General features: G+C 36.0%; 11 protein-coding genes, 7 long non-coding RNA genes, 1 other non-coding gene and 2 pseudogenes across 26 annotated transcripts; 13 read left to right on the top strand and 8 right to left on the bottom strand.

The window, feature by feature from the left end:
• Window positions 1-16,702: 16,702 nt before the first annotated feature.
• Window positions 16,703-18,489, bottom strand: LOC147477195 (transcription factor MYB102-like). Its single transcript, XM_086583633.1, has 3 exons — window positions 18,126-18,489; window positions 17,879-18,008; window positions 16,703-17,653 (listed from the first exon to the last, which is right to left on the bottom strand). Exons 1-3 carry the CDS (start codon window positions 18,256-18,258, stop codon window positions 16,849-16,851), a joined length of 1,068 nt encoding a protein of 355 aa, XP_086439759.1. The 5' UTR covers window positions 18,259-18,489; the 3' UTR covers window positions 16,703-16,848.
• A 4,979-nt stretch (window positions 18,490-23,468) lies between these two features.
• LOC147477194 (putative E3 ubiquitin-protein ligase ARI8) lies at window positions 23,469-26,293 on the bottom strand. Its single transcript, XM_086582572.1, has 3 exons — window positions 26,006-26,293; window positions 25,838-25,890; window positions 23,469-25,666 (listed from the first exon to the last, which is right to left on the bottom strand). The coding sequence occupies exons 1-3, from the start codon at window positions 26,085-26,087 to the stop codon at window positions 23,732-23,734; spliced, it is 2,070 nt and encodes a 689-aa protein (XP_086438698.1). The 5' UTR covers window positions 26,088-26,293; the 3' UTR covers window positions 23,469-23,731.
• A 30,300-nt stretch (window positions 26,294-56,593) lies between these two features.
• Window positions 56,594-65,538, top strand: LOC147477193 (diacylglycerol kinase 1-like). 2 transcript variants are annotated; one of them, XM_086584222.1, is made up of 13 exons: window positions 56,594-56,811; window positions 57,513-57,726; window positions 57,826-57,948; window positions 58,058-58,186; window positions 58,814-58,899; window positions 59,266-59,389; window positions 59,786-59,834; window positions 60,449-60,531; window positions 60,912-60,979; window positions 62,348-62,422; window positions 63,902-63,989; window positions 64,232-64,348; window positions 65,004-65,538. In XM_086584222.1, the coding sequence occupies exons 2-13, from the start codon at window positions 57,526-57,528 to the stop codon at window positions 65,325-65,327; spliced, it is 1,467 nt and encodes a 488-aa protein (XP_086440348.1). In that variant the 5' UTR covers window positions 56,594-56,811; window positions 57,513-57,525; the 3' UTR covers window positions 65,328-65,538. The 2 variants fall into 2 exon arrangements, with proteins under 2 accessions (XP_086440348.1, XP_086440349.1); XM_086584223.1 differs by lacking the exon at window positions 56,594-56,811 and adding an exon at window positions 56,818-56,956.
• A 14,447-nt stretch (window positions 65,539-79,985) lies between these two features.
• Window positions 79,986-90,539, top strand: LOC147477192 (uncharacterized). 2 transcript variants are annotated; one of them, XR_015208871.1, is made up of 4 exons: window positions 79,986-80,129; window positions 87,277-87,529; window positions 87,603-87,670; window positions 88,508-90,539. It is a non-coding gene; the product is annotated as an uncharacterized LOC147477192 (long non-coding RNA). The 2 variants fall into 2 exon arrangements; XR_015208870.1 differs by having other exon boundaries at window positions 87,277-87,670.
• Window positions 90,540-91,081: 542 nt separating this feature from the next.
• On the bottom strand, window positions 91,082-95,121 carry PSB29 (photosystem II reaction center PSB29 protein). The gene is given in 6 exon segments (XM_086584221.1): window positions 91,082-91,381; window positions 92,369-92,484; window positions 93,724-93,940; window positions 94,508-94,775; window positions 94,851-94,980; window positions 94,982-95,121. Coding segments are annotated over 6 exon segments (882 nt in total). The 5' UTR covers window positions 95,036-95,121; the 3' UTR covers window positions 91,082-91,284.
• A 40,575-nt stretch (window positions 95,122-135,696) lies between these two features.
• On the bottom strand, window positions 135,697-136,164 carry LOC147477190 (uncharacterized). The gene has a single exon (XM_086582283.1). The coding sequence runs from the start codon at window positions 136,056-136,058 to the stop codon at window positions 135,786-135,788; it is 273 nt and encodes a 90-aa protein (XP_086438409.1). The 5' UTR covers window positions 136,059-136,164; the 3' UTR covers window positions 135,697-135,785.
• Window positions 136,165-137,275: 1,111 nt separating this feature from the next.
• On the top strand, window positions 137,276-141,121 carry LOC147477189 (vesicle-associated protein 4-1-like). Its single transcript, XM_086582282.1, has 7 exons — window positions 137,276-137,692; window positions 137,807-137,877; window positions 137,963-138,044; window positions 138,155-138,273; window positions 140,479-140,556; window positions 140,671-140,790; window positions 140,913-141,121. Exons 1-7 carry the CDS (start codon window positions 137,425-137,427, stop codon window positions 140,970-140,972), a joined length of 798 nt encoding a protein of 265 aa, XP_086438408.1. The 5' UTR covers window positions 137,276-137,424; the 3' UTR covers window positions 140,973-141,121.
• Window positions 141,122-152,854: 11,733 nt separating this feature from the next.
• Window positions 152,855-153,295, top strand: LOC147477188 (uncharacterized). The gene has a single exon (XM_086585933.1). It carries the CDS (start codon window positions 152,855-152,857, stop codon window positions 153,293-153,295), a length of 441 nt encoding a protein of 146 aa, XP_086442059.1.
• A 4,974-nt stretch (window positions 153,296-158,269) lies between these two features.
• On the bottom strand, window positions 158,270-160,650 carry LOC147477187 (uncharacterized). The gene is made up of 2 exons (XM_086584351.1): window positions 159,975-160,650; window positions 158,270-158,859 (listed from the first exon to the last, which is right to left on the bottom strand). Exons 1-2 carry the CDS (start codon window positions 160,437-160,439, stop codon window positions 158,482-158,484), a joined length of 843 nt encoding a protein of 280 aa, XP_086440477.1. The 5' UTR covers window positions 160,440-160,650; the 3' UTR covers window positions 158,270-158,481.
• A 1,644-nt stretch (window positions 160,651-162,294) lies between these two features.
• Window positions 162,295-163,807, bottom strand: LOC147477186 (uncharacterized). The gene is made up of 2 exons (XR_015208680.1): window positions 163,388-163,807; window positions 162,295-162,739 (listed from the first exon to the last, which is right to left on the bottom strand). It is a non-coding gene; the product is annotated as an uncharacterized LOC147477186 (long non-coding RNA).
• A 191-nt stretch (window positions 163,808-163,998) lies between these two features.
• Window positions 163,999-165,387, top strand: LOC147477185 (expansin-A1-like; annotated as a pseudogene).
• A 668-nt stretch (window positions 165,388-166,055) lies between these two features.
• On the bottom strand, window positions 166,056-168,567 carry LOC147477184 (reticulon-like protein B8 pseudogene; annotated as a pseudogene). The gene is made up of 5 exons (XR_015208026.1): window positions 167,279-168,567; window positions 167,137-167,189; window positions 166,621-166,833; window positions 166,362-166,542; window positions 166,056-166,269 (listed from the first exon to the last, which is right to left on the bottom strand). The product of XR_015208026.1 is annotated as a reticulon-like protein B8 pseudogene (transcript).
• A 2,098-nt stretch (window positions 168,568-170,665) lies between these two features.
• On the top strand, window positions 170,666-215,353 carry LOC147477180 (uncharacterized). Of its 4 annotated transcripts, XR_015207590.1 has the most exons (4): window positions 213,663-213,984; window positions 214,061-214,247; window positions 214,347-214,509; window positions 214,598-215,353. It is a non-coding gene; the product is annotated as an uncharacterized LOC147477180 (long non-coding RNA). The 4 variants fall into 4 exon arrangements; XR_015207589.1 differs by lacking the exons at window positions 213,663-213,984; window positions 214,061-214,247 and adding an exon at window positions 170,666-171,171 and having other exon boundaries at window positions 214,598-215,350; XR_015207591.1 differs by lacking the exon at window positions 213,663-213,984 and having other exon boundaries at window positions 214,012-214,247; window positions 214,342-214,509; window positions 214,598-215,351.
• On the bottom strand, window positions 181,811-213,590 carry LOC147477181 (putative clathrin assembly protein At2g01600). Of its 2 annotated transcripts, XM_086582354.1 has the most exons (17): window positions 213,529-213,590; window positions 213,180-213,365; window positions 213,022-213,100; window positions 212,807-212,922; window positions 212,653-212,691; window positions 210,931-211,003; window positions 205,509-205,574; window positions 204,785-204,840; window positions 204,453-204,518; window positions 196,729-196,797; window positions 196,166-196,237; window positions 194,691-196,075; window positions 194,276-194,374; window positions 185,716-185,771; window positions 185,562-185,627; window positions 185,206-185,451; window positions 184,048-184,341 (listed from the first exon to the last, which is right to left on the bottom strand). In XM_086582354.1, the coding sequence occupies exons 1-6, from the start codon at window positions 213,583-213,585 to the stop codon at window positions 210,968-210,970; spliced, it is 513 nt and encodes a 170-aa protein (XP_086438480.1). In that variant the 5' UTR covers window positions 213,586-213,590; the 3' UTR covers window positions 184,048-184,341; window positions 185,206-185,451; window positions 185,562-185,627; window positions 185,716-185,771; window positions 194,276-194,374; window positions 194,691-196,075; window positions 196,166-196,237; window positions 196,729-196,797; window positions 204,453-204,518; window positions 204,785-204,840; window positions 205,509-205,574; window positions 210,931-210,967. The 2 variants fall into 2 exon arrangements, with proteins under 2 accessions (XP_086438479.1, XP_086438480.1); XM_086582353.1 differs by lacking the exons at window positions 194,276-194,374; window positions 194,691-196,075; window positions 196,166-196,237; ... (8 more) ...; window positions 213,180-213,365; window positions 213,529-213,590 and adding exons at window positions 181,811-183,291; window positions 183,640-183,690 and having other exon boundaries at window positions 183,790-184,341.
• On the top strand, window positions 200,757-202,900 carry LOC147477183 (uncharacterized). The gene is made up of 4 exons (XM_086582355.1): window positions 200,757-200,911; window positions 200,990-201,114; window positions 201,195-201,273; window positions 201,360-202,900. The coding sequence occupies exons 1-4, from the start codon at window positions 200,757-200,759 to the stop codon at window positions 201,496-201,498; spliced, it is 498 nt and encodes a 165-aa protein (XP_086438481.1). The 3' UTR covers window positions 201,499-202,900.
• Window positions 201,586-202,900, top strand: LOC147477182 (uncharacterized). The gene is made up of 6 exons (XM_086582352.1): window positions 201,586-201,734; window positions 201,818-201,938; window positions 202,007-202,156; window positions 202,232-202,294; window positions 202,386-202,624; window positions 202,727-202,900. The coding sequence occupies exons 1-6, from the start codon at window positions 201,586-201,588 to the stop codon at window positions 202,788-202,790; spliced, it is 786 nt and encodes a 261-aa protein (XP_086438478.1). The 3' UTR covers window positions 202,791-202,900.
• A 1,267-nt stretch (window positions 215,354-216,620) lies between the features above and the next one.
• On the top strand, window positions 216,621-217,836 carry LOC147477179 (uncharacterized). Its single transcript, XR_015208097.1, has 2 exons — window positions 216,621-217,339; window positions 217,428-217,836. It is a non-coding gene; the product is annotated as an uncharacterized LOC147477179 (long non-coding RNA).
• A 2,442-nt stretch (window positions 217,837-220,278) lies between these two features.
• Window positions 220,279-221,061, top strand: LOC147477178 (uncharacterized). The gene is made up of 2 exons (XR_015208480.1): window positions 220,279-220,434; window positions 220,701-221,061. It is a non-coding gene; the product is annotated as an uncharacterized LOC147477178 (long non-coding RNA).
• A 21,474-nt stretch (window positions 221,062-242,535) lies between these two features.
• LOC147477176 (uncharacterized) lies at window positions 242,536-250,424 on the top strand. Its single transcript, XR_015208070.1, has 3 exons — window positions 242,536-242,554; window positions 249,648-249,767; window positions 250,045-250,424. It is a non-coding gene; the product is annotated as an uncharacterized LOC147477176 (long non-coding RNA).
• LOC147477177 (small nucleolar RNA Z103) lies at window positions 243,043-243,138 on the top strand. The gene has a single exon (XR_015209934.1). It is a non-coding gene; the product is annotated as a small nucleolar RNA Z103 (small nucleolar RNA).
• Window positions 250,425-278,461: 28,037 nt separating the features above from the next.
• Window positions 278,462-279,257, top strand: LOC147477175 (uncharacterized). Its single transcript, XR_015207948.1, has 2 exons — window positions 278,462-278,600; window positions 278,878-279,257. It is a non-coding gene; the product is annotated as an uncharacterized LOC147477175 (long non-coding RNA).
• Window positions 279,258-288,358: the final 9,101 nt, after the last annotated feature.

Here is a 288,358-nt window from a genome sequence, read left to right as displayed (position 1 = left end):
AATTAAGTGATAAATGGTCTGCTACCACGTTCTTAAACCTTTTTTATCTCTAATTTCTAGAGTAAACTCTTGCAAAAGGAGGATCCATCGGATCAACCTCTGTTTGGCATCTTTCTTTGCTAATAGATAACGAAGCGCCCGCATGGTCGATTGTAGACTATTGTAGAAGAACCAACTAGGTAAGGATCGAAACTTATCCGGGCATATACAACTGCTAGAAATTCTTTTTCGGTGGTGGTATAGTTACGTTGAGCGTCATTAAGAGTTTTACTAGCATAGTAAATGACAATTGGCTTGTTCTCTCTACGGCGTTGCCCTAAGACGGCTCAATAAGCGTAGTCACTTTCGCGTCACACATTAATTCAAAAGGTTTAGACCAATCAGGTGGTTGAATTATCGGGTCTGTAGTCGTATGTACTTTAAGGTCTCAAAAGCTTGTTTGCAATCGAAAGTGAAGTCAAATCGGCATCTTTAAGTAAGAGATTTGTTAAAGGTCGGGCAACCTTTGAAAATCTTGAATAAATCTCCTATAGAACCCTGCGTGTCCTAAAAATGCACGTATTTCCCGAACTGAAGTTGGTATAGGCAAGGAAGCAATTTTTTCAATCTTTGCTTTATCGACTTGATTCCGTCCTTCAAACAATGTGACCTAGTACTATTCCTTTTTGTAACCATAAAATGGCATTTTTCCCAATTAAGAGCGAGATTTTTCTCTTCACAACGTACTAAAACCTTTTCAAGATTTGATAAACAGTTATCAAAAGAATTACCATATAATGAGAAATCGTCCATGAAGACTTCCATAAAACGTTCAACCATATCATCAAGATATGAAGCATACAAATATTGAATGTACGGGTGCATTGCAAAGGCCAAATGGCATTCGTTTATATGCAAAAGTACCAAAAAAGCGGTGAGCGTTGTTTTTCTTGGTCGGCCAGGATCTATGACGATTTGAAAATATCCCTGAAAAAGCCATCAAGAAAACGATTAAAATGCATGACCCGCTAACCGTTCAAGCATCGATCAATGAATGGGAGTGGAAAATGATCCTTACGAGTGACTGCATTAAGTTTTCGATAGTCAATACATATTAGCCACTTCACTGGAATGCGAGCGGATATGCATTCATCTTTATCATTTCGCACAACTGTAATTCCAAACTTCTTGGGAACAACATGGACCGGACTTACCCAAACACTATCGAGATGGGGTAAATAATACCGCATCAAGTAACCTTAAAATTTCTTCCCGTACCACATCCTTCATGGTTGGATTTAGGCGACGTTATGGTTCACGTGATGTCTTGGCATTGTCTTCAAGATGTATCGCGATGAGTGCACACGGTAGAGGGTCAATGCCTTTAATGTCATCGAGACCATCCAATAGCGAGCGGGTGTTCTTGAATGACCTTAATTAACCGTGATTCCCGATCAGCGATCAATTGTGATGATATGATAATTGGGTGACTACCATCCGGATCTAATTATGCGTATTTTAAGTCCGAAGGAATAGGCTTTAAGTCGGGGTGGGAGGAGTGGGTATTAAAGATTCTTGAGGAAAGTCGTCTTCCACAGAAAAACAGATTTATGTTCGTCAAGTTAAACGATAGGATGGTAGTAGAGTCAATTGGTGGTATTGATTCTAAAAACTCATGTACCTCATTTGAATAATCATCAACATCAAATTCAGAACCGCCAAAAGAATAGAATTGGTGTACTTCATCTTCGGGAAAAGAGTTTGTTAAATATTCTTGTGCGAGGGTGTCAATCATGTTAATCTCACCATCAATATCATTCTCCTGAATTTGTTTCATCAACTTGAACACATTAACCTCGACGAAAAGATTTCCGAAGGACATGGTCATGGACCCATCCCTCCTACAGTTTATGGCGCGTTAGCGATTCGCGAGGAATGGGCGCCTAATATGATAGGAATGGAGTCACGGGCAACTTCATCCAAAATGACAAAATCTACGGGATAAAAAATCTTGGACTTTTACAAGGACATTTTCCACAATGCCTTTCGGATGCTTAATGGATCGATCGGCTAATTGTAAAGTCATCGTGGTAGGTTTAAGCTCATGTAGACATAGTTGTTTGAATAAGTAATAAGGAAGTAAGTTCACACTAGCTCCTAGGTCTAGTAATGCCGTAGCCGTATACTTATCACCTAATGTGCATGGAACTGTTGGTCTACCGGGGTCCTTGTATTTTACTATACCATTGTATTCAGTGATGGAAGGAAACTGTTCAGTAAGGAAAGCCTGTTGAGGCACATTTGTTCTTCTTTTTGTGGTGCACATGTCTTTCAAAAATTTTGCATGTTTTGGTAATTGCTTTAGGGCATCGAGAAAAGGTAAGTTTATTGTCAAATTTTTAAAGGTTTCCCTAATTTCATCAAAGTTTTCATCCGGTTTATTCTTTGCCAAACGGGCAGGAAATGGTGCCTTAGGGCGGAATTTGGCATAAGGGTCCACCTGTTCGTTTCCCAATTTTTTAGATTGTGACGTTGAACTTGGTGTGTCCATTTGAGGTTCATTATCTGAAACAGATTCCTTGGAACCTCCGGTATCGTTTGTTTTATCATCTGGCATACGGATTTGATTATCAACGGTTTTCCCAGATCGAAGAGTAGTGATTGCATTCACCTCACCTTGGGTTGGAGTACTTGTACCAGGTATATTAGTGAGTTCAAAGGCGTTTCTTTGGCTTAGGGTTGAACTATGGCGAAACACGCCTTCGGCTCTTGTCTTGCTAATTGTTGAATTGATTGTTGGATAGGCGTTAGGATTTGTGATTGTTGGTTCATGTAAGCGAAGAACATCTCACTTGTCCCTATCGATGCGGAGGAGGCATAGGTTGTGCAACGATTACTAGTTCACGATTATTCTTTGAGAAGTTGTTGATTATAGCGAAATTTGGATTAAAATTTGGAACAAGGCTGCGGTTGTTTTGATAGTTAGCATTTGAATTACTTTGAAATTGATTTTGACTTTGTTGGTATTGCTGATTATTTCCTTGGCGGTATGGAATAAAATTGTTGATTGGTCGAACAATGGATTTGCGAAACACGGAGGAGCCATTTGTTGGTTATTCGGTTGGCGAAATTAGGATGTTGTCTCCATGGTGCATTAGGAATGTTGAATGCACATGCCTCCTCCGGTGTTTGGTTAGGGGTAGCATGTAACAAGGGACAATAAGCATCAAGATGGTCTGGACTAAGACATAGAACACATGGGGAAGTGTTAACGTTCATGGCTTATTGTGGAAGTTGATCGTTTACTTGAACTACAAGAGCATCTACTTTTTTAGTGAGGGTTTCTATCAGTTTTTTCAACTCGGGATTGGGTTTTACCTCAAAAATAGACGTAGCTTTTGTAACATTATCCTTAGATGACCTAGAAGAATCAGTGTTACCCCAATGTGTACCTTTTTTTCGCTTGTTTGTCAAGAAAAGTATATGCTTCATTAGCTCCTTTGTCCATGAAGCAACCATAGTTCATTATATCAAGAGTTTCTTTTTGATGATCGAAAGTCCATTAAAGAATGAACGAACAAGGACAGCTTTGTCTAGTTGGTGATGAGGACATTCTAAAAGAAGATCGATAAAAGCGACTCCATGCTTCCGTAAAGGATTCATGAAGATTTTGACGAAAAGAATTGAATTTTCTGAAGCATTTGGTGGTTTTTCTTCGAGTGTAAAATTGAAGCATGAAAGCTTGAACAAGTTTATTCCATGTGTCTATGGATTGTGGCTGTTGTCCCCGCTAGCCAAATTGACGCTTTATCCGCTAAAAGTGAATGGAAACAGTAGAAGCAAGAGTTGTTCCTTAGAGGCGGTTTGGATGGTGAAATGTTGTGGCTACTTGTTGTAGCCCTCTGAAGATGATTATGCGGTTTTTCATGATCCAAACCATGATACATAGGTAACAAACTAAAAATGTTTGGCGGAATTCGAAAATCACCGACAATGTCCTCAAGTTTGATCACGGGAAGAAGGTCCTTCCTGTAAAGGTCAGATAGAAGTCCGAAAGGGGCTTCTTCTCAATTTCTTGGATTTTAAATCGACCATAATGAATGGCGGAAAATGTGACAAGGAATCTTGTTGATTAATAGATGAAGAACTTTGTGGAGGTGAGAACTTACGCTTGGCGCTTATCGTATTTTCTCCTACGATAAGTATGTTCAAATTCTTTAGTAGAACCGGACCTTAATCTCATGCAAGCATAAACTTAGATCTAATTGACGAAGGAACTTATTATTACTTGAATTTTATAATTATGTTCAATCATTAGAGTTGAACAACGTAGGCCTAAGTTCTTGCTAACGTGGCGGTGAAACTAGGAATACGTGTACATAAAACCAACAGACAGTCACAAGAGAGATATGAGGGAGGCTTTCCGCAAGCACGGTTCTAATTAAGTAACCTCAATCTGTCAAGTTTCCTAGACACCGTTGGAATATGATTAAGAGTTATGGAATTAAAATTTATGCAAGGTCGTTTTTTTTTTTTTTTTTTTTTTTTTTATTTTTTTTTTTTTTTTATTTTTTATTTTTTTTTTTTTTTTTTTTTTTTTTTTTTTTTTTTTTTACGATTTATGCAAGGGTGAAAATACAAACATACAAATACGATCTACTCATACTATACTAGATGCAGTAGCATGTGAAGATACTCTACTCATACGTATAGCTATACGAATAGGCAAGGTTGTATCATCGATAAATATTTCCATACGTCTGGGGCAAATATACATCAAGAATAATGATATGCGGCTAATTTGTAAATCGATATTGCGAAGTCATTATATCTACAATTCTGAGAGCAAATTTGAATTACTCATAATGTATTTAGATATGGTAGCATGTGAAAATATTATAAATGTCGCATATATATACTAAAATGTGAAAACGTAAACTAAATGCGGGCAACGTATTTTACCTAGACTAAAATACAACTTTTGTATTGCATAATAATTCGATTTAAGTCAATACTCATTGAGATTGCAAATGTCATATAGAGAGCAGCTTCACCCCTTAGGGTTTAGAAACAACTTACCCAACTCAGATTTTAACCCTCGTTGGAATGTTCTCCTCTTTCATGACAAAATCGACTTATTAAACAACACCATTTTCTAAAATGATGATTGGTGGAGACAGCGTGCGCGCCGTCGAGATCTTTCCGAATTGAGCTCACACGCGTTATTCAGAGAACTGTAGCCAAAGTTATGACCAAAATACCAAAACACATCCTAATTACTATGTATAACTCCTAAGTTATAGATGCTAACATGCAAATAATCACTCACTCAGTAATATATATGCTAAACATGTGACTTAGATATATATATATATATAGATAACCATGCAGAACAGTTCTATTTTTATGTATATATATACATTAATATGTAATTCATGACCGGTTAACCGCATATATATACTCACAAAGATTCACATGATTCATGCATATTACTAACCTAATCACGCAAAATATAGTCCATTAACTATAACACAATAACTACATACATGTGAAGCATGCAAAAATATTTAAAATTTGGAACCCGCAAGCTTCCCATGAAGTCCACCAAATAAAAGAAACGTGCAATGATGACCAAATGTTTCCGCAAGTAAGCTTAGTGATTCTTGTAGCCTAGTTTCCGTGTCCTAGCATTTGGAACTGTCAGTTCAACCAAAACCGAATGTTTATCGGAGCAAAAATGCGGAAATTTAAAAAAAAACGAAGAAAACATAAGAAAAGAAATATATGAAAGGATGAGCGTGGGGGGTTCCCCGCGGAGCAATTCCATTTTGCAAGCACAGTCCTTGGGTCTTTAGAATGGTAGCGATTTTTGATCTTTGCACTTTTCAGTGTTTTTAGAAGTTGACTTACTACGCTAAAACTTCAATAATTCCTTACTCACTGTTTTTTCTTTGAGAATGTCACTAGTTCGAGTAGGGATTTAGTTCCAACTTCTAAGACAAGAATTTAAATGATCACAACTGGAATCTACACTTTGGAGAACTAAGTGAGAAAGGATTTTATAGATAGATTTTTTTTTACACAAGTTATCTAAAATTTGTAAGTTTGTTTATAGTTAAATGAAAGAGAGAGAGATAGGGAATGATTAATCCTACTCATGCAAGGCCTAGCTACAAGTCTTTTAGAAACAGGTCACTACCATCTCAAATCCCTAACATAATATACATATCTCTAAACATATCATGCTAGCATGTAGAATTGAAATGATATTTCATCTCTGAAATATCATTCCAACTCCTAGTTCTACTTTACAACAATTGATCAGATAATTGTCAATCTCTGTCATTTTGGGACAGGATGAAAAATAGAACCTAAGTCTTTTAAGTAGTGATTTTGGAATCCTAAATTTGTAGCATGATCCTCACATGAGCATCATTAACCCTCCCCTTGGGAGAGTTTTAGCTCATGATCCTAGGATTGAATTAAACTACAAGAAGATATGTGAAATGAAAAAGAAAGAGAATGAAACAAGAAAACTACAACCTGTTTACCTAAATGAAGAAAAGTTTATTAAAAACTAGATAGAGTTCCCCCATTAACAAGTTACAAGCTTTTCTCTAAAAACTAAGAACTAAAAAACAAAATTAAAGACATGGATGTAAATGAAAAGTAAAAAGTCAAAGGAAGTAAAAGCTTCCAACTCCCAAAATCAGCCCCCCTTTACATAAGAGAGCCTTTTTCTCTTCTCCCACGTGAAACACTCTCCTCTCATTTATTTTTTCTTATCCACAACTAACTCCCATTTGACACCTTTCATTTTTTAGATAATCATCACCTAAATCCAACTAACTCATTAACTTCATGCAAGGTGTCAAAATTGCACCAATTATTTGCACCTTTGTCTTGACTTGCATGATGACTCATCAAATCTTATGGGCCCGCCTAGTGGGTCCACGTCACAGTCGATTGGCAGTCCGGTCTTTTGGCATTTTACAACTTCCCGCCTATTTGTAGAGTTCATCGACCGATCGTCGGAGCAGCTCACTCGTCGCGTTCGAGTCCCGGTTCAAGAGATATGAGCTTCGAAGTTTGATGCTTCGTGCATGTAATCCCGCTTTTGATTGGATTCTCGTACTATTTGAGTCTTTGGGCTTTAGTCCGAATTTGTTGGGCTTCACATGGGCTTGATCGGGAAGGCATGTGTATACTCCCTATTCCGTGCTTAAATGCTTTTATCATAATTTTTACATTAGTTGCTCCAACCCGCAAAAAGCACGAAGATGCGATTATTTCATGATTATTAAGCACAAAATTGACCGAAATGTTATGTCTCTACAGGTTTTTATAATACAGTTTTGGGTGCTTATCATATAGCTCCAAAGGCCATGCACGAAATTGTAAGCATAACTCTCTCCTATATAAAGAGGACTAAGACAAAACTCAAAACACACTCCTATCTCTTAGCTTTTACTTTTTCTCTTTAGTCTAAACCTGGTTTATGTTTTATTAGCCTAGCCACCATTAATATAATTCAAGTTATTTTTAATCAAGTAGTATTTCAATTATGTCTTATTCTTCTTATTATTTATTCAATGATAGTCTAATGATCTATAGTTAAACCTCCATTAGAGGGGTTTGATTGAAGCTTTGATGAAGACTTGATATGTTAGTATAAAATAGTTGTATTTAAGAGCTTCAAATCTAAAGGGTGGTTCATCCACCATGAGAATGGGTTTCAACTTCCTCTCATGCTAATTATTAGTTGGTTAGAGATGCCATGAATAATTAGGGATAAAAATACCTAACTTTTATGTTGAATCTTGTGTGAAAACATAAAGATTAGGGTTACAACAAACTCTATACTAGCATGTTAGGGATTAATCAAGGTGGATTTCAAATCTCCCTAATTCCTTCTTCATATTCACATCTTATTATTTAATTGTCATAGTTTAATTTTGAATACATTAAATCATAGTTTTTACCATATTATGTATATTTAAAATCATTACTCTCATATTGTTTAATTGTTAATCATTAAGTGAATTAGTTATTTTCTAAGCAACTAGGAGTGGAACGGATTCTTACTTTAGTTTTATTGCATAATTATTGAGAGTAGAAATTTGATATAAAAAAGTATAAATTATCGTTTACTTCTTCCTAGCATAATTAGTTAAGTAGGAGTAAAAATGTTATTTTTCAATTATCAACATAGAGAAGTATATTGGGAACTAGGAGGGAAGCAAATTTTTTTATCAAATATACAATTGCAAACGGAGAGGATACCCTTTTATGGCATGATATATGCTGTTCTCGCTCCCCGTTGATTGAAGACATAGAAGCTAACGCAGAATGGACATTTCCACTGAATACTAAGGTGAGCGCACTTATCTCTCAAGGAAACTGGAACTATGTAGTAACTGATATGAGGTCTCAACCTTGAAGGAGGTAGTTATGGTTGTAGAAATAAATAGGCATCTTACCTTGGACAACATTGTATGGACCCCTCACCAAAGTGGTCAATTCACATCAAAAAGTGCATATACATCCCTTTCTCAGATAAGAGAGAAAAAAAAAATGGCACAATATGGTTTGGGGGAGATAGATGTTACCACGTCATTCATTCACAACCTGGCAACTCTTCTCTAACAATATACCCACATAGGATAGGCTGGTCTAGAAGAAAATCATTACCCAATCTTCTTGTTATTTATGCAATAACAGTAGAGAGTTTTACTCCCATCTGTTTTTTGAATGTTCTTATTCGAGGGTTATTATCACTAGAGTCAAACAATTGCTTGGAATAGTAACAGACAATAGAAATGCCAACAGAGAATGGAATTCACTCATGAAGGTATGTAAAGCAACAGATGTTGGGGATATATAGAAAGTGTTCATTTGTGCGGTAGTGAATTGTATCTGGCAGGAGAGGAATGCACATAGATTTCAACAAACGAATAAACCAGTTGATGTCGTGTTTAACAAAATGGCAAGAGACCTGAGGAACTACTTGTAGGTGTTGAATCCTGATGTTAAAGACACTCATACATCGAGAAATCTAATGCACAGACTAACCATTGAGTTTCAGTTCAAGCATCAGAGTAACTTAGAGTGTTCATGGATGCCTCCTCAAGGAGGAAGAATTAAAGCAAACACAGATGGGTCTTTGAACAGTAAAGGCCTAGGACATGGTGGGGTGATGAGAAACTTTGAGGGCAGAGTGTTGGCTTGTTTCAGTGGGAGTGATGGGCTCAAATCGGTGATATTTCAGGAATTAAAAGCGATAGAGATTTGCCTAGGCAGATGCATTTTAGAAGGATTCAAAGAAGTTGAGCTAGAACTAGACTCTTTGAGAGCTATAAACGCAATTAACAAGTTAGAGAAACCCCCTGGTACTACACTGATATTCTTGCTTTCATTGAATTAAAGAAGTCTGAATTTCGATTCATTTCTTTTACCCATGTATTTCGCGAGGTCAATAGAGTTGCAGATTTTTAGCTAGTCTAGTGCAGGAAAATAGTCGTTGTACTGTACAATTTGGCCCTCCTCTAGATAAAGAATTACAAGCCTATGTAAATGAGGATGCTAGTGGGCAAGTGTATGTAAAGAGACATTGGCATATTAATACAGGTAAGGGTCTGCCTAACCCTAGCTTATTTGTGGAATAAAAAACAACTTGTCATTTAATCTTTTAAGATCTCCAGAGTTCATAAATGCAATGGAAGCAGTTGCAAGGCATGGTCCTGGCTATGTACCCCCAAGCAGTGAAACTATTCGAACCAAGTTGTTATCTACACTGAAACAAGAAGCAGGAGATTTTGTTACTGAAGTAATAGAGTCATGAGCAAAGTCAGTCTGTACAATAATGTATGATTGTTGGATGGATAACAGGCATAGAAACCACATCAATTTGCTAGCTGCTTCCTCAATGGGCACTGTGTTTTTATGTTCTAAGTCTACAGAAGGTAAAGTGAAGGATGCATAATTTATTCATGATTTTATATAAAAAAAAAAAGGTATTTATGAGCATGTGGGTAGAGAAAATGTTGTTCAAATTGTTGCTGATAATGGTTTGAACTATTCTGCTGTTGGAGTTCTTTTAGAGATAAAGATGCCCCATGTATTTAAGACAAATTATGCCGCTCATTGCATAGATCTCATTTTAGAAGACATGGATAAATTGCCAAGTTGGAAGATTATCATTAGTGATGCAAGGTCTCTTGTTAGGTTTTTATATGGGAAACAACATGTGTTAGTACTCATGAGGAGGCATACGAGTACTAGAGAACTAAAAAGGCCTGCTGCGACACGATTCACAACAAATTTTTTAATGATCCAGTCTTTGATAAATGAGGAGCAAGCTTTACAATTTATGGTCGCATCACAATAATGGAGAAACTTAGTTAGACCTGTAGAAGGGGATACTGTTGTAAAGCTTATTAATAGTGATATATTCTGGAGTGACACAAAAGAAATGGTTAACATTGTGGAACCACTTATAAAAGTTTTGAGGATGGCCGATGGAGAAGAAGCAACAGTGGGATATTTATATGAAGCTATGTGAGAAAGACAAATTTATGTAAACTAACTATTTATGCGTAAACACAAATAATCAATCAACTAAACAAGTGCTTAGATCAATATTTCTACTCTCAAATAATAATGAAATAATATAAAAAGTATGGATTCGTTCCACTCCTAAACTACCAAGAGAAAAAAAAAAAAAATCAACTAATTAAAATCACAAATAAACAATGGTGAGAGTAATATTATGTTGAGAGATTTTTATTCTACGAATATACTACGGATTCAAATAAATCTAAATTAACTAAACTAATAGAAATATGGTTTTGATGGAAGAGAAAGTTATAGAGAAAAGTAATAATCAATCCACCTAATGATTAGTTTCAAGCAAGAATGGAATTATTCATTGAAAAGAGATCATCTTTAGGTTTTCACACAATGATCCAACCTAAAACCTCAAACTTTATCATCCATAGCAACAACCTACATCTCTATAGTCATTATTACTAGCATGTAGGATTACTACAACCAAATCTCTCGACTTAATTACAACAATCCCTAGTTTAATTTACTATATGTTTATTTTGGAAAGTCATACAATAAACTAAACTCATTGAAATACATACACAATTAAATAATTATACTAAGCAATATATTCCTCATTATGCTTCATAATCACTCCCTCTAATGGGGGATTAGCCTAATATTATTGGATTAATTAAACTAGAATAATAAAATAAAGACATAATGTAAAGAAGATGTAATTAAATTGAGTAAACTAAATCTTTTATTAAAATGTTCTAATAGAGGCTACAAATTAAATTCATAAACTAATGGAAGGCAGAGAGAGAGTTTAGGGTTTTTATTCACTTATATAATGATATAAAATCGTGCATGGGTTTTTAGGTTAGGTTATGAACCCATAAATCAAGTCCATAATCCAATTGGTTGAATCCAAGACTTCCAATTTTGCGATTATTACTGTAGCATGCGTTTTCACCAACTTATACTACTTTGATCAGGTCAAGGCCTAAACCATTGGAAAAAGCTTTCTGAGCCGATCATTTTGATATAAAATGGGCCCAAATCCGAGGCTTGAGTCCAAAGATATGGCCTTTTGAAGTTTTGTTGACTTTTCTTCAACTCTCTAATCCGGTTTGACTTTCACTTAACAGTGTTGACTTGGGCTTTTTAAGGGCTTTTTCTCCATTAAACTTAGGATTTATTCATGGAACTTCTCTAGCAATCACTTTAGCTCCTTTTAGCGCCTAATTAGTAATGAATTGACATTTATTCAACTCCGAAGCCTGAAATACTCAAAAGCACATAATTAGTGATAAACCTATATTATTAATAACATAATTAGCTAAATAAAAATACTATTAAAGGGTTTAAACTACAGTTTTTGGCTCTTATCACTATGCAAAGGTCAAAATACTCGATTGCTACGTTTTATAAAAATGAGGAGAGTAGGTACAAAGTATATTAGGATATAATTGATGCTAGGCTGAAAAAACAACTTCACAACCCTCTCATGGTAGCAGAAGGTTTGTTGAATCCTCACTTGTATTTCGATAAATTGGTCAAGCAAGATGACAAAACAAATAAAGGTGTGATGGAAGCTCTTAAGAAGATGGTCCCTCCTGAAGATCATGAAGCATTCAATGACCAACTTGCAGATTACATAACCTTGCAACCCAACATATTTATGCCCCTACTTCACAAAAAACATCCCTGTAAGTGGTTGAATTATGTTGATTTTATTATTTTTATCCCTATGGTGGCAGTCTAATATATGTACTTTAATTTGCTTTGTTCATGTAGTATTAAATATATATGAATACTCTTTATTTAGGTGATTGGTGGAAGGTGGTGAACCCAGTGTTTGCTCAACTTAAAAAGGTAGCAGTGAAACTATTGAGTCAGCCTTGTAGTTCATCCGCTTGCGAAAGAAATTGGAGTGCTTTTGAGGATGCACATACCAAAAAACGCAATAAGTTGGATCCAAAGACACTAAATGATTTAGTGTTTGCAAGAGTCAATTTGCACCTGAAGAAGATGACAGAAAAACTAGGAGGAAAGTCATAACTACTTACTTAGAGAAATTTGTTGCATTTCCCAAGCTACTTTCGACGCCAAATGTTCCTGTAGTCCCAAATGCTCCTAATACAACTACAGCTACAGCTACAGTCCCGCCCAATACCTCTTAGCCAAGGAGTTGTCAATATTGAGGATGATGACATCAACTACGCATAAAATGATGGAGATGACGTTGATTTGGACTATGATGGCATCCAATATGATTATGCAGCTCCGCATTTTCTATTTGATTAATGTCTTAAGTAAGAAATAGATTATTAAAAATAAATTTCCTACATGATATTATTGTGGAGACAGTAAGGATTATCATATGATATAATAAAAATTGTGGAAAAGGTTTTAATATTATTTGATCAATTAATAAATTATGGCTTACGAACTTTTCCCAAATTTTTCCTGAATTTTCTCAAATTAGCGATTTAACCTCTCGCCGAATTTGTGTTGAATCCCTAATTTGTGACTATGGTTTGCATATTTGTTGGACACATGCATACTGATGTGTGCATATGTGGTAGTAGTATTTGTATGTTTGTTGCACACATACATAATGGTGTGTGCATGTATGGTATACACATGTAGTGCATATCATACATGCCTAGTAGTCTAGTAGTGTTTGCATGTATATTAGACTGCTACTCCCAAGCCCCAATTTAAAAATATCATCGACGACAACAATATCGAAATCAAGATAAATCACACGATTGATTAACACAAGATTTGAGAATTTGAAAAGAAAATTAAATTGTTGTTCAATTGTTACTTGCTTGTTGAATTGGTGCCGAAATTGACCCAATTATTCTTCAACTAACAATAACCTATAATTGGAAAGTGAAAAAGTATATTACAAAATGAGAAAAATATTTGTCATGAGAGAATAAAATGTTTTCTCATATCTCAAATCACTAATCTCAACACACAAATTATCTAACTCAAAGATGAAAATAACTAGATCTCAAATTTTACTAGTTGAAGTTTTTGTTTTTTTAGACGGAGAATAAAGTCATAATTGGTATTAATAAAAAATAATTTGTTGACGTCGGCCCGCAAATATCTTTATAGCGAAATTATGATTGATGATGATGTCAGCGCGTCTGACGTCAGCCCAAAAATATCCTTATAGCGAAATTAATAATGATTGATGCTGATATTATTCCGTTTTTGTCCTAAAACTATAATTATTATTCGGGAGCCGTAATTACTAGTCAATTTCTATGTTTGGGCCTAATTTTGTGATTTGGTGTTCGGCTTAAGCCGCAAATTTGGCACCAAAAATTTTGCCTCATTTTAACTAGAGTGGCTAAAGTTGCACACTTGCACCCCCTGATTATCGAAAAAAAAAAAAGTTGCACCCCGATTCAAATGTTTCATTTTTCACATTGCTGCCTTGTCTCTCTAATCCAGCTCCCTTAAAAAGTTGAAATGTACAGGCCTACAACCTAACAGTATGGGCCACGAATCATGGGCCTGTTTCCTTTTGTCACCACCTGATTTTTGTAACTCAATTTTAACTCGTTTGAAGAATCAATTCAAGGTAGAATAATCATTAATCAGTACGAACAAACTTAAGCCACTACCAGCCTCTTAGAGTCCAAGCTCCTGTCTTCTTTCAAGTTTAAAGACGGAAACAGAAGAGGAGCTGAAGGGTCAGCTTAAAATATATATATACAAAAGTGGTCATTATTCAAAGGTTTGAAGAAGGCCTTTTTGTTTGGGCGGTAGGGAGTGAAAGAGAGAGATGGTGCTTTGGACTCTTTTGCTGTGGTCGGTTAGTTGTCAAAGCCGAACCATACTCATGTAGCGAATACTTGTCTTTATATATACACTCTATACATCAACATCTAATGTTTGGACTTTGGATAAGAGGAATACAGGCTCTTGTTCATTATTTTCGCAATTGTCATTTTGTATATAGTACGTGCAAATAATAGACACTCTCTTTGACGTATGCATGACAATTAGCTGACATCTATGAACTTTTAGGAGTGATTTTTTGCTCCCAGCCATATTGCTCTAAGGTCTCCCAGAGAACTCTAGAGCCAACCACCTGTCTAGCATAACTAGAAAGCCAGCCTAGCAATAACCGACTTTATTTCCAACTTCCAAATTTGTCTCTTATCTTATATCAAAATAAAAATGAAATTTCTCTTCATCTTCTCCACCTGAGTACGTAATTCCGCCATCGAAATTAGTCTGGCTCTACCTTGTATTCATCAAGTTCTCTAATCTCTTTTGTTAGTCTCTTCGTTTGATGAACATTAAAATCTCATTACTTTGAACAATTTGAAGACTACCTCATAAACATTTCCATGTGAGATTCATATGGATTAGTTTCTTTGTATTTGTCTATATCATCGATTAAATCATAAATTCAAGAGGAAAATGCAAACTGACCAATATTTTATTTGATTTTTTTTGTTGGTTATATATTAAAGGCTCATTCACAACTAAAGTCAAACCCTTATTCAATTTGGTAATTGATATTGATATCATATATATTTTTTACTAAATTAAAATTTGTAGTGTTTACTCAAAACAGTGAATAATGTTGTTTTTTCTGGATGAAAAATAAGAGGGGAGGAGAAGCCCAGTGCCGCACTTTCTCACTTTTTTATTTTATATTTTATAGGGATAAAATAGAAAGTAAAGATTTTGGATGGTTTTTTGGCTATCTGCTTTCTTATTTTAGTGACAGGTGGTTAGCTCTAGAGTCCACTTGAGGCCTTGGAGCAATATGGAGCTAAAAATCACTTAACTTTAAGCACCTTGAACATGTGCACCATAAAGACTTGGTCAAGTTCACAGGTTGGCCAGTTTTGCATAATTGCATCATTCGTCTCCAAAAATGTTTAATTACTGTCTATTTAGCTTAGGCAGTGTTTGAAATTTTTTGAAAACAATTTTTTAGTTGAAAATTCTTAGAATATTTTTTAATCAATCGTATTTTGTGGCCCGTAATTATTTGGCTCATCATTTGTTCACAGCCATCACACGGTCAAAAACTCCATCGACATGGATTTTGTGGCCTCAAAAATATATTCCGTACTAATAGATTTTGTTCATCAATTATACATTAACTTTGGTCCCACATTCGTCTAAAGTCTACATATGTTGATATCTCGCTTCCTTTATGTTAAGTTCGACCAAAAAAAAAACGGCTAAATCTTCCTTAATGTTATTTTTTCAAAGAGTTTAAAAACTACTTCCGACCAAATTTGACAGAATACATAATTACGTACATATGACATTTAGACACTGATCGATAATCTAATTAAAATGGGCTATGCCGCGAAATAATGGAATTGAACCTCATGGCATTTAATTACAGTTACGAACACAAGTCGTTCTAACGTTCAGCTGCTTGGTAGGAATAAGTACCAGTGCCAGTGAGCAGGTGACAGCTTCTAGCCATTTATGTAACTGTTTGAGTGTTTGACCTTGTAGGCTTGTAGCATTCATGGAGGAGAAGGAGACACAAGACAACATCACAAGATCCACGCATACATTTTCCATAAAGAGCGCGCACCAGTATCACAAAGACACGTACCCGTATATGCAATTATTCATCAAGGCACTTTCTTAATAAACACGTGAAAAGAAAGTAACATCACACGTGTCAGTTGTTTATACTTTCTCATTTGTGTGCTTGACTGCTGAGGTACTACTCTGACTGTCGGGATCCAAGGGACTATTACCTTTATGAAGATGTTGCATGATTAGAGTCTTATAATGCCCACGCAACTTTAATTAATCAAAATGGTTTGTCTCAGGATCATAATCTTATGTTGTTAATTTAAGCAAATAGTTTAACCAAGAGCACAATCATGCCTAGATAGAGCACTAATAAATGTCCATTTTGGACAAACTTAATTAATAATCATGGGATTGTTAATGATTTCTCTTGTGTATAGTAGACTAAATTCTTTCAAGATGAAGGTGATTGTTAACTTCTAACTGATAGTGCATTCACTTATTCTCCAGCTATTTATTCATGTCTATCCAGTTTTTTTTCTCAATGGACAAATTTGAATTAATCAATACTCTATTATCTGGGAACATATATAGATAAGATCACGAACAAAATAAAGTACCTTCCATGCAAATATTGAGGGATTTTGCTTGCTGATGCATTAAGTTTCGGAAATGATCGATGTAACAAGTTTACAGAGCACCAAAACCAACATAGGAAATAAAAGAGTGATTTAGAACTCTGAACAGCCCTTTTTTTGCACTTTCACCCTGCATGGCAAATTACATGTAACCATTGACATTAAACGTGCGTGGAATTTCATAAAACTTCAACATGTTACTGCAATAACTATCTCTTTCATCTTCAGTGCTGCTATTGAAGTATGTTGATGAAGAATTCAAAGGAGTAATTGGGCTTGATGAAGGTGTTGATAGAACTGAAGGCACACTGAAATTTTGGTTGTCATTGCTGTCAATATTCTGATTTTCATTCAAAAGATCGACGATAGACTGATTGAAGTATCCATAATCAAGTTGAGGAGCATAATCTTCTATTCCCTCTGCGTTTTGTTCCCACACAATTGGTTCTGTATTTTGGTAGCTAAAGCTGGTAGGACTAGTTTGAAATTGCTCGACATTGGCTTGCATGAGTTGAGCGTCATCCAGAAATGGAGTACAATGAATACTTGGCGTGGTGCATGTCACATTTTCCTGACTTGGGGGTTGCAACTGGACGGGTTGAACTCCAAATTGGTCGTGCACTTGAGAATTGTAAAGTTGGTTTTCTTGATGATTTTGACGAATACATTCTTGGTTTGCCCGTTGAGACGATAGAAGTGAGGTAGCTAGCCTAAGAATTTCGGGATTGACAACATGTTGAATTCCAAGCAATCGTGAAAAGTTGGACTGCGATGAGTTACATAGAGTTGAGTTGAGAACTGAAGAGAGGTCTAGAAGATCAAGACGAGGACTATGAGTAACTGGATCAATGCCCATTCGAAGAAGCCTCTTTCTTATGTGTGTATTCCAGTAGTTCTTAATTTCATTATCAGTTCTTCCAGGCAAGCGAGCAGCAATGGCAGACCACCTAGAATTGAAACAAAACAAAAATTTATATCAATACTTTAGAGTTAATAATAGAATTGAATAACATTGACTTTACTAGGCATATTATACTATATACTTGTGATCTAAATTATGGACACGTTTAAGTCCAAGCAGTAGGTATATAATTCAATCAATTATACTCCAATACAATTCTAAAAGTTCAAATTTAAACAAGATAAACAAACATTTAATCATTTGCTCTTACTTGTTTCCTAATATGCTGTGTAATTGAATTATTGTTTCTTCTTCCTCAAATGAAAATCTTCCTCTCTTAATATCAGGTCTCAAATAGTTTGTCCATCGAAGACGACAACTCTTTCCACATCTTTGAAGATCTTAACAAAAAACACAAAGGAAGAAATAAGTACTCATGATGCTCTCCAATGGAAAAATATTGCACACTTAAGCTCAAAGTATATACAATCAAAGCGTATGTCAAAAAGATCATATACCTGCATTTTTCGGAAGTGTTCGCCAACTTCCATGCCCATGTTTTTTAATATAATCAAGCAACTTTTGATCTTCTTCTGGTGTCCATGGCCCCTTCTTCAGTCCATTTTTCTCACAACAAGGTGCTCTTCCCATGTCTCTTTAATACGTTCAAATTGTGTACTAGCTTTTGGTACAAGTGTGAATTCTGAGCAATGGTGGCTGTGAGTTATTACTGCAAGTACTTACTTGATAGTGTTTGAAACAAAATCACATATGGCTATGTAGAAGGAAAAAGTTTATATATAGTTGAAAAAATTGAAGGGAGGAATAGAGAAGTCAATGGGATTCGGTGCCGGCCTTACTAATCACATATGCGACGTGGCTATTGTTTGGGAAATCAATCTCTCATTTATAGGGGCGTACTTACATCAGACTTGCAAATCGTTTTCCTTATCAAGCCTTTGTTGGCTTTCTGGATTCAGCAAAGCTGTCACCAACTAGTTATGGACACGTACTCCTATTCAAGTGACGCTTTCCAGTGCCAGATTTCAGATGACTTCACGAGTAGTCGAGAACCCTTTCTGCATGGCTCAAATCTCTGAATTTAATATGGTTCATTTTGGCCAGCTCAACTTAGATTTTGTGCGTCAGTTTCTTTTCAGTACTGCCAAGCACATAGTTTTATAGTTAGATACGAAATTGATCATGACTCATTTTTCCATCGTAAACTTCCAAACTTCCAATCAATCTCTCTCATACTATAGACTATAGACTCATAGTCTCATATTGGCCAAACCTTTTTGGAAAAATTCTTTGGAAAAATAGGAAGAGCTTCTAGAGCTTAATTGCTTGACCCAAAACCAAGGAAATGATTTATAAATTGCACTTGAGAAAACCACAACGTTTCACACTGCCACAAGTTATTTGTTTTCGCTTCAATCTGCTGATTCTCTCAATTTGAGATTTTGAGGCTTGACCAACACAAAAATATTTTTAAAACACTTTTCGCAAGTTTTGTAATCTTCCTGGTGAAGATATGATGTAGACTATTAAGGGCAATCAACATCTATATCCCTATATGCCTTCGATCTTCATGAGAAGTAAGGAATAAGGATCTAGCCTAGCCCCTATAACAGGATTCCGCTGGCACAAAAGCTTGATATGGAATAAGTGAATAACATATATTGGTTTTACCCCCAAATAACATATATTGTACCCGGCCTGAAATTCCAATTTATATTGCTTGTAGAAAAAGTGAACCTGTGTATATGGCCAAAGCCAAAATGACGACTGACTAACGATATATGTATATATATATCAGTAATATTTTTAATATATAGAAAAATGTGGGGGTTGAGTAACAGTGTTTTGGTGTACGTCGCAGAAGTAATTTGGTAATTTCCAGTTTTTTTTAAGAGATGTAAAATATAATTTGGTAATTTTCAGTTTTTTTTAAGAGGTATAAAATAGTAATTTCACATTTATAAATTTTTTTTAAAACTCAATAGAGTCCACGTGGATACTACGTGCACAGTGGCTAGTTGATATTAGACCCCCTAAGTTTCTGACACATATCACCAATACGACAATACATCACAATTCTTTCTGCAACTATCGCAGACTCGCAGTTGGTGTGTACCTAACCCCATGAGTTCTCGAGTTCGAGTCTTGTGAAGTGGAGAATTTCCGGAATTGTTCCCCACAGTACAGGATTTGTTCCTGACGGGCCTAGGTGGTGGCCTCCAGGCTAAGGACTGGTTCCAACCACCCATTGGCTGCGGCTGTGAAAAATATTGCCTTCTACCAAAAAAAAACTATCGCAGACTTTCAGTCACCTGGTTTTAAAGAATTATATTTTAGAGTACCTTAATCAACTTGGTGCATTGACTACTTATCTCCTTATTAAGTTACAAGGAGAATACTCCTTTTTATAAATGATGTTAGAAAAGGTTATCTTATCTGAATATCTGATGTCAAGTTACTCAGATATTCAGGTTTCCTGTCTGACCATCAAATCTAGCTCACGGTGTGAATAGTATGTATGAAGTATGAACTGAAGACTCGTTATTTTATTTTTTTATTTTTTTAATATTATTGTTGTTATTATGACTAATTATTACTGTATAAGTTATATTTACTATGGTTGCTATGATCGAATATTTTATCTTCTGTACATGTCTCACGTATTCTTCTGCTTACATACCAAAGTATGCAATGAATAACTCTGTATTTCCTGCTTCCTAATTATGCGCGTGTTCCTGGAGTAAAGATACATGTGAAACCCCACATAAAACAATTTGAAAAGGAGATCAGTGTCTTACCCACCTCATGTCCTTAACAATATAAAAGGTTAATTAATTAAATATATTTTCAATTCATAAATATACTGAGATTTACAGGGTTTTCGTGATCGATCAATAACAAACTCTACTTTCATTAGACGTGCAATTCTAAAATTTTCACCCACCCTTTAAATTTTCAGTCTACAAGTAAAATGATTCTATTAACATTTAACAATGTCTTCGTGGACTAAATTAGTTTGGTAGTCGTAATAAAATCACACACATATATGTTCTGAAGTTCATAGCACTGTCTTCATGTTTGGTATCATGTATACACTCGTTTCAAACAAACTAATTAACTACTCTAAGAATGTTCACACAATCAAACAAGCTCCCTAATTCTCAGAGTGTTAATTTATAGTAAATTAGTAACATCATTTCAACACCTATGCTAGGGTTAACACGTGCAAGAGATCTAACGAAGCCAAATATATTCAGAAAAATTGAATCTATTTGGTAGATTAACTAATCTGAACAAGTTTAGCCTGTTCTGACTCGTGTGGTAAGCATTGAATTTCAAGAAATATATTACTGATGACTTCTGTTTATTGGAAGAGGAAATAATTCAGTAAGTTTTACATGATAACGCACTTCTCATCTTGGATACATATGAAATGCAGTTCTTATCTTGCATTTATTTGAGGTCAGCTCGCGTGTAGATGGTGTTAAGTAAACTATTCAACGCTATCCATCTATACTAATTGCAAATAGGCATACACATCATTAATTTCAAACAAATATATATACACATATCGAGTCTACGACAAATATTTCCAGCAGGGAAGACTGGTTCAGTAATATATTGTGGAGAAGAAAGAAATACACGGTTCATATCAGCCATCTAGAACATTCTATAGAGCATCATTCGAATCAATAATCAGAAAATATTATGAACTGAACGTGATATAGAGAAGCAGCTACGAGCTACCAGTAATATAAGTGACATCAGATTAGAAATTATACTTATAAGTCAATTCTGTATCTGATACAGTTGTTCAGCTACGTAAATCCTGTCTCAAGGGGTACATATGAGGGCAAGTTAGCTCAATATCTAAAATGCCACGTCAGTACAGAGCTTTCTGGTTAGGGCATCTCCAATGGGGGTGTAAACCGTATAGAGTGGAAATTTTACACCCCAAATATAAGGGCATCTCCAATGGGGGTGTAAACCGTATAGAGTGGAAATTTTACACCCCAAATATAAGGGCATCTCCAATGGGGTGTAAACCGTATAGAGTGGAAATTTTACACTCCAAATATAAAAAAAACTCTCTCCAATGGGGGTGTTATACCGTAGGTAATAGTGTATTAGCTAATAGAGAGGGTGGATAATTCCCCCTATAGCTATTAGTTAATAAAAAACCCGGGCGACACTCGAACTGACGTCTGAGTGAAATAATTTTCGGACGTCACTTGGAGTAACGTCCATTTCTAATTCTAAAGTAATTTTTTTAACTCGGACGTCACTCCAAGTGACGTAAGTTTAAAATCTATTTTTTTTGACACTATTCCATTGGAGAGTATAGAGTGTGGATATTTATAAGTTATACAATAATATACAATTAGAGGTGTAAAATCCTAATGGCACCTACGTAGAGCCTAGGTGGAGGTGTAATTTTACACCCCCCATTGGAAATGCCCTTACTAGTTAGGAGTTTAGAACACTAAAATTGTATGATGTGTGCTGAGATTAACATATTGTTTTGTTTTTCTTTTCTTTCAGCAAAACTGGGCAAAGTAATGAAGCTTGATCTTTAAAAAGAAATTAAGTGATCACAAACATCACCTTAGAAATTGAAAGCAAGCTTAGTTACATATCCCATTGTTTATTACTAACTAGTTTCAACAGTTACTATGAATTTTCTACTACATATGTATGTCTATGTAATAGCCCACACAAATTACTCAAAACTAAATCAGAGTTCATGGATCATATGGAATTACCTACATTCAAATTTCTAGGGAATGGCTACTCAATTATGTGTCATCTTCTCCACTTCAGTAATTTTACAAGTCCTATGGGTTGTCCTAATGCGACCAGTCAGAGTAAGTTCTATTCCGTTGCAGGGAGGAAGAGTCTTCTATTCGCCTACTCTTTGCCCTCGCACCTCTGACCATCCTACAATGCTACTCTCAGCAGGGCCTTTTTCTTTTTCCTTGGTTTCTTGCTCCAACAGTTTTTTCTACTCGCATTTTATCTTTCCCCTATTCAACATCCTCCATTCCTTCCTAATTCCTTTAACTACCTTTCTTTGTCATCTTCTTCCGTTGCTACTTTTGAGTTTTGGTCTGCATTCTGAGTTCCCTGGACTAGAATGGGTTTCCTATTCGTTCAAGGTATTTGTCGTTGAAACAATAGTATGATGTACACATATATGTATGTACTGAAACATATGGCTTTTGGGTTTGTTCTGACTGCACAACCAGTTGCATCATTCCATAAAAAATTAATATTTTCAAGTCCATAACATTAAAATAAGCAGAAAACATTGAACTTCGCCAAAAAAATAAAATAATAACAATAAAAAAAATGTTGAAATATGTCCAAGTAAAAACAAACAGTATAATAAAGTGATTGGGGTGAACCGGAACAACTATGTTAAGCATTGCCTAAAGATATTTCTCCAAAAAAACCGAAGGAAAAACATTTCATACTGGCCAAAAGATTTCACAACTATGATAACAAAGTTTCAATCAAACTGTGATTGTCGATTACAATTCTGACAGTACAGGCAATTGTAAACTTTTAAGTCCACAATCTGTAATGCTAAAAATGAGATAAATGTTGTGATCCATCATCCATACAAGTATATAACAGTATAAACGCATTGGGATACTCCGTAACAACTATGCAGCGATCGAACTTCTGACTTAGGAGAGAATATCCTAGTATTTTTCGAACTTCTGACTTAGGAGAGAATATCCTATTATTTTTAATTCTAGTATACGGCTTTGTTGAAGCATTGCCTAAATATTTTAGGTTCATTCCATACCAACGAAAAGAATTCATAAATATGAAAATGGAGTTTAAATACTGTCACATTCTAGATTAAAAGTTGATTTCAAATCCCATATACACACATAACACTAAACAAATTAAAACAAAAGACACTTGATAACAATTTACATGTATAAATAAAACGGCTGGTCTGATTCAAAAGTTGAAACCTAATCGAAAACCCAAAATAATACTACCAGTAAAACCAAGTCCATCCATGGACCTCGATAGCCCTGTTATTGTCCCCAGACTAACCACCTTTGTCTGAAGTAGGAGAATAAAGCACTTACCGGATTTGGCTGCACATCTGGCAACTGGTGGCAACCTCAGTATTGAAATAGGTGCAGAATCCACAAGACCACGCGCCGTGGTGTCGGTTGCACATCAGGCAAATTGTGGCAGGTTGGTCATTGAGATAGGTGCAGTGCTCACAAGTCCATGACCCTTGGTTCTCCTGGCTATGGTTGTCCTGATTATGGTTTTCCTGGCTCTGCCCATCACCATTAGATTTGGAGGTCTTTCCTTTGCTCTTCCCACCTTTCCCCTTCTTACCGCCACCTGGGCCCTTTGAGCTACCCGTCTTGCTGCAGGCACTGTGCGAGTCAACATCAGCCAGTCCATTCTCCAGGGCTCGGACCAGGTTCTCAAAGTAATTACGAGTCACGGTAGTCAAACCAGTCAGCTTTGTACGGAACTCATTGAAATCATTGGATGGTCCCTCTTGATCAAGGTACACTGCTAAATCCTTCTCTGCACATTTATGAAGACGTTCTAACCCAGACTCAGCCTGGCCTTGAAGGTACTCAAAGAAATTCCTCTTCACATCTTCCTGCTCAGGTAGGTAATATCCATAGGCATAGGTCCACTTGAGCACGCGTCTGCATTCAATTATCTGTAGCCAGGCGTCTGTTATGAACTTAAGCTGGGATTTCAGCTGACATTGTTCGTCAATTAGTTTCTCAATATGCACAGTTTGCATCTCCTGTAAATTCCCGACCGCCTTTAGCCTTGACGAATGGTTGGTTGCCCATCTCTCGTAGTAGTGAGTGTATCTCTCCAACGACTTTTTAGCCATCTCTCTTCTTTTCTCAGATTCTTCATATTCCCCATCTTTCTTTGCTGCCGCATAACGGTTGCATGAATAATAACCACCTGTCCGGTTACCATGATCTGTCCACGAACCAAGACACAACCAGCAAAACTGGAATTTACAAGGAGGTGTGCAGGTCATATGCATGCAACCATGATTTTTCTCAATAGGTCGCTTGCATTTTGGACAAGGCTTGGAATTAGCTAAGATCCAGTTCACATTTTCAGACTCTGCACTGTTCTTCAAGATCCACTTGGACACAGTGTCGCAGTCCACTGGACGGTGACCTTCCTCGAGACAGTTCCAGCAAAAGGTATATGTGCAATTGCATAAAACATCGTAAGTCCCACTACCAACTATAAAGTCAACAGCATACTCACAGCCTGGTGCAGGGCACCATTTGGTCTTTCTATTGGCTTCAACATATGATCTAAGCAGGTAACGTGAATACTTATCCTTATGTTCATCAGAATCCAAAATGCTAATCATGTTTTGACCCACAGCCACACCACACGAGGGGTCAGGACAACGCAGTATCAAACATCCGGGGCCATCGTTAATCGAAGTGCTAATGTATCCTTTCCAGCATGTGGTACAAAATAGATGACCACAAGCAGCAGAACTCATCTCTTGGTGTCGATAGTTGTCAAAACAAATTCCACAAGTAACTTTCTTAGACTTTGGATACTGAACGACCGGTTTCTCCACCAAGCCAACAGTCTTTCGAACGTTTTCTTCATCAGCAAACCAAGCATCATGCACATTGCTTACACTCCAATTATAATTGCACAACAATATAGCAGCTGATACTCTTGATATAGAAAGCACAGCGCAAATCCTTGTAATATCTTCCTCCTGAAGATGTCGTATATCTTCCTCACTCAAAACAGTGTAATTCTTCTGTTTACGAGATATGGTATCATCGAAATCCACATCATTGTTTTCTATATAAAGGCCACCTCCATCATCATCATTATCATTATCATCACCATCCTCGTCATTCCCATCATCATCATCACCATCCTCCTCATTCCCATCATCCTCATCCATGGCCATATAATCACTATCAACATCATCGTCACCCGAATGCACATTGCTCTCTTCTTTCTTATTATCATCCTCAGAATCCAACTTTACAAAATCAAACAACAAAAAACATCAACCTTCATTTCTAATCAACTAAAGCCTTCAATTTCACAAAACCCCAAACCTTAAAAATACTAAATTACGATAAAGCTTGAAAATTTACTTAAAACATGCAAACACACTAACAACAAAATTAGCCTAAACAAAAAAACTTACAATATCAATTACATCTTCAACAATCACTTTAGGTACCTTCACTGATCGTTTTCCTGGAAGGCACAAATTCACAAAAAGTAAAACATTTTTTTTTTTTTTTTTGGCTGTTTGGAAGCTAAAAAGTAACTTATTGTGATTATGATTAATTGATTATTATTATTATTATACCTTTGGGGCATGGAGACATTGGAGGAAGTGACTTATTGTTGTTGATCAACTTTTGCTTTCCTTTAGATTTCTTCGACGTCATCTGTTAATAATAATAATTTAATAATAATATTACAGTCTCACTCTACTGGAGTTGGAATAATTTAGGGCTTTGTTTTTTCAGTTAAGAGGGAGCAGCTGAATTGAAGAGAGGGTGGTGTGTTATTTGCATCCACGTTGCTATTTTTGTGGACCCGGGAGAGGAATATAGCAAGACTGTTTCTATTGCACGCTTCCATGATCATCACTAATTTTCACTTATTCGCTAAGTATATATACTTAAGTGGACGGGCAGTAGAATAAGGGCTTTATTGATTATTGGGCTGGATGCAATGTTTTTTTTTTATTGGGCTGAAACCCAAATTTGGAGTAGCAAGAATAGTAGTTTAATTCTTGGACAAATAAGTTAGAGCATTTTTAGGAGAGCTACCAAAAAAACACCAAAATTTTGAACAAAAAAAATACCACGCAACTTTAGGAGCAACATCAAATTTTCGACATCAAACTACGCGGTTTTAGATAAACCGCACCATATAACCCACGCGGTTTTCCCAAAACTGCACCATAGAAGCCCATCTGACAGGCCCAAGTCCACGTGGTTTTGCCAAAACCGCACGGTTTTCCAGAAACCGCATGCTATAACCATTTAACCCTCTTGGTCATGCGAGGTTCTCTTCATTTTTCATGTTCCCTCTCATCTAAACTCATCTCCTTGAGCACAAAAAAAAAAAAAAAAAAAAACTACCAAAATTCTTGACGATTTTTCAATGGATCATTCATCTTCTTCTGATTCTTCATCGAGCTCGAGCTCTTCAAATTATAACACTGCAGTTAAAACTCGTAAATTAGTGGCTATTGCTATACTTTTGGTTCAACATCGTCTGAGTTTATTGCGTCAGCAAGAAGCGAAGTCTTCTTATAGACCACATGGTGGTTCGAAGAAAGGAATAAAATGTAAGAATCGTCAGTACGAGGCAACACTGGCTCGTGTAAATGCTAACTACTTCGGCGCAAATCCTATATTTCGTGACCACGACTTTCGTCGCCGATTTCGTATGGGTCAATCATTATTTACTCATATTTTCAATCATCTTAATCATAATGTACCATATTTTCAACAAAAAGTTAATAGTGCGGGTAAATTTGGGATTAACCCAAAAATAAAAGTAATTGATGCTATACGAATGCTTGCTTATGGGACTGCAGCTGATCTAGTAGATGATATGTTACATGTTGATGAGCCAACTGTTCATGAATGCATGCGCTATTTTTGTGATGGAATTATTAGATTTTTTGGAGGTGAATACTTGCGTAAACCAAATGCTGGAAATATTCAACGTTTGCTTAAAGAGTTTGAGGAACGCGGATGGCCTGGAATGCTAGGAAGCATTGATTGCATGCACTAGCAATGGAAGAATTGCCCATCCGCGTGGCAAAGATCTCACACTGGCCATAAGCATAAACCAATAATGATTTTGGAGGCAGTTGCCGATCGTGACGCGTGGATTTGGCATGCTTTTTTTGGAATAGCGGGTTCTCACAATGATCTTAATGTGCTTGACCGCTCACCAATATTTGATGATATAGTCAATGATGAAGCTATTCCTTGTAACTACACTGTGAATGACCATCATTATGATATGGGTTATTACTTGGCTGACGGTATTTATCCTAATTATGCCACCTTGATTCAAACGATTGCTAAACCGACTATTGTACAAGACAAATATTTTGCAAAGAAGCAAGAAGCTGCTAGAAAAGACATAGAGCGGGCGTTTGGTATATTACAGTCGCGTTGGGCTATTTTAGCGAATCCATGCAGGTTATGGTATTTGGAGAACATGGCTACTGTTATAAGGGCTTGCATCATTTTATACAATATGATTGTGGAAGATGAACGTGAAACGGATATCCCGCAATATATTTATGATTTGGAAATACCAAGTAGAGAAGGTGCATCTGAAGATCAACGCCACTTTGTTCTATCTCGTTGGTCATCTGGCGTCGAGAGAGTTCGTTCAAAAGTTGTTCATGATAGATTGAAGAATGACTTGGTCGAGCATTTGTGAAGTAGGCGTGGGTGGCGTGGTCAGACTTGATTTCTATTTCTATTTGCACTTCATTTGGACTTTGTGTTTATTTATCGTTTCAATTTCTATATATTTGTGTTCCAAGTTTATTTCTATATATGTATTTGTGGTTTTATGAAAGGATTTGTGTATATGAGAATTTTGAAAATACAAAGTAGACTCTGCCGAATTTTTTTTAGAATGATAAAAAGTATCAACTTTAAATTAAGGTAACTTAACTCAAATTAAAAGAAAATATTCAATTAAAGTACATTCTAATTAAAATCAAAATACAAATTCAAATTAAAGTACATCATTAATTAAAAGACATACAAACTCAAATTTAGACTATGCACTACTTTGACTACTACCAGTGATATTGCCAAGTTGATTATTCATTTTTTGTAAAATTTCTGCCCTTTTGAGTTGCCAAATTTCGTGCTCGTCTTCGGGTAATCCTTTTAATTTCATTCCTAGTATTTTCACATTATTTTCATCTTCTTTAACTCGGAGTGCATCTTTCTTCAATTGAAGTTTTTCTTTTTGGATTTGGAACTTTCAATCCATCGAACTTTTCTTCAATTGAAGTTTTTCGAATTCCATCTCATCTTTCTTCAATTGTCTTTGAGCTTCCAATTCATAGCCTTTTTTGGTGGTTTTAGAAAGTTCCACAAGAAAATCATCAAGTTTTTTAGCGGATTCCTCCACTTTAGAATCACCTTCTTCTTTCTCTTTTTGCCTTCTTCTCTTGTCTTCTTTCTTTCCAATATGCCTATCCTCAAGCCCATCAACTTTGTATAGATCATAATCCATTGGTTGAGTTGTCGCAGTTAATATTGGAACTGATGAACCTCCTTCCCCACTGTTTGACTTAGACTTTTTGGTGGGATGCAAATCATTTTTCAATTGTAGCCTCTTCCATTTGGGTGAGTCTTTCACCATATTATAGCATTGCATCCAATTCCAAACCCCATTATGCATCACATATGCACTTATTGCTTCCTCAACCCACCAATTAAGCAAAAACTAAATTAGAATTGAAAAATATATTTGTGAATCAAAATAACAAATAAAAAGTAAATACTTACCATCATATTGTCATTATAGCCACTTTGAGGAGATGCTTGAATCTTAGAAAGAATAGCATGAAACTTGTTGAAATTAGCTTGAATGAGAGTCCAACGGTGTTTCATGTCCGTCAAGTTGCGTTCGGTCATTCTTCCTAGATTTGCATGAAATGCATTTTCTAGCCCAAAAATCGTTCGACTTTTGCTCATTTCCTACTACACCATCTTAACTAACTTGTAGCAAACTATTGGTAAGAGCAACATCTTCTTCTTGTATCCATGAAGCCCCTCTAGATTTTGATTTTGGTTCTTGACTAGTCATTGTTGTTTTAGGAGTAGAGAGTAGAGAAAAGAAGTGAGTGTAAAACTATGGTGTGAATGTTTCAATTTATAGGGTTAGAATTTTAGAAAGATATAGCCGTTTTTTGCCCGTTGTTCTCATTGAGAGCACACAGTTTTAGAAAAACCGCACGATTTTGCCAAAACCGCGCCATATAAGCCCATTTAGCAGCTCAAGCCCACGCAGTGTTGGAAAAACTGCACGGTTTTTCTAAAACCGCGTAAGTGATTTGATACAGCACCAAACTTGGAACCAAATATTGGCCAATTTGGTGTTTGGTTTGGTGTTTTCATCAACATGTAACTCTCCCAAAGTTGAAAAAACACCAAATTGAAAATTTGGTGTTTGATGCTAGGTTGATATCACTCCTAAAGATGCTCTTACTATCTATGGCCGGTAGAAGAGCTGTAGAAGTACTTTAATCAAAAGTGTTGTCTTTGTTATCCCTATCTACTTTATGCAGACTAACCTGTTTTCCAAAACTTTCTGTCATCATCTGGATATGTTGAATGCTAACTTTTGGTGGGGAAGTAGTGATATGGGTCATCACAAAATGCACCTGTTGAATTGGTCCTCTTGTTGTAAAAAAAAAAAGTTGAGAAAGTGAAGGTGGGTTAAGCACTCCTATTCTCATAATAAAGCTCTTCTCGCAAAGCTTTGTTGAAAGCTTATTGTTGAACCATATCTTTTCTGGGTTCAACTTTTAAAAGAAAAATATTTTAAAAAAGTGCATTTTCTTAAAGCTAAGTCTACAAAGTCTTCTTCTACTTGGTGGAAGAATATCATTCATATTAAGAATGACATCTCTCTTATACCCTACTGGATGATCACTCACGACCAATGTATAGACATTTGGGAGGACAATTGGCTACCGTCCACTCCTTTTAAAAAGCCTTTTGGCCCAAAGCCAAATTTCTTACCTCAACTCAGGTGATATATGCTTGTTTAACACTACTTAGAGGTTTGAACTCTCTAAATTGATGCAAAAGCACTCAAGGTTCCTTACTCACGATCTTCGTTTCGTAGAGTTTGAATAAGGATTCGAACTAACCTAAAGTTTAGAACAACTACAAATTGGATGTTACAATTAAGGGAACTAAGGAGTAAGGTTATAATATTAAAGCTAGGATTTCCTTCCTACACAAACATTAAGAAAGACATTAAAGTTTGAAAACATGCACTTAATACCAAAATAGAGATTTGAAAGAAAAGGTGGAGAGTTAATCCTCCTCATGTGAAACTATCATTAGATGTTGATTTGAAAAAGGTTATTTGATCCTTCCTAGACTCATAGACAAGCCCCTAATGGAAGAAAAGATTTGATCCCTAGCATGTATGGCTCACTTAAGAGCTCACACATGCTAGCAAGTGGAACTAAGCAAATGACTTATCTCTAAGCTCATTGCTTTGATTCCTAACTAGACACTACACCAACTATCATTTTGGGATAGGGTGTATAGCTAGTTGTTCTTCCTAACAACCTACCAAACCAACAAAAATTGATTTACCCTCACATGAGTTGGATTAACTCCCCAAAAGGGAAGTTAGCTCATGATCCTTGGGACAAGGATTTATAAACTAAAAAAAACTCAAAAGAGAGAGAGAGAAAGGAAGAAGATAAACAATCAAACTCACTGATATATTTATTTTCTAGAAGAAAACAAGTGTTTCCTCCATTAAAACTATTACAAGCTTCTTACAAAAACTAAAAACTAACTTCTGATTTTTTTTCACTAAGGAACTAAAATAATGCCATGTGAGGAAAATAAGTCAAGGGAGTAAATGGAGTGTCCCCCACCCTTGTCTAATTTCTTCTCCATTTGAGAGAAATCTCATTTCCTCCCACGTGAATCATCAAACCACATTAATTCATTTTTATCCACCACATTAAAACAAAGTGACACCTTGCCTTTTTTTTCACTATTAACACCTAATCTAATTTATTACATGCAAGGTGTCAACTTTGCACCAATAATTTGTTATTTTTGTCTTGACATGCTCCATGATTGATGACTCATCCAATCTTGTGGCCCCGCATAGTGGGTCCATATGCAGTCCAGTGGCGGTCCGGTATTTTAGGAAGTTTTACAACTTCCCGCCTATGCGTAGAATTCATCGCCCTGATTGTCTGAGCAGCTCTCTTGTCGTATTCGGAGTCCTGGTTCGAGAGGTAGGAGCTTTGGAAGTTTGATGCTTCTGTGCGGATTTGGAAGAATTAATATATACGCCGTTCCTCGTGCTTTATCGCAGGTTTAACCAATATTTCCATGTTTACTGCAAATACCGCAATAAAGATGAAAACATATTTATTTCATGATTATTAAACACATAATTAACCAAATTTATATGTCTCAATGGGGTTTCATAATACACTTTTGGGTGCTTATCACACTACCCCCAAATAGTACTTTGCTTGTCCTCAAGCAAAGAAGAGACACTAAAATAGATAAGTGGCAAAAAATGTGTAGTCCTAAACTAATTCTCGTTTCGCAGAGTGCGGTTGCATTGACCATATGCAACAAGGCCTTAAACCACTAGGAATTCCCTAGTGGACGAGTTATAGCCTCGTGAGAGTTTTCTAGAAAAGATACTCACAAACTTCATTTATACTACAATGACTCAGTGACAGAAACTTGTTTCCTAAATTAATCTTAGATATCCATACATCTCCTTAGCAGGGAACGAGGATTGATTTCTTTGAAACTCAAGTTAATATGTATTCAATAATTAAAACATCTACATATGATTATTCATGCAGTGAACTTTTCATTGAAATATACTAGCAGGGTTGTTTCTGGATCCCTTGGAGAGCGTACCTAAATGGGTTCTTGCAGGTATGTGTTGAAACATAAATTCAATCAAAATTTTTCCACTCAGGTTTTGTTAACTCCAGTGTGCAGTGGGCACACGTTTCCTCACATCTCAATGACAGTCAGAGGAGCCGATGTCGATCAATCATGTCTACTACTTATTATCACACCACCCTACTCCTAATTGAGCTAGAGGTCTTTATTAGGTATTGTGGGGCTTAGGTGGATAGTGTACAAGAAAATGGAAATGGATAATCAAAATTTACGAGTATGAGAGAATAGGGACTTCATATATTTACACTAGAGAAATCCTTGTTTTCTTTCCTTCTTCTAACTGAGCTTTATAACCTTGTTCTTAAGCCTCTAATGGATATATATATATATATATATATTTTAAGATGGCTTAAAAACATGATTCTATTTTTCTTTCCTGAAGCAAGTAACTGACTTTTATTTAGGACAAGTCTTTCTCTTTATTCTTTCCACATTTCATCCTATTTCTCATACTCATCACTTAGGTAGGTTCTTTTATTTGGTTTAATAAATGGGTAAGGAATTTTTGGTGAAAGTGAAAGGTTTGATGAACGGTTCAGTGGAGTGACTAGCGGTAAAATTTGTAACAGGTAAGAATTTTTAGCTATGTCGATCCAAAGAAGGCCTAAATTCTCGCCTAGGGTTCGGGTGGTGATCAAGTAAGTAGACGCGTGATTTCTCTAATCGGAAAAACTACTCCTCTGTGTCATCACACACAAATCACTCATGTCAAGGTTTTTGGTTAGATTCTCACAGGATTTATAGTTTAAGTAACTAACCGTTGGTTCCAGAAACTTACTGCCATGTATAATCGATGATACTCAGTACACATGAATATTCATGAAAAGATGTATAAACTATTGCATGCGTATTATTTAAAGTTTCTTAAAACAAATCCTAATTCGGATACTAATGTGAGATTTCTAGACAATTTTCATCATTGAAAAGGAAACAAGACTTTGTCACTAAGTACAATTATTAATACGAAAATAAAAACTATATATAGGCTACAAGATGCCTAATTTTTGCTACAGGTTTAAAGCACCCCCAAATAGAATGATGCTTAGTCCTCGAAGGATCAATAATTAAAGAGAGAAAGTACCTGAGAACCATGAGCAAAATTAGGGCTAGATTGTTGGAGCAGAGAGGTTGGAGATCATAATATATTATTCAGAAAGAACAAGAAAATGTTCAATAGCACACTAAAAATAGCACACGATACATAGCACACAAAATAATGAACCATAGCATACGAAACATGAAAAACAATAGCACACCAAACATAAGGTTTAGCTAGATATATGTACAATGGCAAACTCAAGTTTACCATCCAAAGAGACGTGAAGGTCCAAGGCCCTCTTTAAGGAAATGCATTTCCTTAGCATCACGCCAATAGATAATAGTCCGCCAAATTTCTGCCCATTCTTTGTCTCCGATTCCCTCAAATTGGTCTTCATCTTTTCGTCCTTTGGGTAACATCGAACATGCCTCGTGTATCGAAATGACGCTTCCATTGACAAAACCTCAATGAGCCGAATGATTCTGTTTTGTCGGGCACATGGAATCTACCTTGACCCATCATGAAAAGTGGTCGCAAACCGGAAATGTGTCTTCATGATTCGCAAGCGGTGGATCGGTAAAAGTATATACTGATCCCGAAAAGTGCGCGAGCTCGTTTCAGCCGAGATAACACAACCTAAAATGTTAAATAATGCATGACCCCGAAGCTAGTGCAATCAATACAACGCTAAGCGACCTCATTGGCGGTAGAAAAATGCCAATCTCCCATAATGTTTAGGAGTACAAATAACATTGCAGTCCCCATGTTCATGGTCATGCTTGCTAATGGAATGGTGATGTTGCGCCATGGCACATGGCCATCTCCTTCTCGTTTGATCTCAAGACCATCACCATAAGAGTCGCAAACGCTTGCCAATCGAAAAGGAAATCGGTAAGAATTATGATAGATGTACCGCCAAGATGCGGCGAGGTTCGTGGTATGGAAGGTCCAAAGATAGGCAAGTTGTCGTTCGAGAAAAGATATGAGGTGTGTCACCAACTTCGGATTGTGAACCCGTCTAAGTAGAAACCATGCGCATGGTTGAATGCTAGTGTGTCTTCCATATTAGCATAAAAGTATGCAGCCAAACTCGGAGAATAAGTTTGGTCAGGTTGAAGAATTAGGGAAGACCACCCAATGTTTGTGATGTAATCATGGAAGAGATGGCCATAGGCATTGGAATCCATCATAGGGATCGAAAGGATTGCTTTCGGAATGAGTTTGGGAGGTACCATGGATGATGAAGATGCAATGTTTGATGAAGATGCCATAGTGGATGAAGTAAATAAATGGGTAACGATACCGGCAACTGGATGGAAAAATGAATATGTAAGAAAATAGACCCTCCTATAGCACATGTTAAAATTATATTAGTCACAATGGAAATGATGACAATCCTATTAAGCATTGCATACAAAAGAAGACAAAAAGATAAGACAAAATACATAGTAAGACGGAAAAACGTAATAACATAGATGATTATATACTTATTAACTTAGTAATATCATGGATTCTTATATTGATCTTGGAGATGCATATTTTGCACCAAACTGTTTAGGTCTACTATTTGTTGGCCGAGCTGCATCTGAATGTCCCCTTGGCTGGCAGAGAGTATAGTTTGATTTTCCATTAGGAGAGCGTGATTTTGCAAGGATTGAGAATGATTTTCCAAGATCTCCTCCTGTTCAACATCATGCATTGCTTGACGATCTTGGAAATCCTGAAGAGTTGTGATGATGATATTCTAACGAGCGTGTAGTTCCCTCAAACCCTGATGAAGAAGTTTAATGCCTTCTATGGGATTAATAATATTCAAAGATGACATTTTCATCAAATAAATGGTCGAAATTTGAGCTTGGGGTGTTCTCGCTTCATCTATCGTGAGTATCGGGGTCCAAAACCAACGGAGTAGTCCGTTTGAAGTACCTTTATATATGCTCTTTGAAGGGTGTGTCTCGAGAAATTATTGATAACCCCAACGCATCATAATCTGCGTTACCAAAGTGGGTAGAGGTGCCGACCTTCTTGTTTTCTTGGTGATTACGCTCCGAGGTGTTGGATCGCACAAAAGTCATCTCTTTGAGTTTGCAAAATCCAAAGTAGGTGAAGTTGAGGCTTTGTGACTTCCGATTGGTGTGATGTACCTACCACATTATGTCCCAACCAATTGGAGCACAACACGCTGATTCTGTTTCAAAGAGCGAAGAAGAACCATGTGATGTGTATTTTCGACGTCGCCATGAGATACGAGAGAGCTCGCAAAAAAGTTTTTGCGGAATCAAATGATGACTCTTGAACAAGGGACTCCCCGTGGTTTTATTGGGATTTGAAGTATGTCGGAGATCATTTCCTTATTCAATTCCAATCGTTGTCCATAGGCATTGAAGTATAATTTTCCATCTTCATATCCGCTAAATTGGTAGAACATCAAAACCAATTCTGAATAACCAAAATGAATGATATGATATAGAAGGGCGCCCATCCACGACGATGATTTCGTGTCAAAATAAGGAGAAAACCGCCCCTCTTCGAAAAGTTTTCGTAGTCTTTCTCTGCCGTTATTTTTCTTGGTTGAGCCATTACCGAGGGAAGGATAGTGAAAATTGTATGAATAAGAATGGCTGAAAAAAGAAGAGATTTATAGCCAATCTATGAGGCTAGACCAATCTGGAGTCCAAGTATAGTTAATGACCAATGTGATTATGAACAAAGATCATAAAGGGATCCACATTAAGTCTTTGTCATGTGTCGATATCCAAATACAATTAATGAGATGGTTTAATGTTAGAAAATACGGGAGGAAAGTTTCACAGGGTAGTTAGACTTACACGTAATTTCAGAAATGATGATCATAACTCAAGAATAGAATATGGATAGAATAATCGAAATGCATGTGTGACAAGTGTTATGTGTACCTTGTAAGCGTCTTGGCGATTTTCTCTGAACACCATGTGTATCCATTACTTATTTTGGTGAGTTTTGGATGACCTATCTTTGTTATGGTTTGTTTATTTATTTACTTATTATTATTATTATTATTATTATTTATTATTTTATTATTATTATTATTATTATTATTATTATTATTTTGTATTATTATTATTATTTATTTATTTATTATTTTTTTTAATTTTATTATTATTTTTTTTTAGAGGAAAAGACAACTAATATACACAAATATTTAATACGAAACTTCTCCATTTAATACGTAACCCGTACAAATGTGTGAGAATTATTTAACACACCGTACTAATATACAAAATGAAAATCAGAAAAAAGAAAAACGGTTACATAGATCTAGATGTTCTGGATCATGTTATGCATGAGTGACAAGAGAATAATGATAAACACTGTTATCACGATTAATGTGATAGCCCATTCGCGTTGTTCCTTTTCCCATCGGTCTATTTGATTCATTATGTTCAAGGAATTGAAAATTTGTGAAAAAGAATTTGTGAAGAGTGAGAGAAGGGAATGAGTGAAAGTGGAAAGGAGAGTTGTATTTATAAGTAGATTTCTGACCGTTGGGCATCCGACGATTGTTGGATCGGGCCGCTTTTTGTACCCGGATTTTTGATTTTTGGGTCGGGTCAAAATTTTGGCCCAAGCATAAATGAATTACAGAAACTCCCCTTATGTTCCGAAATGTTCTGAAATTTCAAACGTGGAAATTCGATTCGTTTCAACTCCAAATTGAACGGATGAGATATCAAAACGATCAGCATTAAAAATGCCATCCACTAGAATATGAAAAAAAAATCACATTCAAACATTTTTTTTTTTTTTTTTTTATTTATTTACACTTTTATATACAAATGTACAAGTCGAGAAGAATGTGTCAACAACACCGGAAATCCAAATAAAACAACACATCACAACAAAATTTTAACTCGGGCAACTTTCATGTCGGCTCGGGCGAACCCAATCCAAACGATCGTGGGCTTATCCTTTATGTTTTGGGGGCCTAGGGTTCGGGATTCGTACCATCCTTGACCAATGTGCAATAGTCTAATAATAATATTACCCTTAGTACATATGGTATAGCCAAAACCGCCAAACAAAGGATATAGAAAACTGATCGGGTTGGCCTCGGTGGAATCCATTGCCCGTCTGAACTAGGAAATTCGATGGTGCATATCACGACTCTCTTTGGGCACCATTCGGTGCTAAAAAATGAGTATATACATGTTGAGTCTTTTTACGCCGATCCTCAAGACGAATGTGAGTCTTTTAACGCCGATCCTCAAGACGAATGTGAGTCTTTTAACGCCGAGATCCTCAAGACGATTGTGAGTCTTTAACGCCGATCCTCAAGACGATTTTCAACCCTGTGGGAATAACGGGATGACGACGAAAGTTTATCCCGGCCGAGCTGGGTGTCGACAATAATATACCTTATACCGCTCATCTCGGATAGAAGATCAAGACCGACGAAAGGAGTTTGACAGTTCATACACCACCCCATCCTTTTCCCGCCGCTTTCGAAAGCAAAAGTACTACTGACCATTTCCAATTCGAGATGGGTGAGATTTACACCAAATGATGAGTTGGAGTTCAGCGAGGAAAAGAATAGAAAAGGGAAGAAAAAGAAGGATTTGAAATTTTGGTACCCATTGTTTTCCGTATGCACGCTTGCTTTCGATTATCGAGGAAGACATTTATACTTAGTTCTGGAAGTAGAGTTTTTGTGGACTAAGGTTCCGGTTCCAACCCACACACTCTCTGGGATTTTTAGAAAAGAAAATAGAAGAGGGCCCGGCTACCCTAATGGCATACTTTTCCCCGTTTAAATACATGGAAAGAAGTACACCAAATAATCTATTAGTCCGGTAGACTGGATCATTGAGTAGAGTCTCTTCGACATCTGGAGAGCGCAACTCATGATAATGTTTAAGACACTGGCCATTTACTTGAAATTCGCTACCATCATTTACGTTTTTCACAGAGATAGCCCCATAAGGGGTGACAGCAGAGACAGTGAAAGGACCAGACCATCGAGTTTTTAATTTTTCTGGAAAAATGTGTAATCTTGAGTTGTACATCAAAACTTTTTGACCGACTTTGAACTCTTTTCTCAATATGTGCTTGTCATGCACTCTTTTCATGTTGGCTTTATAGAATTTCGAGAGATCATAGGCATCACTCCGAATTTCCTCAAGCTCATTTAACTGCAATTTTCTCTTTTCGCCTGCCATGTTAGTGTTATAATTGAGGCTTTTGATGGCCCATAGAGCACGGTGCTCAAGTTCAACCGGCAGATGACAAGGTTTTCCAAAAACGAGGCGATATGGAAACATCCCTATAGGTGTCTTAAAAGCTGTTCTGTATGCCCACAAGGCATCAGATAATCGTAGAGACCAGTCTTTCCTAGATGGATTAACAATTTTTTCCAAAATGGATTTGATTTCTCAATTAGAGACTTCTACTTGACCACTGGTTTGAGGATGATACGGAGTTGCCACCTTGTGCGTGACTCCATATTTCTTTACTAATGATTCAAAAATTTTATTGCAGAAATGTTTTCCCCCATCACTAATTATAGCTTTTGGAACACCAAATCTAGAGAAAATATTTTCTTTTACGAACAAAACGACCATTTTATGATCGTTAGCACGACATGCCATTGCCTCAATCCATTTTGACACATAGTCAACTGCTACAAGTATGTATAGGAAGCCATGAGAATTTGGAAATGGACCCATGAAGTCGATGCCCCATACATCAAAGATTTCCACAATTAGAATGGGATTTAAGGGCATCATATTGCGTTGAGTAATGTGACCTAACTGCTGGCAGCGATTGCATGCTTTGCAATGCTCATGTGCATCTCTAAACAGTGTTGGCCAATAAAAACCACATTGTAGAACCTTGGCCGCAGTTTTCTTACCACTAAAATGACCACCACAAGATTGTTCATGGCAGAAGGATAACACATCGTTGTGTTCCCAGTCGGGAATGCAACGGTGGATTAGTTGGTCTGAACAATACTTGAAGAGGTAGGGATCATCCCAAAAATAGAATTTCACAGTGGATAAGAACTTTTTCCGGTCATTACGAGACCAAGATAAAGGGACTTCCTCGGTAACTAAGTAATTTACTATGTCGGCGTACCAAGGGGACGAAAAAATAGAGTACAAGTGTTCATCCGAAAGGAATCACAGATAGGTTCAGTATCAGTATCAACATCGCTGACAAGTCTTGATAAATGGTTTACAACCACATTTTCGCTATCTTTTTTATCTCTAATTTCGAGAGTAAACTCTTGCAAAAGGAGAATCCATCGGATCAACCTTTGTTTTGCATCTTTTTTCGCTAATAGATAACGAAGTGCCGCATGGTCAGTGTAGACAATAATTGGAGAACCCACTAGGTAAGGAAGAAACTTATCTAACACATATACAACGGCGAGAAACTCTTTCTCAGTGGTGGTATAGTTACGTTGAGCTTCATTAAGGGTTTTACTCGCATAGTAAATGACAACTGGCTTATCTTCTCGGTGTTGCCCTAGTACAGCTCCTATAGCATAGTCGCTCGCGTCACACATTAATTCAAAAGGTTTAGACCAATCAGGTGGTTGAATTATGGGAGCGGTAGTTAATGCGGTTTTTAATATCTCAAAGTCTTGTTTGCAACTGAAACTGAAATAAAAAACGGCATCTTTAAAGCGGAGATTGGTTAAAGGTCTAGCAACCTTCGAGAAATCTTGAACAAATCTCCTATAGAAACCAAGCGTGTCCTAAGAATGCGCCGATGTCTCGAACTGTTTTGGTATAGGAAGTGAAGCAATTTTTTCTATCTTAGCTTTGTCGACTTCGATTCCGTCCTTTGAAACGATGTGTCCTAAAACTATTCCTTTAGTAACCATGAAATGACATTTTTCCCAATTAAGAACAAGGTTTTTCTCTTCAAACGTGTAAAGACCTTTTCAAGATTTGATAGACAGACTATCGAAAGAATCTCCTTAAATTGAGAAGTCGCCCATGAATACTTCCATAAACCGCTTCACCCATATCACGAAAATATGAATCATGCAAATTGGAAAGTACCGGTGCATTGCAAAGGCCGAAAGGCATTCGCCTATATGCAAATGTACCAAATGGACAGTGAACGCGTTGTCTTTTTCTTGATCGCTATGGTCTATGACTATCTGAAAATAACTTGAATAACCATCAAGAAAGCAATAATAGGCATGACCGGCTAAACGCTCGAGCATCTGATCGATGAATGGAAGTGGAAAGTGATCCTTACGAGTGACGGCATTAAGTTTGCGATAGTCAATGCATATTCGCCATTTTACCTTGGGATACGAGCGAAATGCATTCATCTTTATCGGTTAATAAACCGTAATGCCGATTTCTTTGGAACCACGTGTGCAGGACTCACCCAAACACTATCGAGATAGGGTAAATAATACCCGCATCTAGTAATTTTAACACTTCCTCTCGGACCACATCTTTCATTGTAGGGTTCACGACGACTGTGGTTCACGCGACGCCTTAGCATTTTTTTCCGTGTATATCGATGGATGCACACATTAGGTTCAATGCCTTTAATGTCATCGAGGGACCATCCAATAGCGTAACGATGTTGTTGAATGACATTAATTAAACGTGCTTCCCCGATCGTCGATCCAATGTGAAGAAATAATAATCGGGTGACAACCATCGGCATCAAGTCAGACGTATTTTAATTCGAATGAAGAGGTTTTAAATCGGGGGGCGGAGGGGTATTAAAGATTATTGAGAGAGGTCATCATCCATGCAAGAAAAAGCAGTAATGATCATCCAAGTTACTTGACATTACCGTTGTAGGGTCAAATAATGTTACTGACTCTAATAACTCATTTACTTCTTGTGTATAATCATCGCCCTCAAACTCGATTCGCTAAAGGAAAGAAATTGGTACACCTCATCTTCGGAAAAGAGTTTTGAAAATACTCTTGCGGAATGCTGTCAACCCCCCGCTGACTTCACCATCAATGTCGCCTCGAAGTTGTTTCATCAACTTGAACACATTCACCTCGACCGAAAGATTTCCGAAGGACATGGTCATGGAACCATCTCTACAAGTTAATAAGAGCATTAGCAAGTGGTGAGGAACGGACGCCCTAAAATGATAGGAATGGAATCACATGCCACTTCAGATCCAAAATAACAAAGTCTACGGGATAGAAGAAATCTTGGACTTTTACCGGACGCTTTTCCACAATTCCTTTTGGATACTTTATGGAACGATCCGCTAACCGTAGAGTCATGGTGGTAGGTTTGAGCTCATGAAGACCTAGTTGTTTAAATAAATAATATGGAAGTAAGTTCACACTAGCTCCTAGGTCTAATAAGCGCGTGGCCGTGTATTTGTCACCTAAGGTGCATGGAACCGCTTGGTCTACCGTGGGGCCTTGTGTATTTTACTATACCATTGTGTTCGGGATGATGGAGGGAAACCGCTCAATGAGGAACGCTTTGTTGAGGAACATTAGTTCTCCTTTTTTGTGGTGCACATATCTTTCGAAATTTTGCATGTTTTGGTAATAATTTTAAGGCATCGAGAAAAGGTAAGTTGATTGTTAAATTTTGAAAAGTCTCTCGAATTTCAGCAAAATTCTCATCAGGTTTATTCTTTGCCAAGCATGCAGGAAACGGTGCCTTAGGGCGGAATTTGGCAAAGGGGTCTACTTGCTTGTTTCCTACATTCGGAGGTGTTGACTTTGTTGAATATGGGGAATCTTCCGTAGGTTCATTATTAGAAATAGATTCCTTGGAACCCTCTTTTTCCTTTGGTTGATCATCTGGCATACGTATCTGATTGTCTACAGTTTTTCCAGATCGTAGAGTAGTGATTGCATGCACCTCACCTTGGTTGGGGGTGCTTGTACCAGGGGCATTGGTGAGTTCAAAGGCTGTGTTTGCTGGTTTAGGGTTTGAACCGCCAGTGCAGGAAACACGCCTTTTCTCGACTATTTTCTTTGCCAATTGCTTGAAGTGATTGTTGGATAGACGCGTTAAAATTTGAGACCGTTGGTTCATGTAAGCCAAGAAAGCCTCATTTGTCCTATCCGTAATGGTTGGCGCAGTTGTCAAATAGGTAGTAGTTCTCGATTATTGCTTAGAAGTTGTTGATTATAGTTGGGATTTGGATTAAATTTGGAACAAGGCTGCGGTTGGTTTGATAATTAGCATTGGAATTATTTGGAAATTGACCTTGTTGGTATTGTTGATTATTTCCTTGGCGGTATGGAATAAAATTGTTGGTAGGGCTTAACAGTAGATTAGCTTAAACCCGGAGGAGCCCCCATTTGTTGGTTATTTTGGCCAAGCAAAATTCGGATGTTGTCTCCACGGTGCATTAGGAATGTTGAATGCACATGCCTCCTCCGATTGTTGAGTAGGGGAAGCATATAACAAGGGACAATATGCATCGATGGTCGACTAAGACAAAGGACACAAGGGGCGGTGTCAACGCTCATGACCGGTTTTGGTAGTTGATCGCTTACTTGAACCGCAAGGGCATCTACTTTTTAGTTAGGGATTCTATCAAATTTTTATTTCGGGATCGGGTTTTACCTCAAAAATAGATGTGGCCTTTGTAACATTATCCTTTGATGACCGAGACGACTCAGTGTTACCCCAGTGTGTACCTTTTTTCGCTTGTTTTTCAAGAAAAGTATAAGCTTCTGTAGCTCCTTTGTCCATGAAGCAACCGCCGTTCATTATATCAAGAGTTTCTTTTTGATGATCGAAAGACCATTAAAGAATGAACGAACAAAGACAAAGCTTTGTCCAAATGGTGATGAGGACATTCTAACGTAAGATCGAGAAAACGACTCCATGCTTCAGAAAGGATTCATGAGAATTTTGACGAAAGAATTGAATTTTCTGAAGCATTTCAGTTGTTTTCTTGTGAGTGTAAAATTGAAGCATAAAAGCTTGAACTAGTTTATTCCATGTGTCTATGGACTGTGGTTGTTGTCCTGCTAGCCAGATTGACGTTTTTTTTCCGCTAAAGTGAATGGAAATAGTCGAAGCAAGAGTTGTTCCTTAGAGACTGCTGGATGGTGAAATGTTGTTGCCACTTGTTGAAGCCGATGAAGATGATTGTAAGGTTTTTCGTGCTCCAAACCATGATATATAGGTAACAAACTGAAAACGTTTGGTGGGATAATGAAAAAATCACCGACAATGTCCTCAAGTTTGATCGCGGAAGAAGGTCCTTCTTTGTAATGCAAAGATAGAAGTCCGAGAGGGGTATCTCTGCTGGTGGAAGATCGTCGGCCATAATGACAGAAGTTGATGACGACGAAGGATTGTGATGAAGGTAATTAGCAGTAGAAGAACAATTTTTAGGTGAGAACTTACGCAATTGCTTATCGTATATTTTTCGACGATAGGTATGTTCAATATCTTTAGTGGAACCAGACCTTAATCTCATGCAAGCATAAAATTAGATCTAACTCACAGAAGGAATTTAGTAGGACTCGAATTTTATTATTATCTTAAGCATTATAGTTTAACAACATATGCCTAAGCCGCCGCTAACATAGCGAAGAAGCTAGGAATACGTGTGCATAAACCAACAAATCGTGTCACAAGAGAGATATGATGGAGGCTTTCCGTGCAAGCACGGTTCTAATTAAGTAACCTCAATCTTTCAAGTTTCCTAGACACCATTGGAATATGATTAAGATGTATGGAATTAAATTTTATGCAAAGGCGGTATTAATTTTAATTTAATTTATTAATTTTAATTTATTTATTTATTTTTTTAAAGATTTATGCAAGGGTTAAACTACAAACATGCAAATACGATCTACTCGCACAATACTAGGTGCGAGCATGTGAAGATACTCTACTCATAATATAGCTATACCTAATAGGCAAGCTTGTGTCATCAATAAATACTTCCATACGTCTGACAGCAAATATACATCAAGAATAATGATATGTACACTAATTTGTAAATCGATATTACGTAAACGATATATCAACAAGAATGTGAGCAAATTTGAATCACTCATAATGATCGAAATACATTAGCATGCATAGATAGTATACATACGCAGATAAATACGACAAAACTAAACATGCAAGGTATTATACATAAACTAAAATACGACTCTTGTATTGCATAATAATTTGATTTCGACAATACTTATTGAGATTGCGAATGTCATATAGAGAGCAGCTTTACCCCATAGGGTTTAGAAACAACTTACCCAACTCAGATTTTAACCCTCGTTGAATGTTCTCCTCTTTCTTGACAAAATCGACTTATTAAACAACACCATTTTCTAAAATGATGATTTTAGAGGGGAAAACAGTTGATTTTGACCTCGAAAATGACTTCCACCGAAATAGTGGTGGGTGGAGACAATCTTGCGCCCGTCAAGATCTTTCCGAATTGAGCTCACACGCGTGATTCAGAGAACCGTAGCCAAAGTTATGGCCAAAATACCAAAACACATCCTAATTACTATGTATAACTCCTAAGTTATAGATGCTAACATGCAAATAATCACTCATTCGGTAATATATATATGCTAAACATGTGACTTAGATATAGATATATAGATAACCATGCAAAACAGTTCCATTTGTATGTATATATACATTAATATGTAATTCATGACCGCTAACCACATATATATATTCACAGGCATATTCACATGATTCATGCATAATTCTAGGCTAATACGTAAATAATAATCCATAAATTTTTCCTAATACTATATACATGGCATACATGCAGAAAAAAAAAAAAAAATTTACAATAATATCTGAAAATTTGGAACCTCAGAAGCTTTCCGCTTTTTTTAAGCCCTTGAACCTGAAAACAAACGTTTCAATTGGCCGACGCCGATTAATCCCAAAGGATTATCGAATTTTTCAGGTATAGGGCCGATATTTAGGCTCGCATGCGACTGCGACTTCGATCTGAGCGCCGACGCGTGTCAGTTAATTCAGAATGATTTCAATTTTGTACAACACTCTTATAATCGCCTGAATTGTTGTTTCCCAGTCCTAACTTTTGGTACCTGGAAGTGGAACGAAAAATTTGTGAGATTACAGGTCTATTTCGAGGGAAAAATACGAATTTTAATAAAAAAAAAAAACGTAAACGAACGAAAAGGAAATGAAGGAAGAGAATGCGGGTTCCCCCTTGATGCAACTTCCGATCTGTAGCACAAGTTCTATGGCTTTAGAATAGCAGCAACGCCATTTGATATATGCTTGTTTAACACTACTTAGAGGTTTGAACTCTCTAAATTGATGCAAAAGCACTCAAGGTTCCTTACTCACGATCTTTGTTTCGTAGAGTTTGAATAAGGATTCGAACTAACCTAAAATTTAGAACAACTACAAATTGGATGTTACAATTAAGGGAACTAAGGAGTAAGGTTATAATATTAAAGCTAGGATTTCCTTCCTACACAAACATTAAGAAAGACATTAAAGTTTGAAAACATGCACTTAATACCAAAATAGAGATTTGAAAGAAAAGGTGGAGAGTTAATCTTCCTCATGTGAAACTATCATTAGATGTTGATTTGAAAAAGGTTATTTGATCCTTCCTAGACTCATAGACAAGCCCCTAATGGAAGAAAAGATTTGATCCCTAGCATGTATGGCTCACTTAAGAGCTCACACATGCTAGCAAAGTGAACTAAGCAATGACTTATCTCTAAGCTCATTGCTTTGATTCCTAACTAGACACTACACCAACTATCATTTTGGGATAGGGTGTAGAGCTAGTTGTTCTTCCTAATAACCTACCAAACCAACAAAAATTGATTTACCCTCACATGAGTTGGATTAACTCCCCAAAAGGGAAGTTAGCTCATGATCCTTGGGACAAGGATTTATAAACTAAAAAAAACTCAAAAGAGAGAGAGAGAAAGGAAGAAGATAAACAATCAAACTCACTGATATATTTATTTTCTAGAAGAAAACAAGTGTTTCTTCCATTAAAACTATTACAAGCTTCTTACAAAAACTAAAAACTAACTTCTGATTTTTTTCACTAAGGAACTAAAATAATGCTATGTGAGGAAAATAAGTCAAGGGAGTAAATGGAGTGTCCCCCACCCTTGTCTAATTTCTTCTCCATTTGAGAGAAATCTCATTTCCTCCCACGTGAATCATCAAACCACATTAATTCATTTTTATCCACCACATTAAAACAAAGTGACACCTTGCCTTTTTTTTCACTATTAACACCTAATCTAATTTATTACATGCAAGGTGTCAACTTTGCACCAATAATTTGTTATTTTTGTCTTGACATGCTCCATGATTGATGACTCATCCAATCTTGTGGCCCGCAAGATAAGGTCCATATGCAGTCCGATGTGATGGTCCCAGTATTTTAGGAAGTTTTACAACTTCCCCGCCTATCGCATTATAATTCATCATACTCGATTGTCCGAAAGCAGCTCTCTTGTCGATTCGAGTCCCGGTTCGAGGGTAGGAGCTTTGGAAGTTTGATGCTTCGTGCGGATTTGGAAGAATTCATATATACTGTTCCTCGTGGCTTTTATCGCAGTTTAACCAATATTTCCATGTTTACTTGCAAATACCTGCAACAGTATGAAAACATATTTATTTCATGATTATTAAACACATAATTAACCAAATTTATATGTCTCAATGGGGTTTCATAATACACTTTTGGTTCTTATCATCAGGTATGTGTCTGACCTGATAGACCCAATTTCTCATTCCTGGAACATCGATATTTTGAAAAAATTGTTTACTGATGATCTTATTAGTGAAAATTTTAAAACTCTCATTCATCCCTCTAAACATTTAGCAAAGAATGATTTGGTCCTTGGAAAAAAATGGAGGGTTAATTAAGTTCACTGTCAAATCGGCTTATAATTGGTTTACATCCCAGCTTCCAAAACTGCATACATCTCCTACCTTAAGTTTTGTTAACAAAGCATGGACTACTATTTGGGAAATCATAACCCCTCACCGAATAAAATTGTTTATCTGGAAAGCTATGAACGACATCCTTCCAACCCAGAAGCTTCTATATGCTAGACATTGTTATGATTCTGACATTTGTCCTCGAAGTCTAACTGAGTGTGAAGCTGTTGAACATGCACTATTTGGGTACCCTTCTCTGAGTATGATCTGATTTGCTCCTCCTCTTGCTCTGTGGGTTAGTGATTGGAATAGTGATTTTAAGATCAATGATGTACTTAATCGATTCTTAACACATTACACTACTAAGGAGAGTATACTTGAAAATCTTTTCTTACTAGCTACTATTGCTTACTGCATCCAGACTGAAAGAAACAACATCATTTTTTATAAGAGCTACAAGAAACTTAACTTTACTCAAATTTTACATCATGCTAATCGATCCATAATACATGTCAAACCCCTATTGTCATTAAGTATCTTATTCCAAAGAGTCTATAACACCCCGTATATTTTTATCATAATTTACTAGTACAATCAAAAAATAAAAATAAAAAGGATAAAGATTAGAAAGAGATAGGGTAAAGGGGATAAACCCAATTCTCTATTTTCGGGGGTTTTCAAAAAAGGGGAAATAAATATACAAGTTTGAACGGAAAGAGTTTTTACAGAAAGACGAAAATAAAAATAAGAAAAAAAATGAGTTTTACTGAGAGAGTAAAAGGAAGGCTTTTTGTTGGAGATACCGATAGAGCATGTAACCTATGAGTAGTCTAACTTTTATTTGTTTTAAATCTTACTGGATTACCAACTGATTTTATTAGTTAGTTAATGGTTTAAGTTAGTTTGTTTGGATCAAAGAGATGAAAATCTACTCATAGCCATGCATAATATACTATCCTTTTTATCTATTTGTTTCATTGGTATGGTTAGATATTCCCCATCGTAGTCTATATGAAATTTATTGCATTGCGTGAAGTGGTTATATTCCACTTCCTTTGTCTTGAAGTATCTAACATACTTGTACATGTGAGAAATGTGGAGTTGTGATAATTTACTGGTAGATATATGGTTTCAACAAAATGATATAACCATATATAGTTATGAAGAATCCAAAATAGATCACGTCAGTGATCTCATCTAAGACCATTTAATCATTAATAAGTTTTACCTATAAAACAACTCGAACAAAATTGTGAAGTACTGCCAAATCCTAGCTTGGTATGGATCACTTGTTGATTATACTCATGCCAGTTAATACTCCAAGTGCACATGCAGTTTGTTAACAGATTGTGGCAATAACAATGAATTAACATAGCACCAACAGGCTCATCAGTTCAACTTTGTATAATGTATTTCAATGTGCATGATATTTGGTCTTTGGTAAATTGTTGGCTAGTGACTGACTTAGAAGTGTTGTACGTATAAGTTTAGATATGTTTTTTTTGGAGGGTTTTTCAGTTGATGATTTTAGCATTTTTGATTAATTAAAGTTATTGGGTTTTTCACCCTAACCAATTTCGAATGATTTTTGGGCCGATTGGTGGTGGCGGTCGGTGGGTTAGTGCTTAGGGTTTGTTGGTTCGATGGTGGTGTGAGCTGTTTGAGGAAGAAAGAGACTACGATCTAGGGCTCCAAGGCTTTAATTTATTTTAGTTGGGCTTGGGCCAAAATATAACTTGTGGGCTTGAGTTTGTTTTAAGTTATAAACTTTTGGGCTTAAGTTTAGTTTATGGTTTTGGGCCTTGAGTTATGTTAGGTTGGTTTCTATTATTTTTGTGGGCTGGGTCTTTTTTTAAGTGAACCGGATTCTATTAATTTAGATGGGCTTTGGTTAGAGTTTGTTTTTGGGCCGAATCTGTTCTAGTTAGGCTTGGTCTAGTTATAGGGGTCGGTTCTTAACTTTGTGTAGGCTGGGCCCTTATCATATTAAGTATTTTTATGTGGATCTATTTTAGTTGTCATGGGCGGGGTTTTTGTTTTAAACTTTTCGGACTTTTTAAATATTGAACTTGGTGGACCAATCCAATAATGAGATATTGTCGAAACTTGTATAAACATGTTTGTCAATTATCTAATAAAGATTTGGCGTGGTATTATGCAATAATATATATTAGCACTGATGGACTTTGATTTTGACTATGTGGTTGATAAGAGCTACGTAAGGCTTGTGTAAGACCCCTATTTTATTTTTACATTATTTTCGTAACAATATTTAGTATGTCTATATTTGATTTTATTTTCTAGTCAACGTGCTAGTATGTGAGTTTGACTTTTGATAGAAAGAGAAAGGAGGGAATACCAAATAGTAATTTCGAATAATGTTAATATAGGAAACTAGTATTTGAATTTTGAATGTTCGGTATAGATTATCTTTAATTTTCAGAAAGTTTTAAATAAGAAGGAAACAAGATATTAACATAAGGAACTTAATAGATATAATACTTTTAATATAAAATAAGATTTCCATAGTTAGGAATAAGGACATTTAGTAAAATTGGAAGTTAAGCAAAATATATGGTGTCTATGGAGAAAGTAGTTTTTTCTCAAAAACACTAACAACACACTCAAGCAAAAACGAAGAAGAACGACGGATTTTTGCTAGCTAGCTGGGATTGGTTCTCGCGTAATCTTATTCGATATTTTTTGTCACGATAACAAGAGAGGTGAGTAGTTTAGTTTCATTTTTCTCGTCTATACACAGAGACGACTTTACTGTAGTACCACGTTTACTATATGTTTTCCGTTCATTTTCATTTTATGCTCATTTTCTATTCAGCAACGATTCTTCTCGTTAATGTTAAAACTTGTTAGAATTATAGAACTGTCGAAACCCTTAGGTGGTTGTAAAGGGAGGCGCGAGCCCCCAAACCTCCTCCCCTGTAAATATTCAATACTGCGATATTGAGGGGTTGGATATTGTATTTATTTTCGTTTTTTTTTAACTGTTTTGTTTGTATTGCGGGTTGGTTGTTTGATGAATGGTGGTAGGGGGAAAGTTTGAGAGTGATTGAAAGCTTCAAGAACGTTAATGGCGGTCGGATCTAAGAGTTGAGAGGTGTTTTCGAAACTGAGAATTTGGGGTTTCTTGGTGAAGTAAAGTTGTGGGGTTTTTCACCCACACAAATTTCGATGGGTTAGTTTTGGGTGGTGTGTGAAGGTTTTTGGGTGGCTGGAAGCTAGCTGTTGGTGCTGGGAAGGGGATGACCGTGAGAGCGATCTAGTGCTCCCGGTTGGTGTGTAACTTTTTTGATATAGGAATAATTAGTTGGGCTGGACCATAGCAGTTTTTGTTTTGGGCCAATTCTTTTATCTTTTGTTTTGGGCCAGTTTAACATGTTTATGTGGGCTGGTCCATAGAATATTAAGTGAATTACATAGGCCGGGTTAAATAATTTTAAGGTCTGTTTCGGTTAGTTGGGCCAAATCAGTTTATGGGTCAGGGGTACAACTTAAGTTATGGAACCGGGTCAGCTTAGCCAAGTTGGTTAGGACCAAAGTTTGATTTGTTTTAAATATGAGTTAGGGTGAGGACCAGTTGGGATGACCACCAATTTGGATTGTTGACTATTGGGTTTGACTGTTGACCCATTGGCTGTTGACTTTTTCCAAAATATTATAGATTGAATTTTACGGACCAATCCAACGATATGATGTTGGTGACACTTGTATAAACTTGTTTGTCAGTATCTAATATAGATTTGACGTTGATCTTGTGTGAATATTGACACGTGAAGAGAGGGAAATTTTAAGATGCATAGATGTATACATTTGAATAAATTACGTAACGAAAATCCTATAACCTAGCTACCACAACTCATGTGATTTGCCTTGCGTAGGGCGTGTGCAATTTGATTGGCCCTTCTGGCGTTTCAGTGAATCTGAATGGCCCTTCTGGCGTAGCCGAATAGTGGCTTGACTATCTCATTTGCAAACTTTAGAACGAAACGTGCGTTATTTTTATGCCGAATAGTGACATTACTCACATAATGGCTTCCGTGTGAGGGTTACCCAGTATGCGCGATATCCCGCTTAGGGTAGTTATGCATGGAGTGGTCCAGTATGTGAGGGGAGGCATGTGGATGTACATGTTCGGCGTTGGGTAACGATTGTGGTAGCCAAGGAAACTAGGTAAAACATAGAGATGATGTGTTATTAGGGACACTTGATAAATGTTACTAATATGATACTTTCCTTCGGTGTGGTTATTGATTTAAGACTTTCAAGTTAAGTTCCATTTTATGTTATGATTATTACAAATTGCTTTGCAGGAGAGTGGGTTAAACTAACTATTCTTGCAGAGAGGACCCACTCTGCAATAGAGCATGCATAAAGGTAAGTACTAGGATGCCATATGTTTGATTTACTCTTAGTTAGAAGCTAAGGTGCCTTTATGAAGGAACTAACTACCTTAAGCTAAAATTTCGGTGGAGGAACTACCGCCATATAAAGAACTTAAATTTTATGTATATCTAAATGGTTTTTTCTTTTTCTATATTACTCATACCAAAGATTATTTATAATCTTGACCCGATTTGCATGTTTGCTAATCGGGTGTGTTCTTATATGAACATAGTCGATCAACCTGGACAGGGTTAGCTGATGTTTGAGAAGGTGGCGTGCTGCTCGTGATTGATGTTAGCATTTATTTTTAATAAGATGTCGGTTCATTTTTCCTCAGAGATGTAGTGGAATTTGTTGGGGACATATGTTTGAATTTATTTTCTGAATTCTTAAGTGAAGAAGTTTGTAACTTAATTTTGATTGCAAGTTTTCATAATGATAAGTTATTGTTAACAATATTTTATTATTTGGATTTTTTTTTTGCATGTGTTATTATTTTCTTAAGGGTTATATAATAGATTGGGTTTTGAGGTTGTTGTCACATCTCGGATATCGAGGAGTCGGATATAATTTATATTATTTGATTTATCGAAATTTGGGGTGTGACAGCTTGATTCTAATATTGAAATATTGGATACCTAGGCAGCCTTGTGTACAGGTGCAACCACTATATTATATATTATATATTAGTTTTTGTGATAACTATATGTGTATAATGTTAGTATATAATTCTGTGTGTGATTGTGACAGTTTGAATTGTATTTGATTGATGACCATTATATTCGTGTTGCGTTCAATGATATTTAAATATGTGATTGATTTGCATTGATGTGTGAAAATAACTTTCTGCACGTGTGATCAATAGTTGTGCATGATTAATGCTAGTACAATGATAATTAAGTGAGTTGAGAATAATATTTTCAACGAGTCGACCACACATTTAGAACTTTCTATGCCTCAGGATTTGGTAATGATATATTATAACTTGAGATGCCATGTGATAGAAAGGTATTCATTGAATGTGTCATGAATGACCTGTTAGTGTTATGTGTTTTTATGTGGATCTATTTTAGTTGTCATGGGCAGGGTTTTTGTTTTAAACTTTTCGAACTTTTTAAATATTGAACTTGGTGGACCAATCCAATAATGGGATGTTGTCGAAATTTGTATAAACATGTTTGTCATTATCTAATAAAGATTTGGCGTGGTATTATGCAATAATATATATTGGCACTGATGGACTTTGATTTTGACTATGTGGTTGATAAGAGCTATATAAGGCTTGATTCTAATCTTGAAAGATTGGATACGTAGGCAGCCTTGTGTACAGGTGCAGCCAATATATTATATATTATATATTAGTTTTTGTGATAACTATATGTGTATAATATTAGTATGTAATTGTGTGCGTGATTGTGACTGTTTGAATTGTATTTTATTGATGACCATTCGTGTTGCGTTCAATGATAGTTAAATGTGTGATTGGTTTGCATTGATGTGTGAAAATAACTTTCTGCACGTGTGATCAATAGTTGTGCATGATTAATGCCAGTACAATGATAAGTGAGCTGAGAATAATATTTTCAACGAGTTGACCACATCTTTAGACCTCTCCACGTCTCAGGATTTGGTAATGATATATTATAACTTGAGATGTCATATGATAGGAAAATATTCATTGAATGTGTCATGAATGACCTGTTAGTATTATGATGGGTATTCATTGAATGTGGCGGGAATGACCCAAGGTATTCATTGAATGTGCCATGAATGACCTATTAGAGTTATGATGAGTATTCCTTGAATGTGGCAGGAATGACCCAAGATATTCATTGAATGTGCCATGAACGATCTGTTAGTGTATGATGGGTATTCCTTGAATGTGGCGGGAATGACCCAAGGTATTCATTAAATGTGCCATGAATGACCTGAGATATATATTGAAAGCCCAGAGATGGTTGTGACTCACAAATTACGAGTTTGCAAGATGTAAATATGTTCCTGGAGGCGATATCCCCACTTGGGACATATGTCTTGTAGTGGTACTCAGTGTGAGAGAGGCACACGGGTATGTGTGATTTGACAAATGTGTGAAGTGTAAATCGTGGAGTATAAACTATAGGTGAGGTCAGTAAAAAATTGATTAATAAACAAGATGCATTATGAAATTGAATGAACTAAAAGTATGTGAATTTGTGTGATGTTATGGATGTAAAGTGTGAATGTGAATAATATTAGTAAATGCTGGTGATTTTTTATATGATTGTGAAATGACTATAACTTGATATGTTATTACGAAAATATTAACGACTTGTGATAGTTTGAAATCTATGGTTATGCATGCAAAAACTTTATGACGTAATGATGTCATGTGAATGACTACCCTTGATATAGATATTATGATAAGTGGTATTCCCCGAATATACAGGACGAACTAAGTTGTATAAATTAGACTTAAATGTCTTAAATGGGGTTTGATTAATAATGGAAATTTGACTGGCTGAGATAAATCATTTTATTGTGATGTCTAACTCTATTTTGCAAGAGTGTATAATCTATTAATATTTTTTGCAGGGACGTAAATATCCTATCATAAGACAACGTGTTGCCTTAAAGGTAATGTGTATCAAACTCATATTTAATTAGGTTATCATATGTGCATTTACTAAGTGGAATGTAAATGGTATTTATGTTGTGAGTTATTTTAGAAAATAGAAATGATAAGTATTGTTATATGAGATTCTTGAAATTTTATATTGGGGGTGAAATCTTACTTGGGAAGAAACTATATGTCGTTTTGAGAAAACGGAACTAATTTGTCTTCCAAGTTGAAAAGATTGTAATAATATATTTATTTATTTGAAATATTTAACATATTGTTTTTATTTTAGTCTTACTCATACCAGCAAAATCAATTTGGTGACTCATGTTTGCTTTGTTTTGCAACGTAGTTGTGTTATTGGAAATATAGATGGTGGAGTGCAGTGGATGAGGACACGTGATTTGGATTTGCTCTTGGAGTCTTCTGGTTTAAGTTTTTCTGAAGTGTGCGGTTTTGTTTTGAAACAAATGTAATAAAGTTGGTTAGTTTTTTTTGTAGTTTAGTAATGTGATTGAAAGATTGTTCATTTTGGTTTTAAATTTGATATCATATTTTAATACCGTGATTAATAATATGTTATTAGGGTTTCGTTTCATCATGGGTTTTCAGATGATTGAATAGGGTGACGATTGAGATAATTATATCTTAGATAATTTCCTATTTTAAATTTTCTGAAAATTTGGGGTGTGACAGAGTCATATCCCCTTATTGTTTATGCTCTCTTATAATAGTAGTTTTGATCCACTCTCCACAAAGGGTGGAGCAGGATTCCCCATCAACTCATGGAATGGTGACATTATTTGTGCAAGAAGTAGGCACATCTCAGCAGGTTCAGCGGAAGACGCAGAGCTACAAGTGCTCCACATAAGATTGCAACATGCCTTTCAACTAAATATTGAAAAGCTCGTTATCTGCTCAGACAACCAGTCCATTGTCAAGGAGTTGAATGGAGAATCGTCTGATATCTCTTGGAGTCTATCAAGTCTTTTGGCAAAAACACTAGCTCTTAAAAAAGTCTTTTTGTTTCTGCAAACTTGTTTATTATCCAATAAGGTTGATTCATCATGCCCATATCATGGTTGAATCCGCCAAGTCTGTTTTACATTTATCATGTAATGGCAATGTGCCTATAGCTGTCAAAGCCAGCTTTCGTCGAGTCCAGAACGAGTTGTATCAACTTTTTGCTATCTATTAAAATAAGGGTCCTATTTTTTAAAAAAAAAAAAAAAAAAATTCAAAGACAAACTATCATATCTCTACACTATATGATAGCCGGGTATTTAGCAACCCTTCTCCACTGGTCGAGTAGGCAATTTGTAATCTCCATAGTTGCTCAATTTCGAACACTTCCCTCACAAAAATTAGAACAAACCCCCTATTTATTAATAATTTATAAAAACCTTCCTAATATCACTTAAATTATATAATTATCCCTAATTTTCCTCGCTAATATTAGAACAAGCTCTCTTTTATTAATAATTTAGAAAAACCTTTCTAATATCACTTAAATAACATAATTATTTCCTATTAAAAAAATAGATGAGCATTTCCTATATAATTACAATTAGAATCCAAAAAAATCTTGTTAACTATGGAACTCGAGAGACGGATTTCAAGACTTTAAGACTCTAAAAAAAAAAAATGCACATCATGGTTTGCATACTTGTATTATTGAAGGGGACAATCAAATAGTGATCAACACACTTTCGGTTATTAGGTGTTTTGGTAGTAGTAGTACTAAACTTAATTTTCAATGGGGAGCCCCATGAGCTAGCTAGGTGGGCTCTTAGAAACAAGGCTATGGGCCGTCTTAAATTGTGATGTTTCACAGGTTTAATTTAATGACTTAATTAATTTACTTAGTAGAATGGGTGATTATTGAAAAAAAGTGAGGCGATGGCGGAAGAGAAATCACGAGATTGTGGAAGAGAATGGGAATAGGCCAAAAGCAGATTGTGAAGAAAGTGGAACCTCAAAATCACCATAGGAAAAGAAATTGCGAAGAAAGTGTGTCAGAGGGGCATTTATTGCAACGGCGCTCACGGATATACCTCAAAAGTGTTTTTTCTAGCGTCCATAGCGCATATATCTTACGAACAGTTAATAATTAATTAATGTTTAGTGTAATGCAAAATATATGGTATAAAAGTGCTACGTATAAGCCATTGTTAAACACAAAGTGTTGAACGAATTCGTTTGGAATTAAAATTAGTAACCAGCACTTAGAACTAGAATTGACAATTTGATGGTGAAAGTGCCAATAAATCAGTTATATAGTTCGTTACATTTCATATCTATCCACAGGACTACAGACTACAATACAATAATCAGTCAGCGTGGAACACGTTCTTCACTATAAATGAAACAAGTGCTGACCTCATCGTAACGTTTGCCATGGATAATTGAGGTTAAAAAAAATAAGAAAACCCATTTAAGCTAAGTTAGTTTAAGCAATCATAAGCTCATTGAAAGTGGACAAATTATTTTGTGGTGTTCTTTCATTTGGTGCCCAATTACATTGTACGTAAAGTTTTTTATTTTTTGTCCATTGACTTAATTATTTCCGCTTAAACAATTGCATTGCTATATAAAAAAAAAAAAACTATTTTGTCCTTATTTTCTTCTCTTGTCGTTCTTTTATTCTGTTTGTTCTATTTTGTTTCAGGTAATTTACTACTTTTATTTTAATTTGACATGAACTTTTGAGAGTAATATATGAATGGAGTAATTATTTGTAGATACACGTTGTGTTTTTTATTTCTTGTCTAAAATGATGATCATGATATTTTTGTAGTCCCATTAATTATGGTTTTCTTTTGCGTTATGATCTTCCTTAATATTTGAAACTGGATATTTTTGGAGCTATTGTTTGATTGATCATGTCTTTGTCATGGCCAACTTATTCGAAATTTCAAAAAGATTCATATCAAGGCTTAAAACTAGTTCTGCATTTGGTTGTATGGAAAGTATAACCATCATCTAATATGTGACAATTTATCCTGGAAAACGTAATTAATCATGCTACAACTTGAAAGGCATGAATGGATTATCTGTAAGGGAGTTTTTTTTATTCGTTAGCCGTAGATCCGTAATTTCGTTTCTTCATAAGTTTTGTTGTTCATTTCAATGTTTGCACATCTTTCTCTCTATGAAAGTATTTGTAGATAAGTGCGTAGACTTCTGAGTTACCTGATGGTATGGTTATCTGTGATGTGATGCAGTTGGGAAATAGCTATGAGTGATAACAATTTGGATTCACATGAGTTCTTGAAGGAGTTTTATATCCCGAACTACATTCTTCTAGCTGATTCAAATGTTGAAACTGTTTACCATACACCTGAATGTCCTGTTTTAGTATTCATCAACTCCAAAAGTGGTGGGCAGCTGGGAGGAGACTTGCTAATTAGTTATCGTGAAGTTCTCAATAAAAATCAGGTAACTTTGTGTAAAATATACCCTTCTGGATCATAACCTATTGTGTTGTTATTTGGTAATGGTCTTGTGGGAATTAACTTAGGGCACTACGATTTTCAGGTTTTTGATTTGGGGGAAGAAGCTCCTGATAAGGTCCTAAGCAAGATTTATGTTACTTTGGAAAAGCTCAAGCTCAGCGGTGACGGTACTGCCACTGAAATTCAGAGGAGACTCAGACTAATAGTGAGTTGAGAATGGACCATTCCATTCCATTGCGTTGCAATTTATTTTTAAAATATTTCTTTTGTATGATCAGTGCGAAACTAGCTAATTTGTTTTGTTTGTTGATTAGGTTGCAGGTGGGGATGGAACTGCTAGTTGGCTTCTTGGAGTTGTTTCTGATCTCAAACTATCTCCATCACCTCCAATTGCCACAGTGCCCTTGGGGACTGGAAACAACCTTCCATTTTCATTTGGTTGGGTAAGGACAACTGTTTATGGTTTTGGAGTTGTTGGGAATCGTTCTATAAATGTAATTGCTACCTCACCACTTAACTAAAGCATCATATCGAAGCTGAAGTCGACCCAACCCTTTTGGACCTTTTTACCATGTGGAAATTACAGCCTTGTTTGTGTTTGTTTTGGGTGTTCTGTTTGCTCTGGGCATGTTGGTAGGAGTGTAGCAGATACTCCATAATGGTGTTAGGCATCCTTAATCTAGTTGACTATCTGATACTTATCCAGTAACTTATTTATACATGTATTTGATTAGGAGTGCCATCTGCCGATCTCCTTTCTGTGACAATGCACTTCATCAACTCTTGTACATTCTAGTTCTTAGGTTATGATAAACCGTTACTTCTCAGGAACAATGCTCAGGTCATTGGCAGTGGTGTGGTAACACTTTTCAGCATTCATGTAATTGCCACATGTATGCCACCCTGAAGGCCAGAAGTTGCTATATAAAATTCCAGAATTAACAGCTATTATTAGTATTCACCAGGAATAAAAAGAAAGGAGATATTCTACAATCTAACGTACGTACTGGTTTTCCATAAATTAAGGCGTGCTGCGTGCATAAAAGGAATGTTATTTTCTAATTTTGCAGGGGAAGAAAAATCCTGGCACAGATAGTCAATCTGTTAAGTCATTTTTGGATCAAGTAATGAAAGCGAAGGAAATGAAAATAGACAGGTATCAAAGTTCAGTAGAACTCTCTGTTTTCAGTTACAAAGCCAGAACATACAATTTTTGTTTGGTGCTTAATTGATCCATAAAAACAGGTTTTGACTCTGCATTATTGATTCATGTAATCATATTATCAAGTTTTGATTGTGCATTTTGTATTTCTTTAGTAGGTGGTTTTTGGTTTCAGAACTCCGTAGTAATTGTGACTTACTTTGCTAACTAGTTGGACTTAAATTTCCATCTTGCACTTGAACATAAGATCAATGATGTCTTTTCATGTAGCAAGTTCTTTTAGCTACGCCGTCTTTTTTCTTTTCATATTTGCTTGTAAGGGTTTCTCTTCTTTATTACTAATTTTCACATACACTACAGTTGGCATATATACATGAGGATGAGAGCCCCCAAAGAAGGTTCTTGCGATCCCATTGCACCTCTAGATTTGCCTCATTCTTTACATGCATTTCATCGTGTCTCTCAAGCGGACACCCATCACATGGTAACCTGTGTTATTTTTCTGTTTGGTGTTCCATTATTTGATGTACTTAAGAGAGTAATAAATTCATGCTAATTAAATGAAAAGAACAATCCTCCTAGATTTCTTTCAGTACTATCTGACTTGAAAGACTGATATAGTTATATGTTTTTGATTTATACTGGGAAGCTTAAAGAGACAAGGTACTCAAACAAATATCATGTTTAGATTTCAGCCGGAGTCTCTAATATACAAAAAGAATGAAAGCCGAAACAACAGATTAATTATTACATGTCAGTGGAGTATCAACTCCCACCCATCTTTGTTGGTTATGACTATCCTCTCAAGAATGTCTTGCCTCAATTTCTCGTACATTTCTCTAGCTGCTTACTGGCACCATTTTTGCTGATTGTCCCTCAGGAAGGTTACCACACATTTCGTGGGGGATTCTGGAACTACTTCAGCATGGGTAAGAATCAAACATGAATCTACTGAATCTTCTTGTGTATATATGAATCTATAACGTATTGAAATTTCAAATCCATATACTGTTCTCTAATGAAATTAAGTGAATCACGGAGACAAAAACAAGCACTTGAGAATGTCATTCTTCACTCATCGTTCATCATCTTCACCTTTAAAATTAGCGTTTACATCCTTCAATACCTGTTATTACTGTCTACATTGGCATTATTCTTTTCAAATCTTAAAGGACCACCATAAGGTATGTATTTTGCTTGATCCTCGCAAATGTGCAGTAATCAACAGGAACACACAGCATAATAGTATGCAGGAACCTTCACCTATTTCAGTCCAGAAGGGCCTTCGAATATGATTCCCCATGCTATGAGAAATTTTTTCACAAAATCAAGTTGTTTGTTTCTTCACATATGCACTGAAATAGTATACATATTAGTTGCTTCCTTGTTCAATGAAAATTGTTATGCGCACACAATGATTGATAGCAATTTTCTATTAATTAATACATCCATACATAATTTTTAGATCTTAATAAGGTAGTTTTACACATGTAAGCCGTTATGAGTAAATTATTTGTATATCTAATTATTCTTAATGGTGCAGGAATGGATGCTCAAGTATCCTATGCATTTCATTCTGAGCGAAAATTGCATCCAGAAAAGTTTAAGAATCAATTGGTTAATCAGGTACTGTTTTTATCTATATGTTCTCAATTATACCAATGTGTTTTTATAATAAAGCTATATTCGTCTAAATCACTAAGATTAAGATTAAGCTTGTGCTTGCCATTTTTTTTTTTATATAGTAGTTGTTCATGATGGTATCAAAATCTTAAATTTGATACCTAGGAAGTTTCTGGTTTCTGATACATTTAGCAGATAAAATAAAATCCTAGCTCTTGGTCAACAAACACTTATATATATTGGACTTTATGACACAGAGGGATCATATACGGGTATCTGACTAGAATACCAACCCTGAACTCCAACAGGTTATCAGGGTTCATAATCATTCTTAATTAACACTCTAGAAAATTTGCTACTTATGCTCTGGTTATTTTGATCAGAGTACTTATGCGAAGCTCGGATGCACTCAAGGGTGGTTTGCTGCTCCTCTTTTTCATCCTTCTTCACGGTTAGTATTTCCGTTGATGCATCATGTTCATATATGCATAGACTGTCATTTCTATTTTTTTCTTACCTCTTTGATGCTTGTTCATTGAAACAATAACATGTCCAGCGTTTATCTTGAAAACTCTGAAAATGATTAGCAATTAGGATATAAGGTATTGGGCAAGTGCTGGTAATTATGAGATTCCAAAACATCCGTAAGAAATTTTTCCTAAGGAGAAAATCGGTTTCAGTAGGCTCAGGTTGGCATCTCTTGCCTGCTGATAATACTTATCAATCTCACTTTTTTAGTTTTCTTTTTTGATGAAAGTAGGTTTTGAGTTGATTCAGTCATTTTTTGAGATTAGAGATGCTAAGTTTTGCTGACATTCGACCCAAAGCCTCTCTTTATACAAAACTTATTTAGCTCATCCATAACCGTTTTCACAGTATCAGTTTGCCATATAGGTCATTACCTACTTCGTGTAAATGAACGTAATTCCTTATTTTCAACCACTTGCTGCTTCTCAGAGTGAAGCATTTTTTCCCTTAACTCTAATAATTGCTCACAGTAACAGTTGGAATGTAAAATCTTCTTTGAGGTCTTATGTCTTAATGTGTTTGTGTTTAGATTGACTTTGTTGAATGTGGAAGTTGATCTTTGATCCACTAATTATTCTATTCTTGGAACTTTTACCCTTTGCTTACATGCTAATCGTTTTACACCTCAATATATGCTTATAAATCTACCTCTAAGTTCGACACTTCACTGGTTGGGGCCTATTTCCATAAGACACAACTGATTAAACTCCCCTCTTCATGCCTTATCATTTCAGAAACCGGTAAGATTTATTAATGACAATCCTAATAGAGATCCTATACATTTAGGCATAACACTGTGCTTCATCTGCCTCCTAGTAATCTAAGCGTTGAGCAGAGCAAAAACAGTAAAACCGTGAGAATGCCAGAGTCTAGATTGAGAATTCCTAATATTCAGCTGCTTTACTGGAGGAATACCTGGAGTGAGACTGTGAGCAAGAGTGGGAGAAGCTCCCTCTACTCTGAGGATTTGGTTAAGGAATCTACCATCTACTGTTATGATTTGGTTTCACTTCGCCTCATGGACTCTTGGTGAGTACATCTGTAGCTATGGCGCGAAAGATGTTTCTTTCCTACTTGGAAAGCAGTCTATAGTTTGATGATGCATTTGGACTCCGACTTAGATTTCTTTAGACATAAAAGGCTTTAATTTGGTTATGCACTCCTGAGGAGTGAATCTAATCATCTAAGAAGCTGTAGTCGCAGTGCTGTTGCGTGAATCCTCTAATGCTACAGCACGTTTCACCATTTTTTCTGTTTTGAGCGTATTAATAATGGATTTCTTTTGATTCAGGAATATAGCTCAGCTTTCCAAGGTTAAGATCATGAAAGTACCAGGGGATTGGGTGGACCTTCAAATACATCACAGGTAATAATACGGTCTAGCTATCTTTATGTATAGATTATACATATAGTGTTTTTTTGCCTTTCTTTGCCATCACATCGTAGTTTCTCATATTCTTTTCTCCAGAAAAGTTCCTTTAAAATCTAAGTTACCAAAAAACTCTCAAATGAAGTGGTTCTATCATATATCATCAATAACTGAAAATGATACCTTATCATTCTTGCTATGTTGTCAAAAGGGGCACCAAGAAGCCCCAAGGTGTGTTAGTGAATATAGTTCCAGGTTGTTGTCTAAGGTGTTCCCGAGGCAGCGCAAGGTGCCACTTGAGAAACTAGCATCTCGTGCGATGCCTTACCCCTGACAACTTAACATTCTCTCAGTGCTTCTGGGTATTTCATAACAGCTTCAAGATTGAAGCAGTATTTTAAAACATTAGTTGGAAAGAATTGTAGTTATATGATTCCAGGTATTCTTTCCATGTAAGTTGGTCCAAGTTGTTAATCATTCTACATCAAAAAACCCTTGACAACTTAGCATTCCCATGTCAGGGGATCCTTCCATTTGAAACAGCTAAATATGTCTAGGGCTGCACTTATCCATGGATCAGTTGTATATGTATGCTTAATTAGTAGAGGGATTACCAGCTGAACTGAGATCATGGTTGGGTAGCAAGATCTGTTTGATGGGTTGTACAAGTGCAAAGACACCTTTTTTTCATCCAGTAGAGCCCTTTGAAGTGATGACATATCAAGTTAGGCTGGAATTTCTACTACTTATCCGGTAAAAGAGCACTTTTGCTAGAGTGAAGGGTTCTCTTGGCCATGAATGGTTAACTTAGAAGTTGCACAAGATTTGATGACATTGGATGCTTGTTATGCATGAATCTTTCCTTTGTACTTCATGAAATTTAGGCTGGACTTGAGGTTTTTGTTTATTTTATTTGTTCTATAGTTTAAAGATTTTATGTCATTTTTTTACCATTTTATATATTCCGTTTTGTGACTGATGTGCAGCTATGCAACACTCAAATTCCATTTTCTAAGATTTGCCAAGTCTTGATTTTAAGCCAACACATTTGGATGCCTTTCGTTTATCAAATTTGAGGAATCAGTGCTTTGTCATTTTGTGTCTGTAGCAGTGATTAGCACTCGTGTCTGTCTCTTTCTTACATATGTCTGCTGTAAAGCTAGAATTTAAGTTATTTCTTAGTCATGTTTGCCCATTGAAAGACCTCCCTTCTGAATGACCAATGCATATTTTCTCTAGAGGAATAAAATGGATCATACTTCCTGTATCATAGGTTTGAGGAATAAATTTGAGGAATCAGTGCTTTGCCATCGTTGTTCATATATTGTATGTTTTCATACGAAAGTATCATAGGCTTTTGGAAAACTAAATTTTGCACTTCTTTTTTGTCATCTTTATGGATCTTCATATATTATTGATGGAAATAATGCCTCTGATAGGTTTATCTTGCTTACTCTATTCTTATTTGATATACAGCATTAGATCAATCGTTTGTCTTAACTTGCCTAGCTTTTCCGGTGGACTGAATCCCTGGGGTACTCCAAATACGAAGAAAAAACGAGAAGTGAGTATTGCTTTATAGTTCTCTTTTTGGACTGTGTTTCATTATTAGACCTGTTTGCACTAAAATGACACATGCAGACAATGCTTATTTATTCAAGGATTCAGCAATCCTTTTAGTTGGCTGTCAACTTCACACACCCCCATTTTTATGAGGCTTGGAACTGCCAATTCAAGCCTAGTGTGTGAAAAAATTTATTCGCTATCATAGTAGATAATTTTTTCTGTTTTTATTGTAATGTGCAGCGAGACTTGACTCCACCATATGTTGATGATGGCCTTCTGGAGGTTGTTGGTTTTAGAGATGCTTGGCATGGGCTTGTTTTGCTTGCTCCAAACGGACATGGGACTCGCCTTGCTCAGGTTTGAAATCTGTTCCTGGTTTTTGAGTTTGTTCTAAATTTCCTTGATACTTTCACTGAAAAATACTTGAAATATTAAGCATGAGAAACCATGGAAATTAATCCTCTTACAAATTGAAGGAAAGTATTCGACGTCCTGCTTAATGAAATAAGTGAATCGCATTTACACATGGACAGTCTTCTGTCCTTAGCTGACATACTAGTTTCTGAATGTACACCGGAATAGATTATTTAAGCATGATAATACGCGAAAATAAAATTTCAATTTCTTGGTTTTGTTCTCACCAACTTACTGATCGAATCTATAGTTTGAAAAGGTGGGAGACATTATTAGGTTAGCATATTAGGGTAGCAGCACTTCAATGTTATTGGAAAACTGACAAGTCACATTATGAACTCTATACAAGAACCTTAAAGCTTAGAGTAAAGCAGTGAATTAGAGCCGCGTGGAATTTTCTGTCATACTTTTGCTTTTACAGGGATTAGTACAACGTCATTCTTTTCTTCTGCCATCTTGGTTTATTAATTTCAAATTCATAGGTATAGACATGAGTACGTGACGGGCTTGCCCACCTTCAACTTAAAGCATTTTCATCCTTGGGCAACTGCATTAATATTCACCAACACAAGTTAACTTCGAACATTCCTTTTCCTAGGCACATCGAATTCGTTTTGAGTTTCATAAAGGTGGAGCTGATGAAACATACATGAGGATTGATGGGGAACCATGGAAACAACCCCTCCCTGTTGATGATGACACCGTTGTCGTTGAAATATCTCACCACGGTCAAGTCAAAATGCTCACTACCCATGACTGCAGATCAAAGAGTGTAGAAGAACCGACATCATATTCCAGTAATCACAATGAAGATGGTAGTAGCGGAGAGGATTCCGAGGAAGACTCAGAAGAGCGAAGGAAATTCGGGGCAGCAGATACATTCAAACTTCCTGACGAAGTGGACTTCTCTCGTCTTAGTTAATTTCCTCTTTTTTCCACGAGTGTTGATATCCTATTTGATTACTGCTGTGGCTTAAGTTCTATGCACTAGAAGACCTGTTGGCACGTTGAACATTATGCTGTGGTTTCTGACCACTACAGCTACCTATTCTTAGAACTCTCCACACTGTTCGTCTAATGTCTAATGTGCCACTTTGTAACAAAGTCTAGTTGGTGCTTTAATTTCTGCTTGAGTTCTTGATTTCTTATGTTGATTTTTGAGAACTTTGTGAATTTGCATTGGAATAAGAAAGTTGGGTGCAAAACAAAATGTCGTGGTGAAGATACGACTTATTAGGATTAATATTAGGATTACTAACAGCATAGCTGGTCCGGCCTTGGGTTTGCTCCCCAGTGGTCACCAGCTCAAAAAAAAAAAAAAAAAAAAAAAAACTTTTGTTTTGTTGGTTTTTGTTTATTTTAAGTTTTGTGATTCAGATCAATTTATTTTGATTTTTGAGTAGTTGGTGTCCGATTCCAGGCCCTACAACTAGTTCATGAGCCCATTGTCTCATTTCAAGGCCCTACAACTAGTTCATGAACCCATGGTCTCATTTCAGGCCCTCCAACTGAACAATTGGCAATTATCAGCTCATTTCCCTTCATGGCCAAAAACGATTTTTTTTTTTTTTTACAATTTGATAAAATCCATTGACAATTTTATTTTTATATTGTTAATGGCCAAGTACACAGCTTCTACCAGACTTCTCCCATCTCCATGCAGTCCTTACATGTATAGTCCTCCACTAGCGCCACCTGGTTGGATCACTAGAAAATGTTTCAGATATGAAGACCCAATCAAGATAGAACACAAAAGGTATGATGGAATTATATTATTAGTATGCTGCTGACTGCATTACATTTGAAGAAAAACACGACAGAAAATTCAAAAAGAAAAATATTGATTATTACGATAATAATATACAAAAATACCCCGCAAAATTAAAATAGGGTATCTGGATCACTACATTTAAAAATTATAAATACAAATTGACTCCTGCTATGTCGTTGCATGGAGGTTACTCTCTTGTAATGACAAACGTAAATGGGTCTAATGTTGTCAACTCTTGAATCGAAACGGAAATCGTTTTCTATTTTTACCAAATCGTAAATCATATCGAGTCGTAAATCGTAAGATTCAAGTCATATTATATATAGGGGATTGTAATTTTTTTACATATATGTGTGGTGGCCAAATATCGTACACTAACGATATTTGTCTTTATTTCAATCATTGTCTAAATTGCAGGTAAAAAAGAATGAAAAGGAATGGACATATGGTACAAAACTATTGGATGAAACACATGTAGAAACAACTATAAAGGAGGGAAGTGTGCTGGAGAAAGGGGATTGAATTCATTCCACAACAACATACACAACACTTTTAGGAGAGAGAAGCTCACCATTTTACTATTTGTAACAAAAAGAGAGAAAAAAAACCTTGTAATATAATTTCACCATTAATGAATAAGAAAAACTTAATTGATTCTTTTTATCAATCCTCTCTTGCATCTCACATTGGCGCTATCCGTTCTTCGAGAAACACATTCAAGTTTTTCTTGGTTGAGCAAAACTGATGAAGAGGAGATTAATTTGTCAATTGAGTTTTTTTTATTCTCAACCATTAAAGCTTCAAAGATGGAAACAAAAATAGTAGAAGAAGTGATGAAGATGTGCTCGACCTTCGAAACAACCGAACTATCGAGATAAGTTTTCTTGAACTCATTCTGTTATAAGTTTCTTGAATTCGTTATTGATTTTAATTCATTAATAATGTGATGATGATTCTTGGTGGTGAAGAGGGGTATTGAAAAATCTGATTGGTTATATGATTATTGGTGGTGAAGAGGGGTATATGATTGTGATTATAGTAGCTGAACTCCATGTGTCGTTGGTGCTAGATGCATGATGTTTGTGGTTGTCATTTGACTAATATTAAATTTTGAGGAGTCTTTGTGGGCTAAGAGGTCTAAAAGAAAAGAACTACTGATAGACCAATTTTTAATTTTTAAGTTATGGATTCAAAAATTTCATTTATCAAATCCTATTTCGAATTCAAAAATTTTATTTCAAATTCAAAATTTTATTTTATCAAATTTTATTCTAAATTCAAAAATTTATATTGTCAAAATCCTATTTCAGATTCAAAAATTCTTTATATCAAAATTCTATTTCAAATTCAAAATTCAAAATTTTCAATTTTTTAGTTGTGGATTCAAAAATTTCATTTATCAAATATTATTCAAAAATTTCATTTGTCAAAATCCTATTCCAAATTCAAAAAATTTAATTGTCAAAATCCTAATTTAATTGTCAAAGCTTATTTCAAATTCAAAAAATCCTGGTATCGGTAGCATTGTCTCCATACCAGGTCAAAGAAAATCCTATTCTTGGCAGCAATTAATGTCGAGTTCAGGTCAAAGAAAACCCTGTTCTTGGCAGCAATATCGAGTTCAAGTCAAATAAAATCTTGTTTTTGGCAGCAATGTCGAGTTCAGGTAAAAAAATCTTGTTCTTGGCAGCAATGTCAAGTTCAGGTCAAAGAAAATCATGTTCTTGGCAGCAATATCGAATTCAGGTTAAAGAAAATCATGTTCTTGGCAGCAATGTCAAGTTCAGGTTAAAGAAAATCCTGTTCTTGGCAGCAACGTCGATATCAGGTAAAAAAACCCTGGTGTTGGCAGCAATGTCGATATCAAGTAAAAAAAATCCCATCTCAATGTCCCAAAATGGCTTATAAAAAATCTTATCTCAATGTCAAAAAATGGCTTACAAAAATCACATCTCAGATGAATAGTGTATTGATGGGAAAAAAAAACGAATTTCAAGTTGACTTTCTATTGGTTCTCGAAATCTTCAAATTTTCACTTATAAAATTTTAAAATTTTGAGAGGGGGCGATGTGGTGGACAAATATCGTACACTAACGATATTTGCCCTTATTTCAATCATTGTCTAAATTGCAGGGAGAAAGGAATGAGAAAGAATAGACACATGACACAAAACTATTAGATGAAGCATATGTGGAAACAACTATAAAAGAGGAAAGTGTGCTGGAGAAGGGGGATTGAATTCATTCCACAACAATGATTAGACACAACACTTTTAGGAGAGAGAAGCTCTGCATTTTACTATTTGTAGCAAAAAGAGATAAAGAGAAAAATCTTGTAACATCATTTCACAATTAATGAATAAGAAAAGCTTAATTGACTCTTTTTATCAATCCTCTCTTGCATCTCACAATATGAATATACCATAAGAAAACTACTAATCACTTGTTTTTTCTTATTTGCATAGCACTTGAAGAGTTAGATAATAGTTCTTCCATCATTCACAATGGATATAGGCACATAGAGACCATTCCATCAAATCATCAACAACAAATATAACAAATATAGTTTATTTCAACAAAGAGAATTTATGTGTTATTGAAACTAGTGTTGTAATGTTATTGAAGCCAAAAGAATATATCATTTTAATGAAATTAGATTCTTCAAAGATCTTTTCAATTACTTATTCTCAATGATATAGAAAGCTTTTATCACCAAGTCTCACAAAAAACAATAAATTAAAACAAGAGTTTGAGAAGACAATCTCTACCATAGACATAGAGTATTTTCTTTTTAAAACCACAAAAACATACTACTAAGTTAGAATTAAATAACCATAAGTCATAACACACTCAAAATTCTAAAAGACACTAATCATCAATTCCCAATTTATATATTCTTCAATCATCATCCATGCTAGACACACCCTCCTTGCTTTCAACTCCATCATCATCATCATCATTTTCACTTGTGTCTTGTTTCTTTCTTTTTTTTCAATTTCTTGGACTTTCCTCTTTCTTTTATCTTTCAACCGTAAATATCTCGGTCCTATAAAAAGATTGGAAATGTTTAATTACTTAAAAGAATATTATAAAAAAGACTTAAATAGGAAATTTTACACTTTTTTACCTCTCTTTTTCTTCTTTGAACTTTCCCCAACCTCAAAGCATTCATGCACATCCATCCATGAATTATTGGTGGGAAGATACGGTGTTTCCTTTTCTGTGATCCATTCATCATCCCATTCCATATCCTCCAAAGAGATTGAATCATATAAGAGTCTCCATTCTCAACTCTTGTCTCTTGCCTAGCTTCCAACTGAAGATTGTACTATACTTTACATACACCAAGTTACTAAATCTTTGTTGCTCCAATCGATTTCTCTTCTTCGAATGAACCTAAAAATGCACAAAACCATTATGAGACATAGAGACTAAAAGATAGCTAAATGCCTATTGAAACACTTAATAAGTTTGGCTCTCATTTACATGATCAAAGACACTCCAATTTCTTTCACAACCAGTGGCACTACAAGTACAACTCAAAATGCGAATGGCTAAAGTTTGAAGTTCCGAGCAACTCCCTCCATAAGTGTCCCACCACAATGCCGGTTGCTTCTCATCCTTCAATTGAATAGCCATGGCACTACCAAACAAGTCTTCTGCATTGTGAAACTTCTCAAGTTGTCTATCTACCTTCAATCTCATTTGAGGTGTTGGGCACATAATTTCAATGCATTGGATGAGACCTTTTTTAACTTCATGGTCGGCTAGAAAGGTAGGTGAATAATGAAATCTTAAAAAAAAGTATGCAACAAAATCCAAATAAGTGTTAACATAAGAAGAAATATTACCTTGTGCATTAAAACAAATATAAGTTAAGTAGTTAACTTACATTTAATTAAGATAATATGCCGCTGCATGGAGAGGCCTATGCAATTGATAATTCCACCTCTTTAGAACAATACATCATAACATCTTCTTGCTACTCCCTTGAAGTTGTTCAAAATCTTTTCTCTATCTTGCTTTATCCATTGCTTCATAAATGTAACCCATGGCCGGCTTGGCATCCCCATCAACTAGTCTCAATATTTTCACTAAGGGAAGCACACACTTGAGGCAATACTTGATGGCATTCCAAAAACGAGCATCTGCTAGAACTATTTGTTGGACATTATACCCAAGAGAACCTTTCTTGGAAAGAAGACTATCTTGCCATTCTTGACATGTAAACAATTGTTTTAATCCCTTCTTGCAAGTATGGATGCTTCTCAAAGTCAAGTAATTAGTTGCAAACCTTGTAACTCTGGGTCTAAGCAACTATCTTCCTTTTGTACACTTCCTCATCTTGTTTAGAACCCATCCATGCCTATATATGAACACCGTTATTTTCCTAGTTTTTGAGATAGTATTAACATGTGTAGGCAACTCACCAATATCTTGAAGCATTAAGTTCAAGCAATGGGCAGCACATGGGTTCCAAAATATTGTCTTCCTCTTTTCTATCAACATTGCACCAGCACTAACATAAGCCGAAGCACCATCGGTTACCACTTGTACAACATTCTCTTCTCCAATTTCTTCAATAACACCATCTAAAAGCTCAAAAAGATAATTCCCACTATGAGTCTCATCTGAGGTGTTAATGGACTTGAGAAAGAAAGTCCCTTTGGGACTATTGACAAGAAAGTTTGTGATTGATTGATTCTTTCCATCGGTCCACCCATACGACATAATGGTACACCCTTTTAGATTCCATTCCTTCTTGTACTTTCCCATCAAGTCCACTTTAATTCTATTCACTTCTCTCACTAAAAATGTTGTCCTCACCTCATGGTAACTAGGTGGCTTAAATCCATTCCCAAACTTAGCAACATTTTGATAAAATAGTGATTCTTGATCAAATGGAATGGAAGAGCATTAACATACAATATCCTAGCTACATCCACACAAAGATCATCTCTATCTTGCTTCTTCCAAATAGAATTCAAGGTAGTTGTAGTACCACTTGATTTCTTTCTTTATGGTTGAAACCTTTGTGCAAAAGCATCTAAAGCAAGTTTCCTTTTCTCACCTACAAGTTCCGCACCCCCTTCTTCATCTCCACCATCATACTTATCACCTAACAATTGCTTTTTCATCTTATTTTCCTCTAACAGCTCAAAGAAAAACTCTTTTACACCACTTTCAACTTTAGCACATGCAACAACATTTTCATGAGTACAAGTGAAATGACGTTTAATTCTAAAAACACCTCCGGAGTACTTTTTCCCACAATAGTTGCACTTAAGCTTTGCCTCTTTCCCATCACCCACCTTAGTGCAATGTTTCCATGTAACATCATCTTGGGGCTTTCTTTTTTTTAGCCATGTTCAAATAGAAAACTAAAGTAGTAAAGAAAGATAGTAGGAAAAGAAACTTTGAACTTCACTTTAAGAGAAATGTTGAAAGCTTTGGAGTATAAGAAAGTAGAAACCCTAAGAGAAATCCCCAAATCTCCATTCCACACTTATAATACTCTAAAAAGTATTATATATGTGTAGAATGGAGACATAATGGTCGAAATTTATGAAAAAAGACTGAAATTTGGTTGAAAATGGGTGAAATTGGCCTAATTTTCAGAATAGAATATGAGTTTAAGTTATATGGACCTGACCCAGGTCTTATTAGGTTGGGTTGGACCTAACCCCAGGTCCATATAACCTATATAACCCTTTGTCAACAAAAGAAAAAAAAAATTGAGAAGGAGGAGAATTCAGACGTAATCGAAAAAAAAGAAAAGAAAGGAGAATAGAAGAAGAATTAGAAGTGTATGAAAACTTACATGTTAAGTTCTCTGATTTCTTTCTATCTTCTCTTTTCTTTTTTCTTCTTTTCTTGATCTATTGCTGATTACCTGTTGTTGTTTTTTTGAATCGAATGAATCGTTATTATTTCTGATTCCTACGATTTTGCGATTCGAATCCTGATTTTTTACCGATTCCTGTCATCAATGATTTACTAGTACAATTATGATCTATTGAGTTACAACTCGACTCGAGTCCTACGATTCAAGTTGAGAATCGTACGACTTTGATAACACTGAATGGATCAACAAATGAAACTTCACTTGGTTTTCTTCACAAAGTAGGAGACGCCAGATTGCTTGAACTATTGACAACAGGCTCACTAGCTTTTTGAGATGCAGCAGCTCTTTCTGCTACTTTCTTCTTTTCTCTGTAAAAACAAATGGAGAAATGAATTCCTGCACAGCTGCATCTTGCAACGCCAATCGGGGCCGGACCTAGGCTGAAGTACAAAAAGAGACCTTTTCTAATACGGTTTATATAATACTTAATATATGGTACATCTGTACATGTATAATGTATTTATAACTTTTTGTGACTACATGTATAAAAGAGAGAAGACAAGTATTTTCTGGAGAATAATGGAGGGGAGCGTGGAGATAAGTGAGGATTATTAGTGGAGATCGAAGGGTTAGAGTTGGTGAGTGTAAGGGACATCCCACTAGACATGATGTGCACAAGGCTCACATACAACGACTCCTTCAATATAACTCGACCCTAGATATATGGATACCCGTCACACTTGAAGACAACTCTAGGCACTCGCCATATCTAAAGACTCGCACACACATCAGCACCAGTGACTCCTCACTCGACTCCACTTCATGACATAATCAACTGCTACTGTCATTATTACCAACATTATCCTTAAGCCTCCTTCCCGCCGTAATTCACAAACCATTACAATCACTCACCATCATTACAGAGAACTCACAATCATTACGAAGAGCTCACCATCATTACTCCCTATGCTAACTCAAACAAGCCTAAACGCCTATGGCTACTACCCATGTGCCTCTTATGGAAACATGTCACTCATCTCGACCGCAAACCTGTACTCATCAGTACACGTGTCGCATGTGATATACACTCTCAACGTCTATAAAAGCCACCCTCTAGAACTACGTGTGGCTTGATTCCAGTCTGATTATTGATCTTAACCTGAGTCACTAATTCAAACCTGTCACACCCTAAATTTTCCAGAAAATTTAAAATAGGGAATTATTCACACCCTATTCCATCTTCTGAAAATTCAGGATGAAACCAAACGCTAATAACTCATTATCAACCACAATATTAAAATATGAGATCAAATTAAAACCAAAAGAACCACTCTTAATTCACATATAAAAATATTACCATCATTTCGACTTGGAAGACAAGTTAGTTCCGTTTTCTCAAAACGGCAGGTAGTTTCTTACCAAGTAAGATTTCAATCCCAATATACATTCCCATTTTCCAAGATTAACTCATATAATAGTACTCATCATTCTCACTTTCCCAAAATAATTTACACCATAAATACCACTTATATTCCACTTATTAAATGCACATATAATAACCTAATTAAATACGAGTTTGATACACCTTACCTTTAAGCCAACACGTCGTCTTAGGGTAAGATATTTACGTCCCTGCAAAAAGAATTAATAGATCCTACCCTCCTGCAAAACAGAGTTAGACATCACAATAAAATGATTTATCTCAGCCAGTCAAATTTCCATTTCATAACCAAACCTCATTTAAGACATTTAAGTCTAATTGATATAACTTGGTTCATCCCGCATATTCGGAGAATACCACTTATCATAATCCTATATCCAGGGTAGTCATTCATATGATATCATTACGTCATAAGGTTTCTACTTGCATAACCATAGATCTCAGACTATCACAAGTCATTAATATTTTTGTAATAACATATCAAGTTATAGTCATTTCGCAGTCACATAGAAATTACAATCATTTACTAATATTATTCACAGTCACACCTCACATCCATAACATCACACAATTCATATACTTTTACTTAAAATCCACTCGTCTAATTATGAGAATGGGGAAATATCACACCTAAGGAGTACATTCATCCCTTGTGAGTATCAACTCATACAAACCACGTAAACATTTCTCATAAGAAATCATATACCTCATATGCAATAACTCCATCACACGTAAAATCAATATTTCATTTTGCTTATTAATTATCTTGTTGACTCATTTATAAACAGACTCAACCCAACCTTTAGTTCCTACTCCACGATTTGCACTCCACACATTTGCCAAATCACACATACACGTGTGCCTCTCTCCCACCGAGTATCACTATATCACAGCCATCTCTGGGCTTTCCATACACATAATCATAGCCTCTTTGGCCATAAAATCTCAGGTCATTCATGGCACATTCAATGAATACCTTGGGTCATTCCCGCCACATTCAAAGAATACCCATCATAACACTAACGGGTCATTCATGGCACATTCAATGAATGCCCTGAGTCATTCTCGCCACATTCAAGGAATACCCAACCCTACATTCCCGTACATTCAATGAATACGACCAACCCGCAAGGCGAATACCTTAGTTCCTCTCTAGGGCAGTCCAAACTATTGGGTCATTCATGGCACATTCAATGAATACTCATCTATCGCATGACATCACAAGTCATAATATCTCATTACCAAATCCTGAGGCGTGGAGAGTTCTAAAGATGTGGGCGACACATTAAAACATTATTATCACTTATAATTATACTAGCATTACTCATGTCAAAACAGACCACACATGCAGAGAGTCATTTTTGCACGTCAAGCCAAATCAAGCACTTAAATATCATTGAATGTAAACAGACTTATATCAAACAAATACAATTTACATAACCACACTCATAAACACAATATCGTAAACAAATAGTTCATTAGCCCAAATTCAAGTCCACACACACTAATGTCCAAAACAGATCCACATATATTAAAGTCTATATTCATATACAACTTCTATTTCACACATATATATTTATGTAGTCTCAAAACAACAGTAATTTCTAACACAATCATATAGTTATCACACAAACTAATATATATATTATAGATATAGCGTAGTGTAGTGTAGTGGCTGCACTTTTGCTCAAAGCTGCCTACGTATCCAAACCTTTCAAGATTGGAATCAAGTCTTCGTAGTTCTTACCATCCACATAGTCAATGCTATAATTTTCCTACATTCATCCAAATGACATGTAACTTAATTATTTAGAAACTAGGGTATGTAGATATACTTTTTAATGTAGAACTCGAAGTCCCAACCTCAGCCCATCTAGAAGAAAACTTAAGTTGAAAACGATAAAAATTCTAATTTTTTCAGCAAACTAGATTTCTGACGAACTATCTTCCGAAGACCACAACTCTTTCTATAAGTGTCCAAACGTTACAAGGCTTTTTGCGTTGAAAGGAAGACTTTCAGAAATTACTCTTTCATGTTTTACAAATATACTAACTCTCACTCTAACTATATGAAAACTGGACTCGAACACACTGCGTAGAAACTGAATTCTGCCACACTGTTTTCTGTCAACCAAACTTCCAGACATCATAGCTGTCTCCACAGGACTCGGAATTGGACAAGGCCAATTGAGTTAGAAAGAAGACTCATAAAACTCACTTTTTCATGTTTCACAAAAACTCTAACTCTCCCCCTAGCTTTATGCAATTTGTGATCAAACCCTATGCAGAAAACTATTTTCTGACGAATAGAATTTCTGACGCATAGAATTGTCACCAATCGTTTTAAGTTGTCTTTGAGCATATGGCAAATTGATATACGTACTACATAGCATAGTCAACCTAAAGCGAAGGCAACATTCAGCAGTAATATATACTTTTAACAAATTTCAATAATCACTATCTTGCACTTAGAAAAAAGTAATCAACTAAATATAATAAATACCTGCGCACTGAAGACATGCTCTAAATTTAAAACGTACCTGAACATCCTGGGCATTAACATCAAGCTGATCAACAATAAGAAACCGAAACCTCGAAGAATCAAAATTTGTACCCGACCCAATCACATGGTTAGCAGGAAACCCATAAGTGAGACGAAAATCCATTGAGTACCAAACTCCATGTATGTTTCAATGAAACAATGACTTGCAAACTCGGAGATCATGACCATCAACATAAAGTATAACATATGAGCAGTGGTGGCAATTCGTTAACTTGAAACTTAGAAGTAAAATCATGGTCCGAATCTGTTCACCTTCCTAAGGCATGTGATGTTGACCTCAATAGCAGGTTGGTTGTTTGGAACTCAGTTTTCTTCTTACGTTTTCAGCAAAATTCAAAACAACCAATCAGATGTGGATGGCACACATATATGCATATACTTTGATTAGCTAATCATTTAAGTATCTGGACCGTCAAAGATGATGAATGCTCACAAGGTAAAGTTTAAACCAAAGAATCTCTACAGTGATTCGTGATTTATATATATACAACTTGCAAAGGGAAGCTTTAACACTGTAACTCAGTAAACATGAGTCAATGCATCAGTCGGGTTAGAACCAATCACTAAAATCAAAAATCGAATCAGGTGAATATTTTGCCAACGGGGTATAACATCACGAAACAACGTTAAATTCCTTTGTGACAATTCACTAGGTATTTGCCTTGCACCTTGAGAGCCAAAATTAATAGAAGATCTATAACATCTATGACAGTGTATCGCTATATCGCTTGTACGTGGAATATATGCCACGAAGAACTAGTAATGCTTATGAAGCCGATCCCAAGTCCAACAATCTAGCCACTTCGTGTAAACACCCTTAAACCCAACAAATCATAGAAAACCGTTATACGCTCTCCGTATCTCCAGTAAGAAGCCCCCCTTTTTCTCTCTCAGTAAAACTCCTCCTCTCCTTTTTTTTTTTTCAAAACCCCTGAAAAATAGGGAATTGGGTTTATTCTCTTTACCCTATCTCTTTCTAATAATTATCCTTTTTATTTTATTTTATTTATTCTTATTATTAATATTAATAATATATTATAAAAATAATAAATAGAAATAGCCGGGTGTTATAAAACCTCTCTACCACTTCCGATATACAGACTAGATATGTAGGCATCTTCATTCTCATGAAGAGCATCCATTAACAACATCCAAAACCTTTCCCTTTTCATCACCCTAACTTAAGAGTTAAGTCTTAACTTGGTGTAATGTCATAATAATCCATCAGGATAAATTTAGACATTTACATTTGGCGTCGTCTGTGGCTGGTTCCTTGAGAATCCGACAACTCACTCCACTATACCCCCTAGTGATCAACTTCTTCCCTCCCTACTTTCATAATGGAAGTTGAGCCACCTCCTCTCACCAATGCTGAGCTCGCCGATCAGCCAGGAACAATACAATGCCTTTAGGGCTGCTCACCTTGAGCCACCTGCCACTGGTTCTGAAGCAAATAATCAGGCTGAAGTCGCCACCTTAATTAGCTGCAGCTACGTGTCTCCCCCCATCACTGACCTACATGGGAGCAAGGATATGTCCCAGGCCGTTTTGCAAACCCTCCAGAAATTTGATGATTCCCCCTCACTAAAGAAATTCAAGAGACTACTGCCCCCTTACATTTCTAGCAACCCAAGTTCACAATGTACGATGGTTCCACTTGTCCCTTTGAGTATATCAAAAACTTCCTTCAGCGTTTGACGATGTACACTCACCTGGATGGATTATTGTGCTGCTTCTTCCCTTCCACCTTTAAAGGTCCAGCTCTTAAATGGATCTTTGACCTACCCGCCACCTCTAGCACCAATTTCTACACCTTCAAAACACTTTTTGCCCAAGAATTCTATCATAATTAATCGCACCAAGCAACCTACAATGGCTACCAACTTCAAAACTCATCAGCGACCATCCGAACCACTCGAATCCTACCTCAACCTCTTCAAGAAAGCTGTCTTGTCATTCGACCACTCTGCCCCTGAGTCGGTCATCATCATCGCCTTCCAGAATGGTTTGACACCCACTTCTCCACTTAGCCGCTCTCTGCTGCGAGGCAACCCCACCAACTTTGAATGATCTATACAAGAAAGTGGACAAGTACATCAAGGAGGAAAACGGTCTCGCCGCTCTTGCAGAACGAACTGAGCATGTTGCTGCTACATCAGCTCATGACCCCCGACCCAAGCGACCCAGGGACTCTGACATTGATCTTTATATTAATCCGCCTCTGTGATCTTCACCCGTCACTTGCACCCAACCTCACGTGTATACACCTCTTAACCCACCTTTGTCCTACATCTACAACCGCTTCAAGAACACCAATTGGTTTAAACCCGATGTCTGATCCATCAAAGAAATCCCCTATCATCCCTACTGCCAATTCCACGACATTCGCTCCCATCCCACTGATCAATGCCGTGGTTTGAAAAATTACATCTAGTATTTGATAGACCACGGTAAGTTAGTGGAATTTGTAGACTATCCGCAAGACCCGCTTCACCGGATGTTGTTGGACCATTGTAATCGTCAACGCTCCCCAGCTCATCAGCGCAACCTTGTTCCAACTCGCCATCGTACCCAGTCACCAAGGAAACGACCCCACCGTCCCCCACCCCAGCTGTCCAACACAATCGACTCCCAGCCCTTGCGGCCCGTGAAGACAATGACCACGTCATCCACACTATCATCCAAGCAGAAGAACCCTCTCCAGCCTACTCTCACTGTGACAAACGTCGTCAAATCGGTGACAATAATCACTGTTACAACCTAACTCATACATGAGTTTCCATTGTCCCCCCATCAAGGGACTTAGTCCAGCTATCCTTCACCACCGATGACCTCAACAATATCTACACCCTCCACAACGATGCACTCGTCGTTCAGCTTCGCATCAAGGGTGTCAGCGTCCACTGTATCCTCGTCGACCACGGAAGTTCCTGCGGCATCCTTTTACTACAACACTTTCAAGAAACTTGGTTTGCCCCATTATGTGCTAATTAATCTCAACAGTCGCCCTAATCATCTATGAATTTAATGGTCTGTGCACTGACCCCAAAGATGATGTCGTTCTACTCATCTCCATCATCCACCAAATGGGGTACAAAGTCACCATGCGCACCTGCTTCAGCGTCCTCGACATCCCCTCTTCATACAACACCATCTTGGAAAACTTCAACCTAACAACAATAAAATCCAATATCGTGAAAATAACTTGCATACCTCTCCAAAAACTCCTTTAGAGCATCTTTAGGAGAGACATCCTAGCATCAAACACCAAATTTTTAATAATTTGGTGTTTTTTCATCTTCAAGAGAGACCCATGTTGATGAAAACACAAAGCAAACACCAAAGCAAACACCAAATCGGCGAAAATTTGTTGTTTGTTTTGGTGCTGTATCAAATCTCTCTCGCAACTTTGGATAAACCGCGCGGTTTTGTGAACACCGCGTGGGCTTTGGTGTTAGTTTGGGCCTCTGTGTCGTAGTGTTTCGAACACCAAATTTTGATGTGTCGCGGTTTACCGAAAACCGTGTGGGCTAAAGCAAATAAGTCAAACATATCATCAATGGTAATTTTCTTTTCAAGACTTGCATATAGTCTAAGCAACTAGATCAGAACCCCCTTTAGTTTATAATATTTTGAGGTATTAGTTGACCTCCATTAGTCTTTACACTAATTCTAAACAATACGAAAAGATGAGAAAAAAATCTAAAAGATGCAACTGAAATTAGGAACACATTGATGTCGCAATCTTTGGGTTCCTCAGTTTCAACACCACAAGGTTGGTCAATAGTGCAAAAAATGTAATATCAGGAGGATTTATCTCTTACAGTGTACCATTTTTTTTTTTTTTTTGAGAAATTGATTGAACAATTGAATAAATAAAAAGAGATTTCATAAAATTAAAAGCCAAAAGACTTGTTTGTTTTTATTACACACTGATGCATGTGAGAGAACAAAACAAAAAGCAGGAAGAATAAACACCAAAAATGTGTTGCCTTTTAGGAAATTAATGAGACTTTCACTGGCTCACCTGATAAATATGTGCCATGAAGTTAAAACTCAGATGTCAGAGTGATAACTGATAAAGTTATTCTCTGAGAGAATAAGTGTAAGTTTTATCAATAGCATAAAAACTGTAAGCTTTCAAATTGCTTAGAAGTAAGGCAATTAAGGCGTGCCGCGTGCATAAAAGGAATTTTATTTTCTAATTAGAGCATTTGCAATGCAGGTGAAAGTTTTCCCCCCTTTATTCACCGCCACCTCATCACTTATTCACCCCCTTTTCACCAAAATGGTGAAAAACAAGGTGAAGCTGTGCAATGCAAAGGTGAATAAAATATCTCGGACGGGATGTTAGATTCCATCTGGAGGTTTTTGATTGAGATGGAATGTAACATCCCGTATGGTATTTTATAACGAGGCGACATCCCGTCTGATGACTTAATATGAACAAACGCGAACAGACTCCATTTTCACTTCATTCCCGGCCAAAATTGCGATTTTCTAGCCTCCATTAACAAGCTTTTGACACAAACTTCCATTCCTAATGACTTCTCCACCCCCCAATGCATCCCCACCAACCTCACCACATGAAGAGCATTCTCGATGGTTTGGAAATGTCAAAATTTCCAAAAAAAAAATGGGCAAAAAGGATCATCGTCAAGAACGTGTAATGTGGACAAGGAGGACGAAATTGAACTTGAGTTCAATTTTCCACCGCGTTGTGAAATCGAGGAACACCCACCATTAGCGTCAACATCGGTCCGACATGTAGCAAATCGAGTGGCGGAGTCTCAAGTAAGTTTTTGATTTTTTTATGTTAATTATTATTATTTATGTTAGTTTATATCAAGTTTGTTGTTGTGTAATTAGTTTGAATTTGTCGCATTGTTTTAAAAAAAAAAATTAGTTGTAATTATATCGTATTGCGTGTTGGTTGAATGTAGGAAGTACACCTATGGAAAGTGCGTTGTGCACTTTCAAATGTTGTGTCGTGGTGGCGTTGTATGAAATAAAAAACGGATCCTAATTTTGTCACGGTTACCGACATTATATCCACCACACTATTTGGGAACTTTTTGAATTCTAATTTGGGACAAAATGATCAAGCGTTGTTGTTTGGGATAGTTGAGCGGTGGTGGCAAACTACCCACTGCACACATTCCATTTTCCATGGGGTGAGCTTGGGATTACCCCTCTTGATTTCACAATGCTCACGGGTATCCCAATTGGTTATGGAGATTCCGTTCATTTTGATGAAACTTTAGAGGTTTTTACTACGGCGATGAGTTTCTTTGAAGGTTTTGATTTGGTTGAAGATGATGAGCAAGACGGGTTTTTGAGATTATCGGCTGAGCAGTTTAAGGGAGGAGCCATAAATATGAGTTGGTTTATTTCGAGATATTTGAATAGACTTAAGGAGAAGCCGAAAGACTATCATATTGGTGAGGAGTCGATCCATGAGTATGTACGTGCCTTCCTCTTCTACTTTGTTGGTGCGGTATTATTTAGATATGCTGATAGTTATTTACGTATCGGGTGGATGGCCGCTGTCTCAAACGTAGAGAGGATGTGGGATTATGACTGGGGTCAATCCATCTTGGCATACCTTTACCGCTGGCTAGACCTTGCAGTAGAGACGAAAACCGCTAAAGGCAATTTGTGCGGCTTTGTTTGGATTATACCGGTAAGTCTTATTTATTAAGTTATTGTTTAATTTCATTTATTTATCTAATTATTAATGTTGACATGTTTATATATATATATATATATATATATATATATATTGTATTTTATCTATTGATGGCAGTATTGGTGGTACGAACATTTTTGTGTGATGCATCATGTGTTGAAGAGGTTGGAAGAGGATGAAACTCATGACCTGATTCCATGTATTCAAGCATGGGGGCTTCATCGTAGGCAGAGGGGGTATGGGGACCTATCACATAATATTCATAACACTCGTCAGCAGATTGAGCTTTTAGGAGCTACCCGAATTGAGTGGCAACCCTGGGCCGAGTCCTTTATCTTTCAGACCCCTTATGCGGATATTCCAGATGTTCCAGAGAACACTGAGTACCGTAGACTATCATATATGTATCATAGAGCAAAGTTTCTTTCTCAGCGGTGAATGATACTTATAGGGTCAGCCACTGCATGGTACCTTGGGGACAGATGTTGGCGGCAAGTATCTGGAGAGATTGTTATACCTTACCCACCACCCATAGATATGACAGCCTCTGATATTCTTCATGCTGCTCTTTCACACTATAGAGCAAACCCAAATGAGTGGCCAAACGCATCAGCTTTCATTTTTTCGGGAGACTATGACTTATATTGGAAGAGGGTTGGTCGAGGTCTCTTGCTAGGTACGTTATACCGGGGCACCAATTTTGAAGGGGTTACTTCTGGAGCATTGAGGCCCGACATTCATTTCCCAAGAGGAGTGGAGTTGCCACAGTCACAGCCCAGGGTGTTTCATGATATTCAGATGCCGCAAAGAACTCTACAGATATTTGATGATGATGACCTTTGGCACTGGAGCATGATTACTTCTCAGGGGCAAGATATGAGAATACCTATTCCACCCGTGAATCTTTGCGGTGGTAGCAGATTTGTCGATCTGATTTGAAGCAGTTAGTGAGGTTAGTATGGTTAGTATTTATTTGAATTTTATTCATGATTTGTTATTATTAGTATTCACTATAACCCCTAACATGCATTTGTTTTGTTAAACAGGATGAAGTAAGGTCAGAGCTCCTTAACTACAACTCTCTCAGTTATGCCATGCGTGAGTCCTTCATGGAGTTTTTTCGTCGCAGTTTTGAGTACTTACAAGAAGAACGAAATCGAACTTTACAGCTTCAGAGACGTGTGCAAAAGTTGGAGAATGCTGGAAGTGGATTACCTCAAGCTCAAGCTCAACCAGAGAGGCGACAACGATGTAGGGGGGAGAGCTCTTCGACCGAGCCTTCTCGTAGGGGGAGGAGGTCTCAGTAGATAATTTTTTGTAGTTTGTAATAATTGTGCGCCATTACTTGTCTTATGGTGTTTGGGATTGTTGTTTGTAATGACTTTTTTATTAGCAGGTTTTTCTTTGATGAGTTTTGGATATGAATATGTTATTAAACAAAGGAGGTTATGTCCAAAATTTTTTAGAAATTACAAGTTAGTTTTTTTACCGAGTTTCTGTGTTAGACTTGGGTGTTGTTCATGATTGTTATTTGTCTTATTTATTATTTTCAAAGTATATTAACAGGTTTTGGATATGAATATGTCAATAAAACAAATGAGGTTATGGCAAAAAAAAAAATTAAAAATTTATAAGTTCGTATGTTTCCAAAAATTTCACATTCGTTTCACTCGTTTCACTCATTTCACATTCGTTTCACTCATTTCCTGTCTTTGTTGAAACAGAAAATTTTGATGGAATATCACTCATTTTTGCAGGTGGTTTGGTTCTGACAGGTTCTGACAGGAATAGTGTATCGGGATACCGAGACAGAATGTAACATCTCGTCTGGTTTTTAAGTCCTTCTCACTGCATCTTTTACTATTCCAAACATTGGAATTATGGATGGGGATGGTGGCCCATTGGAATTATTGAGGGTATATTTGGATAGACATTTGGATACAATATGTTGTCACTTGGAGAGTGAACAAAAATCTGATAAAATGTGTTGTCAATTGGTAAGTGGACCAAAATCGAAGTATCACATGTGACCTTATCACACGTGACCTTACCTTTCATATTTCGTTTTACTCTTCTTTCTTTTAGATCAAACAAACAAACAACCATCTTCTTCCCCACAACCAAGCTAAAAATAGGAAAAATGTCTAGAGAAGAAAGAATTGCATATAACCAAAGGTTATGGGGAGGATCTAGTAGTAACAGTTCGTCTTTAGGTTTTACCGGGTCGTCTTCTAGTACTTCTGCTGAAGATGACTACATGGAAAGAGTAAGAGATGAGCATAATGATATGATGAGGCGAAGGAGGAGGAGGAGGTTGCAGTTATTATCTACTGCTGGGGCATTAATGACTCAAGCATCCATTGAAATTGAAGATGTGGATCCAGACAAACGCGGTGGATCTGTGAAGGGCAGAGAGTACACGTTTAGAGATGGTGGTGATTTCAGTAAACAAAAGATAATGAAGGATTACTTCACAACACCTTGTAGGTGGCCTCCTCATAAGTTTAGACAAAGGTACATGATGACAAGAGAGCTTTTTATATATATGTTGCATACTGTTGCATCATTCGACGATTACTTTAAATATAAGGTGGATGGATTAGACGACAAGCAATTTCTGGGTTACAGAAGGAACTAGTTGCAGTTGCACAATTAACAACTGGTTGTTCTTATGATTCAACGGATGAGTATTTACAAATTGGAGATTCCACAGCAAATGTATCTATGAAGCGTTGGTGCAAGGCAATAATCACGGTGTTTGAGGAAGAGTACTTGAGATGACCAACTGAGGCAGACACTGCTAGGATATTAGCTGAAAATGCGGCAAGGGGTTTTCCAGAAATGCTTGGATCAATCGACTGTATGCACTGCGTGTGGAAGAATTGTCCAAGTGGATGGGCTGGAACACATGTAGGGTACAAGAAGGAACCAACTTTGATACTTGAAGCCGTTGCAGACAAACATTGTTGGATCTAGCATTGCTTTTTCGGCTTACCAGGTTCGCATAATGACATTAACATGCTTCATCGTTCTCATGTTTTTGAATCATTAGAGTAAGGTGAGGCTCTTCCTGTTGCATTTAATGTGAATGGTAATGACTATGATATGGGATATTATCTTGCTGATGGTATTTACCCAAAATGGGGCACATTTGTTCAAGCCATTCGTTATCCAAGAAATAAGCATGAAAAGATCTTTACTCAACGTCAAGAAGCTGCAAGAAAGGATGTTGAAAGGACGTTTGGAGTTTTGCAGGCACGATGTCATATTGTTAAGGCTTCTGCGCGTTGTCATAGTGTTGTTGTTCTTGGAGACATAATGAAGGCATGCATTATAATCCATAATATGATTGTTCAGAATGAACGTGAAAGTGGAGTTTGGAATTGGAAAGGTCGAGAAAAAAGCGATTACTGCTTCTTCGGGGAAGATGATGGTTTTCATTTTGTCTATCAGATGATTGAAGCAAGAAATAAGATCAGAAATGAAATTACACATACTAATCTTCAAAAGGACTTAGTTGAACATGTTTTTAATTGGATTGGCATTGAAGAAACAGCAGATCCGGTACTAATTTATGATCCAAATTGGTCGGATCCAGATGAGGGAGAAGGAGGCGAAAATTAAAATGGAAATGAAAGTGTATTTCCTATGTATTTCCTAACGTGAACTATTAAGTTCCAACGTATTTCCTATGTATTTCCTATAAGTTCTTATGTGTTTAATGAGTTGTGTTTTAATGAACTATATTATAATGTATTTTAATTTTATTGGTAATTGTATTTCTATGAAAATAATTATATTGGACAGAACATACATAGTGCATTAATTAAAAAAACACAGTTAGATAAAAATACATAGTTCATTAATTAAAAATACAATGAAATTAAAATACATAGTGCATTAATTAAAAAGACAGTGAAATTAAAATACATAGTGCATTAATTAAAATACATGTGCTTTAATTAAAATAAAATACTAGATATTACATAAGCTTAGTTAGAGCTAGAACCACCTCGAGCCCTTGCCCATTCAGCACGTATTTCAGCTTGTTGTTGCTCGATTATAAAAGCGGTATCGGGATGGAGGACACTTGTATCGGTCGCTAAAATCTTAGCTTCATATTACATCTTTTGAAGCCGATTTTTTTCCAATTGAACCTGATTTTTTTTTGCTTGAATCCGATTTTTTCTGCTTGAATCCGATTTTTTTCTTCTCTTGCCATCACAGTTCTTTGACCATATGCAAGTTCCCTTTCCCTAAGTTCTAAGCATTTTTGTGTTTCATTTGCATCCTGTGAAAATGTATCCTCTAAACGTGTAAAGTAACCCTCCAACATACCAACTGATTTTTCTTGATTCCTTTTGGACTTGGCTTTCTTCGATCCAAGAGGACGCTCCATTTCTTTTGGACACTCTATTTCTTGAGAACCCTCCAATTCAACTCCACCAACACTTGGTGAATTAGAAGTTGAATCTTCACCATCATTTTTGCGACCTTTTCCCTTTGTGGGGCGGCTTGACCTTGCCTCAAAAACGTTACTCCACTTTGGATTATCCTTGAGTATAACGTAACAATGATTAAATGAAAAAGCCGATTTTTTATGTAGTTGGTACGTCATTCTTGCCTCGGACAACTAAAAAATAAAATGGTGGTAATTAGACTAAAATAATCACTAAGCTAAGATAATTAAACTTAAATAATAATTATACTAAGATAATAATTAGATTAAGACTAAAATGGAAATAATAAATACACTAAGATAATTAGATTAAGACGGAAATAATTAGACTAAGACTAAGATAATCAATAAATTTCAAATTGACAACGTTGTAATTACCGGTTTTGTATTGTTGTACCACTTGCATGTCGAGCCTCCACCGCATTCACAATTGCAACAAACTTGTTCATCATTTTTGAAATATATTTCCACCTACCGCTAATTGAATCGGAAGACCTATCCGACCCACGTGCTTGATTGAACTCGTTTGTTACACGATTCCAAAATCTTTTTGCATTTTGGAAAGCACCAACAATGGAGTCTTCACTAATTTTTATCCAAGCAAGACATAGAGCTTGATCATCGGACATGCTAAAGTGAGTTTTCGCTTTTGCTTGAGTGCTACCACTTGCTTGAGATGCTTGAGTTGATGTCATTTGATATTTTGTTTTTTTTAAGAATTGATTTTAAAGAAGAAGAAATATGATATATGATTGTTGGAAGTGTGAGTTGAAATGAAACAAATGTTGTATATATACCAAAGTTTTTTATTTTGACCGTTTTTGACCGTTCTGACTTTTTGACCGTTGGTAAACTAGCCGTTAGGACTCCGGACGGGATGTTGGATTCCGTTTGGTGAGTTTTGTAATCTAGACGGAATCCAACATCCCGTCCGAAGTTAACAAGTCAGTCACTATCTCGGTGGAAGGTTTCACCTTGTTTTGAATTGGGGAAAATAGTCACCGGGTTTTTCACCCCTACATTGCACAGCATTTTTGGTCCCAACCCGGTGAAAAAAGTCACAAACCCCCCTTTTTACCCTGCATTGCAAATGGTCTTATGCAGGGGAAGAAAAATCCTGGCACAGATAGTGAATCTGTTAAGTCATTTTTGGATCAAGTAATGAAAGTTTTTTCTTTTCATATTTGCTAGTAAGGGTTTCTCTTCTCTATTACTAATTTTCACAGTTGGCATATAAACATGAGGATGAGAGCCCCCAAAGAATCTGCTTGTGTATCTATGAATCTGCTTGGACTTTATGACATAGAGGGATCATATACGGGTATCTGACTAGAATACCAACCCTGAACTCCAACAGGTTATCAGGGTTCGTAATCATTCTTAATTAACACTCTAGAAAATTTGCTACTTATGCTGGTTATTTTGATCAGAGTATTTATGCGAAGCTCGGATGTACTCAAGGGTGGTTTGCTGCTCCTCTTTTTCATCTTTCTTCACGGTTAGTATTGCCATTGATGCATCATGTTCATATGCATAGACTGTCATTTCTATTTTTTTCTTACTTCTTTGACGCTAGTTCATTGAAACAATAACATGTCCAGCGTTTATCTTGAAAACTCTGAAAATGATTAGCAATTAGGATATAAGGTATTGGGCAAGTTCTGGTAATTATGAGATTCCAAAACATCCGTAAGAAACTTTTCCTAAGGAGAAAATCGGTTTCAGTAGGCTCAGGTTGGCATATCTCTTGCCTGCTGATAATACTTATCAATCTCACTTTTTTAGTTTTCTTTTTTGCTGAAAGTAGGTTTTGAGTTGATTCAGTCGTATTTTGAGCTTAGAGATGCTAAGTTTTGCTGACATTCGACCCAAAGCCTCTCTTTATACAAAACTTATCTAGCTCATCCTAACCATATAGGTCATTACCTACTTTGTGTATATGAGCGTAATTCCTTATTTTCAACCACTTGCTGCTTCTCAGAGTGAGGCATTTTTTTCCTTAACTCAAGTAATTGCTCGCAGTAACAGTTGGAATGCAAAATCTTCTTTGAGGTCTTATGTCTTAATGTGTTTGTGTTTACATTGACTTTGTTGAATGTGGAAGTTGATCTTTGACCCACTAATTATTCTATTCTTGGAACTTTTACCCTTTGCTTACATGCTAATCGTTTTACACCTCAATACATGTCTATAAATCTACCTAAGTTCGACACTTCACTGGTTGGGGACTAATCCCAGAAGACACAACTGATTAAACTCCCCTCTTCATGCCTTGTCATTTCAGAAACCGGTAGCTTTATTAATGACAATCCTAATAGAGATCCTATACATTTAGGCATAACACTGTGCTTCATCTGCTTCCTAGTAATCTAAGCGTTGAGCAGAGCAAAAACAGGAAAACCATGAGAACGCCAGAGAGTCTAGATTAAGAATTCCTAATATTCAGCTGCTTTACTGGAGGAATACCTGGAGCGGGACTGTGAGCGAGAGTGGGAGAAGCTCCCTCTACTCTGAGGATTTGGTTAAGGAATCTACCATCTACTGTTATGATTTGGTTTCACTTCGCCTCATGGACTCTTGGTGAGTACATCTGTAGCTATGGAGCAAAAGATGTTTCTTTCCTACTTGGAAAGCAGTCTATAGTTTGATGATGCATTTGGACTCCGACTTAGATTTCTTTAGACATAAAAGGCTTTAATTTGGTTATGCACTCCTGAGGAGTGAATCTAATCATCTTAGAAGCTGTAGTAGCAGTGCAGTTGCATGAATCCTCTAATGCTACAGCACGTTTCACCGAATGGGCGGACCTTCAATACATCACGGGTAATAATACGGTCTAGCTATCTTTATGTATAGATTATACGTATAGTTTTTTTGGCCTTTCTTTGCTATCACATTGTAGTTTCTCATATTCTTTTCTCCAGAAAAGTTCCTTTAAAATCTAAGTTACCAAAAAACTCTCAAATGAAGTGGTTCTATCATATATCATCAATAACTGAAAATGATACCTTATCATTCTTGCTATGTTGTCAAAGGGGCACTGAGAAGCCCCAAGGTGCGTTAGTGGATATAGTTCCAGGTTGTTGTCTAAGGTGTTGCCGAGGCAGCGCAAGGTGCCAGTTGAGAAAACTAGCATCTCGCACAAGGCCTTACTCCTGACAACTTAACATTCTCTCAGTGCTTCTGGGTATTTCATAACAGCTTCAAGATTGAAGCAGTATTTTAAAACATTAGTTGGAAAGAATTGTAGTTATATGATTCCAGGTATTCTTTCCATGTAAATTGGTCCCTCTGACCTTATAGACCTTATAATTATGTCAGTACTTTAAAATACCGATGATAGGTGCTATGAACTTATTATAAGTTGTTAATCATTGTACACCAAAAAACCCTTGACAATTTAGCATTCCCATGTCAGGGGATCCTTCCATTTCAAACAGCTAAAATATGTCTAGGGCCGCACTTATCCATGGATCAGTTGTACATGTATGCTTAATTAGTAGAGGGATTACCAGCTGAACTGAGATCATGGTTGAGTAACAAGATCTGTTTGATGGGTTGTACAAGTGCAAAGACACCTTTTTTTTCATCGAGTAGAGCCCTTTGAAGGGATGACATATCAAGTTAGCCTGGAATTTCTCACCACGGTCAAGTCAAAATGCTCAATACCCATGACTGCAGATCAAAGAGCGTAGAAGACCCGACATCATATTCCAGTAATCACAATAAAGACGGTAGTAGCGGAGAGGATTCCGAGGAAGACTCAGAAGAGCGAAGGAAATTCGGGGCAGCAGATACATTCAAACTTCCTGACGAAGTGGACTTCTCTCGTCTTAGTTAATTTCCTCTTTTTTCCACGAGTGTTGATATCCTATTTAATTACTGCTGTGGCCTGTGGCTTAAGGTCTATGCACTAGAAGACCTGTTGGCACGTTGAACATTATGCTGTGGTTTCTGCCCACTACAGATGCCTATTCTTGGAACTCTCCACACTGTTCGTCTGATGTCTAATGTGCGACTTTGTAACAAAGTCTAGTTGGTGCTTTAATATTCTTATGTTGATTTTTGAGAACTTTGTGAATTTGCATTGGAATAAGAAAGAGCTCTTATATTTGGGTGCGTAACCTTTGCCTTGGTGAAAGCGATATAATAGCGTGTGTACGATCAAATTTATATAGACCGATGAAATAAAGAGAAAGCCCAAAACAAAATGTCCGTTCATGGTGAAGATACGACTTATTAGGAATATTATTAGGAATACTAACAGCCATGAGGAATGGCATAGCCGGTCCGGCCTTGGGTTTGCTCCCCCATGGTCACTCGCTCAATTCCCCTCATGGTCAATAAAAAAAAAAAAAAAAAAAAAACTTTTGTTTGTTGGTATTTGTTTATTTTAAGTTTTGTTTTGTTGGTATTTGTTTATTTTAAGGTTTGTGATTCAGATCAATTCAATGTATTTTGATTTTTGAATAGTTGGTGTCCGATGCCAGGCCCTACAACTAGTTCATGAGCCCATGGTCTCATTTCAGGCCCTCCAACTGAAACAGTTGCTTCCATATCATAAATTAAATTGGTAACTTAAAATAAATTAAAAGTGCAAAGAAATTATAACAGTTGTCAATCGACCACAATTGGTAAAATCCATTGTCAATTTTATTTTTTATATTATAATTAATGGGCCAAGTACAAGCGTCTAAGCTTTGAAACCATGTATGGATTGGATTTTGGAGTAGTTCTTACCAGACTTCTCCCATCACTCCACTAGCGCCACGCCGCCACCTGGTTGGATCACTAGAAAATGTTCCAGATCTGAAGACCCAATCAAGACAGAACACAAAAGGTATAATGGAATTATATTATTAGGTATGTTGCTGACTGCAGCACATTTGAAGAAAAACACAACAGAAAATTGCAAAAAGAAAAATATTGATTAGTACAATAATAACATACAAAAAGACCACGCAAAATTTAAACAGGGTATTTGGAACTCTGGATCACTACATTTTAAAATTATAAATACAAATTGACTCCTGCTATGTCGTTGCATGGAGGTTACTCTTCTAATGACACAAACGTAAATGGATCAACAAATGAAACTTCACTTAGCTTTCTTCACAAAGTAGGAGACGCCAGATTGCTAGAACTATTGACAACAGGCTCACTAGCCTTTTGAAATGCAGCAGCCCTTTCTGCTACTTTCTTCTTTTCTCTGTAAAAACAAATGGAAAAATGAATTCCAGCACAAATGCTTCATGCAGCACCAATCAGGGACGGCCCTAGGTGGAAGTATAAAAAGAGACCTTTTCTAATACGGTTCCTAGTACATAATAATATGGTACATCCGTACATGTATTATGTCTCTATAACTTGTTCTGACTACATGTATAAAAGAGAGAAGACAAGCATTTTCTGGAGAATAATAGAGGGGGGTATGGAGTTAAGTGAGGATTATTAGTGGAGATTGAAGGGTTAGAGTTGGTGAGTTTTAATGGTTTATCAAGTGACCAATTAGAAAAAAAATCACCATGCTAAAAGTTAAAAAAAAAATGGATTGGGACTGTGGAAAACAGCCTTGGGATTAAGAGAGGACAAAAAGAAATACCAAACCAAAATTGGGCTACAGAATTAGAGGCCCCCCCATATGGTGAAGCCCACACCAGCTGCCTCACCAGCCTATAGGGTGAGCCGCCCCGGATGCCAATGCATATGAGTTGGCTAACTGGCCCAACAAAAAGTCAAAGGGATAAACCCTTCCACGGCCCATCAAAGACAATCTCAAGGTGTGTATGCATCTTACCTTACAAACACAATGGTACACAACAAAGTGAACCCTTTCACAAGAGGTTCAGATATGTCATATCATAGATTCACAAGAAATGTAAATATGTGGACAATCTAGGTCCAAGTATGGAAGTATGTACTGATACTTTATTTCAAGCTTTAAATCTTGACACGATATAGCAACAACTCCAAGCTCCACAATTTTTGTCATAAAACTCCACACTCCATAGTGAGGCATTATTTGTAAGAAAATTTACTTTTCACTGTTTTATTTTTCCATTTTAGTAAAGTATTACCATAACTTTAGGTTTAAAACGCCTGAATAACACAAAAAAATGCCTGAATGACATGCATCAGCAACAGCAACTTCAACTAATAACAATAAAATCCAATATCGTGGAAGTAACTTGCATACCTCTCCAAAAACTCCTTTAGAAGCTCCTTTGCTTGAACCAATTTTGAGAGCAGGTTTCGGTATACATCAAGGTCTCTATCAACACTTCTCTTGTTTATATTCATCACTGCGCAAAGCTGTTTAATAACAGCCAAACACTGAATGTCATTATCCATCAAGAAACATGAATTCATCGGTCATGATTTGGAGAAAAAACTTACAAAAAAACTATGCCAGTGAGAATTACTTGGGATATCAAAGTTGAACATATTATACATGGCTTCCATGACTTGCCTAAAGTCTTAATTTAATTTTCTTTTCAAGACTTGCATAAAGTCTAAAGTGAAGTCTTGTCTTTATTTTAATTTTTTGCTAATCCAAGCATGAAGGTTTGTCTTGAGGGATAGCAAGTTTTTCCGGAAATCAAGATTCAACTTGCAACAATATTCAGGACTCGGGAAAATTTAATGCTTCTTCAAAACTCAAAAGTGGAACTGAAATCGTCCTAGGATTTGGTTGCCAACAAGTGGCGAAAGAAATAAACCAAAATACAACTATAAATAAAGAAATTACAGATAAATAACTTCTTCCAATTTCGTTCTAGAAATCGCTTTCCATCAATTTCTCGTAAGGTAAGTTTATTCTTATATCCCTCTGCAAAAATGCCAAAAGCATCTCACTACCGGGATCACTCTGAAAACTTCACCTACCATTCTGACATAAGAATTCCTAATAACAGGAACTTAAAAAGCACTAAAAGCAGAAGCAAAGTAACTAGATCAGAACCCCCTTTAGTTTCTAATATTTGAGGTATTAGTTGACCTCCATTAGTCTTTACACTAATTCTAAACAATACGAAAAGATGAGAAAAAAATCTAAAAGATGCAACTGAAATTAGGAACACATTGATGTCAGGTACTGGGTTCCTCGGATTTCAACACTGACAAGGTTGGTCCAGAAATAGTGCAGAAAATGTAATATCAGGAGCATTTATCTCTTACAGTGTACCAGTTTTTTTTTTTTTTTTTTTTTTTTTTGAGAAATTGATTGAACAATTGAATAAATAAAAAGAGATTTCATAAAATTAAAAGCCAAAAGAAGAGAAGTGCATGACTTGTTTGCTTTTATTACACACTGATGCATGTGAGAGAACAAAACAAAAAGCAGGAAGAATAAACACCAAAAATGTGTTGCCTTTCAGGAAATTAATGAGACTTTCACCGGCTCACCTGATAAATATGTGCCATGAAGTTAAAACTCAGATATCAGAGTGATAACTGATAAAGTTATTCTCTAAGAGAATAAGTGTAAGTTTTATCAATAGCATCAAAACCGTAAGCCGTTCAAATTGCTTAGAAGAATGCAAGAGATCTAACCTTTTCTAAGACGGCAGGCTCTGTTGCATTTGCCAACTCAAGAAGACGGAACAGGCCAATTGCAAAGAAACGGCTATAGCTAAAGCTTCCCTTGCCTGCAGCCCGTTCTGAAATGTCTTTCAGAAGTACCTCAACTTCTCCTTCTTTGGAAGGAAACTCTAATAATGATGACGCAGTTTGAGTTTTGGCCCACTCTTCTAACTTTTGTGCATCAGCTCTGCCGAAAGAAAGATGATAATCAATTTGAAAGTGAAAATACTTCAGATTCTAATTCGTACATGGTTTGAAAAAGGGTGGGATGTATGATGCACTTGGAAATTGCTAAATTTTGTAAAGGTAACTGACCCGGCAACATTTGCAGCTCATTAAGTTTTACATCATTGTGTCCGTATGGCCAGAATTATAGTTATACAGACAAATCTCGATCATTCAACAACTATGTCCGGCAGTTGCAAATTTCAAGTAGCTCATTGTCTGATACATGTTAATATACTAAAAACCTATATATAAGAAGGATATTCACTAATCTAGACTTCTAGAAAAGAGTTGAAATTAACAGCATGTCAACAGTCCATAAGACAAAGAAATATCCGTGGTGCAAGCATTTAACCTAGTTTTGATTTCCACTATAATCATGAAGCTCTCATAGATGCTCGTAATGATGTCAATGAATCATATAAAATGACTAGATAATACAAAATGAATGATTCTTTGAGATCTCAATCTTGACGTCTGAATCACAAAAAAACATCATGGGAAATTTGATAAAGAATGGTCCACAAACCTGTATTTCTCAGGATCCTCTTTCAATGCCTGAATATATGCTTTGAAAATAGCTTCTCTATCTTCGTTACTCGTGTAACCTTCCATGAGCTTATCATACACAGTAACAAAACCAAGAGCAAATACAGCATCATAACAGTATGTCTTCTTGTACCTCATTAAATGCTGTTGGACAATTAGCTCCTGCAACACAGTGTTGTATATACTAGGAATTGGTCTGCTGTACGCCTTGAGAAAATTCATTTTCGTCTCAGATACCGGTGGCACATCTGGTCCACATAATACATAATAATTCAAACAAAAAACAAATACAACTACAAATATAGTAAAGAACATATCTTTACCTGTAACTGAAGACATGCAATGAACAACCATTGAGTTGGAACTTATTCTAACACTGTTGGAATTATTAGATATAAACTTTACTCCAAACCGAAACCTGTAAAACTTAGCTGATGATGAGATGATGCTTTTTTCTTTCTGACACTTGACTTGATACTGTAAATGGCATAGAAGAAATTGACGCCATTATAACTCAAGGTGTTCTTTTTTTTAGTAGAGAGAAGTTTAGCAGGTCATTGTTTTGAAGAAGAAAATTTTTTGGCTCAGTTTGGAAATTTTTGATATTTTTTTTTTTTTGGTTTTAAGGATAATGAGATGTTGTTTATGATCTTGACTACTGACCACTATTATGTTGACACGTGGTGTAGTTAGACTTGCTTCCAAGTTTTAACTACTTACGTAGGTCGGGTGTTCCGTACTAGGAACAAATAGTATCTCGCTCATATATAAAAACGATGTCGGTATTGTGAATATTTCGTCGACTGTTGCGTTACTGTGATGTGTTGGTCTCGGGTGGTATGTTTGGGTTCGATAACCCCAAACCGATAAAAACGGTTTGGGTTTTGAAAATTTGTTTGACCTCCACCGAATCTACTATCTATATTCTAAAGCAAAGACCTTTAAAGGAGAATTTTCTCTCTCCTATGTGGCACTCTAATATTAGAGTTAGCTTTTTCTCTATCCTATGTGGCACTTTAGTATGAAAGATAATATTTTCTAATAAAATTTATAATCCCAATATTATTGAACCTTTTATTTTCTTTATTTAGAAAGTTTGAGTGTATTTCTAATTCTCAGTATTTAGAAAGTTTGAGTGTATTTCCAATTCTTATATATTTGATCAAATAAAAAAAAATTGCTAAAAAAATAGGTGATGTGTAGAAAGTAATTTCCTATTACGAATCAAACACTTTTAATGTTCCAATTATTATATATTTGATCAAATAAAAAAAATTACAAAAAAATAAGTGATTTATAAAAACTAATTCCCTATTACAAATCATACAATTTTAGTATCTATGATAAAATACCAACTTATTTCAAATATATCCTTAACATGGCTCAAAATATAGTTAAAAACAATTATACAAAAAATAACATCACAAAATATATAATAGAAAATGAAAAAAAAAATAACGGCAAAACAATAATGACAAATATTTTAAAATATATATAATATTGATTGAAACTAATGTAAAAAAAAACAATTAATGGGGAACTGAAAACTGGATGCAAATGCATCGAACTAACCTCAACGTGAACTAATATTTAACGGGAAATCGAAATCGGATGCAAATGCAAAGCATTAAACTAATCTTAAAAAGTAAATAATAGAAAATCGGAATATAGATAGAACCGCATTAAACTAACCTCAAAGAATAATTAACGGAAAAATTAAAACTTGGATACAAATATATCAAACTAACATCAAAAAATAATTGTCAGAAAATCGGAAATTAGATGCAAATGCATTGAGCTAACCCTCAAAGATTAAATTAACAGAGAATCAGAAACTAGACGCAGCTGCATTGAACTAATTTTTAAAAAAAAATTAATTATAAATTGGAAACATAATGCAAATGCGTGGAACTAATTTTAAAAAATAATTAACGGGAAATCGAAAACCGGATGCAACTGCACTGAACTAATCTAAAAAAATAAATTGGACGCAAAACCTCCAGAAATAATTAACGGAAAATCAGAAACTGAATGCAAACTCATTGAATTAACCTCAAACAATAATTAACGGAAAATCGAAACTAGATGAAAATGCGACTTTTATTAAATAATAAATGAGAAATCGAAAAATGGATGCAAATGCATTAAACTAATCTTACAAAATAATTAATGGAAAATCAGAAACTAGATGCAAATGCATTGAATTGACCTCAAATAATATAACAATTAACAACAAAAAATTGGAAATTGGATACAAATGTATTGAACTAACCGAAAAGAATAATTAACAAGAAATCAGAAACTAGATGCAACTGCATTGAACCGATCTCAAAAAATAAATAACGGAATTGGAAATTGGATGGAACTGCATTGAACTAACCTCAAAATATAAATAATGAGAAAAATCGAAACCGAATGCAAATGCATTGAACTAACCTCAAAACATAGTTGGGTTATATGTTGTGGGAATGTCTCGATAAGTATAGTTTTGCATTTAAAATGGTATTTATCTTATCTCTTTCCGTATGATTGTGAACTCCTTGCTATTCAAGTAGTTTCAATATATATGAACTTCGCCTTATTAGGCAATTTCACAAAACTTCAATCAAATTTCTATTATTAAACAACAAAATGAAGTTGAAGGATTTTATCAAAGGTGAGTTTTTTTTTAATGGAGAGTGAGGTTTTCACGTTATAAGAAATTTGGTTGAGTAATTAATATAATATTAATATATAATAGTTATGCATATTTGCAAATATTTTTCAGAATAATTAATATAACAACACCCATTCGTAGATAATCTTTGAAGATTCCACGTAGTGAGTTATGCATAATTTAAAAAATAATTAACGAGAAATCGGGAACTGAATAATCTTCGATGATCCCATGCACATAGTAAATTAAACATAATTTACTTTTTATATCATGTTTGTAAGGACACTACATATGGATCAATAGAAGTTGGTATTATACACCACATTAGATAATTATAAGGAAATCGAACCTGATTCAAATACATAACCGAGCTCAAAAGAGTAATCAATGGGAAATTAGAAACTTTATGCAAATTGCATTAAACTAACGACGAGAGTAACTAACGGAAATTAGAAATTGGATGCAAATCATTGAAAAATATCTAATGGAAAATCGGAAACGATATGCAAATACATCAAAGAAACCCCAAATAATAATTAATGGAAAACCGGAAACTGGATGCAAATGCATGCATGAACTTAACTCAAAAAATAATTAACGTAAAAATCAAAATTGAATGCAACTGCATTGAACTAACCTCATAGAATAATTGGTGGGAAATCAGAAACTAAATGCAAATGCATTGAAATAACCTCAAAGAATAGTTAACGGGACATCAGAAACCGGATATAATTATATCGAACTAACCTAAAAGCATAAATAATAAAAAAACTAGATGCAGATGTATTGAACTAACCTTAAAGAGTTATTAATGGAAAATCGGAAACTGGATCCAAATGCAATAAACTAATCTCATAGACTAATTAACGAAACATTAAAAAATGGATGAAACTGTACTGAACTAACCTAAATGAATAATTAACGGGAAATTATAAATTTGATGTAAATGCATTGAACTAACCTCAAAAAATAATTAACGGGAAATCAGAAACTTGATGCAAATGCATTGAACTAACCTCAAAGAACAATTAACATAAAATCGAAAATTGGATGCAACTGCATTGAACTAATCTCAAAGAATAATTAACGGAAAACTAAAAATTGGATGCAACTGCATTAAACTAAAATTAGAGATTAACTAAAGAGAAATCCAAAATTGGATGCAAATGCATTGAAATAACCTCAAAAAATAGTTAACTAGAAATCGAAAGTCGGATGTAACTACATTGCACTGACCTCAAAGCATAAATGTTCACTTTTTTAGCCTCCTCACATGAGTAATTACGAGTAATTAGGAACCCAAAACAAGAGTGAGTTTATAAAAACAGACTCTTACATATATGCAAACCTGTATAGAAATTGTAAACTATCGAACTAACCTAGAAAAACAATTAATCGGAAATCGGCGGATCACATGTATTGAACTAACCTCAAAGAGTAATTAATGGGAGATTGGAACCTAGATGCAAAATGCAATGAACTAATCTCAAACACTAATTAACTAAACATCGAAAACTAGATGCAACTATCTTGAATTAACATTTTAATGAATAATTAACGAAATCATAAAGTGAATGCAATTGCAATTTGAATTAACCTCAAATGATAATTAAATAAAAATCGAAACTTGATGCAACCTGCATTGAACTAACCTCAAACAATAATTTATGAGAATTTGGAAACTGGATGCAACATACTATATTAAACTAACCTCAAAAATAATTAATAGAAAATCATAAACTTGATGCAAATGCATTGAACTAATAACCCTAAAACATATTTGTATTATATGTAGGGAATAAATGTCTCGACAAATATAGTTTTGCATTTTAAGTAGTGTTTATCATAATTCTTTTCTTGTGATTGAGAATGTTTTGCTATTTAAGTAGCTTCAATATTATTTTTTGCCACATGGGCATTTTCACAAAATTTCAATCAAACTTCTATTGTTAAACCTAAAAAAAAAGAAGTTGATGAGTTTTATCAAAGTTTGATGCTTTCTTTTTATAGAGAGTGGTGCAAGAAATTTAAATGAGTAATTAATATAATTTTCATATCTCATAGCTATGCATAGTTGTTAATATTTTTTAAATAATTTAATATAACGGCTCCCGCTAAGAGAACACGCTCATGTGATAAATATTTTCAAGTGGGAGTAGTGTATTCTTTGAGGATATAGAAACAATCAATCTATTTTAGTGATTTGTACACATTAGTACATAAGCTGAGCGGTGATGATTTACAGCTAAATCACCATAAATCTAATAAAACTATTATACAAACTAGATCGAGTTTAAGATAATTCCATTTGAAAATTACAGATTAATATCCTAAACCAAAAAGTGAAAAGGCTATTTCAATTTGATCCCTTAGTTTCCAAGTACTTATCCACCATAATCGATGCTCATTAACGTATTTCAATTTATTTCTAATAAAAATATATTCTGGTTCAAAAATTTCCTGCTAAATTATTATAAATCTAAGAAAACTATTATACAAGCTAAATCGAGTTTAAGATAATTATATTTGAAATTTATGGATTAATATCCTAAACCACAAAGTGAATAGGCTATCTCAATTTGATCCCTTAGTTTCTAAGTACTTATGCATTATAATCGCTGCTCATTAACGTATTTCGGTTTATTTTTAATAAAAATATATTCTAATTCGAAAATTTGTGTGAGACATTTTGTAAAGCCGTTTCAGGACACAAAATATTTAATAGATCCCGGGCGTATGCCCGGGTCCAAAATCTAGTCTAAACTAAATTGAACTGATAAAAAATTGGTTTAGTTTTGGGTTTGCCCTCTCCACCGAACCAATAAGATGGCATTTTAATAATATTTTATGATTAATTTTGTATATGTTTTATCAATTGTGTGTCTAAAATTAATGAGGTTTTCTTCAATGTGCATGCCTTCTAATAAATTCCAATGTGCGCTAATCTCAACTCCACATCTGATTTTTGCTTTAAAATCCAAAATCTAAAACAAACTTGTTAACTGGAGAAACTGGTTTGGAAAATGAACAAGTACATAAAATACCAAATTTACCCAAAAACTAATCCAGCCTAATAACCATCGAAAGTGGAAAGTGAAATAAAACTTCGCTAGTTCGAAAAAAAAGGGAAAACACTTAGCGCCAATCTGTCACACTCTTTTCGGGGCAGCAGTTATGATATTTCCACTAAACTATCGAGTTCATCTCCATTGTTTTTCTTTCTCACTATCTTCCAAGAGAAATCATCTGCATTTCAAACTCTAGATTGGGCATCTCTCAAATACTTCTTCAGGTTTGGATATTAGTTTCTAATTCTCCGTTAGTTATTCTCTGGTGTTAGTTTAATGCAATTGCATCAAGTTTTCAATTTCTAGTTAATTACTTTTTGCGTTTAGTTTATTGTACTTGCATAAAGTTTTCGATTTTCTGTTAATTACTCTTTAAGCTTAGTTATGTATTTGAATCCAGTTTTCGATTTTCATTTAATTATCCAATGTGGTGTGTAATACCAACTTCTACTAATCCATCTGTAGTGTTCTTGCAAACATGACATAAAAAATAAATTATGTTTGATTTACTATGTTGGATCATTAAAGATTATCCAGTTCCTGATTTTCCGTTCTTTAAATTATGCATGACTCACTATGTGGAATCTGCAAAGATTATCTACGAACGGGTGTTGTTATATTAATTATTCTAAAAAATATTTACAAATATCCAAAACTATTATATATTAATATTATATTGATCACTCATCCAAATTTCTTATAACGTGAAAACCTCACTCTCCATTAAAAAAAAAACTCACATTTGATAAAACTCTTCAACTTCATTTTGTTGTTTAATAATAGAAGTTTGATTGAAGTTTTATGAGATTGCCTAATAAGGCGAATTTCATATATATTGAAGCTACTTGAATAGCAAGGAGATACCAATCATATGGAAAGAGATAAGATAAACACAATTTTAAATGCAAAACTATACTTATCGATACATTCTCACAACATATAATTCAACTATGTTTTGAGGTTAGTTCAATGCATTTGTATCCAGTTTATGATTTTATGTTATTTATATTTTGAGGTTAGTTCAATGCAGTTGAATCCAATTTCCGATTCCCATTATTTTTTTTAGGTTAGTTCAATGCAGTTGCATCTAGTTTTCGATTTCTCGTTAATTATTCTTTGCAGTTAGTTCAATACATTTGCATCCAATTTCCAATTCCCTGTTAATTGTTTTTTGAAATCAGCTCAATGCATTTGCATCCAGTTTCTGATTTCCCGTTAATTATTCTGTGAGATTAGTTTAATGCATTTGTATCTAGTTTTCGATTTTTCGTTAATTATTGTTTGAGGTTAATTTAATGAATTTGTATCTAGTTTCCAATTTTCCGTTAATGATTTCTTGAGATTAGTTCAATGCATTTGCATCCAGTTTATTTTTTAAGATTAGTCTAGTGCAGTTGAATCCGGATTCCGATTTCCCGTTAATTATTCTTTAAGATTAATTCCATGCATTTGCATAATATTTCAAATTTATAATTAATTTTTCTTTGAGGTTAGTTCAATACAGTTGCATCCAGTTTTCGATTTCCCGTTAATTTAATCTTTGAGGGTTAGTTCAATGTATTTGCATCCAGTTTTCGATTTTCCGACAATTATTTTTGGTATTTGTTACTTAGGGACCCCAATTTGTGTTGGGCAGACTCCCACAAAAAAAACTATTATTACAAGTGTGACATTGGTTTCAAAAAATCTAAAAAAAACAATTATTACAAGTATGCCATTGGTCTCCAAAAAATTAAATTCGAAACTCCAAACTTAAACGACCCGGCTAAGTCCCAAACGACTTGGCCACACCGTTTGGGACTTAGTCCAAACGACCCGGCCACACCGATCAAGAGCCCAAAACACAGAACTTTAATTTTTTTTCAAAGTTCAAATCCCAAACGACATGGCCACACCGTCTGGACTGAGTCCAAAATGATGTGGCCATGTCGTTTGGGATTTGGACTTAGAAAAAAATGGCCACACCGTTTGGACTTAGAAAAATTCCCAACGATATGGCCACACCGTTTGGACTAAGTCTCCAACGATATGGCCACACCGTTTGGACTTAGTCCAAAACGATGTGGCCATGTCGTTTGAGATTTGAACTTTGAAAAAATATAAAGTTATATTTTTTGAGCTCTTGACCGGTGTGGCCGGGTCATTTGGACTAAGTCCCAAACGGTGTGGCCAAGTCGTTTGGGACTTAGTCCAAACGACCTAGCCGAGTCATTTAGGTTTGGTGTTTCGAATTCAATTTTTTGGGGACCAATGGCATACTTGTAATAATTATTTTTTTAAAGATTTTTTGAAACCAATGGCACACTTGTAATAATTGTTTTTTTTGGGAGTCTGCCCAACACAAATTGGGGTCCGGCAGTAATAGGACCCTTATTTTTTGATATTAGTTTGATGTATTTGCATCCAAGTTTTGATTTCCCGTTAATTATTTTTTGAGGTTAGTTTAATGCAGTGGTATCCATATTCCGATTTTCTATTAATTACTTTTTAAAATTAGTTTAATGCTTGCATTTGCATCTAATTTCCGATTTTTCGTTAAATATTATTTGAGGTTAGTTCGATGTATTTGCATCTAGTTTTTGGTTCCCCATTAATTGTTCTTTGACGTTAGTTTCATTCAGTATTATATATGCTTTAAAATATTTGTCATTATTGCTTTGCCGTTATTTTTTTTTTCATTATATATTTTGTGATGTTATTTTTTGTATAATTTAATTTTCCACATATAATTTGTTTTGGTTTGGTATATAATTTATTTAAACCCAACGTCCACTTTAATCAATCTTTTTTCTCTTGAATTATATATATATATATATATATATATATATATATATATATATATATATATATATATATATATATATATATATATATACTAGCTTATAGGCCCATGCATAATTTTGAAGTTTTTAAAAATATTTTTATTTTTTTTTTTTAGAAAATTGGGACTACCGCTTTAGTCACTAACCCGTTTTAATTTTCTAACAAATTGTTTTAAATGAAGTTTTAATTAAGCTTTAAAAACCCGTTTTTTCAATTGGGATAGATATTCTGTTTTAATAGGAGAATGATTCTCGTTTTAATTAGATACGTTAGATTTTCATTTTCAATAGGGGAGGAATTTTCATTTTAATAGGAGAAGGATTTCCGCTTTAATTAAAAGTGTTAGAATTTGTTTTAATAGAAGAATAATTCTCGTTATAATAGAAAAGAAATTTCCGTTTTTCAAATATGAGAGAAATTCTTGTTTTAATAGGAGATGACGTGGAATTTTAATAGAACTCGAAAAATACCCCTTGTAGGAGCTTTAATATTAAAATATAGATATAGCTTGTAGTCCCGTGTATACGCACCGGCTCTTTTGAAAACATTTATATTTTTTTTAGAAAATTGGGACTACCGTTTTAGTCGCTTACCCGTTTTAATTTTCTAACAAATTATTTTAGATGGAGTTTTAAAAACCCATTTTTTAAATTGGAAGAGAGTTTCTGTTTTTAATAGGAGAATGATTCCCATTTTAATTAGATACTTATAGATTTTTAATTTTTCAATAAGAGAGGAATTCCATTTTAATAGGAGAAGGATTCCCGCTTTAATTAAAAGTGTTAGAATTTGTTTTAATATGAGAAGAATTTTTATAATAGAAGAGAAATTCCGTTTAATAGGAGATGATGATGTGGAATTTTAATAGAGCTCGAAAAATTTGTGGGAGCTTTAATATTAAGACTTTTGCCCGTGCATACATAAAATATTTAGATTTTTTTAGAAAATTGGGACTTCGGTTTTAGTTAAGCTAACCCGCTTTAATTTTCCAACAAATTGTTTTAATTAAGTTTTAAAAACCGTTTTTTCAATTGGGAGAGAGATCTTTGTTTTAATAAAAAAAAATAATTCACATTTTAATTAGATATGCTAGATTTTCCCTTTTCAATGGTGGAGGAATTCCCATTTTAATAGGAGAATGATTTCGGTCATAATTAGAAGTGCTAGAATTTGTTTAATAGAAAAGGAATTCTCGTTAAATTTTTTTTTAATAGGAGATGGCGTGGAATTTTAATAGAGCTAAAAATATTTTTGAAAACATTTATATTTTTTTTTAAAAAATTGGGACTACCGCTTTAGTAACTTTTTTAATTTTATAACAAATTGTTTTAAATTAAGTTTTAAAACCTGTTTTTTTTCAATTGGGAGAGATTATGTTTTAATAGGAGAATGATTCCCTGTTTTAATTTAGATTTTTTTTATTTTCAATAGGGAGGAATTCTCATTTTAATAGGAGAAGGATTCCCGCTTTAATTAAAAGTGTTAGAATTTGTTTTAATATGAGAAGAATTCTCGTTATAATAGAAGAGAAATTCCCATTTTTCAAATAGGAGAGAAATTCTCGTAATATATAATTTTATATAAAAATACCCCTTATATTTAATATTAAGATATATATATATATATATATATACAGAAATGCTCTAATCAGGACCAGTCCACATAAAATAAAATCAGGACCTAAAAACAACACGTGACTTCCCCTATTTTCTCTCTCTCCTATTCTCTCTCGATCTCCACTAAAAAATAGCCGAACTCCCACTTTCTCTCTCTCTTTGCTATTCTGTACTTTCAGGGGGGGGATTACAGGATACTGATAAGCACTTCTTGATACTTCACTTCTACTTAAAGTCACTTAAACTGATAATTTTAAGTGATAACCACTTAAAGTCATAGCCAACATAATTTTCTTTTCTAGAGTAATGGGACGTTGTAATGATATGTTATACGGTCATTTCAGGATGCTTTGTGTTCTTATACTGGATCAATGTGAAGTTTTTTGAAAGCATGAATGACAATGGAAGTGAGTCCTTTGGGATCCTCAATGGTTTATTCAGTCCTTGTGTTGGATAATGATATTTGTATTTTCCTCTTCTTTGGACACTTATATCTTGCTTTGTGGATGTTGTTGTAGATCTTAGAAACTGTGGTGAATTCAACATGACCAAAGGAGAATGAGAGAAAAGCCACATTGCAAAACCAAACATTTCCCACGAGAATGATGCAACCCAATCATGAAGTCGTTGGCGACAAGGAGAACGAAAAGACAAGATATGAGGAAATTGGAATCAGTGAATAAGCAAACTATGATTATGAACACTGATGTGATCGAGACTAGTACGACCTCCAAAACCAGTACCAAGACCCAAAGTCACGGATGGAACAACATTGCGGCAAGAACTGGATACAATCAATGCTCAAAAGCTGACAAGGTCTGCTTAACAAGATGCAAGTACCTAGGGTTAAAAAGGTTCCAGACCTTGTACTTCAACCCAAAGTCAATTTCTTATGTATAGTACTTCACTTTTTGCTTTCAGAAGTCAAAGTGTTTGGATGGAGAAACAGATCAAATAAAACTTGAAGCTGCAAAGAGAAAAACTGCACAAAGGATATCAACAAGTCCGAGGGCCAGTGCATGCAGTTCCTTTTATCCTCAAATGGCTTTCAATTAACCTATATGCCTTCATGTAGATTTAATACAAAATGTTTTTTTTTTTTTTTTTTTTTTTTTTTTTTAAAGCAAAGGACAGGATAAATTGATGGAGATGCATGAACTTCCTAGGCAGGGCCTTGGGCCAGTAATTCTTCGAGGCTAGGGACCCACCATGGAAATGTTCTAGCTGGACGACGCTAGTTGTTCCAAACAGAGAGAGAAAGTGGGAGTTCGGCTATTTTTTAGTGGAGAGAGAGAATAGGAGAGAGAAAATAAGAGAGAAAATAGGGGAAGTCACGTGTTGTTTTTAGGTCCTGATTTTATTTTGTGAGGACTGGTCCTGACTAGAGCATTTATGTATATATATATATGGGGTAGGTTCCGTTTACAACACTTTTTCCCTTTCGGACCCTTCAAGATGTTCGAGGGGCTAATTTTTTGTGAATAAGATGTTCTCACCATGGATATGATCTCCATAAAAAATTGGGTTCTTTGAACATTTCTAAATTTGCCAAAAAAATGGTTACAAAATCGATATTTCTAGACCGTAGATAAAAATTCATAGGTTGAGAGCAATTTTTCTCATCGTTAGGAGTTTTCAAATGAGTTGAATTTTTGTGGAGATGATCTCCATGGTGTGAATATCATATCTACAAGAAATCAATGCTTAATTCATATTTTCAAGGGGTATTGTATAAAAAGTGTTATAAACGGAATATATATATATATATATAGCCCGTGCATACGCACCGGCTCTTTTGAAAAAATTTAGATTTTTTTTAGAAAATTGGGACTACCATTTTAGTCGCTAACCCGTTTCAATTTTCTAACAAACTGTTTTAAATGAAGTTTTAAATAAATTTTAAAACCCGTTTTTTCAATTGGGAGAGAGATCCTGTTTTAATAGGAGAATAATTCCCATTTTAATTAGATACGCTAGATTTTCTCTTTTCAATAGGAGAGGAATTCCCATTTTAATAGAAGAATGATTCCCGCTTTAATTAGAAGTGTTATAATTATAATAATAAAAAAAAGATTCTCGTTTTTCAAATATAAGAGAAATTCCCTTTTTAATAGGAGATGACGTGGAATTTTAATAGAGTTTGAAAAATACCCCTTGTGGGAGCTTTAATATTAAGATATATATATATAATGTTGAAAATTTATAAATTCATAAATTTAATTGGAATATGTCATAATTATTATGGCAAGAATTGTGATTTTTGGAATCCTTAACTATAAATAAATATCTAAATCCATTGTGGATGGAGCATCAAATCGAAAGAGTTTTAGGAAAATTGTTTTCGGTGGAAACTATTGTTTTTAGCAATTTAATTTTTTGTCTCATATTTTTTTTTACCGTAATTAGCTATATTGTTTAGGAAAAGTTGGAGACTGTGAAACTCTAGATGAGATTATTTTTTCGTAATTAGTTATAGTGTTTAGGAAAAGTTATAGACTCTCTGAAACTTTAGATGGGATTATTTTCTTATTTATATCCTATCTTTTTATAAGTAGTAATAGAGTTTAGAAAAAACTGGAGTCCTTGCGAGTGTTCCAAAAAATAGATTGGCAAGGGTATAACTATAATATATATCTAAGGAATTGGAATATGTCGTAATTATTGTGGCCGTAATTGTGATTTTTTTAATCTTTAACTGAATAAATGTCTAAATCACACAGTGGATGGCGCATCAAATCGAAAGGGTTTTAGGAAAATCGTTTTCGGTGGAAATTATTGTTTTTAGCAATTTAGTTTTTTGTCTCCAATTTTTTTTCCGTAATTAGCTATATTATTTAGAAAAAGTTGGAGATTCTGTGAAACTCTAAATGAGATTATTTTTTCATAATAATTAGCTATAGTGTTTAGGAAAAGTTGGAGAGTCTGGGAAACTCTAGATGGGATTGTTTCCTTATTTATATCCTACTTTTTTATATTTAGTAATAGAGTTTAGGAAAAATTGGAGTCTCTATGAGGGTATAACTATAATATATATCTAAGGATAAAGATAAATATTTGTTTCCTATTTTATCTCCTACTTTTTCTTAATTAGCTATGACACATGGACACTCTAGAAACCCTTCCTCAATTGAAGAGGGTAGAGCTATAATATATTATATATATATATAGATGCAATATGTGGGTTGTTAATAAGTTTGTTGCTGAACACACTCATCCACTTGTGCCTTATCCTAGTTCGATATTTTGTCGCTCACATAGAAAGATGGGCAGTGAAGATGCGACTTTGGCAAAGAGTCTAATTGATGTGGGCATTAGACAACGTCAAGTGATGGATTTCCTTGTTTATAGGGCTGGCCAGTTTTGTAAAGTTGGTTACATAAGAAAGGATTTGTATAATTATATTATATGACCAGGATGAGGAAAATTTATTATATGAATGGAGATGCTAGCGCACTTGTTTCCTACATGAAAAACAAGTCGAAGATTGATCCAGAATTTTACTACTTATACGAGTTGAATGAACTTAGCCAATTGGTCAGATTGTTCTGGGCAGATTCGACGCTCATGCAGATTACAGTTGTTTTGGTAATGTGTTATTGTTTGATTCAACATACCGAACAAATCAATACAAAATGCCAATTGTTGTATTTGCTGGAGTGAACAATCATAGACAAACTATTGTATTTGGTTTTGCAGTTATGACTAGTGAGCCAGAGCACTTTTACATTTGGGCGTTAGAGCGTTTCATAGAGCGATGGGTGGTAAGACACCTAAGTCAGTCATAACAGATGGTGATCATGCAATTCGCAATGCTATTAAAGCTACCTTACCTAGTGCTAGACATCGCTTATGTGCTTGGCACGTTCTAAAAAATTGTATTGACAATGTTCGTGTCTCTGGGTTTCAAAGGGACTTTTGTTCACTCATGTTTATGAAATGGTCAGAAGAAGAGTTTGACCAAATGTGGGAACGTTTGTTAGAAGCACACCAGGTCCATGACCATGAGTGGGTGAAGAAGATATACAAAAAAAGGATGAGGTGGGCAGAGGCATATCTTCGAGGCGCATTCTTTGGTGGTCGTAGAACCAACCAACGTTGTGAAAACATGAACTCTGTTATACGGCTTCATGTAAAGCTTGGTTTAAAAATGGTTGAGCTCTATGGAAAAATGGAGCTAGCACTTGAGAAGATCCGGCACCGTGAGCACGAAGAATAAGTTATTACTCTAACAACCAAGCCGGTAATTGTGACCTACCTGATTGAGTATGAAAATCAGGCGAACTCCATCTATACACGGGCGGCATTTAATGTGTTTAAGATGCAATTGCAGAAAGAGGAATTGTATATTGTCGATTCAATGAAGGATCATCAAGGTGACAATATTCATTACTACACTTTGCGTCGTCATTTGTATAGGCACTGCAAGTCTATTGTGGAATACAATGTTGTTGATCAAAACACTAAGTGTTCTTGTGGTCTATTTGAGTCATTTGGTTTTCCATGCCGACACATAATTTCCGACTTAAAAAATGAAGACATCGCTGAAATACCCTCTAGTTGCATTTTATTAAGGTGGACGCGACATGTGAAAACGGTCATTCCTATTGTTACTTCGGTTAATGTTCATAATGAAGCAACTTCTGCTATTTGTTACAGTGAGCTTATGGGGATTTGCAAGAATATTTGTTTAAAGGCCTCCAAAACTGAAGAAGCTAGTGAAAAGTTCAAAGATTTCCTACATTCTTATCTTATGTCAAAAGAGATCCCATCAATTGCTGAAGAAAATCCTCAAGTTCCCGTTGAGGAGCCATCAAATACTCACGGAGATGCGACCCACTTAGAACTGATTCGTGATCCACCGCAGGTAGCACCTAAGGGTCGACAAAAAAGACTTAAAGGACACAATGAGACAAGGAAGAAAAGTTGTGGCGAATGTGGTGTTGTTGGGCATACAAAACCCACGTGCCCAGAATTACATCGAGAAATTGGGGGTAACTAGTTATGTTCACCGCTTTAATTTTTCCAATACAAGTATCTATATTTTTGAAGAACTATAATTTTTAAACATGTTGCATTGCTAGTACTTTTATTTTTTTTAATAACTACAATGCTATGTGTGTGTAATAGGTCCAAGTACAAACTCAAAACGTGTGAGGAAATGTGCTCGATCAGCCGATTTGAGCGAAGAAGAGGAGATACATTCTATGAGTGGTAGATACTGCCTTTTGCTCACTTTTGGTTTCCAAAGCTCAATATAATTATCAAATTTTGTTTAAATATAGGTGCATATGGTTTTGTTGCTATGGAGAATTCTGATAAAAGGAAAGGAAGATCTCGAATCAGCAGGTGTGGAAATTGCAGTGAAACAGGGCATACGAAGACTACGTGTACATGGCCTAAACCTCAATCACAAGGTAGGTATTGTATCAAGTGGTATATAGAAGGAACATGCACTGAGGTGGTTAAAGCATATTGAGTAGTTATATTCATTTTCTTTACCCTCTTTTATTGTTAATTTCTTTATTTATCATTCATCCATATTCACCATATACCACCTTTATCTCAATATATGCCACCTGTTTGCAGGGTAAACTTCTCGATAGGCAACTGCTTATATCTGTATTTTAGTACATATATAATTCTACTTATTTATTCAATACATAAAATAGTTAATAACTTAGTATATAATACTATTGTTTGTGAGATTTTTCATCTGGGTACACATCTATTTTAGGACTCATTTCTTGTACTTGTACTTGCACTGTTTCTTGATTGTAGTATTGATATGATTGGCTATTGGTTGAGGGTTACCATGGATGTCTGAAAATACTTGTGTGTGTGTGTGTGTTGAGATATATTTGATCTTGGGGTGTCATGCAGGAACCATGGGAAAGAACAGACAAGGACATCAAATCTAAGGTAAGTCCGCGGCATAAGGATCTAAGTCAGTTGAGCACTCTCCTTAAAAAAAGAAAACTCATCGACAAAGAGTGATGATCCTTCTTTTCTTCCAACTAATGAGTTTGCTACACCCATATGTCACACACATCCTCTAGAGTTAAATAAAAGTATAGCACTATGGCATTAAATGATAGATGCGCTTTTGTAAATGTAGATCTACGGTAGTCTATATCTGGTTTTAGTCGATTGTAGTAGCATCCTCTATACCATCTTTTTGTGTTTAATAATGGGATTAGCGTGAGTACGTCTATGCCATTCGTGATTATAGGCAATGTCATTCGCTAGGTATCCCTTGTGTTTAGTAATGGGATTGCTATTCTCTTCATAGATGTTAGACTTATTAGTGACTGCTACCATGCATACAGTAATCTAAACCTCTAGGTACATTTATGGGATATTGTTCGTAAGTAGTCTTGTGGACCCTATGAAGAGTTGACTCTAAAACAATTTTCAGTAACATTAGCCACTGTCAATCAACGTTGTTGCTTGTCGTGGGTTCTTTCTATTTCTAGCTAGAGGTTGAAGAAGATTGGTAGAACAAGCTTTCAATTGAAAGTCCATTTTCTGAGATAAATTCTATTTGATTGTAGTGAATGGCCTTCTTTTGGGAATCATTGCTACATCTAGCACTTGATTGCATGAAGCGTCAGCTATATGTACACAAGTGCCCAAACAGGTCTAACAATGACTCACTGGCTCTAAATTTACTGAATATCTAGTATCGCCTATTCTAGATTGTTATACTGTGAACTACTCCTCCGTAATTTATTAACATGAGAGGGAGCATGCTGCAATGCGTATATTTGAAGTATATTTTATCTTTAGGCACCTAATACTGATTAGAAAATCTTTATATCCATTTTGAAGGACATGATAAACTAGCTGAGACAACCTGTTATTTCGTTAGTGATTATTAATTGTTGTTATTTTTTGTCTTACAACAGTAAGATCCCATGCACATTACCCTTGAAATTAACATAATAGGTTTTGTATCTTGTGTTGTATAGTGAATTAGCTTAGTGATAGTCGAAATTTGATTATATGATGTCCACCGTGGTATAATTTGTATGATCTAGAAGGCATGAGTAGTTAGTAGCATTTGTACCACACAAGGAATTGATTTTTCTTATGCGAGCACGCACTAGGATTGACTTAAAGCAAAACGACATTACGTTTTAGGGACGACATGCTTATGAACCACAATGGTTAATTTATTTTGATAGGTTTTCATGTGAAAATTTAGGTTGTGCCAACTTTTTTTTTGTCTTTCAGAGTTGAACATGGTTAAGCAATAATCTGAGTGTAATTCAGATTTAAAGGATTCATGCCTCAGTGGCAATACAACTCTTTAAAAATTCTCTAGTCTCTTTAACGGTTGGTTTGTTTATATAGGTCTTAAGCATTTCAAGATAGCTTTTCTGCTAGTAAGAAGGAGCAAGTGAACATCAATTGTTCGGTACAATGATGAAATTGAATTTGGAATTATTGTTGTGGTATCAAATTTAGAATCTGAAAACGTGGTGATGGACCTGCAAAGAGGCCTTGCACCAAGAAGTACATTGCTACATAGACAACTTGGTGATGGACCTGCAAAGAGGCTTTGCGCCTAGAAGTTCACTACTGCATAGACTGTTTAGCTGCTTTTAATTGCATGCGATTGCATAGATCAATATCCCAAACACAAAGCTTCAACTGAATAAGTTGTTCTTTCGCTCAGATTGTATTTGAGATGCACTCTAAAAGTGTTAGGGCCACATCCCCTTTCCCAGCATCCATATTATTATTATTCCTTTTTTTCCTTTTTCTTTTTTTTTTTAAAATTTCTTTCATATGTTCATGTTTGTTTTAATTGATGTACAAAGTACAGACTACGAGAAATCTTGGCCCGAGAAGTTCAAATGGTTGGTTGATCAAGTTTTGTACTTGAGCACTGAGCCCAATTCTATGTCAGTGTCATTTTGTGGTGCTGATTTGAGTGATTTCAATCATTTTTTTTGAAGTCTCCTCTAACTGTTTTAGTGTATTATCTATAAAAATAAACCATCAAACCATCATATGGCGTGGTTACTTACTTTCATTGGTTTAAAAAACTAATACAATAAGCAAAAAATCAGGCTTCATAGTTGATTTCTCATTAACATTATATGGAACCGAATTGAAAAGAAAATTGAAGAAAATGTTGACTGCAGCTTTGCTCATGCCCAGTTGGAGAGATACTAAGAGATAAAGTCAGCCAATATGATCTTGGCTTTCACGACAAAAGCCAAACTCATAGTACATGTAATAAGATAACAAATCCAAAAGCAAAATTCCAAGACTGTAGCTCAGTTCACTACTTTGTTCCAAAATCTAAATCCAAATAAACGCCCTTGGAATTCTCTAGTTCAAACTATGCCTTCTGCAAAATAATCTAGTAACTAAACAAACTTTTTATATCAATTGAACTATCATAAATTTCATCTTTGATATGATTCTCTTCCAAACTCAAAATCGACATTTATAACCAATCTCAAATTATACAATACAACACCATCCTCATCATCACTTCCATCCGTAAATACAAGTCATGTTCTTTCAATTGAACTCCACCCAAAGTCAATAACAAAACATTCTAATCACTCAAATTTGTTTTCACTTTGTTTATAAGCCCATAACAACAATCAACACTAGGTAACAAAAAGAAACTAAATATGCAAATAAAAATAAGGTACCTTGATATGAACATTTGGAAAGAAGAGTTTACAGTTCTGATTTCTTCCTTCAAGATGGTAGATCCCGATCGACACACAAATCTGCTACATTGAGAATCCTCATAAGGTTATTACCCTACAGGAGAAAGTATGTACATCATACATTCAGAAGGGAAGTCGAACGACCGCTACTTCAAAAGGATAATAAACATTTCCAATAGAATATCTAGAATATTGTAGTCCATGCTACATCTTGGTTGGCAATACTAATCACGTTACTTAGATTAATTTCATAAATGCAGCATCCTAGGACCTACATCCTTTCACTAAATCAACCACAAAGATTCTGTAACATAAACCCTAGCAATGTTGGTGAAACCATGAAACAAAGATGGGTATTCTTTTGACTTAAAAACATACCACTGGATTTGTATTGCCTTGATGTAGAGGAAGCTCCAAATTCCTCTAACTGTCTTTGGCTCTCATCAACAAGTGTATTCTCGAGATCAACTTTTTCTGTCTAACAAACAGTAAAAGGGGAATAGTTCAAACAGTTAACATGACCTTTCAAAAACAAACTCCATTTCCAGTTGATAGAAAACTGATTGTAGCAAAGAACTCTGCGCCCTTCAAGTTAGTATTTAAGGCATAATCTTAAAGGTATTCATCAATCGAAGATGACCAATGAAAAAAATTAAGTATCTACATTGCAACAGATATGAAAAGAAGCAGGATGGAGAAACAAACAACAATTAAATATTCAAATTCATATGTGAACATCATTTGAAGGAAAGACAAGCTTTGTGAATCACCTGCTTCAAAATTTAGACAAGAAACTGGAATCTTTTCCAAGGAAACTCTTGCCTTAAATGAAAACTACTGAGCAGTGACTAGTGCTCAAGAGTTTAGTAACAATCAACTTATCAACACAAGTGAATTCTAACATATAAAATATTTTTGTCACAGTTTTAATCCCTCATATCCACATACAAAAAACTGACAGTTATTTCCAACTCATGGAATCTCCCCTTCCACTGTTTTTCATTTAAAGTTCATAGTCTTGTTTTATGCCAAACTTTTCACCCTTGAAGTGACTTACAAGTATTTTGACAATCTTTTTTGCAACTAGTGTTCTACCAATTTAAAACCTGTATGCAGATAGAATTCAAATGTTAAGCCTATTGGTTCATGTCTTAAGAGTAAGCCAAGTTAAATGCCTCACCACAAGTCTAACCATCACAAACAACAATTTGACAATGCAGAGAAAACTAGTTAAAAGGTTTTACTAACAGTTCAGAACCTTGCAGATCACATATTTCTTGCTCTATGGTTCCTTTCTTTTCACTAAGCAACTTCAGCTTTTTTTCATGGTCCCCAATCCGTATAGCAACCCTCAACACGTCATTCCTAAGTTCCTGCAACAAAGAACCAGAATAAGGATTATCAAATAATGATTAAAATGAAATAATTAAGGAATCTCTTAACTACCATCTAGTGTTAGCATAAAAAACAAGACAGATTGTAACTAATAAATGCATTATGGATAAGGGCCCAACTTCCAGTGATTTTGAGAAACGATATAGGATTATTTATCTTACATTCTTACACTTTGGACTTCTGAAGTGAAATCTTCAAGCTAATCACCATTTATTACAATGGACCTGTAATAACAGGAGGAATGATAGCACGGAACAACCTGTAGAAAATATAGTAACAAGGAAAACAAGGTTCTAATATATCAACACTAAAGAAAGACTATAACAAACATAATAACTCAAATTCGAAAATTATAATATTGTACTTATTGACACTAATGAAATACCACTAAAGAGGACTATCTGTCCAAACACCTAGTTGAAATAAAGACAACATGAACTAGAAACTTCTACACATAAACGAAATAAGTTTTAAGAAACCAAAACAAGGAAGTAAAACTGGTCCTATCGAGTCCATCAAACTCCACCACTACCACGTTTTTTTCCTCGGGATTTGGAAACACCAACAACCTTGTATGCATCAAAGCGTGATTGAAAATACGTTTCCCAATCACCGTTAGTAGGATAATGATAGTCAAACCAAAGCTTTGCTATTTCTGGCATCTGATAGTTTGTTTTGAGCTTGAGCTTTAACATTTTGTTCTCGACAAGTCCAATACTTATAACTTTAGGGCCATTTTTAGGGATAGCTTATCTCAGTGGGAGAAAAGTGACGGACTTTGCCTCTGAGAAAAAGACAACGGCAGTATGATACTTCGAAGCTGCAAGATAACTAGCTTCAGGCATTTTCATAAATTCATCCGTACCAGATTTTGAAAGGTTCTCCACACAATTTTTAAACCCATGAACACTGAACATCTTTACATACTCTTGCTTAAAGCAACTCAACTCTAGCAACATATCTGCTTGTACTTTTATCCAATTCTCTTTACAATAACCTAATGCTAAAGCCAAGGCCATAAAACCACCGTTTCCATCTCCCATTAGTTCTTCAATATCTAAAGTGAATGGCCTCACAACTTCTGGAACTTTATCCATATAGTGAAAGTAGCAATGAGTATAGGAAGATATTTCAACATCCCCGAGATACTCTACCTACAAAAAACATCTCACTATTCAACAATTTTTTATTTTATTAATTCCTACTTAATTATAAAAACTTTTACATGAATTTACCTTCTCTTTTCTTTTCATTGTCTCCTTCATCAGTCCACGGGTGAAGCATTGCTAGCAAGTTGTTGCATATGCATAGGGGTTTGGTTTGGTTCCACTATGTCCTCCGTGAGATCGATTTGTAATATTTGTATCATTTGCAAATTTCTTTTTTTTTCTTTAATCACCTGAATTCTTTTCTCAATATTGTTGATATGGGACACTATGCCAATAAAAGCCTCATCAAGGTACTCTTTTATTGCATACAAATTCATCTTCAAACCAGCCACCTCCTCCTTTAGTTGATCCATTGGAACTTGGAAATCTAAGAGAAAAAATAAATAAAGAAACATTTAGACCTAGGACAACATTAGCATTGCATATACTATCTGGCGAATTTTTAGCACTGTAAAATAGTTAACTAGTTACTCTATTTTCTAAATTAAACCTTTCCTAATTACAGAGCTAGATTTTCCATTACCATGGTCAATGTCTCTTGTCAAATTGGTCACTATAACATAGACAACAAACTAAAAAAAAACACTTACAGAGCTAGATTACATTTTTGGGTAATATGTTATGGTCTTGCATGCATGAATATCAGAATAATTGCAGAGAATAATTGATAACAGGTGTTCATTAACTAAACATGAAGAACTAAAGCATATAACATATAGAACATAGAAAATATTACCTTTTAGTATTGACACGAGAGCTGAAAAAGAAACAAAGCAGAGAACAACTGTTGACTGTTGATGGTTGATGTCTCCAATTGGGAGGGGAGGTAATAAATGGAGCAAAAATAGAGAGTGTGGAGATCCATTCGAAAGTGGAGGGGGGAAACATGGTCATCGTGGGTTTGGACGTGGTGTGTGGGGATCATGGATTTGGACGTGGTGTGTGTGGGGAAGCCGAGAAGATAAATTCTTGAATTTTTTTGAAGTTTTGAAATTTTAAAAATTCCGATAAACTGAAACAAAATTGAAAATTGTACTTCATCCGAAATGTGGGCAACGGGGCAAATCCACAAGGCCCAATTTTTCCATATCTGCCGATATTCCCCACCCAAAACCGAAATATATCGATTTATATCGATATTTTGGAGATTCCATTTTTTTTTGAAATAGTTAAAATTTCGATATATATCAAATATATCGCTGATATATAACGACATATGTCAGAGTTATCTGTCAACAGTCAATATAATCGGTCAAACAGTCAACAAGTCAATCGATATATATCAAATATATCAGATATATTGCTAATATATATCAGTCCAAAAATTAATCAAAATATCTAGCCAAAATATCACATTATTTCCATATCGTGTACTTATATTTTGATATTTTCGGCCTTAATTGAAGAGAAAAAGAACTAAGGTAGGGGTTCAATAACGTTTTTATTTTTCAATTTTTGGTTTAGGAGGGAAGTAAAATCAGCTTATGTGTTTGCTCAATAACCCAAAATTGATATGAACAATGATTGTTCATATGAATAGTGATTGCTCATAACTCATGTTAAGGTATGAACAGTGATTATTCATACTCATATTAAGGTATAAACACTCATTGTTCATACTTAAAATAGGTATGAACAATGAGTCTTCATATAAACAATGATTGTTCATAGCTCAGGTTGAGGTATCCCCAAATAGGTATGAATAGTTATTATAGGTAGGAACAGTTATTGTTCATACTCATAGCTCATGTTGATGTATAGTATGAACAATGAATGTTCATAGCTCATTTCGTCCTTAAGAGTTATTAAAATTTAAAAAATGAGTTCGTGGGCTATTTAAATGTGGAGATTGGGTTTGTGAGTGATTATAAAAAAAAACCATATCCTTAAAACTAGACAATACCATGGTGGTTTCTCAAGCTTGTTGATTGCATTTCTAGCTCTGGTGGAGTCAGATTCCAATTCAATCTCTTTATCGCCTTCTTCAATACATCGACCTAAGTATATATACTTCAATAGCTTTTAGCTCTAAAAAAAACCATATCCTTAAAACTAGACAATACCATGGTGGTTTCTCAAGCTTGTTGATTGCATTTCTAGCTCATCGGTGGAGTCCTTCAATCTCTTTATAGAATACATTGACCCTAAGTATAGATACTTCAATAGCTTTTAGCTCTTGCAAGTAGTTCTTTATGTCTCTTACCTTCTTGTTATAGACAATTGAAGCTGGCTTAGATGTTTGCTGAAATCTTCGAGCATTTTTTTCCTTCCAAATTAAATGTCATCCAATGAAGCTCAAATAAAGACTTTATATATCTCTCCTGTAATGACAAATATCCCGGATTTGAATTTTTTTTTATTTTTTTTTATTTTGCATTTTATGTCGTTTTGGTCATTGTTCATACCTTATGTGATGTATGAACAGTGATGGTTCATACCCAAATAGGTTAACATACTTCATACACTATCCTAATTGTTTGATTTATTTATTCTTACTCACTGATTGGTATTTTCACTTATATTAGTTGATGAGTGTTTCCTACCTAGGTGAGTTTATGTATTGTGTTTTTAATCTTAGTTGGTTTTCCTGTCACAAATTGGTAACAGACGACATATAACCTTTCTTAAGCATTCACAAACAGCAGGCCAGTTTGACTGCTTTCTAAATTTTGCTATGTTAGTTCTCATATATTCGTATACTGCACCTTCTCGTTTGTGAGTCAAAATGAACGTCTAAAGGATGTTAAGGGTCAATTGTTATGCTCAACTAAAGTTATCAATATGTCGTTGAAGCCTCAAATATTAATATTTCTTTATTTAGTTTTGATTTTCAGGTTCCAATGGAAAAACTACATAAGAAGGTGGTTGGCGTGAAGCTAGATTTATGTGCAATGAAATCGTATCTTGATGAGACTTTTAAAAGTTTAGCGTCCCATGCCAACCAAATTGAGGATATAGTTAAGTTGGAAATATTAGCAAAGAAATGGGAGAATGATCCTGAGATGAGACGTTTCGAAGCAGCTTTAATGGAACTAGAGAATACTCTTGTGCCAATTATTAGATATAAAGATGCTTCACCTATCATTCCTGAGTTGATGAAGGAGACAATGAAAGCAAAACGGACGGTAAATTCATGCTAAGGATTTTATGATTAAGTAGAAACTATATTAATGAAAAGAAAAATAGTTGTATAGTGAGATGTTGTTATACCCTTGAAATGGTGTGTGTTAGAGATTCTTTAGACAATACCCCCATAGAAACAACGAAAAAGGTGCATTCGCATAATTCTCATTTCACTTGTTACAAGCACTAAGATAACCATTTGTTATTGTTTTAGGTTGAGTTTGGTAAGGATATGGGTGATTGCTCCTTCTATCGCTATCTGGATTACTTCCTAGACGTTCTACAACCTTTAATTTTGGATATTGAAGATCCAAAGGGTGACAACAACTATGGATTTAGGGTCTTGGCCATGGCATTGGGGTATGGCGAGGAAGGCTGGGTCCAAGTACAAGTTAATCTGATTTCAGAGATGCACGCAAGTAAGGAAGAGTACATACGGATGTTCGGTCATGAAAATGTGACTCGTTGTGAGGGAAGTCTATTACACTTTAAGGGTGATGCTCCTGAGGAGAAATGGGTGTTGCTACCTAAATATGGTTATCTTGCAGCGTCAAAGTATAGTGTTGCGATTGTGTATTTCTCAATGGCAGGTTGTCACACTTTTCTACCATTAAAGTCAGCATTCAATGAGAATGACTATAAAGTCATTGGTATTGGGCATGTTCCAAACCACTTTTTAAAGTTGAATTTGGAAGCAAATTGTCCAATGCCAAAGATCGCGACGTTTTGGGAAAAACATCATCATGAAATTGCAGATGAGTGGAAATCATATTTCATGTCTCGTTTTGATGCATTTCCACTTGTGTCTTGCAGAGATGATCATTTGGGTGACCATGTGATTCTGAGTGATTCAGACTGACTTGGTAGGAGGCCACATTTGTTGAAGCTTTCGCCCTATTATGGCTACAGTAGACTTTAAGACCTTGGAATCACGTAGCCAATGTTCTTTCTCAAGTTTAATGCAATTGTTTGAGTTCACTTTAAATTTGTGTAGAAAAAAATAATATGTTCTTTATAATTTTGGATGTTGTTTGAAACAAGTTATTGCTTCCTCTTAAATTAGTTATGCACAAGTAAAAAACTATCGAATCCAAAGCCTTGTGTGTATGTAAAATCATGAGTGATGTGATTTTGAGTTGTAATATGATCATGAATAGCTGCAATATTATCTTAAGTTGTAATATGATCATTAAATAGATGGAGAAAGAGAAACACAAAAAACAATTGTGCCTCTTTCAGATTAAACAATTAATTAGAAGTGGATCCAGATGGATTCGAACCATCAGCTTCTCAAATAATGAGCGCTCGTACCCTTTTGAGCTTATGGATCCATTGACAAAGACAAACATTCACCATATGATGAGTAACAAGTTCAGAGAATTCAAAGCACCTTGACTGCTTATATTCTGTCTTCTATGTCTCTTATATCCTAAAATTACCTCCAGAGAGCATGTTTGAGACAAACCAGGTTCAGTCATGATGATCAAGCATTTTATATCGTGCTTGTTTACATATTCATACTGCTCTATAAGGCTTGGGTCTGACATGGGAACAAACGCTGCCTACACGACATTATTATGCAGTAAGTACTTATTATGCAATGAGTACTTATGGAAGTCAAGTAATAATACCCCAACAAAAATAGAGTTCTACAAAATAACCACAGCAATGAACTAATACACATGAATAGCATGTGAATAATATTGAAAACGTTGCCATTTTTCCAAACCCATAACAGAGAGATTCTGGTTTCTCCTTTCTAGAAACGCCAATTTTACGAATCAAACAGAACACGGACATCTCATATTTTGCATATGAAGATGAGTCACTATTTCTGGCCAGGAGCAAAACTAATCAATTTCAGACCCACCACTTACAAACCCTTCACATTTCAGCCCAAATTGTTATAGTATTTAGAATATTTTGACTTGGCTTGACCTGAATTCACTAAAGTAATTTGATTGTGTAATCAAGGTCAACTGCCTTTTGGTAAACAAGTTGTAAGCTCTTGTGCATCCCTTGGTAAACAACCAAATTGAGCAAAAGTAAGTGCAAGTCAGCTAAATTTAGTTACAACTTACTTCCCTTAAGCCTATATGTTACATGACAAATAGGTTTGTCTCTTCACAAAAACTACATAATAGTCATAATATTATTGCACGACATTCAAACTCAAATGTCGTCCTCTCTTTAATACAGTTGAATGAAATGGTCAATTCTTGAGAAGAAACAAACTAAATAATTCGCATGCGGATCCAGATGGATTTGAACCATCAACCTCTCAAATAACGAGCGCTCTTACCCTTTTGAGCTTATTGATCCATAAACGAAGACAAGCACAAACTGAAAAAACAAAAAAAATATCTATGAAATATGAGGAATATACCCCTAATTCAACAAAAAAACTAACTTTGAGTCAATTAACATTGGACCACGACTTGAAAGAATAAAAGCACGCCAATAATGTACTCACAAATATTCTAAACATTCACTCCGTCCTAAACAAAAGGAAAATCGGTAAGGTTGTCGTCGAATTTCATTAAGACACAAAATGTAGAAAAGTGCAACATGTAGGAATTAATTAACAGGCCAACAAAATGGAACCTAAGAATGTTTCAGAAATAAAAAAAATGTCAATAAGAGAACACTTTTATTTCCTCATTATAAGGTTAAACAATGACACTTACTAAATAGAACACTAGAAGCCACCATGGTGTACTTTAGTCTAATTAACTAATTAAGTAATCAAAGAATGTTAATGCATTATTCAATTATCCAAATTCAAAATTGTTCGACTTAAACAACTAATGAGGCAACATTAACAAAATGAATTCAAGTCCTTACCTTCTGAGTTGTATTTAGATTCATGATCGAAATTTGAGAGTCTCGACCATCAGCAGTATACACAGAAAATAACTTATCTCCATGTGGGTGTCAGGTTATATCTTCGGGCCACCTCCTCTGCTTTGTGGACATACATTTCGTACTACTTAGTAAAGAGGCACCAGACTTGCAGTTTCAAAAGAAAAAATGAATGATCAAACATGTCTGCAATAAAAAAATAGAGAAAAAAGGGAGCATATATTCAACCAAAATGGTAATAGATCGAGATAATGAACACAATAAACAATAGTTTTAAAATAAAAAATAAGAAGGAGGGTGCCAGTTTGCCAATGCACTATTACAATTATACTCTAAACGGAAAAGAAAGACTCCAACATTTCCAAAATAACCACCAAAATCCAGCTAGGCTTATGGACTCTGGTAAATCAGCAAGAAGATCCCCATCTAAACTATATCTCGAATTATCAAGAGGTGAATGTGTCATCAATTGAACTAACAATGTGACACTTTGCTAGTTGGGAAAGGCAATATTCATGTCATAATTCATGATCAATCCCAAATAAGTGAAATAACAAAATCACAAGATGAAAAGATATAAAATAACCCAAACTAGTTATTACAAAGTTATAAGTATGAACCATTTTCTCAAGATTTCAGACATAATGTGTAATCCACGTAGAAATGAAACTGTGAAGCCACCATGTTGTGCAAATCACCATATGTCCCTTATAAATTTTAGGGTGGGATACTGGGGGTTCGTATGGATGGAAGTTTTTCTTTCTTCCTTAGCTGAAATATACTAAAACATATGTTTGTAAACAATGAGGTTGGAGGAACAGAAGAACCAAATTAACAAGTAGTAATTAAATAAGAAAAGAAACAAAAACTAGAGTCAATAATGATCGATACTTACTCTTGGTTCCGGAGTTGCAGAGCTTCCCATAGACTATAATAGGATCATTGTTGGTGGGGAAACCGTGGGAGGCAAAGAAGAAAAGTAGGAATTTCCAAGTGAGGGAAGAAGAAGAGGATGACACACTGCCAATTAAGTGTCTGTTGAGCTTGACAGTAGCCGCACCAGTAGGGCCCAGGCCAAAGAAATGAGAGATGAATCCTATGTCCACCTTCACATCTTCCGACACCACTACGTCTTGTACATAGTGCTTCGACACAGACGGACACAACAACTTCACAATTCTTCTTCTTCTTCTACTGGTTGGATGAATGCTAGCAGTTACAACCTTACAGAATGGGAGTATATCCTTTGAAAGAAATCCAGCATTCCAGATGTAGGTGTAGAACTGTTTTTTCGGAATGAATATTTCTACAAACCGCGAAAACCCATGCACAGCGGAATTAATGGGGTTCACGGTTTTAGATAGAAAACATACATTTTAGAATCGGCTAAGATGTAATCTCTGAGAATCAAAGCTTTATGAAATCTGAAATCAACCCCTTAATCTTATGTTGTATTCCTTTTGAATTGATTGGACGTTGTGTGGGCAACGATCTACCAACCCCCTTCTTTCTCACAAAGCTAGATCCAATTTTTAGATCTATCTTTCCTTGCCTCTTTTTCTAATCCAGTGAATAGTGAGTTTTGACCAGAGAGAAGAAGGATTCTATATATAGGCTACAACAGGGACCATGAGGAGAAATTAGGGTTGGGCCTCCTGACGGGCTTGGGCTTCCCATGTTCGCCCAGAACACACGGCCCAAGTCCGTCAACAAATGACTTATTCCACTAAAGGCCATTGTTGCACTACCGCCCTAATCCCAAATTACGTGTCAGCATTTATGGACTCCATATTATATGCTCGTTGATCTCCCCGTGTTTAAGGTATCGAATGTCCGTTGATTAAGTCAAGTTACTGACTACTACATTAATCAACTTCTTATGTCCTTGAGTAGTACCACTCAACCTCATTGTCATGTCGGAATAAATCCACCTGCAGGGTTTACATGACAATCTTTTTGAGCTCTTCAAGGGGACATCATAAACCCGACTTCCTACGGGTCACAGATTTCTTCTATAATCAACAACACACCTTACATACAATGTCATTACCAAATCTATCGAGTTTGTTGATTCACAAATGAATCTCACTCATTGATGATTTAAAGCAATGTACAATGCGCGTAAGTGCCCGTTATTATATCTAGATTAAGAGGACAAGCATCCATAATAACAGAGGTGTTTGTTCTCTTATATAGTTAGTATAAAGAGAAACAACCTCACTTGATCCTGTTCAATACACACAAAGTGTACTAGTGTAATCCTATAGTCAAGATAGACTAATACCAGATTATACTACAACCGTACCAATGGTTTGTCCAAATCCATCTAGGTTGTGAATGATTACTTATACTTTATAAGGTACTGATGATATGATCTTCTGTGTGTTCACATTATATCATCTACAACGTAAAGTATTAGACACATGCATATAACTAATAATATATATAATATGCATAACATTTGCCCATAGGATTCTCATTCAAAATATAAAGAATTAGAGTTAATACAAAGTAATACTTTTAGTATATAACCCTATCAGTAGGGAGGTAATCAAGTGCATTTGTATAATCCTGCAAATCAATATCATAATTGATGAGAAGATGATAACTAAATTCCAATCGTTTGATGAAGAATTGAGAAGAGAGAAAATATTTTAAAATTTGAGGAAGGGTTGAAAATAGTGGAAGAGAAAGAGAGGAGAGTTTAGAGCCATATTAGAAGAGAAACTAGGAACCTAAACAAATTTTCTGCCAGTTTGCTATTGGTTTTACCCTTTACATATTTTCTCATATTTATAGTGGAAGATGACATATGTGCGGTCCAGATCTGTGCGCATTGGGATGCATTTCAAGCCATGCGCATTGTAGATTTGGTAAAAATTAATTGATTTGATTTAGAATTTAATTGATTTTATAATTTTCGATATTCAGATCTATTTGTAATATATCTTATCGGTGTTGGGGAATAACGATACCAATCGATCCCCACTACAAAGATAACTTGTACTTGAACCAACTACTACTCTAGATAAATTCTAAATATCTACTACAACCAACCTAGCATGCCCAACTCTCTAAACAACTATCAACAACAAATAATAATGCAAAGAAAAGTAAAGCATATGCCTACTTCCATAAGAGTTAATCCTTTTATAACGTGGGAATGAAGATTACAATCACTCCTCTCTCTTTACAGGCTTTTCTCTCTGCAAATGTTATCTTTCAATTTTGATTGCTCTCAAAATTGGGTTTCAATTTGTGTTGCTTAGGTTTTCCAAAACCTAGTTTTTGGTTTATGTCCCAAAAAAACTGATTCGCGGTTACTGCAGATAGAAACTGTGAAAATAGACATGAGCACGGGCGCGCTCTTGACCAAGCCAACTCGAGCGCGCGTGCGCCCTCGGCCAAGCCAATTCGAGCGCGCCCTCTTCGAAAATCACAAGAAAGTCTAGTACCGATGTTTCTGAAAAAGTGAGAAAAAAAACTATCTTCTTTTTCTCTCCAAGGCTCCCTTGGGCAAGACCATTTTTGAGCTTTCGCACGCTCAAACTTCTTTACGCAAACACCTCTGGATTCTCTCCCTCTTCCTTATGTGAGGGATAACTCCAACAATCTCCCATTCCCGAATAGTGAGGGGGGATACCTCCATGCAATTTTCAAATCAATAGGAGGAGTGTGCCACCATTCCGGTGGTAGCACAACAAACATCAAACTTACCTTTCGGTAAGACATTCGTCATCATATCCAACCTGTTCTTGTCGGTATGGATCTTCTCAATGCACAAATGCTTATCTTTGAGTACTTCTCTAATGCAATGATAACACACATGTATGTGCTTGGATCTAGAATAAAAACTCAGATTCTTGGTCAAATGGATGGCGCTTTGACTGTCACATAGAACTACAAACTGTTTCTGCTTTTGCCCTAGTTCATCGAAGAACCTCTTCATCCATAGCATCTCTTTGTAACACTTAGTGGCTGCAATATACTCTGCTTCTGTAGTGGAGAGGGCAACACACTTTTGCAACTTAGATTGTCAAGAAACTGCTCCCCCTGCAAAAGTAAACAGACAACCGGAGGTGGACTTCATTGAGTCAACATCACCTACCATGTTTGCATTAGTGTAGCCTTCAAGTAAGGGCTAACTTCCACCAAAACACAAACACGCTTTGGAAGTGCCCTTGAGATATCTCAATATCCACTTAACACCTTCCCAATGCTCTTTACCCGGATTTAACAGAAATCGGCTTACAACACTAACGGCGAAAGCAATATCCGGTCTTGTACATACCATTGCATATATCAAGCTGCCCACTGTGGATGCATAAGGAATCTTTTCCATCTGACTTTGCTCATGCTCACCCTTTGGACACATCTCTTTGGTCATGCAGAACTGCCCACCAAGCAGACAACTGACTGGCTTCGCTTGATCTATGTTGAATCTCTTAAACACCTTCTCAATGTAGTTTTCTTGGGAAAGCCACAACTTCCCACTCTTTCTATCACGAGTGATCCGCATCCCAAGTATCTGCTTTGCTTGACCCAAATCCTTCATCTTAAAGGACTTACTCAAGTCTTTCTTCAGCTTGGATATCTTGTTGATGTTCAGGCCAACTATTAACATATTATCCACATACAACAAGAGCACTATGAAATCCCCGTCTGGAAATTTCTAAACAAACACACAATGATCGAAAGCATACTTCTTGTATCCTTGTTTCACCATAAATGAATCAAACTTTATGTACCAATGTCTCGGTGCTTGCTTCAACCCATACAAACTCTTTATCAACTTGCATACTAGGTGCCCCTTCCCTTTGACCTCAAACCCCTATGGTTGGTCCATGTAGACATCTTCTTCAAGGTTTCCATGAAAAAAAGTTGTCTTGACATCTAGTTGCTCAACCTCTAGGTTCATATTTGCGGTCAGACCCAATACCACCCTGATAGAAGTCATCTTAACAATAGGAGAGAAAATTTCATCAAAGTCAATACCTTTTCTTTGACCGAATTCCATCACAACAAGGCGAGATTTGTGCCTTAGGTGTGGATTATTCTCCTCATGTTTGACTTTGTAGATCCACTTATTCTTGAGAATTTTTCTTCCTTTCGGTTTCTTAACTAACTCATAAGTGTGATTCTTATGCAAAGAATCCATCTCATCATGCATGGCCTTCAACCACTTCTCTTTGTCTGTACATTCAATAGCCTCTTGATAGTACATAGGTTCTCTACCATCAGATAGTAAAATATACGTATGAGGTGGATACCTGGTTGAAGCTTGTCTCTCTCTGTCAAACCTCCTTATCCCATCTTCTTGTGGCTCAGGAGGATGCACTTCTGCTTGCTCAGGTAGTGGTTCATGCACTTCATCTGCATCTTCTATATTAATAGATTCTATCCCATCATGAGCAATAGGATCATCATCATGAGCTTCAAACCCATGGTTCTCTGCATTCTCAATGCCTTCTGCACATTCCACAGTAGGAACTTCTGGTTATGAATCAACAAGATCATTAGTGAAAGCTTCTAGCTTCTCACCATCTTCAAAGTCTGCTATGGTTTGACCTTCTAAGAACACAACATCTTGACTTCGGATTACCTTCTTGTTAATCGGATCATAGAGTTTGTAACTAAACTTCTCATCCCCATAACCTAGAAAAATGCACTGTTTAGCTTTGTTATCAAGTTTGGATCTCTTATCCTTGGGAATATGACAAATGCCCTGCACCTAAATACCCTAAAGTATCCATAATCCAAGGACCAAAATATCGCCGATATATCCGATATATATCGATATTTTGGTACACCGATATTGATATTTCCGACATATATCCACCGAATATAGAACCCTTTTTTCCCCGATATATATCGGAATTTACAATATAAAACTTTATATCGCCGATATAATCGATATATCCGACATTTACGATATATATCGGTTAACTTTTTGACCATTTTTAATATAAATCTGATATTTCCAATATATTTCCGATATATTTCGATATTCCCGATATTATATTTCTGATATATCCGATATTTTTGATATTTTAAATAGTTTGGACTGGTCACCAAAAAAATGGATATATCCGATATATCCAATATATATCGGTTTTTGGGTACACCGATATACTCATCGATATCGATATTTTGGGCCTTGCCATAATCAACATCTCTGCCTGACCATACTCTCTCTAGATAATCACTATTCAAAGGCTTTGACGGCGATAGGTGGATCACATGCACAACGGTATGCATTGCTTCTACCCGGTAATTTCTAGGTAACTTAGAGTGAGACAGCATGCATCTCATCCTCTTTATAATGGTACGATTCATCCTCTCGGCTATACTATTTTGTTGCGGTGTCTTGAGAACGGTCTACTCATGATGAATCACATGACTCTTACAATACTCTTCAAATGGCCCAATGTACTCACCCCCATTATCTGAGCGAATACACTTCAAAGGCTTTCCTGTCTCTCTTTCCACCATGCTATGGAAAATCTTGAACACGACAAGTACTTCATCCTTGGTCTTCAAACTATATGCCCATATCTTTCTTGACGCATTATCAATGAAAGTCAAGAAGTACAAAGCTCCCCCGTGGGACTTTACTTTCATAGGACCACATAAGTCAGTTTGAACTAGCTCAACATTGTCTTTTCTGTGAGACGAGAATGTTTGGAAAGACACCTTGTGTTGCTTTCCTACCAAACAGTGAGTGCATCTTTTTAAATGCGTATCTTTGATGTCTGGCAAGGCCTTTTGTTTGGCAAGAACTTCCATGCCTTTTTCTCCCATATGACACAGTCTCTTGTGCCATAATTCGGAGAAAGCTTCTTCTTCTGCCACATTTACTTCTATTTTACACAAACTAGCACTGTAATTATATAAAGAGAGCAAGTTTTCTTCCCTTTAGCTGCTACAATGGAACCTCTGCTAAGTTTCCATACCCCGTTACCAAACGAGTTTAGAAAGTCATCATCATCTAACTTCCCAATGGAAATTAGGCTTAGCCGAATGTCAGGGACATGTCTTACATCCTTGAACATCACCAATGCCTACAATCTTCGAGACTCCATTGTTGCCTATCTTCACCTCACCAAAATCACCCGATTTGTAGGTAGTGAAGAAACTCTTCTGGGGTGTGATGTGGTAGAAAGCACCTGTATCTACCACCCACTTTGTATCCTGGCTTGAAGTGCTCAAATATAACTCGTCACCATCTGACACAATTCCTACTTCACCATGTGAAGCGATATCTGTGGCATCTCTACTGGCAGTGCTTTCTTTTAACTCTACTTGTCTTCATGTACGGTACTAGTCTTCTCATCCCTCTTCAATTCTATGCATTCATACTTGAAGTGGCCATGGATACCGCAATGATCACACGACAAATCTTTCTTAGGAGGTTTGCTCGCGCTCCTAGATTTTCTTTTGTCTTCACCTCTAGAATGAGATGGTTTTCTGCTTTTGCCTCTCTCTTGCTTTTCTGTAACAAGGATCTCTCGAAAGGACGGAGCTATATATCTTGTCGCCATTTCTTGTCTTCTTGTAGAGGTCTTCTTAAGTCTTCCACAGGCTGAAAGCTATGGTCTCTTGGGATACAAGGCAGATTACATTGTTGTCAATCCATTATCTAATGCACCCAATCGCTTTTTCATCAAGCGTCTTCCACTCAGTCGCGTCAATTGCATCTGGTTTTACTTCTCCATTTTCAATGGGCTGTGTTAGGTCATTGCAATAGAGCAAGTCTTCCATCCTAGCTTTCCACAAGGTGTAGTTACCTCTATTCAGACTAATCATTCGAGTGTTCACAGAATGATCCATCTCTACAAGCTATTTCAATTCAAACCTCCTCTCAGGAATTTTATCAAATGCCTTCTAGACAAGATTTGGATAACAACTTAGGTTAATCTAACCTTGCTCCGATACCACTTGTTGGGGAATAACGATATCAATCGATCCCTACTACACATATAACTTGTACTTGAACTAACTACTACTCCAGACAAATTCTAAATATCCACTACAACCAACCTAGCATGCCCAACTCTCTAAACAACTATCAACAACAAATAATAATGCAAAGAAAAGTAAAGCATACCACAGCACAAAGATGTAATGTGGTTCGACCAATGATGCCTACTTCCACAAGAGCTAATCATTTTATAACGTGGGAATGAAGATTACAATCACTCATCTCTCTTTACAGGCTTTTCTCTCTGCAAATTATCTCTCAATTTTGATTGCTCTCAAAATTGGGTTTCAATTTATGTTGCTTAGGTTTTCCAAAACCTTGTTTTTTTTATGTCCCAAAAAAACTGATTCACGGTTACTGTAGATAGAAACTGCGAAAATAGACATAAGCGCGGGCGTGCTCTCGGCTAGGCCAATTCAAGCGTGCGCCCTCTTCGAAAATCTCAGGAAAGTCCAGTACCGATGTTTTTGAAAAAGAGAGAAAAAAAACTATCTTCTTTTTCTCTCCAAGGCTCCTTTGTGCAAGACCATTTCCGAGCTTTCGCTCGCTCAAACTTCTTCACGCAAACACCTCCGGATTCTCTCCTTCTTCCTGAAGATAACTCCAACAATCGGTTCGGTTTCGAGTACCCAATTATCTTATTGGTTCGGTTTTTCATGAATCCGAACCAACCGATCCACTGACAGCCCCACTTACAGCCACAGCAAAGGAAAGTCCAATGGATTATTTTGGCCTTATTTATCTGCACAAAAACTCTTATTAAATGAGTTTGTAAAAAGTGCGCTTCAGTTTGAGGGAGATGAGAATTGGTGTTAATTTGGATTATGGGATGATTCCATAAACGGCTAAAATTTGAGAGCTACGACTCTGCATTGCCCATTGGACTTACCTGATGTAGCTACGTTGTCATTACGTGCAGGTCTAGGAGTTAACCCTGTTGGATTAGTCGAGTAATTGAGTAAATAACCATTAACTTTAGTATTAGAATAAGGTTACGTTACGCACTATATGTAGATCTGCTATTGATACTCCCCACGAGGATAGATGCTGTTTGTTCCAATATTTGTGGAATGGAATGATAATATATGTCTATAAAATATATGAGTCGCAGTTTTTGCCACTTGAAATCTCCCACTCGAAAGCCGAAAGAGACTACTACATATTTTTTTTTATACCAGACTAACTTTACTCTACTTCATGTGATCCAACAACAATCAACATTAAGGAATTAATCATCATTATCTGTTCTTTTCTGGCGATCTTATCCACAGAATTGACAGATTTGAAACATCTATTGCAACATATGATTTTAAATATATGGCTTGTTATTATTACTTATTAGTGGAGTCTATTTGCTACATATTTTGGCAAGGGAAGGTGAAGATGCATGATAGCATACAAAAATACTCCACTGCCTGTTTCTTTGTAATACTTAAGACAACTTATAAAGAATTTCAGTAGATGGACGAGATGTTCTATCCCTTTTAAGTCAAAATGGAGTTCCTTTGCATAATGTTGCAACACTCTTACGGCAGATAAATGTCAACGACTTTAGGCACGGATTTTTCAATCAATAGCCCAAGTTAGGAGATAAGAATGCATTGTCACTCAGAATTTGGATAACGGGAATTGAAGTGCAATGTAACGGGAATTGAAGTGCAATGTTCACGGATGCTTAGGCTTTTAACAAACAAAGTCAATCACAAGAAATGTGGTGGTAAATTTTGAATACGAGTTTTCAACATATATTGCCTCAGATTCACATGATGATTTTTTATGTTAGACACGAACAAGTTTGGTGCAAAACTTTCATTTTAGAAGGTTGGCACAAAATGTGTAGACTCAAAGTTTCAACACTGTGCGCTTACTGGAAACCAATAATATCTGTGGCCGATTTTAGCTAAAGTTTGGTTACTTATTTGTTTTTTTACGCTTGTCCATAATTCAAAGATGATCAGATTCTGAAATGTGTACGAAATTCAAAGATGATCAATTTTATGCAGAAAACGCACTGCAACTGCATGATCTCTTTATAGTTTTATACTTATCAAAAGAGAAGAAGAAAAAAACACATGATCCCCTATATCTCACGATTCCACACGAGACTGTTGAAAACTTTTTGATTGAGTTTCTCAGAAAAGAAAAAGAAAATAGAAATCTTATCCAGAAGAGATAGTAACGGACACGAGCCGGTTGAAATCAATAAACAGCCGGTGGTTTTACTCACAAGTCACAGAAAGATAGCAGATTACCAGCACCTCAATAAACCGTCATACCAAGGTCCTGACAAAATGCTAAGCACTAGGATTTTTCAAGTAATAAAAAACCCACCCAACAAAACCTGTTGGCTTTCACATGATCATTTACTTGTTTATAAAATAGTACCAAGCCTCAATTCTTAACCGTCAAGTGATGCTTCTTTTTCCATTTAAACCACAGTCAACGTTACAAATTCATGATATAGATAAGCTTGAGGTGAACAAATAGAGTTTTGTATGAGCATAACATGAAGGTGATGAAGGGCATTAAAGAACAAGCTGTTACAAAGTGTGAAGCTAGCGTTAACAAGTACTCCATTAAAGAGACTTCCCATTCTCGTTCCAATGAGCTAAGAAGATTTTGTAGTGTTATTGACTCAACCAATAGCACCATCAGCAGTGCCATCAGCATTGGCGACGAGAAGCTGAAACACGCTGAAGAATCGCTTCGAATGGTCATGTACTTGAGCTGCTGGGGTCCTAATTGATTCTCATTACTAGCTTGTAAATTATGTTAGTTTTCTGATTTTATAGTGATTGTAAATATATGTCTAGAGCTTTAAGTGCTACTTTTGTTCATAAATCTCGTTCAGTCCAGTAAGCCGGTTGATATTCGAACTTAATTTTGGATACAGGCAAGATTATTGCAATTTTTTTTTCCTTTTCTTTCTTCTTCTTCTTATATTATTATTATTTCATGAACTATATCTTTTTTATTGATCAGAATGGACTATATCCATACAAATCAACCTCCGAGTTGATATTTTCAAATTTCGTATGTTACATCTTAGATTGTGATATACACTTGGGGTTGGGCCTATTGGTCAGGACTCATGTCCGGGTCAAGATATACACTGGTACACTGGTACATCTGAATTCCTTTTTCTTGTGGATTTTTGTTTTGCATTTTATTTTGCTACGGACTCCGTAGAACTGCAGTAAACTTTAACCGCAGTCTGTCTCTGTTTTTGGTCATTTTATGCCAAATTATGCTCTACTTTGTCAGTTTTTCGTGCATACTTTCACTGGAAAGTACATGAAAATTTAAGCTCCAGTAAGTAGCTCAGTTTGCAAGTTTGCATACTGTTTTCTGGTCATTTTAAATCGAAGTATCAAACATTCAACTTCAAGTTTTGGTAGCAGCATCATATCTTAAAAGTAAGGCATCGGATCTACATTAAATCTTATTCGTTGTCTCCATTTAGATCAAGTACAAGTTTAAAAGGATTATGAATTTCTGATGACTAATATTGTGATACATTATACATGTGGATTGGAAATCATGTTATGGCCTGGGATGCCCCTTCATAATCTGGATGCAATTCAGTCTTAAGAATATATAACGAGATTACAATACATTCTATCAAAATTATAGTACACGAAAATCGCATCAATTGGGACCCCAACAACTCAAATACATAACTTTTCTTAGTGATTCTTCGTCTTGGCTTTGCTTTATTCCGTCACCATTTTTTAATTGCTTTGAAACCACTAAAGAAGAACTGGGAGTAAATCTGTTAGCTTCATAAAACGATCTAATATTGCTTTTAGTTTGTTGTTGTAGCGATCGGAATGCATAATTCCATCTATATAATCCTTGATCTTTGAAAGTTTGCATTGCTCCAACGCTTACAGCCACAACGCAAGCTCTACTTGTCAAACTCATTTTCTTGATCTTGACGATTATGATATGTAGTATAACTTATAAGTAATTGAACAAAGATATTGAATTGTTTTTGAGTGTCGATGATTGATGACCGAGATGAAAATGTGAAGGGTTGTTTATAAGGAGGATGCAAGCACGTATGCAACCCAAGTAAAACAGGATAATATTGGAGGCTGGCCCCGGTTTTGGGGATCAGCTACTTGTTTTTGTCTTAAACCGCTGGCTTTGGTTGTTGGAGGAAAAATGATTAGTAGTCTCGGCCTCTCGGGGTCTGCTTTGACAGCTACTTGTACAGTTGTACTTGAACTAAACCATTGCCCACGTATCTGGGAGCCCACTGTTAATTTATCCAGTTTTTCCCAAACCACTTGCTATCCCCAGTATATAACAGTTCCAACACACTTTTTTGCTGCTATAAATCCCTAATCACTTGACTTTAGCTTAACAACAGAATCACTTTGATCCTTGCATTACAATATTACATTCTTGTTTTTCTTCATACTCTATTTCCAGCTTCAAATTGGAAATGAGTAGCAATACGCGTGCTTGCAAAATTGAGCCTGCTTTCAGAACCCTTCAAAGAAGTAACATGTCTGAAGCTGCCAAGTCTAACCAGGTCACAAGATTTTTCAGCGCATTGAATTTGCCTAAGAGAACAAGCAGCGAAGAGAAAAAGAGAAGAGACGAAGAGAAGGCCGAAAGACTTCTGCATTTGATATGTTGGGGACCGAAATAGGAATGTAGGATATGATATATATGTTGATCTGGGGCGTTGAGATCATGTGTTTTGCTCAAGTATTGGAAAATATTTAGATTTATTAGTTTCTTACTAGAATCTGTTTTAATCAACTAAATTTCTTCATCCATCTTTTTGTATCCACTAATCTAATGCGTTTTGATCACTAGACATGATAGTGTATCCCTTTTTTCACTTTAAAGTTTTACCTACAGACTACAGTGCTTCTCCTTTCCGTGTGAACCTTTGAGCTTAAAAAACAGCAACAAAAATTCTAATCTCAATGCACCGCTGCTAATTGGAAATTGAATTTGCACTTTGCACTGCATTCAGCTTTTTGGAAATTGAGTTTGCATTCAACTGTTTAGTTTTATTTTTTTTCTTTTGATGAGAACATCCAACTGTTTATCGCGAGTATACAAGCAACAATATTGCGCAATTAAATTTGAGTACACATACTCTTCCCCTAATTTTGGACGAGCAGGATGATTGTCTATATGAATTATGATTTTGTGAACATTCATATTTTGATTGAGGAGTTCAAGTCTTCAACTTACCATTAAATCACTTGACCATTTGATTTAGGGACATGATGTCAATGGGCTTGGAAGTTGGAACTAGCCTCAGCCCTCAAGTAAAGCTTTCCAAGTTTCCATAGGTTCAATTGCCCCTAGATGAAAGCGAACATGCTAAATGGATCGGTGAATTGAGAACCCAGTAAGTCAGTATTTCAGTAACAGACGTAATGAACTCCACTCAAAGCATTATCACAAAAAAAAAAAAAAAAAAAAGAGTCAAAGTACGTTCAAACTAGAAAGTACCGAGGCCTTTTCAGATGAAATTTTGTTGGCTGAAATTTCAAAATGTGTTATCATTTAACAAATTCTCATGCCAAATACTCAAATCTGGTAAGTACAGGGATATCAAATTGAATTAAGATCTATCTTAGTGAAATCCAATTGGGTATTGGCTCAATTAAAATCGAAGTTCCAAAATTCATTATTTTTGTTACAAAATGTGGATCATCAGGTAAAATGAATAGGTTGCTGAAATCCAATTAAACCTATCCTTCACCAAATAATGAATGGATATAAATCATGCTAAATTAAAGATAGATGCAATGTACTTACGAAATAAAAGTGTATTGATATTTGATTATCTGGATTCTGGAATTACATTTCCATAAGACAGTTTTACAATGGAAAACTCCGTTTAATTGGGTCCCCAACAACTCAAATACATAACTTTTCTTAGTGACTCTTCTGTTTGCCTTTGCTTTTGATCACCATCTTTTCTTTGACTTGTTACCATAGAAGAACAAGTAGGAGACAATCTCTTAGCTTGAGAAAATGATCTAATATTGTTCTTAGCTGTGTCTTGCAATGACCGAAATGCGTAATTCCATCGATATAATCCTTGATCTTTCAAAGCTTCTATTGCTCCAACACATAAAGCGGCAACCCAGGCTCTACTTGTTGAACTCATTTTTCTTTTTTCCTCCTTGTACTGTAGTATTGCTTCTGAAAATATGGTTGATTTTGTTCTTGAGTGTGTATTGGTGATTGAGATGAGATGCACAAGTGATGTTTATATAGGAAGAGTAGTGACAGGCAAGTAAAACAAGAGGCTCTTTTGCCGTGGTTTCGGAGATCAGCTACTTGTTTTTCTTCTAAACCAGATGCTACTCTTGGTGGTATCAGCACTTTCAGACGTACCATTTCTGAGAATGACACGTTTGCCTTTTCTCTTTAATTAAAGTATTTTACACCTTCAAATGTATAATTGCCCCCCATGTATTCATTTTGATTGGACCCAATTTACAGTTATTTCTCCACTCAACCTATTGGGCCAGACTGAGTTTTCTTACTACAGTTTCAATTGGATCATTTATTGGGCTTGATCTTTTAGTAGTTGCGGTTATTACTTATTAGCAGTTGGATGTAAATGTAAGCACCACAGGTCCACAGTCACACTCCACACTCGGCCATCATAATCACAGTATTTGGAGTTGTAATTATGTTAATCAGCTATGAAGACGTTGGTAATGCTTCATGGATTCATTCGTTCATCATGCCAAAAGCCTCTGCTAAGGAACAAGAAGTGCTATTTTGGTAGTATGTACTATGTAGTTCTTGAGATTAGAGTGCAAGAACTGCCTTTTTTCAATAAGGCCATATGGAAACATGAGTAGCTCTCCACGCGGTTTTAGGTTCACTTTTATTGAATGATATTGGAATTGACTCCTTTTTCTCTCTAGACATGCCCACATGGTGGGATAACAGGTCTCCCATGTTGTTCCCTCAAGTGATCAAGAGAATAATGTATACAGTTGGTGCAACAATGATGCGCATATTTTTTCTCGTATCAATACCAAGCATGAAGTGCACTGTATGAATTGCATACCGGTTACAAGTACTCCTTTCCGGCTTTGACTATTGATTTATGGCGTACTTGCAATGTATGTATAAGCCTCTGTACGAATTGTATGTTATGGTATTGGCTTTTTGACTTTTTGTACATTTCAATTTTGGGACATAAAAACGTTACAGATTTATATTGGAAATTTTCCGACCAGTACCTGATAAGTGATCACCTGACTTGAATCTCAACTTTCAATTTCCCTCAAAGTCATTTATCCTAAAGTACATTCTCCAGTCAACATTAATCTGTTATTATTAATTAACAAAAAAAAATAAATAAATAAACTTGAGTATTTAAAAACACAGTTAAAAAATTATCCTTTTTCAAGTCCAACCTCGTTTCACACACTCTCCACCAAGAAGCAGCAACTCATCATCATCACCTTCAACAAATTTGCACCACCCTCCATATAAGTGGGCCCAAGTTAAAAATGGCAATAGCTGAAGAAAATGGGAATGGAAAGATATGGAGTAGTTTATGCAAATTGCCATTTTGGCAAACTGGAAATAATGCTTCATCTTCTTCTTCTTCAAATAATACTAGTGTTACTACAATCACACCAAGTGTTTACCAACAAAACCAAACACAACAACATGTAGATGGGTCAAATAATAACACAGTTTCATCTGTAGCAAGATCTCTTCTTCCTATTTGGCGTAGACTTCGACTTGATCCATCTAACAAGCTTTACTTTCCATGTATGTGCACAATTTATCAACTTTTTATTGAGTTTTGAGATTTGGTCAATTTGGACACTTGGGGTGGGTTTGACTTTGGTCAACCAAAATTGACTTTATTTTGATGTTTTGTAGATGAACCTGGTAAGCAAGCGAGGAGTGCAATAAGAATTAAAAATACTAGCAGGTCTCATGTAGCTTTCAAGGTATGTAATTATGTATGACAAGATTATAGTTATATGATTTTCAAGGTTTTATATGTTATGTCTATTAACTTTCGTGTTACATTAGTTTCAAACAACTGCACCCAAGAGTTGTTTCATGCGTCCCCCCGGCGGTATACTTGCGCCTGGTGAAAGTATTATTGCAACTGGTATTAGTCTTGTCCCGTGTTCCCATTTTTGTTGTAATGTGCAAAAGAATGAAGAAAATTTGGGCTTAAGAGTATTAGTCTTATTGTTTTAATTTTATTTGAAATGCTAGTATTCAAGTTCGTGGAGCATCCGGAGAACAATGAGAAACAATCTGACCAGAAAAGTAAGGTCAAGTTTAAGATTATGAGCCTCAAGGTGAAAGAAGCAATGGACTATGTTCCTGAGTTGGTGAGTTATGTCCTTTTCACTTTCTCTATATTTGTATGTGGAAGCTTTTTATATGTTGAAGTTCTCGGCACTGCAGACTTTTCTAGTTTTATTTTAGTTGGATGAACCTATCAACTCTGTATTTCTCCACCTCATTATGGCATTGAGTCTGCTGTAAGATTAGGTTGGATATAATCTTAAAATTGAATTCCAGTACTCGCATATTTGAGTTTTGAATAGTTACTTAGAAATTTATTTCCCAGCTATTTACTTTTTTTGATAGAATAAATATGTGGTTAGGCTGACCCCCACCTATATTAATTAACAATAAATTACAAAGAGTTTACCTGATGCATCTTCTTTTTCTAAATTAAGCTATCTCAAATGCTGCACAAATATAGGCCTTGTAGATGTCAGATGCTAGTCACTTCCCTTTACAGATCCTTAACTAGGATAACCACTCTGTGTGAACTTCTGGTATCTGTGGTGATGCCCAACAGACTCCTATTACCATAGATTGTATGTTGGGTATAGGGGCAGTCAAAGAAGAGGAAATTTGAGTATTCCGTAGTATGATTACCATTGCTGCAGGAAGAATGTTTTGGGAGTTTCTTGTATACTAGCCTGCCTTGAGTTGAGAGACTGTTGGAGAAAAAATGCCAAAAACTAAACCATAGTGGGACAACCAATTTTCACCAGACAAGCCATTATCATCTCACTTTACGACAAGAAGGCACAATGCCTTGAATGCAATGTTGAAGGTAAACTGGCCACTATGGTGAGGTGTCCATAATATTCTATTTTCATTCAAGTGTCTAATGATGATAGGATCTTTATGTTTCTCTTTAAATCTTCACTGTAACTTATGAACTGCACTAGTCCCTAGTGAACATAAATTGGCACACCTTAACATCAAGTGGAAACTGTCACTCTGCAACTGCATGGACATTGTTTAAAAGAGGGGTACTTTTGCACCATAGATCATGCCAGTGCAAAGTGTCCTCCGCATTAGCAATACTAATACAATAGGAACTCCTTTGCTTCTGTTCTGCTCTTCAATATACACCTCCAAGACCATGCACTGTCCCTGGGTATTTGCCATTCGTAGTTCTTTATTGCCTGTGTTCATAATTGTCTGTGATTTTACTGTGTTTTCATAATGGTTTGTGACTTTACCAGGAGATATGGCACTGGTTTCAGTCCATTATGAATTAGGATAGAAGTGGACATGTATGCACTAGAATAGAAGTGGCTGCATAGGCTAGGCGTATTGAATCATTAAGATGCAAATATGGAGTATCTGTTATTTTTCTGACTTGTATGACTGTTCATATTGACCTCCTTCCTTATCTGGCATTTAAATATCCTTACAGCTATCAATTGAAAAGAAAAACAAAAACAAAAGCGGAACAAAACCGATACTAGTTTATCTTACAGAAGTTGTTCCTCATTCTTCTATATTTGACTCATTAGAATGGTGCAAAGTTCGGTATTTAATACTGAAATTTGGTCTAATTGAACAATCAAATTTAATTGGATTTGATAGTGTAGTTGTAAAGGTTAATTGTCTGCTGGCCGCTCAGGTTAATGTTTTTAGGGGGAAAAAGAAGGCAGCTAGGTCACGTGCACACACACACACACACACAGCTTCCCTGCCCCCCTCTATTTTCGGTCTTGGGTTTGCTCCCCAATGGTCACTAGTTCGATTCCCCTCAAGGCCACTGGCGAGGCAGTACCCGGTCGAATTTCCAACCAGGGCCCCGGGATTAGTCGAGGTTGCGTAAGCTGGCCCGGACACCCGGTTAGCAAAAAAAAACAGAGAGAGAGATCTTCCTTTTGTGGAGATGACATAATATCCTCTGGCTTTCGAAATAGCAGGAGTTGCCGAAATAACTTTGGCAATGAAATAATACTTAAATTTGTATTCAATTTTTTGGTAAAGTTCACTTTGTAATACTAATAGAATAATTATCAATTTATCATTGAGATTACATTGTTCTACTGTCCAAGACTCCAAGGAGCTACTCGACCTCTTAATTAATTCAAGTTCTGATCATTGATTCTGCGTTGTTTGAGTCTAATTATAGATTTCTAAAATTAAAGTGCTATATGTTTTAGAGTGTAGATTGTGGAGGTTTCATATACTCCCACGATCTTCAGTAAAGAACGAAATACTTTTACTTTTGGTTTATATCTTTTTCTCTAATTATTTCCTTCCGAATACAGTTTGATGAGCAAAAGGATCAAGTAGCAGTTGAGCAGATTTTGCGGGTGGTTTTCTTAGATATCGAGCGACCTTCACCTGTAAGAATGTTTTCTTATAATGAATTGTTATGTGATTTCAACACATGCATACATACACGTTCTAGTTTCCCCCATTTGAATGACTGACATTCTTTTTTTTTTGTCCCTTGTAAGGCAATGGAAAAACTGAATCGAATGTTGGCTGAGGCTGAGGCTGAACTTGAAGCACGCAAGAAACCTCAAGAAGACACTGGTCCACGCATCGTTGGGGAAGGCCTTGTAATAGATGAATGGGTAAGTTTGTTGGTGTTGAATGTTTTTGCTTCTAATGCCCTGATGCTACTCCCCGGCTCCGCCCACCTTTCTTCTTATAGTGCTTACACTTTTTTTCTTTGTTTTTTTTATCTTTCCTTCAGAAAGAACGACGGGAGAGATACCTAGCGAGGCAACAAGTTGAAGGGGTTGATTCAGTGTAAAGTACAGCTTACTGTGTCGAAGTTTCTTCTCCATGGAATTCATTGTGTGTTCGAGATATATAGTTTTCACCACCTTTAGTTGTCTGGTTATTGTGAAGTGAACGTGTTCAACTATTTAAGGAGAAATCCATAACTGTCTTTTGATGTCATGAGATGCGATATGCTTTGTATGGGAACGAAATGAGGCTCACCTCCCTCATTCAACCCGTTACTCTAAACCACCCTCAACTCGTCCCGACCCACTAAACCTCCCTCTTTTCAAACCGTTTATATATAACCTTCCTGTTTTTGTAAAAATAATTAAACCCGGTCTATTTTTAATCTCTTCACCAAAATTGTTTCCTTTTCTACCTTTTCATATATGGGGGAATACGAAAATAGAGATTTAAGACTGAAGAATACTGAGAATTACGAGAAAAAAATAAAAATGAAGAATACCAATTGAATAACATCGAAATAGTGATGTTTTTGTTTCGCCATTGAAGAAACAAGCTTCCACTTTCAATCTCTCTCTCAATCATCTTTGATTTTTATCAGTAATCAATTTTGATAGATTTGGTTCGATTTCTCTCTCAATCACCTTCAATTTTTTTCTAAACAGGAGCTTGGTTTGTTTGAAAGATTTGATTTTGAATCTATTAACTAATTTTCTTCAACTATTTTAGATCTTCTTCAATTTCATCTTATTATTGGGTCTCAATCTTCTTCAAATCAATTGAATAGACTTGATGGTGTCATCTCAACTTGTGGGTTTGAACAAATAGTTCCATTTTTTCTCTTCTTCTATCTTTTTTCCTTTCTTCTTTCAATTTTTCAGTGTGCAAATGTATTCTCACTATAAATTCTATTATGTAGATATATTTTTACATATGAGTTTTCCTATGTAAATTTATTTTTTCATACTCGTTAAATTTATTTTTGCATACTCGTTTTTCTATGCAAATTTATTTTTGCATACTAGTTTTTCTATGTGAAATTATTTTTGCATAGGTAGTACTTTATATAAATTTAATTTTGCATACTTGTTTTTCTATGCAAATATATTTTTACATACCAATTTTTCTATGTAAATTTAATTTTTCAAACTAATTTTTCTATGCAAATATATTTTTGCATAGTAGTTTTATATGAAAAGTTGTTTTTGCATAAGAATTTTACGTTGTGGTTCTTAATGTTGCGGCTTCTTAATTCATGACAAGTACTATAAACTCTGCTAATGTCAAAATGCATGGCATCCTTCACGATAATCTTCTAGAAATGGTTGGTGAGAAAATGGCTGCAGGAGAATTACTGAGACTTTGGACGATACTGATGCTATAAAGGCCAGCAATCTTAATAACTCTTCAGATGACTTTGCATCTTGGGATAAGAGGCTTCAAGTGGTTTAGATGTTTGGCATGAAAGTGGGCTTTTTACGTGCCGGATGAAATTAGCCTAACATCTGACATAATATATGTAAATGCATTTTTACATAGTCATTATATATGTAAATCTATATTTACATAGTAACTTGACCTATGAAAACTTAAATTTACATAGTAACTTTTTGGTAATAAAAATTGCCCGACACCTGATAGAATATATGTAAATATAAAGTATAAAAGTTGTTCTCTATGAAGATGCAAGATGTAGACACAATCACTGAAGTTTATCTTGTATCTGTGACATCTAGAATGAAGCAGAGTAACACAAGTTCACTATTATATTTAGGAATTGTGGTGCAAATAACCTAGGAACACAAATTGCAGAAGTTTATACAATTGGGCATAAGCGGCAAGGTTATCTCGCTTCTTGATTCTTTCACCAGATTTAGCACAACTTTTAACCTTTCTACAAGGGTCACCGGGATTTGATTCATTAAATGCATTAGCTATGTCGAGCTCCAATTTTAAACTACTCATTGCAAAAAAATGCATTCAAGGGAACTAAAACTTCATATTAACCACTTGTATAGATATAACTTGGTTATACTTGTAGATCAATAATAAACAAGCAAATGTACCATCATATATGTCTACGCAAACAAAGTTCCTAATCTAATCAAAACTAAACCAAGCTCAGAGACGACGATTATTTCCCAAGGCATGGAATTCACTTAGGATTAGGTGGGCGGCTGTTAGCAGCGGAGACCCTGGAACCCCATTCAAGCAGCCTTGTGGCAGATAATCTCAATGAAGCACAAACAATCCTTCTTTGCTCATGTTGCTGTCTCAATTGCTTCCACAAGCTCTTCCTCATATCGAAGATCTAAATGTCTTGTACAACTTCTTCTTGTTTAAATATTGTTATAATGACAGAAAACCAATTAATAACAAAGATCATCTATGTAAAATTTAAAATGCAGAATTGTATCACTATGCAAAGTTAAGAATGCAGAATATAAATACTACGCAAAGTTAAAAATGCAGAATAAAAATACTATGCAAAGTTAAGAATGCAGAGTAAAATTACCACCACACATTACACAAACATGAAAAAGCAAATAAAAAATACTGTGCAAATTTAAGAATGCATAGTACACATACTATGCAAATCTAAGAATGCAAAGTAAAATTTAAGAATGCAGAGTAAAACTACTATGCAAAGTTAAAAATGCAAGGTACAAATACTATACAAAGTTAAGAATGCAGAGTAAAATTACCACCACACATTACACAAACATGAAAAGAAAATAAAAAATATTATGCAAATTTAAGAATGCAGAGTAAAAACAACTACGAAAATATAAAAATGCATAGTAAAACTACTACATACATAAACATAAAAATCTAAAGTTGAAATTGCAAAACTATGAAAACTTGAACTGATTTTAACAAGATTTGGTTTGTTCGTAGTTTTTGGAGCAGCTATCTTCTCAATTTTATCTCCATCTCTTCTAGAACTTGAAGGTTTGATTTTAAGAATGCAGACTAAAACTACTACGCAAATATAAGAATGCAAAGTAACCATAAACTACATCTTTAGAGATTTTGTGAATTTAGTCTGCAAATATAAGAATGCAGACTAACCAGACTACACATTCAACTTTAAGACTAAAATTACTATACAAATATAATAATGCAGAGTAACCACAGACTACATCTTCAGAGATTTTATGAATTTAGTCTGCAAATATAAGAATGCAGACTAACCACAGACTACACATTCAACTTCAAGACTAAAACTAATATGCAAATATAAGAATACAGAGTAACCACAGACTACACATTCAACTTCAAGACTAAAACTACTACGCAAATATAAGAATACAGAGTAACCACAGACTACATCTTCAGAGATTTTGTGAATTTAGTCTGCAAATATAAGAATGCATACTAACCACAGACTATACATTCAACTTCAGTAATTAAATTACATGGAAGATGCTTACCCATGCAAATGATGAGAAATATAGACACTTTGGTGGAGAACATCCAATTAGCTTCACCACTTCCTTGGGGAGGTGGAAGAACACGTACCAATCAATAATCTACCATAAACAGTAAGAAAAATAAGCAAATTGCAAGTTTTTTCATTTCAAAAGATTTGAGTAATCTTTTGTCGAGAAATAAAGAGAGAGTAAAGAGAGTTTATGGTGGTGTCGAGAAATAGAGAGAGAATAAAAAGAGGCGAGGGTTTATGGTGTGAGGAAAAAAATTCAAATGTGAAAAAGATGAAAGAGAGGCTAGGGTTGTTTACGGTGGCGTTGGGATAGTTTTCGGGGGTATTTTTGTCAGTTTATTTTGTTTTAGAAAAGAGTGGTGTTTTGTTAGTTTGTTCGCATATGGGGAGGTTTTATGTAACGATTTTTTGGTGAGGGAGATTAAACCCAGAATCTGGAACGAAAACTAGTTCTATCGCACTTTTTGGCGCAATCCACCAAATCCCAGTTTTTAAATGTTCCGTCCCAGCAATTTTGCCAATTACTATTCCGTCCCCAGTTCTTCCAATGTTCTGTCCCCAATTTCACAGCATGACCAAGTCAGCTGTCCTTGACTTGACTCCATCCAGTTAGTACATGTGCAATGTCAAGTCTACCATTTATCTTGTAAAATTACCAAAATGCCCATTGACTCTCACAAGACCAAAATAGATCAAATTTACATGTCACCATCCTATGTATTTGATCAAACGCCCACAAATATTTTGGAAATGACATGTGTCATCATCATAATTACTCCTAAAATTTTATTGACACGTGTTAAAATCCTGATATTTTCAAAGACCAACGACTAAGATTAAAACCTGGCTCAATTGGGATTGTGGTACTATAGGTCATCATCTTCTTCCTCTTGCCATCATCTTTCTCATATTCAGCCACCGCAATCTCCACCCACCTTTGTTGTCGCCACCGAAACAAGACTACTACTTTTGCTCCCACAAAACTGATAACCCATTAAAAGCGTGAAGTTAGACAATTGAAGAAATAACAATTAAGCATGAAGCTCTAAACTTGGTGTTTGAATAATGTTAGTATCCTACGCTCTCAACCAATCACTATGGTCCACGTGTCCAGTGTCCAAAGTCTAATCACAGGTCTAACATACGACTAAGTCTACTCCAAAACAGAAATCAAGGCATACATACAATCTCTATAAACAGAAATCAATTCGAGCACAATTAAAGCATTCATTAATAGCACAAGGTGTTAAACAGATCGTAACAAACATCCATCTCAAGAACCAAACATAGCGGACGTGCATCATAAAAGGAAAGGAGAGCAAGAGCTCTAATAATTATTATATAACATCTCCACGAGGAAAAGGGGGGAGACAAACCAAATCAATAAAAGGAGGATGAATCTAAACATCTGAGGACATTCTCTCACAGGAGGAAAACCGCCCCAATAAAGTTCAATTTCTATAGAACTACGGATGACTTGATTCTGGTTCGACAAAAGAACTAGATCATTTTTGGTTATGTAAAGGATAAACGAATTTTACCCTTTTACATTGACGCCGTTTGTAGGTCGAAGTTCTTGAGAAAACTACATTTTTCACTTGGTATTCTCAATCCCACGAAGCGCGGTGTTGGCTGTTCCGAAGAGATCAATCAAAAAGCTTGCTTGCCTATGGAGTTGATCAATAAATGAAATTAAAGATAAGTTTTTCCCGATATACAAACTCCCTTATTTGTTTTTTGGCTGCATGATCACATGAACAACCAAAGGTTCAATTCTACTGTTTTGAATTTTCTTGTTTCAATCTGATCAAATATATAATTTCTAGTTTAGTCCCGAGTTGGTATAATTACCGCCTATTCAATATTCATCAGTCACATGATTGTATGTCATTGGCATCTTACATTGCATACCACAAACGAGCTTAATTAATTATGGGGTATGGTAGCACCTATGATACCCCTTGATATGAAGTTGCATGAAGGCACTCGATCACTACATTTGATGTGGTCATCTCTTAGTCCAAATACAATAGGATGAGTGCTGCAGATTTTAAACCATTTATATTGTTCGTATTACCATTCAATCAACCTGGTCATGCCAAAAGATGGTCGTTTGCAACTATTATACTGGAACGTTACAACTTAGATTTGGATTCTTTCATTCATCCTTGATCTCGATTATTTCGATCCATCACCAAATTCTACAGTACATCTTGTATATATCCTGAAGAAACACTTACAATTTATTCATGACTTTTGATTATTATTAATGTCTTTTCACATTGGACTGACCTGATCATAACTATATAGTTGCCCTTGTTAGTCGAACTCTTGTTATTTTAAATATTGCTTATATTAGTGTAACTTCAATTACATTAATGAGCCTCAGCCCCTCGTAAGCATTACACTAAGCTTTCTATTTCCAATTCCTAATACCTAGGATAAGCTATTAATAATCTCTAATGTGTGTTGTCAATTTGAGTCACTTTGACTCAAAGTCTCAATTCCAAACAGACATATACTTACTTGTACCAACAATTATGGGAAGATTGTTGCTTGGAGTTACTTCGGGATCTTCAGTTCATAAGGTTTCAACATGATCGAACTAACAACAAACCTTGTGGACATGGGCATATCCTACCTAAGCTTTGGGCCAGCTGAAGCAGCAGGTCGCCTATAATACGAAGTGGTGATAGCTTAACCAGATATACTTCAGTATATCTGCTTCAGTATATCAGCTCAATGCAAGTTTCAAGTCTCTATTGAATTAACATTCCTCAGATATTAAGAGTCGATGAATTGAGAGGTCACACAATGCATGAGTTGCTTTGGAGCAAACTTTGGCAGCATTATCAATTCGTTGATTCCACTCCAAATTTGGGGCTGTGACAGTTGGGGTCACTTATAATATGACGTGAGGGCCACGACAAGCAGTTGTGGTCACTTACATTAGCATGTTGAACAGATTCATCCTGAGCTAAATCGACTATATAACCTGCATTTTCAATGACTAATATTGCTATTTGGCATTTTTAGTGCCACCTTGCAGGTCATCCACATATTGACCCCTCCTAGGGCAGGGAATCGGGTCGGGTTTGACCCGAATTCGATTCGACCCAAACCCGAATAGTTCGGGTTCAGATCGATTTTTATATCTGTTTACTTATTCGGGTTGGGTTCAGGTTCGGATATATTTTTTGGGTTTTTTTTTTTAAATTTTTAGTGTTATTCGATCGGGTTCAGGTCGGGTCGGGTTCGGATATTAAATTTCGGATATAATCGGGTTGGATTCGGATATAACCATATCCGACTCGAACCCGACCTGATCCCTGCCCTACCCCCTCCCCAATATGCAAATGTTCCACTAAAATTGTCAACCTTGATTATACTACAACTCGACCTACTGCAAGTCGATTACACTCCAAACTAGGGGCTAGCCACAACCATCTCCAAATTGGGGCTAGTCATTGCCATCTAAACATGTTCAATTTAGCTATTACGCTCTACGCACCTCTAGACTTACTACCGTTAGTTTGTACTCACTCCTTGGTGTTAGCATAAATTTTTTACAGTTCAATCAAGTTCCAAAACTGGGGCTAGCTACAGTCACGCCAATTCAAGGCTAACTATCAACCATAGTGATGCCCCAAAAGGCTAGCTATCAACCAATCAGCTTGATGCCCTGCTAAGGATCAAGTTTGATCTGCGAACTACGACTACGAACTACAATGTCAAATTGCCATTAAAGACGCTCAACGGGACTCAACTATAGTGACGCCCACAAAAGGCTAGCTACCAACAATAACTCCTCCAAAAAGCGTACAAATCGACTTAACGCCTATGCAATGGTTAAGTTCGATTCAACTGTAATTGTCACTCAAAGGCTAACTATCAGTCAAATCCAATAAAAAACTGTAAGACCCCAAATTATTTTTCCATTATTTCGTAACAATATTTAGCATTTCGAAATTTGATATTTATTTCTTGGTCAACGGGCTAGTAAATATGGGCTTGACTTTTTTATAGAAAGAGAAAGGAGGGAAAATTAGTATTTTGAATTTTTGTGTAGAGATTTTTAATATTTGGAAAGTTTTCAAAAGATATATTAATATAAGGTATATAATAAATATAGTACTTATAATAGAGAAAAATATTCTATAGTTAGGAATAGAGATATTTGGTAAAATAGGAAGTTTCTAAAATGTTAAGCATAATATAAATTCTTTAGAATTGAAGGATTTATTATAAATTAAGGGTTTTCATAAAAATAAGTTTTTAGAACTAAACAAATAAAAAAAAAAAAGAACGGAGACAAGGCGGATCGTGCGTCTTCTAGCTAGCTTGGGATCGGTTTTCTTTCATATGCTAAATACTCTTTTTCGCGATACTAGAGGTGAGTGGTTATATTTTTTAAATCTATTTCACCGAACCTCTGAAAAAAGTGGTATGCGTCGAGTTTTTCCAGCTCAGTTTCTTTGTGCTGCCTATTCTTCTTTCGATATTTTCCTTATCCTGCTGAATTGTTAAACTTGCCGAATTGCTAAAATAGTTAAAGGTTATATATTGTTTTCTTAATTATTGAAATTATTGGATTGTTGGAACTATGAATAAAGTAATGGCTGCGCAAACCCAGAGAACAGAGAAATTGTCATGCATATGATTTGAACATGTATAATGGGTATAATGTTGTTGTTTTGGGTTGTTGGATGATGTCGGGGGATTAAGGTTTTTTGATGCTGGTTGTTGGCTGATTGGGTGGGTGCTGTGAAGGTTGAAAGAGGCGTTAATGGTGTCAAACGCCATTTGTGAGCAGTGAGGATTTTTGGGTTTTGATTATACCCCAAAGGTTTGGTTTTTTATGGGGATCAAAACCCAACCGTTTGGTGGTGGTTGGGGGTTGGCAGAGGTGCTGTTCGGAGCAGGAAGACTCGTTAATGGCGACGCGATCCAATTTGGGGGAAGAGTGAGTGATGGAAGCAAATTGGTTTTTGTGTTAATTAAAGTGGTTGGGTTTTTCCTCCTGAGTGTTTTTTGTTAGGTTTGGAGTGCCGGTGGATGGTTGATGGTGGCTGATCCGGTGGTGAAAGGAGATATTGAGGAAGAAGGAGGGGTGGCGATCTGTTTCTGTTTTTTTTGTTGGGCTTGGGGCGGAGTTAGTTTGTTTTCTTTGGGCCAGTTTCATTTTAGTTATTTTTGGGCCGAACCAATTTGTTTGTTTCTTGGGCGGTTTTATGTTTTGTTTGGGCTGGGTCCATATGACTTGAATTGGGTCCGGTTGAATAAATAGGTTGGTTTTAGACTTTTGGTTTTGGGCCTTGGTTTTAGGCTTTTCTCTTTGTTTTGTTTTGGTTAATTGGGTTTAGGATTGTTGACTGTTGGACTTGACCTGTTGACCAGTCAACCCTTTGACTGTTGACTGTTGAGTTTGTTTACTTTTTATATATTAAATTTTATGGATTAATCCAATGGTAGCATGTTGTGGAAGCCTATATAAACTGTTTGTCATTATCTAAGAAAGATTTGACGTTGCTATTGTGCAATTTTTGACACGTGACGAGATTGAAATTTTAAGAGACGTGATATTCCTAAAACGCTATAAAAATGTTATGTGATACGTTTGGAGAAATTGTGACATTATGTGGTATGTGGAAATTGTTGTTCTATTAAATGATATGATATATTAGGATATATATTAAATGCGATATTTTTTGAGAAATAAATGTAAACGCTCCATCATTATATCTGTGAGATGCTACTATGAGGTATTATAGTATTTGTGGATATTTTCAAAGAGATTGTGGTTTAGTGCAATATATTTTATTTGGCACGTGAAAGAATGAAAATGAGAGGTATTGTGATATTTTCAAATAATGTGGCTTAGTGCAATAATTTATGTGGCACTTGATAGAGTGAAATGATTATGAGATATAAAGGTATGAGACCTGCATAAATTATATAACGAAAATCCTAAAACCTAGCTACCACAACTCATGTGATTGACTCATGTGTAGGGCGTATGTGATATGATTGGCCCTTGTATAGGGTGTATGAGATGTTGATTGACCCATGTGTAGGGCAATCGTAGTCGAATAGTGGCTTAATTTTTTCGTTCGCAAAATTAGAACGAGACACGATATTTTATGCCGAATAGTAGCAATACCCATATAATGGCGTTCGTGTGGGGGTTACCTGGTATGCGATATCCCGCTTAGGATAACTACGCACGGAGTGGTTCATTACGTGAGGGGAGGCATGTGGATGTCCATGTTTGGCGTTGGGAAGCGATTGTAGTAGCCAGGGAAACTAGGTAAGACATAGAGACAACGTGATTCTAGAGACACTTGAAGAAACTCTAAACAATATTTGTGATGATATATCAAAGTGTACGTTAAATCTATAATAAATGATTTATTGTATTTTATGTTGCATTCACAATGGTTTTGTATAAGGGTGGGTTGAATTGATTATTTATGCAGGTATGACCCACTCTGTGATTAGGCCTACACCAGTGTAAGTATAGAGTATGTTTTAGTTTTGTTATTTTATTATTAGATACAGTTGATCTAGTACGGTTTGAAGCTAAGGCGCCTCAGTGGAGGAACTACCAGTCTTAATTATTGTATTTAAGAATGTTGTATTATTCGTTGGATGTAAAGGCGCCTCAGTGGAGGAACTAACTGCCTTATTGATGGTGTATATTTATATATAAGTATGATTTGTATTTTAAGGCTACTCATACCAGCATTGTCTATAATGCTAACCCGATTTGCATGTTTGCTTATCGGGTGTGTTCATAAAATGAACCCAGTTGATAAGTCTTGATAAGATTAGTGTTGAAGGTTGGTTGCTGCTTGTGGGTTGCGCTAGCGTCTCATTATGGGATATGTTTTGTTTTCCCTTGAGGTGCAATAGATTTTAATTAAGACAATGTTTTTTTTGTATTTTTAGTTGTAATTATAATTAAAAAGTTATTGAAAGGAAATTTGTAACTTAATCATATTTGTGAATTTTTGTAATGAAGAAAACTTTTGTTTATTTAAATTTTTTATTGGTTTCCAATTATTGGAATAGTTAAACGGATAAAGAGGTTTTTGGAAGTTGAGAGTGTATCACACCTCGAAAATCGAAGAGTCGGGAACAAATATTGTTTTTCTGATTTTGTCGAAATTCGGGGTGTGACAAAAACGCCCCCAAAAGGCGTACAAATCTCACTGTAGTTGATTATATTCTCACTATAGTTGTGAAAATTTTGGAAGTGAGGTAGTGGAAGTTTGCTAAAATAATTTTTTTGGGGGGAGGGCGGTGTGCGAGTCATTATAGTTTGAAGATTTTTCTAGACAATTAGTTATGTGGTAGTGGAGTTTTTCTAATCTTAGGGGGTGCGTGACGCACTTATATCCATATATGAGATTCCTGTCAAACCCACAATAAGTAACACTGCAAGTCCTCTCAATTGTTTCTTAACCTCTTGATTCTGGAGATGAAGAGAGGCCAAGAATAAAGAGAAAATAGTACAAAAAGACATGAAGTTTTTCATAGTATGCATGTAGTATAAACATATTATACCTGCTGCTACTTGCTCCTGTAAAATCCAATAAACCAATAAGGGTAAGTTTCAATAGTGTTCAAGTTGATGAAGCAACTAATTTCAAATTAACACCCATTTTATATATTTATGCACATAAGCAAGACAATAAGCCGGTGTTGAATTCTCCAATGTTTGGTGCCTAGTGTATACAACATAAACATTGCAATGATCAAAATCAATAATTCTAGCAGAGGTACATATCAATTCTTACAACTTTGTATTTGTCTGTATGAGGATCATGACCAAAGCTTAGATTAAACTGTCGACGATCACCAACAGTTCTCTTTTCAATTTCATCTAAATTAAATAGAACTTCAATATATTCTTTGGTAGCTAGATTGCATATCACCATAGACGTCTTTTGGTCCGATAAATAAATCAATCCATTGCATGATGTAGAAAGCTGTATTTTGCTTTCCATGTATAGAAGCGACCAAGGCCGATATAGTGTGTATAGAGTACGACTGCAAGCCCTCGGGAGCTTCGAGATGTTCAGTAGCTAGAGTGCGCCCCGTGTTTCTCAAGCCACCGAATTGTTTTGTTTTCTATTTTGTAAACTCTATATAAACAATTGTAATCTCTTTAGAATTCAATTAAGTAAATATACACTGAATTGAATTGAATCCTTTGGTTCTACATGGTATCAGAGCCAAACCATTGAAATTCGCTACATTGAATCCTTGAATCTTAAACCCATTATTGAATCCTTGAATCTTAAACCCCTATCACAAAGTTTTATTTTTTTTTTAATTTTCTTCAAAAACCTAAATCGTTTTTTTCTGCAATGGCTGAATCTGACAACAATTCTTCAAGCATCATTCATCACCACTACACCCCACAAGACAACTCAGTGTTCCCAAAAACTATTCCATTAGATGAGTCCAACTATACCATTTGGGCTCCTCTCATGTGAATGCGGATTGGAGCAAGGGGAAAGCTTGGTTATTTGACTGGCACAAAGGTTGAACCGCTTATGAATTCGTCTGAATATAAAGTTTGGGCAACAGATAATGAAAAGGTAAAAAGCTGGTTTATTGATTCTATGGAGATTTCTCTTATGAACCGTTATATTCGTTTTCCTACTACAAAAGATATTTGGGAGGCTGTAGAGAAGACCTTCTATGATGACTCTGATGAAACTCGAATTTTTGAATTGAATATGAAGTGCTTTGAAGCGAAGCAAAATGGGAGACTTATTCCTTCCTATTACAACGAATTGGTGGCTATGTTCCAGAAGATTGATGAGAGAGTGACCTCCCAGAATAACAGTGTTGAAGCTGTAGTCCATGAAACGTCCACGATGTCCAGAATGCATGTTCATATGTTTTTACGTGGACTAGATCGAGTAGTATGATCAAAAAGTGTGGAGAGATCCTTCGAAAGAACCTAAATTTTCTTTGAACAAAGCTATGCTTACATTAAGTAAGGTACAATCTGAGAAACAGGCTATAGGGCGCTCTGTATCAACTGAATCCTCTGTCTTGGCTGTTCATAGCAAGACAACTCCTCCAGTTTTTTCTAGTCCTCCACGCCATCCTAAAGGTAAATCAAATTCTTGGGTAGATAAAAAGTGTGGTGTTTGCGGAGATTTGGGACTTCTCGAAGAGGCCACGAAAGAATTTAAGCAAAGCCGCCATTGCTAATGTTGTGAATGGAGACAATGCTTTGGCTAGTGCCCGCAATCAGGTATGATGGTAAGGTTATTTCGACTAATACATGGATAATTGATTCAGGTGCATCTGACCATATGACAAATGACCCTAACCTTGTGAAAAATCTTAGACCTTCACCTCAAACCGTTATTTCTACTGTTGATGGTACTCTAACTTCGGTTAGCGGAGAAGAGTCTATTGAGTATCTAAAACCCTCACTCTTGAATCTGTCTTAGTTGTTCCATCCCTTGCCTATAACCTATTGTATGTTTGTCAAATTATCCTAGCACTTGCATGTACTGTGACATTCTATCCATCTTTCTGTGTTTTTCAGGACATTCTGACTAGACAGATTCTTGGTTATGGTGTTAGAAAGGGAAACTCACTACTACCGGGCTTGATGTAAACCCGACGAAAACAAAAGAATTTTAAAGCAAGTTAATCAGGTTAATAGGGTCAAGAATGCAAAGGAAGTTGTGTGGTTATGGCATCGTAGGTTAGGTCATCTATCTTTTAGTTATTTGAAAAGGTTGCAACCTCAGTTATTTTCAGTTGTTAGTGAGTCTGAGTTTCATTGTGACATTTGTGAACTGGCCAAGAGCCACCATATTTCATATTCACCAAGTATTAATAGATGTCCTGTTCCTTTTATAAAAATTCATTCTGATGTTTGGGGTCCTGCCAAAGTTTCTTCATTTTCTGGAGCTAGATATTATATGACTTTTATTGATGACTACACTCGCATGATGTGGGTGTCATTACTGAAAAACAAAAGTGATGTATATGGGATGTTTACTGATTTTTACAAAATGGTGGCGACGCAGTATCAACAATCTATCAGGGTCTTTCAGTTTGATAATGGTGGAGAATTTGTGAATGGCCTCATGTTTGAATTTTGCCGGTTAATTGGAATTCGTCATCAAACCTCCAATTCTGGTACCCCCCAACAAAATGGTCTAGCCGAACGGAAGAACAGGCAGTTGTTGGAGGTTGTTCGTGCTTCCTTGTTTGGCATGAATATATGTACTTCGATCCTATTAGGGTGAAGCAGTGAAATTAGCAGCCTATGTTATCAACCGTACTCCCTCACGGGTAATTGAGTTCTAGAAACCTTATCAGAAACTCCATGCACTTTTGTCCATCCCATCTATGCCTAACTTGGAGCCTCGGGTGTTTGGATGTACAACTTATGTTCATATCCCACAACCAGAATGAAGTAAATTTGATCCTCGTGCAAAGAAGTGTATTTTTGTGGGTTATGCAGAGTTTCAGAAGGGGTATAGGTGTTATGATCCGATTACTACCAAGATGTATATATCTCTTGATGTCTCATTCAATGAATCAAACCCATATTACTCAGAGGGAGTTTCCCAGTCTTCCCTTCAGGGGGAGAGTGGCGGTGAAGGGAATCCTGATGTCTTTGGAGAATTGGAACACTTGGAGGAACGATTTGAAGTTCCTAAAGCAGAAATTGATCATGTAATAGTAGAGACAGAAGCACATGATCTGGATGTATCTGAAACTATAGTACACGACGACATTTCCCCTTCTACATCAATAACTGAAGATTTTGGAGAATTGGAACACTTGGAGGAACGATTTGAAGTTCCTAAAGCAGAAATTGATCATGTAATAGTAGAGACAGAAGCACATGATCTGGATGTATCTGAAACTGTAGTACACGACGACATTTCCCCTTCTACATCAATAACTGAAGATCTCTATCAAAATGCTCCGCCTCAAGTACCTCCTATAACCTTTAATGAGTCTGTTGGGGTAGAAAGTCTTGAACCTAGACAATCACAAAGAGCTAAGAAACAATATGAACCAGACATCAAAGCCAATGCTAAATACCCTATAGCTAACTCTATGTCTAACCATAGCCTTTCTGAAACCCATGCACTTGTCATAAATCAATTGTCTACTGTATCTATTCCTAGTAACTTGCAGGATGCTTTGAAAGATTCAAAATAGAAAAAAACAATGAATGAAGAATTGGAAGCCCTTCAAAAGAATGTAACATGGGAGGTAGTTGATATGCCTGTTGGAATGAAATTTATTGGATGTCGTTGGGTGTTTACCGTGAAGCTTAATGCAGATGGAACTATTGATAGATATAAGGCGAGATTGGTTGCCAAGGGATACACACAACATTATGGAATTGATTATGAAGATAGTTTCGCACCTGTAGCGAAAATCAATACAGTCCAGATTTTAATTTCACTTGCAGCAAATAGAGATTGGCCCTTGCACCAGCTTGATGTGAAAAATGCATTCTGAATGGGAACTTGGAGGAGGAAGTATACATGGATATGCCTCCGTGTGTGAACCATCCCAAAGATGTTGGGAAGGTGTAAACCGAAGAAGGCTTTGTATGGCACAAACAAAGTCCAAGAGCTTGGTTTGGAAGACTTACCACGCATAATGAAAGTTTTTGGGTACAAACAGAGTAATTCTGACCATACCTTGTTTATCAAACACAAGGATGGTAAGATTACAGGTCTAATTGTGTATGTTGATGGCATGATCGTTACAGGAGATGATCCGAAGGAAATAAATGAATTGCAGAAGTATTTGTCGAAGGAATTTGAAATGAAGGATCTAAGACAACTGAAGTATTTATGGGTATTGAAGTTGCAAGGTCTAAAAAGGGGATTTCACTCTCATAGAGGAAGTATGTCCTTGATTTGCTTGCTGAAACCGGGATGTTGGATTGCAAACCGATGGAAACACCCATTGAGATGAATCACGGACTCGCCATTCATTCTGACCAAGTTCCTACTAATAAAAGCAGATATCAGCGTCTTGTAGGAAGGTTAATCTATCTATCTCATACTAGACCTGATATTGCTTATGTTGTGAGTGTGGTTAGTCAATTTATGCATTGTCCTAGTGAAGAACATATGGATGCAGTCTTTCGTATCCTGAAGTATTTGAAAAAAGCATCTGGCAAAGGTTTACTATTTGGAAAGTATGATGCATTGGATATTGTTGGATACACGCATGCATTAGGGTGGTGATAAAACTGATAGACGGTCTACATCAGGATATTTCACTTTTGTCGGTGGAAATCTTGTAACTTGGCGTAGTAAGAAGCATAAAGTTGTTGTCATATCGAGTGCAAAAGCTGAATTTTGAGGTATGGCACAGGGAGTATGTGAATTATTATGGATCCGTACTGTCTTGATGGAATTGGGCTTCGAACTTCAAAAGCCTACGGATTTACATTATGATAATAAAGCTGCCATTCAAATTGCACATAATCCAGTTCAGCATGATAGGACAAAGCATGTGGAGGTTGATCGTCATTTTATTAAAGAAAATCTTGACATGAAGGTTATTCGTTTTACATTTGTAACCTCTGAGGAGCAATTAGCTGATGTTCTTACCAAAGGTGTATCCCACAAGGTGTTTGACAGCTCAGTTCACAAGTTGGGCATGATTGACATATATGCACCAACTTGAGGGGGAGTATAGAAAGCTGTATTTTGCTTTCCATGTATAGGGCGCGACCTACGCCTCAAGCTTTCGAGATGTCCAGTAGCTAGAACACGACCCGCGCCCCGTGTTTCTCAAGCCACCGAATTATTTTGGTTCCTATTTTGTAAACTCTATATAAACAATTGTAATCTCTTTAGAATTCAATCAAGTATATATACACTGAATTGAATTGAATCCTCTAGTTCTACACACGAGACGATTACAATGAATTCGCATGGAAGTGAAAGTTTGTACCAATTCGTGATACTAGTACCACACGCCTGGTTATCGCACAATAACGAACTAAAGCTACCATCTTTTTTTGAAAATAGGAGCCTTTGGTTATTTTCGTTTGCCTGATCGAGATGCAATTTAATAAAATTGGGGATAGTGATTAACTGAAGCACATATTTGCATAGACACTTGCATCGCACCAATGACTAGATTAACAGGTAATTTTGCAAGGATTTCGATCATGACATCTTCTGGTAATGTAGAGTCCACTGTGACAATCTCGCAGCTTCTTATTGGTGCTCTTCTTGTTCTTCCTCCGCTCCTGATATGCCTCCATAATTCATAAAAACCAAACAATAGTGCTGATTAATTTGAGGAACATCATGTGATACTTTCGCACTGGTATTGGTGAATTGGATGCCAACTACGGGCTCTTTTTTTATAATTTAATTCGTCAAGGAGAGTTATTCTTAACTTTAAGAACACGTATCTGTTCGTATAGTCGGTATAGAAATCTTTGGGATCTACATTCTATGTAGAAATCTTCTATAATGGACCGATGTATCCTTTTAAAAACAAAACCAAAAATTAGAAGTCCCTAATAGATTGGTTAGGAATGCAAAACAAATCTATTAAAACCTAACCAACCGTGTCTTCCTTGTTTGAAAAGACAGAATGAGATGTTTGAGCAGAGCATGTTGTCAGTTTTTAATTTTTATCACGGTGTTTACTAGGTTTTGTGACTATATTCCTGCAGTTCGATTTGGCGACTTCCTATACACATTAAGCTCCATCACTGAATGTTCATTGAGCTGAGATGCAGAACCAACAAGTCACATGAAGTCAGTTTACTTGACTTGAAATACAAGTTAGTAAAAGAATGTATCTGAATTGAAATACAAGTACAAAATCTAAGCATATCTAAATTGAAATACAAGTACAATAACAGTGAAACAAAGAAATATATGAATACAAGTGTTTTCTATTTATCAATTTATCCCCCAATCAACATAAGTTTAAAGATAATCGAGATCACAAAAGGGATATTCACTTCCTCCACTTCCCCCTTCCAAAATTTGTATAAAATGCTCGCCCCTAGGCTGCCAACAAACAAGCACAAGCATCTGATTTATAACCCAAACCTATCCCTGTAGGCCTGTACAAACTTCAATGTTTAAAGAGGCATCACATCTTGAAGGTTTTCTGGCAAAGGGAAGTTCTGTGAACCAAACGTATGGAGGGAACTATTTTGAATAAAAACTGCAACACCACATTTGCTGCTGTTGAAACCTTCCCACAATGAAAAATTTACTGTTCCACTAATAGTTTTCTTGGCTGAGATGTCTTTGACTACGCACAACTTCTCAAATTTTCGCACAACACAATCGTTGCTCAGAACACGTCCCTTATTCTCACCCTTTGGACAATTTGTCACCAACCCATTTTCGTATAGAGCCACCATTACATCTGCGCCATGACTGTCCACCTTTGTCCTTAGAGCTCCATTTATGGAGACTTGTAATGTGTCTGGTGATGATTTTTGGAATGTAACCTGTTCAATCAACAAGAATGCAAAGATCACAATCCATTCGCATATTAAAAGGAGGTAGTTACTGAAAACATAGACCAAAGTTTCATGGATGTGGATGTACTATGTAGTGTGTCCTCTAGCTAAATTATGAACACAGACCCATCCTGCTTGCCAATCACTGAATCAGCCTACAGCTAGAATGTCTTAATAGCCTGCTAATCTAAACACAATTTTTGGACGTTATCAGTTTGGGCCAACACCATCGGGCCGAATGTGGTGAAATAGGCCTTAGCTCAAGTCTACCTAACTCTAGATGTCAACTTGGCTTGTTGAGTTGTTGGTACTTGGTGGTGTATTTGCGAAGTAGATCTGGTGTAGACCTTTATTTCCTATTAAAACCACCATCAAATTCGTTGGCAATGGTCCACCCATTTCAAAGAAGCATGGCATCGTGCCCATTGATCTCAAACCACAAAAGGTTTCAGAAGTACCGGAGGACAAAATTGTTTGGTGCGCAAAGGCACAACACAAAAAGTTTTACACATATATTTGAAAGGAGAAAAATGTCAATTAAAAGAAGGCCCAAATTATCCACCAGTAGTCCAATATATTGGACAATTGAACCCTGTTTTTACAAATTAAGCATATTGTGGATGTGTCAGAATTCAGACTGATATATACAGTGATAGTTCCTACATATATCGCTTTTGCTTTTTGAAATATCGAGATACTTTCGTGCCAAATTAGAATGCCTTGGTGCGAGTGTGCGACCCTTGGTGGATATGTGAATGTCACGTTATGAAGAATTTCTGAATATATGATAGTACAACTACAAATATTGAATGAAATGAGGTCTACTAATGGTTCTAGACTTCTAGGAGACTACGAGTGATGACATTATTTTAGCCCGAATGTGGCGGCAGCTCAACATCCCCGGATTGCTTAGGCCTTAGGATCATTTTCTCATTTTTCTGTATAGTTTTCAGCAGTCATAAAGTCTTCTGACTTCAATACTAACTAATACCATGCATCTTCTAGGCCTAATATCAGCAGAATATATTTTTCAATTATTAGGAATCTTTGCTTAACACCTAAAAGAAACAAATATAATGTTCATGTAAACTCTGTTGCTGTACCTGTAAAGTTGGTGCTGGGAATCTCACGGCAGATCTGATCTGGGAAAGTAATTCATCTTCATCAGTACCAACACACTGGGCCCTACCTTGAACAACAATTTGAGGAGTAAACATTGTATCCAACCTCAGAGCTTCAACATAAGCCTTTTGTCTAACGGTGCATAAACTGGACGCATATGGATCTTTCCAGCCCATGTAATCCCAATAGTCTACATGAAATGCAAGTATAATCACAGGTACATCTAGCTCAAAATCTCCTCTTCCAAGCCTCGAGATAAGTAATTCAGCCTCGGGTGATGTTTTACAACCTTGTGAAGAGAATAGTTCGACCAATATGGCTCCGCCTCTTTTTTGTTCCTCCGATACTATATCGGCTGTAGCTGTTTCGGACGATTGTGTACGCATTTTCCTCGAGGATTGAGGATATGTATTTCGTCCGAAACATGCAAAGAGACGGGGCGCCATCCCGTCTCTGCCACACTTGTGGAAATGGGATGGCTCAGAGATTGAAGGAATGTTGGAGGAATGAAGAGATAGAAAGAGAGATTTTTAGTTTGTGGAAAAGAGGAGGAAGAAATCTAGAGAGGTGGAATGAGTAGGAATGTTTTGTTTTTAGGAAGGCAGAGTGGGTGGAGGGTAGAAAAAGGTGGCGAAGGTGATGGGAGAACGGTCTGAATGTTTTCCTTTAGTATATTTTTCTGCTTTTGGAACTAACTTATTATGAGACGTGGCGTGATAAAATGTGACCAACAGTGATGGGTCGGTGATGCGTTTCTTTGTAGGTGTGTGCTGTGGATTTGGTTCAACTCGTTGTCAAACTTAACTTTTGTCATAAGGGAGCAGCAAGCCAGCAAGTACGTGGAAATGAAGACAAGATAAAAGAGATTCATTTGGGGACTGTATTCTGGTTTTGGGCTTGATATTTGGAACATGGATAGTATTGTCTCACCGATAAACCAACGCCTTGTTGGGTATTTCCCTTAAAAAGCCTTACAATCTTCACTTAAACGGTTAAACCATTCAAGTTAAATTTTTTCCTCATCCGTCTGGGACAAATTTCGTTTAACACTCCTGGTTAATTAACGACTCAAATTGTCAATTCTCCAGTAATCTCGAACTTATATAGAGGCAAACTAAATTCTATGAATATAAGAGGAGGTTCTGGAAGAGAAATATGTAAGACACCCCTAGAAATTTTGGGTGGAATAATCTCAACATATCCACCAAGATCGATCTAACATGCGCTCATTACATTTTTGAGAACAAAAAAAAAGTGTTAGAGCGCTAGCCACGCTAGCTATCTAGACAGCTAGACTCTAGTATTATACCAGGGTTGAGGCTTGACCATAGAGTTCATCCAAAATCACGATAGCTTATGTACTGAATGAAAGTCCGAAACAGATGAGCAAAGAAGTTTTGGAATGAAGTTATGATATTGGTAAGAAGTTAAAACCAGTAAACAGTCAAAGAAAAATAGAAAATGGTGTCTAATTAATAAAATCATGCATTAGGATTGGCAGCACCGACCAGATCTACAACACATACCATTTACAAACTTGTTTATAGGACTTTATATGATGATAGGAAGTTAATACACGTTTATATGCATGCAAGAAACTCAAATTTAATTTACGTATACGTATACAAACTATACAATAGGACATGAAGAACAGTAATTGTTTACGTTTTCTAATGGTAATATTTTAATTTGATCCATCCCATATTAGTCCTTTAGTTAGTTCTCCAACAGCTTAATACATAACATTTCGTAACGATTCTTCTGATTGTTTCACCATATCTTGGGCATCGACCTTCTTAGCTACTACTGAATTAGATAGCAGCGAGATTCTTTTTAGTTGAGCAAACGATTCAACATTTTTCTCATGTTGATGAAGGATTCTGAGACTGTTGTTACACTACTTCACCAGATTGGGAATTAAAAGACACGTTTAAGGACGCTGGCCACCTGTCTTTTTATAGTAATTCTGTTGTAGTGCACCTACTTAAGCCTTGATCCTTTACTGATTCTACAAATCCAACGGTTCCCACCACCGTCCATGCTCTGGCAATTGAAGTCATTATGTACTATATATGTAATCCTTGCTGATCTTAGAATTGCTCGATTGCTATGAATGTGATAAGAGAAAGAGAAATGTAAGTGGCATATATATACTAGCCATTTGGCCCGGCCTATGGCCGGACTTGCTACATAGATAGCTAAAGACTCAAAAGTCTAAAATCCATTTGAATAAATATCTAATTAGCAGAATGAGCTTTGATGAATTTCTAACACGGCCATTACTGATATAACATGTCAAGTACAAATCAAATAATCTTTTATATATATAATCAAATCACTTTTCTTTAAAAAAAGATAATACCAATGTCGATCCCGTGATTGAGAGTGTTCGAGGCATACCACTTTTGAGAATTGGGAAAAGACGTTTCATATAATCAGCACAGAGAACAGGATCAGCAACATTGTTAATAACACCACTAAGGAATTTTAAAGAACCCAGAGTTCTTTTGTTTTCTCTTGGGCTTCCAAAAGGTCTCTACTTGTCAATAAAGTGCTTAACAGATGGTTTAATTTCCAAATCTCTTGTGGCTTCATCTGTATGGGGACAGTCCTTCACATCTAATGCTTCCTTCTCCACTTTTATGAATTCTCCTTCCGAAGCATTTTCCTCTTCTGGCTCTTTGATGTCTTTTTCCTCATGCTTCAATGCCCCATTGGCTAAAACTTCGTCTTTCCCTGCATCAACCTGTAACAAAATATCATTATCAGAGTCAATATCACATAACAGATTAGTCCAAAAATAGGATGAAAATACAACAATGGATACATAGGACATGCTACTTGTGAAGTTTGATATGCAAAGCCCGAGGTAAGGTTAAAAAAAGCAGCAGTCACAAAGATAGACGCATGGTGAGGACACACGAAACGGTGCTACAGAAACATAGAGTTATGCAGCAATCACTTACTGAAGCACAATTTAACGACTGCTATTTTTTATGTAAACATAGACGTTAAAAATGTTCCCATTGGCTGCCATTTTTCAAAAAAAAAAAATACAACCTTGTGTAGGGAAACTAAGCACGACATAATACTATATACATTAACTTAGACAACAATTTAGTCTAAACAACAGCATCGCTAAACATAAATGTAAAAGTGAATGGCCATAAATGAAGGAAAAAGTTAAATAGGCTACGAACTATAAAAGGTAAAGAAGGGGAGAACTTTTTGGCTACGCTGCATTTAAGATTGGTAAACTGAAATGATGTCAAAAGTAATGCATCCACCAAAGAGATGTCTTATTACATTGTGAGTCAACACTTAAGAGATATACAAAGACCCACAAAAGAATGGTATGTAGTAGACACCCTAGTGAAGATTAATCTTAACACACCTGAAAAATGGGAGTCGCAGAACACACACTCCTGGATTAATTGTAGATAGCCTGATAGTGCTATTGCAATTTGAAAGTACAACAAAATCACTCTAAATACAAATCTGATCTAAACAAAATAATAAATGATAATGGAAAAAATAAATAAATGAATGAAAATGTGAAATAAAAAACTATGGGGCAGTCACATACTAATAAAAAAATTGGAATACATATATTGAATAAAAACCATATACGTAGACAATTAGAAAGAAGTGCCATTTAGATATATCTTATCAGTCAGGCACACAAAAAAAAATCGTGTGGAACATGAAAGTGATGACTCATGGTGGGCAATTGTCAAAATGGAGCACGTGCAAGACGATTAATATGTATCATATGGGTCAAAAACAGATAGCATGCAAATATGCAATGTGATTCAGATCAAATGATTTAAGCAAACATATTCTATCACCTCGATCAATCCATATTAAGTAGCATAATTTTCATCTGATAGCAACATGGTGTATGCTTACAAAAGAAAAGTATACAAACAAAGGAAGCGTAAACTAACATATAGAGAGTACTCAACATATTAAATTATAAATGAATATACGGCTTTGAGGGTCATCCTATTATTTAAAAAATAGATGGATGTGGTTTTTCACATATTCACGGCTCTTCTGTTTGGGCAAGCATGTGGGTGTGGGTGTGGGGTGTAAGGAGAGGAGAACGTGGGAATAATTGAATTAGCTCCAGAAATCTTCAAAGCTGTAGAGGTAATAGAGATGGTTGAAGAATACATTTATTATTAATTAAAAACAAAAACAAATATAACTTTCTCTAGTTGCAGTTGTCACATGTGAGTTAACGTATCAACTATCAAATGTGAATTTCCTATTTATAGAGGAAGAAAGTGTTACAAACTTAACATAAGCCATCTTATATCGTCTACCATTACATTTGAGTCAAAGAAATGGCAATGAAGATCTTTCTGGCATTGATAGTAGTGTATGGCTTGATATCCATTGTGGATGCCTTTTTTGCTTCTGGATGGACAAAAGCCCATGCTACCTTTTATGGTGGCAAAGTGATGCCTCGGAACAATGGGTAAGGAAAATTTTCACTCTTTATATATACGGTTAAGTTTTTCCTTTCCTTATTTAAAGTCGAAAAGACATGCAACTCAATTCTCGGTTGTTTACTGAGGGGAGCTTGTGGGTATGGTAATCTATATTCTACCGGATATGGGACCAGTCGAAAGCATTAAAATCTTGCTGCTCAACGATGGGGCTTCTTGTGGGCAATGCTATAGGATCGTATGTGACTATAACGCGGATTCAAGGTGGTGTTTGAGAGGAAAGTCTATAACTGTCACTGCCACCAACTTCTGTCCTCCAAATTTTGCCCAAGCAAGCGATAACGGTGGATGGTGCAATCCACCACTCCAGCATTTCGATATGGCTCAACCTGCATGGGAAAAGATTGGTATTTACAGAGGCGGAATCGTGCCTGTATTGCTCCAAAGGTTGGTTACTTTCATCTTTCCTACACTGTTTCTTCTCTTGTATTCGCCTACCATGTAACTCACAATTTTGCGTGTGACACTGCAGGGTGCCATGCAAGAAACATGGAGGTGTAAGGTTCACAATTAATGGGAGACACTAATTTGAACTTGTATTGGTAAGCAATGTGGGAGGAAGTGGATCAATTCAGTTTGTGTCAATCAAAGGTTCAAAAACTGGATGGCTGACAATGTCAAGGAATTGGGGAGCTAATTGGCAGTCAAATTCCTATCTCAATGATCAATCACTCTCCTTCAAGGTTTGTATTCTTGTTTAAAGCTGGGATTGAACCTGTGAACCAAAGGCTATCATAAACCCAGTGTCGTCCAAACTGAGGACATAGGTTGATCTCAAAATGGTTAACATATGTGAATTAAATCTATTTTAAAAACACAATTGTAGATTAGAGAGGTGTTGGTGGTTCTGTAAAGCATTCTAAAAGGATAATGATCATAATGTGGAGTCCCGGAATAGGTTGAAAGTTGAAACACGGGGGTGACTGGATCAACTTCTCCTCTTCATCAATAGGAGCTAATTCTCGTGCCTATCATTTGTGGAAAGAAGGTCTACTACGGTGGGATCGAAGTCCGTCATAGTTACTTCGAATCCATGCAGATGCACCTTTAATTAGATTCATCTATCAAGTATTAAATAAATGTAAATTCTAAATCTCGACCTTAGTTTCTAGGTGCACCCACAAAATAAACAACAAATATAAAATAGAAAGAAACTGAATCATAAAAAGGGAGCGATCATCGATGGAGATATGACCTACATACCTTGATTCTTCGAATCAACACGAGATGGGTTCCATGTTTTGGTGGGAGGTATTAGGAACCATACCGGGTTCATAGGATTGAAGGTGTTTCACATATGAAGTGCTTCGTGGTCGAAACCATTCATGTGTTCTGCATCGAGATATCATATTCTGCTACCAAAACGACGGAAAATCAATCAGTTGACTATATATATATATATATATATATATATATATATATATATATATATATATATATATATATATATATATATTTTTACTTGTCTTAATGAATCATGTATAACTCCATCACTAAAATTTAAAATCAAAGTAATCAGTTTTTATGCTTCACGATTTTTCTACAAAATTAAAGTGATTTCCTATCACACACATTGAACTCAATTATACATGCCACCATAAACTCAATATCAAAACATACCATGAGAAATTGCTTTAAGTTTCCGCCACATGCCACGTTCTGTAGATAACCCAAGAAGCGATTAACCTCAGCACCAATTGAGACACCTATATTGGCAAATAACTCCTCTGGCAAACGAACGCGAGGCACTTTTGATGGGGTCCTATTTCAACAAAAAAGTATATCTATATAACCACTGGACTTTTCATAATTATTTCATTCCAATAATGGGAATGTAATCATACATTTACTTGCCTGTTTACTAACCCTGATGCATTTGACCAAGCGAATTGAGCAAGCATACCAGTAAGCAATGAAAAGAAAACCATAGTCAAGAGATGGTAATTCAGCCATTCAAATATCACCCAGATAGCAGTAGCACCAGTCAAAACACTTGCAGATATCTTTTTATTCCTCCATAATAAAACATCAGCAGCTACAAGTTCAAAGAAACCAAATTTAAATACATAACAAAAAGAAATTATTATAAACTATAAGTAGTCAATAATCTTACACTTTCCACCACCCAACACATTGTGAACTGGCCGGCTTTTGACGTCCAAAGAGCCTATTTATCTGATCAGAAACTGAAGCTGATTTACCTTCCTCAAAAAAAAAAGATATGTTCTTTGGCTTCGGGGCATTATGTTGTTCAGTAAAAGTGTCCATTATGTTGTTCAGTAGATTCTCAGCTGTAATCTTCTCAGGCATTTTTTATATCTTCAATCTAGTCCATTTTTACAAAGTTCAAAAGTCAAACATTAAAATTATCAAAACTACTAATAAAATGAATAAAACTAAAGAACAAATAAAATATTAGAAACTAACCAAGAGTAGAAAACGTTTGGAATGGAAATTAGAGAATAAGAAGAAGAAGAGTTTGTGATGGTTTTTGGGGAAGAGTAGAGGAGAGAAACAATAATAATAATGGGCTGCATATAGAACCACACCATCTTATCTGACTCTATTAATTAAAAATAATAATAGTCAAGTATCACGAAAAATAAACAAAGGGTCATCAGATTCTCACAGGGCTATTGGGTCGCGATGCTTGATCAAAACGAACCTGTTTTCTGTGATTGCCTGCAAAAGGAAATCAAGATAGGAAAAAAAGTGTACTTAATATTTCATGAAGTTATCGAAAAATAAACAAAGGGTCATCAGATTCTCACAGGGCTATTGGGTCGCGATGCTTGATCAAAACGAACCTGTTTTCTGTGATTGCCTGCAAAAGGAAATCAAGATAATTGAAAGATATTTAGTACTTGCAATGACTGAATGTTCCAGTTGGTCATTTTAAGCTATTGAAGAGTCAAACACAGGTTGCAGTGTTGCACTATGTTGTATGTTCCATTCCGAACTGTTGCCTTATTCCTTTCTCGTTTAATGGCCGACACTGAAAATTTAGAACCATCTCAAACCCAAAACTTTGCTTCGAAAACTAAATATTGAGTCATTGCAATAAGATCGAGCTTTGATAATGTCACAACTCACAACCCTAAGTGGCAGGAAGCTTGCTTGACCTGTCCAGCATTGATAATGTCCCATAGAGTAACCAAACTTACCAACACACTTAAAAATTGAGTAGGTTGAGATCCCGTTGATATTGCGGCTAACCCTAGCTATGGTTATACTGTGCAAGAGTCTAACAATGAACTGCGCAAGGGTCATATGATGATCTCATATTGCATACAGGTTAGACAGGCATCATATTGCATACAGGTTAGACAGGCATTGACTGTTAAAGTTGATATCTGAGATTAAGAATTACCAGCTCTTACCTACTGTCTTGAATTCAATAAGATCATGTGGAATTCCTGACAGTACGTATCTCTGATATAATTTGCAAGCACTTTCTACAAAGCAGGATATGTTGAAAGAGACATGGTTTAAACAATTAAACCTCTTACATCCCTTCTGTCATGGTAATATTACAATCATGCATGAGAATGTAAGTCCTATCTAGGTTTACACACCTTACCCCGTGCACATTCATATAAAATTTATAAGGATCGCCCTTTCGTAATGAAGATAATCAACACAAGTTACTTCATTGGCTAGTCGTAAAATTGAACTGATGCCCACACCATAATGCAATTAAAACAAAAACAAAAAACAATGAAAAAAATAGAAAGACAAAAAGAACAGACTAAATCCCGATCCTTACCAACTGACAAAGCTATTTGTATGAAACACAGATGGATAATACAACTTAGAATTCTTCTTTACGTTTCCAATCAGCTGTGACTCTTGGCTCTTCAGATCATAAAGGAAATACTTTTCTTTATGGCGTCCTAGAATTTTCAGAATTGTACATGGATATCGCTCATGGAAACAAATAAGATGTTTAAATTAAAATTTTGCATGAAGCTATCAAAAGAATCGAAAAAAGGGTATAGAAAGAGGTTTTTAACTATTTTGGACTACGAACAATTGAAATAGGGAAAAAAGGGCGTAGAATTCATCTGATGTGTCAGTCTCAGAGAAAAAAAAGGGACTAACGTGGGTCACTGGGAGCATTCTCAACTACTCAGTATTAATGGTCTTTGATGAGTGGAGAAACCGGGAGTAGTTTAAGAACCAATATCTTATGGCTTAGCATAACATGTTTTATTCTCTACGTGTCCAATCAAAGACCATTAATACTTCGATAGTTGATAATGCTCCCCAAATGACCCACGCCAACTCTTTTTCTCTCCATCTTGACACATCGATTTTATCTAAAAAATGAATTCTAACGCGACTATTTCAATTGTTAAATCTGTAGCCCAAAAATAGTTAAAACCTATCTCTATTCTTTCAAACTCTCTCTTTATTCTTCCAAAATAATTGAACTCTCAAGAACGACATAATAATTTCTTTCGAGAAGCTACCACAAATCTGAGAGATCAAGTGATGAAGAAGAACGCATTTGAAGATAACCACACAACGGATATCTCCACCACCTTCATCTTCAAGTCCGAAACACTAGAAACATTAATTCAAACTCTCTCAAGATGACCTTTCTCGAATATCCTCCTCCGAAGTGTTCTTAATGACTTTGAAGCATGCTTTTTAGAACTGCAAGTCCAACAAATGAGCACTTTTGAAGAAGCTTCCTTCTACTACTCTTGGCGAAAGTATGAAAGCATTATTGAAGGTGAAAAAAGTTCCCCGTGCCTTATAACCGGTATTGCCCCGATTCATTGATCGCACTTATATTCCCCGTGCCTTTCTCTCTTACGGTAATGGTGGGTGGAATTGGGAAACATGAGCGATCGACATAATAAAGGGAATTGGTATCCGGACTCTTAACGGATTTGAGTGGCTTGAGGTTTCACGGATGCCTCATAAATTTTTCAAGGATTTGGTGAGTTTGATGATGTATTTGCTAGCGATGGAACAAATTGTCATCTACATACGAGTTACGGTTGACCGGCTCTTCTCATGTTTGACATGAACCATAAAGCGATGGAATTGGCACTCGGGGGTTACATCAAGTCCTTGGATCTTTGTTTCTTGAAATGGTTCATGGAAAATCAAAAGTTTTGCCGACTTACGTGAAGCCACTTGCATCGAAAACCGGATAAAGGAACCATCTATTGTAGTTGTTTAACAGGAGAAGGGGAAGAAATCCGTCCTATCCATTCCATCACACAACGCAAAAAGATATTAACACGAGTCGGGGTTCTCTTCATGAAGGCTTCTTTGATGGCATGGATATCGATGCAACAACAACTATTTTTTCAAGGATTTGGTGAGTTTGATGATGTATTTGCTAGCGATGGAGCGGTGATGTCATCTACATACGAGAGTTACGGTTGACCGGCTCTTCTCATGTTTGACATGAACCATAAAGCGATGGAATTGGCACTCGGGGGGGTTCATCAAGTCCTTGATCTTGTTTCTTGAAAATGGTTCATGGAAAATCAAAAGTTTTGCCGACTTACGTGAAGCCACTTGCATCGAAAAACCGGATAAAGGAACCATCTATTGTAGTTGTTGCAACGGGAGAAGAAGTAATCTCGTCTATCCATTCCAGGTCACACAACGCAGCGGTATTAACCGCGAGAGTCGGGGGTTCTCTTCGTGAAGGCTTCTTTGATGGCATGGATATCGATGCAACAACAACTATTTTTCAAGGATTTGGTGAGTTTGATGATGTATTTGCTAGCGATTGAACAACTGATGTCATCTACATCTGAGTTACGGTTGACCGGCTCTTCTCATGTTTGACATGAACCATAGGCGATGGAATTGGCACTCTCGGGGGTTCTCATCAAGTCCTTTGATCTTTGTTTCTTGAAAATGGTTCATGGAAAATCAAAAGTTTTGCTTCGACTTACGTGAAGCCACTTGCATCAGAAAACCAGATAAAGGAACCATCTATTGTAGTTGTTGCAACAGGGAGAAGGGGAAGTAATCCGTCTATCCATTCCAGTCACACAACGCAAAGCAGTATTAACACAGGAGTCAGGGGTTCTCTTCGTGAAGGCTTCTTTGATGGCATGGATATCGATGCAACAACAACTATTTTTTCAAGGATTTGGTGAGTTTGATGATGTATTTGCTAGCAGTGGAACAGCTGATGTCATCTACATATAGAGTTACGGTTGACCGGCTCTTCTCATGTTTGACATGAACCATAGGCAGTGGAATTGGCACTCTCAGGGGTTCTGTCAAGTCCTTGGATGCTGTTTCTTCAGAAATGGTTCATGGAAAATCAAAAAGTTTTGCTTCGACTTCTGTGAAGCCACTTGCATCAGAAAACCAGATAAAGGAACCATCTATTGTAGTTGTTGCAACAGGGAGAAGGGGAAGTAATCCGTCTATCCATTCCAGTCACTCAACGCAAAGCAGTATTAACACAGGAGTTAGGGGTTCTCTTCGTGAAGGCTTCTTTGATGGCATGGATATCGATGCAACAACAACTATTAATGGTTGAATTTGCACACGTAAGCGTATTTGCCCATCATATCCAAAAGATGTTTATACCAGAGGCTGTGATGGTGTTGTGAATGATAAGCATAGAGTTCGCATGTTGAAGGGTCTTCAAAGTCATGCCAAAGGGAATGATAACATATTGGTAATATTACTCTGAATTTCTCTGTGCATCATAAATTATTTTATATTGCAATTTAATCGGACAAATAGAGTTAAATAAATTGTTTCTTCTTCCAGTGCAATGATGAGAAAGAATACTACTCTGTTACTTTTGCTCCTCAGCCAGTTTCTTCAGATGACATTGAGGTTTCTGAAGGTTCTCAACGTCGGTCGACAGGACTCAATAACTCTAGAAATGGAATCAATGATGGTGATATATTTTGAAGAAAGGAAAGTTTTTTAGTTGGAAGGACCAAAAGTGCAATACTTAGATTAGATAGGAATAGTTGTGTAGGGGATTGTGGAGAAAGGTTGGTTCTTTTCTGATCATGCTATTAACAGAAGTGTAGGTAGTAGTAATGGTGCAAAGCAACAATCTAATCGGCATTCCTTACGTTCAGGTACTTATTGGTTTGCCCAAGTTGTTTATATATTTGTTTTTAGTTCTCTTGAAATTAAGTCATTGTTATTGCTTATTGTTGTAATAGAAAAGCATTCCGCCAGTTTTGGTAGAAATCATCATTATAGGACTGTGATGCATCTGGGGAGTAACGGTGAGAGATCACCCGAGGGGCTACAGAGATCATTATTCATACTGAGAGATCCTTATCCCACTTGCTTTTGAGGTGTCCAATTACTTCACTAGTAGGAATGATGCATATAAGCGTTTTGCAGTCTATGGTAGTATCGAGGGAAAAATGGTGAGTTCTGTTTCAACCGAAAAGCAAATGATTCAAGAAAAAGAGTATAACAACAACGATCTTTGGGCAGGCATTTGTGGATGGAAGTATTCGGAAGGCTGTGTTTGAAAGGCGTTTTCCCTCTCTTGAAGCTGAAGAAAGGCAAGTAAGTCCTGATATATCTAGAGTCCCATCTCCTAGATTGAGCTCTCCCAATAGTGCTTCGTCCATGATTGGACTTGATGGGTTGGCTTCTTCTATGGCAGAAGTGTGTGCCTTAACTGGAAGCAACAACACAGTACACTCATCTGTTCAACAGAACACTCCTCTCATCAGCAGCTGTTGCATGCCACTTGCATCCATCAATAACTGTGCCACCCCTGCTCAAACTAGCATGGTTGCACCATTCACTGGCCTCAAGTCCAGTCCGCTTTCTTTCCTGTTACCCGAAAAGGTCAACGACATCACCTTTATCTCTAGCAATGGAGGAAAAGTTTCTTGCACGGAGAGAAAATATCAACACCACCCAGCTCAAGTGGGAATTTAATCTTCTTGGTAGGCCAATGGATGTTTCGACTTTAATCGTCGTGATTGGATTAATGGGTGGAAAGGAGGGTAGCTCCGTGGATTTGTTAAAGGGGTGATTCGGTCGTTTGGTCGAGGAAATTTTCTGATCAGTCCGTGATCGCTCGGCTTTACAACATGTCTTGGAAACTATCACGAGTGCGAAGAGAATGATAATGGGTCGTACCATTCAAGAGACGGAATTAATGGTGTTTTGCGATAACAAGGCGATTGAATTGATGTTGGTATGTCCAAAGGGTGTGGTGATGGATTGCCTTAGGTGTTGGAGATTGATAGCAATTTGGGGTTGCGTGTTTTGTCGGCGAAACCATTGCCTCAGAAAAGAAGAAGACGGTACAAATGTCAAGGAAGGTATTGGAGTCTTGAAACCAGAACATGGAACGCAACAAATACAAGTTGAAGCTTTGGTCAGTTTCACTTCAGTGTCTCATACGATGCAGTCAGGAATTGAATTGGTTGCTAGACAAGTGATTAATATATTTTAAATCTTTCTTACCATATATTACTAAGCTTTATTGTAAAAATGAAATGACGTTTTTGAGGGTCTGCTAGCTCTATGACTGGATTCCCTCTCTGAAGTGGTACTAAACTTTGGTAATAGTTATGCTTAATTCGAATTATTTGATGTGCGTTTCTTAATTTGTCTCTTTATGATGGTTTGGATTTCTCAAAACCACTAACCCGAGCAAGATTTGAAGAGTTGAACAATGACCTATTCAGGAAGACAATGGGACCTGTACGAGAATTCCCAAGGTTCAACAACTCCTTAGGGATTACTTTGATGGAAAGGAGCCAAACAAGGGTGTTAACCCGATGAGGCTGTAAACTTTTGGTGCTCTTTGTACAAGGAAGCATCCTGAGTGGAGAAGGTGGTGAAGAAACCAAAGGTGTGTTTTTCTTCTCACAGTGTACATCATTTTATCAACTATAATAAGAAGCAACTCTAAGTACTAGATGTTTTTTACTGACATTACATTGATGGCTTTGTTGCGGATATCCTTCTCTTGGATGTGGCTCCTCTTACCCTTGGTATTGAAACCGTGGGTGGTGTGATGACTAAATTGATTCCAAGAAACACTGTTATTCCAACTAAGAAATCCCAAGTCTTTACAACTTACCAAGATCATCAGACTACTGTTTCCATTCAAGTAAATTATATGTACACAATGCATTTCGAATATAAGTATAGTAGAATTTGAGCTAAATGACATGCTACCAACCTTCATCTAATGGATTATTGGTATTCTTTTTTAAAGGTTTTCGAAGGTGAAAGGAGTCTCACAAAGGACTGCAGGAGTTTGGGAAATTGTCATCTTTCCGAATTGCCCCAAAGACCAAGGTTTGTAAGCACGCCTTTCCAATTTGTTACTGAGACCCATGTTTTAAAGGAGAAACCTAATAATAGTTTCCTTTCATTTGAACAGGGGAACTCCACAGATTGAAGTGACATTTGAGGTTGATGCCAATGGTGTCCCGAAGCGTTAAGGCCGAGGACAAGGCCGGTGGCAAATCGATGAAAATTACCATCACCAACGACAAAGGGTCGTCGAGTCGAGGAGATTTGACCGTATGGTTCAATAAGCGTAGGAATTTGGGAGGAAGATAAGAAAGTCAAGGAAAAGATTGATGCCCAAACAGTTTGGAGACTTATATGTACAACTTGAAGAATCAAATCAACGACAAGGACAAGCTTGCGGACAAGCTTGAATCGAGAAGGAAAAGATTGAGGATCATTGTCAAGGAGGCTCTCGAAAGTGGCTCGATGAAAACCATCTGCTGAAAAGGATGATTATGATGAGAAGCTCAAGGAGGTAGAAGCTGTATGCAACCCAATCATCATCTGCCGCTTACCGAGATCCGGGGGGTAGGGTGTTGGATCAAGAGAAGGAGAAGATGAGGATTCTCACGACGAGCTATAGACGATAATTTCAATTTCTTTAAATGTCAAAAAGAGACTGAAAGAAGAGAAGCTCCCCATCAGAGAACAGAGATGTAAATTCCCTTTTGGCTTTTGTGAATGCCCTTAGATGAGGGCATTTGCTAGCATTGTCATATAATGCTGATTTTCAAAAGAAAATGAAGGGGTGCTGTAATGAATCGGCCAGGCAAGATGCCGGAGAATGTATCTTAGTTCGTTTATACATTTTTTGTTTCGGTAGTTGAGTCACAAGTGTTAATAGTGAAGTAGAGAGAGTTCCTCTGAAAATCTAATGTAAATGTTAATGGTTTATATTGTAATATATTGTAATGAACTCCTCCCTTGCAAATCCAACTTCTTTGCGAATTCTGTCAACCACTTAATTCGCATGTGCAGACGTTTACAAAACCAAGTCCAGCATCCATCACAGATTTAAATTGCTCCATCATAGATTTAGAAATCCAATTTGAAGGCAGGACAACGGAAGCTCTTGCTGAGATAACTTATTGTCCTGTGAACACTCATCTTCATAGAAAATCTTTGCAATAAAATCGTATAAGATTCATATAACTATATATTTTAGGATAGTATCATTATCTGATAGTCGTACTTTCTATATATGTAATTAAAAAGACTTCTAATTACAGTCAAATTACAAAACAAAATGGACTCTTCATCTTATTCCTATGCAATATATATATACCAAACACAATATGTTTTTTTATTAAACTACTATAATTAAAAAACTCAGGTCATGGCGAATCAAACATACAACAAGAAGATTGTGGAGTATGAAACAAAACACAATGTTTCACTGGAGAGTGCACTTACAGAAATTCTCAAAAAAGAAAAGATTTATGAAGAACCAATTTACAGTTCAATATTTGAGAACTATCAGTACGCAGCGGATGTCGCAATCAATGTGCCTATACTAAGAGAATACCATAAAGATCCAAATTATCCTATCATACAAACATCATTTGGAACATATCAAACCAAGAAAGTTGACTCATAAAATATTGCTGCAGGAAATGTCATATGCTATCTACAACAGATATACAAGTTTGAAGTACTAGATGTGAACTACAACGAACTCATGACTAGACGTGAAGAGCTCTACGAAGCAAATATTCAAGTAGAAGAACTTCATATGCAGATTAAAGCATTGAAAAAAAGATAATGCTTATTTAAAGGGAATAAACGAATACTTGCTTATAGGCGGACCAAATATGGAAATTGACGACCTAAGAATTCCCGAGTAAATATTCACAACCGATTGGAAGATCCAGTGTTAGGAAAACAATGTGATTCTTAATATTCATGTTCTTAGTTTACGTAGTGAATTTTGTTATTTACATCCTAATAATGTTTATTAATAAATTCCATCTTTTTTTTATTACTCCTTTGTTTTGTTTGTAGTTTTACATACACAAGTTACACAACCAGTATATTAGTCGAATAGATATTGAAAGTAAGCAGAGAATAGCCCATTTCAAATTGAAAGTAAGCAGAGCAGAAGCATAGAGTCAACTTTTATATATTAGAAGGTTACAAGGTCGACTTCTACTTCTTTAGATGTGAAAAATCTTACTTTAGGAGGATGCATCCCAAAGAATATGTAGTGTCTCCGATATGATTAGCAAATGATTTGTTCAATGATATGATTAGTAGAGGAATCTCAACAGATTTGGCGATTGTATAATATGTTAATAGATGTTGTGTGCAGAGAAAGTATGGAAGATGCCATTGACTTATTCAAGCCGATGGTACATAAAAATGTGGTACGACATACCACATATAATAATACTGATGGATCTGCATTACTTGCGAGGTCAAGTTGAAGACGCAGCTAAAAGTTTCAACTCGACGGTGGGTAGAGGTTTCGCGAACCCGATGCTTATAGCTATAACATGCTCAAGTTGAGAGCATTGGCGGCAAAGTATGATTGGCTATGTGTAGAGAAAATTCGTTTCTCCGGCCGAGGCGGCCAGCCGAGGTGAAGCGCGACTTCGCCACTACTCCAGTGTTTTAAGCCACCCTCCAGCAAGAAAGAAGCCACCGCTCATGGCTTTAACAATAGCGCGCCCCGCTCAGTCTTTTTATGGCCTCGCTACAGTAACCGCAATTTTTGGTTTTTTGGTATAAAAACAAAATCAGTTTTTTGGAAAACCTAACTTTTCCAAAACCAAGAAAGAGAGTGATTACAAGAGAACAATTCTTTGTGAGTTGAGTGTTCATTCTTTGTGAGTGAATTGAGAGAGACTTGTAATCTGTTACTCCGGACATCTATTAAAGCTTGGAACTCGCAGTGTGGATGTAGGCAAATTGCCGAACCACGATATATCTCTCGCCTTGTGGTTTGTTCCTCTTTACATTGATTGTTTTATTTCATATGCTTGTTATTTGATATTGAGAAGTGTTGGGATATTGCTTGGAGGGTGTTGAAGTCTTGTCTATTGAGAAAGATCAATCTTTGTGTAGGATTGATCTGTTTGGTGTGGAATAACGTTGTTTCCAGCAGTTAATTATTCACAACAATTGGTATCGGAGCGTGTAGGTATAATGACCTAGGATTTTGAGTTTAGTACTAAAAATTTGTGTAGACAAGGTGTTCGATTAAATTCCGAGGTGAAATTGTTTCTTTTGGGTTATTGTGTGTAACTTGAAAGATGGCTCCCAAGATGTCAAACGCAAGGTTTGAAGTAGAGAAGTTTAATGGGAAGAATAACTTTGGGATTTGGCAAGTCCAAGTAAAGGACATCCTTATCCAACAAGGTTTGCACAAGGCCTTGAAGGGGATTAAATCTAAGGCGGCGAGTATGAGCAATGATGATTGGGAAGAGTTCGATCTTGAGGCTTGTTCATCAATCCGGTTATGTCTTGCTAATGAGGTCATGTATAGTGTGATGGGAGAAAATACCGCTGCCGGTATTTGGCTCAAACTAGAGTCTATGTATATGACAAAGAGCATGACGAACAAGATGTACCTTAAGAAGCGTCTTTATCGGTACATGATGGTCGATGGTTCAACGATGCAAGAGCACGTTAGTGAGTTCCGGCCGACGCCTAGCGGATTATTTGAATGTTGGTATGAAGATGGATGATGAGGATCAAGCGGTATGTTTGATATTCTCCTTGCCGAGAAAGTTATGAGCATCTAATGACTACATTCATGAACGAGAAAGTCGCCGATCTTGATGAAGTTCAGAGCACTTCTTTCTTATGAGTTGATGAAGAAGACACGTGTAGAGAATAGCATTGATGCAAGTCGGGGGCTAGTGGCAAGAGGAAATTGGATGCAACGTAATTATTCAAGTAATGATAATTCTAGGTCCAAGTCAAAGAAGCCTTTAAAACATGTACGATGCTACAATTGCAATGAAAAAGGACATTACGCAAGTAATTGTCCTCACCAAGAAAGAGAACAAGAGAGATGGTCGAAGAAAGGTAAGGCAAAATTTGAGGCAAATTATGCTTCGTGCTCAAGAGGATGAGTTCGGTCTGTGTCCACCACACAAGACTATATGGACCGAGAGGTGGATTCTTGATTCGGATGTTCCTATCATATGTGCCCGAATAGAAAGTGGTTTACTTCTTATATGAGAGCATTGATGGCGGTTACTTTTTAATGGGTAATGACGCGTTGCTTGTAAGACGGTAGGAATTGGAACTATCTGGGTCAAGATGTATGATGGTGTAGTGAGGACTCTAACCGATGTGAGACATGTTCCCGAAGCTAAAGAAAAGTCTTATTTCTCTTGGTACCTTGATTCCAAAGGCCACAAGTTTGTGGGCGAAGGTGGAGTCCTAAATATTGTTCATGGCTCTTCAGTTGTTATGAAGGGTCAAAAATATGGAACCTTGTATACTCACGATTGGTAGTACGGTGATAGGCGATGTAGCAAAGGTGGGTGCATGTAGTAATGATTCCGAAAGTGCACTAAGATGTGGCATATGCGTTTAGGGCATATGAGTGAAAAGGGTTTGTCCGAAGTTATGCAAGCGAGGGTTCTTGAAGAACTTGAAGAAGCCAAGTATGGGGTTCAATGAGCATTAAGTCTATGGGAAGCGAAGAGAGTCAAGTTCAAGTCAAGCAAGCACACGCACAACAGGCATCCTTGATTATGTGCATACGATGTTTGGGGACCCTCCGTGGTGGCTTCCAAGGGAGGTAACCGCTATTATGTCTCATTCATTGATGATCATACTCGCTATGTGTGGTGTATATGATGAAATCGAAAGATGAAGTGTTTGAGACATTTAAGAAGTGGAAGGCAAAGGGTTGAGAATCGCACGATAGGAAGGTAAAGACATTACGGTCCGACAATGGTAATCGAAAGTATACCTATGGACCTTTCCAAGAGTTCTCAAATGCAATGTGGAATTGCCGGATTAATCGGATACCGTGGGCACGCCACGCCAGAATGGAATGGCGAGAGGATGAATAGAACTTTGCTTGAAAGAGCAAGATGTTTATTGTCTAATGCCGTCCCAGGCAAAGAGTATTAGGCGATGCGTGTCCATGGCATGTTACCCGCTATAATAGGTCACCAAGATTACCTATAGATTGCGGGACACCTTATGAGGTGTGGTCGGGTAACCCACCGATTATAGTATCTTCGAAAGTGTTTGGATCGACAACTTACTACCATGTGAGGGACGACAAAGCTAGATCCTGTTTAAGAAGGCCATATTCTTAGTCCGCCAAATGGGGTAAAGGGATACAGATTGTGGTGTCTAGAAGCCCACAAGTTCCCCGGTCGTGAGAGATGTTACTTTTGATGAGACTTCCGTGTTATCTTTAAGTAAGCCGGAAGTAGGCTCAAGCGAATGGTGAGTCTATAGAAGTTCAAGCTACCGAGCTTGAGTTGTCCGATCTGCCAGATGACCGGTTAGATCATGATGAGGTACCAAATCATGGAACCACACAAAAAGAAGAAGAGCAAGAGCATCCGCGAACTTGTAGTGGTGACCCTAGGCCCCGAGACAAGTTAAAGAAGTGCACAAGTATGGGCAACGGAAGCCGGGTGAAACACTATGGTCGGTGGATTTAGTGGCATATGCACTGAATATCGAAGATGATGAGCCAGATAGCTTCAAGGAAGCTGTTAGAGATGCTCATTACAGAGATTGGTTGGTAGCTATGCAAGCAGAGATGGAATCTCTTGATAAAAATCACACATGGGACCTAGTTTTATTGCCAAAGGGCAAAAGGACTATCGGCAAAGAAATGGGTGTTCGAAGAAAGAGGTCCTTCCTGAGTCCGACAGTACTGGGTACAAGGCAAGAGTGGTAGCAAAGGGTTTTTCACAGAAGGAAGGAGTTGACTACAATGAGGTATTTTCCCCGGTGGTCAAACATACGTCCATTCGTGTGTTATTAAGTTTAGTTGCTCACTTCAACTGGGAGTTAGAGCAACTTGATGTGAAAACTGCTTTCTTGCATGGGGACTTGGAAGAAGAGATCTATATGAGACAACCTGAAGGGTTTGTCGTTGCTGAGAAAGAAGATTATGTATGCAAATTGAATCGGTCAATCGCATGCGGGTTAAAGCAATCGCCTGCAATGGTACAAAGCTTTGACACATTCATGATGCAACATGAGTACAACCCGGTAAGTATGAGATGCTGTGGTCTACTTTAGAAGGCTTCGTGGTAATGACTTCATCTATCTCCCCGCTTTATGTGGATGACATGCTTATTGCTTCCAAAAGCATGGTGGAGATAGACAAGTTGAAATCTCAACTTAGCTCGAGTTTGAGATGAAAGACTTAGGTGGAGCCAAGAAGATCTTGGGCATGGAGATTGACGAGAGATAGGAAGAAGCGGCGGATAGTTGTATCTCGGAAGAAATACATTGAAAAGTAATTTCTCGATTTGGTATGGAGAATGCAAAGTCGGTTTCTACTCCTTTAGTTTGGGCATTTTAGGCTTTCAGGCTAAGTTCTCTCCTAGTTCGGTGGAGGAACAAAAGCATATGGCTAATGTTCCTTATGCAAGTGCCGGTGGTAGTTTGATGTATGCTATGGTGTGCACACGCCCGACACATTTCACAGCAGCTTAGTGTTGTGGAGCGGTATATGGCAAATCTCGGAAGCGGATTGGGAGGCAAAGATGAAATGGGTACTAAGGTACTTGAAGGGTACTTTGGATGTGGGATTAGCTTATGGTGGAGGCACTTGTTATGTCGATGGGTTTGTGGATTCTGATTATGCAGGTGATCTAGATAGACGACGATCGACTCACCGGGTTATGTGTTTATGATGCATGGTGCACCGGTTAGTTGGAGGTCTATGCTCACAAAGCTCTGATTGCTCTATCTACTACCGAGGCAAAGTATATGGCGATGGCGTAGGCGAAAAAGAGGCACTATGGCTTCGAGGTCTTCTAGATGATTTGGGTATTGAAAGCGTAATCGTTGTTGCCGTGTATTGTGATAGTCGAGTGCTATTCATTTGGCGAAGAACCAAGTTCATCATGGTCGGACCAAGCATATTGATGTCCGATATCACTTTATACGGGATGTCGCTTGAGGATGGTGATGTAGCACTTGAGAAAGTAGACACCCATGACAACCCCTTTGATATCTTGGCGAAAGTTGTCACCGGAGTTAAGTTCCAACACCGTTTGGACTTGCTCCAAATCCTACATGTTTGAAAGCCACCCGTAAGGGCATAGCCCTTCGGGCGCTTTAACCGCGAAGTCTTCCTTTTGCCGGAGGTGTTCCCTACCGGATGTGATCTTCTTTGGATGTGTTCGGCTTGGTTTTATGTGTTAAAACCTCACCGAGGTGGAGAATGTAGAGAAAATTCTGTTTCTCCGCGGTCGAGGCCGCGCAAGGCCAGAGTGGGCGCGACTTCGCCACTACTCCGATGTTTTAAGCGCGCCCAGCAAAGAAAGCGCGCCACGCCATGGCTTTAATAATTTAATACCGCCAGGCCAGAGTAGGGGCGCCAGCCTTCAGTCTTTTTGCGGGCTCGCCACAAGAAACCGCAATTTTTGGTTTTTGGTATAAAAACAAAATCAGTTTTTTGGAAAACCTAACTTTTCCAAAACCAAGAAAGAGAGTGATTACAAGAGAACAATTCTTTGTGAGTTGAGTGTTCATTCTTTGTGAGTGAATTGAGAGAGACTTGTAACTCATTACTCTCCGACATCTATTAAAGCTTGGAACTCGCAGAAGGTGGATGTAGGCAAATTGCGAACCACGATATATATCTCGCCTTGTGGTTTGTTCCTCTTTTTACATTGATTGTTTTATTTCATATGCTTGTTATTTGATATTGAGAAGTGTTGGGATATTGCTTGGAGGGTGTTGAAGTCTTGTCTATTGAGAAAGATCAATCTTTGTGTAGGATTGATCCGTTTGGTGTGGGTAACGTTGTTTCCGCAGTTAATTATTCACAACACTATGCTACATCATCTATGAGGAAATATCAATGTTCCAAAGTGAATGCCAATCAAGGGCTGGTCACTAACTGTGTACGTGCCTTACATTTACTTTTTGGATAGTAATTATCCTCCACTAAGCATGCATCTGGACTCTGGAGTAGATTTTGTAAGAAAAACAAATATGGATTCATACTTTGAGCATGCCTACATGAATATTGAATCTCACCACTTTATTTGAGCCTCTGTTTATGCTTACTGTTTTGTTATGCAACTGATCCATTTGTATAATTTTGTGGCAGATCCTCAGTTGTTATAACTTATGTGTGTTGCCTAACAATGTCAGCCCCAAGAAGTAGCATCCTAACACGCATTATAAATGATGTTATTGACGTACTAATAAAAAAATGTTGCAACCGAAGTCGTACATAAATAATCTGCCAAGGAACTTATGGAAAAACCCAGTCAAGCTGGAAAAGTTTAATCTAATTGTAATATATGAATCAATGAATTTGTCATTGAGGAAGATACTCATTATTAGTCCTTCGCTACTCAAACAGAGGCTATAATTGTTTGTACATAGTATTATTTGCAGTCTACTAAGTCTTTTCTCTAATAATTTATATAGTATTATAAAGATATAGTACATGTATAAGTTAATTGAAAATTATATGCATGATTTTTGCGCTCACTTTTGCTTTGAAGTATATACTGATCGTGCAACGAACACGATCGAAGATGTTGATTGAGAACTTTTCTGACTTGACTAAGGACTTTGCCTCTTACACATTCTTTTACTTATGCATGAGTTTCAATATGTTGTTGAGCATCGCTACTTGGTCTTGACTTACATCAAGTGTGAGCGTCAAATGAGAAACAAGATGATGTATGTTAGGCTCACTTCTAGAACAATAATCATGCTATTAATAGCTGAGTTATTAGCTAGGAGCAATTTTAGAGGATTGTTCGTAAAAAAAATAAACCATCTTCCTTTTAAGCGTTGCTAGAGAATTGTCGTCTTGGCTGGAGGACCTTAAGGGAACTTTAAACATTACCACTAAGATTAAGGAGCTTTGGCACACTGCGTTCATACATTTTATAGTTCAATTATGGAAGGCTAGAATAAGGAGGTTCACTGATCCCACAAGATGAAGGTTGCATTACAATTTTGTTGTGTCAACTCATTGGATTGATCTTTGATTCTTTGTCCATGCTTGAATACATGGATGAAAGATACTTAATAAACTTGGATCAAGTTTTGACACACTTGAGTTGTGACAGGAGCTGCTCTGTTCTGTACTCACTGAGTAATCATCAAAATGTCTACTGCAGGCATTAGTGCTCATCTTTGCTAATAACATGTGGCAGTGACAGTTTTGCTTTAGTTCTGTGTAATGATGTGGTGAATATCTTTGATCTGCCCTTTCAACATGATCGTTGGTTAAATAGCCATTCCTGCTCTTTGTACTCCCTCTAGATTGCCCAAAATCCATTTCCACAACCTTGACATTGTCTTCAATGTGTCTATCCATCTACATGCAGAAAAATCAGATTGCAGATTAAAGGGTGAAGAATTTGTATTGCTTTCATTTATAAGACACATTCTCCCATCATAATAGTGGATATGCTCTTAAGTAGTGCAAACTATTTTCAGTAGAAATGTTTAACATATGGACTGATTTCTAGGAGGCTTACATTATATGTTGGTCGAATGTGATTTGCCTGCAGCAAATTTCTGTAGTTTGATGACGTATGGGCAAGGAGATGTGTTTCCTCAGCCATCTGGTTCCTTTGGGCTCGAGCTCTAGCCTGAACAGTCACCAAGGATGCATACACCGGAGGGTCCTAGCAGCCTGTTTTCTCACAAGGTAACCCCTTACAAGTGCTTGCAACTTCACCAGCCCTTTCAGTGCACAAAGCGCTTTCCTTGCCTGTTGCAATGGAAGATACAGAGAGTTGATTTATCTAACACGAGACTTCTAATTGGTAATCTTTATATTGACAAATGGTGATTGTTTTGAAAATTATACCAGATACCCACGGAAGAATGCCTCAATCCTGATTGAAGCAGCCTCTTGAATTGCACTTGATCTTCTTCTTGAAGCTGAACGTAATTGGGTAACGGCAGGCGTTGGCTGTCCAACTTCCATGACCCCGTCATTACAGATACCCTGCCTCATCCGTATTATCTTTAGACAAGCTACTGAGCTTTGCTTTATTATCAGCTCCATTTGATGAGTGAACAGCAGCTCCAAGGAAAACTGCGATGAGAAAGAATCCAAAACCAGGGAAAAGAATTTCGGCTTTATTGATGCGGTCATCTAAGAAATAGTTCAGGGTAGTGCCTGTTCCACAAATACATTTATCACCATAATCCATAAAAAAAAGTATTCAGATGAAATATATTGGTTTGTAGATGGTACACTGGTACTATACAACAGACCTATAACAACAGTTATGCTTGAGGTGACGACCTCAGTTACTAACAGTCCTACAAAAGCCCAAGCATACTATGTAGACAAGTTTCCTAGACTGAGAAACACACCACCAGCCATTGCCAGCAAAACACAGGGCCAGTTCTCCTGCAAACGTAACACGACTCCAGGAAATCACACACTTCAATAAAAGAAAAACATAAATCAAATTCAAAGCAACGGATTTGTATAAATGATAAAACAAAGCAATCTATGAATCATATTTGAAGTTAAATTTATAGCTAAGTCTGGAAGAAGAGCTCTCAAATCGTACCTTAAGGATTTCAGCAGCTTGAACAGGAGTATCCCATAGCTCAGTCTGGGGGTTATGATAGAAGAATCCTCCATGAGTCCATGATTTACCTTTTGGAACATAAAAAACCAGCCATCCTTCTTCACGAGCCCACTGAACAAGCATAGCAAGTGCAATACTCTTTCCGCAGCTGACTGGGCCATCCAGCACGACCTGCTTCTTAACTTTAGGACCTGGTGATGACAGCTTTTTAATCAACTTCATACTTAATCTCTGTTCTTTTTACCAGATCACCCTACTAATTCCTAAAGAACAAAAGATACAAAGTTCTACACAAATGAACTCTATGTTGATTGATTGTGCTTCAAAATCTTAAATACATTTATATACTTAGTGTTATCCAACAAATACAGATCAATTTGATGAGCTTCCTGAGTAAAGTTATTCATATAGACCATTGTTGAGCAGTGTCATCAATCTAACATTTCAATCTTAACAAATTAATCCAAGGTCAGTCTTCTTCACATTTTCAAGTAATTAGGAGTACAAAACAATAAATGTTAAGATTAAATTAAATACACACAAATTAAATAACATTATCTTAATGTCCAAGGATAAATTTAAGAAGTCTTATACAATTAAAACTCTAAAGCTAACTCAATTCTTACACAATTACAAATCCTATAGTGTCACATATCTAAACTCCCCAACGCCCTTACCACAACAAGCCTTCCAGTATAATATTTATACTAATACCATAAAACCCATCAGCAAGAAGGGCACTGGAAGACAACCCAAACGTGAAACAAATCAGTGTCAAAATCGGCAAAGCACCACAACAAGAAATCACTCTCGGCGTGACGAGGTAATCCACTGGGTCAGTACCAAAACCTGCATTGTTCCCAACTCCGATGCAAATGCACTTCCTATACGCCCCAAAGGTTGCTGATACAGTCAAGTAAGTGCTGTCCAAGAAGACAATTTCTAAATCATTATCAGTTGCAGTGAATAAGAGCAGCAGCTATAAGAAGAGTTAAAGCTTTAGCCAAAGAGAGGAAGAGTTGTTCAGGTTTACCTTATGGATGACGATAAAATATATACCTCCAGAATTGCTCGGTACAATAGACGATGTATTCTTGCACTGAAAAAGAATAATGGTACGAAGTGTTAATTTTTATTTTACACAATTGATAAATATTCTAACAAAATAATATATTGAAGGGTCTAACCTTATGCGAATATATTGAAGGTTCTGACCTTATGCATCATAGAAGAATTATGATGTCTACAAATACAAAGAGCAGCCATAGGGAAAAAGTGTTAAAAGAGCATAGAAGAAAACATCCACAGCTAATGGAATATCAAAGTCACACTGGTATGTAACTTGAGAAATAAAAAAATACCATTTTATACTCTCATTTGATTTTAAGATATTGTATAGATATAAGTAACTGATATCTATATTTTTCTTTATGCCTTTATTACAGAGGAATTGATACACACACAGGAATTAAATGAGCAACAGAGCAATCATTTAAGCAATAGTACTGGTATGAACTTACTGATTTTATAATGACAAAACAATTTTAATATCCTTTCCACAAGAAATGGCTAAAGTTGACCCTTTTTTGGTATAATTCTCAAACAGTCAATGTTGAATCTACAAAGGAACAGACTGCTAAAATAGCTCGGCTTAATCGAAGTCATTTGTTGGCTTTAAAGAAACGTAATCGTTTGTTGGCATCCAAGGAACACAACTTGCGTTCAAATAAAGGTAAAATTGTATTTTATATTCGATTGAGGATTAATTAAAGTTTTTGAAATTTCATATTTTTTATTACACAGGCCAAATAGGTACTTTGAATCTTACAGATGCTATGCGTCGTATAATGACTTCAATATCTCAAATCACAAATATCAGTGAAAGGAATAAACGTTTGCAAAAGCAAAAAAAAATTCATCGTGATCTAAGCAAGTATACTAATAGTGATGGTATGTGTTTTCTTCTTCAATTTTGATATTTTATTCAAAATGTTTGCCAAATTCACAACTAATTTTTATATTTTAGGAGTTCATGACTTTGGACCACCAACTGAAGAGTGTATGTATTGTGGAGCAATTCTTTGGGAAGAAGAAAGAAACAACAAAGGAAAATCATCTGTTCCAACATTCTCTATATGTTGTGGAGAAGGAAAAGTTCAACTTCCACTATTTGAGGCTGCCCCTGAGTTTCTTAATAAACTCTTAGACTTGAAAGGAGGAATAAGATCTACTAAATTTAGAAGATATATACGGACATACAACTCCATGTTTCAATTTACTTCTGCAGGAGGGAAGATAGATAAGACTATTAATGATGGAGGAGGTCCTTGCGTTTTCAGAATAAGTGGGCAAAATCATCATAAAATTGGGTCTCTTCTTCCATTCGAAAATAAGCCTCCTCAATTTGCCCAGTTATATGTATACGATACTCAAAATGAATTGAAGAATAGAATGCAAATATTCAATGAATATAATGAACTTCCTGATCCTACAATTGTTGATGGATTGATCAAAATGTTTGATCAACACAATAAAGTTGTACAGTCTTTTAGGATGGCTAGAGACAGATTTAAAGAAGATCAAATGGAATGCATCATGAAAAGATTGCATTATGGAAATCATTTTTAATTGAAGTCATTGCATAATTGTTATAATCACATACCTTTTTTATTTTATAGAATAGATAATGTCCAAATAAGACTATAAATTGGCGTAGAGAAAAAAACGCAAAATGTGAAACAATAGTTAATAATTTATTCATAAATGTGGAATTCATGTTTGCTATTAACTGTATTAAATGTAAAATTTAAATTTATGTGTTTAAACATCCTATATTTAAACAGGGGAGAACACTTACAGATTTTCTTCTATATATGGTCCAACAGATCTGCACTCAAACTTTTCTCTATTTAGAAGCAGTTGAGCTATGTGTTTTTTTATGGAAAACAGTGCATTGTGGCTAAGATAATATATAGTCAAAGTTGTTAGAAACCAGATACGTAATGAAGAGGAGATGGGAGGAAAAAAGAAAGAAGCTGACTTCACCAGTGAAAAAACACACTAACTTGTATTATTTTGAAGTCCGAGCACCAAATTTTAGCAAGAAGAAGTCCGAAAGCACCCACTCGGGCATAGTTGGTAAATGCTACAAGATCACGGCAGTTAGGCCTTCAGAGATACTCAACTAGCTGGTGTACATGTTGAGTCATTATCATTAGCGAGGTTTTTAGGTTAGCAAAGACTACCGATTAACAAGAATAATTCCCCAAAGAAATGAAAACTGTGCTCATAGAACTCAGCCACAAAAGCGTAACTAGCATCCATCTAACGAAAAACTACCCATTTTGTGTTGTGTCCAGTGTCATTTACTTAGTTAATGTACTTTAGTACCCTTTTAAATTCAATTTGTTAAGATTGATGCTTACGGTTTGTCTCATTTTCTCGAAAGTGATCCATCTATTTCACTTCTTAATAGGAAGATATATTTCGTGTACTTATTGATAAGATCATATACCTTTATAATTATTTAAAAGATCGCTACTAAATAAATTTTTTTTTTTGTGTGCAGATTGTTATGCGTTATTGAATTTCAAAAAGCAGGGACTGCCACATGCTCACATTTTATTGTTTTACATCCGGAAGATAAAGCTAAAAGTGCTTCGGATATAGACAAGATGATATCAGTGAATTGCCGACAAAGCCGCTGAACCTTTCTTGTATGATATTGTAGTCCAAACAATGATTCATGGTCCGTGTGGTGAGAAGAAAAAGGGTTCTCCATGTATGGACACTAAGAAGAAGAAATGCACAAGAAAATTTCCAAAGGATTTTTTCAAAGTGAAACGACATTTGATGAGAAAAGGTTTTGCAGTTTATCGGCTAGCGAGATAATAAAAAGAACCGCAATGGTGGGCTGTCAAAATCTGTTGAAATTAACAATCGATGGGTTGTTCCTTACAACCCCTGAACTTACCAAAGAATTTCGTGTCACATCAATGTTGAACATTGTAACCGTTCACGGATGATTAAGTATTTATTCAAGTACATTTCAAAAGGGCAAGATCGAGCTCACGGTATTGTTGAAGAAAATAATGTCTATGACCAAGATAACCCGAGCGGGTCATACATCAAGTTGATGAGATTAAGCACTATCTAGACTTCGGATATGTATCTGCATCGGAAGCAAGTTGGAGAATTTATGAATTTGACATCCAAAGATGAGATCCTTCGTTGAAAGAATGAGTTTCCATCTTGAAAATCAGCAGAATATTGTTTTTCGTGCAAAATGGGGATCCAGCTGAAATTGTTGCAAGTGAAAAAAGACAAAAAACTATGTTCACTGAGTGGATGCGTATTTATGAAAAAGACCCGAGTGGAAGACATCTTACATATGTTGACTTCCCTTTACAATTTGTGTGGGACAGAAATGCAAAGGTCTCAATACATTACAATTTCCAAAAAAAAATTTATATTTGAAATTACATATAAAATTTATATTTATTCATAACATACATGTTTATTAATTTTTTCAGGAATGGAAAAGAAGAAGCCAAGGATTGAAGATTGGAAGAATATTCTATGCTCAGCCAACACAAGGGGAAAGATACTATATGCGTATGCTTCTAAACATTGTAAAGGGAGCTAGAAATTTTGAAGAAATCGAATCTGTTAATGGTACTCTCTATGATGATTACAAGTCGACTTTGCCGTCGCTTTGGTCTTTTACAAGATGACAATGAATGGCATCTTGCCATTAAAGAAGCAGCTGAATGGTCTTCCAGTCCATCATTACGCCAGTTATTTGTAACACTCTTAGTGTTTTGTGAGTTATCCAATGCTATTGATATGTGGAACTGCCATTGGGAGTTACTATCCGATGATATCTTAAGGGATAATCCAAATTTATCCGATCGAACTGGAAAGGAAAACACTTCTTGAAGTTGAAATTCTAATGAACGAGAATGGGTGGAGTCTAAAAGATTATAAGTTTGATATCCCAGAACCAGATGAAGTTGAGAACAGAATGATACAAGAGGAACTAAATTATAATTGCAATTTACTCTCCTCACAGTACTTACAGCTTCATGGTGGATTGAATGTCGAACAAAAAACTGTGTTTGATGCTGTCATTAGCGCTGTTGAAAGTAATGCTGGAAGTCTCTTCTTTGTATATGGAAGTGGAGGAACAGGAAAAACTTATCTATGGAATACAATAATTGCAAAGTTAGCTCCGAAGAAAAAAATAGTTCTACCCGTAGCATCATCAGGTATAGCATCTCTTTTATTACCAGGTGGTCGAACTGCCCACTCGAGGTTCAAAATTCCCATTCAATCAGATGAATCTACAACTTGCAATGTTACACTAAAGATGCATTTGGCAAAACTCATTCAGAAAACAGATTTGGTCATATGGGACGAAGCACCAATGAGTAAGAAAAATGACTTTGAGTCTGTTGACAAGACATTTAGAGACATAATGTCTGTCATTGATAAAAGCTTGAAAGATAAACCATTTGGCGGGAAAACAGTTGTTTTGGGAGGTGACTTCAGGCAGACGCTTCCAGTTATAGAAAAAGGCTCAAGAGAAGCTATTGTATCAGCTTCAATAAACATATCCTACTTATGGCATCACTTCAAGGTTTTTCGTCTTTCCATAAACATGCGTTTGAGTAGAATAGATTCTACATCACCAAGTACCCAATCCGATGTAGAATTTAACAATTGGATATTAGCTATTGGTGAAGGAAAACTGCCAAGTCGATCATTATGCGAAGGGGAAGAACCATCATGGATTGAAATACCTGAAGATCTAATTATTCGTTCAGAAGGAGATGGGATAGAAGAGATTGTAAATACTGTTTATACAGAACTTTCAAGGAACTACAAAGATGTAGAATACTTGAGAAGTCGATGCATTCTGACACCTACGAATGCTTCTGCAGATGAGTTAAACAAATACGTTCTCTCATTAATTCCAGGTGAAATACATGAATACTTGAGTGCAGACACATTAAGTGCGGCATCTGATAAAATTGCAGATCAAGACATTTTGTATCCTACGGAGTTCCTTAACACTCTTCAAATATCAGGGATTGCGAATCATCAAATTCAACTAAAAGAGGGAGCTCCTATCATGCTTATTAGAAACATAAACCAGAGTAAGGGACTTTGCAATGGTACTCGGATGAAAGTGACAAAAATAACAGATTATGTCCTAAAAGCAGAAATCATTACTGGAGTACGAAGTGGAGATGAACACACCATTCCTCGGATTGTGATGAAGTCAGAAAATAAAAATTGGCCTTTTGTCTTACGCCGAACGCAGTATCCAATAAAGCTTTGTTATTGTATGACAATAAACAAAAGCCAAGGCCAAACTCTAACCAGCGTTGGAGTATATCTCAAAAATTCAGTATTCTCACATGGGCAGTTATATGTTGCAGTGTCACGTGTGACTTCACGCTCTGGCTTGAAGATTTTATTAAACGACAGAGAAGACAAATTGCATCAGCATACCAAAAATATTGTCTTCAACAATCTTCCTTGACATTCTCTACTCATCACTGTCATTGTAAGTTTTTTTTTTTATTTATCTTTCTCTATTACGTTGTTACTGTTTCTCATACCAGTTGTAGCTGTTCACATTTTCTCCATTGATTCCTCTCCTCTCAACTTCTCGACAATAGCTATGGTTTCTGACACTCCATATTTTCAATTGATGTGGATAGTTAGGTTTCCCTGATTCCCTTAATCAAAACACCAGTAATCTATAGTTATAATAGTGTCCTTTTTATTATTCCTGTCTCATTTTCAATTATCTGCTTTATTTAAATTTTTGTATCGAGTCATTTCGAATGTTCCTATGACACATTTCTTTAACATACTTTTACACCTGTATTGGTAAACTAATATTATTTCATCTTTATCGAACAGTATTCTTTTTTCTAATATATATATTCACTTCCAAGTAAAAATTAGGCCACCTCATTTGAGGCAATCAGGTGTTTGTTTTGACTTTATTTCCTATCTCTCTACAGTAAAACAAGAAGGTGGAAGCATTAAATCAACTACAATAACTACCACAGCTGAAACTCAAGTAGCAACTCCAAAAGAAGAAACAACTACTTACAATGCAGGAGACGGAAAAGGAATTGCTGCTGTTGTTAGTTGCGGTGGTGGAGAAAGTAGGAGAAGATATAGCGGAGTAAGACAAATCCCCTGGGAAAAATGGGTAGCAGAAATAACAACAGCTACAGAGTTTTGATATAACTGTCATGATTATACCTCTTTCGGTGGGAGGAGTGTTTTCATAGGAGTACTGAACCATATATACATTTAACCGTAGGAACATCATATGGCGGATAATGTTGCCCTGGTAGATGGTGGTGCTTTCTGAGTGGCACTTTCTGTGTTGCTATCTGTTCTTCTGTTTTGGTTTTGTTGCATTCGTAGCTATCTGTTTCTTGGTTTGATCTGTATTTTCTGTTTGGGGTTCTCTTAGATGGGAGTGGGGTGTTATGTAGTTTGGTCTTTAGACTATTAGCTTCTAGCTAATTGATGTATCTATTTGCATCATACCAATAGATTAGAAAAAATTGGATATTATCAATTTATTAAGTTTTATTGGTCGAAAAGATATAAATCATTTCTGTTTTATTTTCTCCTCATTATGTTGACACTTGGTAAACTCCATATCCTACTTACAGAAACTACCCACGCTTTTACAGTTTTACCACATTGTACTTACAGTTGCCATATAACAAGTACAAGATGCTTGCAGCATTTTCCTGACACGCAAGTCGGGAATTCTGTTCCATTGTGATTCCAGAGTCTTTCCTCTACCTCTCCCCCACTTACCAATTTCCAATACATTATTCGCTGCTCCAATTCCTCTATGAGAGCTGTTGTGAGTAGAGTGAATTGCTTCTATATTTCCTCTTCCCCTGCCTCTCCAAGCAACACCTCTATCTTTCTTGATTTTGCAAACTGCTGATAGCAGCTGAAGAAGTCCCGAAAAGCCTATACTGCCTTAGTGTCAGGCTGACGGTGGAATGTTACAAAAACTCAAATATTCAGAGGAAACTCACTGAATACAATCATATTAAAAATCTTTACTGGCTATCTCTATGCTCACCAAAGAACTGGAAGAGATGAGGCAGAAGGTTAAGTTGAATTAGTTAATGGATCTTACGTTTGGTCCCTTTTACATTTTAGGCTTGAAAGAAAAAAAAAATGTTGTCTTATCTGATTTGCAGAAATATTTCTGCAGTAACCTTAGGATCAAGAAAATGAGAAGAATGCATCCATGCTTTCTCAATCTAGGGTATATGCCACTTTTTGAAGGCTTATGCTACTTAAAAGAATAAGAAATGCTGCCAATTAAAACCCATTCCTCCACCACCAGAGGGCGAGGTCAGGCTTGCTAGGGAGGGAAAGGGGTATGTTTCCCTTGCTTTGATCCATTAACCCTATGTCAACGTCTCTTTGAATGCATTTCTAAATTAACCTTAAAGCATTACATAACCTTACCAATTTGAAGAAGCGGGATTCATGTGGACTTGGCAAACTGCAAATGCTCATTGGATGACCTTTAAATTAAAACGAAGAGGGAGTTACTTATATAGATTGAGATCTGACAGGTATTTAGTGATTACAATTGCTCTTTCTTCAAGATATTTAGAAGTTAGAATTGCTAATTTTCAAGTTTGAGTAGAATTATCATGGGAGTGATAGTCTAGGCTGTTCAAACACGGTACCAAGGGGGACCACCTCAGCGCGACAGAGATGGCAGTTTTTTAGTAAAAAAGTTGTAGGCTGTTTTTAAAGGCGTGTGACCAAGGCGGTGCCAATGCGGCCCAAGACACAACTTAGGAAACCTAGAGCCTCGGCTCACCCCTAGCAAGAAAACTGATATTTCTCCTGTTGCGTGAACCAGGAATAACTTGAGATCCTGGGCAAAATGCAATTCCAAAAGGTTGCAAAGGCCTAGAAGCTTGGTTAACAATTTGATGAGGCTGTTTTGGTGGTGGTGGGGTTGTGTTATTTAAGCAATGTTTAGGAGATGAATGTAAGTTGCTAATACAAATTTCACTGTTTGGCCTCCGGAGTTCAGGGTGGACCTAATAGTTATTATTTCCTGTTATTGTACTTTTGATTTTTAGTAGTTTATGTGAGATGTAATTTATGTGTTTTCTCTGACAACATTCTTGCTACTTGAGTAGTTGTCAACTCAACTGCGTTAAGATAGGATTGCGTTCCACCTGGTGACTGATGAAGTCAACTATGCTCCAATGACTGACAATCCCACATGACTTGATGCATAAGCAGGACATATACCTTCACATAAGCACTTCCAAAGTTTATGGAAAAGTGATTAAGTTATCCATTTTGCTTCTTTATTGTAGTCCCTTTTTAATGTCCACCTTTTTTTTTAGTTCCCACTTTTGATTTTCGTTTAAATTATTCTAATATATTGTATGACTTTTCAGTCTTTAATCACCAAAGGACCAATTTCATTTACAAAATCTTCTCTATTCACATACTCTACTCTGAAGAAAATTTCATTTTTTTGGGATTTAGTAATATGTAATTTATTTTAATCAATTTCTTTAAGTTGGCCCAATTTAAATTCATTCTTAAAGATATATGTATGCATAAATATTAAGCATCAATATGACTATCACAGGTACAAATGCTATAGAAATATAAAGTTTATCTCAACTCACATACCTTTCAAAGAATACATACCTTTGTGTAGGCTATATCCTGCTTTTTCATATCAGTCTTAAAAACAACCTTATCTTGCTTCATTGGTGGTTCATATTCTTATGTTGAGTAGTTATTACCCTACATAACAGAGATAGTTACAAATATGATACAAATGACACATCAAACAATGGAATTTAGAAACACTTTTGGTTGCCAAATGAAAAAGTTCTAGATGGAGAGTTCAAGATTGCAGATTAAGAAGCATTGCAGGATCAGAAAAATAAAAATGGATTCTTCATAGAATTTTGATTCGACTTGCCAAAAACATAACAAGAACAGGACCGACTTTAAGCTTATAAAAAAGACCAGCCTGTGCTTATACAGACAAAAATCTAGACAAAAGAAGAGCAGGAAGTAAAGCAGAAAGTAAAGGTAAAAAAAATTCGGAGTTTACCACCACACTAGCTAAAATAGGCCGAGAGAACCCAACACCAAGCCGCTCAGTTATTTGATGCTCAGTAGCTCTTTTATCAGTAAAGCACCGCACCAGTAAAGAACAGGACCGACTTTAAGCTTATAAAAAAGACCAGCCTGTGCTTATACAGACAAAAATCTAGACAAAAGAAGACCAGGAAGTAAAGCAGAAAGTAAAGGTAAAAAAATTTGGAGCTTACCACCACACTAGCTAAAATAGGCCGAGAGAACCCAACACCAAGCCCCTCAGTTATTTGATGCTCAGTAGCTCTTTTATCAGTAAAGCACCGCACCAGGACTGCAATTCCAACCCCGCAGTACTACCACCTAATAAAGTTCGAGCTAAGGTGCCGTTTGAGAAAGGGTATAGCCAAATGGACTGGTTAAAGCAGCCGGCATTTGATTTACAATTTAATACTTTGTACTTGCATTATGCAGAGAGCTTGAAGAATTATCCTCGAAAGGCTGCTGCAGCTAAGTTCCAAATGCAAAAATTGCAGGAAATTGGGCAGCAGGTTGGTGGTGCTCATGGTCTACCAAATTATCGCAACACACTGAGTAATGTTATGTCAATTCATCCTGGTCTTAGTAGTCAAATGAACAATAACAACCACATGGTTGGAAGTGGAGTTTTGAATACTTCAGCACAAACTGCATTGGCTCTCAGCAATTATCAGAACTTGCGTAGGCAGAACTACATGAATTCGAATCCTAATGTGCTTCAACAAGAGGCTTCTCCCTTCAATACTCCAATTCAGACACAAACTTCTCCATTTCAAGGTCATGAATCTTCGATTCAGGGATCAATGGAAAACATACCAGTTAATGGATTGTCAACCCCACGCCAGCCTCAACAGCAGCAGCACCCAATAAACGGTGCACTACAGCAGAACCATTCACAGTCTTCTCAAGGCAGCCAGAATTTGCAGCAGCACATGATCCAGCAGTTGCTTCATGAGATGATGAATAACAGTGGAGGAAGGGTGCAACAACAATCACCTGGTGGGCATAATGCAAATGGACCTGTAGGTGAGGCAACCTTTAATGTATTAAATGGGGCCACAAATGGAGGTCTGCCAATGAGGGCGGGTGCTACAGGCATGGTTGGGATGCAGAATAGGAACAGCAGTAATGCTCCGGGCGGTATTATCAATGAGATGCAGAATAGGAACAACAGCTTTAAGACCTCGGCTAATATCAACCCCATGTTTGGTGGTAACGACCGGTTTCATCTAAAATCTTCAGATGACACGAAGAATCTTCACTTGCCTGAATTGGAACAGGATATAACTAACAAATTCCCTGAGTGGGACGTATAAAGCACCGCACCAGGACTGCAATTCCAACCCCGCACTCGACCATGAGCTGAGAAAAAGAAGTCACCGTTCAATTTTAGCTACAATACAAGCCTCAAGAAGTTATAGGAAAGTAAAGCATCAAACCTATGTTACTCACCCAAAGAAGACTAAATGCCATTAGAGACACAAATGTGATGTAAGTTTTCCTCCCAACGCAATTACTCAACCACTGCACAAATACAGGGATTTTGCATTTTTCATCAAATTCCAACAAGAAAATGATATACATCGGATAGGTGGTAGAGAGAGGCAAACATAAGAGGTTTTGCCAAATAATAGTCTGATAATTGTATACCATCTCTTAAACACTGAATACCAGAGCATGGACCAGATAAAGAGAGTCAAACTCCACCCCAACCGCCTCAGTTAACTTAACTGTTTGAGCACCTTGATAATTTCCGCCAAGTTAATTTTTCTTTTTTTTTGGTAAATATCCAAGTGCATTATCTCAACATTTTAACATTGTTCACTTTAGAGATTACTTCCTGTATCTTCTTAACCAGTCAGAGTCAACTTACTGCCATACATAATATGTGTATGTGTGAGTGTGTGTGTAACAATCTTATTCATTGATTTTAACAAAGGAGATCTTAATTTGAGCTGTAGCATTGGTTTTCACACTACAGGGAGCAAGTTCCAGTAATTAAGGTGATTACATACCAGACAATGATGATCAAATCCATCAACACATTTGTCACAACTTCTGCAATGTTTGCTGAACTTGCTCACCTACAAAAATAACGAAGTTACTACCATGTATAAATATATCAATATGGTGTCTACAACACATCACCGGCAATCTCCAAAATTGACCAACTCCTACGATAAGTTTATAAAGATCAAACACACTGATCAATGGTAAGTATCCTGACCAAATTAGCTTTTGACTCATTTTCAGAGGTCCCCAACTCAGGCAATGAAAGGATTCAAGAAAACGAGTCACGTGACCCCCTCAACTTATAGTGGTGAAGGTAAGTTAGTTTTTCTCATATCCCTATCCCCCTTCCCCATGTATAAGCTCAAACCTGAAGACCTTCAAAAACAGCTCCCTAAACTCTTGCCAGTGGAGCACTGGCCATGGCCAAAACATTTACTCTGAAGTTGTTTTAATCTTGAAGAAACGTGGTTAAAATGTTATGAGCCACAGATTGTTTTGTTAACCGTATTTAGTAAATAATCTCCACAGAAATAAGAAGTACAAAAGATGGCAAACAAGGTTATCATGGGAAACGGATCTCAATATCACCTATCCCCTAGCTTTTGAACCCGTTATCCCTCACAGGCTAACATTATTAGAAACTTAGATATATAAGGAAGCTATCATGGAGCACCACATTGTGTGTGGTTCGGTATTGAGGAGGTTGAACTGTAATAAACTTACGGCAGAAAAACTGAAAGATGCTTTGCACAGTTATTTTTTCTCTTATTTTTTTTATCCATAAAAAGAATTGAATTGATATATGTCTAAAAACAGTGCAGCAACGCCTAAGGAATTAGTCAGGAATTAGTAACTAGGACCATACCCAGACCCAGACACTCTTATACGGAAGAACGACCCCCCACCCACAAACCAGAAAACAGCAAAGGAACAACAAGCAAAAAGATAGATAGCTTCAAACATTTTCCTATTTTTTAGGAATTGATACATAGTAATAATAACAAAAAGCACTGTTACATTGGAGCTGCAGCAGCAGCAGCAGCTGTGAAACCAAATACTATTCTCACCGTCCACTACACAACAGTAACACTAAACTAAGTATGCACAGGAACCTCACATTTGGTGATCCATGTGGGAATTTACATAAAAAAACAAAAAACTACTTCACTGCCTTGGAGATTGACTGCATGAATGCTTTGCCACCTGATCCACAATTAAATTGGCCTCCCTCCATGTTGCAGTTAAGTTGCAGTTCTTTAGTCCTTCTGTGCATCTATGCCATCTTTGCCTTCGTCCACCTTGGCACATTTGAACCACCAAATTCACGAAATGATGCGGTAAAATCCAATCCCACACATAACTTCTTCCAATTTGTATGCAGAGTATACTCCACACTTTCCGATATAGCTACACATTCAGCTATGAAGTTAGTCCCATGACCTACATGTCTGCACACAATAGCTCGGAACTCACAGTTTTTATCTCGGAAACAAGCTGAAACAAGCACCATAACCCGGAGGCAAAGGTTACCCAATAATGGATTCCATACTATACCAAGAAGATACTACTGCAAACCAAAATCCACCCATCGAGAAAACCCGAGCATCATTCTCTCGGCGGGGGCCATCCGTCCTATAGTGAAATTTCTTAGGAGCTGCTAAAAATCATCAAAAACAGCTGAAAAATTCTTCTAATATGCCCAAAACACAGCTGCCGCCACCGCAACTAGAACCTAATTCAATATCCAGAGTGAGATTAGTACAAAATGAAATATGAATTCTTCTTTTCGTTCTATGAAGATCAGGATGACAGCTTTTAATAGTTAGAGTCTGAAAAGCAGTCAGATGACGCAGTCCGTCTGGCAAGATTCTCAAACTCTTACAGGAGGAAATCTTCATATAAGAAACTTTTCTGAGACTCCTTATCCAGTCAGGTATAGACTCAAGGCAGCAACCATTTCCATAGCAGCAGATACAGCTAAATGGGGAAAAGGAACAGCGGAGGCTGTTGACACATAGAGAGGACGAAGCTCTTCAGTTGTGAGCGCAAAGAAACACACTCTTCGCATGCAGCCCGTATCATCCTTGCAGAGGCATGTCCTATACTCTGCAGGGTTAAGCCAACACTCAAAAACTCCATTAGTATATTCACATAAATCACCCCTCCTGCACGCTCCCTTCCGGAACTCTGGCAAGGAACACAACTGTAGTGAAACTTCCTTGGGTATCTTCTTCTACAATTTGGTCATGAGAATATGCCCTTGAACAAGGCCTTCAAGATAAACTTAATGACTAAACCATGTGATGGCTTTGCCTTGGGTTTATTTATCATTCTTTACAGAAGAATTACGCCTATCAGTTTTCAAAGGTCACACAAAAGTATGCTGTAGAGTTTTATCTGAAGTCATCTGATTTCGATCAGGGTTATCCAATTGGGTACAAGTTTGATGGATGTCAAGCAAAAGAATGTTAAAGAATGTGGCTTCTGCGGTAAGTCCTTCGCTACTTTCCAAGCCGTGGGTGGTCATGTGTCTACCCATAATAACAAGAGAAAGAAGGATTGCTCAGAGACATTCAGTACCAAATTTTTTGCAATAGGTAATGGATCAGCAGCAGAAGAGACACGAGTGGGCAAATCAAAGGGTGAGGGCAGTCACCAGTGCACGATGTGCAACAAGTCATTCGATACAGGTCAAGCTCTAGGTGGACTCAAAACATGTCACCGGGTTTCCCCAGTACCGGTCAAAAGTCCCACCACTACTAACTCAGTGGTGAGATCGTAGGTAGTTGAACATAGTCAGACAGCAGAGCTTCCTGATATTAATGAAAAGGGAGGAGTTCATATTGAGTCAGGTCCTCTGCTACCTCTTTTTGCATAAGCATTCTAGTACCAGTTCAGCTGCATGGCACTGAAACTTTGGCAAAAGGCAGTACGACATAACATACATGCCTGGGGTCGCTACTGTTATGTTGAACTCCAAAGGCGTTAGCATGACACTATTATGAGGTGCTTTCTTCATTCACAAGTAATGCAGATTATACTCTTTTCCCTTACAAAGATGAACCACCTTTTGTACATCGACCCATGTCCTAATTACAATTCAAATCTATCATTAAAAAGAGACCTAACATAAATACAATTCCAAATTCAAGATATACTTAAACAAACAAACTACTATTACCAAAAAATATACCTTACTAAGTTGGATTCCTAAGATTACATCGACATGTCATAATTACAACTCAAATCTAACGAAGTTATCATTAACAAATGACCTAACATAAATACAATTCCAAATTCAATAGAAGTTTACCAGTAATAGAGTTTCTTAAACAAACAACCTACTATTAGAACGATATATAACACATCAAGAAAACCTGAAAATTTTCCATCGACCTTTTGTATTTTCCAAAATCAATTTTAAAGGTATTTCATTAGTTTTTAAAAATTAAATTATTTTCTTATTTTATGTTCTTTACTCTAACTTTTATGAAATTGGTTACAGGTTAAGATTATGACAACTGAATATCATTCATTGAAAACATTCAACAAAGCAGATACTCCATGGAAAATTCAAGTTAGAGTTACCAGAAGGTGGAATGACCTATTCTTCAATGATCTTGCACTTAAAAGCAACGGCATTTTACTAATGGACGAACAGGTTTTATTTAAATATTTATTTAACACATATATATTATTATAAATTGTTCATCATATATTATTCATTGTACAGGGTCATGAAATTCAAGCTACATATTCATTAAAATTAACAAAGAAGTTTGAAAAATTCATTCAAGATGACAATGTCCTAATCGTCGAAAACTTCAAAGTGAAAGAGCCGTCAGAAAAAATTCCGTGATTTAAGACATGAGTTCAAGATTGAATTTGATGATAAAACAATACTGAAATTAGCAAGCAATCAGGACGTTGAAATTCCAAAGGACCTTTTCTTCTTCACATCCTTCACAAATATTCATTCAAAAAAAAAATAACATTGTTCTCATAGGTAATACATTCATTGGAAATTTTTATGCTTACTAACATATGGTGTACATGTATACTTAATAATCTTTTACATGCAACAGATGTGATAGGTGTGCTTTTAAAAGTCAAGGAAATTGAAACGTCAGTTACCAGATCTGGCAGTGAAAGACAAAGACGAGACATTATACTTGCAGATACAAGGTATGTAAGAAACATGTTACAAAATTTATATATTTAAATAAGTCAATAATAGTATTTTATCCTACTTTTTAACTGCAGCAAATCTACCATGAGAATAACTTTATGGGGTAACACCATGGACCAAATTCCAGCTGATTTCATTAGATCACCCCATAAAAATTATGTCTTAATTGTTACATCAACTTCATTCCAAAATTTTAGAGGTACATATCTCTTACTCACCCAAATTCAAATAATTATATAAATATTGTAAATAAATAAAAATATTACTGTATGATTACAGGTGATTATCTCCAGTCAACATTTGCTACAAAGGTGTATATAAATAAGAATATTCCTGAAGCTGCATCTTATTTGGAAAGGTAATATAAAACTACTTTTCAGTCAATTATTAATTTATGTCTGTTCCTCCATTTCAACATATATTTTTATTTTAAAAAATATACAGAGCACAGCAGATCAAAGCAGATGCCCTCGAAAACGAACAAGACACCAGCAAACAACAAGTAAGCAACACAACAGAAGAATACCGAAGTTTAGCTGACATATTATTTGAAGAAAATGAGGTAACAACTAATGTTTATTAATCTGATTTGCTATCAAATTTCAAAATATACATCTTTATTATCTAAGTTTATCTTAAATTTATTGTTCTATAACAGGGTAAATCATACATGTGCAATTCAAAGGTTTCGAAAGTTTTCAATAATGAAAGAATGCCATGTTACTATAAAAGTTGCCCAAGTTGTAAAAATAAGCTTGAAAAAATCAATTCAAGATATTGGTGCAAAAAGTGCAAAACCCATTCAGAATCTAAGCTCAGGTATCAATAATGACAATTTTTACAAATATATCATATAAGGGATATGCAATCTTACATGTTTTTCTTTAATATGGAATGAACAGATACAAGTTAAACTTTGAAATCTCCGATGGCTTAAATTATGCAAGCACAATAGCATTTGGGAAGACTGCAGAAGTAATGATCAAGCATACTGAAAAAGAAATTGCTGCTATCGAAGATAAGGTACAATAACAAATGAGAAATCTACTATTTTTACAATTATATATTGTTGACTTTCAAATTTGCGACAGGACAAAGGAAACGAATTGGTCAATCAGATTTTACAGAGTATAGTTGGAAAAGAATATTGCTTTCGCATTAAAGAATCTGCAAATAACAGTAACTATAGTAGAAAAACGTACAATATTTTGTACGTTTCTACCATGAACACCAATGAAGAAGTAAGTATACTTAAAGTTAAAGTGATATTTCAATTTTATAAATTTACATACTACTACTTCCAAACAAATTTTCAGGTATTGCAGCAGGCTATACAATCAACAGCAAAGGAATCACAAATGGAAGAGTTTATACAAAATGTATAATTAAAAATACATATATATGTAATTCTATACATTTAAAATTCAATTCATAATATCAAATTCTAATAATTTTGTTTCTTAATACCAGGAAGCAAGTACAGAGAAATGTGTTACAGCTATATCAACACCAAGTGATCTAACAGAAAAGGTATATTTCTTACTTCACAATAATAAATACACATTAAAAAACATTTTTGTAATACTAACGAACTGCTACTATTCATCTATACAGGAAGATACATCCAAAATAAAAAGAATCGCAGCAACACCAATCTTTCAAATGAATCTCCAAAAGCCAAAAAAGCTTGCAAAAGTTTACATTTCAAGGTAACTTTTCAATTTCCCATCATTAAAAAAAAAACATTATTGGTGATGTACATTGTTTATAGATGATACTAGATACTAATATTAATTCCTTTTTCAATACAGGACAATGACTCTGAAGCATGATGCATTGGTTACGAAACTGCTGTGGAAATTACCCAGTTCTTAATAAATGGAAACTGTCGTTTTTAATATTAAAATTTCAAAGTCTACTTTCATTGTTTTCAATAGTTGGTTGGTTAACATTTTATCTATATAATTAAAAATTCAATGGTCTTTCATCTTAGCATAAAAATTAAACCACTAGGTATTAGCAATTGCATGTATTGATTTTACATTATATTGTCCACGTCATAGACTAAGCGATGTAATAAAATATTGATTGTGGATTGTGTTTTTCATACCGGGCCATTGGGGGCTGTTTTTAGCTAAATAAGGATTTGTGAGTTTGACACATAGAATGAGTGTCTGGAATTGCTGTGGCAGGAGTTATATGAGCAGGTGTTACTTGATGGGATGAGATTGATTTTGTAGGACAGGAATTGTATGTTCTTCCCTAAACATTCCTCCCAAGCCATCAAGTACCCATCAGAAAACAGAGATGTAGATTCCCTTTTGTTCATATAATGCTGATTAGCTACGCAGCTTGGACAGAAAAATTGAAAAGGAAAATGAAGGGGTGCTGTAATGAATTGGCCAGGTAAGATGCCAAAGAATGTATCTTAGTTCGTTTATACATTTTTTGTTTCGCTAGATGAGTCACAAGTGTTAATAGTGAAGTAGAGAGAGTTCCTCTGAAAATCTTCAACTGTTTTAGTATGAACTTAACTTCGGCAATTGAGGTGCCATCATTAGTTAGCTCGCGAATCCCTGATTTGTTTGTACCCCGCTTCAGGGCACAAAAAAAAAAAGGAAAAAGATACACCCGACTGCTACTAAGAACCTAACAGAACAATTTTTAAAAATGTGAGATCAGACGTTAATACGCTTGCCTACTTCACCGCAGCTACCATGATCAAAGTTGCTGGATTGGTTCGAATCCAATTTCGTCGGATTTCATGGAAACATGTAAAACATCTTTTCACAGTTGTGTTGCTGAGGATGATGGTGTAGAATGCTGGAAAACATTTTCAAAGGGACTTGAGGAAGTAATTGATTGGGGGTGGGAAGATTCAACGAGAAGAAAGGGAAAGTGATGCTGAGAAAAATAGGAGAACTGATAGGCTGGTAGATGATGGGTCCTACAGTGCTGAGTTAGAAATGGAAGTGTGTAGATGGTGGAGGTGGAAGACAGACAAAAAAATAAACTAAAGGAGGTGGAAGTAACGACACAGTCACACTGCTGTGGAAAAAGGCAGTGATTACACACGTTTCCTCAGAAGTGCAAGGATGGGGTTGGGCTAAGACACTTATATTTGGCATTGCACCTTAACTGAAACCTTACGCTATAACTAAGGTTTAAGGCCATTTTTTCTCATCAATGACCAGAGTTGGAGAAAAACAATATGGACGAACAATACAGTTCATACCCAGATGGCTGCAATAGTCTACTTGGTGAATAATTCGACATAAAAAAGATATAGGTTCATAAAAAAGAACCAAGGGACAACCTCACTCAGACTCGGCAAATATTGATCGAGATACAACTCCCCACTAATCTTCAAAATTCTATTACACTATTACGAGAAGAATCTCATAAACCTTATGAGTATCCATATTCGGATAAAATTTAGTGAAAATATTGATCGGTCTTAACCAAATTTCTGCCTCCTCCAAAACACCAACAAGCAAAGCTACATTATCAAACTTCAAGCTATAAGACCGAACTTACCTGGACAGGAAGAGTAATCAAGCCACCCAAACAAACAACAGCGACAAAGCAGTCAGCAGATATCCCCTGCATAGATAAACTCATCCGTTTCAGCAGAAATGATTGATAGGACAAACATAGATGCCACAAGTCCACAACTCCAATAAAAATACAACTAAAATAATCCAGAAGTGTATTAAAGGGAAAAGGAATCTGTTTACGTAAAAGTTTGCTATGTGCTCTGATAAACTAATTTCGTCATTTTAGTGAAATGCCGATCATGTAACTTTACTGCAGTATGTGAACTCAGCATTCGGTAACAAAAGTTCTTATCCCATGTGAGCATAACTTACCAATGATCCTGCCAAGAACGCCGTTGGATTTCTCACTCAAATAGAAAACCGTTCCACTGCATGAGACGGTGAAATAAAAATCATCAACAGGGAATATCATAATGACGTCAACAAGTCAGATGTACAAATCACAAATAGTAACAAAAATTACTACCTTATTCACAAATATCACAAACAAAAGGTAAAAACTGTACAAGACCAGGCCCATCATGAACAGCCAACTCAGACACCAGACCAAGTGAGGCATGAGCCAACTCTAGCGTCAACCACACCATAAGTAGTCTTTCATTTTTGCCACCAGTGGAAGTATAATATTATGTACAGTTTTTCTCAGCAGTCCTTATTATGGTTTCGTGCTTTAGTTTGCTAAGGCATTGTTTTTAGCTAGAATTATAACATGTACAGTATTTAAAGGTATTATAAAAATGAATGCACTCTCCTGGAATGTTTTTGGGTGGTATCCAAATGATGCAATCCACATAGCCTTATTCATCTGCATGATGATCGATCTGCTTTTGCGCAAACTATGCACAGACAAGTCCCCCCTCATAGTTCAGGATTCTATTACAGTATTACGAGAAGAATCTCATAAACCTTCTGAGTATCCATATTCAGATAAAATTTAGCGAAAATATTGATCGGTCTTAACCGAATTTCTGCCTCCTCCAAAACACCAACAACCAAAACTACATTATAAAACCTCAAGCTCTAAGACCAACCTTACCTGGACAGGAAGAGTAATCAACCCACCCAAACAAACACCAGCGAAAAAGTAGTCAGCAAATATCCCCTGCATAGATAAACTCATCCGTTTCAGCAAAAATGATTGATAGGACAAACATAGATGCCACAAGTCCACAACTCCAATAAAAATACAACTAAAATAATCCAGAAGTGTATTAAAGGGAAAAGGAATCTGCATACGTAAAACTCATACAACTTGATAAAGAGAGTATGCCACAGGAAGCAAAACGTTAAGAACTTAACCATTAATATAAGAACTTAACCAGATGAAGACTGATATAAGAACTTCTGTTACCGAATGTTGAGTTCACATACTGCAGTACATTGCAGTAAAATAACAAAAATTAGTTTCTGAGAGCACATAGCAAACTTTTATGTATTTTTCCAAAAAAATAACTTGATTGCTTGATAGTCTGCTAAAGTGGATAAGGAAGTTATAGGCTGTAAACTGTTCCCCTTTAATGATATAAAGAAGCTCACTTAAGATGTGCTTAGTTTATCACCATAGGTCGGACACAGATACGAATTGTCAGACACGGGAAAATATCAAAATTAGCCATCATTCATAATTCTTCTCAGATTTACTGACAAGGCCAGCTGTCATTCGTAAGACTTAATCATGGATTTTTTAGGCCAGCAGAGGGTGGCTTCCAAGTTCCAAAGAAACAGTTATATAACAACAATTTGAAATGGATGTTCTATAGTCTCTACCTCTAGACTCAACTTGAGCTCCAATAACAAATTCCATTTTTCTCCAGAACCAACCAAATTTGTTAGTGTGTGCATGCATGCACCAATGGATGTTCTATAGTCTCTCTACCTCTAGACTCAACTTGAGCTCCAATAAGAAATTCCATTTTTTCGCCAAAGCCAACCAAATTTGATGTGTGAGTGTGTTTGTGTATAAGTAAGTTAGTGTGTGCGTGAATGCACCAATGGATGTTCTATAGTCTCTCTACCTCTAGACTCAACTTGAGCTCCAATAAGAAATTCCATTTTTCTCCAAAGCCAACCAAATTCGATTTGTGAGTGTGTTTGTGTATAAGTAAGTTAGTGTGTGCGTGCACGCGCGTGATAAGAGATGATCAGATGTGGAATCATTAGTATTTTAGTAAATAGACCAACATCTTAAATATTAAACAGTACCACTTCCACAACATCAAGCCACATATACAAGATAGAGAATAGAATCAACTTCCAAATGTATCAAATAGTGATCAATCTATAAAGACCATGGAGTAAGCTTTACTGAAATTGGTGACAGCTGTGTGGTAAGCATGAGGTTGGATAATTGAAGTGTCGCCAGCCTGATGCTCACAAGCGGATTAATCACAGCATACAAGGCTCATATGTGGCATGGAACCACGCTCGAGGTTCTACACACAATTGTTTCAGAGGGTGAAGGCGGTGCTGCTGTTATACAAGGAGGCATGTTTCTGGATTTTAGGTGGAGTCCCATGGTCACCCGGCACTTGGGTTCTCCATGATGTGTGAGGAAACGCAGAAGACTTTATCGACGCAGGTCATCTATCAATTCCAATTTTAATTTTGAAGTTAGAAAGCACTTTTCAATAGAAGACAGTGGAACTTCTCAATGCCGGTAGAGTTGGTGAGCAGGAATTCAGACGACATGGTCGAAGTTAAACACATTGTGACCCTGCATCCAGATGTCTTAAGCTCAGAAGTGGTGATCACAAACTATAGATCTTCAGCTCTAGAGGTGACTGGGTCTTTGTTGAGCCATTTAAGCATGAGCACCCCTGATGCAACTTATGCTGTTGGGCTAGACGGTTCAAATTACTTCAGCAAAACGCCTTTTGTGTCTGATTACACCATCATTCCTCCAGTATCAGAAAGCAAAACAACGGGAGCCTTTCAAGGACTATTTTCTAGCAGGGGAAAGAAGGATCAAAACAGTGCTGCTGAACTAAACAAAAACACCGAAACAGAAGAAGAATTGGAAGGGCAAGAGAAAGATAATTATGGACAGCTAACTGAGGAAATGAGCAGGATATACACCAGTGCACCTCGGGAATTCACATTTATTGACAGGGTACTCATCCAATAAATAGGACTTCCCTTGATCATTTCTTATTCAACTTATCTTGGTAGTACACAGGACAAAGAAAAAATTAAGCTAATGTGTGTTAGCGATAATGTTCAATATAATCAGCGAACGCATAGGAAGCAATTCCCATAGTTTATTACTTTGACCCAATTCTTCAACAGAAAACGATGAAAAGAAAGTTAACCAATTTACTTTTGGTCTTAGAAGCTCCTTTAATCTGAATACGTTTCATGACTTTTTCAAATCGTTTACTTCCTAAAATGTATGTGGCCTGCTATATTAAGAGTTGTCTTTCTACTATAATGCAACAAGGTAGAAGAAACTCAGTTGCAGTGGGGGAGTAATGGGTTTGAAGAACTATACATTTTCAGTCCTGGATCAAATTACGAATTGTATGGTAAGTATGCGTACACCTGTACAGGTCCATCGGCAGTGCTGAAACCAATTGTCTTGAATCCTAAAGGTGTATGGAGGGGCGAACACTTTCTACATAATCCGAACCTCTAAATCGTATAAGGGGAGAAAGTTACTGATCGAGACCAAAAGTACATTATCTGTTTCGTTGTTGCAACTCTATCAATTAACCAAAATGTTGATTCTGAGTTATAAATTGCTTCAGAATTAAGAAGGAAAAGAAAAGAAGGACCAACATGTATTTGACACAAAGAACAAAGTCAAGAGAGTCAACAAATAGGTTGTATTAAGAACATGAGAACCGTCACAGAAATTGTTAAGCTACATTTCACACAAAAATTTGTTGTGCGCATTTACAGTTGGGTAACAGTAACCCAGTTTACAGAGCTGTAAAATTGTTCGTGAAACTGGTACAACATCAGCAAGCGAATCAAGTAGGAATGAAATGATGTCCTACTTCATAAGTGTCCATCCATGTGATTGATAATAGGGCTGCAACTAAGATTATGAAAAACCACCAAATGAATTTCAGAACCACCTTCATAAAAGTATTTTGTTTAATACTACGACTTCCAACTCCATCCTTACGTCCAAACTCTATGACACTAGAAACTTGATCATTAACATTCGAAACAGAAGCATTCAGTACGTCAGACTTCCATTGAAATTGTTTAATAATGCTTTTTGGATATAGGCATATGTAAGTCGATTGTTAATTTCAAATTTTTAGTACTTGCTTTAAACTTGATTGGCCTTCTTCCTGTTAATAAGACTGAGTTCCCTTTTGTTCTAAGGTACTTACACTTCTAATATTTGGCTTTTGTAGATTATTTATGTGATTTTTAATATGCCAAATAGTTTTTTGCTATAAACATGTTACTTTTTCCTTTTTCCTTAGTTGCTGTACTCTAGATATCCAACTCATATCCCTATATAAGTAGGATACGGGGACACAGCTATTTAAAAATAAACATAGTACTTAGATATCATATACTTGATGAGAAAGATTTTCTATTAAAGTATCAAACCAACAGCCATCATACAACACCCATCTCTGACATGTCTTGGACACCTAATACTTCTATAACTCTGTTTCCACCATCATTCAACTCTAACACTTTTTCTCATACTTTTTCACATTAAAACAACATTCCTCAGACTTCAAATACTTCACAAACTCCTATTACTGAAACTCAAAATATTTTTCTGACACCTTCTCAACCTTATTATTCTGACAGATTCCATGACACACATTCTAATACTTGCATTATCCCAAATTATCCATCAATGATTTTATACTGCGTAGGAGGGCAAGAAGCAGCTGTGAAAGCTCTCTCCTTGCTAGGCTATAGCGATTGACTTCTTCCTGCTTGCGGCTTCTTACTTACTTACTTAAGCCCTTTTACATAGTGCATGTTTATGCAAACGTATGACTACAAGGAAGAGTCCCACCATGCTTTAACTTCTAATTGTCAAACAAAAAAAAAATTATAGATATGTTCAAAATTAGAGTCATACTAATACTAGAATTCTAATGAAATAAAAAAAACCTTTTCTTATATATATACAAAACATACGATCATATCTCCCCACTCCTAACGCATATAAAAAACACAGGTAAACTTTTGGTTCTCAATTATTTTTTATGATATAGATGTTGAATCAAATATTACATATCTAATTGAATTCCTCTAAATTTTTTCATTATATAGAATAGAAGATATTGAATTAAGGCTACAGAAAGAGAAAAACAAACGGTTAAGGTAAACAAATTTTTATTTTTACATCTACTTCAATTTTATTTATTAGTATTAATAAACATGTCTTATTTAATCAATGAATTCAACATCAAAAATATATGTTATTGCCTTCTATTAGTTTATGTTCAAGTATTACTAGAGTTATTGTGGTTAGTTAAGGTAAAAAAAACATGCACATAAACTAAAACCTAGGACACCAATGCAAATTGATACAAATAAACTGTTAAGCAGCAAAATATCATTTAGTAGTGTATGCTCAGATGCATTATGGATCCCAATTCATTAAAAGATTCATATAAACTTTACATCCAGCTCCAGTTACTATTCCCATCATGTAGTTAGGAACCAATGATGCAATAACCATCATACAGCTCTCTACAACAGCAACACAGCTAAACACCTTAACATAATAAGAATGTCGTACACAAAGTGAGACAATCCGTGGTGAAATTTCACCATATAATACGTTATTATTGTCCCTGAAACAACCGAAATCATGACAAGAAAAGGGAAGGACAAAAGGTTCAAGAAGAGAGCAATCTGTTATGTCTCTCTCACATTAATGTCATGGCTTTTCTATACATGATATGCCAAATACTCCTACTCCCTATCAAACTATATATAACTTATGGTACTACTTTCGCTTGATACATTTTATCACACATTAATGTAAATTATCATTAGCTAACATTAAAAGTCTGTGTCTTATCATAAGGGTTGTCCCTGAAACAACCGAAATCATGACAAGAAAAGGGAAGGACAAAAGGTTCAAGAAGAGAGCAATCTGTTATGTCTCTCTCACATTAATGTCATGGCTTTTCTATATATGATATGCCAAATACTCCTACTCCCTATCAAACTATATATAACTTATGGTACTACTTTCGCTTTATACATTTTATCACACATTAATGTAAATTATCATTAGCTAACATTAAAAGTCTGTGTCTTATCGTAAGGGTGTAATCATAATTAGTAAATTGCATAAATTTAAAGAACCATATATTAAATATCATAAGTTTACTCTTGATATATATTTTTTTGACATTTATTATTATTAAATATTGCAGGATATGGATTACGAATATAAATACTCTACGTCACAAAAAAAAATGCTTGAGGAAATACTTGATTCACTTCACATAGAAGAAGCAACTTACACCTCAAAATTTGAAGACAATCTACATATATCTCAGGTTACCATATTTGATGACTCCAAAACAGAAACCATATCTGGAATTCCATCAACAACAAAAGAAAAGTCTGAAAACTCAGCAGCGTGGAGTGCAATCAATTACCTAAAAGACAAAAACCTTTTTGAAATTGAAGACTTCAACTACAAGGAGTTGAATGAAAAGCGTCAAGAGATTGAAGAACAACAAAATGAAATCTCAGAACTACGTAAACTAATACTATCATTATGGGCGAAAGAAAAACTACAAGAAGAAGAAATGATAAAGCTCCGTCAAGGGATTAAAGACTCGAGGAAGAGGAAGCAATATGTTATAGATTTATGCATTGACGAAAATAATTGATAGTTCAGACAACATTTATGATTAATTTATTATTGCAAACAAAATTTGTTTCTTATTTATAGATTTATTTTTAATCCGTTTGTACTTATTATTAAATTCTGACTCCTTTTTAGGCTGAAAAATAATTGCAAAGAAAATGGATTATCAAAGTGACAATGAAATTGATGGATATTCATATGTTCACTTTCCAACGCAATATGTTTGGAACAACAATAATAAGGTTTGTGATATTTAATTTTACATATTACATGTTTATTTGTAAAAAAAATATTCATTAATAACTTCTCAAACATGTTAATATTTTCAATGCCTCTTCAATTGTGACTCAAACAATTATTATATTTTCAAATGTTCAGATATGGAAAAACAAAAAGATCATTCCGTCTGGTAGAAACATATACTATATTGAGGAAATTCAAGGTAATAAAATTTATTTTTTAAATTTACAATATGGATTCAAATTTATACATTCAATTTTATAGGTACAACAGGTCAGTACAACAACACAAGGACTATCAAGTATCTGTTTGAATACATTAAACAAGGGACAAACAAAGCAACTCTGAAAATCAATGAGCTATTTGAAAACAAAGAAACAAACGATAAAGGAACATAGTAAGGAAGAAGGAAGAAAAAAAGGTAGCGACAAAAGAGCATTTTTTATTTTTTTAATAGTGATCAATCACATTTTCTACATAGAATTTTCCTTCTCAAAGCTGTTTTGTTTATTTTTCATATTTTATTTTATTGGTTTACACCTACTCTTCTGATTCATTTTATGTTTGAGAAAATTAAATAAAAAATTATTACAGGTCAACTACATGGATAGTCTAGATGACGATGGAAATTGTAACGGAAGCACAATCATCAAAAGTGAATCTCCACTACAACATTATGCAATTACACTTGCACAGAAAAAAAATTGATATATCTATCAAATTAGAGCAGAATCGATTGCAATACTACACAATGAAAAAAAATACAATTCTCAAAGAAGGCTATATGGGATTATCAAATGTGCAGGAAGATATATTCTGAAAAGAAGAGATTGAATATGTCAAGGCAATTATGAATAGGGAATGGGAATAGTTTTTAGAATTAGTTTAGTTATTTTAATATTGTTAGTCAATATTTATGTGAACTTGCTTAAAGTATCAACAAATTTATTATATCTCCTGATTGTTTATAAGGACTTTCATCCACCTAAGCACATATTATGTTTTATCAACTTAAATTTGTCTTCAGCCAAGTTTTATATATCTTTAATATCTTTGAACAGGTTCAGATCAACACTAGAACTGATTTATATATATATATATCTAATAGGATCAACGAAGTGGTGCATACCTCCACAGTCCTCCAAAGTATTATCTGCTCTGTACCACTCTGTAACTGAGAACCAAATCATCGGGCTTCTTCCATATATAAGCTCATTTCCATTTCAACATCAATATGTGAAATAGAATAGTAAAATAGAATAAGTAAGACAACATGGACTAACCAATTGTCTTTCATTAGTTGAGGATATATTGCTGCTGGGAGTAGTAACCAAAGCAAGTTCCCATCCCGAGGGATCCAGTTCTTTCCTTTGATCTAGGCTAGAATTATGTGAATCATCTGTAAGGGAGGGAAAATTTGTCCTTTTGGTAAGCAATGCCAAGAATCATACATCAGAAATTTGTCAAGATTACAGAAATATAGATAAGAATAACTTACTAGATGGAATTATTGCTAGAGCCAATGCATTAGCTTCCTCTATAACAGTAGCATCAGGATATGCTGTAGAATGTAATCCCTACATACGAAGAATAAAATAAAGAATTGACAACATAACATAATATATCTATATACCACTAGATGAATACAAGATTTACCAGTAGATCTCCAGCATCAGGCTGATCTTGAGAAGCGACGTTCTTATGAGGAGGGCCAAGCTCAAAGTCAGAAGAAATCTCATCAGCAGAAAATGAAGTTGGGTCACTAACAGATGGCTTATTTTCGTCTGAAGTAGAAGGAACTTCTTCTGGTTTGTATGTCAAAAGTAGTCGTTCCGGTAATTCCTGATTCAGGATGTCCAACAAACAAAATGAGGATGAAATATATGCTCAAAAAATACAGACATGTCATCATGATAGGTTTTTCTTTCTTTCCGTTTAAAAAAAACAAACAATCAAAATGAAATCGTCAAGAAAAAATGTCCTGTGAATAGCCTATCTTACTGACCAAGGGCTCTCTCGGAACAGAAACCATGCGTGGTGCCTCTCTTATGTATTCCTCCATTGTTGTTAGAACTTGGGGTGTGGTTCTTAATTTGAATATAAGTTGACGATACAAATACCGCTTAAAATTTGAATATAAAAGATGTTGGGCCTAGGCCCAATAGTACACGTAGAACTAAAACTAATTTGAGACATTTCCCTTCTTACTAAAAATGAGAGTTTACTGACTAAGCTCTCGGAGTGAGACTCTGATTGTGAGATGGGGGTTTGAGGTTGTTGCTGCTGCTCCTTTGTTTGAGAATAGTTTAAAGGAGAAGAGAGCATTGGGGCATTGGATGTTTTTAGTCTTTTGTGGAGTTTGTTTGTTTATGGGTGTTTTGAAGTTTTGTGCTAATGGTTGGTTTGGATCTGCTGTTGAAAGAGCTGGAGGATCTTCTCAGATAAATTTATATATTTTAACGTAAAAAGGATTTATGGTTGGTTTTATTTGTGTTCTATCTCTTTTTCTTATTATTGATATGATAATGTTCATATAGGCGTTTTTCCACACTTGATGGTAGTTTGATAGTCGTAGCTTTTTTGGGGATTGGTAGATTAATTATATTCTGTAGAGCAAAGGTTTTTAGAGAAGAGAGAATTTATTGGGGGTGGTGGTGATATATTGCCTCTTCTGGAGTTAAAGATGTTGGTAAGCCTGGAGAATTAGATGTGGATCAATATAAGGTTGACGCCTTGAAGGAGCTAAGCCCTCTATCTTTAGTTTGTCATATCTATTCTTAACACAGTCTTGATCTAACTTCAAATTTGCATTTCGTAGTGCAGGTAGTCAGCATTTACTCTGATGGTGTGCCTCCTCTGCGTTAGTATTTAGCAAAGAAAGAACTACAGCCCAGAAATTCACAGTTAGTTCAGAAAAATCACGTCCATCATCAACCAATTGCTCGAGAAGGCGAGAGGATCCGCACAATATTTTCTCTTTGCGAAGGTAAACTCCCAATTGATTTCTAATGATTTTAGTTAGTTTGCAATCTAATTTAACAAAGCCATAGCTTATAAATGTTTCATTTGTGCAGCCAGTTATGGGAGTCAAAAGAACAGTCTTGCAAGAGCTGAAGGGCTTAAAGGAAGAGTTGCAAGCACGAAACCGCGAACTTGAGAAGAAATTGTTGGCGAATGAAGGGGCGAGTAGAGACGGCTGTAATTAGATTAAAAAGGCAAATTTCATCTTCTGGTATTGATTCAATCCTGGGAGTTCTTAGATGTTTGAATAATATGGGACTGAAAGTAAGAACAATTCGATCAGAGTTCTCTGTTTCAGAGTTTTTAGCAGCTCTAAAGGTTAGTATCCATTGCTATACTTAAATATATTGACATTACTGCTTACTATTGATTATGGTAAATGTATATATGTACTATCTATCTATTGTGCTTATATTGTTTTTCTAGCTAATTGGATATGATAATGTCTATGCCTTTAGACAGGTAATTTTCTTCACTTAGAAAGTTATCACCGTGTACCCGATATGAACCTATAATGCTTTTACATTTTAACCAATCTCTATTGCATTGAAGTTACTATCCTTGGTGAGTGATGTAAGAATTGTTTTTTACAAATTGCTCTGATTAAGTGACCAAGATATTTCTACTTTGTTCCCAGTCTTAATGGTCTTTGGAGTAATATTCTCAGTCATCTTGATCAAATAGATTTACTTGAGTACAATCTCTCAACTACAAATGCATTGAGATTTATGTGCGTTTACTATTAAATATTTATATCAATTCACATTTGGATAGTGCTAAACTGTTATCATGTACTAAGGAGAGTTATCTCTATGTTTAAACAAAAGCATTTCAGATGTGATGTGGAAGCGTTTAGATACTTTGTTACATATGTACCTTATATATCTTAAAGGAGGCTCAATTAGGACTTTGCCATCAAGTAGTTGTTTTTTTTTATCCAGAAAATATTGAATTTTGTAATGGGTTTGTGTTGAAATTTCAAGGGTACCAATTAAGGCAGTTACCAAGTTTACTAGCTCTTGAATATGTTTTTGTGTTACACTTTGTTTCATTTGTGGGTTTTGTTATGTTTTTCCAACTTAGAATTGTAGGAAATACTGTTGTCGATCCTTAGGTGTTATGCGGTTATTTTAATGCAATTCTTACTTTTTAGTGCCGATGAAAAATGTGGTGGTGTTGTTTTGAATTTAAAAGCTATTGAAGAGTTCCAAGATCTTATCATTGACCTTAGACTTGCTGATTTGGGTTGTATTGGACTAAAGTTTACTTGGTCCAATAGTAGGTGGGGAGTATCTAATATCAAAGGGTGAATTATTGGTTGAGGTGGACGTTGAGTCTGAATGAGGATTTGATTGATATAGGTCTTGAGGTAGCTGTAGGGTCGCAATATTATATGGCATTTGGGTGAGCGGATCCTAAAAAGTCAGATTCTGAGCTAATGTACCATGCTGATCGATGTTGCTGTCAAGGGGTTTACTGAGGAAGGGATGCCTTTTGCCGATGATTACTATATAACCAAGTATAGTGAGTGTTTGATAAGCAAGGATGGAAAAGCTCAGGGTCTTTGCCTGGATAGTATCTATGAAGGATCTAATCCAGTTGGGTTGGTTAATAATACGAGGTTGTTTTATGGACATAGGAAGGATGGTGTGTCCTTTATTATTATCAATGGCCTTTGGATACAGTCGATGATAAGTATGATATACCAGTGAATCTTACTGCTAATATGACTGTTATTTACCTCCCTCAAAACCATGGGGTCCTTTGTTTGAAGCTTATGGGCACCTGGTTCTCAATGTCTCTGAAGCGAATCATGATGTTGCTCTGTACATAACTTCTGATCCAATTGGTGGGAATGGAAAGAAACATGTCAGAGACCACATATGCCGGAGGTCCAGATACTGAAGGTGTTGCTGCCAATCCCACAGAGTTTATTTGGTCTCCTGATCGGAATACTCCGTACCAAGTTTATTATCAGTCACTCTATAGCTAGAAAATGGGCTGGAAAGTTCAGGTGGTTGATGGGGGGCTTTCAGACATGTACATCAACAGTGTTTTTATATGGGCTGATGATCAGCAAGTTACATTATTCTGGACATTGTCAGAGGATTCAATAACTATAGCTGCCCGATGAGAGAAAAAAGTGGTTATCTGGCAATTGGATTTGCCAGAAGTATTTCATTCCAGATATTAACATATTTTTCTCCTGATCAGAATACTCCGTGGGAAAGTTTATTATCAGTCACTCTATGGCCAGAAAATGGGCTGGAAAGTTCAGGTGGTTGATGGGGGGCTTTCAGACATGTACATCAACAGTGTTTTCCTTGATGATCAGCAAGTTACATTATTCTGGACATTGTCAGAGGATTCAATAACTATAGCTGCCCGAGGAGAGAAAAAAAGTGGTTATCTGGCAATTGGGTTTGCCAGAAGTATTTCATTCCAGATATTCACATATTTTTGCCAATATTTTGGTTAAACTTGCCTATGAAGCATCGTTGTACAAGTGACAAGAAATGAAAATAACCCGTGAAGCAGTCATCGCTTTTGTGGCAACATTTGTATGTAAACAAAAACTTGCAGACGGCAGTATTCAAAAATCTAATATCGATCCTAATAGAATACTAAAAGCCATTCAATAGTTGTTTATCGAAGAAGAAGAAGAAGAAGAAAAAAAAAAACCATTCAATAGCAGGGTGATTAATTTTTAGCATTCTGGTGCGAGGGCATTGCGCAAACAGTACTACACAGCATCAGTTTCTCCTTTAATGACTTTTTTTAGCTTCAGCCCGCAGGTATCACATTTGCAAGTTGTTAATATTAGTGTATTAACTTATTTTTTCACTTTGTACCCTTAAAGTTGCCCATGGATGATGTGATCAGAAATTTCACAAACCCAGAGATTCTGATAGAGCACAAGACCAACCAGCTTTTCACAGGCATATAATTGGGTAAGTGCAGTCCAAGAAGACCAAATTCTTAAAAGCTAAGAAAGCCAGGCTGGAATGTTGTACCATGTGCACCCCCTATGATAAGGCTCCTTTTAGAATAAGCTAAAGCAGTTCACCTCCACCTGTTGTTGCTAATAGAAGCAAATATCTTCAGACCTCAAATCACAAGGCCTGCAGCAGTTTTGCCCTCAGTTGCTAAGAAGCAAACATCTTTCGTATTAGGGGTGGTCTGACAGATTTTAGTTCTGAACTTCTGTAATTTTAGTTTTGAAAATTCTTTTGTGTAATTTATCACATAGTAAGACCGTTCAGATTGAATGTGAAATGGAACTTCTGATCAAGTATGATATTGGTAGAAGACATTGGTAGACACTCCATATTTTAGTTCTGACATATCAGAACAATAGAGTAGTCTGACAAATATTTTAGTTCTGACATATGTTAGTTCTGAAGCTAAAGGAATTACCAATGGAAGTAACAATCTACATAATCACTAACTAATCACTATCAAGTAACAATCTACAAATCACAACTTCTTGAATTGATGCATGAATAAAAACTACATAATCACTAACTAATTAGGATGGTAAACATGGTTTGAAAGTCATCCAGAAGATAGAGCATTCCTAATGGCTGCAGTCTGCACTAATAGCATTTTCTAATAAGAGAAATCTGATTCGATAAACTAATAAAATTGGTAAATCAAACTGGTAGTCAAACTTAAAAATGAGTAGAAGTGATCTCATTTGAGACAATAATACTACTACAATTGATCTCATTTGAGTCTATGTCTATTGAGATTACTAAGAAAGTGGCAAAGAAGGGAGAGATGGCATCGTTGCTTCAAGAAGATAGAGGAAACCGGAAGAAAGAATCCCAACAATATTTGCTTCAGACGACTAATGGGTTATCTGGGCTTTTTATGGGTTTTTTGAAAAATAAACAATGAGGTCCAAACAATTTAAAAAGTTCAACAAATTAATGGACTATATACACTATTCGTTTTTACTATAAACTAACAACCAAATTTATACACACTTTATTAACCCTATTATACGGGTGAAAGATAATCGAAAGAAAAAAAATTCCATGACGATCGTAAACTTGGTGAGGTGGAAAGAAGGTGTGACATACAACAAAAATTATCCGCCTCATTATCTTCACTTTAAGAACTACGGAAAATATTAGCACTCGAAGATTTGAGATCGGCCGAAGTGTATGAATTTGAAACGAAAGTCGAAAAAGATGAAACATAATGGCGTAACTCACAAATTAAATTGGAAGTGCAATTCCGTTGAGAAAGAAATTAGAACTTGAATTATTGGAGTGGTGACAAATTGCAACTTACCAAGACAAGAGCCAATTATTACTAGAAACTCGATTGCAAGTTTATACATGAACAAAAAAACTTATTAATAAATAATACTTTTACCAAACACTTGCAAAGATGCAATCACATTTTTTCTTCATGCTTTACAACTTCAATTTGATACACCTAAATAGTAGATAAATAATAGTTCAATTAATAATAAAAAAAATCGTTATAATTCGTTCATTCTTCTTCCATCACAACTTAACGTTTTGAACTAAAAGTTCTTAATGGATTTCATAAAATACATACATATTTAAAAAAATTATTCAACCATATATTCATCTATCAAGGTAGCAGGCCCGACCATAGGTCGGGCTTAATGGCTAGTAGTCATTGCATTTTGCCTTGTTCTCACACCACGTGTCTCATTTTAACAGTGAGAACTGAGAAGGCTTAGTGTATCGGAGTGCGACACGTATTGTGATGGGTTGAGTCGACTTAGTTGAACTCTCGTATCTGAGTTATATTGAATTGGACAGGTTTATGAACTGTGAGCATGGGTAGAATGGGAGATGATGAACACGTACACTTGCAAGCTTTGGGAGTACAGTAATTAGTATTTGAAAATCTGATGATTGATCGATCCTTTTTATACCCGGATAAAATATGGCATAAACGTGAATGTTTTGGCTAAATTTTGTTTCCATCTATATTTAGCTATTGTATACATAAACTTTCTAATCGTGCTACATTTATTCTCTAGAAATTGTCGATCATATGCCAAAACTAAAGAGATGCAGTACATACATACAAAATCAACAGAAAGGACAATGAACAAGAAACTTTTGATAAAGAATAACGAAGAAGAAAATTTATCTAGGAATTCAAGACAAAAACAGATTATTGCATATATACAGGTAAGACATGCATGTTTCTTTGTTATTTGAATATAAATTCACAAGCAAATTAAACATACATTAATATGTAGAGTATTATACTGCACGAGTATGTTCTATAATACTAATTGATGAATTCGATCGATCGACTAGAAAAAAAAATTAATGCACAGACCGTATTTGTTTTAGATATTTTATACTGCATTTTGTACATTGACATTTTCTATCTAGTTTGCATGCATGCTGATTATGAAAAAGAAAATCCTGATTTGGCAACGAGCAAATTTACATGGATTTTCAGTACGTGTTCAACTCTGAACGAGGAACAGATTATATGAACGAGTATGTGATAATAATATCTCTTCACAATAATAATAATTTAATTGACACGATTTTCTTTTTCTGTTTTGACATAATAATTGACGCGATGACATTCTAAACATTCCAAAGATTGTCTTGATTACCTGCCTTGTTGTTGTCAATTACAAAAAAGATGTTGCTAATCTGCCTTATATATCGTCAAACACAAATGGTAAAATAATTTTGTTTTCCATGTTTGTCTCTTTCATTAGTAATCTACTATAAGTACCGAACTACGATGGATAGACAAATAACCAGAAGTAAGATTAGGAAAACCATGGCAAAGGCAAATAGCATGGCGGTTACCATTTTTCTTAACCTGGCTTTGATCTTCTTGCTTGCTTTCATGGTTGATGGAAGACTATTTGGTGGTGAGCTGTATATTATAGTCCGATTTCTATTTTGAGGACTAATATAATATATATATACAATAACAGTAATAATCAGAATCAAAATTCTTATGTTATCACTCTTTACACTGTAAAATTCGAGGACTAATAATGCGTACAAAATGGTACATTACCGTGCTGCGTTGGATTAATTCATCGTTTAGGGCTTTCTTGTGCATTTTACCAGTTCGTATATGGATTTTATTCCGTTCTAATTGCTTATCACCTTATTTACTTTATTATGACAGGTGCAGCAGTGCTCAAGAAGCAACCAACACCACATTGTAAATCAGTGTATGGAGTACACCAGGGTGATACGTGCTTTGAAATCGCTCAGCAACTCAATATGACCATTGAGTATTTCAATGTGATCAACCCCAATCTGAACTGCAACAAGCTTTTTATTGGCCAATGGGTCTGTGTTGATGGGGTTCTCAGTTAAATTGATTTATTATCCTAGAATCAATACTGAATCTTCTTCACCAAGTTTATATATGTATGTTTTGAACAATTAGCCTTCAGCTAGTATTGCTTGGAAACAATACTAATTGATATATCAATCAGGAGTGTAACAAGCTAAATAAATGCAATAAAGAAATTTCCTGCTCACCGTTCGTTTCTCAATCTCCATATATTTTATCTTTTCTTGGTGAGAAAATATATATCGAAACCTAATGATGACACATGGAAGATAAGTTTGAAACCGCAATGGTTTGGCTAGCTACATATATAAATTCAGAAAATAGTTTAGTCTAGCTAATACTATCTCTTGTTAGCCCTGTAAGGTCTCAAGCTCACTTGGTAAGCTTAGAGATGGATATAGCGGGTGAGTGTGGGGCTGTCGCACTTCTTAAGATTAGAAAAGTTCTACTTCTACATAACTAATTGTCTTGAAAAATCTTCAAACTATAATGACTCGCACACCCCCGAACAATTATTTTAGCAAATTTCTATTACTGCACTCCTAAAATTTTCACAACTATAGTGAGAATAAAATCAACAAAAAAAATAGTACGAAAAAAAAAGACTAATAAAAAACATTCCAATAAACCAACGTTTTTTTTATTTCTCTTTTTGCCCTTATAAAATTATCATTTATCATTTATTTTGAATCCAAAACCATTAAAGATGGACAAATGTGTTTTTGAATGTTTGATGGGTTAATGAGACTAAAACAAATAGTGAAAGGCCCAAAATCCAACCGGTCATTTCGTATAATTCTAATCACCCATAACAAACCCGTAAGCTCTCTCTCCTTTCTTTCACTCTAAATTCTTAAACAAGGGTTAGAGCTCAACCCAAACAAAAAACAAAAAACAAATTCAGAAAGGACTTGCGGTGCAACTTGTTGCACGCTTGTCTTAATTATTTGTAAAACTCATTATCATTATCAATAAAATTTTCACTTAAAAAAAAACAATATAATTTTTTATTTTCAATGTTAATTTTTTATAGTTTTCTCCACATAATAGTAGGATTATTATATAGACTATTTGTAGCATTATAGGAAATTAACAATCTGTTGAATTATTATAGACTTGTGAACTAGATTATATAGATATATATAGACATAATAGTATTAATTAATGGCTTAAGTGCTTAATTAGTTAACTTTATCAGTCCATATTAAATTCTTAGTAATCAACGCACTATAGTTTTGTGAATTGAAATAAATGTATAATTTTGTTGATCTTTATTGTTTAGACCTTTTAGAAAAAAAAAAAAAAAAAAAAAAAAAAAAAAAAAAAATAAAAACAAAACAAAAAAACATATTTTTGTTTTTTGGGGGTGCACATAATCTCGCACCCCCTGGCTCGGTCCTAGGTAAGGTTAAGCAAAGTTCTACACACTAAAACATTTAGATAGCTTAACAGTTGTGCTTCATCAGTGAATGGTACACAAGAAAATATTTGTATCTATGGTGTTCTATAGCCTCCTTTGTTCCTCTATACGCATGGATACATACTCTAGTAATAGGGAAAATTGACATGAGACTACCACCCACAATCCTAATCAGAGAGACATGTTCCTGACTTAGTATCACTTCCAAGAAACAGCCTATTACACCCACAAGAAGCAACACTGCAAGCCCTTTCAATTGTTTCTTGACCTGTTGATTATGGGTTGAAAGTACAAATTAGATTAGTTTAAAACACCAAAAGGAAGTCCAAAAATCAGGAAAATGAAAAAAGAGGAGAAGAGACCAGACTCATATAGGACTATCAATATAATTAAGTTATTTATTTGCTAATTGTTGCTATCAATTAGTGTCCTGGATAAGAAAGTGAGAAGAAAAACCGTTTTTTAACTTGAAAAATAAGTTTTTGCTATTTATCATAAAACATGTTTTTTGGACCAATAATTGTTTTTTAGGTGAAAAACTATTTTCTACAAAAATAGAGACCAAACATGTTTATTTTTTTCAATTTTTTTTTTTTTACTAATAAATGTTTATTGACAATAAATAAATAAGATCCAAACACCCCCTTATATCTAGTATTTCTAACAAACTAACGTTTTGAAAACATAACAAACGCTTTGTGGTAATAATGAAGCATACAACTATATTAAAAACCACCAAACTACTCATATATATATATGCATGGTTTCATACATGTATGCTAGTATCCGGATTTTATTAAATCTTCAAAACAGTACAATTAACCAACTTGACATTTAGAAGTAATCTTTGCTACCAAGTTATTTATTTAGAAGAAAAAACACTTGGTTATATCCCCAAACTATGATTTGTTACTTGTAATACTAGTAGTTGTTTTATAAGAAAAAATGTCCAAAACTCAAAACTAATAAGCTATTGAAGATGGAGTTAGGACCATTACAGTGTTTGACGACGCTGGTGCTGTGCTCATTTTCTTCTACCTTTTTTTTTTTCTCTTGAAGATGCACTCTTGATTTTGATCGCGTTGCTTTGATTGTCACGTGTGTAACATCAGTGTAACCACATTTGAAAGAAATATAGTTTCTTGAGTAGCTAAAAACTTTTATACGTCCACTTATCTATGTTGTTTTTGGTCTGATAGCAAATACCGTTTTGCGTCAGAACGCCAACGCCCACTTTCTCTCTCCACGCGTGACTCTTGAGGTAGATACTCTTCTGGAGACCACACTAGGCCACTACATATGTAATACCCCACAATTTTATGAGGTACATTTTTTAGGTGTTTTTCTATTCGCTGCTGATGCAATTCAATTGATGCAATGAGTCATTGAGTCATGTACAATTGTCACTCTTTTACGAGCATCATATCATTTTCTTGAGTACCTACAACTATAGTACAAAATATCAGGATATGGGTATTTATCGATATTCAATTTCTAGATATGTATCGTGGATATATCCCTCTCTTTAGATATATTTGACATTGTTTCACATGCAAATATCGTGGATATATCCAAAATATCGATAAATATCGTAGATATTATAGATATTTTTTTAATATATCATGATACATTATTTATATTTATTTGAAATATAATGGTAAATATTAAATAAAATTATTATATACACAAAATATCGCAAAATATCGCAAAATATCCCCAAATATCACAAATATCGTTAAAATATCACCGATATTTGCAGTTGTATATATCTCTGAACATACCGTGATATTTATATATCTTTCTCTGAAATCTGGATAGATATCCTCAAATATCATGATATATCGGGATATTTTTCACTATGCCTGCAACCGATAAGAAATCGAAGATGACACTTTGCTTTAATAACATAATAATAACAAGTTTAATCAGATGAAAAACATATTATCTACATGTAGTACAAAATGGGCACAATGAAATAGAAGGGAAATAGTGGCCTTGAGTATAGACAAGCAAGCAAGAACGTAACATTAAGTATAGACATGAAGATAAACAAATTAAATGAAAAACTCAATAGACTTGCGATAGTAAACCAAAAGTTTACTTGTTTTAGCTCTATCTTTTCTTGTTTTTGTTTCCTTCTTCTTGTTCACACTTTACTACAGTGGCCAAATTCCTAGATATTACAGAGTATCAATGTCTAAACAACGTCAACTTTGTACACATAATACATTAGTTGATACCCGTCGATCATTAATTGAGTTTGAGTGGCGTCCATCCCTCAATAATAGTTGTGGATGTCGCCTATCGACAATATTTCGCTACTCCTGCAATGTAACAATAATGTTGGAATGCAAAAAAAATTAAAACAGATAAACTATTTTATATATATACCAACATTATTATATGAACATTTTTTTTATTTTCATAAGCTCTTGCTATTAACCTATGTTCATTTTTTTTTTCCACATTTATTTTGAACACCATTTAACCCCAAAGATAGAATGATATCCTTGAATATCCCTGGTTGATAGGGATTTCCTCATCTTATTACAAAGTCTACTTTACAGGAGAAGATGTGTGAATGTTAAGTTACCGAAAAAAAGAAAGAAAAAGAAATAGTGAATGTTAGAGAAGACGACTAGTTCTACAGGCTCGGTTGGTTGGTGAAGAAAATGACAAACTGTATTGTTGATTGGGTGTGATATCCTACTTCGCAAATATATGCTGATTAAACATTCTGATCCTACAACTGTCACAGCCCGAATTTCTAAACAATTAAAAAATAAATAATTGAAATATAAATATTTCAACCATCACTTGATTCAATTGTCTAAAAACCCAGGCTATGACGGGGGATACAACACATGTCAAAACCTAAAACCCACATCACAACAGATCAACTTAACAACAAAAATCTCCAAATTCCTCAACTATCACTTTATTAAAAACTTTCTTCCATCCCAATACAAACATAAACAAACTTTAAGAATAACAATTTCCAACATCGTATTCTCATGTCATATAAAAATGTAACGTCACGTTATTACATCCTTCCAAAAGATCAAACCTAATAAACTAAACTCCCGACCGCTCCAAAGTAGAATCCAAATCACACGCCGTGGTTCCATCGCTTTCCACTGTGTTCCCAAGAACACACCCACGCTAAAAACAAAGCAAACATGGGTCAGCAAAAATGGAATTTGCTGGTATGAGTAGACTAACCACATATAAACATTATTATACTTTAATTATCCAAACAATCACGTTATATTTTCCCATAACTTAATCATTATCAGCTTGGAAGACAGGTAGTTCCGTCATTTCAACCGGCATAGCTTCTTCCCAAGCAAGACTTCCGATTATATTAACTCATTCAAATCACTCGTTTTAATATCTAAATCATTGCATTAACACTTACCGATATCCACTGCTGTATAAGGGTAGGACCGCGTCCCTGCACAAAATGTTATTAAGTCCTACCCTCCTGCAAAAGAAAGTTAGAACTTCTATATAATATGTGTAGATATCCTATAGGTATTCAGAAGTAAACCCAAACACACTCGCACAATCAACTCAATTTCTCTTATCAAATAATCAATTTCTTTTCTTATACACTCACCATTTAGTGCCTATATACCTTAGCTCATTCCCGTCACATTCAAGGAATACCCAACCCTACATTCCCGTACACTCAAGGAATAAAACTAACCTGCAAGGCGAATACCTTAGTTCCTCTCTAGGGCAGTCCAAAGAATCTGGTCATTCATGGCACATTCAATGAATACCCGGGTCATTCATGGCACATTCAATGAATACCCATAGATAACGCTAACGGGCCATTTATGGCACATTCAATAAATGCCCACCTAACCTATGACATCAACAGTCATAACCTCAATTCCAAAACTTGAGGCGTGAAGAGTTCTAAAAGAGTGCGGTAAATTTGTTTACGCATTATTGAACTTTATTGTATATATTTATTTCAGAGAACGGAGGAGTACCTTGATTCATGTATTTTTTTGGTTTACGTGTTATTAATTTCATGAATGTCTAAGTGTCATAACGTTGCATACCATAAAATACTGCAAAATCACATAGTAGTTAATATACATACACACGTATATATAAAGGTCTTAGCCTAAAGCCAAGCATGCAATAGCCCTATACCTATCATAATAGCCTAAATCATAATCTCAGTTAAAAAGTCTTATTGGGTCAACTGGTCAAAGTCAACCCCGGTCAACAGTCAAAGTCAACCTACCAAAAGTCAACAACAGTCAAAGTCAAAGTCAACACATCATGGTCGAAGTCAAACTGTCATTGTCAAAGTCAAACTGTCGTTTTCATGTTCGACAGGTTCAGGGTCATAGCCATGGTTCATGACTAAGGTCAAATGTGCGGCTCATGGGCTCATGGTTAAGGTAATGGTTCGGACCCAACTGGCCAAGCCTAAACCTTAGAACCCGAAAGTCTAAAACCAACTTATTTATTCCACCTGACCCAATTGGATCTATATTAAGTCCTATGGACTGGCCCTAAGCAATATTAGAAACTGGCCCAAAACACAACTGAGTTCGGCCCGAAAATTAAACTGAAACCGGCCCAACAAAACAATCTAAGTTCTGGCCCAAAGACTTAAAAGAAAATGGACCAAACCAACTAAACAAGTTAGGCCCCAACCAAAACTAAAACATTTCGGCCCAACTAACCAACCCAAAGCCCAACAATCTAAACCGCCCAAGCCCAAACCGACCACGCTTCTTCCTCCACCAATTCTCTTCCTCCGACCACCCAAAACCGACCACCACACTCCTCCACACGACCACCCCTTTCAAGCCCACGGTTTTGAACCCCTTACAAACCCATACAACTTTAACAAAACCACAAATTCTAATATCGAGAAATCAACCTCTTCCTCAAACTAGATCTACAATTTCGGACCGCCATTAATGGCTTTTCCAAGCTCTTATTACCCCCCCAAGTCTAACATTTAATCCGACATCACTACCCAACCTCAAACCAACAAAAATCCAAAACACAACTCATCGTTCACCAATGGCGTTCGGCCATTAACGCCTTCAAGCTCCAACAAAGACACTCCAAATTTCCATCTCGACGTCCCCAACATCAAACCACAATACAACAGTTTAACATCACAAGATAAAACCATAGTTTAAACAAATTAAAGGATTTCGTTCCCTTTTGTTTCTTTCTCATGACGCCATTAAGCGCTGTTCAAAGCTTGAACGAGCTTCGACGACGCCTAAGCAATTTCAACAAAGAGTATTGACACCAATATCAATGTCGAGAGTATATAGACACAGTATCCCAGTTCGACAGTTTAACCAATTTTTTTAACAAAGTTTCGACAGTTCTATATCAAATCCGAGTTTCACTAGAGTTTTAACAACTCGACAACACGACGTCGAATAAAAACAATCTAATGAACAGTATACAAAACAGAAATATTAGATAGTATACACCGATATATGAAAACTATACATCCGGTGAAATAGCAAAATAGCTACTCACGTTTAGCGCGCTCCGACTATCAACCAGCTACCAGGAAAAACTTCATTTCCTTCCTTCAGTAAAACTCCCATTTTTTTTCTAAAACCCTCGCTGTGTTTTTTTTTTCCCAAAAACTCTACGTGAGAAAACTCCCCGAAAAACAAGGACAACCCTTATCTATTAGTTACGGGACTCTTATCCTTAACTGATAGTTATCCTATATTATTTTATATATTATTCATTATTATTATTATTATGAAAATAAGAGAACTAAAACACGGGGTGTTATAACAACACTCCACTTATTTCTGGGCTCATTGTCATTTTTTTGTTTTTTCTCTAACAGTGTCTCACTGATAGAGAAGGATATTGTTGGTAAAGTTTTTATTCATATAAAGGTTATCTTTAGTTGTTAACCTTACTCGTTGGAAATGGAGAATAGATTAGATATTTTACTGGAATCAAGTCAGACGTAGTTCAAGTTTGAATTGAGTGATTGAGTTGAAGGTGGAGAATGGATATTGGGCCTTGCATAGAGTTTTCATCCTATTTTTTGTAGTCTTCATGGTGACCTTTAGTCTTCCTTCCGTCCATGTCAGGTTGAGTTCTTCAATAAATGTCATCAATGTGTGATGAATTTTGCAACTTCAATGGTGTGGTTGTGGTTATGATATAGTTATAATGTCAATCTCTTCATATTTGTAAGTTACACAACACTTCATCTAGATGAGCAAATTGAAGGAGATCTTGACATCGACTTGATTGAGGTTTTGATATCGAACTAATTGAGGTCATGGCCTCGAACTGAAAGAGGTTTTGTTGTTCGACCTGGACGTAGGGGCAGATCCAGGAGGTGGGGGTGGGTTGACCCAACTTTTCCGTCGAAAAAAAAATACTAGTTATAATAGTGTATAATTCACCCAAAAAAATATATTTGTAATGTATGTTAGTTGTAGCAACCCCTTTTGAGTGACAATCGATCTGCCCGTTATATCAATGAAGCTAAAATCGCATCTTGAGTTTCTAAATGAACATTCACCTTCTCTTGTAACACCTTTTCATTTGAATACAGAATACTTAATTAGATTCAAAAAAAATAGTACATCTTAATCATCATCGATCTCCTCATGCCCACTTGAATCCTCTACACCAATACATGCAACGGTAGAACTCACAAGTTCCAAATTCAGTTCCGAGTGTATGCTTCTCTTTTGTAAATTTGTAATCACATCTTTCTGAACGAAAAAAAAACGTTATAATAACGGACTATGCAAGACACGTGAAAAAGAACCCTGTGCCTCAAGAACGTACGAGCAAACAGCAAAGTAGTAGGCCATTAAGCAATCTATCCTCTTTATAAGTTTATATAGTGTTGGTTATTTTAATCGTTTTTGGTATGTTTACAAACAAAAAAAGGAAAACGTTTTTTTTGGCTGTAAGTCCGTAACCGACCTTTAGTTTGGAACGTTATTTTTTGACAATAACGTTGAGAGTTGACCAAACATTACACTCTCTCAATCCTATAAAAACAAGGCTTTACAGCAGACCAAATACACAAGTTTTTCATATCTTTCCTCTCTTTAAGAAAAACTTTTCTCCCTGATAATGGCAGTAGACTATTAGTTCTTGTTCTCTCTTCCAGTTTGGTTTTTTTGTGCGGTGATCATCAAGACTTTTACAGAGGTCGTTGTATCCGGAGGTTCCGGGTCTGTCGCACCGGGAGGAACAAACCCGCAATACCTTAAAGAGAGCGACCTAGTCCGCGCCTCAGCTTCCAATTTCATTGTTAATCCTGTTTTTGCAGATTGTTTTCCAACAATTTTAAGGTATTGTTTTGTCTGTTTAACAATGGAACACGAGGAAGGAAGCCAGTTCAAAAATGACAACAACAATAATCGCCCTTTCAAGTTTGCCGGTCAAAACTTCAAACGGTGGAAAGCAAAGATGACATTTTATCTGACCTTGGTGAAGGTTGATAATGTTCTGACAGAGAAACGACCTACGGCGGAAGATCTGTTGGAACCTGCTCTTACTGTTGCTGTCAACAAATGGAATGCTGAGGATTTCAAGTGCAAGAAGTATATCCTGAATGCACTTACTGACGACTTGTACGACCTGTACTGCTATCTTCCAACTGCTTCTGATGTGTGGGATGCCCTGCAGAAGAAATATGACACTGAGGAGGCTGGCTCGAAAAAGTACGATGTAAGTCGTTACCTTAAATTCCAGATGGAAGATGACAAGTCGGTTGTGACTCAGTGTCACGACCTACAAATAATTGTTCATGAAATACTTTCTGAGGGAATGAAGATTGACGAGCAATTTCAAGTTGCAGTCGTCATTGATAAGCTTCCTCCCTCATGGAAGGATTTTAGGAACATTCTTAGACATAAATCCAAGGAGTTTTCGATGGAGAGTCTCATTATGAGACTCCGGATTGAAGAAGAATCCCGAAAACAGGATCACAATGAGGAAGTGGCTATGTCATCTGCCAAGGCTAAAGTTAATATTATAAATCAGCATGCTAATAAAACCAATTCTAATCTGAAACCTAATAAAAAGGCAATGAAGAACAAACCGAATAATAACAAGAAAGCTCCACATAAAAACCAGAACCAGGTTAATATGAACCAAAGGCCACCAGTAGACATGACAGAAGTTGTATGTTATACATGCAAAAAAAAGGGACATTATGCTCGTAACTGCAAGTACCGAAATGAGGCTAATGTCACTGAGGACACTTTTGTGGCAATGATAACTGAAGTCAATTCTGTCAATGTCTCTGAGGGATGGTGGGCTGATACTGGTGCTTCTAGGCATGTCTGTTTTGATAGAAACTGGTTCAAGAGTTATACTACAACTGTGAACCAGGAAGTTCTATTAGGCGACAACCATACTATCAAGGTTGTAGGTTCTGGTGATGTGGAGTTGGTGTTAACTTCTGGGAAGAAACTGGTTTTGAAGGATGTTCTTCATACACCCGATATTAGGAAGAATTTAGTTTCTGGTTTTATTTTAAACAAGGCTGGTTTTCAGCAAGTGATAGGTAGTGATCAGTATGTCATCACTAAGTCTGGAATTTTTGTTGGCAAGGGATATGCATGTAATGGGATATTTAAGTTGAATGTTCTTGACATGAATAAAACTTCTATACGCTTGATTGATTGCTTATTACGTTAATGTTTGGCATGGTAGATTATGTCATATTAATAGGAAGTATGTTAAGAACATGAGCACATTGGGTTTAATTCCTATCTTGAAGAATGATGTTTTTGTACACTGTGAATCATGCACCAAGGCCAAAATCACTAAGAAACCTCACAAGTCAGTTGAGAGAAGTACAAATCTGCTAGCATTAGTACATTCTGATATTTGTGAACTTGAAGGTGTTCTAACTAGAGGTGGTAAAAGATATTTTATTACCTTCATTGATGATTTCTCAAAATTTACCTATGTTTATTTATTGAAGAATAAGAGTGATGCTTTAAATGCTTTTAAAGCTTATGTGATTGAGGTTCAAAATCAGCATGATAGAAACATAAAAGTAATTCGAAGTGATAGAGGTACTGAGTATGATTCTACTGATTTTAATCTTTTCTTACAATCACATGGTATAATTCACGAGACGACAGCTCCTTATTCACCTGAAATGAATGGAGTAGCTGAACGTAAGAATAGAACACTTAAGGAATTAACTGTTGCTATGTTGCTTAGCTCTGGAGCATCCTCAAGTTTATGGGGTGAAGCTGTTTTAACTGTATGCTATGTTTTGAATAGAATTGCTAGTTCTAAGACTAAGGTTACACCTTATGAGCTATGGAAAAATAGAAAGCCCAACTTGAGTTATTTCAGGACATGGGGTTGTCTGGCCTTTGTAAGGAAGCATGACCCCAAAATCTCTAAGCTTGATAGTAAGGCCTATGAGTGTGTCTTTTTAGGCTATGCTATGAATAGTAAGGCCTATAGATTTCTGGATATGAAGAGTAATGTTATTATTGAATCATCCGATGCCGAGTTTTTAGAAGATAGCTTTCCTTATTTATCTAGAAATAGTGGGGGTGCATCTTCCTCTAAGACCCCTACCAAAGATGTTTCTGCTTCTGATGTATCTAGATTGCATGATAGGGACACAGACACTGTAACTGAACCAAGAAGGAGTAAAAGAGCTAGGGTCGCTAAAGATCTAGGATCTGATTTTGTGACGTTTTCTTTGGATGGAGATCCCTCCTCCATAGAAGAAGCTCTTGCCTCTTCTGACTCTGAGTTTTGGAGAGAAGCTATTCAAAGTGAGATAGATTCTCTCATGGAAAACAAGACTTGGGAGTTAGTGGATTTGCCTCCTGGTTGTAAAACTATAGGAAGCAAATGGGTTTTAAAAAGAAAGTTTAAAACCGATGGTTCAATAGAAAAGTTCAAAGCCAGACTAGTTGTCAAAGGTTTTCGACAAAAGGAGAACTTTGACTTCTTTGATACATATTCACCGCCACTAGGATAACTTCAATCGAGTATTATTATCTATTGCTGCTGTTCATAATCTAGTTGTTCATCGGATGGATGTTAAGACGACCTTTCTAAACGGGGATTTAGAAAAGGAGATTTACATGGAACAACCAAAGCCCGGTTATGTGGAACAAGGTAATAGTAAAAGGTATGCAAGTTAAGCGAAGTCACTTTATGGTTTAAAACAGGGCATCAAAACAATGGCATGAAAAATTTGATAATTTTATGATTGCTAATGGTTTCTACATAAACGAAAGTGACAAATGCATATACTATAAGTACCATGATGGAATATGTGTCATAATATGCTTATATGTTGATGATCTACTTATTTTTTGGTCTAATTTGCAAGCGGTAAAAGAGACAAAAGACTTATTGTCTTCTAACTTTGATATGAAAGACTTAGGAGAAGCAGAAGTAATTTTAGGGATTAAAATTACAAGATCATTAGATGGCATATGGTTAGATCAGTCACACTACGTTGAGAAAGTGTTAAAGAAGTATAACTATTTTGATTGTAAGCCTGTTTGCTCACATTTTGATTCAAGTGTTAAATTGTTTATTAATAATGGTGAACCTGTGAATCAGAAGGAATATGCTAGTATCATTGGTAGTTTAAGATATGCTACAGATTGTACAAGACCTGACATTGCCTATGTAGTAGGTGTTTTGTGCAGGTACACTAGTAACCCTAGTGTTGAACATTGGCAAGCAATAGGCGGGTTAATGAGATACCTAAAGAGAACAATCAATTTGGGTATTCACTATCGAGAGATTTCTGCTATTCTTGAAGGGTACAATCGATGTTTGATTAGAATACTCTTTTCGTAAGACTCTAAGGCTACTAGTAGATATGTGTTCTCAGATTGGTGGAGGTCTTTGTATCTTGGAAGTCCAAGAAAGCAGACCATTATAGCACAATCTACTATGGAGTCCGAGTTGATTGCTTTGGCTAGTGCAAGTGAGGAGGCTGGTTGGTTACAGGGACCTACTCACTCACATACCGGTTTGGCATAGACCGTGCCACCTACCTTGATACATTGTGATAGCATCACCGGCTATCGGGAGAGTCCACAACAAGTTTTATAATGGTAAATCACGGCAGATACGCCGTAAGCATAAGATGTCACGGGATTACATATCCAAGGGTGCAAAGGACTATTGATTTTGTGAGATCCGTGATAATCTTGCAGATCCATTTACAAAAGCTCTGGCCAGAGAAAAAGTGTGGACTACTGCCAGAAGTATGGGACTGAAGCCTATTGTAAGATAAATGTATATGACGGTAACCCAACCTAGGGACTGGAGATCCCAAGAACTAGGTTCAAAGGGAAGAACAAGTCATAGAATGTTTGAGTATAAGACATACAATGATACTTATCTGTCCCGAATTTTAGATAAGTAAATTGTATGTGATCCTGAAGCGATTAGAGGTTGTAGTTTTCTGGGAAAACTCTTAATGAAGTTCTATGGTCCTTATGGACGGAGTGCCTAAGCTACAGGAGCACTCTTGATAGAACTCACCTAGTGAATGTGAAAGTATAGGCCGCTTTCTATGAGAATGAAGGCTGATTCTTTAGATCATTCACGAATCCAGGATGGAAGCACAGGGCCTTTAATGTGCGAGTTTGGAAAGAGAACAATGAGTATGTTATGCGTGATGATAACTCATTGTATATACAAGACCTAAGTTCAAGACTTCGTCACTTATGGATCTTATACTTTGAGTAGTCTTCACTACGTAAAGGTTTAAGTCTTGAACACCTTTATCTATGCTTGATATATTGGAACTAATAGTGACTGCCATATTTCTTTATTTTGATTTACATTATTAAAATAAGTGGGGATTGTTGGTTATTTTAATCGTTTTGGTATGTTTACAAACAAAAAAGGAAAAACGTTTTTTTGGTCAGTAAGTCCGTAACCGACCTTTAGTTTGGAACGTTATTTTTTGACAATAACGTTGAGAGTTGACCAAACGTTACACTCTCTCAATCCTATAAAAACAAGGCTTTACAGCAGACCAAATACACCAGTTTTTCATATCTTTCCTCTTTTAAGAAAAACTTTTCTCCCCGATAATGGCGATGAGACTATTAGTTCTTGTTCTCTTTCCAGTTTTGGTTTTTTGTGCGGTGATCATCAAGACTTTTCTGAGAGGTCATTTGTATCCCGGAGGTTCCGTGGTTCCATCGCACCGGGAGGAACAAACCCGCAATACCTTAAAGAGAGCGACCTAGTCCGCGCCTCAGCTTCCAATTTCATTATTAATCCTGTTTTTGCAGATTGTTTTCCAACATATAGTGAATCAAAATGAGCATGGATGACGATCGCTGACATGAACGGCTGGGTTCCAAATTTCCAATCATCCTGTCGCAGTCTAAAACTAAGCCATTCCACAGGGCTATCTAATTCAAAGTCAGATGAGACGAGGGCACGAGGCACTTAAATGGAATAGTACTAGACTACTAGTCCTCCAGCTAGGCCCAAATGTCTAGCTTCTTAGTTCTCTTCTTTTCTATATTAAAGTTGCATCTGGCACAAGAATTCTCACTGTTCTTTATGGGGATTTCGTGCCACTTGTTTAATAGAATAATAGTGATCCCGCAATATTTATGTAAACGTGAGTGGAAATTAGATTTGGCATATATACACGACGATAGAATGTTTTTTTTGGATAACGGCTACCCTTCATTTATTTAATAGATATAATAGGACCATTACAACTACTGAAAAATGATGGGCGGGATGAGCTCCTCCAAGTGGTTTGTAGCCCACTTAGCAAGCTTATGTGCCTGAGTGGTGTTGTCTCTCTTAATCCAAACAAAATTACATAAAACTAATCCTGAAGCACAATCTATAACAAAATCTCTTAGATTGGATAGGTGTCAACTTAAGCTTGAAGTGGACTTTGCAAGTGAATTCATAACAGCTTGATTATCTCCTCTGACTTCCACTTCTCTCACTCCTATTTTCCTTATGAGTATTACTGCAACTTCAGCAGCTTTGAGCTCTGCCTCCTCCACATCTCTAGCTTTAAATCTTCTACGAGCTGCTCCTGCAATTTCTCCTTCATGATTCCAAAAGATTGCACCTGTTGCCCCTTGTCCTGTAGACCTATCAAAAACAGCATCAAAGCATACATAAGAGCATCTTTAGGAGAGCTACTAAAAAAACACCAAAATTTTGAACCAAAAAACACCAAACAATTTTAGGAACAACATCAAATTTTCGACATCAAACTATGCGGTTTTGGATAAACCGCGCCATAGTAGCCCATCTGACAGGCCTAAACCCATGCGATTTTGCCAAAACATGCGGTTTTCCAGAAACCGCGTGCTATAACCATTTAACCCTCTTGGTCATGTGAGGTTCTCTTCATTTTTCATGTTCCCTCTCATCTAAACTCATCTCCTTGAGCAAAAAAAATAAAATAAAATAAAATAAAATAAAAAATCAAAACTCTTGAAGATTTTTCAATGGATCATTCATCTTTTTCTGATTCTTCATCGAGCTCGAGCTCTTCAAATGATAACACTGCAGTTAAAACTCGTAAATTAGTGGCTATTGCTCTACATTTGGTTCGACATCGTCTGAGTTTATTGCGTCAGCAAGAAGCGGAGTCTTCTTATAGACCACATGGTGGTTTAAAGAAAGGAAGAAAATGTAAGAATCATCAGTACGAGGCAACATTAACTCGTGTAAATACTAACTACTTCGGCACAAATCCTATATTTCGTGACCACGACTTCCGACGCTGATTTCGTATGGGTCAGTCATTATTTACTCGTATTTTCAATCATCTTAATCATAATGTACCATATTTTCAACAAAAAGTTAATAGTGCGGGTAAGTTTGGGATTAACCCAAAAATAAAAGTAATTGCTGCTATACGAATGCTTGCTTATGGGACTGCAGCTGATCTAGTAGATGATATGTTACATGTTGCTGAGCCAACTGTTCATGAATGCATGCGTTATTTATGTGATGGAATTATTAGAATTTTGAAGATGAATACTTGCGCAAACCAAATACTGCAGATATTCAACATTTGCTTAAAGAGTCTGAGGAATGCGGATGGCCTGGAATGCTAGGAAGCATTGACTGCATGCACTGGCAATGGAAGAATTGCCCATCCGCGTGGCAAGGGTCTCACACTGGCCATAAGCATAAACCAACAGTGATTTTGGAGGCAGTTGCCAATCGTGACGCGTGGATTTGGCATGCTTTTTTTGGAATGGCGGGTTCTCACAATGATCTTAATGTGCTTGACCGCTCACCAATATTTGATGATATAGTCAATGATGAAGCTATTCCTTGTAACTACATTGTAAATGGCCATCATTATGATATGGGATATTAATTGGCTGACGGTATTTATCCTAATTATGCCACATTGATTCAAACAATTGCTAAACCGACTATTGCACAAGACAAATATTTTACAAATAAGTAAGAAGCTGCTAGAAAAGACATAGAGTGGGCGTTTGGTATATTACAGTCGCGTTGGGCTATTTTAGCGAATCTGTGCAGGTTATGGTATTTGGAGAACATGGCTACTGTTATGAGGGCTTGCATCATTTTACATAATATGATTGTGGAAGATGAACGTGAAATGGATATCCCGCAGTATATTCCTGATTTGGAAATACCAAGTAGAGAAGGTGCATCTGAAGATCAACGCCAATTTGTTCTATCTCGTTGGGCATCCGGGCCGAGGGGTTCATTCAAAAGTTGTTAATGATAGATTGAAGAATGACCTGGTTGAGCATTTGTGGAGTAGGTGCGGGCGGCGTGGTCAGACTTGATTTCTATTTCTATTTGCACTTCATTTGGACTTTGTGTTTATTTATCGTTTCAATTTCTATATATTTGTGTTCCAAGTTTATTTCTATGTATTAGTGGTTTTATGAAAGGATTTGTGTATATGACAATTTTGAAAATACAAATTAAAGTAGACTCTGCCGAATTTTTTTTAGAATGATAAAAGTATCAACTTTAAATTAAGGTAACTTAACTCAAATTAAAAGAAAATATTCAATTAAAATACATTCTAATTAAAATCAAAATACAAACTCAAATTAAAGTACGTCATTAATTAAAAGACAAATTAAAATACTCAAATTTAAACTATGCACTACTTTGACTACTAACAGTGATATTACCAAGTCAATTTTTCATTTTTTGTAAAATTTCTGCCCTTTTGAGTTGCTAAATTTCGCGCTCGTCTTCGGGTAATCCTTCTAATTTCATTCCTAGTATTTTTGCATCATTTTCATCTTCTCGAACTCGGAGCACATCTTTCTTCAATTGAAGTTTTTCTTTTTGGATTTGGAGCTTCCAATCCATCGAACTTTTCTTCAATTGAAGTTTTTCGAATTCCATCTCATCTTTTTTCAATTGTCTTTGAGCTTCCAATTCATAGCCTTCTCTGGTGGTTTTAGAAAGTTCCACCAGAAAATCATTAAGTTTCTTAGCGGATTCCTCCAATTTATAATCACCTTATTCTTTCTCTTTTTGCCTTCTTTTCTTGTCTTCTTTCTTTCCAAGAGGCATATCCTCAAGCCCATGAACTTGGTGTGGATCATAATCCATTGGTTGAGTTGTCGTAGTTGATATTGGAACTGATGATCCTCCTTCCCCACTGTTTGACTTCAACTTTTTGGTGGGATGCAAATCATTTCTCAACTGTAGCCTCTTCCATTTGGGTGAGTCTTTCACCATATTATAGCATTGCATCCACTTCCAAACCCCATTATGCATCACATATGCACTTATTGCTTCCTCAACCTACCAATTAAGCAAAAACTAAATTAGAATTGAAAAATATATTTGTGGATCAAAATAACAAATAAAAAGTAAATACTTACCATCATATTATCATTATAGCCACTTGGAGGAGATACTTGAATCTTAGAAAGAATAGCATGAAACTTGTTGATATTAGCTTGAATGAGAGTCCAACAGTGTTTCATTCTCGTCAAGTTGCGTTCGGTCATTCTTCCTAGATTTGCATGAAATGCATTTAGAATTCTAGCCCAAAAATTGTTCGACTTTTGCTCATTTCCTACTACACCATCTTGACTAACTTGTAGCCAACTATTGGTGAGAGCAACATCTTCTTCTTGTATCCATAAAGCCCCTCTAGATTTTGATTTTGGTTATTGACTAGTCATTATTGTTTTAAGAGTAGAGAGTAGAGAGTAAAGAGTAGAGAGTAGAGAAAAGAAGTGAGTGTAAAACTATGGTGTGAGTGTTTCAATTTATAGGGTTAGAAAGATATAGCCATTTTTTGCCCATTGTTGTCATTGAGAGCACGCGGTTTTAGAAAAACTGCACGATTTTGCCAAAACCGCGCCATAAAATCCCATTTAGCAGCCTAAGCCCACGCGGTGTTGGCAAAACCGCACGGTTTTTTAAAACCACGTAGGTGATTTGATACAGCACCAAACCTGGAACTAAATATTGGCCGATTTGGTGTTTGGTTTGGTATTTTTTTGGTGTTTTCATCAACATGTAACTCTCCTGAAGTTAAAAAAACACCAAATTATTTATTGGCCGATTTGCATCTATATTGGCCGATTTGGTGTTTGATGCTAGGTTGATATCACTCCTAAAGATGCTCTAAGCACATACATTATTTATACCACCAGAACTAGAGTTGATGCTACTGCTGCTAGCTTTGCTTCTACTAGTACTTGGGTTACCCCCAGTTGCATAGTTTCTAGTAGAGTTCATTGAGTTATGAGTTACTCCCTGTTCTGTTGTTGTTTCCTTCCTGAAAGACTCCAAGCATTTTATCTATAGACTAGTAGTCTTTTTCAGCAATCCTTCCCTGTCAGGTTTGCCTTGCTCAAATTTCACTAAGTTCCTGAGTGTCCATATTTGGTGCAATAGGATACACGCAAACACCCCCTTATCAGCCACTTCCTCAATTGGGCTGAAGCACCAATTGATGATCTCATTCAACCAATCTTTTAGATTCCAATGATCATGAGCATCAATCCTATAAGAAAGACATGAAGCAAACCAAACACTCCTTGTCCATTCACATAAGAAAAAGAGGTGGAGACCATCCTCTACTTGCTTATAACAAAAAGGACAAGAAAGGTGAATGTTCAACTTTTTGTTTCTCAAGGTATCTCCAGTTGCCAAACCACCATAATACATTTTCCAAATGAATATTTGCCAATTTGCAGTAAAATCTAGTTTCCAGATTCATTTTATTGTAAGTAAACTGAAACTAGACCCAACACAATGATCCAACACCATCATCTTCTTCGGGCATCTATAGGCTTCCTTCACGTAGTAAAACAACCCTTTCTTAGAATTAAACCAAGTAAGTTTGTCTTTCCCTGTTCCCGTGCCTAATGATGATATCATTTATAGCCCTGGGCAAGAGGGTTAGGAAACAACTCATTAACCAGCTCCATATTCCAATCAAAACCATTTGCATGTCTCACTCGCTACTTTTCATTAAGTGATTATTAGGTCTTGTATAGGCATAATCACTTAGGGTAGCGCTTTCCCCTCCTATGGTAATCCATGGATCATGGAAAACTTGCCTTTGTTTTGCCATCTCCAATGTTCCGGATAGAGCCTTTATCTATCAAGTCCATGGATTTGGCAATGCCCTTCCGTAAATAAGAAGAATTTCTAGGATATTGCCTTGCACCCTCAGGTGGCCACCATTTCTGATAAATAGACTTGAAAGATCTTGTCCAAAGAGAATCAGGGTCATGATATAGCCTCCAACCATGTTTGGCTAATAAAGCTTTATTCATATCCCTTGTTTTCCTAAATCCAAGACCCCCATAGCCTTGGCTGAGCACAACTTGTCCCACCTGATGGTATGCAGATTGGATTTCTCATCAGTCCCATTCCAGAAAAAGTCCCTGCACACTTTGTCTATCTTAGCACAAGTGGTGGCAGGATTAGAGTAAGTAAGCATTGTATACAAAGTTTAAAATAGAGATAGAATGTTGAGCTCAAACTATTGTCACCAAGTACGGTATGGGTTTAAAATGTTGTATTTTAAAAAAAAAAAAAAACTTAGTTCAGATTTTTAAAACGTAACGCGTTTGGGGAAAAAACGTAAAAAAATGTGTGACATAAAAAACGGATTTAAAAACGGTAAAAGCAGGTTTAAAAGCGATAATATGTAAAAAAAAAAAACTGATGATAAAGAATACGATAGATACGGAGTTTGATTTTTTATAAGCGTGGAAAAAATAATAAGCACAAAAAATAAAAATAAAAATAATACAAATAAAAGAAAATTCATATACATGAAGGTATCAAATTATCAATTACTCATCCAAATACTATAAGTTTTAGATTCAGTACCAAAACACTACCATAAATAAGATACTACTAATTACCAACCATAATGGCATAATCAAGTACTACAAATAAGTAAATGATTTTAAAATTTCCAAGTATTAATAGTCCAAAGCAAAATAGAACTGTCTCAATAAGTCAATCTAACGCCCACTTTTCAAAAAGGTAAACTCCAAAACCCTCTTTTTCTTCTCGCGTTTTTTTTTAGATAAAAAAAAAAATAAAAAAAAAAAAAAAAAAAATAATAATAATAATAATAATAATAATAATAATAATAAAGTTTTAAACGGGAGATTTTGAAAATCTCGGGTTTTAAACGTTTTTTAAGTTTAAAACGCGTTTAAAACGCGATATTTTGAAAAACCCGGGTTTTAAACTGATACAAGACATCTTACCAATATAACGGGTTTTAAACGCATTTTTTACGCCAAACTTGGTAACAATGGCTCAAAGTCTCAATGGATGGTGTCATCCAGAGTACAAAATATTGCGATAAATATCGAGACTTCAGCAAAAAAATATATAAATATCACGATAATTTTAGAGATATATATATAACTGTAAATATCGATGATATTTCGATGATATTTATGATATTGTCAATATTTTAGGATATATTGTGATATTTGGGGATATTTGTTGATATTTTGTTTAGATAACAATTTTATTTAATATTTATCATTATATTTCAAATAAATATAAATAATATATCGTGATATATTAAGAAATATCCACAATATCTATGATATTTGTCGATATTTTAGATATATCTACGAATCCATGATATTGCATATCAAACAATGTAAAATATCCCCAAAGAGAGGGATATATCCACGATACATATCAAAAAATTGAGTATCGATAAACACTCATATCCTGATATTTTGTACTATAATGTTATTAGCAACTAGGCCTAGGGCCGGCCCTAGGCCTATGCTATCTAAGGCTTTGCATAGGGCCCCCAATATAAACAAAAGAAAAAGGACCCATAAAACTCTTAAAAACCAATATAGTGTTAGAAATCCAAACAAAAGCCCAATTTTTCAGATTTTGCATTGGGCCCTTTGAAACAAAAAGCTGCCCTAACTAGGCCAGGGCAGAATGGCAGTTCATGAAGCCAGAAACTTCAAATATTTGGAGCGCGGACATTAGTTTTCGACCTATGAGTTTGTTTTCAAAATTTTACATTCAATCATGTGTAATTCATGCATCTAAATGGCACCTAATTAAGCAATTCATTAGGCATGTCACGAAGGAATTTCCACGCTGTATCAGTCTAGCTCAATTAACTACCTTCCAGAGGAACTTTAGATATGGATTTATTGTTCTGATGATTGTTGTTGACTTGTTCAGCGTTACAAATTTCTTGAAGTAATAAAATACGATGTTAGGAAATTTCTTTCCAGAATTTAAAGTTAAGATTCAGAGAGCGTCCCCAAAGAGAAAAGGCGACGATGCACATTGCAAATTGTATCTAGATGCATAAGACTACACTCATCTCACTGTCACATAACACTGACTCTCATGGTAGGTATTGCACCTATACGTAGATTGGCGTCTAGTGAGCTGAGATAAACACGTACACTCTTGGAAGCCCACTACACCAGATTTAAAAAAAAAAGACAAACCTACAGACACTTTTGTTTTGTCTTTTTGTGAGTACGCCCACCACGTGTCGTTGAACTCCCCTAAGCGTCGGATCACATTATCACAACCCATAGAAAATAACCTGTTTCGTTCTCTCTCACCAAAATAAGAAAAAACTTGTTTCGTTCTCTCTAACCTATTTTTCACTCTCAAAATAAGAAAAATCACTCTCAAAATCACTCTCAAAAACCACTCTCAAAATCTTCATAATATTTGATTGATCCTTAAATCGCTATCTTCAGCAAATCTACAATCTCTTCAAGTAATTTCAATTATTTCTTTATCAAATCTACAATCTCTTTATCAGATCTAAGCGATTTCGTTTAGATTTTAACGTTTTTTAAAGATTAATTCATATAATCTTTAAACATGTAAACAGGATTCGAATTAGTTAAACAGAGTAATATTGTTAATCGGGTTCAAATTAGTGCTTTAATTAGTGATTCATATTCTGTTTAATTAGTAATCAGGTTCCATCATATTGAAAAAGAGATCGAAAGATCTGTGATTTTTTTAACTTATTATTAGTCCTTTTCATTCTGAGTGCATTGCTTATTACCATTGTGAATATTGATTGTGGAAAAACAAGAGTCAATGATGATAAATCTAAGGCTTGTTTCTCGAAACATTCGCAGCTGCCGACTAAGATCTTTTAAGCCTTTACGGGGGCTTGAGAGTTAATCTTTATTCCTTCCTTGGATGTCCGAGACTTTATTGTGTTAGTATTGTTTAGTTCGCTTAAAAAGTATGATGGAAGTGATGAGCCTTTCCCAACTTATCGACAATGATTATACTATGCGTTTATATTTCTCTTTTAGAGATCTATCAAGCTAGGACTCGATCCATCAATTATGATTTTACTATAATTGGAATTGTATATGGTATTGGTTAGCTTAGGAATTAGTATTTGTGTAGACAATGGTGGTGATGATTAGTGTCATGTATTGATTAATGTACAACATTTGTTACTTGTTAGTGTAATTTTTATATTACATGTGAAATGTAGGAATCGCCTAGAATAATGTTTAATATTGACATAGATTGTTTTTGTAAATGGAAATTAATGATTCAAATTACTTGATTGTTTTTTTTTTCCCCAAAGAAAAATTTTTTGGCCGAGATTGTACTAGACATTTGGAATCGAATGAAATTAATTTTGACAATGTAAAGTACACCAAGTTGAGCAAATGGGGTAAGAAAACAAAAGGCTTATATTGGTGCAAATGCAGTGGCTAAGTTGTTAGAGAGCTTCCCTAATCTAGAAACTCTTGCCTTTGACAAGACATTGACCGAGGTATTTTACTCAATATATATATATATATATATATATATATATATATATATATATATATATATATATATATATATATATATTCTACTATAACTTTCATTACATGGAATAAGTATGGTACCATATGGCATGATATACTAATTCCCCGAAGCCATTATTGGTGTCATTGATTTCAATGATGTTCTTATGTATGATCCGCCAAATCGGTTAAGCCTACATAGCTTCTTTAATTGGCTGAAAATTGCTTGCGTAAAATTGGTTTTGTTAATGTTCTCGGTTAAATATGTAAATCTTGCATATTGAACTAATTCACGCACAACTTGGATCTTAGGAGGTCATGAACAACTTGGATTTGTTTTTCGCTTTTCTGCCAAAGATTTGGCCGTAACTAGAAATGGAACTCTTCAACCGGGATCCATGTAAAACTCACAATGTAAAGTACCTAAAGTTCAAAGAATTTGCATATGAGAATGAAATGTGATATTAGCGAGTGGCTGTTATTAAAGAGCTTTCATTATTTAGGCATTCTTAGCTCGACAGGGACATGGACTAAGGTAATTATAAAAGGGCTTTGATTTGTCACAAATTAGTAATCCATGGAGCACCATTTCCTCATTTGTGACAGATAGGAGAATTTTTCAAGAATTACTATTTCAGAGCTTAGTCTTCTTTCCTAATCAGTAATTACAAATTAGTAATGGTTTTTATATCGCCTTGTCCGAGGCAAAGATTTGGCGCGTGTTATTGAAGCGTCTGTTACTTGATATTTGTTCCATACGCTACAATTTGCATTCTAAGTTTTGGATTGTGTATCTGGGGCCTTTGTATGCTTTTGTATTGGCAGTGTATTAGGTGTTAATATTGTTTTTTGTTCGTATGTTCGGCACTGCTTGTGTATGTATAATTCTTGACTATGTGTATGTACCATATTGAGATATGGTATTGTTTATCGGGGTGTTTTGCCTGATAATAGTATAGTTGCTGTGAAGAATTTGCTAAATAACAGGTACTTCTGCTTGAATTATATGCATTTATATTTGGTGTTTGTAATTTGATAAGAATTTGAGCTGTAGTGTAATTTTGAAGAAAACCCAAGTTGGTATTGGGAATGGATATATTGGCATTGACTGTTATTGGAGTTTTTAGCATGAACTTATAATTCAGCTGATTGGGGTTTTGTTTTGATCAAGGGGACAAGTCGAGAGAGAGTTTAAGGTTGAAGTTGAAGCAATTGATGGTTCGCATAAGAATCTAGTGAGGTTACTTTGGCTTTGAAGGAGCTCATAGGTACATTATTCTGTTACTCAATGTCATTGCAGTCTCACATTTTCAGATCTTGGTAGTGTGCTAGGTAGAGTAGCTCAAGCTTTTTTTTTTGATGCATCATTGCTCAAAGAGCTAGTCGCAATGTTAGATTGGCTTCAACTGCAACGAGAAAGGGCATTATTTGATGTACTTGTTTGATTCTCTCTTAGGATGCTTGTTTATGAGTATGTAGACAATGGAAATTTGTACTCATATTATAGGTGTTTATAAGTAATACATACTGCTTGTGTATGTATAATTCTTGACGAGTTCTGGTAAGTCGGGTGTGGCTTAACTAATAAAGTTCTTCTTAGTTAAATCTGATTGCATGTATGTTATGGATTATATACTTAAATCTGATTGCATGTATGGCATTATTTGCAGGTCAAGTATAGTGCTTTTCTTCCAGCTGTGTTGGGGTTTCTACTAAGTGTGTATTTGTTGAAATCCATAGGATCGGATATGTTGAGACAGGAGAGCACAGAGGTACTTTCTTTTACATACGTAAAATTTTAGTTTGTTAATGGTTTCTGCCTAACAGTCTATCTTTTATCCTATTAAGAGCTCAAAGCAAGCGGAAAAGAGGGCTAAGAAGACAATGTTATCACGTGAGGTCAGATGGCTAGAGATCTCAACGGTGGCATACATATTTCTGATTCAGGTACAAAGTTTAAATCTAATGAAGGGTTGGCAATTATAGGCACTCTATTTACTCAATACTAAGTTCTCTAGTCCTTTTATACTTGCAGACTCGAGGCCTTCCTTAGTATCCCTTTTTTTGAGCATCTTGGGGGTAGGGATTTCCTTGCAACACAAATAAGAAAAACATTATAATCTATTAAATGTATTGCACTTGTACCTGATATCATAAATTTTCTTGATTCCAAGATCATCATCTAGTGATTCCCAAGTTTCTGGAGGTGGAGGTTCTTATGGTACATATAGTATTTGTTCAGTAATTTTATTTGTTGATAGTTATTCTTTTATATATTCCCACGTGACATATTTTTGCCTTTTCAGTAATTTTATTATTTATTTTTATTTTATAGTCTCTTCCAAGTGATAAATTTGGTCGAGTGCTGGGTATTAGTGTTGGCATATCAAAGACAACCCTTGCATCATCAGCTCCTGCTAAAGAGCAGCTTTGCCAACAAAAGCAACAACACTCAATGCTCGAAGAGCGGTTTGGAAGTTTGGAGCGACAAATGGTCACCCTCACCAAGATCTTGCTAGAGACAAGAGAAGAAGTGGCGGTCAAGCAATCACATAGAAGGATCGCCAGATTCATCAACACGTCAAATGTATGATTTGAATGTGAGACATTGTGCCTAGGGGCTTAAGCTAATTTATGAGATAAACTAAATCATGGTTTTGTCTTTGTTAACTTATTGCTTGTAGGCGAGGGATCCAACACGCTCACAATCACATGGTGATTCTTCTAGAGGGATGGAATTATGTGAATTGATTAACATGCATCGAGAAGTTGTTGCCAAGGGAAGGGCAACAAGGGCAAATATCATTCTTGATGCAACTCTGGATACCCCAATGGACATTTACAACGTCCGTGTATGCCTTGTCATTGGCGACCGAAATACGCTTATTTGGATCCAAAAGAACATTCGGGAGCTACACCTTCCTACAGCAAATGATCAAATGGCCAAGGATTTTACTCGCTTTTTTTTAGGTAATGGTATTCTATTTGTCTGTGTTATCATTTCTTTACTTCTTGTCTTTACTTCTTGTGTTTGTGTGTGTATGACTTGGCTTTATTTCTTGTGTGTGAGTATGACTTGTCTTTAGAAAAGTGCTGATTTTAGGATAAGTGTGATTTTCAGCCAAGTATATATACTTGCTTAGAATGACTAGTTATGGCCAAGTCTATATACTGCTTCTAGTTTAGCTTGTTTTTTTTTTTAAGCTGAATATAATAGCATACATTTTTTATGGTACGGAAGGTTTTTATGGTATGAATATAATCAGCTCAATTTCCACTCCAATTGACTTCATTTATGTAATGCTGGTTTCTTTCTCAGCAAAAAACCATACTTTCTAAGCTCAATTTTACTAACAAATACCTCACATTTGGTACTAAACAGTGCACAGTTGTGGGAACTTAGTTTTTTTTTCAAGAAATTAGAGTTTGGGCAGTGAGATTTTTTAGTTTTAAGACTTGCCTGAGTTTGTTGCTGAGGATCATGAGTTTCCAGGGTTAAGCTATCTTAATTCACAGGAACCTAATGAGCTATCTCAAGCCAATGCATTGAATGTTGTGGATATGTTATTTTCAGATGATGAAATGGAATTGCCTTGTGTGAACGGGGGAAGTAACATGAGGGGGAAGTCACCTCCTGTCTCAAATGCAAAGGGTGCTCATATTTTGGCTCAAAGAGTTAGTCGTAGAAACCCAGTTCGAGAGGTTGCTGTCTTTGAGTGGGATGACAGCCATGAGGATGAGGGAGGTGGTTATTTCTTTAGCAAGAGGAAAGAGGAGTTAGTTGGAAGCAGCTGCCATGCTCGAAGATCTTATACTCAACCCAAAAACCTTAAGCCACTAGGTGCCAAAAAGGGCAGAGAGGCACGAAGGATAAGCTCGAAAAAAGGAGAAAAGAGTTTAATTTTCATCACAAAGTTATGGGCTCAACTCACTCAGATTCGAGGTTAGTTGTGCATAAATTAAATGAGGATGATAACACACTACACGCATCCAAATCAAGAAGTGGAAAAAATCTTTTTCAGAAGTTGGATCAAAAGTGAACCCCCGAAGTCTTCACCTAGGCATTTTAAAGCAACCGGGATTCGCAAGAATTCATTGGACATGTGTGATGTTGGTCTTGATACCCAAAACGCTTTGCTGAAACTCGGAAGTCTTAGGTTGTGGGTTACTTGTTCAAATTACACCGAATGATAGTGAAGGCAAGACAAGAGATGTAATCTTTGGTTTCTTTCTCAAAAAAAAATGTACTTTCTAAGCTCAATTCTACTAACAAATACCTCACATTTGGTACTAAACAAAGGTACAGTTGTTGGGAACTTAGTTTTTTTTTTCAGAAATTAGAGTTTGGGCAGTGAGATTTTTTAGTTTTAAGACTTGGGGTTTGATAAAGTTTGGATATTTATCCGAGAATCGCTGGTAGTGTTATGAGAATATCGAACATTTATGGTCTCGCTTAGGGGAGGACAAAGTTGTTTGCAAATGTGGTTCTTCTTCATCTTGCAGATGCATTTAAGTCTGGAGACATACCCGGCTATGTATCCTAAAACCTTTTCTTTTAGAGACAAGGCAACGTAAGAAATATGTAGGTCTTCCGCTAAGGAGAGGATTGCAAATTATGAACAACTTCTTAAAAGAGTGAAGATAGTTTTCGACGAGGGATGTTGAATCCAGAGCAATTACTTTATGCTTCCTTGGTTGTTGGTCCGATTTTGCAAAAGACAATCTTTGAAATACGCCACATGGTCTTGTCAAGTTTAGGATCGTGCCATGTTTTGGAGGTATTGTTACTATCTCATGCAAGAGATTTATTGCTTTTAGAGTAGCAGACGCGTAACACCTAAACAAGAGAATAAAATATGTCCTAAAGTAAAAAACGCCGAAGTTTGCATATTCTCGCTTCAAATATAAGTAAATTACAAGATGCATGATCTTGAGAAATACATCTTGGTGCGCTATTTCGTTCGAATTTGTTGATTCTACTCTTTCCTCAGTATTCATCAATGGTATCCGCATTAGAGTAATCTACTTTTAGTTGAACTGAAATTCATTATGGTTATTAGAAGTATTTGACAAGTCCTTGATCATCGCACAATATTGACTAAGAACTTTTCTTAATCTATTTGATGTCTATCGTAAAAGCATCAATTTTCACTGCGGGCTGCTTTTCTGAGTTGTGTGTGGATTTTGCATATATCTTTTTGGAGGTGCTTATCAACATGGTGTCCTCTTCAAAAACTTCTATAACTGTCAAGCTAGCATGTGTGAAAGCTTTTGCTAAAATGGGAATCTCGTTTACCCTTGCTAAAGTTTGGATAAAGTTTGGAATATCCTCAACTTGAATATGTTATGAGAATCAGTGGTAGTGTTAGTGGGTTGTAAAAGTACTAAAAGAAGCTGCGATGGTTTGTTAGTAGGAGCTGAGTAACTTCTTGATGGGAACCTTTAACTGCTATTATTAGGCCGAGACGCCGAAAGTAGGCTATAAAATTGTTTCTATTAGCCATTTGATGATGGATGAGGACTGGGCTTTGTCTATTACTGCACACTTCAAAAGGCACAAGTATCTGTTTATTACTGATGCTATTAATGCTACAAAACTGTAGGGGCATTTTTTGGCCCTGATTCAGCCTTTTTTAAAAAATAAATGAAAAAAAAAAAAAAACACTTGTCAAGTGTTGTAGAAAAAAAAAAAAACTGCAAAAAAAACGGGTCACCTTACGACACCCAAAAGTGTCTTTTTTTTTGGAAAAACGACATCCAAAAGTGTCTTTTTTCAACCGATATGGTGTAGTGGCCTTGCCTTTTTTTTTTTCCGATAATACTTGGAAGCCTTGCCTCCGCACAGCATATCTGCCGTCCTTTGGGTTAACATTCTATGATTTTGTCTACATGAACCCGCGTCTTGTTTTTGTCGAATCAATAGACTAAATAAATGGATAACCCGGCCTCATTGTTTAACACACAAAGTTGCACTTTTTAATTCTTTCATGTTTGTCCCTTACACAGAAAATTTATTATAAATACTTAACTAAGATGTTCAAACAGATTAATCACTTACAGTCAGAGGAAAATCATCGCAAAAGGCAAATACCATGGCAAACATTTTGCTTAAACTGGTTTTGGTTCTCGTTCTTGTTTGCATGGTCGAGGGAAGACTATTTGGTGGTAAGGGCTGCAAGCTAGAGGTTTCCTTTAAATAAATTGTCTTTTATGAGTGAACAGCTCCTCTTAATAATAAGTTAACGGATATTGTCTAGTATATAGTGATAAACAACTAAACGAGGCCTAACAATGAGTGAAGTACGTCCGTCATTGGAACACTCATGATTCATACAACTAGAAAACCATGTCTTCATGTGCATTATATAAATACATTTTCATCGATTTGATATTGTCATTGTCTTCCTCACGGAATAATCTGCATTCTTATTGATCTTGTCAGCTGAAACTGTGAAGGCTCAAGCAGCACCAAGTTGCCAAGCGGTGTTTGGAGTACCTGAAAATGAAACATGCTTTGATATCACACAGAAGTTTAGTTTGACCACCGAATTCTTCATTGCTATCAATCCCAATATCAACTGTGACAAACTGTTTGTTGGCCAGTGGATCTGTGTCGCTGGGACTGTCAACTAAGTAGACCAGATCCTAATATTGAAGCGTCAGATTTCACCCAGTATCATGCATGTTCCAGCAACGTAGGCCGGAAACTAAATAAATGTTACATTTCATTTCACCATGTGATTTGTTGTTAACTTTACTATTTACTTTCAGTTTGTGACTATTAAGTTCAAATCTATCCTAATATATATCGAGTTCGGAATTGCTTCAATGTTTTGAATATATTCTTTATTACAGTTTTTGGGCTGTGCCATGTTAGTATGCGCTTCATTTGGAAGGTCAGCATTTCAATACAGCACAAAGTTGTATTGAAATTGCGGTTTGTAATACTGAACACGGCATGAGATTCAAACCAGTTCATCTGTAGGTGAAATATACTACACCATGATAATTCATAAAAAAATTTGAAGGGCGGGTTCTAAGGACATATATTATAAAAACACGAAAACAAATTCAAAATTGTTAGGAAAATTTGTAAGTTTTAGATTAGGCTAATTTTTATACATATGATCTCCTAACTATTCTAAACATTGTCACAAAAATTTAAATGAATCAAATTATTTGTATTTAAGTGAATATGTTGAGTGGAGACACAAATTTGGTTTAACGAAGAATTGCAAACATGTTGGAGAAAATCAAATGGTTCAGTTGACAAATTGTTCCACTAAAATCTAATGCTAAAATGGTGAATCAAATTATGAATTTGTTGGGTGTTTTTACGATAAGGCGTTACAGCAGGGATTATGTTAGGTTGGGTATAAATTAAAGAGTTACGAGGAGGTTATCGTAAGAAGATTGGAACTTGGAAGTAACAATAAAATTTACATCAATGTAAAATGAAAATATACATTATTAATAAATATAGTCTCTTACATGCTAAGTTCCATCTTGTGTTTAGCTTTTAGTTATTTTGTTTGTTCTTCACCTTTACATCGATCTTAAAAAGGTGGCAATTTTCATCTGAGTACTAATGTTTGTTCCGTTTGTTTTTGTAACTTGTGTATAAAAAATTTTATGAACATATAACACAAATGCATTTAGGCATCTCTTGTACGAAGAAGCCTAGAATTGTGTGCCACAATGAATTTTGTCTTTGGAATCGAATCAATGCAGCTTCAAGCATGTAAGACCACAATTTCCCTCAAATCGTTGTTTCATCATAAATGTTGAGATTACAATTTATGCTGTAAAAACAGTATAATCACAACTAATTCTCTAAATGAATAAAAGTAAGAGTATATTTTCGCGATGGTTTTGCAAGTGTAAGCATGATTTCTGAAACATGAGAGGAATGATTATTTATAAGTACGAGTCTTGGTCTCTTGGTATCACTATATGGTATCTATATGGTATCACTTTAAGCCTTCAAAAACAACAAAAGGACCAAGTTTCAAAGCTAACAAAACAACTACTTCAGCACCAAAAGCTTCAACTTGAAATCTCATAAATGTTGCTCCTAATATAATTCCATCAGTTGTACGACATATTCCTCCTGCTGCAGCTTTACTACCAAACCTATCAAATCTAGCATCAATATTTATTTTAGCCCATGGTCAGATAGAAAGTGACCAAATATCTAAAAGAATGCATAGCTGGCCAGGTTTATAAATATGAGCTTCCATCTTTTGATCGTTACTAAAATCATCAGAACATCTTGCTCTATTAAAATCAGTGATATGCAAAATGTCTTTTGGAGATATATCTTTGTTCTCCATTCTAGCCTAGCTTGTTCCTGCAATCCCAGAGCTCATAGAGAAGAGAAATGGAAAAATAACATTTTCTTTTCTTTTCTTTTCAAATCCTCATTACACCGCAGCAAATGATTGGGTTGAAAAGAACATTCGAAGCTACTGGCCTGTTGTCCATTTTCGCTATATTGTTGTGGGAAATGAAGCAATTCCTAGTAGTTATGCTCCATTTGTTCTACCAGCAATAGAAAACCTTCATAGTGCTCTAAGTTATAGGGAGCTTTGGCAAAGAATTAAGGTCACTGCAATAATTTCTCCATCAGTCATGGATGCGTGTTTCCCACCATCTGTTGGAAATTTTTTAAATCGTTAATTTCAGAAAAGACAAACCAAATTTTAATAATCTAAACAGCATAAGGAATTGTTTATTATCATGAAATCATCAATGAAATCGAGTACCAACTAAATAGCGTAAAAAGCAAAAAAAGAAGCGATGTACAATGTCCCTGCTGCAATTCGAGCGCGAAATTGATTTCTGATCAGTCCCAAATGAAGATCAGTCCCAAATGAATTCCTAGGTCTGTGAGAACTGCACATGACGAAAAGCAATCATATAGAACTCTACACCCTTTACATGCAAGGAATCCAAAGTTGCTCATGCAAGGAAAATAAAAGAAATACTAAATAAACTTGAATGAACGAATAATCGAGTCTTTTCTTCTCTGCTATAAATATAACAAAATTAATTTGATCTTGAGAATTGTAACTGGTAATGTACACGTAACATCTAAAGCCATATGTATACTAACAAACCATTATGGCAGTGTCCTATTATGCATCAAATACGTAAAATACTAAAGTGCTTACTAAAGACTATCATAGCAACGTAAATAAAAACATTGCCCAACATAGCACATTGAAATGAACCTTATGACAATAGCAATCCTTATGGACGTTTTGAATTTAAAAGAAAGTTAAGATACAATTACGCATACAGTAATGCTACTGTAATATCATGCCACATGAATCAAGTACATAGAAATTTTGCATTTAGATAATCTAATCAATGAGTAACCGTACAATATAGTAATAGCAATCCATCAAAGCAACATGCCTAAATCAATGAAAGTTATTTGCAACTACAAAATTACCTGCATTATAGCAAAGCCCTATCCCAATACCCCGTTCTCGGCCCACCACTAGAATGCAACCTTCGAAGAGGAGAAATGATCATAGCAGGAAAGAACAACCTCCAAGGAAACAATGAGATGCAGCTAATGCCCCAACTTTATATACCCTTTGCTTGCATCCTAAATAAAACTTCGTTACTACTGCCTATGTATGAATTATATATAGAATTCTTAGTAACTATGACAGATGGAGCTGAAACAATTAAATGGGTTCTCAGATGTCAGAGAGATGGTATAATGTAGAGTCCACCTCAAACGGCTAAATACTCTAAATTGTAATCAAATTCAACCAGCAACACTCTGATAAAAGCTTGAACATAAGTTTCTTATAAGGTTTGCAAGAAAAAAACCTTAGTACTTACAATGTTGATCTTGGAGACTCAAGGTCACTACAAAGCAATATGAGATCGAAACTAAAACAAATTCATTGGGATCATATTTGCAATCATACACTACAAAATTGTCAACAACGGTATCAAGAAAATGGTGACAGTGCAAAATCAAATTACTTGGGGTATTACTTGCAATCATACATTGCGTAAATGTTAATAATGGAATTAAATAATTGAGGCTGATGCATCTGGTAACTTACAAATAAGATTGTAACCGCTATAGAAAACATTTTAGACTTTCATCTATGGCTGTTTAAATTTCAATCCTATCTACACTAAGAGACAAAAAGAGACAATATGAAAATGTGATTCTATACAACGACGCTGTAATCTGGATAATTCCAGTTACAAACATTACATAAGTTCATAATAAAATTCAGCAAACACACATAATTGCACAAAAAAAGTACTTCCATCTCCTTACTAACCTGTTATGTGAAACCTCAACTCCAAAATGGGTATTGAAAGGAAAACCACAAATTCAATACTCTTGAAAAGATATCAGATACTATCGAATTGACTTGGCCTGGAAACACTAATTAAAAATTCTTACATATACTGCCAACTTTCTTTGAAGCTTCATCATCCAAATTTGCTTATCCAAGTTAAATAAACTGTTCGGCGATACATTGATTGGAGAAGTGTTCCTGCACATTAACAATAAAGAAACTAAGAAACAATTGAGACATGAAAGAATTGTACCTCCTACATTTCCCATTGAGAGAAGAAACCCTTTCACTGAAAAATATGAAAAGGAAGAGAAGTACCATTTCGTGGAGAACTATTGGGACATACGTTACATTTCAGACTTAGAAAGTAAATATTGCTTGAACAACGATTTTAAATGATACACTCCAGCAGCTCAATTAACTATTGTAATTATTTAAAAAATTTAGGTGTATATCTTGAACAAAAAGTTGATACATTGATTAATGATATATCAGGGGCTATATATCATACAATTCAACAAATGGTCTGTATGGGGATCGAGAGTGAAAGCAAAAACTAAACAATCCAAATATAATTGAGTTACCATCTAATAGAGTGATATCAATTATCAAGTAGACGTAAGCATACCTAGATAACATTGATCATAAAAATCTTGAGAATCTACAAAACCAAAGCTGAATCAAAATGAAAAATTTCTAAATAAAATAGAATGCAACAAACAAAGAATTCACCCAAACAAAATTTTGGTGTGTACGTATGAAAATGAGAATCATGTATGCATGAAAATCATATGGTATGTAGCCTAACCTGACAGTCCATAGAAAGGACCCCATTTGATAGCATAAAGAAAGAATGGTTGATTTGTACTTAAGGTTGTTCGCATGAATTTCAATACCTGCCCAACCTGCCATCCGCCCATGATAATGAACACCGTGCAAAGCAATATAACAAAACAATGCATAATTCCTTCACAGAGAAAGAAAAAGTAAACTAAAGTTATTCAAGTCCAAAATAAGTATATATGCCGACATGTACCATTTGCTCCTCATTATCAATAGTATCCCTGATAGCATCAACCTTCGCTACAAGTCTCAGTCTCAACAGGGTGCACCAGGCCTCGACCAACTACAATGCCTTCCCCAACAACTACCTGAAAAATCACTGACAACACCAAATTGAGCTCAAAGAATAACCTGTGGAGCAGCCAACTCAAGAGTCCTAGGAACTGTTATACTTAGACCTGCATTATGTCAACCAAAAGATAGATGTATAAACTGAAATTAATCGAGCAACATCGTGTAAAGAAAAATAAATGTAGACTTGAAATTATAAAAATAAAAATTGGAAAAAAAAAAAAGAAAGAAAGAAAAATGATTTTACGCTTCTTAAATTTTAATTTCACGAACATATGGACATTCAATAGTTTGTCCTCGACTTTGTGCATCCTTAAGATAAAACATTATTCCCAAAAAGGAGTAATGGACATGGAATGGACTGTGGACAACAAAAGATAGTTTATTCGCCTTGTCTTAATAAACAATATAATGTAAATGTATATAGACATTAAGACTAGACCTATAAAGTGATGTCTTTAACTGCGTTGTATGCCACATACGTTCTGAGTTTTATCCTCTGATGAACAACCATAAGCTATCTATCGTCCAGTCCATGTATGATGGTGACTGCATCCTATGCAGTAGTTGCTACATCGTCCTGATTTGCATGAGGAAATTGATCAAATGCAATAATTAATCACAATCAAAATCTAAAAATTAATAAAAAAAAAAAAAAAAAAAATGGTCGAAGATGATACTGAAAGAAACTTGTTAAATAAAACTTAGAATCACAACTGACCCATGACCCATGAATGATTAACATTTAACAACCAAGTAAGAAAATAATATATTTCTTCTACTTATTGAACAGAGTTTTGATGATTCAGGCGAGTATAACTAACTCGTAGAATTGTAAACCCGTACGATCATGCTCATTTAATCAATTCAACATATCTCCTTAAAACCCTATAAGGCTAATATTTTTCTTGAATAGAGGTCTCTCAATCGAGGACTCTTTATCTCAGATACATTACAATCAAATGTCTTTGCTATGAAGTTCTCATGACTAACCTAATAAATCAGTAGTGGAAATCCACAGTGTTTTTCCCTTATATGCTGGTTTTGCATACCTATATATGGTCCCTTTGAAGGATGCAAGGCATATAACTTTGTAGTCAAAACATGGTGTTTGACCATTGCAGTTTATAATATTTGCCAACGGACGGATTGACATCATCTTGTAATTGAGATTGGAGGATCACCATAGCTACTTAGACTGACCAACGCACGTCAAAAGGAAAGCACTACAACAAATATGACATATGACATCACTAATTTTAGATCACTTTCAGCTAAGTGATGTCATATGAAAACTATGACATCACTTTTCTCAGTATGTGATGTAATAATTATCACAAATTTTTTTTAACATCACTTATTTGAAAGACTGATGTAGTAGAGTTGTACAACATCATTTTAATAAGTGATGTCGTGATAGTGATATAGTAACACTTTTTTACGTCACTCGCCATGTCACTTAAAAAGTGATGTAATATCTATGTATTCAACATCATTTTAAAAGTGTTGTCACTCACCGTGTCACTTATAAAGTGATGTAATATCTATGTATTCAACATCACTTTAAAAGTGACTTTGCCAAGTTTTGGAAATCACTTCCAAAGTGTTATTATTAATATATCTATTAATTATTAAGTTAATTAGTTAGAAAAAACCATCTAAAAATAAATTAGGTTAAATAGAAATAAAATAGGCGTGTGATTGGTTCGCCTTTAAATGAGAAATAAAAAATAAAAGCCCGCGATTTTTTCTACTAAATATATTTTGGTTTCCCCAGTTAGAATCGAAAGATCATCAAAAAATTAGAAATAGAAATTAAACAACCATTGATTTGCTCGACTAGCCTTAAACGAAAATTGGAAATAAAAAACCGTGAATTTGATACGAAAAATTTTGGTTTCCCGCTGAGAGAACTTGGTATAAGTTATACTTACGGCAAACTGGTATGGGAAAAGCTAGAAAGTCTCGGCTGAAAATTATTGCGAAGCAGGTTAGTTTCTTCTTCCTTTCTTCCTCTCCTCTTGATTTTATTCTCATATACATTAGCTAATTTATACTTTGTTTTCACGATTTCTTCAAAAAAAGAATCATCTTTTTCAGTAGATCTTACACGTGAGCGAAGGAAGAACGCAAACAGGTTCATTCTTTTTTCTCGCCCACTCTCCATACTCGATTTCCCGATCTTTTTATTCAATATATTTGTGTTTGTCTGGTGGTGTGATAAATTTTTAGTGTTTTTCAATTGGGTGTTTTTCTACTTGTGAATCGGCATGGCCTCTTTAAGATTTCTCGATATGTTTATTGAATTATTGTGAGTTGCTGTGTTTAGTTCATCTTTAAGATTAATTGTTTGGCTGCAATCTTTTGGATTGCACTTGTTTATGGATAAGTTTCTGGGATGGTTTTGTAGAGAGAAAGTTGTTTTTTTTGTGTGGAATTGGACATGATGATACTGCAATGGTGATACTTGCTGTCTATATGGTAGTCATGGAGTCTGGTTTTACAAGTTACAAAATAACTCATGGTTTGGGTTTGCGGTCTATTATTGAAGTATTCCCTTAATTAGATGAGGTCTATCGATATTATTTAGTAGTCTGCATGGTGCGTTTCTGGCTGGTCATATTTCCGAGATGCCTCTATGTATGAATTGTATATGTATATAAGTTCTGAACAACTCTACAATAATAAGAAATTGTCGAGGCACAATTTTTTGCCATTAAAACCGCCCAAGATTAAATGGTAATGCTGTTCTGATTCTTATACATCTAGGTGCTACTTTTCGATATAGTATGTTCAATATAAGCGACGTTATGGACAAGACTTGGAGAACTTTAAACAGGTTAAATAGTTTACACTTATATTACTTTATTTGAAACAAGTGCTTATTACTATGTACATATATCATTGACTATACTGAAATTTTCCAGAGCTAGTGATGAGTACGAAAGATGTTTGTTGATGAATTCATCGAATTAAACTTTGGCTCCTTTGATGTATAAAACAAGCATTAGATGTCCGTGCATTAGTTGCAAAACTTTAACCATTTGAGTCCCCGACATTGTAAAAAGACCATTTGATCATTGAGGGTATTGATATGACTTATGATCTTTTTGTTTTGCATGGAGAAAAAAGGCAAGTGCATGTAGTAGATGAAAGAGTTGAAACTACGGACTTTAACCTCACCGAGACTTATGAGATGCTTAAAGCGACAAATGAGAGTAATAAGAAAGAAGAAGTTTTTTCGGATGATCCAAAAAGAAGCCAAATTCCAAAAGGCAAATGAGGAGTCCGAAGGCCATTATATGAAGGTTGTAGCAAGTATCACGAAAGTTGAAGCAGTTGTTACGCTTATATAGCATAAAAGCTAAACATGGTTTGTCTAATAGAGGTTTTACAGAGTTTTTTAGAGGCGCTGAAGGATATGTTTCCGAGGGTAATGTTATTCTAAAGTCAAATAATTCAGCAAGGGCTTGTTAAGGAAGTTTGACTTGGATTATAAGCAAATCGACGCATGTGTAAATGATTGCATGTTATACACTGGTGATTTTAAAAATGATGTGAGTTGTCGAAAGTGCAAGACTACATGCACGATGGAAAACTGATCCTCATACAAAAAGTACATGAGAAGGTTCCAAAGAAAGGTTTTGAGGTACTTTCCTATTATTCCAAGGTTCAAGAGGATGTTTCAATCTGTCGAAATGGCAAAACAGTTGACATGGCATGCATCCAATGAGAGTATCTTGATGGAAACATCGCCATCCGGTTGATAGTCCTGCATGGAAACATATTGATAGAAGTTGGCCCTCTTTTGGTGATGAAGCACGAAATCTTCGACTGGCGTTGTCTGCTGACGGTGTCAATCCTCATCGCACTCTTAGCTCGAGGTATAGTTGTTGGCCAGTCATTTTGGCAATATATAATTTACCTCCTTGGATGTGCATGCGAAAAGAAGTATTTGATGTTGACATTGATAATCCCGTGTCCTAGCCACCCGTGTAATGACATAGATGTTTATTTAAAGCCACCGATTGATGACCGCTACTTTTGTGGGATGATGGTGTGGAAACGTTATGACGATACCGAAAATCCACTTTCACATTAAGGTCTATTTTAATGTGGACCATTAATGATTTTCCAGCATTTGGAAACCTAGCTGGATGTGCAACGAAGGGCAGATTAGCATGTCCTAGGTGTGGCGTTAATACATGTGCAGATTGGCTAAAGCATAGCAGAAAAATTCTCTTACATGGGAAGTCGTAGGTTCCTTCCGGATGATCATCCATATCGTTTGAAGAAAAGTTGGTTTAATGGGAAGCAAGAACACGGGGCTAAGCCGGTTCCTTTGAAGTCTGATGAGATTTTTACTCAGGTAAAATCTATAGAAAATGATTGGGGGAAAGATCCGAAAAAGAATTTGAGAGATGATTGGGGAAAACCTATAGGAAAGAAAAAAAGGAAAAACGTGGAAAGGGCATACAAGGTAAGCAAAAAAAAAAACTGGAGGTGCAAAATTGTGGAAGAAACAATCTGTATTTTTGATTTGCCATAATGAGATTTCTTTTGTTAACTCATAATCTAGATGTTATGCATATAGAGAAAAACATTTGTGAAAGTTTGCTTTCGAACTTTGTTGAATCTGAAAAAAAAAATCAAAGGATAACCTTAAATCTAGGAAAGACTTGGAAGAAATGGGATTAAGACCTGACTTACACCCTATATACAATGGGAGTAGAACTTTACTTCCTCGCATCACAATGCACCTTGTTAAAGAGTGAGAAGCAAATTTTTGTGAAAGGTTGAAAGCTGCCAAGTCATGCTCGATGGGTATAGTTCCAATATATCATACCGTGTTTCCTTGTTTGACTATGCTATATATGACTTGAAGTCTCATGATTACCATGTATTAATGCAACAACTGTTGCCTTTGGCCTTGCGGAATCTCTTACCAAAAGGGCCTAGGAATGCAATTTTCCGACTCTGTTCATTCTTTAATGAACTATGTCAAAGGACTATTGATAAGCAAAAAATGGAACAAATGGAGGATGAAGTTGTAGTGACAATGTGCTTACTAGAAAGATATTTTCCTCCATCTTTCTTTGACATTATGGTACACTTGACGCTTCATCTTGTGCGGGAGGTGTGCCTTGGAGGACCGGTGCAATTTCGTTGGATGTATCCCTTTGAAAGGTATTGTTTTTTTTATATTTTCCTGTTATTACTACAATATATTTTAGCTAAAAGATACACCTTTTAGTTTGTAGAGTGTTGCATTCTAAACATTTGATTATTTATCGAGTATAGGTATATGAAGGATTTGAAAGCAAGTGTAAGGAATCATGCAAGGCCCGAGGGGTGCATGGCGGAATGTAACTTGGTCAAGAGAGTGTAACATTTTTTTCGAGCATATGAAGCGAAGTTGATATTAATAATGACCAACCAAGTAGAAATGAAGACTATAATGATGAGTCCACAAAATCCAAAGATTCTTGAAGGTAAGCCACTATTGAAGGGGACAATTATTACATTAACAAGAGACATGGTTGAAGCAAAGACATCGCTGCATTTTGTTCAATTTCGAGGAAGTTCACCATACATTGAGTAAGTTAATATGTTTAATGTGACAACTTATATATATATATATATATATATATATATATATATATATATATATATATATATGAACACCTTTTTAAACAGAAGACACAAAAAAATGCTCATCCGCAAGGAACCTAGCTTAGGAAGAAATGAAGGTGCTTTAGGAGCAAAGCATGCTGAAACGTTCAATGAGTGGTTTAAGCTTGAGGTGAAGAAGCAGGTTTTGTTATCTAAATTTATAGAAGTTTTAATCGATGTAAGATTTTGACTTTCAATTTTTGTTTGTCTTTAGATTGAAAATGAGAAAAAAAACCAAACATGTATCTAATATGTTGGATTGGCTCTCGGATGGACCTTGTTGCAATGGTTGGAGCTATAAAGGTTATTTGATAAATGGCTACCGCTTCCACATAAAGGATGGAGAAAAAGGAACTCAAAACTCTGGAGTGTCATTGTCAGCTAGTAGCTTGTGTAGGGCAAGTGCTAAAGACACCAAACAAATCGAGGAAGATGTGACATATTATGGTGTGATAAAATAGATAATTTTGCTAGATTATGGTGTTTTTCAGTACCCATTATTTAATTGTGATTAGGCAAACGTAGGAAGTGGGATCAAAGTAGAAGAGGGATTCACGTTAGTTAATCTGCATCAAAGTTTAACACACAAGCAAGACCCTTTTATCCTTGCATCCCAAGCTGAACCAGTTTTCTACTCACGAGAATCACATGACAGCAGTTGGTTTGTGGTTTTGAAAGCACCTTCTCATGGATTCCGTGATTTTGAATGTAGTACGGAGGAGGACCTTAGCAATGTGCCTGCACCACCACCTTTTGCAAGTGTGGAGCTAGTTAATGACATCGAAGGTGATGTAGAAGGCGAAGTCTATAAGTGTCAAGATTGTGAGGGAACTTGGGTGCTACAAAAAAAAAAGAAATAGAGTGTAATTGGGTTTGTTTGTTTTCATTTTTTCCATTTAGACTGATTATTATGTGGTTTTGTTTTTGTCTATTTAGTTATTGACTTTATTATGTTTTGTGAGTGCTTCTTATAATGGTGCAAGGCATGTTGTGTTATGGTCATGATCAAATTATGTACTTTATTTTACCTAAGTGTCATGTATATGATTGTTTTGTTTTTGCTATATCGATTTTCTAATCTTTTCAATGCATGTGAAGAATGGCAAAGGAAAAGACTAGAGAACTAACCCCGATAAGATATTTTTTCTCTCTCAATTTTTTATTCGCCTTTTGTATTTGAAGTATTTTAATTTTGTTTTCTTCTGTTTGTTTTGATTTTCTAGTACCAAAAAAGCGCAAGAGCTAAGGTTCAAAAAGTTTAAAAGAGCACTTGTAGAAGCATCTAAGAAAAGTGGACGTGCACATTCAGGTTTGTGTATATTGTTAATTTCCACTTAGAAAAAATAATTATGCTTTCGTTGTGATTGTGTCATTAAGGTGTGGTTGTAAGTATATTAAACCAATTTATTTTGTCATGTACAAGGTTCCAAAAGTACGTCCAAATAAAGTTTATGGTAAGAAAGTTCAAGAAGTGGAAAGGTTGCCAAGGGATATGGAAAAGCTACCAAGTGAGCAACAAAATGGAAATCATGACCTGGAAATGGAAGATGACGAATGGTTGGAAAACCACTATGAAAATGACTACTGAAGGAGAAGGTAATGCATCGGAAGGTTCAATGATCCTCACCAACCAATACCGGGGGCCGGCAAAACTGAATCAATTGATCCAAAAGCTCATAAAACTTGTGCTTGACTTTAATGAAAAAGGTCTACCTATAGGTCCTAATTCGAACTTATATAGCAGTTACTTGGGCAAAGTAGCAAGGGATCGCGCTCCAATTGGCTATCCTACTTGGCATAAAGTAACACCTGAGATTAAGGACAAAATGTGGACTGTTATAAAGGTAAATTTCTTTATTTACATGGCAAGTTATATATTATTAAAGAAATATAGTAATATTTGTTTATGCATCTTTTTACAGCAACATTTTGTAGCACCAGAACGTGCTAGAAAACAGACTTTTAAGTCTATTGGGAAGCTCTGGCGTGGGTTCAAAACAAAATTAAGATCAAGAATTTATGATGCATATGATACTGACCAAGCTAGAATTGCACATTGCCCAACTGATGTAAAGCTACCTGATTGGAAAGCATTTGTTGCAAATTGTTCACGCGAAGGATACAAGGTATTCATCATACATTATATGGGTTATAAAATCCATTTTGCATATCAAGACTCATATATTATTTTTTTTTTGTAGAAACTAAGGGAAAATGGGAAGAAGGCAGTTCAACACCACAAGATGCCCCATACTTGTAGTCGTAAAGGTTATGCAAGGAAGATGAGTTGGTAATTGAATGATCTATTTTTGACTTGTGAAGATTTTTCCCCTTAACAGTACTTAATATATATATGTGAAATGTTTTATTTACTTGTTTTGTAGAGGCATAAAAGGGTAAGATTGGTAAGCCTTGTTACAAAGAGGTAATTGTATGGGTTGCAGCCACAAGAGGAAAAATGGAGAACCAAGAAATGAGTTTGCTAAAGAGAAAATAGTATGTCGTTCACTGTTCATAAAATATTTTCTAAGATAAAAGGCATGCTTATTCGATTTCCATGCGACTCTAGTTATATTTTTTATTCTTGTTGTTGTTGTTGTTGCTGTTATAGGATAAGTTGAATGAAATAGACTGTGATATAGAATGTGGAAGAGGAGATGCCCTCTCACAAGTTTTAGGTCCTGATCCTAATGGGCGTGCGTGTGGAGTGGGATATGGAGTTACTCCATCTACTTTGTATGGTATCCAACAATGCAATGGGAGGATGAGTGAATTGCAGGAGAAATATGATGATGTATTGGAAGAAATGTCTTCTGTCAAGAAACTTCTTGCCAAACTATTGAATAGTGGAGAGGTATTCCAATTTGTTTGGGGATTCCATATATACTTTTGTTTTGATTTACTAACATCAAAATTATTTTCAGCCAAACCATTCATCTGCTTCAACCTTTCTCCGGAGGTGGCAATGAACCCTCAAAGTCCATCTTCCCAAAGCAATCACAATCAATTTCTCAGATGTATACAATGTTGGATTCTATTTTTTTTTTTTAATTTCAAATTCCTAGATTTACATTTTATTATTGTTTCCTTATATGTTTTCGTGCATGGGACGGACTAAATCGAAAAGATGTGTCTCTTGAAAAGATCTCTTGAGGGTCGACGCGTGACCACCAAAGTCCATCCGCCCCAAGCAATCAAAATTCAGTGAGTTTTCCATGTTAAATCCTATTTCATTAAATTTGAAATTTTCATTGCTTTTTATATTTTCCCTTTCATGTTTTCGCATTGGTGGGGCTAAATCCAAAGTTGTATCTACGCAAAAGACCTACTCATCGTGCTCAACGTGACCATCAAAGTCCATCCGCCCCAAAGCAATCAAAATCTGATTTTCGTATGTTATCCTTGCTAAATGCTATTTCATTTAACATGTGAATTTCTAGAGTCATGTATGTATATCTTTTGTTTTCATACAGGGTACTAAATCCAAAGTTGTGAAGTGCAAGTTGTTTAGACTTGTTCCCCGAAGATGTCGTGGGCGTAAGGATTGTGGTATACTTGATGATCCAAAGAAAAGCTACAAATGCATACTAAGCCTTTAGGCCTGGGTTATTCAAAGGTTTCTGTTGAAGTTGCAATTCAAAAGGATGCGCTACTTGTTAGGGGGAATAACGTTTTGAAGACGATAGAAGATGCTGTCTCTAGTTTTGTGGCTTGGCCAACCAATTCCTTAATTAAGTTGTGATGTGCACTCAATTTTAAGAGCTAGTCTTTTGTTGTTTGAAAACACTTAAATTTTGAAGACCTTTTAATTATGTGTGTTTGGGCAGTTGTGTTAGTTGGAATTGGACTTAATGAATGGTGAATGGTTTAAATTCTTCCACTTGGTGCTATATGTATCTGTTTTCTTTGTTATTCTTAGCTTTGTTATTGATACGTTTGCGGGCTTTAGAACTGATCATTATTCATATATCCATACCGATTGTTCTCTATTGCTTCTTGCAGCCAACACTTTTAACTCCGCACTTTGTAAAGTTGTCGCTAGTTTTACAATGCCGGTCCCAAGCCCGGATAAAGGAGGAGGGTAAAGGGAAGAGTTTAGGGTATTGCAATTAAAATTCTTTTAAAAATATATCAAAGTTTGGGAGTGAAGCGGATGATCTATCTTTGTAACACGGTATTTATTTCACCTTTTTTGTATTTCCTTTTATGTCGAACCAAATACCAAGCACTCATTAGTTCTAACTACTACTTGATAATTTTTAGGAATTAGTTTGATAATTACGGTTTGCATTATTTGATTGTTCATTTGTATTTGTGCTTAATAGGAGTGAAGTTGTCGATGTACAAAACTTTGCTTGGGAGTCGAGGCTTTTCAAAAAGTATGAACATGGATTTTCCTTAACCTTGAGTGTGCATGTTTTGTTTTGTCACGGGGGCTTTATAAGTTAGCGTAGATCCTCCTCGAACTTTTATTCAATGTGAAGCGAGAGAGTTTCCAAAAAATCACATTTTATCGGGTTTCTTCTATCATTCAAACTAATTCTATGGTTCCAATTGCTAGTATTGTTGATCTATTCTAAATATATCAAGATATGCAATTTGTCTTGTTAGGATCTCCCCGATATCATGGCAACATATAGTTGTCGAATTGAAGTTTATAAAAAGAAAGCGATGACGGATATGTGAAAGTAGACCTCTTTATATGGCATACTTGTAGTCACCATGTTTGCTCCATCAGAGAGACAGTTCTACCCACCCTCTGCCCTTTATTTTTTCATTTTAGAATCATGTCCATCTTATAAGAGGAGTTGGTGCTTAAAGCAGCTCACATCTATAAAACTTTAGTGTTTTGCCTTTCTACTCTACAGTTTGTCGCCTCAAAAAAGACTTGCATGCTAGTATTAGAAAGAGACCAAATAACCTTTTGGTTACCATAATTTCCTTTTTCCCTTATATTTCATTGATAATATCCAAATAGTCTTATTACTGCCATTAATCTTTAAACTATCCAACTGAGACGGGTTACTTTTTTTATACACTAAATTGGACTGTTTATGTACTCAAAGTCATGTTAATAACTTTTGTACTTGATCTATTCAGGGGATATCACTAAAGGGACATCTGTTAAGAAAAAAAAAAGAAATTTTGAAACTCAAGGCTGCTTTGAAATACATAGACACAAAGGATGTGAGGTCCAATGCCAATATGTGTTACTAGGCTTCCATTCTTTCTATTGGTGAAATATTTGAACCATTGATTTGATATAATAAGATGGCCTTACTAAGTCTTTTTATGAAATCGGTGATTTTGGTGGTCCATAGGTAATGATAGGTATGTGGAATGTTGCTTTTTTGGTGACCTCCTCGGGTGAGAATCTTGAGATTGATGGCTGGCTTTGTTTGGAAGAACCTGCAAACATGTACATTCTAGGGTGAGTCTTCCTTGTTTTGTGAATCCCGTAGGCGGTTCTAATTTATGAGACCTAGCATCCATCCGCTTGAAGTAAGCCTAAAAAGTGGATTCCCAGTTTCTATGAAGATAATATGTTATAGTGTTAATTGAGGCTGAAGCAATCTTCTCTTTTCTTGCTACACATCACTTTCGCACAATAGGTAAAAGGTCCTATTCCTTTGCATGACCTTTTATTGTGCCAATTTCTTGGTTCCTACCTCTTACCACTTCGGTTGATCCAATTCATCTAGGAAAAATACTAGGATCATGCTATGTTCTTCCAGATTTTATTCTGCTTTTGAGTATGGTCGGTGTCATCAATAGTTTACCTTCACGCTGTGGTTGTCTCGCTTTTGTCACCTCCAATTGTCACATTCTCGCATCAATCCAAACGCCCCGATCATAAAACTCTAAAGAGCACTCTTCATTATTATTCAAAACAGTTAAGTTATATTATTGTTAACGGTGTCGAAGAAGAAAGTTCGAGAGAAAAGAGAGAACTGCTTAATTAGTTCCGCCCTTCTCTCACTTCACCACTCGACACTTTCCCACCCTTCGGTGGGTGAACGGCGTCCCACCTATTGAATGACTCACGGAACTCGATTTTCATGACTATCCTGGTCGGAAGTATATCTGTCAGTGAAGTATATCTTGTTTACTACATGACTATCCTGGTTTACGTGAAAACCTTAAAATCGTTTGATTCAGCCAAACTTGACAAGCCTATTTCACCCATAGTGATATACTTTCCACTTTCATGAAGCAAAGTTTTTATTAGTACGTAATTGCTGTTTTCAAGATTTGGAAGTCGATGGTATGTCAAAGATTTTTTTTTCAATCCGTATGCTATTCCTTGTTAATCTTTTTATTTGCTTACCGATTTGTTGATAATTCGATTAGAAGTTTGAAACCTGCCATTATTTAGTACTTTTTTTTTTTCAGTTTCCAAGAGGTGGTTCCTTTAAATGCTGGGAATGTACTTGGAGCTGAAGATAACAAGCCAATTCCTAAATGGGAGGCAATCATTCGCAGAACTTTGAACAAATCTTTGCAACCAGAAGTAAAATATAAAAGCTATAGTTGCCCTTCTTTGTAGTCAAGCTGTGGTTGACATGGTAAGTGAGCTCTTTACATTTATTTTTATCCTCGTTCTAAATCTGCCCCTGCAACTTAATATTTGTTCGATATTGTCCCCTTTAGTTTATGTGTATACACATTTAAGTTTGTAGCTATAGCTTGCAGATAGGAATGATCCAGTTTGGAAAGGTGGACAAATATCTTCACCTACAAGAACAGTAGGCAAACCCAATTTAAAAGGAAAAGAAAATGAAAATGAAACAACGAAAACAAACAATAGGCATAGGAAAAAGAGAAAAGGGTTCAACACCATTAACTTCCATATTTGTTCATCATAAAAATTTAGTTGTCGCTTTATTAACTTCATAAAATGTTAAATAAAAGTTCTGTCCAGGTATAGTATATAGATATAGAGTTGACTACTTAAGAGTTACATATGGGTTTATTATCTTGGAGGTCATCTTCTTTAATAGACCATCTACACCATGAATCAAAGACACAACTCATTTTATGTTGGTGATACATGAAATTGTTTCATTCTTGTGAATGTTGAACTCAATTGTTTGAATGATACTTGACACGAAATAAAAGCTTAATTAATGATTTTCTTGTTCAAGCCTAATCATTGATCTGCATAGCCATAGTATCGATGGTACATTTTCTTCCATAAGCAAGTAGCATGGTTCCTTTTGCGAATCAGTCGATTCTCGATTGTTTCTTGAATACAACATGTCTTGATGTTGTGGTAGAGGAAATAGGTTGGTTGCTTTACTTGAATGAGAACAAGCTGCCTAGACTTCTAGAATCTATTTGAATACATTTAAGGGCTTATCGGGCTAGAAGAGTTTTAAGCCTCCCAAAATTTAGTCATACTCAATGTGGCAATGAGATGGAGAAGTTTGTATTCTCTATCCAGGTTCGTTATCAAATGGGAACCTAATTGAACAAGGAGAACTTGAGGTATTTTTAACTTCTTCCGAATATGGACTGAACCGAACTAAATCATCTTCATGTTAGTTTTTTTTCACTTTAATTGTTGTCTCATTCTTGAAGGGTGGTAGACATTATGTTCTCTGGGAGGACCCATTCAAGAAACCTTGCTACTTGTTTGTGTTAGTTCTTTGAAAGCCGGAAAGCACAGATGAAACATTTGTCACTCACTCAGTCGGAAGGTTTCCCCGAGGATCTGGACACTGCACAAGATCCGCCAAAAAAGTCATCATGCCATGTATTCACTCAAAGCAAATATGAGATGGGATGAAGATGTCGCAGATTTCTTCAGATCCTATATCAACTTTTATCTATTTTCTCAAAAATACTTTTCAAAGACATTTTTAAAGCTTGTCTTGTACTACTGATTGACCATTGGAATAGTGTTTGGTCTTGAGTATGACCTCGGATATCTTTAATATTGTTGTTGTTCCGTTATGACATGTAAGTTGTTGTTTTCTTGTGAATGGTGTTGTCAGAATCTTTACCACAATGTCAATGTACTATTTTTGAAATTGTGAATATATACTTTCTCTGTCTGTTCAGGTGAAAGGACTTTTGCTGTGTTGACAAAGCTAGATTTGATGGACAAGGGAACAAATGTTGTTGATGTAAGTATTAAAATCCTTTTCATTGTGAACGTCCATTAACTGCACAAAGTAGAACTCTTTTGGTCATATTTTGCATTTTTCACTAAAATTCTTTCTCCCAGCACTTCATATTTGTTGAAGTTACTGGTGAAGTTTCTCCCAACACTTCATATTTGTTGAAGTTACTGGTGAAGAATAATTTCTTTATCTCTTGGATTTTAATATATCTTTGATTAAAGATACAACACTTGCTGTATTCATATTTGTTTTTAGCTTATTTTGCTCCTCTCCTATTTCCTTGCTTGGGGTGCTTCTACTTTGTTGGATTGACTCAGAAACATATGTATTTGTTTGTTTTATTAGTGAAACCAAAAAGGTTCTTGAAGGAAGAGCATATAGGCTGCAACATCCTTGGGTAGGAGTTGTGGAATCGCTCTCAGCCGATATCAATAGAAATGTGGACATGATTGATTGCTGCGGGCGTTAGGAGCCTTGAATACTTTGCAAGTAGTCCCGATTACGGACACTTAGCAAGTAAAATGGGTTCAGAATATCTCGCAAAACTTCACAAAGGTAAGATACTAATAAGTTTTGTTTCCTTTATCGATTATATGGTTCTCACAGAGAAAGGATATGATACACTTGGATGGTATCATGAATATGGAAACTCATTTTTGTACTTTTATGTTTTGCACCACTTGGAGGCAGTTATTAGGGCACGCATACCAAATATCACATCCTTGATTAACAAAACCATTGATGAACTTGAATCTGAGATGGACCACCTTGGCAGGCCTATTGCTCTTGACGCAGGGGTATGAACAATGTTATCTCATGTTTGTCTTGTAGTGACTTTTGCGTTCACTGATCTAGCTATCTGTATAATAGAGTTTTGAGTTCTTAGATCTAGCTATATCTATGAGAGTTCAAGTTCATAACCAAATTTGCTACAACTTTACCTTGCGTGCTCATTTATATACTATATCTTGGAACTTTGTTCGGCATTTGACCAAATTTTCAAGGAACATCTAGATGGAGGGTAAGCCCTTCTCAAAAGCTTTGATCTTCCCTCTATTTAACCTAGCCCCATGTCCCCACCGCTGATGATTTTCAGAGACCAAATAAGAGTTTTTAATTTTTTTCATTAATCAAACTTTTCTTTATGATGCAAAGTAGAAGGAAGACAAGTTCATATTTCCAAATATATTTGAGAGACCAATTCCATCTATCTTAAGGGACTACAGTGCACCTATTTGTCTTGATTCCGATCTCACTCAAAGTGACTCGCTTTTTTCTACTTATGATGATTCAGATGAATTTAATCGGTATGTCTTGTCTATTACCCTTTTCTTGATATTGTCGAAATACATAATATGTTAAAACAAAGCACATTGTGATGGGTATATATGTGTTATATATAGTTGGGAGGCGGGACAAGTCTTCGCCGGAAGCTTATGCTTAACTTAGTCACCGACTTTCAAAGAAAACAAATCACCGGTTTTGAACCCATAATTTTTACATGGACTCAAAAGTCTTCTATCCGACTCTAGCTTGGATAAAGTCGAGTCAGAACGATTACTTGAGATTTAATAGAGTTTTTGTCAAACCCATATATATTTACTAGCATTGTGGAACATCTCCCTCGGGCGGATTTGGGCCTTCCTCTTAGAATTCTAACAGTTGTATAGTTGCATACCAATGATCCGAGGCACCGTGATAATTGTTTCTCGGGTAGTTTATTCTTCATAAACCTAATTGTTTCAAGTTGATTCTTGCCAAACAGATGAATGAACTAAATCCACTAAAAATTTCTACATCATGAAACTTTTTGTGTATAAAACAGATGCTATTGGCTCCCCATTCTACATCGTCCGAGAGTTGTTAGTCATGGTGTTTTATGCTTTAGGAGATGTGAAAACAGCTTTTTCTCGACAAGATGGGTGCTATCTCTCCTCAATGCCTTCTTGATTGGCTTTTTGTGTCCAGGTTCTGCCTTGGCGCACGAGGACTGGTATGATACATTTTTACTTGATGGGGGCATTGAGAGCCTATTGTGTGAAGTTGTGTTAGTATATTTAGAGTCCTAACGAAGTCACTTTCACTGTTAAGGCACTTTCTACATCTTTGGTTACTTCTTTGTCAGCCTTGGCGCTCTTCACTCTCCTCTCAAGAAAACTTAACCAAGCTGGACCTGCAGGACTGTTCGACGCGACAGCACTGGTTCGCCCTCTCTTGCATAGAAGGTTACTGCTAAAATAGGTAGATCCATATTGATTTCTCATCAAAACAAAGTACATCTCTGTCAGTCTTACAAGCTGGAATAAGTTACAATGCAGGACTGTTACTCATTAGTTCTAACTACTACTTGATAATTTTTAGGAATTCATCGCAAAGGTGCTTACTCTTCCTGGAGATGGGGAGATCATGGATATGATGGAGGTTGCAAATCCCGATGTTGTTCATCTTTGTCGACTCTTTCATCGAAACTTCTCGCCGAAATGAAAGCTGAATTTCTTAGCACAAGATGACATCTTCAAATATAAATATATGTTAAATCAAAATAGTATTTGCTTTTATTGTTCTTATTCTCTATTCATTTGGTCTTCCTCTCTTCATTTAACGCATCACATGTTCTAGGTTGAAAATAATAGGAGTATTGAGCCTTACATCTTTGACCATGCTAATATCTCCAGACGTGCTTTGAAGAATATTTCTCTTGGTGACTCTCCAAGGGTTTTGTTTGTGTAAGATGGATGCAGGAAAACTTGTTACGCTATCAAGTACATTATCTGACTGCCTGGTTTTGTTCCTTGTATAGCCTATCTTGCTTCTCATGAAGATCCAGACATTGTCAAACTATTCTTGCATGCATGAGTACAAGTCTGCATTGATTTTCTAGTACAATGTTTCGTATTGTAGAAAAAAGAAAACAGAGTGGTTTGTTAGGCTGTGATAGGTTCTTGGATTAAATTGATTGCATCAAATCAGGCTGTGATAGGTTCTTGGTTGGGTGATTGTGTTCTCTTTGGCTCAATTCGGTACTGCAGATTAGATTTTGTTGGTATATGTTGGCTCGTTACAATTTTTTGTATTTAGTGTAATATTTGTAATTGGAGATGATATTTGTGTGATGAATGTGATTTTAAGAGACGTTTCATCTTTATTTGATGATAAATGACTAGGAAAATGGTATTATATTGGGATGATATTGGCAATTTTATTTTATTTTTATTATTTTATTTATTTATTTTTAATTATTTTGATAAATGGGACATCACTTTTAAAGTGATGTATAGAGTTATTTCACATCACTTTACAAGTAATTTAGAATCTGAATGAGACGTCACTTCCTAAGTGATGTTAATCGGCCTTATTGATTTCACTTAAAAAGTGATGTTAAACGTTATAACATCACTTGTGGACATCGATTAAAAAGTGATGTAACGTTATAACATCACTTGTGGACATCGATTAAAAAGTGATGCAAAGTTATAACATCACTTGTGGACATCAATTAAAAAGTGATGTGAAGTAACATCACTTGTGGACATCGTTTAAAAAGTGATGTGGAAAACCCTGACTTTTCACGTCGCCACCAGTTACATCACTTGCAAAAGTGACGTCGTATATTTTTTACATCACTTATGGAGTGATTTTAAATGTCTTTTCTGTTGTGCTCACAATGATCTTAATGTGCTTGACCGCTCACTAATATTTGATGATATAGTCAATGATGAAGCTATTCCTTGTAACTACACTGTGAATGGCCATCATTATGATATGGGATATTACTTGGCTGACGGTATTTATCCTAATTATGCCACATTGATTCAAACAATTGCATAACCGACAATTGCATAAGACAAATATTTTGCAAATAAGCAAAAAGCTGCTAGAAAAGACATAGAGCGGGCGTTTGGTATATTACAGTCGTGTTGGGTTATTTTAATGAATCCGTGCAGGTTATGGTATTTGGAGAACATGACTACTGTTATGAGGGCTTGCATCATTTTACATAATATGATTGTAGAAGATGAACGTGAAATGGATATCCCGCAGTATATTCCTGATTTGGAAATACCAAGTAGAGAAGGTGCATCTGAAGATCAACGCCAATTTGTTCTATCTCGTTGGGCATCTGGCGTCGAGAGGGTTCATTCAAAAGTTGTTCATGATATATTGAAGAATGACCTGGTTGAGCATTTGTGGAGTAGGTGTGAGCGGCGTGGTCAGATTTGATTTCTATTTCTATTTGCAGTTCATTTGGACTTTGTATTTATTTATCGTTTCAATTTCTATGTATTTGTGTTCCAAGTTTATTTCTATGTATTAGTGGTTTTATGAAAGGATTTGTGTATATGAGAATTTTGAAAATACAAATTAAAGTAGACTCTGCCGAATTTTTTTTAGAATGATAAAAAGTATCAACTTTAAATTAAGGTAACTTAACTCAAATTAAAAGACAATATTCAATTAAAGTACATTCTAATTAAAATCAAAATACAAACTCAAATTAAAGTACGTCATTAATTAAAAGACAAATTAAAATACTCAAATTTAAACTATGCACTACTTTGACTACTAGCAGTGATATTACCAAGTCAATTTTTCATTTTTTGTAAAATTTCTGCCCTTTTGAGTTGCCAAATTTCATTTCTCGTCTTGGGTAATCCTTCTAATTTCATTCCTAGTATTTTCAAGATCATTTTCATCTTCTCGAACTTCGAGCACATCTTTCTTCAATTGAAGTTTTTCTTTTTGGATTTGGAGCTTCCAATCCATCGAACTTTTCTTCAATTGAAGTTTTTCAATTCCATCTCATCTTTTTTTCAATTGTCTTTGAGCTTCCAATTCATAGCCTTCTCTCGGTGGTTTTAGAAAGTTCCACCGAAAAATCATTAAGTTTCTTAGCGGATTCCTCCAATTTATAATCACCTTATTCTTTCTCTTTTTGCCTTCTTTTCTTGTCTTCTTTCTTTCCAAGAGGCCTATCCTCAAGCCCATGAACTTGGTGTGGATCATAATCCATTGGTTGAGTTGTCGTAGTTGATATTGGAACTGATGATCCTCCTTCCCCACTGTTTGACTTCGACTTTTTGGTGGGATGCAAATCATTTCTCAACTGTAGCCTCTTCCATTTGGGTGAGTCTTTCACCATATTAAAGCATTGCATCCACTTCCAAACCCCATTATGCATCACATATGCACTTATTGCTTCCTCAACCTACCAATTAAGCAAAAACTAAATTAGAATTGAAAAATATATTTGTGGATCAAAATAACAAATAAAAAGTAAATACATACCATCATATTGTCATTATAGCCACTTGGAGGAGATGCTTGAATCTTAGAAAGAATAGCATGAAACTTGTTCATATTAGCTTGAATGAGAGTCTAACAGTGTTTCATTCCCGTCAAGTTGCGTTCGGTCATTCTTCCTAGATTTGCATGAAATGCATTTAGAATTCTAGCCCAAAAATTGTTCGACTTTTGCTCATTTCCTACTACACCATCTTGACTAACTTGTAGCCAACTATTGGTGAGAGCAACATCTTCTTCTTGTATCCATGAAGCCCCTCTAGATTTTGATTTTGGTTATTGACTAGTCATTATTGTTTTAAGAGTAGAGAGTAGAGAGTAAAGAGTAGAGAGTAGAGAAAAGAAGTGAGTGTAAAACTATGGTGTGAGTGTTTCAATTTATAGGGTTAGAAAGATATAGCCATTTTTTGCCCATTGTTGTCATTGAGAGCACGCAGTTTTAGAAAAACTGCTCGATTTTTCCAAAACCGCGCCATAAAAGCCCATTTAGCAGCCCAAGCCCACGCGGTGTTGGCAAAACCGCGCGGTTTGTCTAAAACCACGTAGGTGATTTGATACAGCACTAAACCTGGAACTAAATATTGGCCGATTTGGTGTTTGGTTTGGTATTTTCATCAACATGTAACTCTCCTGAAGTTAAAAAAACACCAAATTATTGGAAATTTGGTGTTTGATGCTAGGTTGATATCACTCCTAAAGATGCTCTAAGCACATACATTATTTATACCACCAGAACTAGAGTTGATGCTACTGCTGCTAGCTTTGCTTCTACTAGTACTTGAGTTACCCCCAGTTGCATAGTTTCTAGTAGAGTTCATTGAGTTATAAGTTACTCCCTGTTCTGTTGTTGTTTCCTTCCTGAAAGACTCCAAGCACTTTATCTATAGACTAGTAGTCTTTTTCAGCAATCCTTCCCTGTCAGGTTTGCCTGCCAGGGAAGGCAATTTGGTGCAATAGGATACACGCAAATTTCACCTATGGACACTCAGGAACTTAGCTCAAATTTCACTAAGTTCCTGAGTGTCCATATTTGGTGCAATAGGATACACGCAAACACCCCCTTATCAGCCACTTCCTCAATTGGGCTGAAGCACCAGTTGATGATCTCATTCAACCAATCTTTTAGATTCCAATGATCATGAGCATCAATCCTATAAGAAAGACATGAAGCAAACCAAACACTCCTTGTCCATTCACATAAGAAAAAGAGGTGGAGACCATCCTCTACTTGCTTATAACAAAAAGGACAAGAAAGGTGAATGTTCAACTTTTTGTTTCTCAAGGTATCTCCAGTTGCCAAACCACCATAATACATTTTCCAAATGAATATTTGCCAATTTGCAGTAAGATCTAGTTTCCAGATTCATTTTATTGTAAGTAAACTGAAACTAGACCTAACACAATGATCCAACACCTGATCATCTTTTAGGCATCTATAGGCTTCCTTCACAGAAAACAACCCTTTCTTAGAATTAAACCAAGTAAGTTTGTCTTTCCTATTCCCAGGCCTAATGATGATATCATTTATAGCCTGGGCAAGAGGGTTAGGAAACAACTCATTAACCAGCTCCATATTCCAATCAAAACCATTTGCATGTCTCAGCTCTGCTACTTTCATTAAGTGATTATTAGGTCTTGTATAGGCATAATCACTTAGGGTAGCAGCTTTCCCCTCAGATGGTAATCCATGGATCATAGAAAACTTGTAATCGCTTTTGCCATCTCCAATGTTCCAGATAGAGCCTTTATCTATCAAGTCCATGGATTTGGCAATGCCCTTCCAGAAATAAGAAGAATTTCTAGGATATTGCCTTGCACCATCAGGTGGCCACCATTTCTGATAAATAGACTTGAAAGATCTTGTCCAAAGAGAATCAGGGTCATGATATAGCCTCCAACCATGTTTGGCTAATAAAGCTTTATTCATATCCCTTGTTTTCCTAAATCCAAGACCCCCATAGCCTTGGCTGAGCACAACTTGTCCCACCTGATGGTATGCAGATTGGATTTCTCATCAGTCCCATTCCAGAAAAAGTCCCTGCACACTTTGTCTATCTTAACACAAGTGGTGGCAGGATTAGAGTAAGTAAGCATTGTATACAAAGTTTAAAATAGAGATAGAATGTTGAGTTCAAACTATTGTCACCAAGTACGGTACGATTTTAAAATGTTGTATTTGAAAAAAAACTTAGTTCGTATTTTAAACGTAACGTTTCGGGGAAAAAAAACGTAAAAAAATGTGTGACATAAAAAACGGATTTAAAACGGTAAAACAGGTTTAAAACGTATAATATTAAAAAAAAATTAAAAATTGATGATAAAGAATACGATAGATACGGAGTTTGATTTTTTATAAGCGTGGAAAAAATAATAGGCACAAAAAATAAAAATAAAAATAATACAAATGAAAGAAAATTCATATACATGAAGGTATCAAATTATCAATTACTCATCCAAATACTATAAGTTTTAGATTCAGTACCAAAACACTACCATAAATAAGATACTACTAATTACCAACCATAATGGCATAATCAAGTACTACAAATAAGTGAATGATTTTAAAATTTCCAAGTATTAATAGTCCAAAGCAAAATAGAACTGTCTCAATAAGTCAATCTAACGCCCACTTTTCAAAAAGGTAAACTCCAAAACCCTCTTTTTCTTCTCGCGTTTTTTTTTTAGATAAAAAATAAAAATAATAATAATAATAATAATAATAATAATAATAATAATAATAATAATAATAATAAAGTTTTAAACGGGAGATTTTGAAAATCTCGGGTTTTAAACGTTTTTTAAGTTTAAAACGCATTTAAAACGCGATATTTTGAAAAACCCGGGTTTTAAACTGATACAAGACATCTTACCAATATAACGGGTTTTAAACGCATTTTTTACGCCAAACTTGGTAACAATGGCTCAAAGTCTCAATGGATGGTGTCATCCAGAGTACAAAATATTGCGATAAATATCGAGACTTCAGCAAAAAATATATAAATATCACGATAATTTTAGAGATATATATAACTGTAAATATCGATGATATTTCGATGATATTTATGATATTGTCAATATTTTAGGATATATTGTGATATTTGTTGATATTTTGTTTAGATAACAATTTTATTTAATATTTATCATTATATTTCAAATAAATATAAATAATATATCGTGATATATTAAGAAATATCCACAATATCTATGATATTTGTCGATATTTTAGATATATCTACGAATCCATGATATTGCATATCAAACAATGTAAAATATCCCCAAAGAGAGGGATATATCCACGATACATATCAAAAAATTGAGTATCGATAAACACTCATATCCTGATATTTTTTGTACTATAATGTTATTAGCAACTAGGCCTGGGTCGCCCCTGTGCCTATGCTATCTAAGGCTTTGCATAGGGCCCCCAATATAAACAAAAAAGAAAAAGGACCCATAAAACTCTTAAAAACCAATATAGTGTTAGAAATCCAAACAAAAGCCCAATTTTTCAGATTTTGCATTGGGCCCTTTGAAACAAAAGCTGCCCTAACTAGGCCAGGGCAGAATGGCAGTTCATGAAGCCAGAAACTTCAAATATTTGGAGCGCGGACATTAGTTTTCGACCTATGAGTTTGTTTTCAAAATTTTACATTCAATCATGTGTAATTCATGCATCTAAATGGCACCTAATTAAGCAATTCATTAGGCATGTCACGAAGGAATTTCCACGCTGTATCAGTCTAGCTCAATTAACTACCTTCCAGAGGAACTTTAGATATGGATTTATTGTTCTGATGATTGTTGTTGACTTGTTCAGCGTTACAAATTTCTTGAAGTAATAAAATACGATGTTAGGAAATTTCTTTCCAGAATTTAAAGTTAAGATTCAGAGAGCGTCCCCAAAGAGAAAAGGCGACGATGCACATTGCAAATTGTATCTAGATGCATAAGACTACACTCATCTCACTGTCACATAACACTGACTCTCATGGTAGGTATTGCACCTATACGTAGATTGGCGTCTAGTGAGCTGAGATAAACACGTACACTCTTGGAAGCCTTGCCTTTTTTTTTCCGATAATACTTGGAAGCCTTGCCTCCGCACAGCATATCTGCCGTCCTTTGGGTTAACATTCTATGATTTTGTCTACATGAACCCGCGTCTTGTTTTTGTCGAATCAGTAGACTAAATAAATGGATAACCCGGCCTCATTGTTTAACACACAAAGTTGCACTTTTTAATTCTTTCATGTTTGTCCCTTACACAGAAAATTTATTATAAATACTTAACTAAGATGTTCAAACAGATTAATCACTTACAGTCAGAGGAAAATCATCGCAAAAGGCAAATACCATGGCAAACATTTTGCTTAAACTGGTTTTGGTTCTCGTTCTTGTTTGCATGGTCGAGGGAAGACTATTTGGTGGTAAGGGCTGCAAGCTAGAGGTTTCCTTTAAATAAATTGTCTTTTATGAGTGAACAACTCCTCTTAATAATAAGTTAACAGATATTGTCTAGTATATAGTGATAAACAACTAAACGAGGCCTAACAATGAGTGAAGTACGTCCGTCATTGGAACACTCATGATTCATACAACTAGAAAACCATGTCTTCATGTGCATTATATAACTACATTTTCATCGATTTGATATTGTCATTGTCTTCCTCACGGAATAATCTGCATTCTTATTGATCTTGTCAGCTGAAACTGTGAAGGCTCAAGCATCACCAAGTTGCCAAGCGGTGTTTGGAGTACCTGAAAATGAAACATGCTTTGATATCACACAGAAGTTTAGTTTGACCACCGAATTCTTCATTGCTATCAATCCCAATATCAACTGTGACAAACTGTTTGTTGGCCAGTGGATCTGTGTCGCTGGGACTGTCAACTAAGTAGACCAGATCCTAATATTGAAGCGTCAGATTTCACCCAGTATCATGCATGTTCCAGCAACGTAGGCCGGAAACTAAATAAATGTTACATTTCATTTCACCATGTGATTTGTTGTTAACTTTACTATTTACTTTCAGTTTGTGACTATTAAGTTCAAATCTATCCTAATATATATCGAGTTCGGAATTGCTTCAATGTTTTGAATATATTCTTTATTACAGTTTTTGGGCTGTGCCATGTTAGTATGCGCTTCATTTGGAAGGTCAGCATTTCAATACAGCACAAAGTTGTATTGAAATTGCGGTTTGTAATACTGAACACGGCATGAGATTCAAACCAGTTCATCTGTAGGTGAAATATACTACACCATGATAATTCATAAAAAAAATTTGAAGGGCGGGGTTCTAAGGACATATATTATAAAAACACGAAAACAAATTCAAAATTGTTAGGAAAATTTGTAAGTTTTAGATTAGGCTAATTTTTTATACATATGATCTCCTAACTATTCTAAACATTGTCACAAAAAATTTAAATGAATCAAATTATTTGTATTTAAGTGAATATGTTGAGTGGAGACACAAATTTGGTTTAACGAAGAATTGCAAACATGTTGGAGAAAATCAAATGGTTCAGTTGACAAATTGTTCCACTAAAATCTAATGCTAAAATGGTGAATCAAATTATGAATTTGTTGGGTGTTTTTACGATAAGGCGTTACAGCAGGGATTATGTTAGGTTGGGTATAAATTAAAGAGTTACGAGGAGGTTATCGTAAGAAGATTGGAACTTGGAAGTAACAATAAAATTTACATCAATGTAAAATGAAAATATACATTATTAATAAATAGTCTCTTACATGCTAAGTTCCATCTTGTGTTTAGCTTTTAATTATTTTGTTTGTTCTTCACCTTTACATCGATCTTAAAAAGGTGGCAATTTTCATCTGAGTACTAATGTTTGTTCCGTTTGTTTTTGTAACTTGTGTATAAAAAATTTTATGAACAAATAACACAAATGCATTTCGGCATCTCTTGTACGAAGAAACCTACAATTGTGTGCCACAATGAATTTTGTCTTTGGAATCGAATCAATGCAGCTTCAAGCATGTAAGACCACAATTTCCCTCAAATCGTTGTTTCATCATAAATGTTGAGATTACAATTTAAGCTGTAAAAACAGTATAATCACAACTAATCCTCTAAATGAATAAAAGTAAGAGTATATTTTCGCGATGGTTTTGCAAGTGTATGATTTCTGAAACATGAGAGGAATGATTATTTATAAGTACGAGTCTTGGTCTCTTGGTATCACTATATGGTATCACTTTAAGCCTTCAAAAACAACAAAAGGACCAAGTTTCAAAGCTAACAAAACAACTACTTCAGCACCAAAAGCTTCAACTTGAAATCTCATAAATGTTGCTCCTAATATAATTCCATCAGTTGTACGACATATTCCTCCTGCTGCAGCTTTACTACCAAACCTATCAAATCTAGCATCAATATTTATTTTAGCCCATGGTGAGATAGAAAGTGACCAAGTATCTAAAAGAATGCATAGCTGGCCAAGTTTATAAATATGAGCTTCCATCTTTTGATCCTTACTAAAAGCATCGAGAACATCTTGCTCTATTAAAATCAGTGATATGCAAAATGTCTTTTGGAGATATATCTTTGTTCTCCATTCTAGCCTAGCTTGTTCCTGCAATCCTAGAGCTCATAGAGAAGAGAAATGGAAAAATAACATTTTCTTTTCAGATCCTCATATTTCGCAACTTTGTTCAACTCAATGTTGAGGCATGGACTAAATCCCCATGCATATACATGTTGATCTCGTGCATGGTTCTTCTCAATCTTAGGCTAAAATTAGCGGTGAGGAGATGGGCGTAAAAGTCCGAAGAACGAACGGCCTTTGATCATTTACTTGGGAGTGAAAAAAATGGACTAAAGACCATGGCTTGTATGGTACTATGGTTGAGAAACTTTGTCTCAACCATCGGGCGCCGCGGAAGGCGTGAACTCAAGTCCAACTTGATTTTCATTCTAATACACACCCCCAATCCCAACATATTGGGAGCAGTCTTGTTGGAGTTATCCCTCACATGAGGAGAGAAACCGAGCCGACAAAACGCAAACTCGACATCGCGAAGTCGAGGCGCCCCAGCCGAGAATAAGGGCGCGACTTCGCCGAGTTCCAATAACATAGGGCGACCAGCTTCAAAGTGGCCAGCGCCAGCCTGACTTCCAGTCTTCAGCGACTTCGCTCAGAGTGAGCCGCCAGCTCAGTCTAATTTTCGTGGGCTTGCTACAAGATTACCCTTGAAATTTGGTTTTGGAGATAAAACCAAAATCAAGGTTTTGGAAAACCTAAGACTAAGAACCTAACAAGTCGAAAGGATTGGAATCCGGACTAAAACAAAGAGATAACCTTTTACGAGATACAACCCCTCAGAAAGAGATAAGAGTGATCTAGTAAGGTGAGAGATCGAAAAGGAGAGATTGTAATCTTCCTTCCCACTTTATTAAGAACCGGCTCTTGTGGAAGTAGGCATCATTGGCGAACCACGGTAAATCTTTGTGTTGTGGTTTTGCTTTTACTTTAACTTTACATTATTATCTGTTGTTAATAGTTGTTTAGCGAGTTGGGCATGTTAGTATAAGTAGTTTGTGATATTTAGAATTCATCTGGAGTTGAAGTGTGTTCATACAAGTTATCTGTGTAGTGGGAGAACCGATTGGTATTGGTACAATCCCCAACAAGTGGTATCAGAGCCTTGGTTAGAATAGCCTAGGGTGTTATCCGAATCTTGGTCAGAAGGTGTTTGACGAAATTCCTGAGAGAAGATTTGAGGTTAAATAACTTGTAGAGATGGACCATTCCGTGAACACTGTATGATGAGTCCCGAATAGGAAGAACTACACCATCCCGAAAGCCAAGATGGAAGACTTGCTATACTTGCAAGGACTTGGCACTTCCCATTGAGAATGAGGGAGTAAAACCAAAAAAAGACCGATGAGGCCGAAAGGAAAAAGCTTGACGAGTGCGATTGGATACATTCGACAGTGGATTGACGACAGTGTCTTTCACCATGTGGCCCAAGAGACTACAGCCTTCAGTCTATGGAAGAAACTCGAAGACCTTTATGAGAGGAAGTCGGGTGGAAACAAAGTGCTAGTCGTTAAGAAGTTTGCGCACCACCGAAGTACCAAGAAGGTTCTTCAATGTCTGAGCATCTTAATGAAGTACATAATATCATCAATCAGATGCATTTGATGAAGATCAATTTGGGAGACGAAGTTGAGGCTTTGTTTCTATTAGGCTCTCTACCCGAAAGTTGGGAGACATTAGCAGTTTCTCTACATGGAGCAGCCAAGGATGGAATTGTTACCATGGAGATGGCTACCACGTCTTTGTTGAATGAAGAGACTAGAAGGAGTGCAAGAAGCGGCCTCTCACTCGAGATCCTTTTCACGAGAAACGGGGGAGAGGTCGAAGAAAAACCATCTCGTTCTAGAGGTGATGACGTATAAATCTAGGGGTGAAGCTTTAGAACTCCTAAAGGCGGAGAGGCAATGTTACTATTGTGCCACCAAAGGCCACTTCGGATATGAGTCGCGAGAATTCGAAGAGGGATGAGAAGAATAACCGTGTACATGAAGACATGGTGCGAGGAACGAAACACAAAGCAGAGATACTACCGCACTAGTCGGCGACCCAGTGGGAATTGTGTCGGTTGTGGTGTGTCTTTGTCTTAGTACCTCATGTCGATCTGAGTGGGTGATAGATACAGAGCATCCTATCACGTCACACCGCGATTGGGATTTCTTCACTACCTACAACCTGTGGTGAATATGGTGAAGTAAGGATGGGTAAATGGAGTCTCAAGATTATAGGCATTGGAGATGTTCATGTAGAAACCAATGTCGGTTACACCTTGACACTCGAGGATGTAAGACATGTCCCCGACATACGGCTAAGCCTAATTTCGGCCGGAAATTAGATGATGATGGCTTTGTAAACTCATTTGGTAACGGGGTATGGAAACGAAAGCGAGAGGTTCCATTGTAAGCGCCCGAGGAAAGAAAACTTGCTCTCTTTACAAAACACGCTAGTTTGTGTAAAGCGTATTTAATGCGCGTGAAAGAAGAATCCGAACGCGGGTAGCACAGAGAGGCGTATCACATGGGCATAAAAGGGATGGAAGTTCTTGCTAAGCAAAAGGTCATGCCCGGACATTAAAGGTACACATTTAAATACATGTACTCATTGTTTGGTAGGAAGCAACACGGTGTCTTTCCAAAGATTCCCGTCTCCGCACGAAAGGACAACATCGCCCTTGAGCTAGTGCACCGGACTTATGTGGTCCTATGAGAGTGAAGTCCCACCAGGGGAGCCGTACTTTTGACATTCATTGATGATCGCCAAGAAAGATATGGGCCTATAGTCCGAAGACCAAGGATGAAGTACTTGGCGTGTTTGAGAAATTCCACGATGGTGGGAAAGAGAGACCGAAGTTGTTGAAGTGTATTCGCCGGATAATGGGGGTGAGTACATTGGGCCATTTGAAGAGTATTGCCGAGTCATGGGATTCGGCATGAGCGGACCGTTCCCAAGACACCGCAAATGAATGGAATAGCGAGAGAATGAACCGTACCATTGTAGAGAGGATAAGATGCATGCTATCTCACTCTAAGCTACCTAGAAGCTACCGGGTAAAGCAATGCGTACTGTTGCAGCATGTGATCAACTTGTCACCGCAAAGCCTCGAATAGTGATTATCCGCAGAGAGTATGGTCGGCAGATGTTGATTATGGATACTTGAGGGTATTTGGGTGCGGGGCATTTGTGCATATTCCGGCGATGAGAGATCCAAGCTTGATGACAAAGCCAAGCGGTGCATTTTTCGGGTTATGGAGATGAAAAGTTTGGTTACAAACTCTATGATCCGATTAACAAGAAGGTAATCCGAAGTCGAGATGTTGTGTTCTTAGAAGACCAAACCATAGCAGACTTTGAGGAGGGTGAGAAGTTACGTGCTTTCACCAATGATCTTGTTGATTCGAACCGAAGTTCCTCTTGGAGGAACGTCTGCGTAAGGCATTGAGAATGCAGAGAACCATGAGTTTGAAGCTCATGATGAGAAATCCTATTGCTCATGATGGGATAGAACCTATTGGTATAGAAGATGCAGATGAGATGCATGAACCACCACCGAGCAAGCAAGAAGTGCATCCTCCTGAGGCACCAGCAGATGGGGCAAGGAGGTCTGACAGAGAGAGACTAGCTTCAACCAGGTATCCACCACATACGTACGTGCTACTATCGGATGGTGGAGAACCTATGTACTATCAAGAGGCACTTGAAGGTACAGACAAAGAAAAATGGTTGAAGGCCATGCATGACGAGATGGATTCTTTGCATAAGAATCACACTTATGAGTTAGTTGAGAAACCCACAGGGAGAAAAGTTCTCAAGAATAAGTGGATATACAAAGTCAAGCATGAGGAGAACAATCCTCACCCAAGGCACAAAAGCTTCGCCTTTGTTGTGAAGGGATTCGGTCAAAGGAAAGGAATTGACTTTGATGAGATTTTTCTCTCAGAGTGAAGATGACTTCTATCCGGGTGGTATTGGGTATGGCCGCAAGTATGAACCTAGAGGTTGAGCAGCTAGATGTCAAGACAGCTTTTCTTCATGGAGACCTTGAAGAAGATGTCTACATGGACCAGCCAGAGGGGTTTGAGGTCAAAGGCAAGGAGCACCTAGTATGCAAGCTGATAAAGAGCTTGTATGGGTTGAAGCAAGCACCGAGACAGTGGTACATAAAGTTTGACTCCTTTATGGTGAAGCAAGGATACAAGAAGTCTGCTTCCGATCATTGTCGCTTGTTCGAGATTTCCGGATGGAGATTTCATTGTCTTCTATTGTATGTGGATGATATGTTGATAGTTGGCCCAAACATCAACAAGATATCCAAGCTGAAGAAAGACTTGAGTAAGTCCTTTGAGATGAAGGATTTGGGTCAAGCAAAGCAGATACTTGGGATGCGGATCACTCGTGATGAAAAGAGTGGGAAGTTGTGGCTTTCAAGAAAGCTACATTGGTAGGTGTTGAAGAGATTCAACATGGATCAAAGCCCGGTCGGTTGTCCGCTTTGGTGGCCATTCCGCATGACCAAAGAGATGTGTCCTAAGGGTGAGCATGAGTAGAGTCGGATGGAAAAGATTCCTTATGCATCCGCAAAGGCGGCGGTTTGATGTACGCCATGGTGTGTACTAGACCGGATATTGCTTTTCGCCGTTGGGGTGGTAGCGCGATTTCATCAAATCCGGGTAAAGAACATTGGGAAGGTGTTAAGTGGATATTGAGATATCTCAAAGGCACTTCCAAATCATGTTTGTGCTTTGGTGGAAGTAAGCCCTTACTTGAAGGCTACACCGATGCGCATGGCGGTGATGTTGACTTCGATGAAGTCCACCTCCTAAGCATCCGGTTACTTTTGCGGGGAGCGGTTTCTTGGCAATCTAAGTTGCAAAAGTGTGTTGCCCTCTCCACTACGTAGCGGTATATTGCAGCCATCGAAAGTGTTGCAAAAGAGTTGCTATGGATGAAGAGGTTCTTCGACGAACTAGGGCTAAAAGCGAAACAGTTTGTAGTTCTATGTGATGGCGATCGGGCGCCACCACTGAGCAAGAATCCGAAGTTTTCATTCTAGATCCAAGCACATACACGCGCGTTATCATTGGATTAGAGAAGTACTTTCGAAGACAAGCATTTGTGTATCGAGAAGATCCATACCGACAAGAAACGGTCGGATATGATGACCAAAGTCTTACCGAAAGGTAAGTTTGATGTTTGTTGTGCTATTGCGGAATGGCGAAGACACTCCTCCCCGCCGATTTGGCAATTGCATGGAGGTAGCCCCCTCACCGCTCGGGGGGAGATTGTTGAGTTATCCCTCACATGAGGAGAGAAACCGAGTCGACGAAACGGGCAAACTTCGACATCGCTAGAAGTCGAGATACCCGGCCAGATAGATACGACTTCGGCTTCGAGTTCCAAAGAACATAGAAGCGACCCACGCCAAAGTGGCCCAGCCCAGCCTTCCAGGTCTTCAGCGACTTCAGCGTGAAAGCCAGCCGGCCAGTCTAATTTTCGTGGGCTTGCTACAAGATTCCCTAAATTTGGTTTTGGAGATAAAACCAAAATCAAGGTTTTGGAAAACCTAAGACTAAGAACCTAACAAGTCAGAAGGATTGGAATCCAGACTAAAACAAAAGAGAGATAACCTTTACAGAGATACAACCCCTCAGAAAGAGATAAGAGTGATCTAGTAAGGTGAGAGACCCAAAGAGAGATTGTAATCTTCCTTCCCACTTTATTAAGAACTGCTTGTGGAAGTAGGCATCATTGGCGAACCACGGTAAATCTTTGTGTTGTGGTTTGCTTTTACTGCTTTACATTATTATCTGTTGTTAATAGTTGTTTAGCGAGTTGGGCATGTTAGTATAAGTAGTTTGTGATATTTAGAATTCATCTGGAGTTGAAGTGTGTTCATACAAGTTATTTGTGTAGTGGGAGAACCGATTGGTATTGGTACAATCCCCAACAAGTCTCTACCCCTAATTAACAGGTTCATATACTTCTACGCAAGTTTATGAAGAAAAGTATAACTTGTTTAAATTGGGGAGATTTCATTATTAAATTATTTTGTATGCTTGGTTAAGTACTATTCATCGACTATTAATTCTTTTTAGGGACTACAGTAGATGCACTTATATTGTGTTCTCCTATAGGTGCTTCCGATATTGGAGTATGCTACGAAATGCTTGACGACAACGAAATGGATGCTAAAAACTTGCCTTTGCCTCTTGAAGTTGTGTCCTTGTACCAATCTAATCACATTGGACGAATGAGACTATCTGAATCGGACTCTTCCATGTTTGAAGCTCATCGGGTCGAAATCCAAATATTATTAGGAGGCAATGATACGAGATATAGAACAACTTGCATAATTTACACCGCAAAAAATGATTGGGTTGAAAAGAACATTCGCCATCCGGGCCCGATGTCCATTTTAAGCTATATTGTTGTGGGAAATGAAGCAATTCCTAGTAGTTATGCTCCATTTGTTCTACCAAAGAATAGAAAACCTTCATAGTGCTCTAAGTTATTGGGAGCTTTGGCAAAGAATTAAGGTCACTGCAATAATTTCTCCATCAGTCATGGATGCGTGTTTCCCACCATCTGTTGGAAAAATTTTAAATCGTTAATTTCAGAAAAGACAAAGCAAATTTTAATAATCTAAACAGCATAAGGAATTGTTTATTATCATGAAATCATAATGAAATCGAGTACCAACTAAATAGCGTAAAAAGCAAAAAAAGAAGCGATGTACAATGTCCCTGCTGCAATTCGAGCGCGAAATTGATTTCTGATCAGTCCCAAATGAATTCCTAGGTCTGTGAGAACTGCACATGACGAAAAGCAATCATATAGAACTCTACACCCTTTACATGCAAGGAATCCAAAGTTGCTCATGCAAGGAAAATAAAAGAAATACTAAATAAACTTGAATGAACGAATAATCGAGTCTTTTCTTCTCTGCTATAAATATAACAAAATTAATTTGATCTTGAGAATTGTAACTGGTAATGTACACATAACATCTAAAGCCATATGTGTACTAACAAACCATTATGGCAGTGTCCTATTATGCATCAAATACGTAAAATACTAAAGTGCTTACTAAAGACTATCATAGCAACGTAAATAAAAACATTGCCCAACATAGCACATTGAAATGAACCTTATGACAATAGCAATCCTTATGGACGTTTTGAATTTAAAAGAAAGTTAAGATACAATTACGCATACAGTAATGCTACTGTAATATCATGCCACATGAATCAAGTACATAGTAATTTTGCATTTAGATAATCTAATCAATGAGTAACCGTACAATATAGTAATAGCAATCCATCAAAGCAACATGCCTAAATCAATGAAAGTTATTTGCAACTACAAAATTACCTTATTATAGCAAAGCCCTATCCCAATATCCTGTTCCCGCCCACCACTAGAATGCAACCTTCGAAGAGGAGAAATGATCATAGCAGGAAAGAACAACCTCCAAGGAAACAATGAGATGCAGCTAATGCCCCAACTTTATATACCCTTTGCTTGCATCCTAAATAAAACTTCGTTACTACTGCCTATGTATGAATTATATATAGAATTCTTAGTAACTATGACAGATGGAGCTGAAACAATTAAATGGGTTTTC

The sequence above is a fragment of the Coptis chinensis genome, chromosome 9 (genome assembly GCF_015680905.1).
Source record: "Coptis chinensis isolate HL-2020 chromosome 9, ASM1568090v1, whole genome shotgun sequence".
Taxonomy (NCBI): Eukaryota; Viridiplantae; Streptophyta; class Magnoliopsida; order Ranunculales; family Ranunculaceae; genus Coptis; species Coptis chinensis.
This window is presented reverse-complemented; position numbering and strand designations above follow the sequence as displayed.

Bases quoted from the DNA above. Each gene is read 5' to 3' on its own strand.
- LOC147477195 (XM_086583633.1), bottom strand. From the start codon at position 18,258: ATGGGAAGAGCACCTTGTTGTGAGAAAAATGGACTGAAGAAGGGGCCA. The intron at 18,009-18,125 runs GTATATGATCTT...TTTTTTGTTAAG, and splicing joins AACACTTCCGAAAAATGCAG to ATCTTCAAAGATGTGGAAAG. The intron at 17,654-17,878 runs GTAAGAGCAAAT...TTTCAATTCTAG, and splicing joins CACAGCATATTAGGAAACAA to GTGGTCTGCCATTGCTGCTC.
- LOC147477194 (XM_086582572.1), bottom strand. From the start codon at position 26,087: ATGACGTCGAAGAAATCTAAAGGAAAGCAAAAGTTGATCAACAACAAT. The intron at 25,891-26,005 runs GTATAATAATAA...TGTGCCTTCCAG, and splicing joins AATGTCTCCATGCCCCAAAG to GAAAACGATCAGTGAAGGTA. The intron at 25,667-25,837 runs GTAAGTTTTTTT...GATTTTGTAAAG, and splicing joins TTGAAGATGTAATTGATATT to TTGGATTCTGAGGATGATAA.
- LOC147477193 (XM_086584222.1), top strand. From the start codon at position 57,526: ATGAGTGATAACAATTTGGATTCACATGAGTTCTTGAAGGAGTTTTAT. The intron at 59,835-60,448 runs GTAAGAATCAAA...TTAATGGTGCAG, and splicing joins CTGGAACTACTTCAGCATGG to GAATGGATGCTCAAGTATCC. The intron at 60,532-60,911 runs GTACTGTTTTTA...TATTTTGATCAG, and splicing joins AGAATCAATTGGTTAATCAG to AGTACTTATGCGAAGCTCGG.
- LOC147477190 (XM_086582283.1), bottom strand. From the start codon at position 136,058: ATGAGTTCAACAAGTAGAGCCTGGGTTGCCGCTTTATGTGTTGGAGCA.
- LOC147477189 (XM_086582282.1), top strand. From the start codon at position 137,425: ATGGCAATAGCTGAAGAAAATGGGAATGGAAAGATATGGAGTAGTTTA. The intron at 137,693-137,806 runs GTATGTGCACAA...GATGTTTTGTAG, and splicing joins TAACAAGCTTTACTTTCCAT to ATGAACCTGGTAAGCAAGCG. The intron at 137,878-137,962 runs GTATGTAATTAT...GTGTTACATTAG, and splicing joins GGTCTCATGTAGCTTTCAAG to TTTCAAACAACTGCACCCAA.
- LOC147477188 (XM_086585933.1), top strand. From the start codon at position 152,855: ATGCGGATTGGAGCAAGGGGAAAGCTTGGTTATTTGACTGGCACAAAG.
- LOC147477187 (XM_086584351.1), bottom strand. From the start codon at position 160,439: ATGGCGCCCCGTCTCTTTGCATGTTTCGGACGAAATACATATCCTCAA. The intron at 158,860-159,974 runs GTACAGCAACAG...TTGATTGAACAG, and splicing joins TCCCAGCACCAACTTTACAG to GTTACATTCCAAAAATCATC.
- LOC147477181 (XM_086582353.1), bottom strand. From the start codon at position 184,080: ATGACCGCATCAATAAAGCCGAAATTCTTTTCCCTGGTTTTGGATTCT. The intron at 183,691-183,789 runs GTATAATTTTCA...CCATTGCAACAG, and splicing joins CATTCTTCCGTGGGTATCTG to GCAAGGAAAGCGCTTTGTGC. The intron at 183,292-183,639 runs GTAAGGGGTTAC...TTCTGCATGTAG, and splicing joins TGGTGAAGTTGCAAGCACTT to ATGGATAGACACATTGAAGA.
- LOC147477183 (XM_086582355.1), top strand. From the start codon at position 200,757: ATGCTTACTAACATATGGTGTACATGTATACTTAATAATCTTTTACAT. The intron at 200,912-200,989 runs GTATGTAAGAAA...TTTTAACTGCAG, and splicing joins ATTATACTTGCAGATACAAG to CAAATCTACCATGAGAATAA. The intron at 201,274-201,359 runs GTAATATAAAAC...AAAAATATACAG, and splicing joins GCTGCATCTTATTTGGAAAG to AGCACAGCAGATCAAAGCAG.
- LOC147477182 (XM_086582352.1), top strand. From the start codon at position 201,586: ATGTGCAATTCAAAGGTTTCGAAAGTTTTCAATAATGAAAGAATGCCA. The intron at 201,735-201,817 runs GTATCAATAATG...TGGAATGAACAG, and splicing joins CATTCAGAATCTAAGCTCAG to ATACAAGTTAAACTTTGAAA. The intron at 202,157-202,231 runs GTAAGTATACTT...ACAAATTTTCAG, and splicing joins CCATGAACACCAATGAAGAA to GTATTGCAGCAGGCTATACA.